General features: G+C 48.5%; 7 protein-coding genes, 1 long non-coding RNA gene and 3 pseudogenes across 33 annotated transcripts; 8 read left to right on the top strand and 3 right to left on the bottom strand.

The window, feature by feature from the left end:
• The window catches only part of LOC105478576 (ATP-dependent Clp protease ATP-binding subunit clpX-like, mitochondrial pseudogene), a 3,869-nt pseudogene extending 1,906 nt beyond the window's left edge, over positions 1-1,963 (bottom strand).
• Positions 1,964-2,951: 988 nt separating this feature from the next.
• Positions 2,952-7,672, top strand: LOC139360497 (proton-coupled zinc antiporter SLC30A5 pseudogene; annotated as a pseudogene).
• Positions 7,673-24,487: 16,815 nt separating this feature from the next.
• On the top strand, positions 24,488-25,019 carry LOC105478680 (probable ribosome biogenesis protein RLP24 pseudogene; annotated as a pseudogene).
• A 5,018-nt stretch (positions 25,020-30,037) lies between these two features.
• Positions 30,038-65,887, top strand: LOC105478565 (IGF like family member 4). Its single transcript, XM_071087190.1, is given in 6 exon segments — positions 30,038-30,862; positions 63,708-63,781; positions 63,784-63,858; positions 64,233-64,283; positions 64,385-64,644; positions 65,405-65,887. Coding segments are annotated over 6 exon segments (519 nt in total). The 5' UTR covers positions 30,038-30,809; the 3' UTR covers positions 65,411-65,887.
• Positions 65,888-68,351: 2,464 nt separating this feature from the next.
• Positions 68,352-145,771, bottom strand: LOC105478568 (coiled-coil domain containing 61). Of its 23 annotated transcripts, XR_011617680.1 has the most exons (22): positions 145,638-145,771; positions 144,950-145,104; positions 144,593-144,764; positions 134,152-134,278; positions 131,365-131,525; positions 130,831-131,060; positions 126,360-126,481; positions 126,156-126,271; positions 112,868-113,035; positions 102,002-102,160; positions 101,635-101,717; positions 98,926-99,083; positions 97,147-97,308; positions 88,994-89,204; positions 88,807-88,889; positions 88,015-88,184; positions 87,387-87,920; positions 86,907-87,064; positions 86,055-86,124; positions 80,667-80,708; positions 76,319-80,427; positions 73,520-76,220 (listed from the first exon to the last, which is right to left on the bottom strand). XR_011617680.1 is itself a non-coding variant. In XM_071087183.1 (14 exons), the coding sequence occupies exons 1-14, from the start codon at positions 105,136-105,138 to the stop codon at positions 80,321-80,323; spliced, it is 1,632 nt and encodes a 543-aa protein (XP_070943284.1). In that variant the 5' UTR covers positions 105,139-105,332; the 3' UTR covers positions 80,072-80,320. The 23 variants fall into 23 exon arrangements, 14 of the variants coding, with proteins under 14 accessions (XP_070943277.1, XP_070943276.1, XP_070943284.1 ...); XR_011617679.1 differs by lacking the exon at positions 144,593-144,764; XR_011617678.1 differs by lacking the exons at positions 112,868-113,035; positions 126,156-126,271; positions 126,360-126,481; ... (4 more) ...; positions 144,950-145,104; positions 145,638-145,771 and adding exons at positions 87,136-87,214; positions 105,126-105,335 and having other exon boundaries at positions 73,521-76,220; positions 86,907-86,964.
• Positions 81,119-85,056, top strand: LOC105478567 (peptidoglycan recognition protein 1). The gene is made up of 3 exons (XM_011736011.3): positions 81,119-81,446; positions 84,552-84,673; positions 84,779-85,056. The coding sequence occupies exons 1-3, from the start codon at positions 81,160-81,162 to the stop codon at positions 84,958-84,960; spliced, it is 591 nt and encodes a 196-aa protein (XP_011734313.1). The 5' UTR covers positions 81,119-81,159; the 3' UTR covers positions 84,961-85,056.
• LOC105478570 (NOVA alternative splicing regulator 2) lies at positions 131,869-168,535 on the top strand. Of its 4 annotated transcripts, XM_071087188.1 has the most exons (5): positions 132,550-132,615; positions 144,433-144,539; positions 145,665-145,808; positions 153,132-153,298; positions 167,104-168,535. In XM_071087188.1, exons 4-5 carry the CDS (start codon positions 153,230-153,232, stop codon positions 168,184-168,186), a joined length of 1,152 nt encoding a protein of 383 aa, XP_070943289.1. In that variant the 5' UTR covers positions 132,550-132,615; positions 144,433-144,539; positions 145,665-145,808; positions 153,132-153,229; the 3' UTR covers positions 168,187-168,535. The 4 variants fall into 4 exon arrangements, with proteins under 4 accessions (XP_011734326.2, XP_070943289.1, XP_070943288.1 ...); XM_011736024.3 differs by lacking the exon at positions 144,433-144,539 and having other exon boundaries at positions 131,869-132,615; XM_071087187.1 differs by lacking the exon at positions 132,550-132,615 and having other exon boundaries at positions 144,203-144,539.
• Positions 168,536-203,341: 34,806 nt separating this feature from the next.
• Positions 203,342-204,895, top strand: LOC105478564 (nanos C2HC-type zinc finger 2). Its single transcript, XM_011736002.2, has one exon. It carries the CDS (start codon positions 203,421-203,423, stop codon positions 203,835-203,837), a length of 417 nt encoding a protein of 138 aa, XP_011734304.2. The 5' UTR covers positions 203,342-203,420; the 3' UTR covers positions 203,838-204,895.
• Positions 204,896-215,756: 10,861 nt separating this feature from the next.
• Positions 215,757-229,497, top strand: MYPO (Myb related transcription factor, partner of profilin). Its single transcript, XM_071087174.1, has 3 exons — positions 215,757-216,332; positions 217,077-217,630; positions 228,198-229,497. Exons 2-3 carry the CDS (start codon positions 217,129-217,131, stop codon positions 228,896-228,898), a joined length of 1,203 nt encoding a protein of 400 aa, XP_070943275.1. The 5' UTR covers positions 215,757-216,332; positions 217,077-217,128; the 3' UTR covers positions 228,899-229,497.
• Positions 229,498-229,597: 100 nt separating this feature from the next.
• LOC139360353 (uncharacterized) lies at positions 229,598-232,848 on the bottom strand. Its single transcript, XR_011617675.1, has 2 exons — positions 232,246-232,848; positions 229,598-230,323 (listed from the first exon to the last, which is right to left on the bottom strand). It is a non-coding gene; the product is annotated as an uncharacterized lncRNA (long non-coding RNA).
• Positions 232,849-233,019: 171 nt separating this feature from the next.
• On the top strand, positions 233,020-235,553 carry LOC105478563 (interferon regulatory factor 2 binding protein 1). The gene has a single exon (XM_011736001.2). It carries the CDS (start codon positions 233,388-233,390, stop codon positions 235,140-235,142), a length of 1,755 nt encoding a protein of 584 aa, XP_011734303.1. The 5' UTR covers positions 233,020-233,387; the 3' UTR covers positions 235,143-235,553.
• The last annotated feature ends 7,048 nt before the right edge of the window (positions 235,554-242,601 follow it).

Below are 242,601 nucleotides of genomic sequence, written 5' to 3'. Positions count from 1 at the left end.
CTTTTTTCAAGTTTTCTGTCATCATGAGAAGAATCCAATACTTCACCTCCTCATTTTTCCTGAGGTATCTGTTGATTTACCTGTTGCTGCATTGATGCTCCTAAAGCATTGCCATGTGGGCTCATTCCAGCAATCTGAAGTAATTTTGTAAATCTGTACTCATCCTCCCGTCTTCTTACTTCTAACTCTCTTGGTGTTAATGATGTCTGCTTCTCAACCTCTGCTTGCTGTCTCAGATTAGCTGGGATATTATTATGTATTCTCTTATAATGATTGTACACAGCAACTGAAAGCACCTTCTTAGCAAATGACTGGCCAACAACATACTTGTCGAGGTAGTTACAAATCTTCTCAGGGGGAGGTGGTGGTTCTGTTGGAATGCCAATTTTACAGCTTCTGCTGCTGATGCAGTTTCTTTAATTATGCTTTTCTTTGAGTCTGCTTCAGATAGCACAACAAAAAAATGATGACATTTTTCATACTTGACAAAACGGGTGGATGACGCAAAGGTCTCTATATGTGTGCACCACTCGCCACATTTAGGATAGCGCAGCTGTTTCCGCCTTTCCCAGAATTCCCAGGGCCTGATTTCTTACTACTTCCCTCACTTGCTGATTTCTTATTTCCATTTCCAGAACCATCTTTACTTATCCCATCTTTTGAGGCAAAGTATGCTGGTGTTTCTGTAAAAGATCTAAGAGGAGCTCTTCGCAGAATCTGAGTTTCAAATGTCCCAAGTCTTCCTAAAACTGATATATGAATGCGACCACCAGAAATACCTCCCTGCGCGGAGGCGAGTGAGGAGGTGAAGTACAAGCACCGCAGCTGGGCATTTCCGCGGGGCCTAGGCCAGGGCTTCGCCCCGAGGACCCCCGGGTCTCAGCGGTGCGAATCCTGCTCGCAAGGCTCGCTGACTCGGTTCCGAACCCTTCCGCGGGCCCCAGACCCCGTGCAGAGTTCACCTGCCCTGCAGCCAGGCCTTCGCGCTTCTGTGCCCCACAGCCCTCTACTCACCAGAGTAGACACCCAACCCCGCCTCATGATGTATTTTTTTAATTACTAAAATCTAGGATTTCCCAGACTATTATGTAAATGTCCTCAAACTCATAGCACTTTTTACAGAAAACCACAGGTAGATATTGCCAGCAACGCATTATCAATATTATCTGGTGTTGTTGCCAGAAAGACAATGAGAGCTCTTTTCTATAAGCTCACACTCACAGAGAAAATCCTTTGGTATGTCTTAAAAGATTGGGAAATGAACAATCCAAAAATAGAATTACCAGTCCCACTTACAACATCAACAAAAGGAAAAATGGACCCATCCTCAGTCACCAAGACCTGAGAACAGAGAGTGGCAGCTCCTTCACACAGGTGGCAGAGAAAGGAAGCTGTCAGCCAGGGAGCCTCCTGGAGTATACCTGAGATGGGCAGAACTGGGGACATCAGTTCTCTACAGCAACACTGCAATGAGGAGCTGGAGTGACCTAGAAAAAATTCCAACACTTTTTGCTGGTGAGTGGCTCTACTCATTCATTCATCCCTGTTGCTGGTTCCCTTCTTGAAGCTTGAAAATAATCTGAACTTTGCATGTCAAGAGCTGCTGGCCTCCTCCCAGATATTAATTTTCTGTATTGGCTAGGTATTGGCTGCAAACACAAGATTAGATTACACAGAGAGTTGGGGAGTGAAACTGCTCCCACTCAGGCTGAGTCACCAGAGTCAGGCTGCATTACCAGACTCACCCCCTCAGAGGTTTCTGGGGTTGATTGACAGCTTGGGTCTGCATAGCTACCTCTCAGAGAACACACTGGCCACAGCTCCCAAGTTGTAGCTGTTTCTGCCTCCCCTGACCCAGAACTGCTACTTCCCTCAACGTTTCCAGTGATTTGTCGCATTTCATTTTGTCTTGTGTTCTCTACTGAAGCTGCCCGATTTTCGTTTTATGTGCCTTACCTGACATTTTGGGGGTTATTCACATTTTGAAAATGTATTTTCATTTTCCCTGTAAGAGAGAGCCTGTGTTTCTGGCTTGCAAACCAGGCTGGAGATGGCACCTTCCCCAGAGCTCAGGAATTCTGGGTGAGGATTGAATGTGGGGAATGTCACGAGATTTAGCCTGCTCCTGTAGGCAAAAGGACCTTTTGAAACACACAAGTGGAGATAGTTAGGTATTTCATACACATAACATAGTTGTGATACAAAAGCCAAAGAAAGACAATCACCAAATATTCTAGGACACTGGTCCTCACTATTAGTATGCATGAGAGCCACTAGGGCTATGGATGAAAATGCAAATTCCTGGGCCTCACTCCCAGGGATTTTGATTCTGTAAATCTGTGGGGAGTCCAGGAATCTGCATATTCAAAAAGCACTTGTATTAGTCAGTTTTCACAGTGCTATGAAGAGCTGCCTGAGGCTGGGTAATTTATAAAGAAAAGAGGTTTAATTGGCTCACAGTTCTGCTTGGCTGGGAAGGTCTCTGGAAATTTACAATCATGGCAGAAGATGAAGGGGAACCAAGGCATATCTTACATGGTGGCAGGCAAGAGAGAGGGAGAAAGTGCCACACTTTTTAACCATCAGATCTCGTGAGAACTCACTCACTATCACGAGAAAAGCATGAGGGAAACTGCCCCCATGATCCAATCACCTCCCATCAGATCCCTCCCTAACACGTGCGGTAATTCAAGGTAAGATTTGGGTGGGGAAACAGAGCCAAACCATATCAGCACCCATGACTTTAATAAATGGAGCTCACCAATAACTTCTGTGAAAATAAAGACTAACCAGATGAGAAAGCAAAGGCCATCTATTCTACAACAAATAAGTCAGCCACCATCACTTCCATTTTGGGAGAGACTCAAAGGCCAGCCGAGCAGTAGGAAAGCTTTACAGTGGAAAAGGTATCATCCTTTTTTTCACATGTTCCCTGATTCGAGGCTGTTGGCATGGGGAAGCTGAGGATAGCTAACTACATGTACGGCATCCTATGTGATTGGTTTAGGGTACATATTTGGCTTTCCTAGGTTGCTCCTAAGTTAGAAACAGGAACAAAAATTTGGGAAGCTGTCAGTTATTAATCAAGTCCTGGCCATTTGGAGCTGACTGTTACTGGAGTTATTGTTTAGTTTCCTGGATTGTTACTAGAGATAGTCTGACTTCCTACAAGTGTGACTTACAGCAAGTGGCTTCCTGGGCTATTTATTGTAGAAAAGTGGGTTGATTTCCTAGGCAGGTAGCTGTAGGGCATGAGTCAGAGTTCTGTTTTTATATGTGGTCCGGCCATTGTCTGTATATTTTGTCTGTGTATTTTGTCTCTCATCTCTGAGAAATACAGCCATAAACCAAGCTCTTTTTGTAACACAGAGCAGAACTTCAATACAGGGGACTGCTTTCTTCATTATTGCTGTCATCTATTTGTTGCTGCTTTTTGACAGTGATGATCTCAAGGCAAAAACGGCCGAACATCCTATTTAATTAGGATAGTCCAGGGCTCTAACTTACATGCTTTACACAACCATTGCCTTCTTAGGCATGGCAGATAACAAGCATGGAATATTATTGCTAGTCTTGGCTTTGTGGTGTAAAGTTGGTTTTCATACAGCTCCCAGAAAGCTCTCTATAGACATCAGTGGAGCCAAAAGTCTTCAAGCTTTATCCCATCTTATTTCCCGCTTCTCTTGTGCCCATGGGTCATTATCTTTCCTGTGACAACTGACATTAAAGATAAATCTTGGTTTTCTCTCTTTATGCCTTCCACAATGCTTATCTTCTTTGTCGTAATCCTGGATTACATGGAATCCATTTGTTCAGTCAAAATGGAAGTTTCCAAATGTCCCCACAATTGATCCTTTCCCATTTTTGTTAGTGCTTTGGAAATTGTTGAATACATCCAACAACAGTCTGAACAAAACGGCATACCAGGAAAGTGCAGAACACATTCTGTCTGGAGGAGTGGTAGTGAGTGCTAGGTCTTCATTTTGTCTACCAATGTCTTTTCATCTCCCTCTAAGAGAGGACGGAATGCTTTTTGCCTCTGTAGAATCATTCTATGATGTGTTGACCAGCAGTCTGGGTCTCATCTCAGATGTATTTCACACACTCTATGACTGCTGTGTTTTAGTCACGATATTTATTGCTGCCCTGATGAAAAGATGGAATGCAATGGGGATTTTTCTCCTATGGGTGCACCCAAAAAGAAATTCTCTCTCAATTTATTAATGGACTTTTTCTTTTTTCCAAGAAAATTCCATTTGTATTTCAATTAGTATTAAAACAAACTTACAAGTGTTTTGAAGGAATTGACCTCTTCCCTAAAATGTACCTTTCCATTCTGAGCAGCAGCTCTAATGTACTGTATTTCCTTGACACCATCACTAAGCATGAGCCACATCGTCAATTTGATAGCAGATTTGTAAAAACCAAACCAAAACATTACATTACATCCAGAATGTGATGATTCTTCCAAATCACTTTCAGCCACTGGCAGCAATCACAGTGACAGGCTGTCTACTCCCACTCCTGCTCCCCAGGCTTAAGCTATCAGAAAATCTGTTCTCTAATATATTTGGAAGTTCTAAGGTCAAACAACTTTCAGGGCTGCTTGATTCAGCTGCTCATCCATGTCCTCAAGGTCCCAGCTTGTGTTCATCTCGGCTTTGTGGTCGTGACTGTACTGGTTTCACCTCCAGGCTCCTGGCACACGGATGCAACAGTTTTGGTATCACATCCAAACACAGCAATGTCCAGAGATCCAAAGAGATTCTCAGTCTTTTTCTTAGGAAGGAGGGACCTTCCTAGAAGCCCCATAGCTTTTTTCCTTTCTCATTGGAAAAACAGGGTCACTAGTTCACTCTGAAACCAATTGCTGACATGGGGTGGGGGCCACTATAATTATTTAAGGCCAAACAGAATGTACCCTCAGGTGGTGGTGGTGGTGGTTTTTGTCATAATTGCAGATCTTGGACCTCCAAAATAAATGTGAAGCACAACAAAGAATACTTGCCTATTAGTTAGATTGCTTAATGTAAACTCTCAGTTTTGTTGAATTAGTATTATTGGAAATTAAACTGCCTTTTGAAAGTTAGATGGGAGCTTCTGACACATAGACGCTCAGCATCTCAGGGATAAATCTTCATAAAAGGAATAAACTGGTCACTCCAATTTCTCCTAGCTTTGAAAGTCGTAGAGTCTATTCTGGAGGACTATTTAATGAAGCAGTTTTGAATGCAACAGGAAAAGTTCCATGTAACAAAGTTTTATGTTTCACTGCTTCATCATATGTAATATTTTTTATTTTTATTTTTTATTTGTACAGACTTGGGGTGTACATTTACAGGTTTGTTACAAGGATATACTTCATAATGGTGAGGTTTGGGTTTCTATTAATAGATTTTTCTAATAGCAAAACTTGTTTTTGTGTTAGTCGGTGGCTCAATTGATCATCTAGGATTAGATACACATGTTAACACCAGTCTCAGCTAGAGGGCTGGCAGTAAACCTGATTGGTATCTATGCTCATAACAATACCTGTTGAGCTTCTCAATGAAGATGTCACTCATCTGATCATAGCCATTTGCATCTTATACACGGACACCATGACTGTGAAAGAGTCACAGCCATTAATGAGGCACGAATGCTAGAAGAAAGATGTATTTCCATATGTTTTGGCAGAGACACTTGGCAATGTGGGTGTGATCATATCCATTACGCTCACAGAGCAGTGTGGGTGGTTCATTGCTTAACTCTTCTATTCCTTTTTATTGCCACATGAATACTTCTCAGTGTTGTCCCATTAACTAAAGATGCCTGTGAGGTTATCAGGTCATCCTTTTGAGACTACCACCAGAATATCCAACAGATATACATACTACTTTTAAAAACTGAAGGCTTCGGCCGGGCACGGTGGCTCACGCCTGTAATCCCAACACTTTGGGAGGCCAAGACGGGCGGATCACAAGGTCAGGAGATCGAGACCATCCTGGCTAACACGGTGAAACCCCGTCTCTACTAAAAATACAAAAAATTAGCCGGGCATGGTGGTGGGTGCCTGCAGTCCCAGCTACTCGGGAGGCTGAGTCAGGGGAATGGCATGAACCTGGGAGGCGGAGCTTGCAGTGAGCCGAGATCGCACCACTGCACTCCAGCCTGGGCGACAGCGCAAGACTCCATCTCAAAAAAAAAAACCAAAAAAAAAAAAAAAAAAAAAAAAACTGAAGACTTCATATTACACTGAGACCTTCACTTTTTGATATCATTCTGCCACTATTGGGACAGGACCAACTGATATAGAGGTGACATCCAATGTGCTGGAACAAAGAATAGCACTGCAAGTTATAGGAGTAAAGACCCTAGAGTAAACAATTTAACAATTCAAGTGGAAAAAGGTTACTTTCAACATATGTCTGATCTAAGAACTGGATTTTATAATGTTCTGGCTATAACAAAACAAACGAAGAGTATGAAGTACTGCAAAAGACAGTATTTACATCATGTAAGATAACTCAACAACTACCCTGGGGTATGAGCAATAAAGAATAAATGACTCAGTATTTATGTTGCTGGAGGTAAAAAAAATTGCACACAATTATACAGAAACATGTCACCATATTTAAAAAAAATAATAAAGCTCCTCATTATTAAATCAAGGAGTCTTTCTTACAGGAAATTTAAATACAGAGTGAAACATTAATTGTAGAAGTAAAATAATTGTTATTTGAATTACATATATAAACAGAAGTTTAAAATGTAAGTGAACATGGTATATCATATCATCTTGGAAAAGAGACAAATAATAATGAGTTCTAATGAAGACCAAAATCACTTCTGGGTGTTTACTTCTTGTCAGAAGGTATCTCCACTATAAACTGTATTTGCATGCTTAAACACCTACAGTAAAGGTTGAACAACTTTTTGCATAGCCTAAGGATAAAATAGGAAAAAAGTTATATTTTATGGATTCTCTGTAAATAAAAGTAGTTCCTAATTATAACTTAAGTCCATTAAGTAAACTCTACATTGCCACTTTTACTGTATACTAAACTATTTGGGAAAATTTCAGCCACTGATATGAAATAAGCAATGAGAATATGAAAGTGTAACATTACAGTTTTTGATGTATCCTAAAACCAATCCTGGAGAGCCACAGGGGGCAAGGGGAGCTCCCATCCCCAGCCAAAAAAGGCAGTGAGTGATTGTGTTGTTGCAGAAACCAGGAGGATCAGAGAGACCTCAGGGTGAAATATTGGAGGATCTTTATTGAGTGCATTCAGACCCAGCAGACTTAATGTCCAAAAACTGGGCCCTGAACAAAGACAGGGTCTTGCTTATATACCTTCTTCTGAGTGGCATAAAAGTGAATGTAAAGAAGAAGAACAAAGGCAGTTTATCAAACAGTGACAGGCTCATAACTCAGGTTTATATATGTCTCTTGCTCTGTGGCCCCTACGGCTGTTATCTAGCTTTTGCTAAAGGAGTCTTGCCCAAACTTATGTCCTTTGCTGTGGTGCCTAGATGGCTACAATCTAGGATCACTCGAGCATGTCCTGTGACCTTTGTTATGCAGCTCAGATGAAAAACAGAAACTTACAGGTATTAGTGTCAGGCCTGTGAGCCCAAGCTAAGCCATCATATCTCCTGTGACCCGCAGGTATACATTCAGATGGCCTGAAGCAACTGAAGATCCACAAAAGAAGTGACAATAGCCAATTACTGCCTTAACTGATGATATTCCACCATTATGATTTGTTCTTGCCCCACCCTAACTGATCAACTGACTTTGTGACAATATACCCTCCCTGCCCTTGCGATAATGTACTTTGTGATATTCCCCACCCTTATGAATCATACTTTGTATGATACACTCTCCTCATCCTTGGGAAGGTAATTTGTAATATTCTCCCCTGCCATTAAGAAGGTATTTTGTAATATTCTCCCCACCCTTGAGAATGTACTTTGTAAGATCCACCCCCTGCCCACAAAAAATTGCTCCTAACTCCATTGCCTATTCCAAACCTATAAGAATTAATGATAATCCCACCACCCTTTGCTGACTCTCTTTTCAGGCTCAGCCTGCCCATAACCAGGTGATTAAAAAGCTTTATTGCTCACACAAAGCCTGTTTGGTGGTCTCTTCACATGGACGCATGTGACATTTGGTGCTGAAGACCCTTCAGGAGATCAGTCCCCTGTCCTCACCCTCACTCCATGAGGAGATCCACCTACCACCTTGGGTCCTCAGACCAACCAGCCCGAGGAACATCTCACCAATTTCAAATCAGGTAAGTCGTCTTTTCACTATCTTCTCCAATCTCTCTCGCTATCCCTCCACCCTTCAATCTCCCCTTTCCTTAATTTTAGTTCCTTTCCCTTTCTGGTAGAGACAAAGGACACATCTTTTATCCATAAACTCAAAACTCCGGCGCTGGTCACGCATTCAGGAAGACAGTCTTCCCATGGTGTTTAATCACTGTGGGGATGCTTGCCTGATTATTAACCCACATTTCAGAGGTGTCTGATCACTGTGGGAATGCCTGCCTTGATCCCTCACCTTGGTGGCAAGTACCACCCCACCTCCTCCATGTCTCTACCGTCTCTTTTCTCTGGGCTTGCCTCCTTCACTATGGGCAAACATTCACCCTCCATTCCTCCTTCTTCTCCTTTAGCCTGTGTTCTCAAGAACTTAAACCCTCTTCAATTCTCACCTGACCTAAAACCTAAGCATTTTATATTCTTCTACAACATTGCTTGGCCCCAATACAACCTTGATAATGGCTCTAAATGGCCAGAAAATGGCATTTTTGATTTCTCCATTCTACAAGACCTAAATAATTTTTGTTGAAAAATGGGCAAACGGTCTCAGGTGCCTGACATCCAGGCATTCTTTTACACATTGGTCCCTCCCTAGTCTCTGCTCCCAATGTGACTCATCCCAAATCTTTCTTCCTTCTCTCCTGTCTGTTCCTTCAGTTTCCACCTCAAGTTCTGAGTTCTTTGAATCCTCCTTTTCTACAGACTCATCTGACCTCTCCCCTCCTCCCCAGGCTGCTCCTTGCCAGGCCGAGGCAGGTCCCAATTCTTCCTCAGCCTCCGCTCCCCAGCCCTATAATCCTTCTTTCACCTGCCCTTTTCATACCTGGTCTGGCTTACAGTTTCATACCATAACTAGCCCTCCCCCACCTGCCCAACAATTTCCTCTTAAAGAGGTGGCTGGAGCTAAAGGAACAGTCAAGATTAATGCTCCTTTTTCTCTATCAGATCATTCCCAAATCAGTTAGCATTTAGGCCAGAAGGCCGTCTTATTCTCAATATGCATTTTATTACCCAATCCACTCCCGACATTAGAAAAAGCTCCACAAATTAGATTCCAGCCCTCAAACCCCACAACAGGACTTAATTAACCTCGCCTTCAAGGTGTACAATAATTAAAAAAAGAGGCAGCCAAGTGGCAATGTATTTCTGAGTTGCAATTACTTGCCTCCACTGTGAGAGAAAGCCCAGCTACATCTCCAGCACACAAGAACTTTGAAACACCTAAATTGCAGCGGTCAGGCATTCCTCCAGGACCTCCTCCCCCAGGATCTTGCTTCAAGTGCTGGAAATCTGGCCACTGGGCCAGGGAATGCCTGCAGCCTGGGATTCCTCCTAAGCTGTGTCCCATTTGTGTGGGACCCCACTGGAAATCGGACTGTCCAACTTGCCCAGCAGCCACTCCCAGAGCCCCTGAAACTCTGACCCAAGACTGACTGACTCCTTCCCAGATCTTCTCAGCTTAATGGTTGAAGACTGATGCTGCCTCATCACTGTGGAAACCTCCTGGACCATCAAGAGCTTTGGGTAACTCTTACAGTGAAGGGTAAGTCCATCCCTTTCTTAATCAATATGGAGGCTACCCACTCCACATTACCTTCTTTCCAAGGGCCTGTTTCCCTTACCTCCACAACTGTTGTGGGTATTGACAGCCAGGCTGCTAGACCCCTCAAAACTCCCCCACTCTGGTGCCAACTTGGACAACATTCTTTTATGCGTTCCTTTTTAGTTATCCGCACCCGCCCAGTTCCCTTATTAGGTCAAGACATTTTCACTAAATTATCTGCTACCCTGACTATTCCTGGGCTACAACCACACCTCACTGCCACCCTTTTCCCCAGTTCAAAGCCTCCATCACATCCTCCCCTTGTATCTCCCTACCTTAATCGACGGGATACCTCTACTCCCTCCTTGGCAACCAATCATGCACCCCTTATCATCCCATTAAAACCTAATCACCCTTACCCTGCTCAATGCCAATATCCCATCCCACAGCAGGCTTTAAAAAGGTTAAAGCCTGTTACCACCAGCCTGTTACAACATGGCCTCTTAAAAGTCTACAAACTCTCCTTACAACTCTCCTGTCCTACCTGTCCAAAAACCGGACAAGTCTTACAGGCTGGTCCAAGATCTTCATCTTATCAACCAAATTGTCTTGCCTATCCACCCCGTGGTGACAAACCCATATACTCTCCTATCCTCAATACCTCCCTCCACAACCCATTATTCTGTTCTGGATCTCAAACATGCTTTCTTTACTATTCCTTTACACCCTTCATCCCAGCCTCTCTTCACTTTCACTTGGACTGACCCTGACACCCATCAGTCCTAGCAACTTACCTGGGCTGTACTGCCACAAGGCTTCAGGGACAGCCCCCATTACTTCAGTCAAGCCCTTTCTCATGATTTACTTTCTTTCCATCCATCTGCTTCTTACCTTATTCAATATTTTGACAACCCTCTACTTTATAGCCCATCCTACAAATCTTCCCAACAGGACACCCTCCTGCTCCTCCAACATCTGTTCTCAAAAGGATATCGTGTATCACCCTCTAAAGCCCAAATTTCTTCCTCATCCGTTACCTATCTTGGCATCTTTCTTCATGAAAACACACGTGCTCTCCCTGCTGATCGTATCTGGCTAATCTCTCAAACCCCAACCCCTTCTACGAAACAACTCCTTTCCTTCCTAGGCATGGTTAGGTACCTTCTCCTTTGGATACCTGGTTTTGCCATCCTGACTAAACCATTATATAAACTCTACCTGATTTCAAACTATACTACAAGGCTACAACATGGTACTGGTACCAAAACAGACACACAGACCAATGGAACAGAATAGAGATCTCAGAAATAAGTCCACACATCTATAACCATCTGATCTTTGACAAACCTGACACAAACAAGAAATGGGGAAAGGATTCCCTATTTAATAAATGGTGCTGGGAAAACTGGCTAGCCATATGCATAAAATTGAAACTGGACCCCTTCCTTACATCTTACACAAAAATTAACTCAAGATAGATTAGAGACTTAAATGTAAAACCCCAAACCCAAAAACTTCTATTAAAACTCTAGAAGAAAATCTAGGCAACACCATTCAGGACATAGGCATGGAAAAAGATTTCATGACCAAAACACCAAAAGCAGTTGCAACAAAAGCAAAATTGACAAATGGGACCTAATTAAAGACCTTCTGCACAGCAAAAGAAACTATCATCAGAGTGAACAGACAAACTACAGAATGGGAGAATGTTTTTGCAATCTATTCATCTGACAAAGGTCTAATATCCAGAATCTACAAGGAACTTAAACAAATTTACAAGAAAAAAAAAACCATCAAAAAGTAGGCAAAGGATATGAACATACAATTCTCAAAAGAAGACATTTATGTGACACACAAACATATGAAAAAAAGCTCAACATCACTGATCATTAGAGAAATGCAAATCAAAATCACAAGATGCCATATCATGCCAGTCAAAATGGTGATTATTTAAAAAGTCAAGAAACAACGGTTGCTGGCAAGGCTGTGGAGAAACAGGAATGCTTTTATACTATTGGTGGGAATGTAAATTAGTTCAACAATTGTGGAAAACAGTGGCAATTCCTCAAGGATCTAGAACTAGAAGTACCATTTGACCCAGCATTCCCATTACTGGGTATAAACACAAAGCAATATAAATTATTCTATTAAAAAGATACATGCACACGTATGTTTACTGCAGCACTATTCACAATAGCAAAGACATGGAATCAGCCCAAATGTCCATCAATGATAGACTAGATAAAGAAAACACGGCACACATACACTATGGAATACTATGCAGCCATAAAAAGGAATGAGATCATGTCCTTTGCAGGGACATAGATGAAGCTGGAAGCCATTATCCTCAGCAAACTAACACAGGAACAGAAAACCAAACACTGCATGTTCTCACTCATAAGTGGGAGCTGAACAGTTAGAACATATGGACACAGAGAGGGGAATAGCACACACTGGGGCCTGTCAGTGGGGGCAGAGGAAGGGAAAGCATCAGGATAAATAGCTAATGCATGAAGGGCTTAATACTAGGTGATGGGTTGATAGGTGCAGCAAACCACCATGGCACATGTTTACCTATGTAACAAACCTGCACATCCTGCACATGTATCCAAGAACTTAAAATAAAATTTAAAAACAGAAAAAAAAGAAAAATAAAAAAACAAAATTACAACAAAACAAAAACTGATTGGGGTGAGGTAATGGAGACTTTCACTTTTAGCTCTATAGACTTCTATCATTTTGAATAGAACACATATATTCATACACTGCTTATCCAATAAAATCAATCTAAATATTTTTTTTAAACCAACCCCTCTGCAAAATAAATTTTCTTACTTTTGATTAAAAAGGAAAACTCAATTGGCCATTTTTGTGTGGGTCTACTTCTGGATATTCCATTACGTTCCATCGATCTGTATGTTCTTCCATTCACCAATAAGATACCATCTTGATTACTACACCTTTATAAAAGCCTCAGAATCAGGTCCCTAAACTTGGTTCTTCTTTTACAAAATTGTCTTGGCTGTTCTAGTTCTTTTGCCTTTCCTTACACATTTGAGAATCAGCTTTACAATATGACTCCCCCCCAAAAAAAATCCTCCCAGGCTGTTAGGTTTGCTTTGAATGTACATATCAAGGTGAAGAATACTGACATCTAACAATGAGTCTTCCAGTCCATGGCTACAGTATATCTCTCCATTGATTTAGATCTTTATGTCCCAGTTTTTGAACTTTTCTGCATACAGAACCACACACATTTTGTTTGATTCAGGCATAGATATTTAATTTTTGATACCCTTTTAAATTGCTTTTAATTTCAAATTTGAATTGTTCAAAGAGACAGACAGTGAACAATTCAAATGTGAATTGTTCCACAGACGATTGTTTATAGTCTATAGAAATATATTTTATTACTTTATATTAATTGACTTGGTAGTCTGTGAACTTGCTAACCTTATTTATTTGTCCTATGAATTCTTTATAGATTCCCTGGGATTTTCTACATCGGCAATAATGTCTGTGAATAGACTGTTCATCACTTATTTTCCAATCTGTATGCGTTTTTGCCTCATTACACTAGTTAGGACTTCCCGTACAAAAATGAATAGAAGTGGTGAAAATAGACTCCCTTGCCTTGTTCCCGACCTTAGGAGGAAAACATTCCATCTTTACCATTAAATATGATGTTAGCTGTAGGATTTTTGTAGATGCCTTTTACAAAGTTAAGCAAGTTCCCTGATATTTCTAGTTTTCTGAGAATGCATTTTATTCTGCTTATGAATGTTTTAATTGCTCAGAAACCCATATACACTTCCAGTGAGATATTAATGTCTTGTTAAGTTTTATATTTTGATCACCATTACAGAAATTATTAATAGATGCATTTTATAAACCTGAGGTTTTCATAATCATAAAAGCAATTTCCTCATCAATTGTCCAACTGCTTCAAATATCAAGGTCTTTAAGCAAAGCTCTTCAGAAAATTTTATAAGTAAAAATAAATTACCAATAAAGAGAGGCAGCTTCTAGTAAATATTTAGTTGTTATTAAACTAATATTTAATTTTAATTTCCTTACAGACTTAAGTTTATTAGCTTGAGGCGAACTTTATTAGTTAAAAATTATTTATCATTTTGAAGTTTTAAAAATATAATTTTGTCAATTTTAAATTGTCACTTTTCTGGTTGAGGCTACCTTAGACATAAAAAGTATCAAACTAGGCCGGGCGCGGTGGCTCAAGCCTGTAATCCCAGCACTTTGGGAGGCCGAGACGGGCGGATCACGAGGTCAGGAGATCGAGACCATCCTGGCTAACCTGGTGAAACTGCGTCTCTACTAAAAAATACAAAAAACTAGCCGGGCGAGGCGGCGGGCGCCTGTAGTCCCAGCTACTCGGGAGGCTGAGGCAGGAGAATGGCGTGAACCCGGGAGGCGGAGCTTGCAGTGAGCTGAGATCCGGCCACTGCACTCCAGCCTGGGCAACAGAGTGAGACTCCGTCTCAAAAAAAAAAAAAAGTATCAAACTTCCCAAAAACATTTTGGAGTCATTTCTACTTAGAGAGACAGTATGTCCTTTTAAAAGATCAACTGCATTATAACTTAGATTATCTGATAAAATACCAATTTCAAGAAATGGTCAAAAATTAGGTATTACAGACAGGCATGGTGGCTCACACCTGTAATCCTGGCACTTTGGGAGGCTGAGGCAGGAGGATAATTTGAGGCCAGGAGTTCAAGAAATGCCTAGGCAACACAGTGAGATCCCATCTCTACAAAAAAAAAATGTTTTTTTTGAGACAGGGTCTCACTCTGTCACCCAGGCTGGAGTACTAGAGCACAGTGGTGCAATCTCAGCTCACTGCAGCCTCAGCTGCCCAAGTTCAAGTGATTCTCCCACCTTAGCCTCCCGAGTAGCTGGGACTACCAGCACACATCACCAAGCCCAGCTAATTTTTGTATTTTTTGGTAAAGGCAGGGTTTCACCATGTTGACCAGGCTGGTCTCAAACTCCCAACCTCAAGTGATCCACCCGTCTCAGCCTCCCTACATGTTGGGATTACAGGTATGAGCCACCGTGCCTGGCCCAAAAAATATTTTTTTTTTTTGATTAGTCAGGAGTGGTGGTGCGTGCCTATAGTCCCAGTTACTCAGGAGACTGAGGCAGAAGAATCGCTTGAGCCCAGGAGTTTGAGGGTGCAGTGAGCCATCACCACACCACTGCAGGCCAGCCTAGGTGACAGAACAAGACCCCAATCTCTAAAAAACAACAACACAAAGTTAGTCTTGCGTTAAGAAAAGAAACAACCCCAAAATGTGAATCAAGAGCCTTGACAGTGATTGAAAGTAATTATTTAACTTATCTTAAAATCCAGGTTTGAATATAAAAAATGTTTACCAAATGTGCTTAATTTCTCCCCATTATAGAAGAAATGTGACACTTCAAACTTTTGATTATGGTATATGCACTTAATACATTGCATTTTTACAGATTTTAGTCTAACCAGTAATTCAGAAAGGCATTAAAACAAAACATAAATTGAAACTTTATTTTTATATAAAAATTTATCACACTGTTTGAGTTCATTTTTTAAAAATACTTTTGTATTTGTCATTGAAACTGTTGAGGCTCTCAAATTCCATAGCTAATGACTGTGTTTCTTTAGCTGAATAATTCTTTCAACTAAAGACATTAAGTGTACAGAGTCATCTTCCAGCTCTTGTAGCTGCTTCTTCTGTGTATTAGCAACAAGAGTATGAAAACAGAAACAATAGGACTCTAAGTTGAACAAAGGCTTTCATTTCATGGTAAGCCTGTTTTACACCTACAATGAGTGACATCAGTCTTTCTTTCTTACAAAACGTATTATAAGTAAAATAGGATATAATAATAGGTTATCTCAGCAACAGAAATATGACTCACAAGTAGAAACAGAAACATGGAAAACACAAGTGCTTCTTTTAACAGAACAATCTGTATACTGATTATTTAAAGTTTTATGACTGTGTACTAATTTCAAAGAAATATGTAGGCCAAGCACCTTACATGCCAAACACCTTACAGAACTGAAGACATTCTAAGTAACAGTTTGCCTATATTCTTTCACAAATATCCCCCCTTAATGGCCTCCTCACACTAAAATGTGATAATAAATACATTTTCATGGAGCCAGGTATGGGGAAACAGAAAAAGAAAGTAATAGTAATTTGAACCGAAGAGAAGATGGTGTGAAAACTGAACTCCTGAAAGCATGACTGGTCTGCTAACCAAGGACATGAATAGTACTAATAAGGAATTTCCTCATTAAAGAGTGAAAGAATGAAACAGCCAATGTAGAAGTGTATACTCTGCTAAAATAGACTTCGAGATGAAAGTGAGGATTCTCCCATTTCTAGCCATGATCATGTTAACTGAAACCAGACTAGCTCTCTTGACATTAACAACTATAAAACTGCACACTGAATAAAACATATGAAGTCACTGTGTTTAGGTACCAGACAACAGGTAGCACAAGACTGCAATTCCTGAGGGGATGGACATTTACAGGGTGAGCCCTTAGATAAACAAGTTATTTGCCAAAGAACAGTTTCCCAACTGCAGTGCAGATAGCTGGGATCTGAGCACAGGACAGCAGTTCTGCAGCAATGAGGACATTCAGGGCAGCTGGTGAGGGTGGAGTCTCTGAGGTATGGTATCAAAGAAGAACTGTGCAGAGGTAAGCACCAGATGTCCTTGTGGAGTCTTCCCCAAATTCCTGGCTGAGGGCGAGGCTGCATCAATGCACAGACAAGACTATCCAAGGCTTACCAGAGAGGTAAGCCTTAAGGAAGAACTATCCCAGAATGGAGGAGAGTAAGAAAACACAATAATGAATTGCAACACTGGATTCTGGATTGCACCATAAGGTGGACAGCAGTGGGACAACTGATGAAACTCAAATAAGGTCTGCAGATCAGTTAACAGCATCATGTCAATATTAGTTTTCTGGTTTCAATAATTTTATTAAGGCTATGCAACATTAGAGGAAGCTGAATGAAAAACACCAATTCACCATACTATTATTGCAACCTCTTTGTAAGTCTAAAATTATTTTAAAATAAGTTAGACAGTAGTTTAAATGTTGCATATAAAAACGCAATAACGATAATGAATACTTCCTAACGATGCAATCAGGATGCCTTCACATGCTCCCTCACACCTGAAATAAGTGTTATGTATCTAAGGCTCTCTCTTCAGCGTTTTGTATCTAAGGCTCCCCTGCCCTTTGGTGTGGCCTGGTTTAGCCAGTCCAAACCAGATGCAGATAGTTGTGTGGGAAGCTTGGCGACACAGACAGTTCCACTATCACCCACAAGATAACTGGTCAATTGTGGGCTGGGCTTAAAAGGTGGGCTGATGATCCCCAGTGCATGATGAGCATGGCAGTAAATGCACAGGGAGACTAGGTTCCCATCCACCAAGGGAAGCCTGCGCTAGAGTGTCCACCTGGACAGGAAGTGATGGACACAGTCCTGAAAGCACAGCAGGCACTGCTCCCACCCACCAATGGGCAGCCTGCCTGGAGAGTCAGCCGTGGACGTCAAGGCTGGAATTCCCTTTCTGGCTCAGCAAAATTACCAGAGACCAAACCATAGACACCATAGAACTCCTTTACCTAGTCAACACTGTCTGACTCTTTCGTGACGTAAGTCTCAAACCAAGAACACCAACAGGGACAGGGCCACACATCTCAACACTGACACCACACCCCCTTGACACTCAGAATGCTTAAGTCCTGAATCACAAGATCTCAACTTCTTTTTTGGAAAGGTGTTTCTTTATCTCATGATTTACAAAGATACAAAGACTTGATCAGAAGGACCAAAATACTTTCTGAAATTAGAAACAAAATTATTATAACATTCAAATAGAATCATTCCCACGAACAAACCATGACTCACAGAATTTAATTACTAAGTAGCTGTCGTTTTTACACCTCTTTCCTTTTAAATTTATTCTTTTTTATTTTAAAAATAAATAGAGATGGAGTCTCCCTATGTTGACTCGCTATGTTGATGAGAATGGTCTCAAACTCCTGGCCTCAAGTGATTCCCCCATCTCGGCCTCCTAAAGTGCTGGAATTACAGGCATGAGCCACCTCTCGCAGCTTAAATGTATTCTGTAGTGCTAGTTCTTCCCCCACCCCAGGATAAAAGGTCAAATCCCATTAATTTTTCTGGTGATTTTATTTAATAAATATCTGCCCGTGACTCATTTAAAATGGCCTTACGTATATAAAAGTGAAAACGACAGTCTTGATTTAAACTTACATTTTCACTGTCTCTTCCAGTTCTGATCTGCAGTGAAGTGGAAGCCTGAACTCGAGGAAGGGAAGGCCCTCTGACTCATGATTTCCGACCTAGCACGGTTAAGAATCTTCCCCCATTTGCTGACTTAGTTTCTGAATCTACTGTGTTTAGGGCTCAAGGAGAGAAGCCAGGGAGCAATAGAGTTCTTCCTTGATGGGCAGCATTGTGGTGATCTAACATTGACACTGTCCTGAGGTTGCAAATACTTGAAACTGACTCTTTCCTTTAGGGGAGACTTTTGGCTTCTAGGCAGAAATCTCTCATCTGAGCTTCCTTTGATGAGGGCAATTTCATCTGGATATTTACAACCCTTATCCACCATGCAAAGTTTCTGATTCAAATCCAGGCTGCAACCGAGCTGACAGGAGTGGTGCAGACAATGATGTAGCCAAAGCAGATAGGTACCTGCCATTCACCGACGACGTATAAATGTTTCCAAAGCGCCTGAGGCCTGGAAACTCCGGTGGCTGGTTGGGGGATCATGGCCAGGGGCGGCGGCGAACATCTGAGCCCCTGTGTGACCTGGGTCTCATTCGGGCTATGGGGGTGCAAACAGGTTCCAATCCGCGAGGAGGATGCACTAAAGTGACCCGCTTAGGCTGCAAAACCAGGTGCACTGTGGCAGGCACGACTCGCTGAGCTCCATTTTGGAGGCGGGGAACTCTGAGGCGGCGACTTGACACCCCTCCTGGGCAGCCAAAACAAACCATTGCGGAGGATTCTTGTCCCACGCAAGGAGCGACCTCAGCCATGAACTCTGCAGCATCACAAGTGTCCAGAACGCCCGGAAGTGGCAACGCCTACTGACACCAAGGCGGCCACTGAAACGGAAACTTGGTGGCCAAGGCCGCCTCACCCATGCGCCTGCGCGAGCTCTACTGACGACGCCTGCGCACTGCAAGGTGGGCGCCGCTCTCCAGTTTCTAAGCAGTCTCCTACTGCCGTCTAGTGTTGGCTACTGGAATATCGGCTAAAATTCCCCCAGAGAGAGCGCCTCGCAGGCCTTTTGACCAACTGTTGTGAATTGATACACTGCTATGTTTGCTGCATTTTACAGTGAGCCTTGACCCCACAATTGAATGCTATTATAACCCCTACAAAAACTAATTGACAAAAAAGACCAATGGGTTAGGGTGTGAAGGCTACTGGGTAATACAGGTCCAGGTGGTCTTATATTAAACTTGTTAATCCAAGTCCATGGAAGTCCTGGGAGGAAAAGTTCTCAACAGATCTCAAAAGTTCTCAACAGGGCCGCTTCGTAAGTTGGCCTCAGGTGATCTTCTCCCAACACTGATTCGTTGGAACCATCCTGGGTTAAATTAATATGGAATGTGTTATCAGGCAACATTGTTTACCATTAAAAAGTCCCTCAGTATGTACTTAAAAGGACTGTGACTGGACACTTAGACCCAGATGACTGTGTAACCTGGACTACAAAAGAAAAAAAAGTTTAAAAAATAAGCCTTGGTTTTCCACAGTGGAGTTTCTTGTTCCTGAGTATAACACTTGTATGCTTTGGAAGCTACACTTAAAGGCTGACAGAAGCTCATGGTTCCTGTCATGTATTGGCTATTATTTTTGCTTGGCTAAACTGCACCGTTGCTCGGTGGAGTCACCAGATATGGGAGTGACGAGCTTCAGATGATGCCAGTCTCAGTACCAATTCTCTTCAATCACATAAGAGACCTTAACTGAGAACCATCTGGCTGAGCTGGGTCAATCCTCAGAACTGTGAGAGGTAATAATAAAGTTATTGTTGTTGCTTTCAGCCATTAAGTTCTAGGATGGTTTGTCATGTAGCATTGGATAACCTGAACCTTTCCACTACATGATGACGGTTTTAATCAAATATGCACGAGGATATGCAGCTGAAAACCCAAAATGCCATCCAATATGGGTCTAGGCACAAAGTAGGATGAATTCTGAAAACGTCGTATTTTGATGCAGAAGAGAGTTGTACTTAATTCATATTGCAAACAGTGGATAGAAAAAAAATTGTGGAAGAGCTTACAATGGAATTGAGATGGAGAAAGTTGGGAGGACATAGAGGTGGATTTGATTTATTTGATGGATGCTACCCTAACACTTTGGTAAAATCAATTTGCAAAATCAATCATTTGGCATAGGTAGGAACTTCCTGCAGTTGAGCCCCTGGAATGATGGATATGCTTAATGTCAATAAATTTTGGAATTAATCTCATGATTATCAGACAATCCCATATTTGTCTTCGTCCCATAATTATCTGAAAATTTTGCTTGTCGTGCCTCTACTGTCCCTCAAGCCATGGACGCAGAGTTTATTCCCACGTACAGGTTTCTCTTTCCCATGAACAAATGTTATAATGCCCCTCGACACTCCCAACTTCACTTTCAATTGTATCAATCTCTTTGAATAATCAATTTGTGTCTTTGCTGATTTTCTCAATTGTATGTCTGTTTGCTACTTGCAACCACTATGTAAGATCAGCAGCATACTTCCTGAGTTCAGATTGACATTCACATGCAAAAGACAACATAGCTTTAGCTTGGCACCAGGATTTTAAAAACAGGAAGGACATCTAACATGTCAGCATGAAAGAGTTAGATTCATCTTTATTGGGAATACTTACAACTATCGAGGTGTTGCTTTCCAGCCGCCAAAATAGGCAGTTCAATTGAAAGGAGTAAGACCGTCTGGTTGGTGGTATGGACCATTCCTCAAACAGGACAGGCAAAAATAGCTTATATCAGTTTATGAGTGTAGCTCCCAACATACACAACTGTCATGCTCAGTAACAAAAGACTCCACCCATGGCAGCCAAGACTTAATTCCTACACCATGTTTTGTAGTTCAGGTTATGTAATCTTTCTGAGGCTATGTGTCTACTCACGTCCTTGTAGTCCAGATCAAGGGTCTTTTAAATGATAAACAATGTTGCCCGATAACACAGTCAGTACTCCACATTAATTTTAACCCAGTATGTTTCCAAATCAAAGAAATCGGAAATGTAGCTTCCCGTTCCAAAATGGTGTCATAGAAGCAAGCTGGCTTCACTCCCCCAACTCCCACAGAAAACCAAAACCAAATATACAGTGCAGAGATTAACACCAGAAATATCCAATAACTCAAATATGAAGACAGAACAGTTCCCAGGGCCACAGAGAAGTGAAAAGAACTCTGAGCAGAGGGTAAGAAAATCCGACTTCCACATTTGTGACTCCCCTCCCTCCATTCTGCAGGGCACCAAACTTGTGGAATATTTTCCCCCAATCCACTGTTTCTACACTAGGAAAAAAGATCAAGGTGAACAACCAGTTTCCCCACTATCTTGGGTTCCCTGGCAGGAGACCTGTCCTCCATTTTTTTTTTTTTTTTTTTTTTTTTTTTGAGACGAAGTCTTGCTCTGTCACCCAGGCTGGAGTGCAGTGGCCGGATCTCAGCTCACTGCAAGCTCCGCCTCCTGGGTTTACACCATTCTCCTGCCTCAGCCTCCCGAGTAGCTGGGACTACAGGCGCCCGCCACCTCGCCCAGCTAGTTTTTTGTATTTTTTAGTAGAGACGGGGTTTCACCATGTTAGCCAGGATGGTCTCGATCTCCTGACCTCGTGATCCGCCCGTCTCAGCCTCCCAAAGTGCTGGGATTACAGGTGTGAGCCACTGCGCCCGGCCCCTGCCCTCTATCTTAACCCACGGGAGGCACCAAGAGTGCTTAAAGGGAGAAATACCCCTAAGGACAGAGGTGGGAGGTGGGTCTACTGTCCCCAGCCTTGGAAACTCTGCTCTGTAACTCAGCCAAAGCAGACACCAAATCAGCGTCTGCTCAGCAGCACCACACTGTAGAAGCTTCCTTCTACAGCTACCCTGGGAATGAACCCCTAGCCAGGGTTTCCACACTGCTGAGATATTCCCTTTTGGGACCTCCCACATGCCAGAACGGCAGTGTTCCCACAGATTATTAGAGCTGAGGCAAATCTCTGCTTAAGGCTCCACCTAGACCTGAAAAGGAGGCAGTGATTTAGCATTAAAGAACCTCTAAGCTTGAGAACAAAATGGCTGACTGCGCCTGGTGGCTCATGCCTGTAATCCCAGCACTTTGGGAGGATGAGACAAGTGAATCACTTGAGTGCAGGAGTTCGAGACCAGCCAGGGAAATACAAAAAAATAGAAAATAATCAATAAAATGACAGTTCTCACCTATTAAAAATAACCTTGAATAGAAATGGACTAAATTCCTCACTGAAAATGTATAGACTAGATGAATGAATTTTATAAAACAAGACCCAGCTATGTACTGCCTACAAGAAATTCATCTCATCTATAGAGACACACATAGACTGAAAGTGAAAGACATTCCATGCAGATGTAAACCAAAAGTGAACATGAGTAGCTGTACTTATATCAGACAAAACAGACTTCAAGTCAAAAGCTGTAAACAGAGACAAAGATATTATATAATACTAAAGGAATCCATTCAACAAAAGAATATAATTCTAAGTATTAACATATATGCATCCAACACCACAGCACACACCTATCTAAAGCAAATATTATTAGATCTGAAGGGAGAAGTAGATCCCAAAACTATAATTGTTGGAAACTATACAAATACATGACAATTGAACAACATGCTCCTGAATGACCCATGGGTGAAGGAAAGAAATAAGAATGAAGTTTTAAAATTCCTTGAACAAAACAGAAATAGAAACACTACATACTAAATAAAACCTATGGGACACAACAAAAACCGTATTAAGAGCTAAGTTTACATTAATAAATGCCTACATCAAAAAACTAGAAAGATTTCAATTAAACAACTTAATAATGCACCTCAAGGAAAAGAAAAACAAGAACAAACCAAACCCAAAATTTATAGAAGGAAAATGATAAAGATCAGAGCAGAAGTAAACAAAATTGAGACTAAAAAAACAAAGATCAATGAAACAAAAAGTTGGTTTTTTGAATAGATAAACAAAATTGATAACCTATTACTTAGACTAAGGAAAAAGAAAGAAGACTCAAATAAATAAAAGCGGCTACAAAAAAGGTGGCATCACAATGGAAACCACAGAAATACAAAGGATCACTAGAGATTACTATGAACAATAGTAACTAGAGATTACTATACACCGATGGATTCAGAAACTTAGAAGAAATACATAAATGTCTGTATACATATAGCCTACCAAGACTGAACAAAAAAGAAAGAAGAAATACAAAACCTAATAGACAACAGCAAATAATGAGATTGAATCAATAATAAAAAGTCTTCCAACAAAAATCCAGGACTTGATGGCCTTGTTGCTAAAGTCTACCGAACTTTTAAAGATGATTTAATAGCAATTCTTCTCAAACTATTTTTAAAAATTGAATCAGAGGGAATTATTCCTTACTCATTTTATGAGGCCAGCATAACCCTGGTACCAAAACCAGACAAAGACACAAAAACCACAAAAAATCTACAGACTAATATCCCTCATGAACATAGATGCAAAAATCCTCAATAAAATACTACCAAACCAAATCCAACGATACATCTAAAAGATCATACACCATGATTAAACCAGGAATGTAAAGATGGTTCAATATATGCAAATCAATAAATTTGATACATCAATAGAATGAAGGATGAAAAACTACATAATCATCTCAATAGATGCAGAAAAAGCATTTGATAAAATTCAGCATCGCTTCATGATAAAAATTCTCAATAAAGTAAGTAGAGAAGGAAATTACCTCAACATAATGAAGGCTGTATATAACAAACCCACTCACAGCTAACATAATACTGAATGGGGAAAAACTGAAAGTTTTTCCTCTAAGAACTGAAATAAGACCAGGATGCCTACCCTCAGCACTCTTATTCGGCATGGTACTGGAAGTCTTAGCCAGAGCAATTGGAAAAGAAAAAGAATTAAAAGGCATTCAATAGGAGAGGAGGATGTCAAATTTTCCCTGTTTGCAGATGACATGATTTTATATATTAAAAAGCCTAAAGATTCTCCCAAAAACTCTTAGAACTAATAAATTCAGTAAAGTTACAGGATACAAAATCAATGCAAAAAAAAGTAGCATTTCTATACATAAACAATAAACTAGCCAAAAACAAAATCAAGAAGGTTATCATATTTACAATAGCTACAGAAAATGAAAATAAAAGACGTAGGAATAAATTTAACCAAGGAGATGAAAGACCTCTAAAGGAAAACTACAAAACACTGATGAATGAAACTGAAGAGGTTACAAACAAATGCAAAGACATCTCATACTTATGTATTAGATTTAATATTGTTAAAATGATTGCTCTCAAGCTTGGCGTTTGGTCGTTGGGGACCCACACGGGTTCAACATGTGTATCAAGAAGTGTTATTTCTGTTCGGGGCCCATCTACCCTGGCCAAGGCATGATGTTCATCCACAACGATTGCAAGGTGTTCAGATTTTGTAAATCTAAATGTCATAAAAACTTTAAAAAGAAGCGCAATCCTCATAAAGTTAGGTGGACCAAAGCATTCTGGAAAGCAGCCAGTAAAGAGCTTACAGTGGATAATTCATTTGAATTTGAAAAACGTAGAAATGAGCCTATCAAATACCAGCGAGAGCTATGGAATAAAACTACTGATGCAATGAAGAGAGTTGAAGAGATCAAACAGAAACGCCAAGCTAAATTTATAATGAGCAGATTGAAGAAAAATAAGAGCTACAGAAAGTTCAGAATATCAAAGAAGTCAAGCAAAACATTCATCTTATCCGAGACCCTCTTGCAGACAAAGGGAAACAGGTGGAAGAGAAAATGGTTCAGCAGTTACAAGAGGATGTGGACACAGAAGATCCTTCTTAAAAATCTCTGTAACCATTTCTTTTATGTACATTTGAACGTGCCCTTTGGAGACTTGGAACTGTTAAATTATTCATTTATTTTTTACATAAGGTCATTTTTTAAATGAAAATTGATTAAAATATATCTTTCCTACATTGCCATCTGCAAAACTTCAGATATTATGGATGTTAGATTGCATCTCAGTGTTAAATCATCACTGATAGATGTACTTATGTAAATCATGATAATTCCACTTATAACTATAGAAGTGAATTGTGGACGTAAAATGGTTATGTCATTTGGATAATGGCACGAGGCAGCATTTGTATAATAACTAATGGCAAAAATTCATGGCTAGTGATGTATAAAATAAAATACTTTTTGCAGTAAAATATTCTCTTTATTAATGTTATAGAAGGGGGATACAACAAGTAACTAACAATTTGTATGACAGTGTCAAATATTATTTTGATTTTAGTATTTCCTGTTTTGGTTTCTTTGCATCTTAGATGAGCATAGTGACATTGTTTGATGAAGCCTAATTATGCTAGACTGTTTTGACCTAGTTTAACCCTTCTGATAGGTAGTTGTGAATGTTGGCGATGAGAACTGAATAATCTCTGCTTGAAATTACACTACACTCTAGAAGTTCCACTTTGGAGAATACTCAGTTCTAACTTGAGATTCCTGGTAGAAGAAACTTTGTTTTTCTAGCCTATCAATGATCTAGAAGCAGAGGAATCCCAGTCCCTTTTAAAAGTTATTATGTGGTTTTCTTTCAAAGAGCTCCTGTTTTGGGGAAGTAGAATTTATGGGTACAACATCTGTTCATTATTTGCACATAAAATAAAACCATTTAAAAAGTAAAATGACCGGCCGGGCGCGGTGGCTCAAGCCTGTAATCCCAGCACTTTGGGAGGCCGAGGCGGGCGGATCACGAGGTCAGGAGATCGAGACCATCCTGGCTAACACGGTGAAACCCCGTCTCTACTAAAAATACAAAAAGAAATTAGCCGGGCGTGGTGGCGGGCGCCTGTAGTCCCAGCTACTCCGGAGGCTGAGGCAGGAGAATGGCGTGAACCCGGGAGGCGGAGCTTGCAGTGAGCCGAGATCGCGCCACTGCACTCCAGTCTGGGAGACAGAGCGAGACTCCGTCTCAAAAAAAAAAAAAAAAAAAAAGTAAAATGACCATACTATCCAAAACAACCTACAGATTCAGTGCAATCCCAAAATAACAATGACGTTCTTCACAGAAATAGAAAAAAAATTCCTAAACTTTGAATGAAGCCAAAAAAGGCCCCAAAATATCCAAAGCAATCCTGAACAACAAGAACAAAGCTGGAGGCATCACACTACCAGACCTCAAAATATACTACAAAGCTGTAGTAACCAAATCAGCATGATATTGGCATAAAAACAGACACATAGACCAATGGAGAAGAATAGAAAAATCCAGAAATTAATCCACATGTCTACAGCCAACTGATTTTTGACAAAGATGTCAAGAACACTCAAGAGGTAAAGGACAGTCTCTTCAATAAATGGTGCTGAGAATACTGGATATCCATATACAGAATAAAGAAACTACATCCCCACCTCTCACCACATCAAAAATTAACTCAGAATGGACCAAAAATCTAAATGTAGGACCCAAAATGATAAAACTACTAGATGAAAAAAATATATGAGGAAAACACTTCAGGACATTGGTCTGAGAAAAGATTTTATGAATAAGACCTCAAAAGCCCAACCAACAAAATTAAAAATAAACAAATCTGACTATATATACCTAAAAAAAACTTCTGTACAGCAAAGGAAGCCATCAGCAAATTGAAGAGACAACCTACAGAATGGGAAGAATGGGAGAAAATATTCACAAACTACTCATCCAATAGGGGATTAATATCCAGAATAGACAAGAACGCAAAAATCTCAATAGCAAAAACAAAATTGGATTTTAAAATGGGCAGATAATCTGAATAGACATTTTTCAAAAGAATACACACAAATAATCAACAAATATAAAAAATACTCAACACCACTAATCAGGGAAATGTAAATAAAAACCACAAAGAGGCATCATCTCACCTGAGTTAAGAGGGCTATTATCAAAAAGATAAAAAGAAAATAATAAAGGCTGGCAAAAATGCAGAAAAGGGAGAACTCTGGCCGGGTGCAGTGGCTCACGCCTGTAATCCCAACACTTTCGGAGGCCGAAGGAGGTGGATCACCTGAGGTCAGGAGTTTGAGACCAGACTGGGCCATATGGCAAAACCACATCTCTACTAAAAAAATAAAAAAAATAAAAAATAAAAAAAATTAACCAGGCATAGTGATGGGTGCCTGCTACTCGGGAGGCTGAGACAGGAGAATCGCTTGAACCTGGGAGGCAAAGGTTGCAGTGAGCGGAGATCACTCTACTGCACTCCAGCCTGGGCCACAGAGTGAGACTCTGTCTCCTCCCCACCCCACGAAAAAAAAAAGTGGAGGAGGAACTCTTATATGCTGTTGGCAGGAATGTCATATACTGTTGGTGGGAATGCCAGTACAGCCACTAGAAAGGATAGTATGGAGGTCCCTCAATAAAATACAAATGGAACTAGCATGTGATCCAGCAATCCCGCTACTGGGCGTTTATTTTTTTAAAAAGGAAATCATATTAGAAAGACATCTGCACCCCATGTTTATTATAGCACTATTCACAAGAGCTAAGATATGGAATCAATCTCGGTGTCCAACAACACATGAATGTAAAAGAAAATGTGTTATATATACAAGTGAAATAATATTCAGCATAAGAAAGAATGCAATCTTGTCATTTGCAGCAACATAGATGGAACTGAAGGACATTATGTTAAGTGAATAGAGCCAGGAACTGTTAAACACTGCGTCTTCTCACTCATATGTGGAAGCTGAAAAATGCTGATCTCATAAAAGTGAAAAGTGGACCAGTGGTTACTAGAGGCTGGGAAGAGTAGGGAGAAAGAAGGATAGAGAGAGATTTTTAAAGAATACAAACACAGCTAGGTAGGAGGAATAAATTCTAGTATTCTATAACACTGTAGAATGACTATAGTTAACAGTTATATTATGTAGTTTCAAATAGGTAGAAAGAGGATACTGAATGTTCCCAACACAAAGAAATGATAAATGTTTGAGATGATGGATATGCCAGTTACGATCACCAGGTACTTACGTGTATTGAAACATCACTATGTACCCCACGAATGTGTTCAATTATTATTTGTCAATTAAAAATAAAAATGTATTAAAACTAACATGGGATTCTGCTACACATCACTAGAATTACTGGTTGGAATGTAAATTGGGACAACCACATTGGGAAACAGTTTGCCAATTTATTATAAACAAGTGTACAATTTATTATTGTACACAAGTCTTTGTTCATAATATCCAAAGATGGGACACAACCCAAAAGTCCATCAGCAGGTGACTGAATAAGTGGATTGTGATATATCTATACAACTGACTACTACACATCAACTATAAAAAGAACTACGAATGCATGCAATGACATGAATGAATCTTAAAAACATTATAGTGAAACACTGAGTGAAAGACACCAGACACAAAAGACTACATACATATCACTCCATTTATATGCAATTCTAGAAAACAAAAAAATTTCATCTATGGTGACAGAAAATGGACTAATGGCTACCTGAGGTGGGAGGGATTGGGAGATTTAACTAGAATATGGACAAAGAACATTTTGGGGGTGATAGAAATGTTTTCCATGATTGTGGTGATTCATGGGTGAATGAGTCAAATTTGCCAAAATGTACACTTAAATGGGTAACAGTTTACTGTAAGTGAATTGAACCTCAATTTAAAACTTTAAAAGAAGGAGGAGGAGGGGAAGGAAGAGGAGGAGGAAAAAGAAAGAAAGAGGAGGAGGGAAATTAAGAAGGCCGGGTGCGGTGGCTCACACCTATAATCCCAACACTTTGGGAGGTCGAGATCAGTGGATCATGAGGTCAGGAGTTCAAGACCAGCCTGGCCAACATGCTGAAACCCCATTTCTACTAAAAATACAAAACTTAGTCGGGTGTGATGGCATATGCCTGTAGTCCCAGCAACTCAGGAGGCTGAGGCAGGAGAATTGCTTGAACCCAGGAGGTGGAGGTTGCAGTGAGCTGAGATCAAGCCACTGCACTCCAGCCTGGGCAGCAGAGCAAGACAACATCTCAAAAAAAAAAAAAAAATTGGGAGAAGACCATCCGATGTTAATTTCCAGCAGAGAAGGGGTTAGTAGTCAGCGCCATTGTATCAAAATACCACATTTTGTTTATTCATTCATCTGTCGATGGACACTTGGGTTATTTCCATCTTTCGGCTACTATAAATAATGCTGATATAAGCATTGATGTCAATACCTGTTTGAGTCCCTGTTTCAATGGTGTGGAGTATATACCTACGATTGGGATTGCCGGGTCATATATTAATTCTATATTTACCTTTTTGAGGAACTACCATTGTTTTCCACAGCAGCTGAACCATTTTACATTACCACCAGCAATGCACGAGGGTTTCAGTATCTCCATATGTTTACCAACACCTGTTAATTTCCCTTTTTGTTTTTTTTTTGTTTGTTTGTTTGTTTTTGGTTAATAGCCATTCTAGTTGGAGTGAAGTACTATCTCCATGTTATTTTGATTTGCATTTCCCTGGTAATCAGTGATGTTGAGCATCTTTTCATGTAATTATTGGCCATTTGTGTATTTTATTTAGAGACATGTCTATTCAAGTCCTTCTCCTGTCTCTTAAATGAGTTGTTTGTTCCCGTTGTTGAATTTAGGAGTCCTTTATATATTCTGGATATTAGTCTCTTATCAGAAATATGATTTGCAAACATTCTTTCCATTCTGGGGGTTGTCTTTTCCAATCACTTTTTATATGGGTTATATGATTTAATCACAGTGTCAAAGGCACGTTTAGCGTGCACCCAATATAGCACTGTATGACTTTTAGAGGCTCTCAAAACAACTATCCTGCGACACGGTACTCCAGCCGCTATCCCGGTATTCCTCCCTAGGTGGCAATAGGAGACTGCTCAGAGACTAGAGCAGCGGACTCCGCAGTGCAGAGCTCCCGCGGGAGCCTCCAGTGCGGAGCTAGCGCGGTCGCGTCCAGCAGAGCTCGCGCGGGGGCGCACCGGAGCGGCGGTGTAGGTAGCCGCCATGTTTCTGCCGCTATTGCTTTCTTGAGGGTGTCGCTGATGACTGGCTATTGCGGCTACCAGACGCACTGGACACTTGGAACACTCCTGAGTTTGCGGCTAGGTTCGCTTCCTGAATGGTACCGGGATCCTCCACTCTGGTTTCTCTTGGCTGTCCCGGAGCTACTTCCAGTCCCCATGGCCGTCTCTTTCAATGTCAGGCGGTCTAAGTTCCCCGCGGTGAAAATGGAGCGCGGTGAGTCGTGCCCACGGCAGCGCACCTGGTTTTGCAGCGTGGGCAGGTCACAGGTGCATCTTCCATGGGGATTTGAGCCAGCGTGCACTCCCATAGCGCGACTGAGATTCCAAGTCACACGCAGGAGTTCTGGTCTCGCAAGTCCGCCTCTGCTGTCAGCCGGCACCCGACTCTTCAGGTCACAGCCCGCGATTTAGAAACGCCAGCACCCCGGTGAATGCCCACGGCTCCTCAGCTTTAGCTGCACCGACGTCTGCACCACGCCCGTCAGCTCAGCTGCAGCCTGACTCTGGGTTGGAAACTTTTCATGGTGGATGAGGCCTGTAACTACCCAGATGGAATCAAGACGCAATAGCCCTCCTCGAGGGATGCTCAGATGAGAGATCCTCAGCATTTGTGTCTCTGGAGAAGCCAAAAGCGGCCTTTGAGGTAAGCCGCTTTACCTATTTGCAAAGTTCATGGCTAATCACAATAATGTTAGGAATCAAGGAGAAGCTTATCGCCCTCTCTCACCCCTGTCTGTGCTTCCAGCACCAAAAGAACAGAAACTAGGTCAGTAAACAAGGAAGATGCATAGGTGGAAGTGCCGGGCAGCCAGGAAAGGTAGAGTGAAACGTATCTTTAAATCAAGAGTTTTGTTTTCACTTTTACATATTTCTGGGCATTTAAAGTTGACAACACCAGGATATTTATTATTTCTATTTATTACAAATTATTTATATAAATAATATATATAACATATAATTTTTATATTATATACTTATATAATTATAATTTATATATAAGTATATATAATTTATATATTTTACATATAAATATATGTATTAATACATATATAAATACATAAATACATGTATTCATACATGTATACAAATCGTATACATTTTCCCGGTTAGTTTTATTTAATATTTATATTTATTAAATAAAACTAACCGGGAAAATGTATACAATTTGACCAAAACTTTTATGAGGATCAGGGAAGAACTAGAACCACAGAATAAAAGGAAAGAGGTGTAAAAAGGGACTGCACAGTCCTTGGAGAAATGGCATATTCTAGATCTGGGACAGAAAATATACATGATGAATCTGGAACATCTTGTGCCAGAAAATAAGGAAGTGCTGAAAATAACAATTACAATAATGATAAAACCCCACATGGGCACACAGGCCAACAGAAGAGCTCGCAGTGGCCAAAGCTGGAACAATATGAGCAAGAAATGAATTCGGTGGTATTGGGTTATGACCCAACTGTGGTCTGAATTTTTGTGTCCCTCAAAGATTCACATTGAAACTTAATCCTCAATGCAACAGTATTAAGAGGTAGGTTTATAGGAGGTGATTAGGTTATGAAGGCTCCTCCCTCATAAGTAGGATTAGTGCCCTTATAAAAGTGCTTGAGGAAGTCCATTCTTGTTTCCCCTTTCTGCCATGTGAAGACACAGGGAGAAGATGTCATCTTTGAAGCAGAGAGCAGCCCTCACCAAACACTGAATCTGCAGGTGTTTGAAAGTTTGGACTTTCAAACTTTCAGAAACTGTGAGAAATAAATTTTTGTTGTTTATAAATTACCCAGTCTAAGGTATTTTGTTATAGCAGCAGGAATGGACTAAGATAAACCCAAAGTTGGCCGGGCGCGGTGGCTCACTCTTGTAATCCCAGCATTTTGTAAGGCTGAGGCGGGCGGATCATGAGGTCAAGAGATTGAGACCATCCTAGCCAACATGGTGAAACCCCGTCTCTACTAAAAATACAAAAAAAAAAAAAATTAGCCGGGTGCGGTGGCTGGCGACTATAGTCCCAACTACTGGGGAGGCTGAGGCAGGAGAATGATGTGAACCCAGGAGGCAGAGCTTGCAGTGAGCTGAGGTTGCGCCACTGCACTCCAGCCTGGGCGACAGAGCAGACTCCGTCTCAAAAAAAAAAAAAAAAAAAAAAAGATAAACCCAAAGTTTAAAATAAATATTCATGAGTTCCTACTGGTATAAATAAATGATTGAATAAATAAGTGAGGAGAAGAGACAAATCTCCAATACAGAAGAATTCCAAGTAATGTATATAAATACAGCACCATCAAGGAAGGAAAGCCCAACTCCTCACTTTTTAAAATGCAGGCTGCAAATAATGACCTGGTTCCAAAGACTTCAATGTGGAAAGGGGAGAAAAAGAGTAACTTTACACTGGAGAAAAATACCACATTAGCCAGGTAATCAGTGTCATAATCATCAGTGATAAATCAGGTTGACAGTATCTCCTTGATAGGATGTGATAGAAATGGTACTTTATCTCTGTTATCTTGCTCCCCAAAACCAATAATGTCAGTCTAATCATTAGGGGGAAAAATCACACAAATTCCAATAGGGATATTCTACAACCTTACCAGCGCCCTTCAGACCCTGGTAAGGATCTGAAGCAACTTGTGCCGGAAAATAAGCAAGTTCCTTACCAGTACTGCTCATAACTGTGAAGGTCATCAAAAACAAGGAAAAATCTGAGAAACTGTCACAGTCAAGAGGAGGCTAAAGAGATGGGACAACTAAATGCAATGTGTCCTGAATAGGATTCTGGAACAGAAAGAGGACATCTGGTGAAAATGAAGAAAACCTAAATAAACTATGGACTTTAGTTACTAACGGGGTATCAATATCCTTTCATTAATTATAATAAATATACTAATGTAAGAAGTTAAAAATAGGGGAAGCTGGTTTCAAGGTATTTGGAAGCTTTTTATACTAGCTTCTTAATTTTTCTGTAAACCTAATGCTGTTCTAAAAAATCAATTATTCTTTAAACTATTGGAAACTCTAAGTGATAGGTTTAAGGTAGCCACAAATTCTTTCTGTTCTTCCCATTGAAAGTTGGAATTGAATCCCTTCCTCTTCAATCTGGGCTTACCTTAATGACTTCCTTGACCAGTAGAATGTGGTGAAAGTGCCTTGATTTCCATGTCAGGGACATGATTTTCATCATCTTCTTGGAATACTTGCATGTGGAGATTGACTTCTGTAATGGTTAATACTGATTGTCAGCTCGCTTGGATTGAAGGATGCAAAGTATTGATGCTAGTGTGCCTGTGAGGGTGTTGCCAAAGAAGATTAACATTTGGATCAATGGGTTGGGAAAGGCAGACCCAACATTAATCTGCGTGGGCACCATCTCATCAGCTGCCAGCTTGGCTAGAATATAAAGCAGACAGAAAAACGTGAAAAGGCTAGACTGTCTTAGCCTCCCAGCCTACATCTTTCTCCCATGCTGGATGCTTCCTGCCCTCAGACATCGGACTCCAAGTTCTCAAACATCAGACTCGAAGTTCTTCAGCTTTGGGACTCAGAGTGGCTTCCTTGCTCCTCAGCTTGCAGACGGCCTATTGTGGGACCTTGTGATCGTGTGAGTTAATACTACTTAATAAACTCCCACATATGTATATATACATACACATATATACATAGTAGATATACATACATTAATTATAATAATTATAATAAATAAGTATACATATACATATATGGGAGTTTATTAAGTAGCATTAACTCACACGATCACAAGGTCCCACAATAATAAGATATATACATTAAAAAGTCAGGAAACAACAGGTGCTGGAGAGGATGTGGAAAAATAGGAACACTTTTACACTGTTTGTGGGACTGTAAACCAGTTCAACCATTGTGGAAGACAGTGTGGCGATTCCTCAAGGATCTAGAACTAGAAATACCATTTGACCCAGCCATCCCATTACTGGGTATATACCCAAAGGATTATAAATCATGCTGCTATAAAGACCCATGCACATGTAAGTTTATTGCAGCACTATTCACAATAGCAAAGACTTGGAACCAACCCAAATGTCCATCAATGATAGACTGGATTAAGAATATGGGGCACATATATACCATGGAATACTATGCAGCCATAAAAAAGGATGAGTTCATGTCCTTTGTAGGGACATGGATGCAGCTGGAAGCCATCATTCTCAGCAAACTATCGCAAAGACAAAAAACCAAACACCGCATGTTCTCACTCACAGGTGGGAATTGAACAGTGAGATCACTTGGACACAGGAAGGGGAACATCACACACCGGGGCCTGTTGTGGGGTGGGGGGAGTGGGGAGGGGTAGCATTAGGAGATATACCTAATGTAAATGATGAGTTAATGGGTGCACCACACCAACATGGCACATGTATACATATGTAACAAACCTCACATGTACCCAAGAACTTAAAGTATAATTTTAAAAAAAAGCACTCCCTATAGCTTTCCATTTTCTGGTTCCAGTCCATTCCTGAGGCCTCCGTTCATTCCTTGAAACACTTCATTATCCTTATAATAAATTCCCATTTTGTGTCTCAAAAAATAAGATATATATGTGTGTGTGTTTGTGTGTGTGTGTGTGTGTATATATATCCTATTAGTTCTGTCCCTGTAGAGAACCCTGACTAAGGGTGGACGGATCACCTGAGGCCGAGGTGGACAGATCACCTGAGGTCAGGAGTTCAAGACCAGCCTGACCAAGATAGAGAAACCCTGTCTCTACTAAAAATACAAAATTAGCTGGGCATGGTGGCGCATGCCTATAATCCCAGCTACTAAGGAGGCTGAGGCAGGAGATTGGCTTGAACTCAGGAGGCGGAAGTTGCAATGGGCCGAGATCACTCCATTGCACTCCAGCCTGGGCAACAAGAGTAAAACTCCATCTCAAAAAAAAAAAAAAGGGCAACATCTGAAAGAAAAGTCACAAAGTGAACACTTGGATATTTAGACTCAGCCTTGGCAGTTTGGCCTGGCTAAAGTTGGGTAATAAGAGATTTTAAATGATTTTTTAAGAGCACTATGGTTAAACGTCAGCTTATTCAAGTTCTAACATCATGGAACTCCTTGGGGAAAACAGGAAGCGCTACAGACCACGTTTTGGGAAAAACCTCTGTTTTCCTCATGGAAACCCTAGGAATTAAAAGTGGATAGATTCCTCTCAAAATCGAAGACTGTGTTCTGTTTTGCATTGTGTTATGTGATGGTTTTGATTTGGGGGAGCATCAGAAATTACTTTGAATTATGAGAGAGCTTTGGTGTGCAATAACTAAATAGGAAATATACTTTGGTAAATAACTAACGGCACTTGTTTGGGAATATATGGTTCTTTGCTTTTTTGGATCAGAAAAGCATGCTCTTGACCACCTAAAAAGTTGGAAATGCCCTTCCCCCCCACCCAGACATAAGACTCCCATGTGGGATGGGTTATCACAGAATCGGTTGATTGGCTTCGGGTTTCCTAGCAATTAAATGTGTGGTAAAATTATTGCACTGTCTTGTTTCATAGCATTTCTTTTTTGGGGGATCCAGGAACCGGTATAAAAATGAGACCCTTAATTTTTGGAGATCTATTTTTGCCTTCCAGCTGTGCCTGCTTTTTAGGCTATAGAAACTGCATGCTTTCCTGGCCCTATTCCTCCAAGGGCTCCACCCTGCCAGTAATCCAATTAACAAACTGGCAAATGAGCAGTCTTATAGCTACTGGATCTTCTTCTGTCTGTCTGTGTATTTACATGTGTTGTGTGTAATGTTTATATAGTAAAAAATGGAAGACTGGAGAGAGAAAAATTATGTTTCAAGAACTATGGTACACCTGTTATTAGATTCTAATCTCATCAGTTGTTTTTGAGGGATTTTTTTTTTCTGCAATTTAGACTGACTGCTTATTCCTGTGAACCAACCAGTGATCTCTGGTTGCAGCTCAGAATAAACAAAAAAGACAGATACCACCTTTTGTCACAACTCGGAGTTATAAGTGACCCTCACCATGCCTATGCTTTCTGAATTCCTCTCTACCCTGAATACAAGAGACCCCAACAGTTAGGCAGGAATATCATTGCTCCTATTCAGTCTGAAGAAGTTACAGAATATGGATCTTCATCCTTCTACGACCCTTAGGATTAAGGGTTGCCTTGTAAAAGGGAGGGGGGAAATGTTAGAGACATTTGAATCAGGACAACTCCACCTTGAATAGGGGCTGGGTAAAATAAGGCTGAGAACTACTGGGTTGCATTCCCAGATGGTTAAGGCATTTTAACTCACAGAATGAGGTAGGAGTTCAGAACAAGATACAGTTTATAAAGACCTTGCCAATAAAACAGGTTGCAGTAAAAAAGCCAGCCAAAACCAAGATGGCAACAAAAGTGGTTTCTGGTTGTCCTCACTGCTCATTATACACTAATCATAGTGCATTATGATGCTAAAAGACACTCCCACCAGCACCATAACCGTTTACAAATGCCATAGCAACATCAGAAAACTACCCTATGTGGTCTAAAACAGGGAGGAACCCCCAGTTCTGGGAATTGCCCACTCTTCCTGGAAAATTCATGAATAATCCACCCCTTGTGATATGATTTGGCTGTGTGTAGCCTAGGGACTTGACACCCTGCATCCCAGCTGCTCTAGCCATGGCTAAAAGGGGCCAAGGTACAGCTAGGGCCTCGGCTTCAAAGGGTACAAGCTCCAAGCCTTGGCAGCATCCACATGGTGTTGAGTCTGCGGTTGCACAGAGGTCAAGAACTGAGGTTTGAGAACCTCTGCCTAGATTTCAGAGGATGTATAGAAACGCCTGGATGTCCAGTCAGAAGTTTGCTTCAGGAAAAAGGCCCTCATGGAGAACCTTTGCTAGGGCAATGAAGATGTGGGCTTGAAACCCCACACAGAGTCCCCAGTGAGGCACTCCCGAGTGGGGCTGTGAGGAGAGGGCCACCATCCTCCAGACCCCAGAATGGTAGATCCACCAACAGCTTGCACTGTGCACCTGGAAGAGCCAGAGACACTCAACACCAGGAGTGAAAGCAGCCACAAAACCACAGAGGCAGAGCTGCCCAAGACCATGGGAACCCACCTCTTGCAGCATGACTTGGATGTGAGAAATGGTGTCCAAGGAGATAATTTCAGAGCTTTAAGATTTGGCTGCCCTGCTGGATTTCTACCTTGCATGGGGCCTGTAGCCCCTTCATCTTGGCCAATCTCTCATATTTGGAATGGGTGTATTTACCCGATACCTGTACCCCCATTGTATCTAGAAAGTAACTAACTTGCTTTTGATTTTACAGGCTCCTAGGTGAAAGGAACTTGCTTTGTCTTTTTTTTTTTTTTTTTTTTTTTTTTTTGAGACAGAGTCTCGCTCTGTCGCCCAGGCTGGAGTGCAGTGGCCGGATCTCAGCTCACCGCAAACTCCGCCTCCCAGGTTTATGCCGTTCTCCTGCCTCAGCCTCCCAAGTAGCTGGGACTACAGGCGCCCGCCACTTCGCCCTGCTAGTTTTTTGTATTTTTTAGTAGAGACAGGGTTTCACCGTGTTAGCCAGGATGGTCTCGATCTCCTGACCTCGTGATCCACCCGTCTCGGCCTCCCAAAGTGCTGGGATTACAGGCTTGAGCCACCGCGCCCGGCCGGAACTTGCCTTGTCTTAAATGAGACTTTGGACTATGGACTTTTAAGTTAATGCTGAAATTAGTTAACAATTTGGGGGACTGTTGGGAAAGTATGATTGGTTTTAAAATGTGAGAACATGAAATTTGGGAGGGGTTGGGGGCAGAATAATATGGTTTGGGTGGGGCAGAATAATATGGTTTGGGTGGGTCCCCACCCAAATCTCATCTTGAATTGTAATTCCCATAGTTCCCACCTGTCATGGGAGGGATGCGGTGGGAGGTAGTTAAATTATGGGGACGGGTCTTTCCCGTGCTGTTCTCATGGTAGTGAATAAATATCATGAGATCTGATGGTTTTATAAATGAGAGTTCTCTTGCACAAGCTCTCTCTTTGCCTGCCACCATGTAAGATGTGGCTTTGCTCCTCCTTGCCTTCTGCCATGATTGTGAGGCTTCCTCAACCAGGTGAAACTGTGAGTCAATTAAACCTCTTTCCTTTTTCAATTACCCAGTCTTGAGTGTGTCTTTATTAGCAGCATGAGAACAGACTAGTACACCTTGTTTCTCTTATAATCAAGAAATAACCATAAAAATGGGCAACCAGGCCGAGCGCGGTGGCTCACGCCTGTAATCCCAGCACTTTGGGAGGCCGAGGCGGGTGGATCACGAGGTCAGGAGTTCAAGACCAGCCTGGCCAAGATGGTGAAACCCCGTCTCTACTAAAAATACAAAAAATTAGCCAGGCATGGTGGCGGGTGCCTGTAATCCCAGCTACTTGGGAGGCTGAGGCAAAGAATTGCTTGAACCCAAGAGGCAGAGGTTGCAGTAAGCCGAGACAGCACCACTGCACTCCAACCTGGGCGACAGAGTGAGACTCTGTATCAAAAAAAAAAAAAAAAAAAAAAGGGAACCAGCAGCCCTCGAGGCTACTCTGCCTATGGAGTAGACTTTCTTTTATTCCTTTACTTTCTTAATAAACTTGCTTTCACTTTAAAAAATAGTAATAATAATAATTATACATGAATTTTAGCATGGCTGATTTTTGGGGAACTAAAATCATATCCATTGATGTTTCTGGATACAAAAAGTTTCAACTTCCCCTTCACAGCCAACTCAAATTTGGATCCAGTTATAAACCACAGCTATATTTTGATGTATACTTTCCTCAGCCTTGAGGAAAATGTGGTTAATATTTTTACTCTAAAAATGAGCCTCTTTTGCCCTTTCTAGATTCCTAAGCTTAAGAGTCCACTAGCTCCCTGCCCTACAAGAAAAAAAAAAAACCATAAGAAAATAATAAAAGAAGTATTTCTTGTTTTCTATATTTAAGTCTCAAGGTTTCTAATATTTTGAGACTGATTCTTTAACATTTTTAATGGATACTTGTTACTACATAAGTTGAAAGTAAAGTCAAAGTTCTCATATTCAGATGTATTTTTAGTCATTTGGATCAAATCCTTTGAGATCTTGACATATTTTCAAATGTTTCTACCTTATTGTCCAGAAAGGACGAAAATAACAACCTTTGGGACTCTGAAGCCTAAGAGAAAGAGTGTGCACGTGACCAAAAGTGAGTGACTGGGGTGTATGGGGAGAGAAGAGGGTCAGGTCAAAGGTTTCAGGAATTTGTGTCCTCCTTCGGTGAGATCCTACAGGGAGTCTTATGCAAGGAACATGCTGGAGGAAGAGCAAGTTGAGAAATGACCTCCATTTCTCCTTCATGTGGGCTCCATTCCAGTCTTCTGTGGCTATGTAGATCTAAAAACAATTCCAGCCTCAAAGGGAGGACTTGCCTGTATGGGCTTGCAGCCCTGGGTGGAAATATTGCATTGCCTTTGATTCCTGACTCCTCATCTCTCTGTATCCATTGTATATTCATGGGCTGGCAAGCATCCAACAATTCTTGGCCACCAGACCTCACCCATGTCAGTATTTTTCTACTTCATCAGGAGGCATCTCCAAATATCACAGCAGACACTAAAACTCCAGGTGATCCCTGGATACATAGGGAGTGAGTGGAGGAGATCCTTGCCAGGGCACACTGATGCAGTACAAGATGGAATTGGAGAAGAATTGAAATGCCTCTTAATTCCAGTATGAGCCTCCTGAGGTGAACTTCGTATAAGGGACTCTCTAATCAGCTGTCCAATGGAACTTTCTGCAATGATCAGAATGTTCGGTATCTGAGATGTCTAATGTTGTAACCACTAGGCAATATGGCAGTTGAGCACATGAAATGTGAACAGTGCAGCTGAGGAACTGAATTTTTCGTGTTATTTAATTGCAATTAATCTAAAGTTAAACCACATGGTGTAGCACAGCCTTAGTTTACTTAATATTCCCTATTACTTCTGCAAGTCCTATTGATTGCATGCGGAAAGTTCAAGTTTGAAAGGTGGTGTTATCATTTATGCCACCTTTATATAAAAACTAAATTGGTCTGGGTATGGTGGCTCATGCCTGTAATCCCAGCACTTTGGAAGGCAGAGGCAGGCAGATCACTTGAGGTCAGGAGTTTGAGATCGGCCTGGCCAACATGGTGAAACCCCGTCTCTACTAAAAGTACAAAAATTAGCTGGGCGTGGTGGTGGGCACCTGTAATCCCAGCTACTCAGGAGGCTGAGGCAGGAGATTCACTTAAACCCAGCAGGCGGAGCCTGCAGTGAGCCGAGATGGTGCCACTGCACTCCAGCCTGGGCGACAGAATGAGTGAGACTTCGGGAAAAAAAAAATTAACTAAACTGAGTGCTCACAAAATTTTTTGCTGTCAAATTAAATTTTTACCATTCAGCTATAAAATATTGAGAACAGACCGGGCACGGTGGCTCACGCCTGTAATCCCAGCACTTTGGGAGGCCGAGGCAGGTGGATCACGAGGTCAGGAGATCGAGACCATCCTGGCAAAAACGGTGAAACCCCGTCTCTACTGAAAATACAAAAAAATTAACCGGGCGTGGTGGTGGGCACCTGTAGTCCCAGCTTCTAGGGAGGCTGAGGCAGGAGGATGGCGTTAACCCAGGAGGTGGTGGAGCTTGCAGTGAGTGGAGATCTTGCCACTGCACTCCAGTCTGGGCGATAGAGCGAGACTCTGTCTCAAAAAAAAAAAAAAAAAAAAAAAAAAATTTTGAGGACTAACTGTAAATATCTATGATTCTACATTCTGATCTTTGCAAGTATCTCTAAAGCTCTCTTTCCACTTATAAGGACCAGAACTGAAGGATGCAATTAATGATGTAGTTTTTTTTTAAATATAGGTAAACACTAATAAGCAAATTCAAATGAAGAGCTTTGACCTCATTTCAAAAGATTGGAAAATTTGTGGCCACAATGTTGAATGGAAATATTCTAGTTAAGTTGGGTATGATAAGATCATGGGAGGTATTCGAGATTCAATCCAGACATGGGAGGGTAGCAAAACATGCAATGAGAGATCAAAGAAAACACGTTAGTGAAGATCAGCATGGTGGCACACACCTGTTCTGGCTAACCGGGATGCTGAAGCAGGATAAACTGTTGAACTCCTGAAGTTAGAGGCCAGCCTGGGCAACACAGCGAGACCCTATCTGGAAAAGAACAAAAAAGAAATGAAATGAAAAGAAAACACATTACTGAGAACGAATCTGCTGTTATCAAATGCCATTCCCAGGAAGGCATGTTACTTTACATGAGGTGCCTTCACAGTCACAGGTAAGAGCATGGCAGAACTAATTTAATGACCTTTACCTAGTTTTACTTACTGCTCCCCTGGTTCATAGGGGACATATACAGCAGTTCTCTTCATTTCCCTTTTGAGAGAAACTGGGTTTCCCTCCTTAGTCACCAAGATACCAAAGATGTCCAAGTTGGCTATAGTCTCTCTTCAAGTGGCCCTGTACATACCCACACTGAAGGATGATAAGGGGATGTATTGATTTGGCAATGACATCAGCAATAACTCCAGGGCTCATTCCTTCCATTTCAGATTTTGTTCTTGAAGACAGAAGGCCATCTTCCTTTATCTTCCAACTTTGAAGACTATAGATCTTCTATTCCTTTATCTTTAGACTACTCACTGTTTTCCTCACATTCATCTTCCCTTGGAACACTCAGGTTCTTACTTTCTCTTTGAGATTACAGAGGCTCAATATTTTAGGCATTTGATCCTTGAGGTATTTATGTCTTTGTTTATTCTTTGGTGTGGACATCATATGAAAAAAAAAAGGCTTTTGAGGTATTATTGAGAAAGTAGAGATATGAAAGTATACCACAAAAGACCTCAAAAAGCCAAAGCAATCTTGAGTAAAAAGAACAAAGCTGGAAGCATCACACTACCAGACCTCAAAATACGCTACAAAGCTGTTGTAACCAAAACAGCATGGCACTGGCATAAAAATAGATACAGAGACCAATGGAACAGAACAGAAAACCTGAAAATTAATCCAAGTATCTGAAAATTAATCCAGCCAACTGATTTTGACAAAGGTGCCAAGAACACTCATTGGGGAAAGGACAGTCTCTTTAATAAATACTGCTGGGGAGACTGAATATCCATATGTAGAACAATGAAACTAGACTCCCATGGATCACCCTATACAAAAATAAACTCAAAATGATTCAAAGATTTACATGTAAAACCTGAAACTACAAAACTTATAGTAGAAAACAGAGAAAATGCTTCAGGATATTGCTCTGAGAAAATACCTTATGAATAAAATCTCAAAAGCACAGGCAATCAAAGCAAAAATAAATAAATGGAATGATATCAAAATAAAAAGCTCTGCACAGCAAAGACAACAATCAACAGAGTGAAAACATGACTTACAGAATGGAAGAAAATATTTGAAAACTATTCATCTGACTAGGGATTAATATCCAGAATATACAAGAAACTCAAACATCTCAATAGCAAAAACAAACAAACAAACTGATTTTAAAATGGGCAAATGATCTGAACAGACATTTCTCAAAAGAAGACATAAAAGTGGGCAACAGATATATGAAAAAACTACTCAACGTCACTAATTATCAGGGAAATGCAAATTAAAACCGTAATGAGGTATCATCTCACCTAAGTTAGGCTAGCTATTTTCAAAAAGATAAAAAATAATGCTGGCAAGGATGCAGAGAAAAGGGAACTCTTATACACTGCTGATTAGAATGTAAATTAACACCACCACCAGGTAGAACAGTATGGAGGTTCTTAAAAAACTACAAAACAACCACTGTGTCATACAGCAATCCTGCTACTGGGCATTTATCACACCACGGAAAAAAGGAAATCAGTATATCTAAGAGACATCTGCACCTCCATGTTTACTGCAGCACTATTCACAATAACCAAGATATGGAATCAACCTAGGTGTCCAACAGCAGATGAATGAATAAAGAAAATGTGGTATATAATCCCAGCACTTTGGGGGGCTGAGGCGGATGGATCACTCCAGGCCAAGAGTTCCAGACCATCTTGGCCAACATGGTAAAACCTCAGCTCTACTAGAAATACAGAAATTAGCTGGGCATGGTGGCAGGTGCCTGTAATCCCAGCTACTCAGGAGGCTGAGGCAGGAGAATTGCTTGAACCTGGGAGGTGGAGGTTGCAGTAAGCCGAGATGAGGTCACTGCACTTCAGCCTGGGCAATACAGTGAGACTCTGTCTCAAACAAAACAAAACAAAAAGCAAAACACATCATTTAAATTAGAACCAAGTGAAGTAACACAAACACCCTGGCTATATTGCAGTGTAAGTAACTAATATTCCCCACTTCAAATAATTGTTTTTATTAACCAACCCCAATTATACAACTTGCCTATCCCCAATTATACAGACATGTTGCATAAGGGGTACAGAAACAGATGGGCCTCCCTTGGCATGTTTACCGTCTGTGCATACTTTCCACTGAGGGTTCCTCCCCTTTTTGTTCTGTTTTTTTGTTTTTTTTTCCTGACTTCTCCCAAAGCTTTTCAACTCCCACTACTTTCAGCCCTGGGATGTTTGCTGATACAGAGTAGCAAGCATTTCCAAGAAAAACAAGAGATAACATATAAACACCTTTAGAATTCTAGGGAATAAAACATGTAATGTACATTTTAAGTATGTATTAATAGTTTTTGATGTTTGTTTTTTGGGTTTGTTTTTTTTTTTTTTTTTTTGAGACGGAGTCTCACTTTGTCACCCAGGCTGGAGTGCAGTGGCGTGATCTCGGCTCACTGCAAGCTCTGCTTCCCAGTTCACGCCATTCTCTTGCCTCAGCCTCCCAAGTAGCTGAGACTACAGGCGCCCACCACCACCCCCGGCTAATTTGTTGTACTTTTAGTAGAGACGGGGTTTCACCGTGTTAGCCAGGATGGTCTCGATCTCTGCCTGCCTCGGCGTCCCAAAGTGGTGGGATTACAGGCATGAGCCACCATGCCTGGCCGTATTAATAGTTTTGATGTCTGCAAAGCAATTGATATTTCTGCCTTTTTTTTTTTTTTTATAGAGTTTTGCTGTTGTCGCCCAGGCTGGAGTGCAATGGTGCGATCTCAACTCACTGCAAACTCTGCCTCCCAGGTTCAAGCGATTCTCCTGCCTCAACCTCCTGTATAGCTGGAATTACAGGCGCTCACCACCACACCCGGCTAATTTTTTGTATTATTAGTAGAGACAGGGTTTCACCATGTTAGCCAGGCTGGTCTTGAATGCCTGACCTGAGGTGATCCACCCGCCTTGGCCTCCCAAAGTGCTGGGATTACAAGTGTGAGCCACCATGCACAGCCAATACACATATTCTTTGCTATTTCCCGCAAAACCTTGTTAAGAAGCAGGAGGTTGGGCCGGGCGCGGTGGCTCACGCCTGTAATCCCAGCACTTTGGGAGGCCGAGGCGGGTGGATCACAAGGTCAGGAGATCGAGACCATCCTGGCTAACACTGTGAAACCCCGTCTCTACTAAAAATGCAAAAAATTAGCCGGGCGAGGCGGCGGGCGCCTGTAGTCCCAGCTACTCTGGAGGCTGAGGCAGGAGAATGGCGTGAACCTGGGAGGCGGAGCTTGCAGTGAGCTGAGATCGCGCCACTGCACTCCAGCCTGGGCGACTAAGCGAGACTCTGTCTCAAAAAAAAAAAAAAAAAAAAAAGAAGCAGGAGGTAGGTGGCACTTATGCAATTTAGTCCTCCGATCCCTGCAAATGGAAACCAGGGCAAGATGTCGACAGTAACCCACGGTTGCTCTCAGCCATTTAATCCAGCCCTTAGTCCTTCAACTGTCCTCAAACCCTCCTGCCTATTTTCAGCTTTTTCCCAGTGGAAGGAAGGGGTGGGGGAGCATGAAACAATGTAACCCTCTTTGTAAGAGCGTGAATGAATTTCAAGTATGCTAAACACCTCAGTCTTCTAGCTTAATTAGAACACATAGAAAAGGGGCATTTTCAGGACATTTAACACTTGCAGCATAATAACCCATCTGGAGAGTGCCACTGCGTGTCCTTGCGGCTGGTGTGCCCAGCAGGTCTTTCCCCAGCCCTGGCTGTCTGATGCACACCCTCCCTCCAGTCCCCTGCAGTGCTCTTGGCTCATGGGGTCAACTGCCCAGTACAGGGCACAGAGCCAGTGTTGCTTCGGGTGAATTCAGAACAGCCTGGGATTATACATCTCAGCTGATAAAGGAATAACAACAAAGGCAGAAATAAACTCACTTTCCGTCACAATAAAATTATGTTAGGAGATGCAAAAGTAAGGGTAGAAGCCTGGGAAATATCGATAGTATATTGCAGGAGGGAGGTTAAGATTGTAGATTTGTGGATACCATTGCACAACTACTTGGGTTCAAATCCCAGGTCTGTCATTTGAGTGTCTACTATGTCAGCCATTAGTGTTTTAAAAGATGGTTTTCTTTCTGCCACTTAAGGGTAGCCAGGAATGAAAAAAATGTAAATACATACATATATATACATACATATATATATCCTGACCTCAGGTGATCCACCGGCCTCGGCCTCCCAAAGTGCTGGAACTACAGACTTCGGCCACCATGCCTGGCCAATAAAATACATTATTTGAAACGAAAGGAAAAGAAAAGAAAAGAAAATACTAAAGGAAATACTTCATTCAGAAGACAAAGTAACCCATCCAGAAACATGGCCAAGCATGATAGAATGGAGAACAAACAAACGCAAATAAATAAATATATGGATAGATATAAAGAATATTGACTGCAGGCTGGATGCAGTGGCTCATGCCTATAATCTCAGCACTTTGGGAGACCAAGGTGGGAGGTTTGATTAAGGCCGGGAGTTTGAGACCAGCCTGGGAATCACAGGGAGATGATGTCTCTAAAAAAAAAAGATAGTCAGGTATGGTGGTGCACACATATAGTCCCAGCTACTCTGTAGGCTGAGGTGGGGAACTGCTTGAGCCCAGGAGGTCAAGGCTGCAGTGATCCCTGATCATGCCACTACACTCCAGCCTTCCAGACTGTCTCAAAATAAAGAATATTGACTATTGACATGATTTGGCTCCTTGTCCCTACCCAAATCTCTTCTCAAATTGTAATTCCCATGTGTCAGAGGAAAGACCTGGTGGGAGGTGATTGGATCATGGGGGCAGATTTTCTCCATGCTGCTCTTGTGATAGTGAGTGAGTTATCACGAGATCTAATGGTTTAAAAGTGTGGCACTTCCCCCTTCACTGTCTCTCCTGCTGCCATGTAAAACGTGCCTTGTTTCCCCTTTGCCTTCCGCCATAATTGTAAGTTTCCTGAGGCTTCCCCAGCCATGCAGAATTGTGAGTCAATTAAACCTCTTTTCTTTTTTTTTTTTTTTTTTTTTTTTGAGACGGAATCTCACTCTGTTTTCCAGGCTGGAGTGCAGTGGTGCACTCTAGGCTCACTGCAAGCTCCACCTCCCAGGTTCACGCCATTCTCCTGCCTCAGCCTCCCAAGTAGCTGGGACTACAGGCGCCTGCCACCACACCCAGCTAATTTTTGTGTTTTTAGTAGAGACAGGGTTTCACCTTGTTAGCCAGGATGGTCTCAATCTCCTGACTTTGTGATCCGCCCACCTCAGCCTCCCAAAGTGCTGGGATTACAGGCGTGAGCCACTATGCCCGGCTAAACCTCTTTTCTTTATAAATTACCACTTCACAGTAGTTCTTTATAGCAGTGTGAACATGGACTAATAAAACTGTGTTACAGCCTGATGGCTTTTCCTGCCCACTGCCCAGAAAAGCCAGTGCACTAAGAACAGCAGGTCTTACAGCAAAGAAGGAATTTTATAATCACAGGGCCTGCCAAATGGAAGGACAGGAGGTATTTCTCAAATTCACTGTCCCAAGAATTTGGAGACTAGAGTTTTTACAGACAGTTTGGCAGGCAGAAGGCTGGGAGATGGGAAATGCTGAATGACTGGGCTGGTGATGAAATCACAGGGGTGTGGAAACTGCCTTTGTGCACTGAGTCAGTTCCTGCTAAGGGCCAACCAGTCCAGGTGGTGTCAGTTGTTCCCCAAAATGCAAACCTGAAAAATATCTCAAAGACCAATCTTGGATTTTACAATAGCAGTGTTATCTATAGGGGCAATTGGGGAAGTTATCAACCTGGGCAAAACAGTGAAACTCTGTCTTAAAAAGTAAGAGAAAGAGAGAGAGGGAGAAAGAAAGAGGGAGGGAGGAAGGAAGGAAGGAAGGAAGGAAGGAAGGAAGGAAGGAAGGAAGGAAGGAAGGAAGGAAGGAAGGAAGGAAAGAACGGAGGGAGGGAGGGAGGGAAGAAGGAAGGAAGGAGAGAGAAAAGAGAGCAGCTCTCTTTCTAGTGAGAGAGAGGGGCTTCTGAAAGGAAAGACCAGCTGGTGGGTAGTGCGCCAGATTTTATAGGCCGACTTGAGAAGGCGGTGTGTCATGTACATAGGGCCCACAGATTGCTTCAATCAGGTATGATATTTACATTGTGCACAGGGAAGACTGACCACCCCACCCTAATCTTATTATGCAAATGGGCTTCCCTGTTGGCCAGCACCATCTTGTCTGCTCCTTACTACACACATGGCTGGCAAAGAGAAGGAAGATGGAGCCGCCATCTTGAACATGATTGGCACAACTGCCAGCATCTAGGACTGCAGCCTGACTTTTCAGGCTGACCTTTCTTAGGAAGGAAAATGATTTGGGGCTGATTTTCATTAAAAGGAAAACCTTACTGAGGACTTCCATACCCTCACTCTCTGCCTGAGTCATTTCTTTTTAACTCCTATGTCAGAGTTATAGGATATAGATACGGACACATATCATTCTACATTTGTCACATACCATAGGATGTACAACACCAGGCCAGGAGTAAATCCTAATCTAAACTATAGACTTTAAGTGATAATGATGTGTAAATGCAGATTCAATAATTGGAACAAATGTACCACTTTGGTGCAGAGATACTGATAATGAGATGCATGAGTGTGTGAGGGTAGGGGTATTTGGGAAATCTCTGTACCTTCTGCTCTATTTTGCTGTGGACCCAAAACTATTGTTTTCTTTCTTTTCTTTTCTTTTTTTTTTTTTTTTTTTTTTTTTTTTTGAGACAGGATCTCACTCTGTCGCACAGGCTGGAGTGCAATGGTGTGATCTTGGCTCACTGCAACCTCCTCCTCCCAGGTTCAAGCGATCCTTCTGCCTCAGCCTCCTAAGTAGCTGGGACTACAGGCCTGCACCACCATTCCTGGCTAATTTTGTATTTTTAGTAGAGACCAGGTTTCACCATGTTGACCAGGCTTGTCTCCAACTCCTAATCTCAAGTGATCCACCCGCCTCGGCCTCCCCAAGTGCTGAGATTACAGGCGTGAGCCACAGCACCCAGCCCCTAAAACTGCTGTAAAAAATAAAGAATATAAAATTATCTGGACAAAGTGGAATCATGCTAGAAACCTATTACAAAAAAAGATACCTAGGAAATTTCAAAGTTTTGGAAATGAAGTAATTTACTTATAAAATGACCCCTGTGCCAAAAAAGAAATGATGGAAATTAGAAAGCCAATTAAACTAAATCATGATGAATATACACCAGAATACAACCTGTGTGATACAACTAAAAGAGGAGCATAGAGGGAAATATACAGTCTTAAATGCACATATGGACTTACCTCGTAGTGGTTTCAGTTCATGACATTTTACCAGAATTTCCCTTTACAAGTTGTGCTATTTTTTGATGAAAGTTTTCTCCTTTTTTTTGGGGGGGGGTGGTTTACCCCAGTCCCATGAAAATATTTACTATTCGAGGGAGTATTATTTCAATGTCAGGGCATCAGAGTTTGAACATATATGCACATCACTTTTCTTGTCAGAAGAGTTTATTGTCAGAAAATATCATAAATAAAGCAAATTTGAATTTTGGACGGTGGATGGATAAACCAAGATCTTTTCTTTCAAAAACAAATGCAATGAGAGAGATAAAGAGGTAATGGTTTTAATGACGGTTCAGTCTTTTGAGCATATGTGCTATTTCCATGTGTTTAGAAATGCCTTGGCTGGGCACAGTAGCTCACGCAGTTTAGGAGGCTGAGGCCAGCGGATTGCTTAAGCCCAGGAGTTTGAGACCAGCCTGGGAAACATGCCAAAACCCCATCTCTACAAAACGTACCAAAATTAGCTGAATGTGGTGGTGCATGTCTGTAGTCCCCGTTACTGGGGAGGCTGAGGTGGCAGGATCGGTTGATCCTGGGAGGCGGAGGTTGCAGTGAGCTGAGATGGCACCACTGCACTCCAGCCTGGGTGATAGACATTGTCTCAACAACAACAACAAAGAAATGTCTTCATGTTTACCAATTACTTTCTTCTAAAGATATTTACATTGATCCAACTTTATTTTTAAGAGCAGTTTAAGTATAAGATGCATAAACCCAAAAAGTTGGAAAATATATTTGAAAATTCTACCAAATCTGATTTGGTATACTTGAGGGAGAGACATGAAGCCAAACTACAGGAAGGCAAGTGACTTTCTTCCTTATATGTTTAAAAACAATTTGCACATCTATGAATTTGTGAAAACCTCCCACGTCAGGAGGCTCTTGTCAAGTCAAAGTTCCCCTGCTTTTTATAATTTGTCTACACCAATGACAATGACAAAAACCACTCACCTATTCCCAAAGATGCATGGCAAGATCTAATGCTATTATTTCTTTCTAAGCCAGTATCTACGCATTCAGTATTTCTTTCAACCAACCAAGATGGACTGAACTACATCTGGCCTTTTCCACATATGGCTGAAATTAAATAAAATCCAATGTAGTAAAATACAATGGTGAGGATAAACATAACATTGTTACAAATAGTAAGTCCTACTTGCAAAATAATCCTATTTTCAAAAACAGCTCCTCAAATCTTTGGAGTGATGTGTTTCATAGATGTTGGAAATTTATCAACAGTGAGCTCTTCAAATGTTTTTCTACATAGATCACTACCAAGACCACCTCTCAAATTTGAGCCTCCTGTGAGGACAATTATCTTAAGATTTTGAGAAGCCCCATTGTTTGACAGGGAGGGCCTAGGAGACATGCCCTTAAGATAGTTGGATTTAATTTTGTTTTGGCTGAGAGACTATGACACATAAACTTGGATTTATCTCAGAGCTTTAAAAAAACACACGCACAAGGCAAAACAAACCAACAATCTCACCTTGGATTTGACCTTTCCCAAGAGGCTTTTTAAAATTTGAGATCTTGCCACTTGGAGAGACAGGAATTACAAACTCTTTCATTCTTGAACCCAGCATATCCTGGTACTTCTTTATATGTCCTCTAAAATTTGCTCAAAAGCTGGACATTGTCTCTATTTTTTATACCTTATATCTCTGTTCTGATTGTGGTGGCTGAAAGAAAGCAATTGTTACACATGTTATTCTGCCTAGCAGTATCCTTAGCCAAATCCATAGGTTCATTAGGAATATTTACTATTTTCAATGTTACCACAAGTGTCATTGTTACCAAAAATTCTGCTAGTATATAATAAGAAATGCATTTTTTCTCAGATTCTACTGACAATTTCTCCCATCCTCCCAGCTTTCACCAAGAGCCAATTGAGACCCTTCCAGCCTTCATGAACTTTCTTCTCCAGGATCTTCTGGTGTCTGACTACCACCCAGACCCAAGCTGAAACCACACGTCTGAGGTCTCTTTGTTATAGCAGCACCTCATGGCCACATACCAATTTCTATGCTAATGATATATTGCCTCATTAGAAACCACTGCAAATGCAGTGGCATAAACAACTATTTTGCTATTTTCATGGATTTCTTGGGTCAGGAGTTTCGACAGGGCACAGTAGAAATGATGTGTTTCTGCTCCGTTATTCCTGGGGCCTCCACTGGAAAGAAGTGAAGGCTGAAAGTGGCTGTGATTAGTGAAAATGAGGAACTAAGTCTTAAATTTTCTTTAATTTGAACTAATCTAAATAGTCATATGTGCCTAGTGGCTTTGATACTGGACAGCACAGTTCTAGAAAATAACAACGCTGCTGCTTTAGGACAGACCCTCGGGATTCCTGATCATGCCCCAAGGTTCTCCAATATCTCCTCATCTGGAAAACATTTCTGAAATATGACCTGAGGTCAGCAGGTTCTGGGAGAGCTCTGGGTTCCAGAAACGCCGTCTTGGTTCCAGTCTCTCTGGATCCTCCCAGGTTTGTTATTTCCAAGCTGCAACTGACCCTGTCACAGATGATCCGAGCAGTGAGGATCACCTGGTTCAGACCTCACACCCTCCAAGGGTTACTATTATCCTTCTCTGAATGAGATAAATACTGCCATTGCAGAAAGATCCCAGTGGGCTGGGGCAGAGTCCATTCTATGACCATATGCTTGTCTCATTGCCACTCAGCTCTCCCTGCAGGGCACCACTAATTCATAATTCTGCAAATCCTTTAAACAACTCCAAAACATTACGTGTATTTTTGTGCTAATTACGTCAATTGTTTAAGTGTGGGCATTTAAAATAAACCATGATTTTAGTAACCCTGGTTTGCCTTTCTTTATTTTTCAATACAGAGGAGCCTCAGAAAATGGAAGAGAGGCCCTGGGTGCAGCTTTTGGACAAATCTGGGTTCCCAACTCATGCCTGTGTGAAGTAGACCAAATTGCACTGTGTCTTCCAGCCTTTACCTCCTCCCCTTCAGAATATACGCCGTGACTGCTCGTCATACAGCTGAGGCTTCCTTCTGTGTGCCATTTCTGCCATGATGAATGGGTCTGGGTGTTGGTCTAAGTGATGAGTGGGTAGCTCTGCCAATTGGACTAACCCTTGGGCAAACTAAAGCAAGACTTATATTTCTACTACCTGGGATGGGTCCATCCCTTCAAACAGTTGTGCCTGGTGGTGGGATATGATAACTTATGGCAATTTTGCAAGAGCACAATGGTGTAATGAAACCAGTTTACCCTGATGAACATGCAGATGCCAGCTGCCGCCCACTCTGCTAAGCTGAGATTTCAGCCTCCTACATACCTTGATGGGACAACTACTCCCTGTGCATAGGATCTAATATAATAAACATGAGGGAGGCTCAGCTCTTCTCACCATTAAGGAAATCATACTTGCAATATCAGAACAATCAAAACCTTGAGTGGGATGAGAAATTCACCCTGTCAAACACATAGGCAAATATAAATGGAAGTTAAAGATGGCAGAAATGACCAGGCATGGTGGCTCACACCTGTAATCCCAGCACTTTGGGAAGCCAAGGCAGACGGGTCACCTGAGGTCAGGAGTTCGAGACCCAGCCTGGCCAGCAGGGTGAAACCTCATCTCTACTAAAAATACAAAAGTTAGCCAGGTGTGGGGGCGGGTGCCTGTAATCCCAGCTAGTCACGAAGCTGAGGCAAGAGAATCGCTTGAACCTGGGAGACAGAGGTTGCAGTGAGCCAAGATTGAGCCACTGCACTCCAGCCTGGGTGACAGAGCGAGACTCTGGCTCAAAAAGAAAGATAGACAAAAAGGAAGGAAGGAAGGAGGGAAGGAAGGAAGGAAGGAAGGAAGGAAGGAAGGAAGGAAGGAAGGAAGGAAGGAAGGAAGGAAGGAAGGAAGGAAGGAAGGAAGGAAGGAAAGAAAGAAAGAAAGAAAGAAACTGGCTAAAACCCAACAAAACCAAGATGGCAATGAGAGTGACCTCTGGTCATTGTCACTGCTACACTCCCACAAGCGCCATGACAGTTTACAAATGCCACAACAAAGTCAGGAGAGTTATAGGTGACTCTCCTATGTGGTCTAAATAGGAGAGGCATAAATTATCCTCCCCTTGTTCAGCATATAATCAAGAAATAACCATAAAAGGGGGCAATCAGAGGCCCCCAGGGCTGCTCTGTCTGGTAGCCATTCTTTATTCCTTTACTTTCCTAAAAAACTTGCTTTCACTTTACTCTATGGATTCACCTCCAATTCTTTATGCAGGAGATCCAAAAACCCTCTCTTGGGGTCTGCATCAGGACCTCTTTTCAGAACACCTCTTCCCTGAGCCCCAGTTCCCTCAGAGTAATGGGAGGAGGTGCAGGTAATGCTGACACAATAAGTTGCATTACAGGAAATGAGTCTCAAAGTTAGGAAATTCCAATATTTCATAATGTAAGATTATTATTTTATTTCCTTGTTTAAGTAAGCCTCCCTGCACTTTGTCCTGAAGGAAGAGAGTATCCTTTTTATACAGGACAGTAAACACCTATTCTTTGCTCTAAAGGGAAACCTAACCTCTATCTTCCAAGGTGGTTCACTACACAAACATCCTTGGAAAGAGAGTTGAACAAAAAGACAGTCAATGCCTCACTGCCAGGCTGGCAAAAATGCAAGAGATCCATGGAGAATTGTCTCTGACACCAACAAACCAATATTTTTTTAAATATAAATAAACACATGAGCAAGGTGATACTAGTGTGCAGGAAAACGCTACCTTGCTGCCGTGGTGACTGTGATAGTCCTGGGTGTCTGGGAAGACACGCCAGGATCACAGAGTGGGGCCTGGTTTCAGAAGAATGCAAATCTGGTCACGAGTTTCACTGCTCAAAATTGTTGAAAAACCCCACACCACCTCTAGGATGAAACCCAGGCTCCCCAGCTCATCCCACAAGGCTCTTCACTACCTGGGCCTGCCTTCCCCTCCAGCACCTTCTCCATCTACAACCACAGCCTCCCTTTTTCATCCAGCCCAACACAGTCACTCTTTGCAACACCCCAAACAGCCTTCACAACGTGACTCATCCACCAGCACCTCCTTGAAGCCCTCCTCCCAGCAACTCTTAGTTCCCTTCTGGGCTTCCCTTCTGGGAAGCATCTTCCCACCCTGCTTCCAACTTCCGTCACTGATAGAGAATTAAGGATGCACTCTCTGTGTCCCCATAGGACTCCTCATGCTCACCTCTGTCTTTGTCTTATCCTGCCATTGGTGAGTCTCCTGGGTATTTGCCCAAGCCCGAATTCTCCCTAAATTATCAAAGACAGGAGTGCAGAGAATAAAACTTCCAGTACATGGTTTTTAAAAATTGAAAATAAAGTCTCCTTCCCTTCCTTTTACCTCACCCCTCATTTTCACTCCTCAGAGATCAGTGATCTTACCAGTTCCTGGCTTCAGTACCTTTGGGGTTTCCGGTATACTCTCATAATTCTCTCTCGTGACTTTAGGAACCCAGGTACACCATTACCAGTTGTGGAATTTTAAAATTTACTTAATCTCTCTGGGCTACAGTTTCCTCTTTAAGCACAATGAAATGATGACTTATAAGCATCCAATAACGTAAATGTGTGTGTAAAGATCATGTAAACTGGGGACTCCACACACACCCCTTATCACGCCAAGTGAATCCACCTTGGGAAGTATGTTGGATAGAAAATTTTCAGAATGTAGAAATTTGCATTCTTTTTTTTTTTTTTTTTTTTTTTGAGGCGGAGTCTCGCTCTATCGCCCAGGCTGGAGCACAATGGCTCAATCTCGGCTCACTGAAAGCTTCACCTCCTGGGTTCAAATGATTCTCCTGCCTCAGCCTCCTGAGTAGCTGGTACTACAGGCGCCCGCCGCCACGCCCGACTAATTTTTGTATTTTTAGTAGAGACGGGGTTTCACTGCATTAGGCAGGATACTCTTGATCTCCTGACCTCGTGATCCGCCCACCTCAGCCTCCCAAAGTCTATTATTTTAATTGACAAAAATAATAATGTTCCTAGCCCAATTAATACTGCCAGCAGATATTATCACTGGCTACCATGCTGGGCAAAACTGTCTGGGAAGTGGTAAGGAAGATGAGAAATACTCTTCTAGCTTTTTATAGTTTTGGTTTTCTACATTTAAGTCTTTAATCCATCTTAAGTTAATTTTTCCTTATGATGTAAAGAAGGGGTCCGGTTTCAGTTTTCTGCATATGGCTAGCCAGTTCTCCCACCACCACTTATTAAATAAGTAATTCTTTCTCCTTGGCTTATTTTTGTCAGGTTTGTCCAAGACCAGATGGTTGTAGGTGTGCAGTCTTATTTCTGAGTTTTCTATTTGGTTCCATTGGTCTGTGTGTCTTGTCTTTATTATTATTATAATTTTTTAAATTTTTATTTCCATAGGTTTTGAGGGAACTAGTGGTGTTTGGTTACAAGAATAAGCTCTTTAGCGTAATTTCTGAGATTTTGCTGTACCTATCACCCAAACAGTGTACATTGTACCCAATATGCAGTCTTTTTATATACTTTTATCTATTTTTCACCCTCCCATCCTTTCCCCAAGTCCCCAAATCCATCGTGTCATTCTTATGCCTTGGTGTCCTCAGAGCTTAGCTCCCACTTATGAGTGAGAACATATAATGATATGATGTTTGGTTTTCCATTCCTCTGTTACTGCACTTAGAATAACGGTCTCCAGTTCCATCCAGGTTGCTGCAAATGCAAATGCCATTATTTCATTTCTTTTTATGACTGAGTAGCGTGTGTGTGTGTGTGTGTGTGTACCACTTTATCCACCATTTTCTTTATCCACTCATATATTGATCAGCATTTGAGCTGGTTTCATATTTTTGCAATTGCAAATTGCAAACTGTGCTGCTATAAACATGCACGTGCAAGTATCTTTTTCGTATAATAAATTCTTTCCCGCCAGGTAGATACCCAGAAGTGGGATTAGTGGAACAAATTTACTTTTAGTTCTTTAGGGACTCTCCACACTGTTTTCCATAGTGGTTGTACTAGTTTACATTCCCACCAACAGTGAAAAAGTGTTTCCTTTTCACCACATCCATGTCAACATCTATTTTTTTTTTAATTTTTTTCATTATGGCTATTCTTGCAAGAGTTAAGTGGTATTGCTTTGTGATTTGGATTTGCATTTCCCTGATAATTAGTGATGTTGAGCATTTTTCATGTTTGTTGGCCACTTGTATATCTTCTTTTGAGCATTGTCTATTCATTTCCTTAGCCTCTTTTTTGATGGAACTATTTATTTTGTCCTCACTGATTTGAGTTCCTTGTAGATTCTGGATATTAGTCCTTTGTCAGATGTATAGATTGTGAGGATTTTCTCCCACTCTGTGGGTTGTCTGCTTACTCTCCTGATTATTTCTTTTGCTGTGCAGAAACTTTTCAGTTTAATTAAGTCCCATCTATTTATCTTTGTTTTTGTTGCATTTGCTTTGGGTTCTTGGTCATGAAGTCTTTGCCTAAGCCAATGTCTAAAAGGTTTTTCCAGTGTTTTCTTCTAGAATTTTTATGGTTTCAGGTTTGATCCATCTTGAGTTGATTTTTGTATAGGGTGAGAGATGAGGATCCAGTTTCATTCTTCTACATGTGGCTTGCCAGTTATCCCAGCACCATTTGTTAAATAGGGTGTTCTTTCCCCCACTTTATGTTTTTGTTTTGTCAAAGATCAGTTGGCTGTAAGTATTTGACTTTATTTCTGAGTTCTCTTTTCTGTTCCATTGGTCCATATGTAAATCTTTATACAAGTACCATGCTGTTTTGGTGTTTATGGCCTTGCAGTATAGTTTGAAGTTGGGTAATGTAATGCCTCCAGATTCCTTCTTTTTGCTAGTCTTGCTTTGGCTATGCAGGCTCTTTTTTGGTTCTGTATGAATTTTAGGATTGTTATTTCTAGTTCTGTGAAGAATGATGGTGGTATTTTGAAGGGAATTGCATTGAATTTGTAGATTCCTTTTGGCAGTATGGTCATTTTAACAGTATTGATTCTACCCATCCATGAGCATGGGATGTGTTTCCATTTGTTTGTGTCATCTATGATTTCTTTCAGCAATGTTTTTGTAGTTGTCCTTGAAGAGGTCTTTCACCTCCTTGGTTAAGTGTATTCCTAAGTTTGTTTGTTTTGTTTTTGTTTTTGTTTTTGTTTTGCAGCTACTGTAAAAGGGGTTGAATTCTTTATTTGATTCTTGGCTTGGTTGCTGTTGGTGTATCGCAGAGCTACTGGTTTGTGTACATTAATTTTGTATCCTGAAATGTTGCTGAATTCATTTACTAGGAGCTTTTTGGATGAGTCTTTAGGGTTTTCTAGGTATACGATCATGTTATCAGCAAACAGCAACAGTTTGATTTCCTCATTACCAATTTGAATGCCCTTTATTTCTTTCTCTTGTTTGATTGCTCTGGCTAGGACTCCCAGTACTATGTTGAAAAGAAGTGGTGAAAGTGGACATCCTTTCCTTGTTCCAGTTCTCAGGAGGAATGCTTTCAACTTTTCTCCGTTCAGTATAATGTTGGCTGTGGGTTTGTCACAGATGGCTTTTATTACCTTAGGGTATATCCTTTCTATGCTGATTTTGCTGAGGGTTTTAATCATAAAGCAATGCTAGATTTTGCCAAACACTTTTTCTGTATCTATTGAGATGATCATGTGATTTTTGTTTTTAATTCTGTTTATATGGTGGATCACATTTATTGACTTGTATATGTCAACCCATCCCTGTATCCCTGGTATAAAACCCACTTGATCATGGTGGATTATCTTTTTGATATGCTGTTGGATTCTGTTAGTATTTTGTTGAGGATTTTTGCATCTATGTTCATCAGGGATATTGGTCTGTAGTTTTCTTTTTTGTTAGGTCCTTTCCTGGTCTTGGTATTAGGGTAATACTGGTTTCACAGAATGATTTAGGGAGGATTCCCTCTTTGTCTTTTGGAATAGTGTCAATAGGATTGGTACCAATTATTCTTTGAATGTCTGATAGAATTCAGCTGTGAACCCGTCTGGTCCTGGACTTTTGTTTGTTGGTAACTTTTCAATTACCATTTCAGTCTCACTGCTTGTTATTGGTCTGTTCAGAGTTTCTATTTCCTCCTGATTTAATCTAGAGGGGTTGTATATTTCCAGGGATTTATCCATCTCCCCTAGGCTTTCTAGTTTCTGTGTATAAAGATGTTCATAGTAGCCTTGAATGATCTTTTGTATTTCTGTGGTATTGGTTGTAATATCTCCCGTTTCGTTTCTAATTGAGTTTATTTGGATCTTCTCTCTTCTTTTCTTGGTTAATCTTGTTAATGGCTTATCAATTTTATTTATCTTTTCAAAGAACCTGCTTTTTATTTCATTTATCTTTTGCATTTTTTTGTTTCTATTTCATTTAGTTCTCCTCTGATCTTGGTTATTTATTTTTTTCTATTGGGTTTGGGTTTGGTTTGTTCTTGTTTCTCTAGTTCCCTGAAGTGTGACCTTAGATTGTCTATTTGTGCTCTTTCAGACTTTTTTTTCTTTTTTCTTGAGACAGAGTTTCGCTTTTGTTTCCCAGGCTGGAGTGCAATGGTGCGATCTTGGCTCTCGGCAACCTCCGCCTCCCGGGTTCAAGCGATTCTCCTGCCTCAGTCTCCCAAGCAGCTGGGATTACAGGCACACACCACCACACCTGGTTAATTTTTGTATTTTTAGTAGAGATGGGGTTTCACCATGTTGGCCAGGCTTACACTTTTTTGATGTAGGTATTTAATGCTATTAACTTTCCTCTTAGCACTGCTTTTGCTGTATCCCAGAGCTTTTGACAGGTTATGTCACCATTATCATTCAGGTCAAAGAATTTTTTAATTTCCATCTTTATTTCATTGTTGACCCAATGATCATTCAGGAGCAGGTTATTTAATTTCCATGTATTTGCATGGTTTTAAAGATTCCTTTTGGAGTTGATTTCCAATTTTATTCCCCTGTGGTCTGAGAGAGTATTTGATATAATTTTGATTTTTTTTAATTTGTTGAGATATATTATACCTGTTTTGTGGCCTATCATATGGTCTAAGCTATTTCTGAATGTTCCCTGTGCTGATGAATAGAATGTATACCCTGCAGTCGTTGCATAGAATGTTGTGTAAATATCTGTTAAGTCCATTTGTTCTAGGGTATAGCTTAAGTCCATTGTTTCTTTGTTGACTTTCTGCCTTGATGACCTGTATAGTGCTATCAATGGATTATTGAAGTCCCACACTATTATTGTGTTGCCGTCTATCTCATTATTTAGATCTAGTACTAATTGTTTTATAAATTTGGGAGCTCTAGTGTTAGGTGCATATATATTTAGAATTGTGATATTTCTTGTTAGACTAGTTCTTTTATCATTTTATAATATCCCTTTTTGTCTTTTTTAACTGCTGTTGCTTTGAAGTTTGTTTTGTCTAATATAAGAATAGCTACTCCTGCTCACTTTTGGTGTCCATTTGCATGGGATATCTTTTTCCACCCATTTACCTTAAGTTTATGTGAGTCCTTGTGTGTCAGATGAGTCACTTGAAGACAGCCACACACTTGGTTGGTGAGCTCTTATGCATTCTGCCGTTCTGTGTCTTTTAAATGGAGAATTTAGGCCACTTACATTAACATTAGTATTGAGATGTGAAGTACTATTCTGTTCATCATGTGTTCTTGTTTTTTGGTTGTTTTGTTTTGTTTCGTTTTGTTTTTTGAGACAAAGTATCACTCTGTCGCCCAGGCTGGAGTGCAGCCACACGGCTCACTGCAACTTCCACCTCCTGGGTGCAAGTGATTCTCCTGTCTCAGCCTCCTGAGTAGCTGGGATTACAGGTGCCTGCCACCACGCCCAGCTAATTTTTGTATTTTAGTAGAAACAGGGTTTCACCATGTTGGCCAGGCTGGTCTCAAACTCCTGACCTCAGGTGATCCACCCGCCTTGGGCTCCCAAAGTGCTGGGATTACAGGTGTGAGCTGCCATGCCCGGCCCATTGTGTTATTGTTTTATAGGTCCTGTAAGATTTATGCTTTAAGGAGATTCTATTTTAGTGTATTTTGAGGATTTGTTTCAAGATTTAGACCTCCTTTTGGCAGTTCTTGTAATGCTGGCTTGGTAGTGGTGAATTCTCTCAGCATTTGCCTGAAAAAGACTGTATCTTTCCTTCATTTGTGAGGCTTAGCTTCACTGGATACAAAATTCTTGGCTGATAATTGTTTTGATTAAGGAGACTAAAGATAGGACCTCGATCCCTTCTAATTTGTAGGGTTTCTGCTGAGAAATCTGCTATTAATCTGATAGGTTTTCCTTTATAGGTTACCTGATGCTTTTGCCTCACAGCTCTTAAGATTCTTTCCTTCATCTTTTCTTTAGGTAATCTGGTGACTATGCGCCTGGGTGATGATCTTTTTGTGATGAGTTTCCCAGGTGTCCTTTGAGCTTCTTGTATTTGAATGTCTAAATCTCTGGCAAGGTCAGGGAAGTTCTCCTCAATTATTCCCTCAAATATGTTTTCAAAACTTTTAGATTTCTCTTCTTCCTCCAGACCACCAATTATTCTTAGGTTTGGACGTTTAACATAATCCCAAACTTCTAGGAGGCTTTGTTCATTTTTTTAAATTCTTCTTTCTTTGTCTTTGTTGGATTGGGTTAATTTGAAATCCTTGTCTTCAAGCTCTGAGGTTCTTTCTTCTACTTGTTTGATTCTATCGCTGAGAATTTCCAGTGCATTTTGCATTTCTCTAAGTGTGTCCCGGATTTCAAGAAGCTGTGACTGTTTTTTATTTATGATATCTATTTCACTGGAGATTTTTCCATTCATATCCTGTATCTTTTTTTATTTCTTTAAGTTGGACTTCACCTTTCTCTGGTGCCTCCTTGACTGGCTTAATAACAGATCTTCTGAATTCTTTTTCTGGCAATTCAGAGATTTCATCTTGGTTTGGATCCATTGCTGGTGAGCTAGTGTGACCTTTTGGGGGTGTTAAAGAAGGTTGTTTTATCATATTTACCAGAACTGTTTTTCTATTCCCTTCTCATTTGGACAGACTATGTCAGAGGGAAGATCTGAGACTCAAGGGCTGCTCTGCAGATTCTTTTGTTGGAGAGGGATGCTCCTTTGATGTGATCCTCTCCCCTTTCCCCTAGGGATGGGGCTTCCTGAGAACCAAACTACAGTGATTGTTATTTTTCTTCTGGATCTAGCCACTCAGTGGAGCTACAGGGCTCCGGGCTGGTACTGGGGAGCGTCTGTGAAGAGTCGCATAATGTGATCTGTCTTTAGGTCTCTCAACCATGGATACCAGCACCTACCCTGGTGGAGGTCGCAGGAGAGTGAAGTGGACTCTGTGAGGGTCCTCGGTTGTTGTTGTTTTTTTTAAGTGCGCTGGTTTTGTGTTGGTTGGCCTCCAGCCAGGAGGTGGCACTTTTAAGAGCACATCAGCTGTGGTTGTATAGGGAGGATACAAACTTGCCCTAGGGTCACCTTTTAATAAGTATTCAGGTTTTTCAGGTGATGGGCAGAGCCATGGAGTGCCCAAGAGATTGTGTCCTTTATCTTCTGCTCCCAGGGCTGATAGAGAAACGCCATCAGGTGGGTGCAGCATTAGGCGTGTCTGAGCTCAGAATCTCCTTGCGGGGGACTTGCTGTGGCTGCTATAGCGGATGGGGGTGTGGTCCCCAGGACAATGGAGTTATGTTCCCAGGGGAATTATGGCTACCTCCCTATACCATGGAGCCACAGGCTGGCTTCTCTACTCAGCAACAGGCATCCTGTTATTCTTGTTCAGTCATCTGGCCCTTCTGTTTCAGTGTCACCCTGTGCAAGGGACATGGTGCTGGCACCTGTGGCTACTCTTCCTTTCCCTGTCTGTGTAGGTAATAAAGTGTCTGAATCTAAAAAGAGCTTGCTTTTGTCACTAGCAGAATCAGACTCACCTCTTGCTTGACAGTGGGCTCCATGGGATTTTCTACATAGATAGTTCAATTATACAGAGATCAATTCTAGTAACCCGTTTGGGATTTTCCTCTTTAGTCACTCATACTCTTCATTGGGGACTTTCCCTTTCAAGCAGTCATAAATTCCTTGGTTGCTGGCTCCGAGTTATAATGCAGTATTCACACTACTTAACTTGGCAAACAGGAGTGTGGTCCTTACAGGTCTATTTCCTCAGCAGCTGTTCTGTGTAGGTGAGAGAATGTGTCCTTACAGGTGGGATTTCTGTTTGGAGGTGTGGGAAAGAAGGCATATTGATAAGTAGACAAACAGGCATATCTATGCAAACACACAACTGCAGAAGTAGGCGAGGAGAGCGAGTTTATTGCGTCAATCAATACCGAAGAATTGGACATCCAATTAAGAGAGGAGAGAGAGGCCAGGCACGATGGTTCACACTTGTAATCCCGGCACTTTTGGAGGCTGGGGCAGGTGGATTGCTTGAGCTCAGGACTCCGAGACCAGAACGTTGTAGGACCCCAACTCTATGAAAAATACAAAAAGTTAGCCAGGCCAGGTGGTGCATACCTGTGGTCCCAGCTACTCAAGAGGCTGAGGTGGGAGGATGGCTTCAGCCTGGGGGGCAAAGGTTACAGTGAGCCAAGATAGCACCACTGTACTCCAGCCTGGGAGACAGAGAAATACCCTGTCTTTAAAAAAAAAAAAAAAGAGGCCGGGCGCGGTGGCTCAAGCCTGTAATCCCAGCACTTTGGGAGGCCGAGACGGGCGGATCACGAGGTCAGGAGATCGAGACCATCCTGGCTAACACGGTGAAACCCCGTCTCTACTAAAAAAAAATACAAAAAACTAGCCGGGCGAGGTGGCGGGCACCTGTAGTCCCAGCTACTCGGGAGGCTGAGGCAGGAGAATGGCGTAAACCCGGGAGGCGGAGCTTGCAGTGAGCCGAGATGGCGCCACTGCACTCCAGCCTGGGTGACAGAGCCAGACTCCGTCTCAAACAAAAAAAAAAAAAAAAAAGAGAGAGAGAGAGAGAAAGAGAGAGAGGAGGGAGGAGGAAGAGACTCTTACACTAACAATGCACTTTTACAAAGCTCTAATACCTCTGCTTATCCCTCTTTCACCCTCCCACCCTTCTCACTGTGACACAGGGAAGAAACCAGTGGAAAATGGAGGGGCATGCTCTACTAATACCCCACATGTAATCCCATCACACAAATCACAGTGCTGGTGACAACAAAACAATAGCGACACACACGGGAGTATTTTCTTGGACAAGGCACTCTACAAACCAAAAAAAAAAACAAAAAGGTGCTGCTTTCCTATCTGTTCTATGAATCCCAGAGGTCCATCCTACCACCACCTATTTTTGTTGTTGTGCTCCCTGGCACAGTTTTGCAGCCTCTGTTCTTTTTCTAGATTATGCTGCAACTTCACAATTTCCCCTACGTGACTCTGAAAAATTATAGACAGTGCAGGTCTGGAGGTGGACTGAGACAGGGAGTAGAGGGACCCCTTGAAACTTCAGGGTGGAGGAATATGGGGAGCCTAGAGACAGCCGGCGTTTGGTGAGTAGTTTGCTCTCAGATAAGCAAGAGTTAAGGAGTATCTTCCAAGCGGTTTTCCCTTGGGCAGTGTTCAAAAAGACACTCAGCAGAGTCAAAGCTTAAATAGGTTCCTGGGTAGCTTTTACCCTGATGATCTGAAGAGTTTGACTTCTTCAGATACGCAGCAGCCATTGGAAGAAGTCCAGGAGCCTCTTACTAACGCTTTTGATTATCTCCTTGCCCTACAGCTCTTCATGCCTTGCTCTTCCCAAGAAGCCACTCCTTCTGCACACGTCCCTAAATGTCGGTAATATAAGCCCCCACGCAAGTCACTGATCCATTTCCACTGCTGCTGCCTCATCCGCTGCTCTGAAGTCTCAACCATGGTGCCCTCCTTTGGTAAGGAGACCCCAACCCTAGGCTAAGCTCATCCCTAATGATATCGCATCCCTAATTATTTCTGAACTTCAAAGTTAATTCTCTCTTCCCTACTTAATTATTGGTGTCCCACCTCATAATCACCGCTATGTCATCAGTGACTGCATTGTAATCTGTCTCCTGAACTGCAAATCCCAGAAGCCTTTACTCTTCCCGGAGCCCTCCCTGCTTTTCCTCACCTGCCACCCCAGTCCCCAGGACCTGCACCCACAGCCAGTCCCAAATTGCACTGTGAGCTGTCACAGCGACCAAAGAAGCTCAGAGACATCATCCTGTGCCCCATGGTCAGGACCGAGTGACCTCAGAATCACTCTCCCTTCCCTTCTGCTTCTCAGCTGCCATCTTCATTTTTGGACTTCTGGGTTCAAACTCAGAAGGAGTCACAGGTGAGAACAGATGCAGTGAGGGAGGAGAGAACGGCACTAAGGTTGGTGGGGAGGTGGTCCTAGGCTGGTCCTTGCAGCCCATCCAGCCCTGACTCTTCCAGATCCTAGACTGTGGCTATGCCAGCCAGCACGCAGGTGTGGGGAGTTGATCTACAACCCCTTGGAGCAGTGCTGTGATGACGGTGTCATCCTAGACTTGAACCAGACCCGGCTCTGTGGCTCCAGCTGCACCTTCTGGCCCTGCTTCCAGCACTGCTGCCTGGAGTCTTTGGGCTCTCAGAACCAGACAGTTGTGAGGTTCAAGGTCCCAGGCATGCAGCCAGATTGCATGTCCTCTCCTATCACCAGTATCTGTGCCCAGGTAAGGATCTGATTCCAGTCCAGGCTGTGGGAGGGGGGAGTAGCGAACGGAGTTTGGGTGTCCGTGTCCCACCCAGATGTGCAGTCTGTGCTGGGTTTCATACCTTCCCATCTCTGAGTAACCATGCAACCCTGTGTCTCTCCATGTCTCTGTTCCTTTCCCTCTGCTGCTACCACCCTCCCCCTTACTCCCCTTTCCACCTCCCCACCACCCTTCTGCAAGATTACCACCCAAAGAGCCCTCTGTCAAGATCTGACCTCATCTAGACTGTCCTGGGGTAGCAGAGTCACAGATCACTCTAGAATCTAATATTTGGTAATTATACTGCATTGATTTTATTGTTGTTGTTGTTGTTGTTGTTGTTGTTGAGACAGAGTCTCACTCTGTCCCCCAGGCTGGAGTGCAGTGGAGTGATCTCAGCTCACTGCAACCTCTGCCTCCAGGTTCAAGCAATTCTCCTGCCTCAGTCTCCTGAGTAGCTGGGATTACAGGCATGTGTCACCATGCCTGGCTAATTTTTGTATTTTTAGTACAAATGGGGTTTCACTGTGTTTGATGTTTTTAACTATAAATATTACTTATTAAACTTCTCTTACTCTGAAAGCAGAAAACACATGTGCTATGGTTTGAATGTATCCCCCAAAGTTCATGTAGTAGAAACTTAATCTGCAATGCAACAGTGTTGGGAGGTAAGACCCTTCAAAACTGATTGTGTCACGAGGCCTCTGCTCTCATACATGGATTAATGCTGTTATTGCAGGAGTGAGTTCATTATCACCGGAGTGAAATCCTTATAAAGGATGAGTTCAGGCTCCTTTCCCCTCTCATGCACATGGGCTCTCTTGTCTTTGTGCATTCTGCCATGGGGTGACACAGCAAGAAGGCCCTTGCCAGATGTGGACTCCTGGACCTTGGACTTCCCAGCCTCCAGAACCATAAGAAATACATCTCTGTTCTTTTTAGATTATCCAATCCACTTCTGTTATAGCATCAGAAAATGTACTAAGACAACATGTTTGCTGAAATTGCACTGGCTTATTTGTAGTTTTTTTTAAGTTACAAAACTAAGAACAAATTTTAGTTTCTTAAAACTAAATGACTGGCAAGAGAGAAAGAATGAGCAGTTTCTATGCCATGAAGACCTTTGCCCTGGTCCTGCTGGTGGCCGTGCTGTGCATGGAGACAGCTCATGGTCTGCACTGCTACAGGTGCTTGGCAGTCTTGGAAGGGAACTCCTGCCATGTGGTCATGGGCCTCTTCCAGGAGGGGATCTGTGTCTCCCAGAAAGTGAGGACCTTTCAGGAGATGAGGTCTCGCTTTGTTGGCATTTATCTTGCTTGATGTTCTGAGCTTCCTGGATCTGTGGTTTGGTGTCCGACATTAATTTGGGGAAAATCTCAGTCATTATTGTTTCAAACATTTCTTCCATTCCTTTCTCTATTTTTTTTCCTTCTGTTATTGTTATGAGATCTTTGGGGTGTCATCTTTCTGGCTGGAAACCCCTGTGGCTGCTGGCACTTTTGCCTGAGTTCTTGTCCTGCATCCAGGAAGAAAGGTACACAGACAGACAGAGTGTGAGCAAGACAAAGAGGAGCTCTATCAAGTGACAGAACGGCTCAGAAGAGACCCACAGAGGGTAGCTCCTCTCTGTGGGGCAGGTCGTCCCATCAAGTGTTCAGCCCTCAGCAGAAAGGAGGCCCTGGAATGGGTGGTTCATCTCTGTAGGGAGGTCGTCCCATCATCTCTGCAGCTCTCAGCAGAGAGGAGGCTTCTCTCTGCAGGCAGGTCACCCTGACTGAGGCTCAGCTCTCAGCAAAGAGGGTAGCTCCTCTCTGCAGCTGGTTGTCCCAACATCTGCAGCTCTCAGCAGACAGGAGGCCCTGGAGAGGGTAGCTCCTCTCTGCAGCTGTTCATCCCGTCATCTTCCCAGTCTCCGCAGAGAGGGTAGCTCCTCTTTTCACCTGGTCATTCAGTCATCTCTCCATCCTCTGCCCTCCTCTGGCTGGGCCCATAGGTTTTATGGACCTCCAGAGGGAGGAAGTGCATACCGATTGGCCCATGGGTGACCATGGGCACCCAGAAAAGGCACCACAAGTCCCCATTCCTGGCCTGGGAATCTGGCAGCCCAACCCCCAGCCATCAGGCCTTCAAGTACATCACAAAGCAGCTGGGACTACAGGCATGCACTACCATGCCCCACTAATTTTTATATTTTTTTTGTAAAGAAAATGCATGGTTTTACCATGTTGCCCAGGCTGGTCTTGAGCTCCTGGGCTCAGGTGACCCACCCACCTCAGCTTCCCAAAGTGCTAGGATCACAGGTGTGAGCCACTGTGCCCGGCCATAAATTTCTATGTCCGATTAAAGCAAGATGTCTATCAGTCTATGTGTTTGTGCACATATGAGGAAGATCCATGTTTGGAAGGTGCTGTTTGATGGCATAAGGCAGAGCAGAGTGGTTCAGGACCAGCCATGTCAGAAAAACATATTTCGGCCGGGCACAGTGTCTCACACCTGTAATCCCAGCACTTTGGGAGGCCAAGGCAGGCGGATCACAAGGTCAGGAGTTCAAGACCAGCCTGACCAACATGGTGAAACCCCATCTCTACTAAAAATACAAAAATTAGCTGGGTGTGGTGGCTCACACCTGTAATCCCAGCTACTCAGTTGGCTGAGACAGGAGAATTGCTTAAATCTGGGAGGTGGAGGTTGCAGTGAGCTGAGATTGCACCATTGCACTCCAGTGTGGCTGACAGAGCGAGACTCCATCTCAAAAACAATAAATAAATAAATAAATACATAAATAAATAAGAAAGAAAAACATGAGTTTCTCTGTTTTCATAGCATGTAGGTTGGGGGTCGCAAAGCCAGCAGCAGCTGTTACTTGATTCGGGCTGCAGTGCTGAATCTGGGGGGCAAACAGAGCACTGTTTTCCCCTCCCCGTGCCTCAAGAGCATGTGGCGTTCTCTCCCCAGATGCTAGGGTTGCTCTCCTTGCATGGCCATAAAATCAGTGTGTTGCAATGATGGATCCGGATGGCCGTGACAGCAATGAAGGTTGTGCAGATTTGATCAGTAGCTTGATTCCAGTCAGTCACATCCGAGAATGGGTCCTTACTGTTATGGGATCTTTGGAGTGCTGCTTTTCTGACCAGAAACCCATGGCTGCTGGCACCTTTGCCCGAGTTTTGCTTGATCCCTCAGCTCGTTCTGCCCACTCGGCCTGGCAGGCTGCACTCAGCTCACACTACTGGCCTGGATCCCATGCCTCCAAGGGAGACTGTGAGGGGTGTGTGAGCAAGCATGGGGTCCAGCCACTGCGCAGTCAGACATGCTAGTTGCTGCCACAGGGCGGGCAGCTCCCAGTGCCAGCATGGTGCCAGCTCTCTGCGAGGCTGTGGCTGGACCCGGTGCCTTACAGGCAGCTTCCCTGGCTGGAGCTGGGGAATGTGGTAGCATCCAGATGCTTGGAGACACCAGGAGTTGCAGGGGCCACAAGAGGGAGTCATAGCCCTGGTATCCCTGGCTCAGGGAGCTCCCAGGTCTGGGCTCTCTGAAGGGCCACAGCTCTTCTCTCCTTCTCTTTGCCTGCAACGTGGTGAGCAAGGGGCATGTTTCAGTCCTGTTTTGTGTTACAGCTCTTTCAGCCTCCCATTTAGTGGGTCCTAAGTTCTTGTCCTGCGACCAGGAAGAATGAGGCACACAGATAAGTGAAGGGTGAGTAAGATAAAGAGAGCTTTATTGAGCAATAGAACAGCTCAGTCTCCTGCAGCAGGCAGCCCCTCTCTGCATGCAGGTCATCCCAACAAGTGTCCAGCTCCCAGTAGAAAGGGTAGCTCCTCTCTGCAGCTGGTCATCCCATCATCTGCTCCAGCTCTCAGCAGAGAGGGTAGCTCTTCTCTGCAGTTGGTTATCCCATGGTCTTCAGTTCTCAGCAGAAGGTATAGCTCCTCTCTGCCGCTGGTTGTCTCATCATCCGCCCTGCTCTGGTTGAGCCTGGGGCTTTTATGGGCCACAGAGGGGAAGAAGTGCATGCTGATTACTCCACAGGTGGCCGTGAATAGGCCCCGAAAAGGCACCACAGGTTCCTCCTCTGGTCCTGGGACTGGTAGCCCAGTCCCCAGCCTTCAGTCTTTCCCTGGCCTCTAGGTGGGGCCTCACCAGGACCTGCCCCCCTTCTGCCCAGGAGCCTGTCTGCCTCCTGCTGCCATCCGTGGTGCCCAGGCTGCTTATGCCAAGGGGCCTGCAGGCCAGTACCAACCTGCCCTCAGCACCCCCTCAGCTTTCCTCCTATGCTCATCAGTGCCCAAAGTCCGGAGGGGGCTGTGGCAGGTGGCTCGTGTGTCAGCACTGCCCCAGGCATGTACACACCTAGCCAGGCTGTGACAGTGCCTAGGTTTGGCCTCAACTTTGCTCTAAGATTGCAGTGGGTGCTGACAGCAGGGAGAAGCCAGGCAGCAGGAGGAGGCACTTCTAAGCCTGTGAGGCCAGGGAGTGCCTTCCCAGGCCCCTAAGAGTGCAGAGATGCCTGGGTCTGCAGCCACGGCTTGGGCGGCCGCAGCTATGCCTGGTGGGGTGGGGCCCTGGCCTCCTCCATGCAGTGGCACCCCCAGGTCTGCAGCCACGACTTGGGCAGCTGCAGCTGCACCTGGGAGGGTGGGGTTTCTGCCTGCCCCATAGAGCAGGAGACCTGGGTCCACAGCCATGACTTGGGTGGCTGCAGCACGACCCGGGGAGCTCCTGACCCACCAACTTGGAAGGGGCAGGGCTCCCACTTGTCCGAGCTCCGACCATCTAGTGGAGTGTGCAGCCCCAGCTGTGCCTCCCCGCTGCAGCCCACATGATAGCAGTGGCAGCTCCAGACGGGCCACCGCTGCCATCATTACTATCAGCATCGACATGAACAATGAATCACGGCTGCTAATGGATTTAGAAGTTTCCCTTACAGCTGTGATTGAATTTCCAGAATTCACATCCTTAGAAAGAGATGTCTTTAGTCTGCTGGTCTATAGTCTTCCAAGTGGCAGAACAGGTGGCTAAGACATTGGCAACAACTCCAGAGTCAGAAGACGTAACATGTCCGGCCTTTAGAAATACTGTATACAGCAGGGGTTGGTAAATATAACCCACACACCAAATCTGACCTGTGTGCGTGCGCACGCGCACACACACACACACACACACACACACACACACACACACACTCTACCTGGCCTGTTTCAAACAGCCAGTGGGTTAATAATGGTTTTTTACATGTATAAAACATTTTAAAGCACACATAGACACACAGACACATAGACACACAGAGGGAGAAATGAATATGCAACAGAGATTATACATCGCCCATAAAGCCTAAAATATTTACTACCTGGTGCTTATAGAAAAAGTTTGCCAATCCCTGGACTAAGGCAAGAGTAACAGCTTTCAATTCAGCCCATTTTAAACCAGTGCTTATCACCACGGTTGCCAATGGAGTGGGATGGCTGCTGTCACCTTGTGTTGCGACCAGCCTCAACACCACCCGTAGGGTACCCAAAGTCCGCTGGTGACGAAGGAATGAGAAGAGACAGGTTAACAGTGCCTAAAGGGTGGGGTGCCAGGGGGCCCACTGCACTTTTGGAGGCTGCAAAAGGCGCCAAGCTCTGGTCTCCACACTATTTATTGAGTACAATCACTTCCATCTAAGAAGCAGATCTTAGATCAGGGGTGAAACAGTGAAAGGGGGGCGGTGTGTCATAGACCTAATCTATAGCAGTGACGGTTTAGGCAAATGTTGTTTGTGCTAAAGCAGCATAAACTCAACTACTGATTTATTCTCTAACTTATCAGAGAGCAGCTGTGGGGAGTGGGCGTAACTAGGAGCCGGCAGATCTGGCCATATTCCAATGCTTCAAAGGAGTGTCTTTCTCCTTGAGCCCAGTGTCTGTAATAAGAGAGCAGGTCACGCTCTGGTCATGGGAACGTGATGGCAATTAGAAGGCTTTCCTCATCAGAGGCCTCCTGTGACTTTCCACAACTTACTGTCCCATATTTTTATGGCCAGTTTATGCAGGCACCCCACAAGCCCTTTTCCCAACAACCTTGTCATCACCAGCACCTTTTCTTTTCTACTTTTGTAATTACTTTTTGTGTTGAACTCTTACAGACTCACAGGAAATTAAACAGTACATATAGTCCCATGTAACATTCATCCAGTATTCCCACATGGGAACATCTTATATAATCACAGCATAATATCAAAACCAGGAAAGTGACATGGGTACATTACTGTTAACTAGATTACAGAGGACTTTATTCAGTATTCACCAGTTTTACATGCATTCCTGTGTATGTGTGTGCATACACATGCATGTGTGTTTCTATACAATTTGATCCATGTAAATATTTGTATATACACCACCACAATCAAGATATAGACCCACAAAGGAATTCCCCTGTGTTACCACTATAGTGGCATGCGCACACATACATACACAAACACACTATATCTGTCCCTTTGCAACTACCAATCTGTTCTCCATCTCTGTTGTTTTCTCATTGTAAGAATTTTATATAGGCCAGGCGCTGTGGCTCACGCCTGTAATCACAGCACTTTGGGAGGTCAAGGCGGGTGGATCACCTGAAGTCAGGAGTTCAAAACCAGACTGGCCAAAATGGTGAAACCTCACCTCTACTAAAAATACAAAAATTACCCGGGTGTGGTAGTGCACTCCTGTAATCCCAGCTACTTGGGAGGCTGAGGCAAGGAGATTGCTTGAATCTGGGAGGCAGAGGTTGCATGAAGAGTGAGCCAAGATTATGCCACAGCACTCCAGCCTGAGTGACAGAGTAAGACTCCATTTAAAAAAAAAAAAAAAAAAGTTATATAATTGGAATTACATAGTATGAAATCTTTTGAGATTGACTTTTATTCACTTAGCATAATGCCCTTGAGATTTATCCAGATTGTTGCATGTATCAATAGTTCTTTTTTTTGTTTCTTAACCCAGTAATATTCCTGTCTTAGTCCATTTTTTGTTGCTTATAACAGAATACCTGAAACTGGGTAACTTATAAAGAAACAAAATTTATTTCCTACAGTTCTGAGGCTGAAACTGTGGGGTGCTTCTTTTTTTCTTTCTTTCTTTTTTTTTTTTTTTTTTTTTTGAGACGGAATCTCGCTTTGTCGCCCAGGCTGGAGTGCAGTGGCCGGATCTCAGCTCACTGCAAGCTCCGCCTCCCGGGTTCACGCCATTATCCTGCCTCAGCCTCCCGAGTAGCTGGGACTACAGGCGCCTGCCACCTCGCCCGGCTAGTTTTTTGTATTTTTTTTTTTTGGTAGAGACAGGGTTTCACCGTGTTAGCCAGGATGGTCTCCATCTCCTGACCTCGTGATCCGCCCGTCTCGGCCTCCCAAAGTGCTGGGATTACAGGCTTGAGCCACCGTGTGGGGTGCTTCTGATGAGAGCCTTCTTGCTAGTGGGGACGCTACAGGGTGTCAAGGCAGCATGCGGCATCCCATGGCGAGGGGGCTGAGGATGCTAGCTACTCTCTCTTCTTCTTCTTATAAAGCCACCAGTCCTACCACCATGATAACCCATTAATCTATTAACCTATTAATTCACGAATGTATTAATTTATTTATGAGAACAGAGCTCTCACGACCCAATCGCCTTTTTTTTTTTTTTTTTTTTTTTTTAAAGACACAGTTTTGCTCTTATTGCCCAGGCTGGAGTGCAGTGGTGCGATCTCGGCTCATTGCAACCTCCACCTCCCGGGTTCAAGTGATTCTCCTGCCTCAGCCTCCTGAATAGCTGGGATTACAGGCGCCCACCACCATAGCCAGCTAATTTTTTATATTTTTAGTAGAGACGGGGGTTTCATCATGTTGGCCATGCTGGTCTCGAACTCCTGACCTCGGGTGATCCACCCGCCTCGGCCTCCCAAAGAGCTGGGATTATAGGTGTGAGCCACCATGCCCAGCCAATTTTTTTAAAGGAAAGGAAAAAAAAGAAAAATGAAATGCCCTGTGACTTTGGACATCAGCATAAAACTCACTAACTCTTTGCTCTTAGTCTCTACATTATGGTTGCTATTACTGTTCATAGGAGCCCGTTACTCCCTGGGAGAGGCAGGCCCCCAGGAACATCACAGAACAGGATCTCTGTTCCGCTAAGGGGCTGCCCTGTGACTGACAGCAGCGGGAGAAAAAGTGCGCTAAAGACGACACACGGGGAGGGCGCGCCCTCTGGTGGCTGAAGCGGGGAACCGTCTAGCATATTTCCCCAGCTCCAAGACCAAGCTGAGGATGCGAACCGGAAGTCTGTTTACCTGACCCGCAGCAGGTCAATCGGGTCATCCACGTGAAATATCGTATATCTGGCTTTTTAAAATAGTTATTAGATGTTTGTTAATTTGCTTCCTGTCTTCCCCACTAGAATGTGGGTACAGGAACTCCTGGGGGTTTTGTTGCTGTTTTGTTTTGCTTTTTTTAGACAGGATCTGGCTCTGTTGCCCAGACTGGAGTGCAGTGGCGCGATCTCAGTTCACTACAACCTCTGCCTCCCGGGCTCAAGCGATTCTCCTGCCTCAGCCTCCCAAGTAGCTGGGATTACAGGTGCCCGCCACCACGCCCAGCTAATTTTTTTTTTTTTTGTTTTTTTGTTTTTTTTTTTGAGACGGAGTCCGCTCTGTCGCCCAGGCTGGAGTGCAGTGGCCGGATCTCAGCTCACTGCAAGCTCCACCTCCCAGGTTTACGCCATTCTCCCGCCTCAGCCTCCCAAGTAGCTGGGACTACAGGCGCCCGCCACCTCGCCCGGCTAGTTTTTTGTATTTTTTCGTAGAGACGGGGTTTCACAGTGTTAGCCAGGATGGTCTCGATCTCCTGACCTCGTGATCCGCCCGTCTCGGCCTCCCAAAGTGCTGGGATTACAGGCTTGAGCCACCGCGCCCGGCCAATTTTTGTATTTTTAGGAGAGACAGGGTTTTATCATGTTGACCAGGCTGATCTTGAACTCCTGACCTCAAGTCATCCGCCTGCCTCGGCCTCCCAAAGTGCTGGGAGTACAAGCGCAAGCCACTGTGCCCGGCCTCCCAGCATAATTAATTATTAATTATAATAATTACTAGTAGCTCCCTCTTTCAGTCTCAAGTGTCATGATTTTTCCATTGATGGCAAAAACCGCAGATACTTTTGCACCAACCTAGTATTAGAAAAATACAGAAGTAAATTAGAAACTACAGTTGTGACGAATGCAAAGGAGAAGAAACAATGTGAGGAAAGCAAATGGGGGATCCATCCTCCTCCAAAATAACAGAAACGAGGTATCATCCTGATGAGGCGACAGAAGAAACAACAAGTGACAATTAGATGAGGCAGAAGAAGGGAGAGAGCATTACAGGCTTGGGAGCAGCAAGGAGTGAAAGGTAAGTGAAGATTCTGCATTGTATTTCAAATATGTCCTTGTAATCATCACCATTTGATTTTATTTTCATCATTTTTAATAAAACAAAGAACATGTTTTTTGCTAACAGCAAGAAAACTGGAGGAGTTTTTTTGTTTGTTTTTTAATCTATTTTTTGAGATGGAGTCTCCCTGTATCACCCAGACTGGAGTGCAGTGGTATGATCTCAGTTCACTGCAACCTCTGCCTCCCAGGTTCAAGCAATTCTCCTGCCTCAGCCTCCCGAGTAGCTGGGACTACAGGCATGCACCACCATGCCCGGCTAATTTTTGTATTTTTAGTAGAGTCAGAGTTTCACCATGTTGGCCAGGCTGGTCTCGAACTCCTCATCTCAAGTGATTCGCCCACCTCGGCCTCTCAAAGTGCTGGAATTACAGGTGTGAGCCACCACGCCCGGCCAAGGAGTAGTTTTTTAACTGACTTAATTATAACAGATTAAATCAGGGCAGCTAGTGACTCTGATATTTAAACACATAGGGAGTAAATCTAATTTTCCCCTATCAAAAAAAAAGTATACAAGTAATATAGTCTCTCAGGATTAAAGGCAACATAATAATCACTCATTGAAGTTGCAGTAAATGCTAACAAGGCATGTTTCAATTTTAGGCTGACAAGACACACAACAGGCCCAGTGCAGTGTCTCATGTCCATAATCTCACCATGTTGGGAGGCTGAGGCAGGAGGATCCTTGAGCCCAGGAGTTCAAGGCTGCAGTGAGCTATGATGGTGCCACTGCACTCCAGCCTGGGTAACAAAGCAAGACTGTCTCTAAAATGAAATTTAAAATAAAAATAAATTTAAAGAGTGAGGTGGGGGCCAGAATTTGAGGGCTGAGGAAGGAAGTAGAGGAGCCAGACAGGCCAGGTTTTACCTCAGCTTCTTTCCTCAAGGTCACCGAGGTACTGGGCAGGACCAGCTCACAGTGACAGGGTACACAGGTACGCACAAAACTTATGGACTACATGAGCCGCTCCATTATCCACAATGCAAAAGGCCCCATGCCACAAGGATAGCAAGCTCACCCTGTTGGAGTCAAGAGAGGCTCAAGGGCTACCCTGAACTTGACAGCTGGATCCTGGGTGTTGGGCTTGACCACTTGGTGCACGGAGATGATCTTCAACTCTATTTAAAGTGTTTATATTGTATGTAAAAATACGTAAGTAAATATGGCCGGGCATGGTGGCTCACACCTGTAATCCCAGCACTTTGGGAGGCCGAGGCAGGCAGGTCACCTGAGGTCAGGAGTTCAAGACCAGCCTGGCCAACATGGTGAAACTCCCATCTCTACTAAAAAAAAAAAAAAACAAACAAAACAAAACAAAACAAAACTACCTGAGCATGGTGGTGGGCACCTGTAATCCCAGCTACTCTGGAAGCTGAGGCAAGAGAATTGCTTGAACCCAAGAGGCAGAGGTTGCAGTGAGCCAAGATTGCACCACTGTACTCCAGCCTGGGCAACAGAGTGAAACTATCTCAAAAAATAAATAAGTAAATACATTTTTTAAAGATACAGACTAAATAAAACTCTCACAATGGAAGGCTTCGCTCCAGCTAGCTAATGTTTATATTCTTAGTGTCTTTAAGGAATCTGTGCCTCAAACGAAAAAACAGGCAAAAGAAAGGGAAAAAAAGAAAATAAAAATTTAAAAAAGGAATCTGATGTGTAAATAGTCCTGTCTTTTTACAAAAGGCTGGCTTGGTGTTTTGTTGTCTTAAAGCTTAGGTACAAAGTTTCTGAATTAGTTCCAGGTTCCTCTATTTAAAACTTATACCCGGTGTGTCTGAAGTCCCCAAGTGGACAGGGTAGTCAAAGCATGTTCAAGGACAGCAAGAAGGGGACAGTGGCTGCAGCAGTCAGAAAAAGGTTTTTGGGAGTGAGCAAGGTGAGGCTGGGATGGGGTCAGCCCACACTGTAGGCAGCCTGTGCTGTTGGCCATGGGGAGGAGCTTGGGCCTCATTCTAGGAATCATGAGATGCCACTGAAAAATGTGACTCATTTTTGAGGGTGACCTTCAGAAAAGACCTGGGCAGAGCTTTGGCCTCACAGAGGCCAGAGTGCATCCTGGGAGGTCACTGAAGAGGCAGGGCAAAATCCAGGTGAAAGGAGGCGGTGTCTGGACCAGGGTGCAGAGACTGGAAGTAAATGGAAGAGTTCTAATTCATCACAGTGTCATGACTTGGTGGTGGGTAGAATATCCATTCAATCAAGTAGCTATTTAGTGAGCATCTACCATGTGCTGGGCATTCTTTTGGGTGCTGGGTACAACAAAGGAAGGAACAGGAATTAGTCAAGGATGATGCTCAAATGTATGGCTTTTATAATGGGAAGATGGTGATGCCATTCCCTTAGACAGGAACTCCTGTGAGAGTGCTGATGTGGAGGAGAAGATCATGAGTCATTTTGCATTGGAGGTGCCTGTGGGACATCCAAGTGGAGGCGTCAAGTGGCCAGGCAGATACACAGATCCAGAACTCAACTGAGCGCTCCAGACTAGACATTGAAATACAGGAATCCTCTGCATTTTGACTGTGGCTGAAGCCATTATGTGGATAAGATCACTCAGCACAAAATATATGGTGTGAGAGTCCAGGAGGGAAGAATTACTCTGAAAAAAAGAGAGAAGAAAGACCAGCCAGAGAAGCAGAAGGAAAATCAAGGCAGTCTTACATCACAAAAGCTAAGGGAAATAAGTATTTTGAGAAAGAGGAAGTGGTCGACTGTGTCAATTGCTATCCAGTTGCCCAAGATCATGCAGCTAATAAGGGGCAGAATGGAAATTTAAAATCAGGTCTACCTATATAATAAACAGAACTTGGGCAAATGGCTTACCATCTGGAAACAAGGTCAGACCCCTACCTCACACCACATGCAAGTATACATTTTAGCTGAGGTAACAATCTAAAAGTAAAACACAAAATAATCTTTCTTAAATACAAAAAGTTCTACAATCTGAAAAGTCCCTCTTAAGGCAAGACAGGAAACAGAAACCATAATAGAAAAACCTAGATATTTTTTAACAGACTAGAGGAAAAGGTTTGCAGCACATTCAATAAGACATAGGGTTAATATCCCCCATATACAACTCAACAAGAAAATGATCAGAAGAGATTAACAGATGGTTTGAAGGTGGATGCTGATACCCATAAATATGTAAAAAGATAATCACCTCTCTAATGTTCAAGGAAATGCAAATAAAGCAATAATGAGATCATGTTCTTTGGATTAGTAAAACATTTAAAAACTGATCACACTGTGGGAAAAATAAATACTAAAATCTTTTTGGTATTGTATTTACCAACTCCTATTAAAATTTTAAGTGTAGCTCTACTTCTTAATCCAGGCACTGGATACACAGGTGTATTCACTTCATGAAAATTCATAAGCTCACTACTCTATTAAGTCTATCAACTCTATAAAAAATGTGTTTGTACACTTTTTATATTACATTATTCTTTAATGCTTCTAAAAGAAACTGAAATACACAAAATGTACACACCCAAGAACTCAATAATCCCAATTATGTGATACTTTTGTTCATTTTGCAAATAATAACAAAAAGGCAAACAACCCAATTTTTTTTAATGGGCAATGGATATGAATAGGTAATTGACAAAAAAGCAAGCCCAAATATAGACAACAAATATGGAAAAATACCCAGTCTCCTGAGTGGGCATTAAAATGCCAAAGGAGCTGTCACTTTACACCTATAAATTTAAGAAGTGATAACGCTGGCCAGGCAAGATGGCTCATACCTGTAATCCCAGCACTTTGGGAGGCCGAGGTGGGTGGATCACTGGGGTCAGGAGTTCGAGATCAGCCTGGCCAACATGGTGAAACCCCATCTCTACTACAAATACAAAAATTAGCCCAGTATGGTGGCACACGCCTGTAGTCCCAGCTACTTGGGAGGCTGAGGCAGGAGAATGGCTTGAACCCAGGAGGTGGAGGTTGCAGTGAGCCGAGATCTTGCCACTGCACTCCAGCCTGGGTGACAGAGCGAGACTCTGACTCAAAAAAAAAAAAAAAAAAAAAAAAGTGATAACACCCACTTCTGGGGTCGGGGTAAGGAGGCTCCAAAACATTACTGGTGAAAAATATGAATTATTAATAGCTTTTTGGGGAAAACAATCTGGTAATATTAATTAAATATGTATACTCATTGACCTAATAACTCTGTGTTTATAATTTACTTATAAATGCACCAGTGCATAGGGACATATGTCTGAAAATATTTTGCGTAGTGTGGGGAAAATACTGGAAAACTTCAAAAACTAAAAGATCCACAATGCTGAACTGATACTACAGCACATTGTGCAACTATTACAAAGAATAAATTAGAATTAGATATACTGCCCTGGTGAGATGCCCATGAAATATTAGGTGACAAAAGGTAAATTGATGCACATGGTTTTGATTTTGTTACTTTTTTTTATGTCCTTATATAAGTTTGTAGGGAAGAGAATATGGTTTATAACTCTGCAGGCAGAAAGCCTGTAGCCAAACCCCAGCTTCACCAACTCCTGTATGTGATCATACACCCGGGCCTCAGTTTCGTCAACTGTAAGAGGGGTTAATAATAACATGCATCTTGCAAGCTTGTCATGAGTATGTGATAATTTCTAAAAAGTGCCACAGATGCCTGGTGCACAATTCAGTAACAGCATGAGTACACTGTACGTGAGAATGCAGGATATGGAAGATGAAAACACACCACACTGGTCAGGTGCGGTGGCTCATGCCTGTAGTAATCCCAGCACTCTGGAAGACTGGTGGGTGGCTCACCTGAGGTCAGGAGTTCGAGACCAGCCAGGCCAACATGGTGAAACCCTGTCTTTACCAAAAATACAAAAATTAGCTGAGCATGGTGGCGCACGCCTCTAATTGTAGCTACTTGGGAGGTTGAGGCAGGAGAATCACTTGAACCCAGGACGTGGAGCTTGCAGTGCACTAGCCAAGATCATGCCACTACACTCCAGTCTGGGTGACAGAGGGGGACAAAGAAAAGAAAAGAAAGGAAAAAGAAAAGAGAGAGAGAAGGAAGGGAGGGAGGGAGGGAGGAAGGAAGGAAGGAAGGAAGAAAGGAAGAAAGGAAGGAAGGAAGGAGAGAGAGAGAGAGAAAAGGAAGGAAGGAAGGAAGGAAGGAAGGAAGGAAGGAAGGAAGGAAGGAAGGAAGGAAGGAAGGAAGGAAGGAAGGAAGGAGAAAAAAGAAAACACACCACACTGTTCCCAGGTGGCCTCAGGTGGGTGGCGCTGGAGGGGTGGGACACAGGTGATTAACATTTTGTATCAATTCAACTTGTTACAGCATGTGTTACTTTTGTAATTTATTTTGATTTCCTTGCCAGAGGGCAAATGAGAGATCCCTTTTGTAATTTTTTAGAGCCACTAAAATAGAAGGGGTAGAAGAACGAACCAGGTAGTCTGCCCTGAACTCACCACGTGCTCTAGGAAGGCATGGGAAGGGGACCTGGGCAGGACAGAGGGCCCAGGAAAGCCTTCTGCCCCAACAGGTGACCCCAACCCACTCCGGCCCTGGGCAAATGGCTGTTCCTCTCCAGACCCCAGATTCCCTCCTCTCCCGAACTGAGCTGCCAGAGGTCCCCGTGTATAAAGCATGTTTCTTCCTACCAAGGGTGGGCTGGAGTTCCGGTCCCACGGGTGTGACTGTGGGACTCTGTGCCAGACACCTTCTAAGGGCTCTACCCCTGCAACCCATCTAATCCCTCATCAACCCTCTGACTCAGGTACTATGTCATCCCATATTGCAGGTGGGGAAAACTGAGGCACAGGAAGGTTCAGTCACTTGCAGGGTGCCGGGACATGGTGGCTGACGCCTGTAATCTCAGCACCTTGGGAGGCTGAGGCAGGAGGATGGCTCAAGTTCAGGAGTTCGAGACCAACCATGGGCAGCCTGGTGAGATCGCGCTCTCTCTCTCTCTCTCTCTCTCTCTCTCTCTCTCTCTCTCTATATATATATATATATATATATACACACACACACACACATATATATATATATATATATATATTTTTTTTTTTTTTTTTAATTACAAACCTTAGGCCAGGCGCAGTGGCTCATGCCTGCAACCCCAGTACTTTGGGAAGCCGAGGTGGGCAGATTACCTGAGGTCAGGAGTTCGAGACCAGCCTGGTCAACATGGCAAAACCCCGTCTCTACTAAAAATACAAAAATTAGCTGGGCGTGGTGGTGCGTGCTTGTCATCCCAGCTACTCAGGAGGCTGAGGCAGGAGAATCTCTTGAACCTGGGAGGCGGTGGTTGCAGTGAGCCAAGATCGCACCATTGCACTCCAGCCTGGGTGACAAGAGCAAAACTCCATCTCAAAAAAAAAAAAAAAGTAAAATATTATTTATAAAATAAAATTTAAAATATATATATTTTTTAAATACACATTTTTAAAAACCACTTGCAGGCTCTCACACACTGGGTATCCAGGATTCACACACAGGCAGCCTGGCTCTAGACGCGGGGCTCCAGTGCCTCCGTCGTCTCAGCCTGTGACTTACCTGCTCCCAACCTCAGTTTCCTCCACTGTGAAATGGGCTTCCAGATACTCACCTCGTGAGTTTGCTGCAAGGGTAAATGGCATCAGGCTTGGACCTGGGAGAAGGAAGTGTTTTTAAAATGAACACCTTTGTTACCTCAGTCCTTGCGGAGAGAAGATGTGCCAACGCCCCGGGGATCTGCCATGTAAGTTCCTGTTGAGTTGTTCAATGTTCCACTGAGAGGGGGAGAGACAAGCAGGACCGGGATCCCGGCCCCGGGTCTTCCGGAAACGGCGGGGCGAAGCCTGTGCGGCCCTCCCTGCTGAGCGAGGCGGCCTGTCATTGCCATGGGCGCAACCCAGACTCCAACCACAGTGCATCCCGCCCTGGCCCTGCCAGGGAAGGAAGCTGAGTCTGGGGTCTGCTGGGCCAGCAGGGAAGTCCCAGCAGGGTGTGAAGCAAGACTTTCCGGGCCACTCCCGGAATCCCCCAGCAGATAAAGGCGGCCCCGCCACCTGGCTCTCCTAGCGGTCTCCCCGCCCCTGCCGCCCTGCCGCCCTGCCGCTATGTCCCGCCGCTGTGCGCTGCTTGCCTGGGCTCTCCTCGGCCTCCTTCGACTCGGAGAGGCTCAGAAGACAGAAGCCCCGGCCTGCTGCAGCCCTATAGTGCCCCGGAACGAGTGGAGGGCCCTGCAGTCAGAGTGCACCCAGCGCCTGAGCCTGCCCTTGCGCTATGTGGTGGTGTCGCACACGGCGGGCAGCAGCTGCAACACCCCAGCCTTGTGCCAGCAGCAGACCCAGAATGTGCAGTCCTACCACGTGAAGACACTGGGCTGGTGCGACGTGGGCTACAAGTGAGTGCGGCGGGGAGGCACGGGCTGGACCAGGGACCCCAGAGGCAAAGGTGTGCAAGTGCCCGCCAGCGGGACCGGTTCTAGGCCGGGTGCTGGGGCCACCTGGCTGACACCCCGAGCAGCTTACTGAACCTCACAGGGTCTTCATTTCTTCCTCGGGTCACCGCGTGGGCCAGTGCAGGTGCTCATAGAACCAAGATGCGTGAGGGCCGGGGATGGGCTGAAATCCAAGCCCCGCTTCCCCGGAGGAAGGGGCAGACTTTGCCTAACACGCACCAAGGTGTCCGCGGCGCCTTATGAAGGCGCCCCTTCCTGATGCCTGGTGCCTTTGTTAGGAGGCAGAAAAGCAGGCCGACTCAGTGCGGAGCTGGGTTCCAGAGTCAGCTCAGCTTATTGCTGGCTGAGGCCTGGGGCAGATCCCTCCCCAGCTGGGGCAGGTCCTCCCGGCTTCAGCTTCCTCCTCCGCAAAGTCAACGGGATCGCGGCCCATCTGCTCCTTAAATAAGCCAATACAGGCAAAGCACCTAGGAACTGCCTGGCACACAGGGGCCCGCAAAGCCACAGGCTATTGCCATTAGGCACCTACTATGTGCCAGGCAGTGTGCCAGATGTGGCATGGAGAACGGTGCCACTCTAGCCTCCTGGGGCTGAAAGACCCGCAAGGAGAAAGAAGCCCAGGCCACAGGTGAATTCAGACGGTGATAGAGGCGATGGATAAAAGGAGGTGAGGGAGGGTGACCTCAGGCTGGGACCAGACCCACACAGGCTCCTTGAAAGGGTGGGGCAAGGGAAATTCCCTGAGAGTGGCTGCCTTGGCTCTGGGATCGGGGAGCTGACAGAGGAGTGCTGGTGGCAGAGGGTGCTGGGGGCAAAGCCAACGGGGCTGAGTGGGTGGGTCCCATGGGAAGGACAGGGTGGCTGAACACAGCCGGGGGAGCAGAATGAAATGGGGAAAGGGCTGGACCAGGCAGGGCCTGGTGGACCACAGTGAGGACTGTAGCTTTTACTCCAAGATGGGAGCTACGGGAGGCTTCCCCCTGCAAAGCAGGGACGGGGACTAGTGTAGGTACAAGAGACTCCCTCTGGCTGCCATGGGGAGAAGAGATCATAAGGGGTGCCGGCTGAAGCAGGTCCGGGGCCATGCCTACCAGCTACCTCCTCCTTATAATGGGCTGCAGTCCAGCCTGAGGATTTCCAAGGGAAGGGAACGTTTGAATCCTGCAAGCTCTCAGACCCAGGTAGCATCAGAATCCCCTGCAGAGCTTACTGGAGGAACGCACAGGTCCCCAGATCCCCAGGTCCCCAGAGTCCACTTCAATAGACCCCACCCAGGGAGCACATGCTCTCAGGACCTGGTAAGGCTGTGTCATGAAAAAAAGAAAAAAACCCCACCCAGATAAGTCTAGAGGTTTCCAAAGGTATTCCCAGCCCTTCCAGTTCAAGATTTTATCAAACAATCCAACGTCAACGTTTTGTTTCCAAGACTCAGGCGCTCCAATTCTAAGCGTTCCCATGAGGTCACGAAGGCCCAAGCCTGGCTCTACAGCCTCAGGTCCACGTCACCACATACGGAAGCAGCCGGTGTCTGGCCCTTAGCTTTTAGGATTCAGAATCTGGTTCTAACATTCTGAATCCCCTTTACATGTCATGTCACGTTCTCTCTCTGAGCCTCGTTTCTTCACCTGTAAATGGGGCTTTGGACTGTACCCGCTTGGCGATGGTGGCTGAGGTTTAAATGAGATGTATTCATGCAACAAATGACCAGGGAGAACCAACCACCCCCGACCCCACCACCATCATGCCAGGCTCCAGGAACATGGCAGGGCCATAACCAGCCAGTCCTAGCAGCCAGCATCACCGGCAGGGCCATAACCAGCCAGTCCCAGCAGCCAGCGTCACCAGGGCCAGATTCTGGGAGCTGGCTTCCTAAGCAGCAGATTCAGGACTCGAGATTCGGAAGTTCCAACATTCTGTGCATCACTAATGACACTGTGAGTGCGAGGGCTGAGCTGGCACATACTGCAGCTGCAAGGCACTGATCTTCTAGTTCATCCCCATGTGCCATGTCAGACATGCTCAATCGGACCTACTGAATGAATCAGCCTTAAGGATTTGCTGCCAGGCTTGGAAACCTCAAAGAGGCAGGTGCTGGGGCTCCAGGGTCAGTATCTGATTGTGACCCCAACTTTGAGTCTCTGATCCTGTCCCCCAGAGGACCCCAGGGCAGGAAGCAGGCTGGGGCGAGGGCAGAGATCTGAGAGGCAGGGAGCTCTGAGGACCTTGTACAAACTATGTCGCTTTCTGAGTCTCTGCACTCTCAGCTTAAGATGAGGATGGTAAGAGTCCCTGCCTCAGCCAGGCACGGTGGCTCATGCCTGTAATCCCAGCACTTTGGGAGGCCAAGGCGGGCAGATCACTTGAGGTTGGGAGTTCGAGATCAGCCTGGCCAACAGAGTGAAACCCTGTCTCTACTAATAATACAAAAATTAGCCGGGTGTGGTGGCTCATGCCTGTAATCCCAGGTACTCAGGAGGCTGAGGCACGAGAATCGCTTGAATCTGGGAGGCAGAGGTTGCAGTGAGCCGAGAACACCCTACTGCACTCCAGCCTGGGCAACCAGAGTGAAACTCCATCTCAAAAAAAAAAAAAAAAAGAGTCCCTGCCTCAGAGGGCTGTCCTGCAAGGATTCAGTAAAACAGGACTTCCACAAATCCTCTAGGGAGGCAGGAGAGAGCAAGGCGCAAGATCACATGGGTGGGGACCACGGAGGCCTGGGTACAAACCCCAGCTATGCACCAGACGGGCTGTGTGTCCCCAGGGCAGGTGATTCTACCGCTCTGATTCTATCTATATAAAATGGGGTGATCAGGGTTACCATGAGGATAAAAAAAAGGTGTATGCAGAGCTGTGCTTGGCACATGGCAGGGGCCCAATAAATGACCACAGTCATTGTTACTATGGTGGGAAATTAAGGGGTGAGAAGGATGCTGGGGAAGTTGTGTGCACCAGGGCAGGAACGGAGGCAGGGTGAGTGGAGGAAGAAGGAGGAGTTCTCCTCGGGAAACCCTCCCTCACTCATCAAGCCCCCCCCACCTCCCCATGCAGCTTCCTGATTGGAGAAGATGGGCTCGTATACGAGGGCCGTGGCTGGAACTTCACGGGCGCGCACGCAGATCACTTGTGGAACATCATGTCCATTGGCATCAGCTTCATGGGCAACTACATGGGTGAGTGACTGTCCAGCCAGTCGGGATGGGGGCTGACACAGGGCCCTACACTACCACTGCCCTTCAGGGAAGCCCCTGCCTAACTCTTACCTCTGTCTCCTCCAGATCGGGTGCCCCCACCCCGGGCCCTCCGGGCAGCCCAGGGTCTACTGGCCTGCGGTGTGGCTCAGGGAGCCCTGAAGTCCAACTATGTGCTCAAAGGACACCGGGATGTGCAGCGTACACTCTCTCCAGGCGACCAGCTCTACAACCTCATCCAGAATTGGCCACACTATCCCTCCCACTGAGGCCCTGCTAATCTGCCCCCCATTCCTCTCCTCCCATGGCCAAAAACCCCACTGCCTCCTCCTCCAATAAAGATGCAGCTCAAAATGTGTTCCTCAGCAGGTCCCACCACAAACCTCCCCTCCGTCTCTCCCTCCCACAAGACCAAAGCCCTCCCACCCTTTCCCTCCCAGCACTCTCCTCACTGGTGCTTGGAACCCAGAGGCCCCGGCCCTGAACCAAGACCCCGGAGATCCCAGCTCGAGAGCAACATCACAGCTCAGAACCCAGAGGTCTCAGGTCAGAGCCCAGGAATCAGCACCAAAGCGGCCTGGATGTCACCAACAGGGGGTCCTGGGGGTCCTCCTGGGCAGTGAACCACGCTGCAAGACACCCCCTTCCCACCACACAGCCAAAGGCATCCTGCGCAGAACCTTTGCTTGAACTCCTTTGGGGACAGGCTGCTCACTACTCCTCCCAGCTCTGCCCTTGCACTGTTTAGAGAGTGTACAAGCTTTACCTAGGCCTGAGTCCCAATCTGCCTCCGAGGCACACACAGGTTCCAGTTATACCCCCTAATTTCTCTTCCTCCACATTTCTCCCCACTCCACCCTCACCCTTTAGTCATAAGCTGAGGGGCCCCCAGGGCAAATATGTTTATTTACAAAATGCACACATCCTCCTTCCCAGCATGCACTGCCTGGGGAGAGGGCAGGGTCAGAGCCTCACACACCTGAGACCACAGAGACAGCAGGAGGGGTGGGGCCAGGGTGGGGCCAGGGCAGGGCCTGGGCAGGGCTGGAGGCTACCCTGGCCCCACCCCCCACGCCATACCCAGCAAGTGGGTGGGGAATGGAGGGGCAGTACCCCTTCTCCACATCATGACCGCATATCCAGTCGGTTCATGTACTCCTGCAAGGCCTTCAGGCGTGCGTCTATTTCGGCCATGTCAGCCGCCTGGTGGTCCGAGCTGTACTCTGTGAGAGCAGGTGGGGGTATGGGGGGCTGTGAGGGTCCTGAAGCCCCAGGGAGTTCCTGGGCCCAATATACCACTGCCCCCACTACCATTCCAACGGGTCCTGGGGCTGGGAGAGGGGATGTGGAGTCCCAGGCTCACCTTTGATGGGGACCCAGCCCCCAGAGTTGGCCAGAGATTTCTGGTGGCTGCGTTCCACGGGGGTGGACTTCTGGTGATGGGGAAGGTGGGAAAGGGGGTCAGCCACTGTCCCTCTATTCCTGTCCCCCTAAATCCCACTGGAAATCCTGAGCCTAAGGACCTTGGGGAAAAATAAGGCCTGACATCTACTGGGTATTCATTATATGCAAAATAACCTCCTAATGTCCTCACAGAGCCCTCACCTCCCACGTGAGGTGATGCCATTACCATCCCCGGTTAACGGATAAACAAAAACTAAGGTACAGAGAGGCTAAAGAACTGCCTTGAATGATACAGCTGGTAAGAGGAGGAGTCTGGTTTCAAGACCTGACAGTGAGAAGCCAAAGCCCTAAAGAGCATCACATGCCTCCCATTATTCCTTCTCCAATCTAATGCTCTCAAAACATGCTGTTCCCAGGCCAGGTGCGCTGGCCCAGCCTGTAACTCCAGTGCTGTGGGAGGCTAAGGATGGCTTGAGGCCAAGAGTTCCAGACCAGCCTGGGCAACATAAAGAGACAATACTACCCCCTTATCCTGTCTCAACCTCACCCTCCCCCGCAAAAAAAGCCTAGTCCCAGCTACTCCGTAGGCCGAGGTGGGAGGATCTCTCAAGCCCAGGAGTTAAAGGCTGCTGTGAGCTACAATTGCCCCCACTGCACCCCAGCCTGAAGGACAGAGCGACAGCCACTCTTACACAAAAAAAGCCCTGTTGCACAGGCATTCAGAGTCGCCTCTGCCCCTGATCCCCAGGAAGGAATCACAGCAAATGAGGACAGCTGTGTTCCAGCGGTTTATGCTACCCCTTCTACTCACCGTATTGGACCCACTCCAGGGCGTTGGGCCGGGAGGCTTCCCACGGCGGCGGTGACCCCTGAGAAAAAGGAGTAACCAAGAACCAGTGGTGCGGAGGCTCCAGTATTCCCACCTCCCCGACCTTTGTGGCGGCCCCCAGGCTCCATCACCCAATTTCCCTGAAAAAGATTGTTTATAGTCTCTCCAGAAACCCTTTTGAGGTGATCCTTTTCCCATGTTCAAGTTTTACCCTCTGGAGAGCGACTCAGAGAAATCCTCCAAATCGCTGCAGGAGCTGGCAGACGAGCAGCGGCTGCGGAAACTATCCACTAGAGGGAGACGGAGGGCGTGAGCTCTGGCCCTCGCTGGCCCCGCCCAGTGCTTCCCAGGCCCTCCCAGCCCGCCCAGCCCCGCCCCGCCCGACCCGCCGGCCCCGCCCAGTGCCTCCCACCCCCGCGCAGTTCCGCCTAGCCCCGCGGCCCCGAGCTCCAGGCGGGTTACCTGAGGAGCTGCGGTTTCGGGAGCGGTTAGGGGCGTCCCCTCGGCCAGTCACGACAGCAGGGGCCCGTGTCTGGCGAGACCAGGAGACGGACGGACCGTCCCCGCTTCCCCCACTGCCTAATCGGTTCCGCTGCTGCTGCCTGGGAAAAAAGAAAGGAGACACTGGCCTGTACGCCCAACTCCTGCGGGCAAGGGTGTCGCTGCGCCCCAAAAGGTCACAGCCACGCCGGCGACCGCCCAAGGTGACGAGCCTAGGCGCGGAAAGCATGCAGAAACACAGACGAGGAGGTGGGACGGACGGAAGGCACAGCAGGCGGAGCCGGCAAAGCAGGCGGGGTATCCGGCGAGAAGCGAGCAGGTGGAAGGAGATGGGGACTGATGGTGGCGTGGAGAGATGAGCGCCCGGGAGCGGGCAAGGGCCAGGGACAGGGGCAGGTGAGGGAGGAAGGGGCACTGACTTCATCTTGATCTCTCTCTGCTTCCTTTCCTTGGCTTTCACAAAGGCCGTGGGGTCGAAGCGGAGCGCGCGACCACCTAGGACCACGTGGGAGAGGAGGCGGCTGGGTCCTGCGACGGGCCTTGGCAGCGCCAGTGCGTCCCCTCCCCACCGCAGGGCAGGGGCACAGACCTGTGGGCGAGGGCGAGGGGCGCGCAGGGCGGCCCCGACCCCGGCTTCCGCGGCCGCTCTCCCGGGATGAGGAGCGCGCGGCGCCGCGGCCTCGCGACGTGGAGCGCTCCCGGGACGATGAGGCCCGGTCCTCCCGCGCCGGGGACGGCTGCACCGGCGGAGTCCGCCTCCTGAGACCACAGGGGCAGCTGTCAGCTTCCCACCCGCCCCGACAAACTCAATCTCGAGACTCCTCCCCGACCGCACCTTCTCCGAACCCTCAGGCCTACCCCATCAGCTCCTAGACGTGCACTCCTGGGCCCACGACCCTCATGATATCCTCCCCCTAGACCACACCCAAACTCCTAAAACACCCCTCTGTCATTTCCCAACATCCTTTCAACACACCCCCTTCACCAAACCCTTCTTTCTGGAGTCTTCCACAACTCCCCGGAAACCCTTCCCAATTTTCCACCACCCACCCCATAAATGCCAGCAGACCTCACCCTGATCCCACCTGCTGCGCCGCACCCTTTCGCACCAGGAGACCCTAGGGCCCAATCCCTTTCCCAGTCCCTCCTGAACGCCGCCTCAAGCCTGCGCATCTCCGCACAGCCCGGGTCCACCTAACCACCGCACCCGAATCCTGTCTGGCCTCCAGACGGGGTCCGCTAAGCCCCTCCTCCCCTTCAGTCCCTCCCCCTCCACCCTACCTGGCCCCGCCCCGCCTCCCTCACGCTCCGCCTCCTCACGCTCCACCCCCTCTCAGGCCCCGCCCATCCGCCCTAGAGCACCGCAGGCCTAGCCTCTCACCCCCTCTTGTACAATGCCAGCTCGCTGGTCAGCGTCTTCAGCCGGGCGCGCAGGCTCCGTTCCGATGCCTTCGCCTCCTCGAGCTGCCAGGAGGGGAGAGGGGCGCGAAGGTCCAGGCTGAGGCCGAAGCCCAGGCTGAGGCCGAGGTCCACGTCTCGCTGGCCGCTCCCGGCCCCCCGCTGCTCACCTCCTTGGCCAGACGGCGACAATCCTGGCCGCGACGGCCGGCCACCCTGTGCCCGAGCCCACGCTCCTGCCGCAGCTCCAGCTCCAACCCGCGCACCAGCCCGCGCAGCGCCTCGGCCTCCTGGCGCGCCGCGCGCCCGGCCAGCGCCTCCTCGCGCGATCGGCCCAGCTGCACCTCCAGCTCCCGCTTCTCGGACGCCAGGCGCGACACCCTGGGGAAGACGGAGAGAGAGCGCTGGAGAGAGAGGCATGGTCCCATTCCCACGACTCCATGGGGGTGGGACGCCTCATCATTTCACCTCTCCGGAAGGGGGAACAGGGCTCCATCACTCTCAACTGCCCCCAAGGGGAGGGGCAGGCTCCTATCATCTCCCCTATCGACGTGTGAGGAGGGATGTGGTCACATCACCCTCATCCACCCCACGAAGAGGACATGACCCCACCACGCACAGGACGCACACACACTCCTCCCCTGGTGCGGGTGAAGGAGTGGGAACACAGCCATGTGAGTTCCAATTCTAAACGATTTCATCAATCTGTCCACACCCTGAAAGCCTAGCACTGCCTCCCTCCTCCTCCCACCTCGCCAGGCCAGTCTCCCAGTCACGAAATCCTCTGCAATACAAATTTGATCAGGTAACTACCACGCTCAAAACCCTTCCTTAAGAAAGTATATACACAAGGCTATTATTCATTGCAGCACAATCTGTAATAGCAAAAGAGTAGAAATAGCCAAAATGTACGTCAAAACAGAACTAACTGAATTTCTAATACATCTACTCAATTGAGTCGCACAAAACTATAAAGAGGAAAGTAGAGGATCTCTACGTCCTGTCACCGAGTGACTGCTGTGACACAGTATGGTGCAGACAGTATGTTCAGAATGTCCCTTTTCGTAAAAGAAACGAGAATTATAAATTACATGTTTATATTTTCAAAATTATATAATAGAATAAACCAAAATCTATGGGGGAAAAGGATTATTTATGGGGAAGGGGGAAATGAACAGAAATTGGACCTCTCTGGCTGGACAAAGTGGCTCATGCCTGTAATCTCAGCACTTTGGGAGGCCGAGGCAGGTGGATCACTTGAAGCCAGGAGTTTAAGACCAATCTGGCCAACCTGACGAAACCCCGTCTCTACTAAAAATACAAAAGTTAGCCTGATGTAGTGTCACATGCCTGTGATCCCAGCTACTCAGGAGGTTGAGGCACAAGAATCACTTGAACTCAGAAGGCAGAGTGCGCAGTGAGCTGAGATTGTGCCACTGCCGTCCAACCTGGGAGACAAAGCAAGACCATATCTCAAAAAAATAAAGTCAGAACTACAGATAATTTAAAAAAAAAATTTTTTTGCCGGGCGCGGTGGCTCAAGCCTGTAATCCCAGCACTTTGGGAGGCCGAGGCGCGCGGATCACAAGGTCAGAAGAGAGACCATCCTGGCTAACACCATGAAACCCCGTCTCTACTAAAAAAAAATACAAAAAACTAGCCGGGCGTGGTGGCGGGCGCCTGTAGTCCCGGCTACTTGGGAGGCTGAGGCAGGAGAATGGCGTGAACCCGGGGGGCGGAGCTTGCAGTGAGCCGAGATCGCGCCACTGCACTCCAGCCTGGGGCACAGAGCAAGACTCCGTCTCAAAAATAAAAAATAAAAAAAAATTTAAGAAATTGGACCTCAGCCTGTAATCCCAGCACTTTGGGAGGCCGAGACGGGCGGATCACGAGGTCAGGAGATCGAGACCATCTGGCTAAAACGGTGAAACCCCGTCTCTACTAAAAAATACAAAAAAACTAGCCGGGCGAGGTGGCGGGCGCCTGTAGTCCCAGCTACTCGGGAGGCTAAGGCAGGAGAATGGCTTGAACCCGGGAGGCGGAGCTTGCAGTGAGCTGAGATCCGGCCACTGCACTCCAGCCTGGGCAACAGAGCAAGACTCCGTCTCAAAAAAAAAAAAAAAAAAAAAAAAAAAAAAAAAAAAATTGGACCTCTCTGAATGTACCCTCTTTTTCAGTTTTGACTTTGGAACTATAAAAATATTTTATATAAATTAATTAAGTAAATTTTAACAAATGCCATCACAAAAATTTTAAAAGAAACTGGCCCAAACAGACCTGACTCTATATCAAAGTTGGTGGCACATTGGAGAATTATAGGAGGTAACTAAAACACACCATTTGAGCAAGTGGGATATAGCCTAAGGCCAAAAAGAACTATGAGGAAATCTTTTTTTTCTTTTTTGAGACAGAGTCTTGCTCTGTCACCCAGGCTGGAGTGCAGTGGCACGATCTCAGCTCACTGCAACTTCTGCCTACCAGGTTCAAGCGATTCTCCTGCCTCAGCCTCCCGAGTAGCTGGGATTACAGGTGCCCACCACCACCCCCGACTAATTTTTGTATTTTTAGTAGAGAAGGGGTTTCACCATGTTGGCCAGAATAGTCTCAAACTCCTGACCTCAGGTGATCCACCTACCTCAGCCTCCCAGTGTGCTGGGATTACAGGCATGAGCCACTGCACCCAGCCCTGGAAATCGTAAACTTCATTCAAAATTCAATTATTAGTAATTACACTGGTATTGTTTAAGATAAAGCAAATAAATATGTTATTATCCCTAGAAACCAAGATTTTCATCATAAGAAAAGACATATAAGTAGGTCAGGTGTAATGGTTCACACTTGTAATTCCAGCACTTTGGGAGGCCAAGGCAGACAGATAGCTTGAGCCTAAGAGTTTGACACCTGCCTGGGCAAATCCCCATCTCTACAAAACTTAGCTTGTGGCCAGGCACAGTGGCTCATGCCTGTTATCCCAGCACTGTGGGAGGCCAAGGCAGGCAGATCACCTGAGGTCAGAAGTTCAAGACCAGCCTGGACAATATGGTGGAACCCCCTTTCTACTAAAAATACAAAAAAAAAAATAGCCGGGTCTGGTGGCGAGCACCTGTAATCCCAGCTACTCAGGAGGCTGAGGCAGGAGATCGCTTGAACCCAGGAGGCAGAGGGCAGAGGTTGCAGTGAGCTGACATGGTGCCACTGCACTCCAGCTTGGGTGACAGAACAAGACTTCGTCTCCAAAAAAAAAAAAAAAAAAAAATTAGCTTGTCATGGTGCCATGTGCCTGTAGTCCCAGCTACTGGGAAGGCTGAGGCAGGAAGGTTGTTTGAACTCAGGAGTCTGAGGTGACAGTGAGCCGTGACTGCACTACTGTACTACTGCACTCCAGCCTGGGTGATAGGGTGAGACTCTCTCTCTTAAAAAAAAAAAAAAAAAAAAAAAAATTAAAATTAAATTAAGTGCAAAAAGAGGGATACAACTAAACTATATTGTTTAGGGATGCGTAGTTTAGCTGGCAAAACCATAAGCAAATCAAATGAGTGAGATTAGGTGCATTTGGGAGCATGGTTAGAGCAAGAGGGTCTCTCCTGGAAAAAGACATGCAGAGGCTAGGGGGAAATGACTACTTTCAATTTTTTTTTTTTTTTCTTTCAGACAGAGCCTGCCTGTGTCACACCAGGCTGATCCCAGCTCACTGCAATCTTGAACCTGGGTTCAAGTGATTCTCCCGTCTCAGCCTCCCGCGTAGCTAGGGCTACAGGCATGCGCACTCTGCCCAGCTAAATTTTTGTATTTTTAGTAGAGACAGTGTTTCACCATGTTGGCCAGGCTAGTCTCAAACTCCTGACCTCAGGTGATCCGCCCACCTCGGCCTCCCAAAATGCTGGGATTACAGGCATGGAACACCGCACCCGGCCTCGATTTCTTAACCTGGGTAGTTGTTACATGGGCGCTGGCTTTATGATAATTTGTGAAACTGTACATTTATATTTTATACTCTTTGGGGCGTATTATATTTCACAATAGGAAAGTTAAGTAGTGAAGTAGTGGGACTCTTGGGCAGGAGGGAGGGGTCCCATCCCAGAGATTCAGGTGTAAATGGTGTGTCTGGAGGAGTCAGGGCCTACCCTGGAACTCCTCACTGCTCACAGAATTTTTAAAAACAGAAAAATAGGCCGAGCGCGGAGGCTCATGCCTGTAATTCCAACACTTTAGGAGGCCGAGACAGGCGGATCACTTGAGGTCGGGAGTTCGAGATCAGCCTGGCCAACACGGTGAAACCCTCTCTCTACTAAAAATACAAAAATTAGCCGGGTGTGGCACATGCCTGTAATCCCAGCTACTCGGGAGGCTGAGGCAGGAGAATCGCCTGAACCCAGGAGACAGAGGTTGCAGTGAGCCGAGATCACCCCACTGCACTCCAGCCTGGGTGACAGAGCGAGACTCGGTCTCAAAAAAGTAAAAAGAGGCCGGGCGCGGTGGCTCAAGCCTGTAATCCCAGCACTTTGGGAGGCCGAGACGGACAGATCACGAGGTCAGGAGATCGAGACCATCCTGGCTAACACGGTGAAACCCCGTCTCTACTAAAAAAATACAAAAAACTAGCCAGGGGAGGTGGCCAGCGCCTGTAGTCCCAGCTACTAGGGAGGCTGAGGCAGGAGAATGGCGTAAACCCGGGAGGCGGAGCTTGCAATGAGCTGAGATCCGGCCACTGCACTCCAGCCTGGGCGACAGAGCGAGACTCCGTCTCAAAAAAAAAAAAAAAAAAAAAAAAAAAGAAAAACAAAAACAAAAAGAAATGGTGAATCTACAGGGCAGCCAGGGCACTGGCATTTTTCAAAGCTCCCGGGCAATTTGAGTGCATATCCAGAATGAACCACTGCACGGGCTGAAAGGCGGAAGAGAACTTTATAAAAGAGGGAGCCAGCTCTCAACAGCTGAAACCATCAGTCTCAACACAACCAAAGGAGGCATCTTGCCAAAACCTACCCGACATGTGATTAAACCTATATACGGTTAGCCACCACTTCACTGCAAGTACAGGGGACAGAGGAGGACATTAAACACACCATGGCGATATAATCAGCAAAATCTATTTTTCATTTTTCCATCTGAGTATGCTTGCTAGGGAAAATTTCAGCAAAATCTAGACTGCAAAACTCTACAGGACAAATAACCTGATTTCTTCCACAAATAAGTAGCATGAAAAGTGGTGAAGGGGATATAAATTAAAAGAGATTTAAGAAATACATCAGCCAAGCTCAGTGGCTCATTCCTGTAATCCCAGCACTTTGGGGGGCCGAGGCAGGTGGATGGCTTGAATTCAGGAGTTCAAGACCAGCCTGGACAACATGGGCAAACCCTGTCTCTATAAATATATATATATATATATATATATATATATATATATATATATATGTGTGTGTGTATATGAAAATTAGCTGGGCATGATGGCATGTGCCTGTAGTCCCAGCTACTCAGGAGGCTGAGGTGGGAGAATCACTTGAGCCCAGGAAGTCAAGGATACAGCGAGCCGAGATCATACCACCACACTCCAGCCTGGGCAACAGAGCAAGACTGAAAAAAAAAAGAAAAGAAAGACCTCAACAAACTGCAATGTGCAGCCATATTTAGATACAGGACGAATTCAAACCACTTGCAAAAAAGACACTTGAGAGGTGATCAGAGAAGTGTAAGTGTGAACGCATACGCAATGGGTTTCAGATGACATGATGGAATTTTTGTTAATGTTGTTGGACGTGATGACAGCACTTATATCCTTATATGTTAAAGATACACACTGAAGCTTTTACAGAGGAGATACGAAGACTGGGATTTGCTACAGGGCAGGGGGTGGCAGTACCTCAAACAAGATGGGCAAACGTGGGTAACTGTTGAAGCTGGGGGACAAGTACGTGCAAATTATACTACTGTTTACTTTTGTGGTGCTTGGAATTTTTCCTAATAAATCCTTCTTAAAATCTGTGGTTCCCCACACTCTCCAACAAGGAGCTTTCCTTTCTATTCAGCCCTTACCCACCTGACTTCTCCCTTCCTCACTTCCTGCCTCCCTCTCCCACAGGCTCCAGCCAGATGCAGTTCTCACCTCCCAGAACCTTCTCTCCTCCTTCTCCTGGCAAAAACCACTCCACTCATCCGGAAAGCCTACCTGCCCCTGACGTTCTCCGCTCTCCCAGCCCTCTGTACCTTTCCGTCCTAGCACCAACCCTGGCAGACCTGGCATGTAGAGGAGTGTCCGTTTCCCATGTGGATCCCACCTTTCTGGGGGCAGAGCCTCCACCTGTCTGGTTCACTGCACAGGACCCCAGGCTGCATGGCCGGGCGCACTGCATTCAACTCTATTCCACTTGTTAACAAGCTGGGTGGCCCTGGGCAGTTTCACTTCACATCTCTGAGCCTCAGACCATCTTTTCTCATCTGTGAAGAGGGACAATAATAAGAATGCCAGCCTGTTAGGCTGTAAGAATCTATTCACAGTGCTTAGACCATGTCTAGCATAATAAACATTAACCAGTGTCGGGCAGTGTGCCTGGCACAGCATGAACTCCATAAATGTTCGCTGAATGAAGGAATAAATCTCAGAACCTTTCCAAACTCCCTAATTCCTGGCTGGGAAGAGGAAGAGAAGCCACTGAGCACCGTTGGGATCTCAAGGCTTCTGTGGTTGGTTCCAAAGGGTGGAGGGCGCCACCTTGTGGCCATCCTGGGAAACACACATCCAGAAACACAAACCTAGAAACACACACACACCACCTGAGACAGAGCGTGCGCGCGTGCACACACACACACACACAGCCTGAGAGCAGATCCTGAGGATAAATTCTGGCCTCCCCACTGAGGCCTTCCTCGGCCCAGCAGTACACAGGCGAGCTCCTCCGAAGACCGTCGGGGTTCCCCAGCCCCGTGAGCTCCCATAAGGACTGGTCCTCCCGGTCAGCATTTAGAGCTCTGTCCTGGGCTTGAAGCCACAAACAGTGCAAACAGCTGGGAAAACAACAGAGGCTCGGCGCTGGCTGCCTGGATCTAAGGTCCAGCCTAGCCATATTACCCACTATGTGACCTGCACCAAGGTCCCTAACTTCTCTGGGCCTCCGTCAAACGGTGATAATAGCAGTGCCTACCTTATAGGGCGGCTGTGAGGATAAAATGAATTCAATCATAAAGCACAGAGCAGCCCTGGCATACAGTTAAATGTTCAATAATCATTAATTACTGGTGTTATTATTACTAAAAATATTATTAGTCCACAATGAGCCAGGCCTCTCCCCAGTAGCGATCAAGCCCCAGATTCACCTCCCCAACAGAACCGAGCACATGGCAGGCATGAATATATAGGCCAAAAGCCTTTGCTTCTTTCACTTCATTCATTCCCTTGTTCTCACCGCATTCCCATCTAGCACAAGGACTTTGCCCAGGCTGTTCCCTCTGCCTACACCACTTCCCCAGCCCGTGTGCCTGACCCACCCCACACCCCAGTGGAGTCCTGTGACAGCCTCGCATGGCACAGGCCCCCTGTCCTGCCCCAGGCATCTCCGTCTGTAATGATATACTCAGGTGGTTATATACTTAGCACCCATCTCCCCCAGGGCTGGGCACCACGTGAGTGGCAGGGATGGGGCTAGCACAGAAGGGGCACCCTGTGAAGGTGGATTCACCTACATAGAGCTCGACCTCCCGCACCCTTGCACATGCTGCTCCCTCTGCCAAGAACACCCTTCCCATTCCAGGCAGGGTCAGGTCCCCACCCACTCTGAGCCTTCACTGTCTGCAAACACATCTGCCTCCCTCCCTGGACTGGCAGTCCCAGGAGGGCAGTGCCAAGATAGTCTTGGTCACCGCTCTGTCCCCAGCACCACCCAGCCCAAAGGTACAGAAGAGGGGCTCAGAGGCCTCGCGCAGTGGCTCATGCCTGTAATCCTAGCACTTTGGGAGGCCAACGCGGGCAGATCACCTGAGGCCAAGAGTTTGAGGCCAGCCTGACCAACAGGGCAAAACCCCTTCTCTACTAAAAATACAAAAATTAGCCGGACATGGTGGCACGTGCCTGTAATCCCAGCTATTTGGGAGGCTGAGGAAGGAGAATGGCTTGAACCCAGGAGGAGGAAGCTGCAGCGAGCCAAGATCGCACCACGGCACTCCAGTCTGGGCAACAGAGTAAGACTCTGTCACAAAAAAAAATGAATAAATACATGGTGGGCAAAGGACAGTCATCCTCCCCACAGGGCCAAGCATGGGCCCTGCAGTGCATGATGGGAGGGCTCCAGGGCTCCCACCCGCCCCAGCTGCCCACCGCTCCGAGACTCACTGCTCCCGCAGGCGCCAGATCTCACTCTCCCGGGTGTCCCGAGTGTTCTGGCCGTCCAGCCCTTGCAGGCGGCCCAGTTCCTCCTTCAGTGACCGGATGATGCCCTGCAGAACCACGGGGTCTGGCTTGCCCTGGTACGGGAGGGGCAGCGGGTAGTGAATCCTAAGGAGGGGGGATTAGAACCGTGGCATCTCAGAGGCCAAGAATGCACCTGAGGGTAAACACCAGCCTCTAAGAGCCACAGAATGCGAAAACACACAGTTCCAAAAACTGCACCATCCTAGGGGCTTATGAGCACATCCTCAAGGCCCCTTCCTTGTTCCAGTCACCACCTCTGAAAGTCTCTTATATAACAATTTGGAAACCACTGGGATTGGCAGCCCTGGTGTAGTCTGGGGGAACTTCCTTGTCACACACTGCTGATGAAGGGAACGCTGGTATCATGTTACTTGCAGCCAAACACAATCCTAATTCAGATGCCACAGTGGGGGATTCTGGTTGGCCTGGCCTGGGTGACCCCAGCTTGGCTGGGGAAAGGTGGGCCAAGGTTACCAACACATGGGGCAGACACGGTCACCCAGCTACACAACTGCCATTCCCAACTCCCTTGCTGCCTCCCCCTATAAAGGCTAGAAAGCCAGATATTCATTTTCCCAGCATCCCTTGCATGTGACCACTTCTGGCCACATATTACAGGAAATCTGTTGGGAGTCTTCTGGGAACACGTTTCTTTTCCTGATGAAAACAGCAGATGCAATAAATAAACTCAGTCCTGTCCCTCTTCTTCCTGCCTTGATATAGATGCAATGTCTGGAAGATCCAGCAGCTATTTTGTGGCCATGAAGAGATAAAGATGAAGTCAAAAGGCCAAGCCGGGCGCGGTGGCTCATGCCTGTAATCCCAGTGCTTTTGAGAGGCTGAGGCGGGAGGATCACTTAAGGCCAGGAGTTCGAGACCAGCCTGGGCAACATGATGAAACCCCATCTCTACTAAAAATACAAAAATTGGCCAGGCACAGTGGCTCACGCCTGTAATCCCAGCACTTTGGGAGGCCGAGGCGGGCGGATCATGAGGTCAGAAGATCGAGACCATCCTGGATAACATGGTGAAACCCCGTCTCTACTAAAAATACAAAAATTTAGCCAGGCGTGGTGGCGGGTGCCTGTAGTCCCAGCTACTCGGGAGACTGAGGCAGGAGAATGGCGTGAACCCGGGAGGCGGAGCTTGCAGTGAGCCGAGATCGCACCACTGCACTCCAGCCTGGGCGACAGAGCGAGACTCCGTCTCAGGAAAAAAAAAAATTAGCCAGGCATGGTTGTGGGCTCCTATAGTCCCAGCTACTCTGGAGGCTGAGGCACAAGAATTGCTTGAACCTGGGAGGTAGAGGTTGCAGTGAGCCAAGATTGCACCACTGCACTCCAGCCTGGGTGAACCAGTGAGACACCATCTCAAAAAAAAAAAGCCAACACATTAACAATGGTAAAGGGGAGAAAAAAAAAGAAAGAGCTTGAGTCCCTAGTGAACTGTTGCACAGGTGGCAGCCACCTACCTAGACATCTTGTTATGTGATGCATTGTTTGTTTAGGATACTGGTGATGGTTATTCTGCTACTTGTAGCCAAACACAATACTAAATGATACAAATCCCAACAGGTGAGATTCCCAAGGCAAGGCTTAACCAATGTCACCTTGCCTGGGTGCCAGGACTTCCTAAGATCCACCCACACGCTCTCCCACCCCGCCTACCAGCCTGGCCCTGCTGCCAGTCCCTTCTCCCCACCTGTCAAACTCCACAGAGTAGATGAGGATCAGGTAGCGCTTGGAGTTGAGCTGGGCCGATCTGGGGGCCAAGGAGCCTGGGCGGCCCCCCATCTTGCGGTTCCGCAGGGACTCCAGGTCTGTGTAGGTCAGCAGGTCCAGAGTGACTGACTCACTACTCTGTCAGGAGAGGAGAGGAGGAGCTGCCACGGCACCCGCTACCACCACACTGAGGGCACCTAGCACACACCTGGGCCACAGCCCTTCCTGTTCTCTAGGCGGGCTAGCATTTCCTATGCGAAGGCTGGCGATCAACATGGCCCTGTCCCAGGGCAGACACAAGGACTTCATCAAAGGGAGAAACCAGAAAGAACCTAAATGCTCAACCACAGAGAACAGCTTAGACCTGTGACTCTCCGAGTGCTGTCTCCAGATCCCTGGGGGGGTCCCCGAGACCCTTTCGGGGATGTCCACTGAGGTCAAAGCTACTTTCATAATAATATAAAGATGTCATTTGTCTTGGGCACTGTGTTGACATGTGTGCAAATGGTACAAAAGCAATGGTGGGAAAAACTGCTGGTGCCGTAGCAGAAACCAAGCTCCTGGCACCGAATGACACTGGAGGTTACTGTATCTCCCCAGTCTCAGCGGGGGGCTGGGCAAGAGAAATACACAAACAAGTAAATAAGCAAATCAACCATAAAACACAGGAAATGAAACATCGGAATGTTCTCGATGAAGCAGTAAAAATTATTAATTTTATTGAATCCAGCTCCTAGAGGACACATCTCTTTATTATGTTGTGCAAGAAAATGGGAAGTACACATCAAGTACTTCTGTGCACGCCAAAGTATGACGATGGTCTCAGGAAAAAGCGATTCTGCATCTGAGTTTTGAGCTAAATTAGCCGTTTTTCATGGAACACTATTTTTACTTGAAAAAAAAAAAAAAACGACTGACAGACAAAACTATGGTTATTTAGACTTGGGCTATCTGGCAGACATTTTCTCAAAAATGAACAAAGTGAGCCTGTCACTTCAAGAGAAAAAGCTAACAGAATGTCTTGCCAATAACAAAATTCAAGCTTTCCACTTAAAATTAGAATTTTGGAAAACCTGTACCTTCCACTGGGTGTTTGATAGCTTCTTGGTGTTCACAGACTTTCCTGGGGAGATCGGTGAGGATATTAACAAATGTGACTTCTGGATACTATATAAGGCAATATGTCAACATTTGAAAAATCTGCGCAACTTAGTGAACCAAGATTTTCCAAATGACCAATGCATGATGTTACAGAGTCATCCACAGGTAAAAAAAGATCCATGCAAAATGCAAGATAAGTCAGTGGAATTTAAGGTAACAATACAAAAAGTTCACTGATGAGGATGCAGATTCCACACTGCAACTAACCTTCAAGAAACTATCGCTTGTCCAGGCGGGCACGGTGGCTCACACCTGTAATCCCAGCACTTTGGGAGGTCGAGGCAGGTGGATCACTCGAGGCCAGGAAGTCAAGACCAGCCTGGCCAAGATGGCAAAACCCCGTCTCTACTAAAAATACAAAATTAGCCGGGCATGATGGCACATGCCTGTAATTCCAGCTACTCGGGAGGCTGAAGGACAAGAATTGCTTGAACCCGGCAGGCAGAGGTTGCAATGAGCCACTATCGTGCCACTGCACTCAAGCCTGGGCGACAGAAACGGTGTCTCAAAAAAATAAATAAATAAATACAAAAATTAGCCGGGCATGGTGGGCACGCCTATAGTCCCAGCTACTTGGGAGGCTGAGGCATGAGAATCACTTGAACCCAAGAGGCGGAGGTTGTAGTGAGCTGAGACTGTGCCACTGAGTCTGGGCAACCGAGAAAAACTCTGCCTCAAAAAAAAAAAGAAAAAGAAAGAAAGAAAAAAGATATCTAAATACCACTCAACCCCGTCACTCTAAGTTCTAACCTTCTTTTTTTCCCCCGATTATTACTTTTTAGGTTGGGCACTGTGGTTCATGCCTGTAATTGCAACACTTTGGGAGGCCAAGGTGGGTGGATCACCTGATGTCAGGAGTTCCAGACCAGCCTAGTCAACATGGTGAAACCCCATCTCTACTAAAAACACAATAAATTAGCCAGGCATGGTGGCGGGCACCTGTAATTCCAGCTACTCAGGAGGCTGAGGCAGGAGAATCGCTTGAACCTGGGAGGCGGAGGTTGCAGTGAGCTGAGATCCCACCACTGCACTCCAGCCTGGGCAACAAGAGCGAGACTCCATCTCAAAAAAACAAATAAACAAACAAACAAAAACAAGCAGGTTGCAGAATACCTTGGAAAATAGATAAACTATATATAATTACAGGTCTGCAAATACATACACATACACACACACACACACACACACACACACATATACATACATGCAGGTATTTGGAAACAAATAGAGACATGGAGAAATGGCTGGAGTGATTTTCACCGAAATATTAACAGAAGCGAGTATTAGGGATGGAGTGATTTTTACTTTCTTCTTTGTATTTCTCTGTGACCTGAATTTTCTACATGAGAATAACTATCATTAAATTCAAAATGAACCATTTACATTTGGCAAAAGAAGAAAACGATTGCCCTCTTCCCACGATGAAAGAAGAGGTAGAGGGTCTGATACAATCGGTTGGGCATCAACCCCCCAGGAACCTGGAAGACAGAACCCCCCTCCCACCTGCACCCGCCACCCCGGGCCCTACCTGAGTGAGGGCTGACTCCAGCATATGACAGAAGATGTTGAATTGTTTGAAGTTCCCTGTCTTGTGAGTCAAATCTTCAATGACTGGGTGGGGAAAAAAGTCTCTCCTGAGGTCTGACGGCTTGCCCAGCCCCAGGGCAAGGCATCTAAGCTCTCCAACTCTACCCACCTCCAGTGTCTCTGGCTTGAGCACCAAGACCTACATCCCTCCCCACACTGGAGAGCTTCTGGAGCTCAATTCTGCTCTCTGGTGGGTTTTATAACCACATAGAAGAGGCGGGTGGGCAGGATTCAGGGTGGCCTCATCTTCTGGGAGAAGCTGATCCCAGGAGAGGAAAAGTGAGCCCACCCCAGGCAGGCACACTCACAGCCAGCATCGAACTCGCCCCGCCACTGGTCAGCCGTCATCCGGTCCTCCACCTCCAGCTCCAGCACCTGCCCAGAAACCATCACCCGCACGGCATGCTCCACACCCCGGAAGACGTAGTCCACCTGCAGGCCGGCCGGCTGGTCCATGGTCAAGGTTGCTGGAGAAGGGGATGAGAGAGAAACCCAGAGGAGCTGAGAGCCCAGGCTCATGAGTTGGAAGGCCAGGCCTCATATCCTGGCTCCATCATTTACCAGCTGTGGCATCCTGAGAAAGTGAATTCACCTCTCTGTGCCTCAGTTTCTTCATCTGGAAAATGGGTATAACCATGGCACCAACCTCGTGGACTTATTGTGAGGATTACACTGGGCAATATGTATAAAAGCTCTTGGTACTGTGACCTGCAGGCTGCTGTGTCCAATACATGCTGGATACTAGAAATACATGATTGCCAAGCCAGGCGCGGTGGCTGACACCTGGTTTCCCAGCACTTTGGGAGGCTGAGGCAGGAGGATCGCTTGAGCTCAAGAGTTCAAGACCAGCCTGGGCAATGTGGTGAAACCCCATCTCTACTAAAAATACAAAAAAATTGCCAGGTGTGGTGGTGTGTGCCTGTGGTCCCAGCTACTTGGGAGGCTGGAGGCAGAGGTTGCAGTGAGCTGTGATCTTGCCACTGCACTCCAGTCTGGGTGACAGAGACCCCAACTCAGTTAAGAAAAGAAAGAAAAGAAATAAAGAAATACATGATTGCCAACAAAAGAATCATGATTAATATTAGCATTACTTTATTAAGTCTTATTATATATTTATTATTGATTCATTCATTCATTCATTCATTCATTCAGCAAACATTTGTGGAGAAAAGTCAAGCTGGAAAGAGAGACGAGGGTATTGGAATAGGATGAGCCAAACTTTTAAAACGGGGTCAGAGCAGGCCAGGTGCAGTGGCTCAGGCCTGTAATCCCAGTACTTTGGGAGGCCGAGGCAGGTGGATCATGAGGTCAGGAGTTCCAGACCAGCCTGGTCAACAATGATGAAACCCCATCTCTACTAAAAATACAAAAAAAATTAGCCAGGTGTGGTGTCCCACGCCTGTAATCCCAGCTACTCCGGAGGCTGAGGCAGGAGAATCGCTTGAAGCCAGGAGGCGGAGGCTGCAGTGAGCCGAGATCGTGTCACTGCACTCCAGCTGGAATACAGAGAGACTCCATCTCAAACAGTAAAATAAAATAAAGTCTAATATCAGAAAATATACTATTGTGAGGCAAAAAAAGATGATCCCTGAAACTCCAGGTAAGGGATTTTTAACCTTTTTAGAGTCCTTGAGCCTTTGAGAATCTAATGAAATTTCTGAGCCTTCCACAGATAAATGAATAGTCCCACAACCTTTTGCAAGTTCATTTCAGGGGCTCCCAAATTACCACCCGCCAGGCCCATCCATAGATCTCTTTTCTCAGAGGCCCAAGGGCAACGGCCTGGGCCCTAGACATTCTGACAGACACCTCTCTCTAGATCACAGCTCTTAACTTCATTTGGGAGAAGAGTGCTTTGGAAGGGCTGATGAATTCGAGGACCCCCTTCCCCTGGAAAATTCACACTCTGGCAATTGTGCTTTCATTCTCTGGTGGTTCATAAGTCCAGGTTAATAATTTCTATCTCTCGGCCGGGTGCGGTGGCTCACACCTGTAATCCCAGCACTTGGGGAGGCCAAGGAGAGTGGATCATTTGAGGTCAGGAGCTTGAGACCGGCCTCGCCAACATGGTGAAACCTCGTCTCTACTAAAAATACAAAAATTAGCTGGGTGTGGTGGCAGGCACCTGTAATCCCAGCTACTTGGGAGAATCGCTTGAACCCATGAGGTGGAGGTTGCTGCACGCCGTCGTGCCCTTGCACTCCAGCCTGGGTGACAGAGCAAGATTCTGTCTCAGAAAAAAAACAAATAAATAAAAAATAATAATCTCGATCTCGCTGCAAACAAATTGTTGCACATTTCAACATATCCCACATCCCCTGATCCCAATGCAGTGAGTGGCAGAGCTGGCCCCGCCCCACTGGGTGTCCTAAACCCCGCCCATCAACCCGACCCCCTACGGCTCCCAGAACCAATCAGCGGCGACGCCGCCGGGTTACCAAGGCGTAGGAGGCACCCACGCAACTGAACACCTGAGGAGCCGCACAGCATCACCGCCCCCACTTGTGGTCCCCAACTCCCGGGAGGAGACCGCACAGAGGAAGGGGGCGCGCCACACCGCATCCCCGCCGCCAACTGCCCCTTCCCCACTGCCCGGCAGAAACCCCCCATATCCACCCCGCGAAGACCAGCCCCTTTCGGCATCCCACGGCCTTATCCTTAGCCCCCACCCCGCCCTCATCCCAGACATTGAGCCCCCGAATACTCTGCCTAAACTCAATTCCCCTTGCACACTTACACCTCTCTCACCTCCACAAACTTCACCGGCTGCCCGGCCCCATCCCCTCCTCTAGGCATATCCTAAGCGCTCAGTAACTGCTGATGGAATAAATCCCACACCCGTGCCCGCTCCACACGGCCTCCTTGACCCCAGCTGCCCGTTACTTGTCCCCCAGATGGCCACGGAATTCTGGGCTCCCTCTCCCCTCTTCTCTGCAGAACCTCCCACTCCACATATTCCAGCCCAACCCTCATGCTACATTCCCCAGAAACCAGCCCCCTCTCTCCCGTCCAAAGCCCCTTCATTCCATCCTGCTCTCCCAGATTTGGGGGCAGGGAGGCAGCCGCACTCTCCTCCCTACACCAGCCAACCACGGTCTCCTAGGGCTCCCGCATATTGAACTTCAATGCACCCCGTTATTCCACCTGCATTCTTCCCGCATATTTGCTCAAGGTTCTGCTCCACACACCCCACTTTCAGCCTGTATTCCATCACCTCCATATTTCACCTGGATTCTGTTCCCTCTCAAATTGCTTGTAACCCCACCCCCCACCCCCACTCCACCCACACACACATTTTCCACTTCTCTTCCCTTTGGAGAGCCCTCTCTGAACAACCCCTCCTCCCCACTGACCCCACCACCACCGCCACTTCTAGGATTCCCCGGACCCTGAGCCCTCTCTCCCCTCCCACCGCTGACCCTGTCCCTCTACCTGCATCCTCCATCCTTGCTTCGGAATGACCAGTGGCTCATCCTGGTGGCTGATTTCATTCCAGTCCTGAGCCTCTCCCAGCTAGCTCCTCTTCTCAGCCTCTGCCTCCTTCCTGACCTCACGCATCCCAGCGGTGCCTTCGAGGCCCCGCCCTCACCAACCCATGACGTCACCACCCCATCCCTGCGAGCACTGTGCGGCTGCCCCCCAGGCCCCATCCTGGCCCACACACCTGACCCAGTTCTCGGGCCTCATGACATCACGGCGCCGGCACACTTCAACTGAGTGTTTCAGCCCCCAGTTCTCTCCCTCTCATCATTCACTAGGATGACCCCTTTCCTCTCCAGTGTTACATCACCACCCCTGGCTCCACCTTCCAAATGGCTCTCCCCGGATAGCTCACAGATTTCACAGCTCTTACCCCGGGGCCGGAGCTGAAAACTCTCCACGCTGCGCTCACCAAAGACAAATTTACATCACTACCTCCCATACCAGACATGGGCAAATCACTGCCCTTGGCAGCCCCCACCTGATGGCTGTTTCCCCACACTCTGCAGCTCCCCACCACCACCAACACATATTCCAGCCCAGCCATACCCTAGCTGGGCTCTCCCCTGCAGCAGACCTCCGCCCCACATTCACACACGTGGCCTGGCCTTGATGACCCCCTTCCCGATCCCATTCTGACCTCACCTCCCCACCACATGGGTGAATTGAGGCTGGATAGAACTCCCCCTTCACTGCCCCAGAATACAGACCAAAGCCTTCCACATTGTCCCCATGGAATGTAGAGACAGAAAAGCCCTCTGGGGAACCAAGCAATGAAATCTCTACAGCGTGCACTGCGGCACCCCAGTTCCCCCTGGGGCATCCAGACTCCCTCTCCCTCTGTCTCTCAAAGGCGTTTTGCCTTAGATAAGAACCATGCACACTTACTAACCCAATGAATGACTCACCCTAAATTCTGCTCTCTGCTGGGTATTATGACCATCCCCATTATACAGAGGATAAAACTGAGGCTTGTCTAGGATCCCACAAAGAAGGACAGAAACATTCGTCCTCCTTCCCCTTACCCAGCTGCCCTTCCCTGACCACCTCCTGTTTCCTCCCAGAACTAACCCAAATGCGGCCTCACACCTTAAGCATAGCACATGCTGCACACTGGGCACTTCTGCGTTCAGATTCCAGCTGCCTTTATCCTTCGTGTGTCCTTGGGCAAAGCACTTGCCCTCTCTGGGTCTTCCCCCATCAGTAAAGTGGGATAATAAGAGCTCCTACCTTACAGGGTTGCTGTGGAAATAAACTATTTAATGTATATAAGGTGCTTCAAACAGTGTCTGGCACTCCCTGTTACCATCTGTGTGATCTGTTGATTATGTGACAGACCAGGAGCCCGTGAGGGGCAGAGCCATTTTAATCCATCTTGTATCTTCAGGGACTGCTTGTGAATGTAATGGGAGATGCCAGGAAATGGGGTTCTAGGCACTGGGGATACAGCCAAGGTTTTCTCCCCTCAGCTCATTCCCTGTCCTCCTCCAGGTCTCAGCTCCAGTCCCCTCTCCTGCACTGCAGGAAGCCCTCCCTGACTCCCAGGCTGGGCCAGGAGGTGTCTCAATCACCACAGTGGCCCCAGCAAACTCCGCACCAGCTAACAGTGTTTCCCACAGTGATGGCCAGGGAACATAATCCTTACCACAAGTGCTTCTGAAAATGCAGCTTCCTAGGTCGGGTCCCAACCATACATGAGCAGAAACCCTGGGGGTGGGCCCAGGAATCTGCATTTCCTCCAAATTCCTTCAGACACTAAAGCTTCCTTCTGCCCTTGGGTGCCACAATCTGTCCAGTTTATTCCCCCACCTCTGACCCCACCACCCCACACGGGACCCTCCTAGTTCAGCAACCCCGCCCCATATCACCCTCACCAAGGATGGTGAGGATGGTACAGGAGAAGCAACACTTTTTAAACACCATGTGCTCTTCCAGGTGCCAGTTCCATATTCACATGGAGTCAGACACTCTAGTGGGGAGGTCCAAAAAGCCCAGTGGATATAAACCAACAATAATTGATGTGAGGGCCAGGCGCGGTGGCTCATGCCTGTAATCCCAACACTTTGGGAGGCTGAGAAGGGCAGATCACTTGAGGTCAGGAGTTTGAAACCAGTCTGACCAAGATAGTGAAACGGCATCTTTACTAAAATTACAAAAAATAGCCAGGCGTGGTGGTGTACACCTGTAGTTCCAGCTATTTGGGAGGCTGAAACAGGAGAATCACTCGAACCTGGGAGGTGTAGGTTGAGTGAGCTGAGATGGTGCCACTGCACTCCAGCCTGGGTGACAGAGGGAGACTCCATCTCAAAAAATAATAATAGGCCGGGCGCGGTGGCTCAAGCCTGTAATCCCAGCACTTTGGGAGGCCGAGACGGGCGGATCACGAGGTCAGGAGATCGAGACCATCCTGGCTAACACAATGAAACCCCGTCTCTACTAAAAATACAAAAAAAATTAGCCGGGCGAGGTGGCGGGCGCCTGTAGTCCCAGCTACTCGGGAGGCTGAGGCAGGAGAATGGCGTAAACCCGGGAGGCAGAGCTTGCAGTGAGCCGAGATAGCGCCACTGCACTCCAGCCTGGGCGACAGAGCGAGACTCCGTCTCAAAAAAAAAAAAAAAAAAAAAAAAAAAAAAAAAAAGGCCAGGTGCGGTGGCTCAAGCCTGTAATCCCAGCACTTTGGGAGGCCGAGACGGGTGGATCGCGAGGTCAGGAGATCGAGACCATCCTGGCTAACACAGTGAAACCCCGTCTCTACTAAAAAATACAAAAAACTAGCCGGGCGAGGTGGCGGGCGCCTGTAGTCCCAGCTACTCGGGAGGCTGAGGCAGGAGAATGGCGTAAACCCGGGAGGCGGAGCTTGCAGTGAGCCGAGATCCGGCCACTGCGCTCCAGCCTGGGCGACAGAGCAAGACTGTCTCAAAAAAAAAAAAAAGAAAAGAAAAAAAATAATAATAATAATAATAATAAGCTGGGCGCGGTGGCTCACGCCTGCAATGCCAGCACTTTGGGAGGCCGAGACGGGTGGATCACGAGGTCAGGAGATCAAGACCATCCTGGCTAACACGGTGAAACCCCGTCTCTACTAAAAATACAAAACATTAGCCGGGCATGGTGGCAGGTGCCTGTCGTCCCAGCTACTCAGGAGGGTGAGGCAGGAGAATGGTGTGAACCTGGGAGGCAGAGCTTGCAGTGAGCTGAGATCACACCACTGCACTCCAGCCTGGGTGACAGAGCGAGACTCCATCTCAAAAAAAAAAAAGTAATAATAATAATAATAATAATAATAGGCCCGGTGCTGTGGCTCACGCCTGTAATCCCAACACTTTAGGAGGCTGAGCTGGGCGGATCAACTGAGGTCAGGAGTTCGAGACCACCCTGGCCAACGTGGCAAAACCCCATCTCTACTAAAAATGTAAAAATGAGCTGGGCATGGTGGCATACACCTGTAATCCCAGCCAGTTGGGAGGCTGAGGCAGGAGAATCACTTGAACCCAGGAAGTGGAGGCTACCGTGAGCTGAGACTGCGCCACTGCACTCGAGCCTGGGTGACCAAGCAAGAGTCTGTCTCAAAAATAATACTAATAATAATCTATGTCAGGTAGTTGTGTTATGAACAAAAATAAAACCAAGTGAGGGGCCACACGGTAACAGGAGTTATTTTAGCTTGAGTAGTCAGCAAATGCCTGGCTGTGAAGCTGACATCTGAACGGAGACCTGAAAGAGGTGTGGGAGAAGCCACGCAGACACCTGAGAAGACCTGATTCAGAAGGAGAGGACAGCGAGTACAAAGGCCCTGAGGTGGCAGTGCATTCGGGGACAGCAAGTACAAAGGCCCTGAGGTGGCAGTGCGTTCGGGGACAGCGAGTACAAAGGCCCTGAGATGGCAATGTGTTCGTTATGTTCAAAGGACAGCAAGGAGGCCAGGGTGGTTGCAGCAGAGTGAGCCAGGGGACTGAGAGAGGTGATGGGAGTTGAGGGGAGGGAGGAGGAGGAAACCAATAGGTCGGGGCCTCGTGGATATGGTGAAGACTTCTGCGGTGTAAGGTGGGAGCCAGGACAGGATTTGAAAAGAGGAGCAACCTGACCTGACTTCTGTTCTACTAGGATCCCCCTAACAGTGAGAGGCAGGGAGCCCACCTGGAAGGCCACTGCAACAGACCAGATAAGAGCAGGGGACAACTTAGGCCAGAGTGGTAGCAAAGGAGCTGGTGAGGCGTGGTTGGATTCTGGATGTGTTTTGAAAACAGAGCTAATGCGATCTGCTAGACCATATATAAGTGAGACAAAAGGGAGGAATGAAGAACACTCCAAGCTAGGCGGGCACCATGGCTCACACCTGTAATCCCAACACTGCGGGAGGCTGAGGCGAGTGGATCGCCTGAGGTCAGGAGTTCGAGACCAGCCTGGCCAACTTAGTGAAACCCCTTCTCTACTAAAAATACAAACAATTGGCAGGCGCCTGTAATTCCCTTGAACCCGGGAGGCGGAGGTTGCAGTGAGCCGAGATAGCGCCATTGCACTCCAGCCTGGGCAACAAGAGCAAAACTCTGTCTCAAAACAAAGAGAACACTCCAAGCTTCTTGATCTTAGTACCTGGCAGGATGAATGTGCCATCAACTGGGTTTGGAGGTTGAAAGGAAGAAACCTCAAGTTTGGTTTGGGACAAGTTTATGTCTGAATGTCAGATGAACTTCCAAATAGAGAAGAGTCGGCCACGATATGAGTCTGGAGTTCAGGGCAGAGATCCAGGCTGGAAATACACAGCTGGGAGTTCTCATTAGATAAAGAGGGTGAAGCTAGCCAATAGTATAGAAAGAGATGAGGTCATTCTACCGATGATGAAGCTGAGGCACAGAAGGGTTAAACAACTCGCCCAAAGCCACAGATCAGTGGCAGAGCCAGGATTCAAATTCGGGATTCAACCCGACGCCACAGCCCACACTTTTAACCATCAGTAGAGTAAGTTTAAGAGTTAATTCACCTAAAACACTTGGCAGGTGCACAGCACGTAGTAAACGCCACAGGCATAATAGGGCTTCATATCTCTTTAAAGTACATCCTTATCCCTGGAGGTCTCCTTCCCTCCCTTCCTCAATATTGCTTCTTCCCACGACTTTCACCCAAATCAAAGCTTGTAAATCACAGTGCGCTGTAATGACCCCCTGCCTTAAAACCTCCTACTAAATCGCCACGCTGCATTTCAAGGGCATCTGTATATTCTACCATCTGCTGTCTCCTGCTTTACAACTTTCCCCATTGAAGACCCTCCTGCGATATACAGATCACCCCCAACTCACACGCTGCGCTCAGTCTTACAACACCTCAATCAAGCACCTACCCTTGTTAAAGGGCACCCTCCCTCCTGATTCCGACAAGGCCGGGTCAGCTGCCCACCGCAGGCCACTCTCCCCAGAGAGAACCCCCTCCCCTCCCCCCAAGACCTCCACCACGGCCCGCGCACCCGCCACTCCGGCTGCCTCTCACCTTCTCCACTGGCAACCCTCCTCGCGAGCGGTTCAACTGACGAAGCTCCAGCCCCGCCCCAGGATCCTGCGTTCTCGCTTCTGATTGGTCATGGCTTACAAGCAGCCAAGTTTCCATTAGCCAAAAGAGACACCCGTCACTCTGTCCCGCCCCAGAGGAGAACCCGCCCTCCAAAGCTTCCAATTGGCTAACTTGGAAGAGGAGTTCCGAACCATTTTGAGGGAAGCACCTACCGTCGGGCTCTTCTCTAATCACTACTGGTTAACAATGTTGCCAGTCATACAAAAGGGTTGTTCCCCAGAGTGGAAGGGAAAGAATCCCGGAAGCAGCCCCTTGGCTCCGCTTATTACCCGCTAAGGGAGGGTAGGCCGCGCCCACGTGGTGGGGAGGGCCTGGAAGGGAGAGCCGGGTGTGCACGCGCCTGGGGAGATAGTGGCCGCGGCTCCGGAAACTGGGGAGTGGTCTCAGCATAAAGACAGGTTGAGATTTGTCATCGCTCGGTGCATTCCAAACCTGCACTAAGCATTTTGCAGGCCTTGGCTTGTTTAAACTTTATAATTAGCCCTGCAGAGTTGTTATGATTTCCATTTTACCACTAAGAAAACTGTCTCAGAGGGGTACAGCCACTAGCCCGGGATCACACGGCTTTTGAACGACCCATATTTTAAACCAATCAGTCATGAACTGGAAGGATCCAGCTAAAGGAACTGAGCGCGGGGATGGGGGAGGAGAGCCCTCTTTAAGAAAGGAAAACAAAGTTTAAAGAAAAAAAAAATACTGTATGATATGAAAGTTTACTTAGAATATGAAATAATAACAAATTACATATTTAAAAGAGCCAAATACCACAAACATTGCAAAATCCCAAAGGATAACGTAATGTTTTTATTAATTTTCTGCCTGACACAACTGTGTGACGTTTCCTACTTTTTCAGCTGCATGTTTCACAATATCCTTGTCTACAAAGAGAAAAGTAAGTTATCTTTCCTCTAGCGTGGTTGATGGAACTTTTTAACAATTCATTATCATTTAGAACAAGTTTCAGCTTCACAGATCAGTATTGGTGATGTTATCTAAATCTTTTGCAAATCTAAAAAAACTTTTGACCTGGCGCGGTGGCTCACGCCTGTAATCCCAGCACTTTGGGATTTGCCGCGGCAGGTGAATCACGAGGTCAGGAGTTCGAGACCAGCCTGACCAACATGGTGAAACCCTGTCTCTACTAAAAATACAAAAAAATTAGCTGGGTGCAGTGGCGAACGCCTGTAATCCCAGCTACTCAGGAGACTGAGGCAGGAGAATCGCTTGAACTCGGGAGGCGGAGGTTGCAGTAAGCCAAGATCGTGCCACTGCACGCCAGCCTGGGCAACAGAGTGAGATGCCATCTCAAAAAAAAAAAAGAAAAGAAAAGAAAAAGGAAAACTTTCATAAAGGTTCGTTCATATATTAACTATGTTTTGGAAAATGTCTCCACAGACTAACTTCTGCCTCAATCCTTTCAATTTTTTGTTTGTTGGTTTGTTGGTTTGTTTGTTTAGACAGGGTCTCACTTCATCGCCAGGCTGGAGAGCTGTGGGATGTTCATGGCTTACTGCAGCCTTGAACTCCTGAGCTGAAGTGATCCTCCTGCCTTACCCTCCCAGGTAGCTGGTACTACAGGCACACGCCATCAAGTCTGGCTAATTTTTTTTTAATTTGTTTTTAGTAGAAATGGGGTTTCACTATGTTGCCCAGGTTGGTCTCGAACTCTTGAGCTCAAGCAATCCTCCCACCTCAGCCTCCAAAATGCTGGGATTACAGGTGTGAGCCACCACGCATGCTTCCTTTCAATTCTTGACACTTCTGTTACACAGATGCTTCTGGAATGAGCAGCTAAAAGACACATTTATGCCATTAGTAGGCTGTGGCCTCGCATCTAGTGAGTTAGTACCTTACACAATGGAAGCATTCCGGGAAGCCATTTCTACACCGTGACAACTAATCAGGTGGTTTAAGTACCCAAGAAGTATCTATGACCCACATAAAAATATCCCTCTAAACCCAATCTTAATGTATTCTCACTTCACCTTCCCCTCAGCTAAATCCCATAAATGCCTGCACTCCAGCCTGAGTGACAGAGCAAGACTCTGTCTCTAAGAAAATAATTAATAAATAAATAACATTTTTTTAAAAAAAGGAACATGGATTAGAATCTCAAGGCTTTCCCTTACCAGCTGTGAGACCTCCCACAAGTCATGCCTCTTCTGGAAACTTCACTTTCTTCATCTGTAAGTGGAGTTCAATTCATTCCTTAACTTATTTCTTCACTCACTTGTCAGGCCATTTATTGGGCACCTGCTATGTTCCAGGCACTTTTCTGGGTGCTGGAGTAGAAACATCTGGTAACAAACAGGAAAAAATCATACCCTAGTGAAAGGAAGGCAAACAATAGCATATAGTAAAGAAATAGGCTGGGTGCGGTGGCTCACGCCTGTAATCCCAACACTTTGGGAGATCGAGGCAGGCGGATCACCTTATGTCAGGAGTTCAAGACCAGCCTGGCCAACATGGCAAAAACCCCGTCTCTACTAAAAATACAAAACTTAGCTGGGCATGGCAGTGCATGCCTGTAATCCCAGCTACTTGGGAGGCTGAGGCAGGAGAATCGCTTGAACCCGGGAGGCAGAGGTTGCAGTGAGCCGATATCGGGCCACTACACTCCAGACTGGGCCACAGAGCGAGACTCCATCTCAAAAGAAAAAAAAGAAAAAAGAAAAAAAGAAATGTCCAGGTCTGGGGTGATAAGTGCTACAGAGAAAATAAAGCAGAGTGAAGAGGCTGGAACCAGGGGTTGGAGGGGCAGGAAGGTATATCAGAAAAGCTGACTTAGAGCAGATACCTGACGCAAGTGAATGAGCCACGAATTTTTTTATTCATCTATTTATTTTGGAGACGGAGTCTCACCCTGTCGCCCAGGCTGGAGTGCAGTGGCGCCCTGGCTCCCTGCACCCTCTGCCTCCCAAGGTCAAGCAATTCTCCTGCCTCAGCCTCCCGAGTAGCTGGGATTACAGGTGCCCACCATACGGCCCAGGTAATTTTTTTGTATTTTTAGTAGAGACAGGGTTTCACCATGTTGGCCAGGCTGGTCTTGAACTCCTGACCTCAAGTGGTTTGCCTACCTCGGCCTCCCAAAGTGCTGTGATTACAGGTGTGAGCCACCACACACGGCCTTTTTTTTTTTTTTTTAATTTTTTTGAGATGGAGTCTTGCTCTGCGGCCCAGACTCAAGGTGCAGTGGCGCAATCTCAGCTTACTGCAACCTCCACCTCCTGGGTTCAAGCAATTCTCCTGCCTCGGCCTCCCAAGTAGCTGGGACTATAGGCGCACACCACCATGGCTGGCTAATTTTTGTATTTTCAGTAGAGACGGGGTTTCAACATGTTGGCCAGGCTACTCTCGAACTCCTGAGCTCATGTGATCCACCTGCCTTGGGCTCCCAAAGTGATGGGATTACAGATGTGAGGCACCGCTCCTGGTCAAGCCACCCTTGAGGGTACCAAGATGGCACGTTCCAAGAAGATGAGACAGTGAGTACAAAGGCCCTGCGGTGGGAGCATGCCTGGTGTTTCTAAGAAACAGCAAGGACGTCAATATTGAGTGCATGGAGTGTGATAGAAGATGATGTCTGGGAGGATGCCTGAGACCAGGTTATATAAGGCCTTGTAGGCCCTTGTGAGGCCTTTTGTTTTACTCTGAGTGAGGTGGGAGCCATTGAAGGTATTAGGCAAAGAGGACATAATTTTACTCCTGTCTTTTTTTTTTTTTTTTTTTTGAGACAGGGTCTCACTTTGTCACCCAGGCTGGAGTGCAGTGGCTCCATATCGGCTCACTGAAGCCTCAGCCTCCCTGGTTCAAGCGATCCTCCTGCCTCAACCCCCCAAGTAGAGCAGGATTACAGGCATGTACCACCACACCTGGCTTACTTTTGTATTGTTAGTAGAGACGAGGTTTTGCCATGTTACCCAGGCTGGTCTGGAATGCCTGAGTTCAAGCAATCCACCTGCCTCAGCCTCCCAAAGTACTAGGATTACAGGGGTGAGCCCCACCGCCTGGCCTACTCATGTCTTAAATGATCATGATGGTGGCTGCATTAAGAATAGGCTGTTAGCTACTCGGGAGATTGAGGCAGGTGGATTGTTTGAGAACAGGAGTTCAACACTGCACTCCAGCCTGGGAAAGTGAGTGAGAACCGATCTCTACAATTAAAAATTTAAATTAAAAAAACTTAGGCTGTTAAAATAATTTAGACATGGAAAACAGCCAGTTTCTCAGAAAGTTAAATAGAGTTAACACATGACCCAGCAATTACACTCCTAGGTATATACCTGAGAATTAAAAACTGGTGTTCAAATACTTGTATGTGGATGTTCATAACAGTGTTATTCACAATCGCTAAAAGGCGGAAACAACTCAAATGTCCATAAATCGATGAGCAGATAAGTCCAGGCATGGTGGCATGCCTGTAATCCCAGCACTTTGGGAGGCCGGGGCGGGCTGATCACCTGAGGTCAGAAGTTCGAGACCAGCGTGGCCAACATGGCAAAACCATGTTAGTCTCTACTAAAAATACAAAATTAGCCAGGCGTGGAGGTGCATGCCTGTAATCCCAGCTACTCAGGAGGCTGAGGCAGGAGAATTGCTTGAATCCGGGACGTGGAGGTTGCGGTGAGCCAAGATCGTGCTACTGCACTCCAGCCTGGGTGACAGAGCAAGACTCCATCTCAAAAACAAAAGAAAAAGAGAAAAGAAATAAAGTGCTGATAGATGCTACAACATGGATAAAACCTTGAAAACATGATACTAAGTGAAAGAAGCCAAACACAAAAGGTCACATAGCGTATGATTCCATTTATATGAAGTGTCCAGAAGAGGCAAGTCCACAGAGACAGAAAATAGTGTTGTGGTGCCAGGGGCTGGGGGAAGAAGCGAATGGGTAAACACTGCTTAATGGGTGTGAGGTCTCCTTTGGGGGTGATGAAATGTTTTGGAACTAGATGGAGGTGATGATTGCACAACATTATGAATGTACTAAATGCCACTGAATTGCTCACTTTAAAATGGTTAATTTTCCGTTAATGTGAATTTTGCCTCAATAAAAAAAAATTTAAGCAACACATTAAAAAAATCATTAGAATGAGAGGTGATGGTGGCTTCCACGAGGGTGGTGACAGCGGAGGTGGTGAGAAGTGGTTAGAATCTATTCTGAAGGTAGAGCTGACAGAATTTGCTGATGGATTGAGTGTTGGGAGGAAGAGAAAGAGAAGAGTCAAAAATGATTCTAAGTTTCCTGGAGTGCAATGGCGCGACCTCGGCTCACTGCAACCTCCGCCTCCCGGGTTCAAGCGATTCTCCTGCCTCAGCCTCCAGAGTAGCTGGGATTACAGGCGTCCGCCACCATGCCTGGCTAATTTTTTGCATTTTTAGTAGAGTCAGGGTTTCACCATGTTGGCCAGGCTTGTCTTGAACTCCTGACCTCAGGTGTTCCACCCACCTCAGCCTCCCAAAGTGCTGGAATTACAGGCGTGAGCCACCACGCCCAGCCAACTCTAAGGTTTTTGATCTGAAAAGATGCCAAGATGAGATTTCCATTTATTGAGATTAGATGAATTGCAGGTACGGGGAGACAGGAGGAGAATGTGAATCAGAAATTTGGTTTTGGACATGTTGAGGTACCCAGTAGACTTCCCAGTGGAAATGTTGAGAGTACGGGTGAATATGAGTCAGAGTTCAGGGATAAGATCCAACCTAGATTAATTGATTTGGGAGTCCATCACCAAAAGAGTGAGTGAAGAGAGAAAGGAGAAGAGAATCAAGAACTGAGCCCTATGGCCGTCCAATGTTTAAAGACTCCAAGGACGGGGAGGACTGCAGAGGAGGAGCCACTGGGCCAGAAGGGAAGTCTTGAGAGTGGAGTGTCCTGGAAGCTAAGGGAGAAAATAAACCAAGGAGGAAGGCATGACTGTCAATGAGGAGGGAGTTCAAGTAATATGAGGACAGGCCACTGGACGACGGGACTGATCCACATAGGGGTCATTGGTAACATCACCAAGAGCTGATTTGGAGCTGGGCATGGTGGTTTGCACCCACCATTCCAGCTATTTGAGAGGTTGAGGAGGGAGGATCACTTGAACCTAGGAGTTCAAGACCAGCCTGGGAAACATAAGGAGACTCTGTCTCTACAAAACATTTTAAAAACAGCCAGGCGTGGTGGCACATGCCTGTAGTCTCAGCTACTCATGAGGCTGAGACAGGAGGATCAGTTGGCCCCAGGAGTTCAGGACCAGCCTGGGGGAAAAAAAAAAAAAACAGCTGATTTGGCAAAGTCACAGATTTGCAAGGAAAAGGAATCAGAGACACAAGATGAGTACAAATACCTCTGATGACTGTGTTGTTTTATTTTATTTTATTATGTTATTTTTTGAGACAGAGTCTCACTTGGTTGCCCAGGCTGGAGTGCAGTGGCACGATCCCAGCTCACTGCAACCTCCACCTCCCGGGTTCAAGCCATCCTCCTGACTCAGCCTCCCGAGTAGCTGGGATTACAGGCGCCAGCCACCACACCCAGCTAATCTTTGTATTTTTAGTAGAGATGGGATTTCACCCATGTTGGCCGGGCTGGTCTTGAACTCCTGGCCTCAAGTGATCTACCAGCCCAGGCAACAATGCAAGATTCCATCTCAAAGAAAAAGAAAGGAGAGAGAAAAGAAAAAGCAAGTTTGTATTAGAAAGTGCTTTGATGCCAATGAGAATGCTCCAGGAGATACCGGGGAATTGATGGTACAGGAGAGAAAGCAGAGGTTTGCTTGACTGATGTCCCTGAGTAGGCGAGAGAGAAGGGGACCAAGTGTACACACATAGAAGTCGGCCTTGGCTGAGAGTGTTTCTGCAGTTAACATGAGAGAGGCAAACAATAGGTCACAGGTAGGTGGGTAGGTGGGTAGATGTGTTGAAAGCCTGCGTAAGGGCCGGGTGCGGTGCTCACGCCTGTAATCCCACCACTTTGGGAGGCCAAGGCAGGTGGATCACAAGGTCAGGAAATCAAGACCATCCTGACCAACATGGTTAAACCCCATTTCTAATAAAATAAATAAAATAAAATAAAATAATAAAATAAAAATAAAAAATTAGCCGGGCGTGGTGGCGTGCACTTGTAGTATCAGCTACTCAGGAGGCTGAGGCAGGAGAATCGCTTGAAGCCGGGAGGTGGAGGTTGCAGTAAGCCGAGATTGCACCACTGCACTCCAGCCTGGGCGACAGAGTGAGACTCCATCTCAAAACAAAAAACAACAACAACAAAACAAACAAACAACAACAACAACAACAAAAAAAAACAAAAAAAAAAAAAAAAAAAAAAAAACAAGAAAACCTGAGGAAGTTTCCTAATGACTTCTCTTCTCTCTAGGAACTAGGAACAGGGTCAAGGGTGAGTGTGAGGATGGAGAAGAGGTGGGCAAGGTTGGAGGAGGGAACCACAGGTAGGAAATAGATTCCCAGGAGGGTGGGAGAGTGAATGGACAGGATTGGGGTTGGCAGGCAGTCCCCAGTCCCCAGGCGAGTAATCGGGAAATTGTGGTGAGCTCAGTCTCACCACTGTATTATGTGTTTTTCTCCAGTCACACTCAGCAGGTGCAGGTGCAGAGTAGGAAAGACCTGGGTGACCACTGTGTGCCCTGCAGAAGTGCTGCTCTTGAGGATTCACATAAAAACCTAGCTGTTGGCCGGGTGCGGTGGCTCATGCCTGTAACCCCAACACTTCGGGAGGATCACTTGAGGTCAGGAGTTTGAGTTCAGCCTGGCCAATATGGCAAAACCCCATCTCTACTAAAAATACAAAAATTAGATGGACATAGTGGTGCATACCTGTAGTCCCAGCTACTTGGGAGGCTGAAGCAGGAGCATTGCTTGAACCCCGGAGGCGGAGGTTGCAGTGAGCCGAGATTGCACCAGTGCACTATAGCCTGGGGGCCAGAGCAAAACACTGTCTCAAAATAAATAAATAAATAAATAAATTTTAAAACCTGTGATGGTTTTAAAATTTGTGATGGTTATGGTTATAAATGCTTTGATGTGGTAAACACAGGGACTCTGGAAAGGAGAGGGACCATGGGTCTTACCCTAACCTTTTACAGATGCGGAAATAACCCCAATGAGGTCCCTTTCAGGTTTTATACACTCTAAAATGATGTTTTTCTCCCAAATGTAACATGCAATTATTATTATGCTTGGAAAATGTCCCAATAGCTCAACCCATTATGAAATTTATGGAGAAGATGCAGTGGTTCATGTCTGTAATTCCAGCACTTTGAGAGGCTGAGGCAGGCAGATCGTTTGAGCCCAGGAGTTCAAGACCAGCCTGGGCAACATAGTGAGACCCTATCTCTACTAAAAATTAAAAATTAAAAAAATTAGCTGGGTGCGGTGGTGTGTGCCTGTAGTCCCAGCTACTCAGGAGGCTGCGGCAAGAGGACGTCTTGAACGGGGGAAACTGAGGCTGCAGTGAGCTATGATTATGCGTGCTGCTGCACTCCAGCCTGGGCAACAGAGCGAGACCTCATCTCGATAAAAGAAATTTGCAGAGGCAATCAGCAAACATTCCCCAAGCCCTTCTGGATTGCCCTGCCTGAGTATCACAGGTGAGATGATACAGAACATTCGTGAAGCCCTGTGTATTTTTCCTGCATAGGTTCATGGAGAGGCAGTGAGATGGTTAATTAGCCTGTCTGCCTGGATTTCAATCCTAGCTCTGCTTCTTGCAGTCAACTTCTTCATGTGTCAGTTTTCTCATCTATAAAATGGGGGTGATGGCAGCAGCAGGGACCTCCCAGAGCTTTTAGAGGAAATAAGTGAGTAAATACATACACAGCTTAGCACAGCACACACCGTGTAGTAAACACATAATAAATGGTGGCTATTATCATTCATTGAATCTTCTTAATAGTTTAGAAGGGATGTACTATTATGATTCCTTTTCTACTGTGTCAGCAATTAAAATATGAAAGTGTTTGGCCCAGGCGTGGTGACTCAGGCCTGTAATCCCAGCTCTTTGGATGGCTAAGGCAGGTGCATTGCATGAGCTCAGGAGTTTGAGACCAGCCTGGGCAACATGACGAAACCCCGACTCTACAAAAAATACAAAAATTAGCCGGGTGTGGTGGTGCATGCCTGTGGTCCCACCTACTCAGGAGGCTGAGATGGGAGGATTGCTTGAGACAAGGAGGTTGAAGCTGCTGTGAGCTGATATTGCACCACTGCACTCCAGCCTGGGCAACAGAGCAAGACCCTGTCTCCAAAATACTAATATATATATATATATATATATACACACACACACACACATATACATATATAATATTGAAGGGTTCATGTTGATAGCCTTATACACACACACACACACACACACGTCAGTTTGTGATAACTCTGGGTAGAGATGAAGACTGAGGAAACCCAGAGAAGCTAAGCTGATCTACATAAGAAAGTATTAAGGCTGGGTATGGTGGCTCAGGCTCAGGCCAGCACATTGGGAGGCTGAGGCGTGTGGATCACTTGAGGTCAGGAGATCGAGATCAGCCTGGCTAACCTGGTGAAACCCCGTCTACTAAAAATACAAAAACATTAGCTGAGTATGGTTATCCCAGCTACTTGGGAGGCTGAGGTAGGGGAATCACTTGAACCCAGGAGGCAGAGGTTGCAGTGAGCTGAGATCGCACCACTGCACTCCAGCCAGAGCGACAGAGCGAGACTCCATCTCAAAAAAAAGGAAAAAAAAAAAGTATCAAAGCAATACATTCATTCTCTGACATCCAACAGATTGGCAAAAATTAGACAATCTAAGAACACCAAGTTCTGAAGGAACATATGCAAGAATGGATCATTCACCACGGATGGTAGGAGGCCAAATAGGTGCATCCCTTCTGGTGAACAATCCAGCAATACTTTAAGAAATTAAATGTGAGGATGCCTGATGACCCAATTATCACGCTGTCCAACAGGACTGTAAATGAGGTTTGTATGAGGATGTCCGTTGAAGTGCAATTTAGGCAGCAAGGAGTTGGAGGGAACTAGATGTCCATCATTAGGGCTGGAGAAGTAGAATATGGAATACACAGTGGAATACTACACAGCAATGTAAAAGAGGGAGAAGCTAACATCAATGTATTGCTCAGTAAATGCCAGATGCTGAATGCTTTAAGATACCAGTTGGGCCGGGCGCAGTGGCTCACGCCTGTAATCCCAGCACTTTGGGAGGCCAAGGTGGGCAGATCACAAGGTCAGGAGTTCGAGGCCAGCCTGGTCAATATGGTGAAACCCCATTTCTACTAAAAATTACAAAAATTAGCTGGGCATGGTGGCGCGTGCCTGTAATCCTAGCTACTTGGGATGCTGAGGCAGGAGAATTGCTTGAACCCGGGAAGCAGAGGTTGCAGTGAGCCAAGATCATGCCACTGCACTCCAGCCTGGGCAACAGAGCAAGACTCCATCTCAGAAAAAAAAAAAAAAAAGATATCAGCTTGCACTTTAGCAAGTCAAGTCAGGAGGATCGCTGGAGCCCAGGACCTTCCAGCATAAGGAGGTACCCTCTACTCAGTTCCTTGTTCCCGCCTTTGCAAAACTCACTGTTCTACTGTTTCCCAGTGGGTTTCAAGACCAAGTAAGTACCAGAGCTTGAAGCTGCAGTGAGCTATGATGGCACCACTGCATTCCAACCTGGGTGACAGAGCCAGATTCCATCTCTAAAAAACAACCCAAAAACCATCTTGCAACAATCCTATGAGAAAGTGACCATTATTTAACAACTTTCATCTTACAAATGGAGAAACTGAGACCCAGAGAGGTTAAGTAACTTGCCCAAGGTCGTTCATCCCATAAGCAGTGAGGATGGAACTTGAACCGGGGCAGCCTCTCCAGAGTCTGCAAGACTCACTCATCTCCAGCTAGAAATAAGCATATCCACCCAGAGGGCTCTCAAAAAGAACAAAGAAAGAAAGAGAATGAGGTTTGTAGCTTAACAACGACTCTACAAATTTAAAACACACATACACGAAACTAACTGTAAGGATACACAGGGATCTTGATAAAAGAATAGAAAGATGGGAAGGCCAAAAATTAAGTACACAAGAGTGGGCGCCTGTGGGGGACAGATGAAGGGGAGAAATTACTAAAATTAAATGTAACCGAAAATGATTGCATAGGATCAGCATAAGTCTACGCACTTGCGGTTCTAAACCAGGGAAGCATCAAGATCGCCAGGGAGGGAGAGGACCATGGGGTGGGGAGGCGTTACAGCTGAGGGTGGGGGACACGTGAGAAAGGGAGGCAGCTGGCGAAGCACTTAAAAAGATAGCCCCTGTAGCCAGGCTGCCAGGGTTCAAAGCCCAGCTCTGTTACAGTTCAACTTGGGTTTTTTGTTTGTTTGCTTGTTTGTTTTGTTTTGTTTTGTTTTTTTAAGACGGAGTCTCACTCTGTCACCTAGGCTGGAGTGCAGTGGCATGATCTTGGCTCACTGCAACCTCCACTTCCTGGCTTCAAGCGATTCTCCTGCCTCAGCCTCCCAGGTAGCTGGGAATACAGGCACGTGCCACCTCGTCCAGTTAATTTTTGTACTTTTTGGTAGAAATGGGGTTTCATCACTTTGGCCAGGCTGGTCTCAAACTCCTGACCTTGTGATCCACCCGCCATAGCCTCCCAAACTGCTGGGATTACAGGCGTGAGCCACCACGGCCGACCCGTTCATACTATTTGTAGTCATAAGAGACACACAGAAAGTGCCTTCTTCTTCTACAACCTAAGCCAAGAAATAGAGCAATGTAGATTGCTCCTCAAGGTTCTTATGGAAATCACCCCCACACACACACTTTTTTTTGAGACAGGCTCTTGTTTTGTCACCCAAGCTGGAGTGTGAGTGGTACCATTAAGGCTCACTGCAGCCTTGAGTTCCTGGGTTGAAATGATCCTCCCACCTCACCCTCCCAAGTAGCTGGGACTACAGGTGCAAGATACTGTGCCAGGCTGAATTTTTTTTTTTTTTTTAAGAGATGGGCTTTCACTGTGTTGCCCAGACTGGTCTTGAACTCCTGACCTCACAAAATCTTCCTGCCTCGGCCTCCCAAAGTACTTGGATTACAGGCATGAGCCACTGTGCCTGGCCAGAAACCCCCATTTTATTTCTTTTAGATACAGCACAGTGTGTGATCTGACTCACCTTTGAAAAGGATGACTCTGGACCGGGCACGGTGGCTCATGCATGTAATCCCAGCACTTTGGGAGGCCAAGGCGGGTAGATCATTTGAGGTCAGGAGTTTGAGACCAGCCTGGTCAATATAGTGAAATCCCATCTCTACTAAACATACGAAAATTAGCCAGGTGTGGTGGCACATGCCTGTAATCCCAGCTACTCGGTAGGCTGAGGCAAACGAATCGCTTGAACCCAGGAGGCTGAGGCTGCAGTGAGCTGAGATTGAGCCATTGCGCTCTGGCCTTGGTGAGACAGAGAGACTCAGTCTCAAAAAAAGGATAACTCTGGTTGCTCGTGAGAAAGGGTGGGCCGGTGTGGAAGTGGGTGGCTGAGAGAAGAGGCCCCTGGGAGAGTCCAGGTGGAAGCTAATGGACCCCCACTCGGTGGTGCTGCTGGAGGTAGGGAGATGGGGTGAGATTTGGAACTCGAGGTAGAGCAGAAAGGGTTTGCTGATGGAGTGGATGTGGGTGTGAGGAAGAAAGGGGTGTCAAGGGCAACCGCAAGGTTTTGGCCTGAGCAACCGGGAGAGTTTGGAATTTCTCCCAGAGGCAGCAGGGACTCATAGGAAGATGTTGAGGCTGGGGCGGGGGGGAGGGGACTCAGTCAGTTGCCAAAATCACCAAGGTGGCAGCCAGGACTGGGAACACAGGCCTGAGAAACAGGAGGCAGGGATAGATCTCTAGCCCTGGCTCAGCCCCCAACTCACTGTGGGCTTCTGGGCAACGTAACGCCCCTCACTGGACTTCAATACTGCCTACTACAGTGAGGCTGTTAGGAAGAGAAAGCCCTCACTCAGATATCCTCAGGATCAGATAAGCACACAATCAACACACAAGATTAAATCTCTTCTCTTTATCCTCCTCCCCGAAGCCCACCTGTGCACCACTGGGCAAGGTACAGAGGTGCCCTGATCCAGGAACCTTGAGGATAAAATTAGTGACAATGGCAGGCGGCACTTGTGCCAGGGGCTATTCACGCTCAGTGAAATGAAGACCACACAGGAACCCTGTGAGGTGGCAGCTTTATTATCATCCTCATCTGTAAATAGAGAAACAGGTTCTGAAATGACTTGCCCAAAGTCCCAGGGGAGAACTGGGACTCCAAGACGTCTCCCACCAGCACTGCTGCCTCACATCCTGGTCCAACCACCAGCACCTCTCACCTGGATCGTCCAAGTCACCTCCTATTGGGCTCCTTACTTCTGCCCCTATCCCTGATACCATGTTCTTCATACACAGCCAGGATTCCCCCAATCTTTTTTTTTTTTTTTTTTTGAGACAGAGTCTTACTCCGCCTTCCAGGTTCAAATGATTCTCCTGCCTCAGCTTCCCGAGTAGCTGGGATTACAGGCGCCCGCCCCCACACTTGGCTAATATTTGTATTTTTGGTAGAGACAGGATTTCGCCATGTTGGCCAGGCTGGTCTCAAACTCCTGACCTCAGATGATCTGCCCGCCTCAGCCTCCCAAAATGCTGGGATTACAAGCATGACCCACCGGTGCCCGGCCTCCCCCACTTTTTTTTTTTTTTTTTTTTTTGAGACAGGGTCTCACTCTGTCACCCAGACTGGAGTGCAGTGGTGTGATCTCAGCTCACTGCAGCCTCAACCTCCTGGCTTCAAGGCAACCCTCCCACCCTGACCTCCCGAAGTGTTGGGATTACAGGCATGAACCACTGTGTCCAACCCAGAAGGATCCTGTGTGGTCTTCAATTCACTGAGCGTGAATAGCCTGAGTTTAAGTCTGCTCAAGTTCTTCCTCTGTTCAAAACCCTCCCATGGCTCCCACTTAAATCAGAGTCAAATCTAAGTCTTAAAAAAAAAAAAAAAATTTTATTTAGAGTCATGGTCTTACTGTGTCACCGAGGCTGTCGCAATGGTGTGATCTTGGCTCACTACAGCCCTGGCATCCTGGGCTCAAGCGATCCTCAGCTTCCAGAGTAGCTGGAACTACAGGTATATGCCTCCACATCTGGCTAATTTATTTTAATTTCTTGTAGAGACACAGTCTCACTATGTTGTCCAGGCTGATCTCGAACTCCTGGTCTCAAAGGATCCTCCTGCCTTGGCTTCCCAAAGTGTTGGGATTACAGGTGTGCAAATTAAAGTCTTTACGGTGGTTCTCAAGGCCCCCTGCACAGTTGGCTCCCTGACTAACACTCTAGCCTTATTCCTCCCACTATTTCCCTCCCCTGCTCTCCTCCACCTTCTCTAGGCTCTTTGCTCTTCCTCCAACACACCAGGCATACTCCTGCCTCAGGGCCTTTGCACCTGCTGCTCCCCCTACAGACCCATGCAGCCCACTGCCTCCACCTCCTTCAGGTCTCTGCTCGAATGTCACTCCTCAGTGAGGCCTTCTCTCTCTATGTCAACCCTATTTAAAATTGCAGGCCAGGTGTGGTGGCTCATGCCTATGATTTCAGCACTTTGGGAGGCTGAGGTGGGCAGATTACTTAAGGTCAGGAGTTCGTGACCAACCTGGCCAACATGGTGAAACCCTATCTCTACTAAAAATACAAAAATTAACTGGGCATGATGACGCGGGCCTGTAATCCCAGCTACTTGGGAGGCTGAGGCAGGAGAATCGCTTGAACCCAGGAGGCAGATGTTGCAGTGAGCTGAGATCGCACCACCACACTCCAGCCTGGGCGACAGAGTGAGACTCCATCTAAAAATAAATAAATAAATAAATAGGCCAGGCGCGGTGGCTCATGCCTGTAATCCCAGCACTTTGGGAGGCCAAAGCGGGCGGATCACGAGGTCAGGAGATCGAGACCATCCTGGCTAACACGGTGAAACCCGTCTCTACCAAAAAATTACAAAAAAGGCCGGGCGCGGTGGCTCACGCCTGTAATCCCAGCACTCTGGGAGGCCGAGGCGGGCGGATCACGAGGTCAGGAGATCGAGACCATCCTGGCTAGAACAGTGAAACCTCGTCTCTACTAAAAAATACAAAAAATTAGCTGAGCATTGTGGCAGGCACCTGTAGTCCCAGCTACTCGGGAGGCTGAGGCAGCAGAATGACGTCAACCCGGGAGGCGGAGCTTGCAGTGAGCTGAGATTGCGCCACTGTACTCCAGCCTGGGCGACAGAGCAAGACATCATCTCAAAAATAAATAAATAAATAAATAAATAAATAAATAAATAAATAAATAAAATTGCAGCCATCTCCCCTGCCCCCATATCCTATGCCTCCTCCTCCCCTGCTGCATTTTCCCCACAGCACTTACCCTCATCTATCACACTCTGTGTATTCCTTTTTTACTTGATTATCTGTCTCCCCGGTACGTGAGCTCATGAGATCAGGAATCTGTATCTGCTTTGTTCACTGCTGTATCCCCAGCGCCTAGAACAGTGCCCAACACATAGTAGGTGCTCAGTAAATATTTGCCGAGCAGATGAGTGTCTGGGGTTCACGCTCCTCCCCACTATACCTTTTTGTGCAAAGCGCTGAGATAGCTGCTTTCTGCTGTTGGTATATGACCACACCTCTCCATCTCACAGCTCACTGCAGCCTTGAATTCCCAGGCTCAAACAATCTCCATGTCCCCTGCTTCTGCCAGGGGGTAAAGGCAAAGAAGCCCTCCTCCATAGAGTCCATTGTGGCTTCATCCCAGCCCCCATCTAGCCCCCTTTCCTTCATCGCCCCTATGATGGCCGTGTCACTTCCCTGCTTAAAATCCTCCAGGGACTCAAGGATTCCACATTCTAATCTCCACACCAGGGTTTTCTGTACTGTCGGTCACAACTGCTTAGCAGGCTGTGGAATCAACCAGTAGTTTTTTCAATAGCATATAATAAATCAGAGTCAGCCAGGCATAGTGGCTCACACCTGTAATCCCAGCACTTTGGGAGGCTAAGGCGGATGGATCACCTCAGGTCAGGAGTTCCAGACCAGCCTGAACAACACGGTGAAACCCCATCTCTACAAAAATTAGCCGGGTATGATGGCAGGTGCCTGTAATCCCAGCTACTTGGGAGGCTGATGCGGGAGGATTGCTTGAACCCACGAGGTGGAGGTTGCAGTGAGCCGAGATCGCACCATTGCACTCCAGCCTGGGTAACCGAGCAAGACTCTGTCTCAAAAAAAAAAAAAATTCAGAGTCTGTGCACATAGTGTCGACATAATGTAGACTAAGGTGGAGATGAAGCATGGTTTCATGAAACTTTCATTTCAGTTGTATTAGATTGGTGCAAACATAACTGCGGTTTTTGCCGTTGCTTTTGATGACAAAAATCGCAATGAATTTTGTACCAACCTAATATATGCATTGCATCATGAAGTGTGTTTCTCACTGTGAGTCAACAAAGTTTGCAAAAACCCTGCAAAAAGTTTGCAGTCCTGCCTCTCCTAAATCCTGTGCACTGAGTGGATGGAGGATATTAATAGCAGCTCAGATTTATCTCTTTGCTGAGATCCATGCCAAGTGGTTTTGCCTGCTTTGGCTCATGGACTCCTTGTCATACCCCGAGTATGGTCATGATTCCCATTTGACAGATGGTGAGACTGAGGCTTAGGCTGGAGACAGCCCGTGCCTGAGATCACCAGGCTGGGAAAGCTGAGGTTTGAGCGCCAGTGAGCTTCCCTCCTGAGCCTGCACAGGTAATGCTTGCCCATTTGCCCACTCGCCCAACCTCTCCCGATCTACTCTGCACCTACAAGAGCACTCAGGGGCACCAGCCTGTCCTCAGAGCCCAACAGGTGCATTGATCCTCCTGACACTCCAGCCAGCAGTATCATTTCAACTTCCATTCTGCAGGCTGGAAGACTGAGGCCTTTCATCTCATCCCAGAAAACAAAAGCTAGAAAGCCTTTCCAAGGATGTACCATTCTATCACCCTTCTCCAAACTGCCCTCTTTGAGAGGCAGGAGAGAGAAATGGCTAAAGATGTGTCTTTGACTGCCCAGGCTCAAATCCCATCCCATTCATTCTTCTCCTTCTTTTTTTTTTTTTTTTTTTTTTTTTTTTTTTTTTTTTTTTGAGGCAGAGTGTCTCTCTGTCACCTAGGCTGGAGTGCGGTGACACGATCTCAGCTCACTGCAACCTCCGCCTCCTGGGTTCAAGTGATTCCTGTGCCTCAACCTCCCAAGTAGCTGGAATTACAGGTGTGCACAGCCACTCCTGGCTAATTTTTGAATTTTTTAGTACATATGGGGTTTCACCATGTTGTCCAGGCTGGTCCTGAACTCCTGGACTCAAGTGATCTTCCCATCTCGCCCTCCCAAAGTGCTGGGATTACAGGTGTGAGCCACTGTGCCCGGCCCAAATCCCATCCTTCTAAACTGTGTAGCTATGTGACACCAGGCAAGCTCTCTGGGTCTCAGTTTCCTTTTCTGCAAGATGGGTATAAGAATAGTACTCTACCTATAAGACTGTGTTTAAGACTGAAATACGTTAGAATACATGCAAAGTTCTTAGGACAGTTGCCATACCGCTTGGCTGGGGAATCTTCCCAGCAGCCCTGTGTAGTTGGACTATTTACCCCCGAGACTTGTCATAGAGAGGAGAAGGCCCTTGCCTGAGTTCACATGGCTAAGAAGTGGGAAAGCCAGAATCTGGATGTAGATCTGCCTGGACTTTTAACCACCAAATCATAACAGTTATTTAAAGGGGATATTGACCAGACACGGTGGCTCACGCCTGTAATCCTGACACTTTGGGAGGCCGAGGCGGGCAGATCACCCGAGATCAAGAGTTCAAGACCCGGCCGGGCGCGGTGGCTCAAGCCTGTAATCCCAGCACTTTGGGAGGCCGAGGTGGGTGGATCACGAGGTCAGGAGATCGAGACTATCCTGGCTAACATGGTGAAACCCCGTCTCTACTAAAAATACAAAAAAAACTAGCCGGGCGTGGTGGCGGGCGCCTGTAGTCTCAGCTACTTGGGAGGCTGAGGCGGGAGAATGGCGTGAACCCGGGAGGCGGAGCTTGCAGTGAGCCGAGATCACGCCACTGCACTCCAGCCTGGGAGACACAGCGAGACTCCGTCTCAAAAAAAAAAAAAGAGTTCAAGACCCACCTGGCCAACGTGGTGAAAACTCGTCTCTACTAAAAGTACCAAAAAATAAAAATAAATAAAAAATAAAAATAAAGGGGATATTAACAGCAGCAGCAACATTTTCCAAATTAAAGAATGCGAGACTCAGAGAGGGTAAGGGCATGGCCAAGTCACACGGCATGTAAGTGGCAGAGCCAGAATGCACACCCAGGCTTGTGCAGGCCGACCTTCACTCCAGCGAGCCTCTCCATATAGCTCTGCCAGGATGGAAGGAACAGGCAGGTTTGGGGATGCCCCTGTCCCAGCTTGGTCTGGCTCTCTGGTATCCCTGACTCTGGCCCCTGCCCAGACTAGGGTGACTGCTCCCCTGAAAGCTCTGGGGTGGGGGCACAGGGGAGGCATGGATGATGGTAAAGGGTGCAGCAGCTCCCTCTGCCAGCCTCTGATTGGGGCCCTGCAGTCCCCCAGGATTTGGTGCTTGGAAAGCTGACGTTGGGTTGCTATGGTGATGGGTTTGGGGTGGTTGCCATGGAAGCAGAACTAGCCTGGGTTTAAAAATATCTAGCAGGAGGTTCGTGTTTGTGTGTGAGTGTGAGTGCGTGACCAACCGTGCTGTTGTGTGTGTCCAAATGGGAGGGCTCGATGGGGGGAGCGCAGGGTTGGGGCTGCAGGCATGACTCGGGGGTGGGGGCTGAGTGGCACACAGCTTTCCATGTGTGTTGTGCGTGTCACTGAGTGACCCGTGAAGTCCAGTTATTGTGTGTGTTAGCCTGTGTGGGCTGTGTATCTAAATGTGTGTGTTTACCCGATGTGTGTGCAAGGAATGACTGAGTCTGTTCGTCAGTCTATACATCACATGTCGCTCATATGTCTTATGTAACATAGGCCATGGATGTCCTGTGGCTTTGATCATGGATTTGTAACTTTTCCGAGTGTGCGGGGCCAAGTGTGGAACTGTCGTGGCTCTGAATATGTGCACCTGGGGCATACCTCCATATTAGATATGTGTGTGTCTATTTGTGTATGAGAGCCTGTGTTGTGGCTTTGCGTCTGCATGATTGAATGTGCATTACAGATGAGTGTGTATGTGTGTGTGCGTGTGCCTATCCCCTGTGAGTGTTTCTGTGTGAGACTGTGTTGAAACTGTGCACCTGTGCACCTGCAACAGGGCCAGTGTGACTCTGTGTGTGTCACACAGAGGGGAAAACTTCACAGCTAACTTCATGGATGTTGGGATACGTACCTGTGTGGTGTGAGGCTATTTGACTCAAAGGGTCTAAGGTGTGGAACTCAGCCTGACCCCCTTATCTCTCTGCATCCCTCTTGCCTCTTTCCTGTCTCCATGGCAACCAGCTCCTCAGCTCCCTCCAGGAAGATGGAGGGGGAGGATCCAGACTGCACTGGACCACAGCCCCCTCCCATCCCCCTTGGCTCTGGGGACAATGGGGGGGAGGGGACAGATGGGTAGCCACCCCATCCACCCCAGGCCATCTGCTACCCCCCAATCCTGGGGACCTGAGAGCATGGCAAGGGAGGAGCAGGGGGCATGTTGGAGCCGATCCCCCTGCCGCAGATTCCACAGTAGCCACAATTACCCACATCCAGACCCCCTCTAAGCCTAATCTTGCCTCTGACCAACGCAGGAAGGAAAGATTCCTTGGAGATTAAGAGTCCAGGGAGAAGGAAATTCTGGTATCAAGGAACACAGAATAACAGCAATAATTCCAAAGAAAGGCCCCCTAGTTCCAACGATTTTGGGCTCTGAAATTGGACTTGTCCTGCGTTCACATCCCAGTTTCTCTCTCTCAAGCTGTGTGCCCTTGGACAAGCCACCCTCGATGTTCCCAGGCCTCCACTTTGTCATCTGAAAACCAATTTTTCTTAATGACATGAGTAGTAATACTGTACAAGGGCCAAGGCTGTTTTGTTCCCTGTTGTATCTGCAGCATCAAAGACAGTGCCTGGCACTTAGTAGGTAGGCTCTAAGTACTGTTGTTTGAATGGAAAGCCAGTTGTGCCCCAGGGCGGGTGCTCAGGCTGCAACTCCTGCTCAGTGAATTCAATCCCTTGAGGCCTTTCAGCATCACGGTGCTGATTCTTCAAAGGATGGATGAAAGAGTTGAAGGAGAATTTCCCAGCTGAAAGGATTGAAAAAGAGTGAAGTGAAATTTCTTTCTCTTTCTTTTTTCTATTATTATTATTATTATCATCATCATCATTATTATTATTTTGAGACTTCTTGCTCTGTCTCCCAGGCTTGATCATGGCTGACTGCAGCCTCAAACTCCTGTGCTCAAGCGATCCTCCCACCTCAGACTCCAGGATACCTGGGACTACAAGCATGTGCTACCACGCCTGGCTAATAATTAAAAAAAAAAAAAAAAAAAAAAAAAAAAAAAAAAAAAAAAAAAAAATTTTTTTTTTGTAAAGATGGGGCCTCACTATATTGTTGCCCAGCTGGTCTCAAACTCCTGGGCTCAAGTGACTCTTCCGCCCCGGCCTCCCAAAGTACTGGGATGACAGGCATGAACCACCGCGCCCAGCCGAAATTTCTTGTCTTGACCAAGTGAAGTCAAAGTATGCTCCTAAGGCTGTTTCCTCATCTGTAAAATAGGGATAATAAGTGTAACTCACAGAGCTGGTCGCTCTGGGGATTAAATGCGATAACGTCTGTGACGTGCTTGCTTGGAACCGGACCTGGCACACAGTAAGTGCTCAATAAACGTTCATTCAAGGTGAGGAGTGGGGAGGCTTGGAGGAGCCCGGGGTCCTCCCGGCAGCCTGGGGGACTCGGGTCCAGCTCTCGGCCGCCGGGAGGGGCGTGGCCAACCCAGAGGGACGTGGTCCAGGCTTCAAGGCTGGACCAATGGGGGCGCCGAAGGGCGTGGCCCTACCCGGCATGGGCGTGACCTCGTGGGGTGGGAGGGGCCAGGCGCTGTGGGAGCCTCCGGGAAGAAGATGCTCGGGCCAGCAGCCACCGCCAGCCCCGTCGTCGCCGCCGCCCGCGCCCGCCGCCCCCCGGGTCCCCACTAGCGGCTGCCTCCGCCTCCCACCTCCGGCCACGCTCCTCCGGCCCCCCGCCCCGAGCAGGGTCTGGGGGGCTCGGCCCTCTTGCCCCAGGGAGCCAAGAGGGGGGGTCTTGTCCCCCCAGTGGCGCGTCCAGTCCCCAGCCTCTGTGGTCCCAGGAGAGACCCCACTCCTCAGTTCTTTCCCGGCTCTATCGGAGACCCCCCTCGGCCCTGCCATTCTACTCACAGCCGCTCTCCAGGCTCTGTCAGCCCCCCGAGAACCGGCTCCCCCCTACCCCCGCCTTCCCTCTCCGGGGCTCCCCCTCCCCCACCCCTCCACCGCCCCCTCCCCCTCCCACGTCCCCTCCCCTCCCCCTCCCCCGCCCCCCGCCCCCTGCCCCCCCCACCATGAGGATGATGGCCGCCGGCGCGGTGCACGGCCTCTTCACGGCCTCCGCGGCCCCGCAGCCGCCGCCGCCCCCGCCGCCGCCGCCGCCGCAACCCCAGCCTCCCCAGCAGCCGTCGCCGCCGCCACAGCAGCCGCCGCCGCCGCCGCCGCAGCCGCCGCAGCAGCAGCAGCCGCCGCCCCAGGCCCCCCCCATGGAGCCCGAGGCCCCGGATTCCCGCAAGAGGCCCCTCGAAACGCCCCCCGAGGTGGTCTGCACCAAGCGCAGCAACACGGGAGGTGAGAAAGGGCTGCGGCTCCGGGCGGGGGAGCGGGCAGGGGGCCTCGCCTTTCTCCATCCTTTCCCCCCCCTCCCGTGGCAGGTGCAAGGGCTCTGGGGAGGGGAGAGACACCCCTCCCCGAGGTGGGGGACAGAGCGGAGAGTTGAGGAGGGGGCTGGACCCCCTCCTCCTCTCGCCGAGGCCCGGGGCTGGGAGCTTTGTCTGCGAGGAGAGGGATTGGGGGGAGGGCGTGATAAGTGTCCTTGGGGGGCGCAGAGGATGGGGGGCGTGAGAGCCTCAGGGCAGATGTCTTGTGTGTCCTTGAGGGGTGTGTGATGTGACCCTTTCGGGGCAGGGGTGTTCCCCCGGCTCGCGTGTCCTGGCTGGGGGAGGGGAAGGAGTAGAGGCCTGTGGACCGGGAGCTTCCCAGCCTCCCTCCCTGGGGATGTCCTGAACAAGGGTTGTCCCAGAGGAAGGCTTGTGTGGCCCTGGCGGGATCGTGCGTGGGAACAGGCTGGGTGGGTGTGTGGGGTGAAATGGAGGAAAGGGTGGGTGTGTAAAGCTAGGTGGGAGAATGTGAGACTAGGACAGGTATGTATGTGTGTGCGTGTGTGTATGTGTGCCCTCTACGGCCTGGATGTGTGACATTAGGGATCAGGAATATGACAGCATAGAGGGGGTGTATGAGAAAGGGGACAGGGGTCGGGCTCCATATTTGAGACCCTCCAGCGGGTACGTGTGACAAGGAAAGGTGTGTGCTTGTCACCCCCGAGAGGGCTGTGGCAGAGTGTGACACATGAGAGGGTGTGTGTGACAAGCAAGGGGGTGTGTGGGGGACGCCGAATGGGCTGGTCCTGGGCGTGAGCCAGAAGAGGCCGTGTAGATCAGAGGAAAGGGGTCCAGTGTGTGTGACACAGGCGTGGCTGGGGTGGGGTGGGACTCAGAGAAGCTGGTGAGGGGATGTGACAAGGAAAGGGTGTGGGTGTGACTCCAGAGAGGCTGTGGCTGGGTGTGACACATGGAGGTGTGCAACAGTGACATCAGAGGGGGTGTGTGCAACAGGGAAGGTGGGTGTATGACGAGGGAAAGACTGGGGCTTGTGGGTGAAACGCACGAGGGTGTGTAAAAAGGAGAAGGAAGGATGGGTCCCCATGTGACAGGGCACGTGTGCGTATGACACCCAGCTGTGTGTATGGGTGTAACAAGGAGAGGTGTGTGTGTGAAATGGCTGACTGTGTGACACCAGAGATATGGGGATGATTCTGCGTGTGTTTGACAAGGGAGAGTGTGTGTGTGTGTCCTTGTGTATTGGAGATTGCTGAATGTTTGACACCATGGAAGGCGGTGTGAGGGAAGAGAGGGGCTCTCCCTGGGTGTGTGACCCAAGGAGGTGTGCGTATCTGAGAAGAAAAGCCCAGCTGGGAGCTCTAGGTGCATGCCCTGCTGTGGAGGGCTCAGGGAAGAGGTGGGATTTCTTGGGGTCCTCAGAGCCCAGTCCCCTAGCTCCCTGGTAGGAGGGAGACCCCAGAGAGGACAAGCCCCTCCCCGCGGTCACCTTGCCAAAATCTCCACTTCCTCTGGTCTTTTCCTCCGGATGGGAGAGGGATGGCTTCAGGCAGAGTGCACCCTTTCCTCTCCGTCAGGCCTGGCAGTGGGTGGGGTGGGGGCCTCCCACCTCCTCCCTGCAGATGAATACAAGCCAACTTTCTTCCTCCCATCCTAGCCCTCCCCGACCTCCACCCAGGTGGGACAGGAATCAGGGACCCCCTGGATGCCCATGAGGGTGTCCAGCAGAAATTGGAGGAAAGGGAAGTTGGGGGAGGGGATGGGAGGGAGTTTCCTGTCCTTCCTGCTCCCCCACCCCCAGCACACACATGAATATGTCCCTGACTTCCTTCCCTCCTTCCTGCCCCACTGCTGTTCCCAGTCCTGGAGAGATCAGGGACCCAGGAGGTCCCTGAGCCCAGTCAGACTGTCTAGCCCTCCACCCACTAACCTCTAGAGGTTAGGGGGTTCCCACCTTTCTCTTAAAGGGACTGAGATGCTTAGAATCTGATCACTTCACAGCACCATTTAACACTGATGCCACTGCTGCTAATAACAGTCACATCTGCCTACGTGGCACCTACTACTCTGAGATATGGGTTAATATCTCAATACAACCCCTGGGAGAGATGATTTGAGCATCTTTTTACAGATGAGGAAAACTGAGGCTCGGCAAAGTGAAACCGCTTGCCCAAGGTCACATGGTGTCTAAGTGATGGAGCTAGAATTTACCCAACCCTGGGCTGCCTAGTTCCGGAGCTCCTGGACAAAACCACTGTGCTATCCTGCCTCCCTCCACAGCGGGGAAATTAGGATGAGCCTTTAGGGACCATCTCCTCCAGACCGTCTCCCACCCCACTTCTGTTTACCCATGGGGAAACTGAGGCCGGGAGATGCAGAGGAACAGGCCTCCATTGACAGAAACACTCAGGGGCAGGGCTGGGCAAGGGTCCAGGACTTTGACCCCAAAATTGAGGGCTTCTTTCAATAATATACATTCATAGCTGGGGGATGCTGTCTCAACCCATCCCCTTTTCTGAGCCTCAGTGTCCTCATCTGCCATATAGGCACATAAAAATGATCATAAGGAGCCGGGCACAGTAGGTCACGCCTGTAATCTCAGCACTTTGATAGGCTAAGGCAGGTGGATCATTTGAGGTCAGGAGTTCGAGAACAGCTTGGCCAACATGGTGAGACCCTGTCTCTGCTAAAAATACAAAAATTATCGGGGCATGGTGGTGGGCACCTGTAGTCCCAGCTACTAAGGAGGCTGAGGCAGGAGAATTGCTGGGACCTGGGAGGTAGAGGTTTCAGTGAGCCGAGATCACGCCACCACACTCCAGTGTGGGCAACAGAGCGAAACTCCATCTCAAAAAAAAAAAAAAGTGACCGCAAGGATAATACTAACAATAGCTACCTATATTATTGTTTAATGCCTTACGTGCAATTTCTTGTCATTCTCCCAACATGCTATGATGGAATAATAATAATCAGTTATAATAATGGCTAGACTTATGATACTACAGTATGCCAGGAACTGTCATGGGAAGTGCTTGACATGGATCACTTCCTTAATCCTTACAACAATTCTATGATGTTAACCCATGTTACGGATGAACAACTGAGGCACAGAGAGGTTAAGTCACTTGCCCAACGTCACTCAGCTGATAAGCAGCAGAACCATGATGTGAACTCAGGCGGCTGGCTCCATTGTGTGGGGAGACACTAGAATGGACCTTATTTTTGGATGGGGAAACTGAGGCTCAGAGGAGTGAGGGCTTTTCCTGGATGTCCCAGAAAGCAGTACCCTACTGGACAGATGAGATTCTTGCCCCTCCTGCCCGCCTCTGGGAGCAGATGGGAGAAATGGAGGAGATGGTGGCGGTTCACACTCGCTTCTGGGCACTGCGAGTGGCTGGCAGGTGCTGCTGGGAGGAAAACAAGACACTAAGGGCAGGAAGACTTGGGTGAAGAGGTTGGACGGAAACTCTAGTCAGGGACTCTTTGCAGAAATAAATGACCCCAGTCTGGCAACGGTGGCCCCCCTTGATACAGATCGTAATTCTTAAGCTGCAATAATAATGGACCCCCGTACTCCTGACTATATTCCCACCTCTGTCAACCCCCCAAAAATAAAAACCCATATACAGACACATATACATATCTCACACCCTCAACATAGCTTACACCAGCCAGATCTTGCTCCTAACGTCCCTCTTTTTTTCTTTTCTTTTCTTTTTCTTTTTTTTTTTCTGAGACGGTCTCACTCTGCCACCCAGGCTTGGAGTGTAGTGGTGCAATCATGGCTCAATGCAACCTTGACCTCTCAGGATCAGGTGATGATCCCATCTCAGCTTCCCCAGTAGCTGGAACTACAGGTGTGCACCACCACACCTGACTAATTCTTTGAATTTTTTTGTAGAGACAGGTCTTGCTATGTTGCCCAGGCTGGTCTCAAATTCTTGATCTCAGGCGATCCACCCGCTTCATCCTCTCAAGGTGCTGGGATTACAGGTGTGAGCCACTATTCCCAGCCATATCCCTCATTCTTTGTTTTTGTTGTTGTTGTTTATTTTGTTTTGTTTTGTTCTGTTTTTTGAGACAGAGTCTCACTGTATTGCCCAGGCTGCAGTGCAGTGGCACCATCTCGGCTTACTGCAACCTTCACCTCCCGAGTTCAAGCAATTCTCGTACCTCAGCCTCCCGAGTGGTTGGGATTACAGGCATGCGCCACCATGCCTGGCTAATTTTTGTATTTTTAGTAGAGATGGGGTTTCATCATGTTGACCAGGCTGATCTCGAACCCCTGACCTCAGGTGATCCACCCACCTCGGCCTCCCAAAGTGCTGGGATTACAAGCATGAGCCAGCATGCCTGGCCACATTCTTTATCATGAAGTCAACATCACCAGGGTTAAGAGCCCCTCCTAGAATGAGATCTTTCAGGATTCATGTCTTGCCACCGTCATGTGCTTGGTGTGGAATCCTCGGGCGAGTTATTTCACTGCTCTGGGCCTCAGCCTGCTTGTCTGAAACATGGAGGCAGGAAGATCTACCTCTCCGGGTTGTGTGCGTTAGATGAGATTACGTATGTGAAATACGTAGCGTAAGTGCTCAGTAAACAGTCGCTATCATCATCATCATTATTATTATTATATAAGTGCCACTGAGAATGTCATTTTCCCTTTTCACCATCCAATGGTGATTCACTCCAAGAAAACTGTGGCCCATCTGCCTTTCTCTCACTCAGAGACAGTCACAACTCAAGGCAGCATCACACCTTTCAGCATCTCATCCCTACATAAGCACACTCTAGTTGTATTGCATTTCACACCAAATAGGCAACACCGCCATTCACAAAAACACATCACATGTCTGAAGTCCCGCGCCTCCTTGGCGTACTGCTCCCACCCCACACCCTCACCATCCTCTGCCAGCAGCATCCCCACAGGCTCCTGATGATGATACCGATGTCAAACCCCAGCCTCCCTCATAGAACATGCCAGCTCTCCCATCCCCAGCCCCCAAACAAAACCATGAAGTGCTATGAGGACAACACCTAACATTGATGTTGCATCCAGACTAACACCAAAAACAACACCTCGACAACCCACAGCCCTTCAGCTTTACTTTTGTCATTCATGACCCCCAAGATCAAAGCCACTTTAGAGGGTGAACTCTCTGACACTAAAATAGGCCACTCTTACTACAACACCCTAAATCTCTTGGGTGGGCAATGGTTATTTATGGAAGGGGAAGGGAGTATTGGCTGATTTTTTTTTTTTCTTTTTTGAGATGGAGTCTTGCTGTGTGACCCAGGCTGGAGGGCAGTGGCACAATCTCGGCTCGTTGCAACCTCCGCCTCCCAGGTTCAAGCGATTCTCCTGCCTCAGCCTCCCAAGTAGCTGGGATTACAGATATGCCACCACCATGCCTGGCTAACTTTTGTATTTTTAGTAGACAGGGTTTCACCTTGTCGGCCAGGCTGGTCTCAGACTCCTGACCTCAAGTGATCTGCCCACCTCAGCCTGCCAAAGCACTGGGATTTTTCAAAGCCGTCAGAAGCATCCCTGAGGGGGTGGGTACAGAAGGGGCAAGAGCAGAGACTCAGTGACTAGAAGGGGAAAGATGGCACCTTTCCAAGGTGGAAATGTTTGAAATTGCAGCAGGAAATTAATCAGGAGACCTGAACTTGCTATCTTCGGTTCTTCAGACTCTGCCATTGGGTAGAGGGAGCTGCCTGGACCCAAGCGAAGAGTGAAGAGTGGGATGGGAATGGGTGGGTGCGGAGTTCTGGTATGTAGATTCTGCCTCATTAGAAGGGAGAACTTTCTCACAAGCAGTGCCTTGGTTGTTCAAACAGGGTGGGCGTGCGTGATGGCTGAGGGCTCTGAGTTCAGCTGAGGTCACGTGTCTGCCCTTGCTGCAAGGAAGGCTGATCAATAGAGACCTGGTTTCTTTCTGGGGAGGTAGGACTCACATGGTAGGAAACTCCCCCAAACAGAAAAGATGTGCAGAAAATTCTGGGAAGGACTGGCACGAACTGATGCTCACAATGGGGGACTCCTGGGAATTCAAGTTCTGAGTCTCTGCAGGGGAGGTCTTAGCCAATCACTGTCCATAGGAGACTCACTTGAAGAGGGGTCTCCAGGAGTCAGATTTGCACTAGTTTAATACAACAAGATTATTTAAGGTGGTCCATGGACAAACTTTTTTTTTTAATTTTTGAACATCGTATGTTTATATATATATATATATATATATATATATATTTTTTTTTTTTTTTTTTTTTTGAGACGGAGTCTCACTGTGTCACCCAGGCTGAAGTGCAGTGGCGCGATCTCGGCTCACTGCAAGCTCCGCCTCCCGGGTTTACGCCATTCTCCTGCCTCAGCCTCCGAGTAGCTGGGACTACAGGCGCCCGCCACCACGCCCGGCTAGTTTTTTGTATTTTTAGTAGAGACGGGGTTTCACCATGTTAGCCAGGATGGTCTCGATCTCCTGACTTCGTGATCCACCCGCCTCGGCCTCCCAAAGTACTGGGATTACAGGCTTGAGCCACCGCGCCCGGCCTTGAACATCGTATGTTTATATTAATGTACGTTAGGGAGAACAAAACATAACCAGCCCTTCAAGCTCCAATTATTAGCAATGATTTTTAAATTTCTTCTTTATTTATTTTTTTTATTTGAGACAGAGTTTCGCACTTGTTGCCCAGGCTGGAGTGCAGTGGCACCATCTCAGCTCACTGCAACCTCTGCCTCCCGGGTTCAAGCAATTCTCTTGCTTCAGCCTCCCAAGTAGCTGGGATTACAGTCATGTGCCACCATATCCAGCTAATTTTTTGTATTTAGTACAGATGGGGTTTCACCGTGTTGGTCAGGCTGGTCTCGAACTTCTGACCTCAGGCGATCCATCTGCTTCGGCCTCCCAAAGTGCTAGAATTACAGGTGTGAGCCACCGCACCTGGCCTAATTTCTTCTTTAAATAGATACATTTAGGCCAGGCACGGTGGCTCACGCCTGTAATCCCAAAACTTTGGAAGGCCAAGGTGGGCAGATTCCTTGAGCCCAGGAGTTCAAGACCAGCCTGGGCAACAGGGTGAAACCCCGTCTCTACTAAAAATACAATAAATAAATAAATAAGTAAATAAATGCATTTTAAAATGAATTTAAAGGAAAGGGACCTTGTCTGTTCCCTGCTGCATCCCCAGCACCTGAACCAAGGACTGGAAGGTCATGGGTGCTCAGGAAGGATTTGTTGGAGGAAGGAAAGGAAGGAGAGAAGAAGAGAAGAAAGAAGAATTCCAGTACAGAAGGACATAAAAGGGGCAAAATTCTATAAGTTGGCATGAGAAAGACAGGAATTAGAGAGAGGCTGAGTGCAGAGAATGGAGACAAGGTCTCGCTTGTATCAGTGAGAGGACATTCCTCCTCCAAGACGGAGGGAAAAGTTTGGGACAGCCCCCTAGGGAAATGGTTGATTAACAAAGTGGGATTGCCCCTCCTTCTCCTACCTCTCAACCCAACCCACAAATCCCACGTGTAGGGTGCTTGCTCTGTGTCTGATGCTGTGATAAGCACTGAAGTTGTGTTCATGGTGTAGGCAATACTGATAATGATGATATCTAACATTTCTCAAATCCTCCATGTGCCTGGGACCATCCCAAGTACCTTTCCTTACATTTTCTCTTTCATTAATTACAGTAACCCCATGAGGTAGCACTATCACGATTCCCATTTTATAGATGAGGAAAACTAAGGCCCAAAGAGGTGAGGCAACTTGCCCAAGGGCATAGAGCCCATTAGTGGCAAAATTCACTGTTTTTTTTTTTTTTTTTTTTTTGAGACAGAGTCTCACTCTGTCACCCAGGCTGGAGCGCAGTGGCCCGATCTCGGCTCACTGCAACCTCTGCCTCTCAGATTCAAATGACTCTCTTGCCCCAGCCTCCCGAGTAGCTGGGAGTACAGGCGTGTGCCACCAGGCCCGACTAATTTTTGTAGTTTTAGTAGAGACAGGAGTTTCACCATGTTGGCCAGGCTGGTCTCAAACTCCTGACCTCAAGTGATCTGCCCGCCTTGGCCTCCCAAAGCGCTGGGATTACAGGCATGAGCCACCGTGCCCGACCACAAACGTCACTCTTAGTCTAGAGTTGCTTCTGCTGTTTCATACAAAAATTCTCAGGCACGGTTTGAAGAAGTACAAGAGAGAGGGGGCAGAAAATGGGGAAGAGGGTGACCCCAGTTTTCTTCAGAGAAGATGAATACCTTCCACCCTCAGAGGGAAGCGGAGAAGATGCTCTGGCTGGAGAGAAGATGGGGAGTGAAATTGAAGACGCAGAGAGGATGGAGTCATAGGGATTAGTGAGAATTCCCTCCCCATCTTTCTGAGCCTTCCAGAGATAAAGTACCCTGGATCTGTGACAAGTTTAGGGTGAGGCTGGGGAAGAGGACATCTCCGTGAGTCCATGGAAGAGAATGAATTCAGTAGGGTTCAGGATGATTGGTAGGAAGGCACCAGAGAGGGGTTAATTACCTAATAGGCTTAATGGTCTGATTAAGCAAGTTTAAGAGGATTGCCTTGGTTTCAGGGAAACTCCTTAATTCTGGACCCTTCCCCATGCCTACAAAGCCACATCTAGCCCCTCTTCCTACACCTCCATCTTAAACACATAAGGAAACACAGAACTTTCATCTTAAGAGACCAGGCAGAGGCTGGGTGTGGTGGTTCACGACTGTAATCCCAACACTTGGGGAGGCTGAGGCAGGCGGATCCCTTGAGCTCAGGAGTTCGAGACCAGCCTGAGCAATGTGGCAAAACCCTGTCTCTACAAAAAAATTTAAAATTACCTAGGAGTGGTGGCATGCGCCTGTAGTCCCAGCTACTTGGGAGGCTGAGGCAGGAGGATCGTGTGAGCCCAGGAGGTCGAGGCAGCAGTGAGCTGTGATGACACCACTGCACTCCAGCCTGGGCGACAGAGAGAAATCAGGGAGAGTTAGAGCAGTTTCTCTTTTATCTGTTCTATCTGTTGAGGTTTTACGTGAGACATTGAAAATAGGCTTCCTGGCTGGGATCTGTGGCTCACCCCTGTAATCTCAGCACTTAGAGAGGCCAAGGTTTGAGACTAGCCTGGCTAACGTGGTGAAACCCCGTCTCTACTAAAAAAAAAAAAAAAATAGCCGGGCGTGGTTGTGAGCACCTCTAATCCCAGCTACTCGGGAGGCTGAGGCAGGAGAATCTCTTGAACCCAGGAGGCAGAGGTTGCAGTGAGCCGAGATAGCGCCATTGCACTGCAGCCTGAGTGACAAGAGCGAGACTGTCTCAAAAAAAAAGAAAGAATGAATGAAAGAAGGAAGGAAGGAAGGAAGGAAGGAAGGAAGGAAGGAAGGAAGGAAGGAAGGAAGGAAGGAAAGAAGGAAGGAAGGAAAAGGAAGGAAGGAAAGAAGGAAGGAAGGAAGGAAGGAAGGAAGGAAAATAGGCTTCCTTCGCTTAAAAGATAAAGTTGAAAAACCATTGGGGAATGGTTTAAGACCTTAAAATGTGGAAGCAGGATGGCCTGACTCCTCCCTTTCTTTTCCCAGTGCTTATTGCAAACCTACTATGTGCTGTTCAAGTTTTGGGGACACTGTTCGAGTCCCTGGGACACGGGTGACCTCTATGGATGTGGTCCACAGTGGACCTCTGTGATCAGTTACTCTGAAGGCATGAAACAGGGGGATTCATCCCATCTTTGGGGTTCAAGGAAAGCTTCCAAGAAGAAGCAACATTTGAGTGAGGACCTAAAGGACAAAAGATATTGACTGAGGAGGGCCGGGCGCGGTGGCTCACGCCTGTAATCCCAGCACTTTGGAAGGCCGAGGTGGGCAGATCACGAGGCCAGGAGACCAAGACCATCCTGGCCAACATAGTGAAACCCTGTCTCTACTAAACATACAAAAATTAGCTGGGCATGGTGGCAGGCACCTGTAGTCCCAGCTATCCGTGAGACTGAAGCAGGAGAATGGCGTGAACCGGAGAGGCGGAGCTTGCAGTGAGCCGAGATTGCGCCACTGCACTCCAACCTGGGCGACAGAGCGAGACTCCGTCTCAAAAGAAAAAAAAAAAATTGAGGGGAAGAGAAGCTGCCAGGCACAGAGCATGCGCAAAGGCCCAAAGGTAGGAAGGAGCAGGGCACATTTAAGGAACAAAAAGTCCACTGAACCTGAGGCCCACGGAGGAAGATGAAGTGAAGCTGGAAAGGTGGGTGGGGCCAAATCACAAAGGGTCGCCAGGCCGGAGTGGAGTGCAGTGGCGCGATCTCGGCTCACTGCAACTTCCGCTTCCTGGGTTCGAGCGATTCTCCTGCCTCAGCCTCCCGAGTAGCTGGGACTACAGGCACACGCCACCACACCTGGCTAATTTTTGTATTTTTAGTAGAGACAGGATTTCACTATGTTGGTCAGGATGGTGTCGGTCCCTTGACCTCGTGATCTGCCCGCCTCCACCTCCCAAAATGCTGGGATTACAGGCGTGAGCTACCGCGCCCGGCCACAAAGGATCTTCTTACACTGAGAAGGGTCCAGAATTTCCACCCTGAAAGCACTTAGGGGCAACAGGGGCAGGAGAGGCTAGATACTTGCCTTGAGACTGCATTAACAAAATGCTTTTCACATGGTCAAGAAAACTGGTTTATAATAATCAAGGTGCAGTGGCTCACACCTGCAATCTCAGCACTTTGGGAGGCTGAGGGAGGAGCATCACTTGAACCCAGGAGTTCAAGGCCAGCCTGGGCAACATAGGGAGACCTCGTCTCTACTAAAAACATTTTTTAAAATTATCTGGACATGGCAGCCGGGCACGGTGGCTCATGCCTGTAATCCCAGCACTTTGAGAGACTGAGGTGGGCGGATCACTTGAAATCAGGAGTTCGAGACCAGCCTGACCAACATGGCGAAACCCCATCTCTACTAAAAATACAAAAATTAGCTGCGTGTGGTGGCAGGCGCCTGTAGCCCCAGCTACTCGGAAGTCTGAGGCAGGGGAACCCCTTACACCCGGGAGGCTGAGGTTGCAGTGATCCGAGACTACACCACTGCACTCCAGCCTGGGCAATAGAGCAAGACCGTGTCTCAGGAAAAAAAAAAAAAGAGAAAGAGAGAAGGAGAGAAGGAGAGGAGAGAAGGAGAGAAGGAGAGAAGGAGAGAAGGAGAGAAAGAGAGAAAGAGAGAAAGAGAGAAAGAGAGAAGGAGAGAAAGAGAGAAAGAAAAGGAAAATTGGCCTATAACAAAGAATGGGGCCGGGCGCGGTGGCTCAAGCCTGTAATCCCAGCACTTTGGGAGGCCGAGACGGGTGGATCACGAGGTCAGGAGATCGAGACCATCCTGGCGAACACCGTGAAACCCCGTCTCTACTAAAAAATACAAAAAACTAGCCGGGCGAGGTGGCGGGCGCCTGTAGTCCCAGCTACTCGGGAGGCTGAGGCAGGAGAATGGCGTAAACCTGGGAGGCGGAGCTTGCAGTGAGCTGAGATCCGGCCACTGCACTCCAGCCCGGGCTACAGAGCGAGACTCTGTCTCAAAAAAAAAAAAAAAGAATGGCCAAAACTCCACAAGCTGCCACTGGCACTGCATCTAGGTCTTCGAGGCTGTCCTTCATTGTGTTGGTCCCCAGGAGTGGAGGGTGTTAAGCAATGATGGGAGGAGACTGAATCAGAATTGGATTTGAATCTGAGCCCAGTAGCTGTGTTCATGTCCTTGGGCTGGTAGTGACCGTGGGCTGGTGCCTTCACTTCTCTGTGCCCCTCTGTGCCTCAGTTTCCTCTTGTGTAAAAATGGAGCTCATTCCACCCACCTCACCGTGAGGTTGTGAGGAACGGACGAGATCAAGCTCACAAAGCACTCAACACAGCGCCTGGTCAAAAGTGAGTGTTTGGAGTATCCCCAGCATCCAGCCTTCCTCCGCCTCCCCGCTCACCGCTTCCACCTGTCAGACCGCCGTCACCTCCTGCCTGGACCATTGCAGTCGCCACCTCACTGGGCCCCCAGCTCTCCCACCGTTGCTTCTCATGGTCTGCTCCCCTCATGGGCATCAGAGGAATCCTCCTAAAACCTAAGTCAGGCCACGTCCCTCCCGTGGCGCCATCTCACTTGGAGTAAAAGTTAAGGACCTCGCTGTGGCCTGCGAGCCCCATCACCCCTCACCACCAGCACCCCTCTCTGTCCTCATCTCCTCCCACTCTTCCCCTCTCTCATTCAGCCCCAGGCACAGGGGCCTCCTTAGTCCCTCTGGAAGAGCACAGGCACAGTCGCACCCCAGGGCCTTTGCACTCACTCGTCCTTCACATAGCCACGTGGTTCTGTTCCTTCCTCCATAGTCTGCTGATCATAATAGTTCAGAGCACGGACTCTTCAAGTCTCAGCTCTGCCATCTACAAGTGTCCTTGGGTGATTTATTCACCTTTGTTTCCTCATCTGTATGATGGGTTCCTTCATAGGATAAGTGTGAAAATTCAAAGGACTGGTATTTGGAAAGTACCTAGAACAGTGTAGCACCTATCAGGTGCTGCAGAAGTGTGTGATGATGAATAAAGCATGCCACATTCTTAGGAAGAGCTTCCCTGGCCTCCCTTTCTGACACTGCAGCCTCCCACCCTCCCTGACCCCCTTTTCCTGCCTTTTCTTGTGTCATTAGGAGTCCCACCATCTGACATGAAATATACTATCTGTCTTCCCCACCTAGAAGAATGTAGCTAGCTGTGCGAGCTCTTGGCTGAATCACTAAAACTCTTTCGGCCTTATTTGCCTCATTTGCCCACAAATCGGGGAGCTTTGTCTATTTTCTTCTTGGCCATTTCCCTAGACCAGTGCCAGGCACATAGCAGGTGCCCAGTAACTATTTGTTGAATGAATGAATGAGTGAATGAAGATCATTATTTGTATTATTCTCCATACTGCTACTGTGACCCCTGGGGTTTCCTCTGCTCACCCCGTCCAAAGGTGAAGACCCCTCCCCCGCTCACCTCCCTCCACCCTGTGTGCCCCCGCAGAGGAAGGCGAATACTTCCTGAAGGTGCTGATCCCCAGCTACGCGGCGGGCTCCATCATTGGCAAGGGCGGGCAGACCATCGTGCAGCTGCAGAAGGAGACAGGAGCCACCATCAAGCTCTCCAAGTCCAAAGACTTCTACCCTGGTGAGCCCCGGCCCAGGTCTCTGCCCTAGGCCTCTCTGCCCTAGGCCTCCCTGCCCTTCCTCCCTTTCTCCTTTTCTCCCTCCCACCTGGGCCCTAGATAGGGGGAAAGTCTGCCCTAGGGACAGTGACAGTGGTGAGGAGGGGGCCTCCCTTCCCCCTAAGGGGACAGAGCTGCCCCCAGCCCGAGGGGCCTGGCCGAGCAGATGGGGGTGGGGGCAGGGCAAGACAATGGGCCTACTGCATATTCATGAGCTCATTTGCATGATGCGCTGGCAGATGTGTCTTTTCCCACACACCTGCCCCCTCTGGTCAGTTGGAGGAGCGAGGGTGGGGAGAGAGGCAGGTGTCAGGGCGTCCCTCCGGGCCTGGGGGCCAGCCAGCCGTGTTCCACAAATGTGCCCCCCCGCTTTGGATTTCTGTCACCCCCTCTTGCCCAGTCTCACTGGTTTTCTCTGTCTCAGTGTCATTCTTTATGTCTCCTTCTCATTCTGTTTCCGATTTCCCATCTCTTGCTCCCCTCCGCCTCCCTCTGTCTCTTGCCCCTCTATCTGCCTCTGTCTGTCCATCTCTCTGGTTCTGTTTGGATATCCCCCATCTCTTGTCCTGTTCATCTGTCCTCTGCTTTCTCTGTCCCTCCCCTCCTCTTCTCCTTTTGTCTTCCTGTCTCTCTCCCCATCCTTTCCTTCCCTCCACCTCTCATATCCTCATGTTTTTCCTTTCCTCTTGTCTCTCTGAACTCTGTTCAATCATCCATTCAACCAATATCTACTAGCCCCCTCTCACTGGGGTCCTCCTCTGCTGGTGTCACCCATTTCTTTCTGCCTCTGGTTGTCTGTCTCTCCCTTCCTGTGTCTCTTTTTTTTTTTTTTTTTTTTTTCCTAAGTCTCATCTCCCTCCTGGTTTTTTCTTCCCTTCCTCCAAACCCAGTCCCTTTTCTGCCTCTCCTCCTGCTCCATCTTTCTCCCCAACCATAAATTTTCCAAGCCCCCTCCACTCTCTATTCCCTCCAAAATCTCTCACCCCTCCCTATCTCCCTCCCAAGACTAATGCCCGACAAGCATCGACATCTAGGATTCCAGGGAAGTCTTCCTGAACTGCATCTTTGGTCCAGTGCTGGTTCTAGTTCATCCTTAATCCCCTTGGATTTTTTAGGTCAAACACCAGAGCTGGAGCCCAGGGTCAGTACACGCTCATTTTCTCTCTCTCTCTCTCTCTCTCTCTCTCTCTCTCTCTGTCTCTCTTTCTCTCTCTCTCTCTTCCCCCTCCATCCTCTCCTCTCTCCTCTCTCCTATCTTTCCCTCTCTCCTCCCTCTCTCTCCTCCTCTCTCTTTCTCTCTCTGCTCTCTCTCTCTTCTCTCCTCTTCTCTCTCTCTCCACCATCCACCCTGCCCCCAGCCTCCCATCTCACTAAGCAGCTTTGGCAAGAGGTTTAGAGAAAAATCGAGTGAACCAGGCACACCTCCTCCTTTTCTCTTCCACCCTGGCCCAGTTTTCACCACTCCCCTGTAGCCCACAAGGTATGGATAAGACCTCTGTTTGGAATGTTCCTCCGAGGACACTTGGTTCCTTGCTCCTGGGTCACATTCTGTGCCACGAGACATGTCGTCCCCTCCCAACCCAATGACACACCCCACAGGCCAGGCAGCTGGGAAACCCAGAAGGCAGAACAGACCTTGGTCCTACCAGGTCAAACAGTATTCAGACAAGCAACAGGAGCCAGCGTCTCTCCTCAGCCCCTGGACATGTGGTCAGCCCCCATCCCCACTCCTGGCATGCAACTTCCAGATCATACAGCATGAGCCGGCTGCTGACTCAGAGAAGCAGGACACAGCCCCCTGTGTCCTAGTCCTGTCCCCAGGACTTCCCAGAACCCCACAGGAATGCAGGAAATGGAAAAGCTACTGCAGGAGACAAAAAACATTTCCCTCCACTCCTGGCTGGACACCCTATCATTCATTCATTCACTCATTCATTCAACACACATTCTCTGAGCACTTCCTCTATGCCAGCCCTGTGCTGGACAGAAATGGGGACAATAGCAGTGGTTGAAATGTCCCAACCTTGCTTCCTTGGTTCTCATATCCCAGCCAGGGAGGCAGACATCACATCAGTGATGACCCAGAGTGGTCAGGGCTGGGACAGGGAAGTCCAGAGGTTGGTGGTTGGAGCCCAGGTGGCACAAAGGACCCAGCCCAGGGAGGTCAGGAAGAGCTTCCTGGAAGAGACGACCAGAGCAGTAGAGAAGAATGAGCGAGGTAAAGTGCAGGCAAGTGTGCCCAGGAAGACAAAATGGCATACTCAGAGGCTCCTGAGCAGTTTGGTCAGTGTAGCCAAAGCAGAGAGAACATGTGAGAAATGACAGTGGAGAAACTGAAAGAGCACTCTGGGCCTAGTACGTTCGCATGCACAAGCACACACACACTCACACACACTCACACTCTCACAGGCACACTCACACACAGTCTCACACGCTCACACCCTCACACACATGCTTACAGTCACACTGACATGCTCACACCCTCACACACATGCTTACACTCACACTGACATGCTCACACCCTCACACTCACACACCCCCACACACACTTACACAGTCACAATGCTCACACTCACACTCTTTCACACACACACGCTTACGCACTCTCCCACTGTCACACATGCTTACACACACTCACATTCTCACACACTCGCACACACCCCACTCTCACACACACGCTTACACACTCATTCACACACACCTCACACACATCCTTACACTCACACTGTCATGCTCACACACTCACAACCCCACACACACGCTTACACACACACACACCATTCACATTCACACACTCACATACACTCACACACACGCTCTCACACACTCACACACACTCACACACTCACACACACTGCACTTGCGTTTCTACTACACGAAGTAAAAACCTACCCAGCACTTAACCCCAAGGGAAGGGCAGAACACACAAAGAACCTCCCCTCCTTTGTGATGGATCTCAAAGCCCTAGATTCAATCCATCCAGGTCATACATACATGGAGCAACTGAAATGCAAAAAAAGGCAGGTACCTGCCCAAGGGCCACACACACTCCCTTGCGTCAGCCCAGATCCACCCTGGGGATTCTTTTTTTTTTTTTTTTTTTTCTTTGAGACAGAGTCTTGCTCTGTCACCAGGCTGGAGTGCAGTGGCACAATCTCGGCTTACTGCAACCCCCACCTCCTGGGTCCAAGCGAGTCCCCTGCCTCAGCCTCCCGAGTAGCTGGGACTACAGGCACGCGCCACTACGCCCAACTCATTTTTTAAATTTTATTTTAATAGAGACAGGGTTTCACCATGTTGGCCAGGATGATCTTGATCTCCTAACCTCGTGATCCACCCACCTCGGCCTCCCAAAGTGCTGGGATTACAGGCTTGAGCCACCACCACCGGCCACCCTAAGGATTCTAAAATGCTGTCTGATGTTGAAAATCTGCTTGAAACTTTAGACCCTAACTGCTGAAGAAAAGCACAGACACACACACTTTTTATTATTTCTTTATTTATATTGAGACAGGGTCTTGCTCTGTTGCCCAGGCTGGAGTGCAGTGGCATGATCGTGGCTCGCTGCAACCTCAGCCTCCTGGGCTCAGGTGATTCTCCCACCTCAGCCTCCTGAGTAACTGGAACTACAGGTATGCACCACCAGGCCCAGCTACTTTTTTTTTCTTTTTTTGAGACAGAGATTCACTCTTGTTGCCCAGGCTGGAGTGCAATGGTGCGATCTCGGCTCACTGCAACCTCCCCCTCCCCGGTTCAAGTGATTCTCCTGCCTCAGCCTCCCAAATAGCTGGGATCACAGGCGTCCGTTACTATGCCCAGCTAATTTTTTGTATTTTTAGTAGATATGGGGTTTCACCATGTTAGCAGGCTGGTCTCGGACTCCAGACCTCAGGTGATCCACCCGCCTCAGCCTCCCAAAATGCTGGGATTACAGGCATGAGCTGCCACACCCGGCCTGTATATTTTTTTTGTAGAGACAGGGTCTTGCTATATTGCCCAGGCTGAACTCCTGAGCTCAAGCCCTCCATCCGCCTTGGCCTCCTAAAGTGATGGGATTGCAGGCATGAGCCACTGTGCCTCACCACACACACTTTAAAAAACATGTTTATGGTTTTATAACACACTTCCATCAAAGTGCAAAGTCTTAAACGACTACTTAATATATTCATCTTCTTTTAATATCAAAAATACAAAAACAAAACTGTCATCATTTTATGCCTCCCTCCAAGACACACACATAGAGCTGATCACTCCATACACACCAAATTTAGCAGAATGCAGAGACTCTGAAGCCAGACACCTGGGTTCAAAACTCCGAACATCCACTACCACCGTCTAAGATAACTTGAACAAATCTTGAGCCTTCTCTATGCCTCAGTGTCCTTAGCAGGGAATCAGGGACAATCAATAATGATATTGCCTACTTCATATATTAAGTGAACACGTATGTATAAAGTACTTTGGTCAAGCATGATGGCTCACATCTGTAATCCCAACACTTTGGGAGACCGAGGCGGGTGGATCACTTGAGGCCGGCCTGGCCAACATGACGAAATCCCATCTCTACAAAAAATGCAAAACTTAGACAGGCGTGGTGGCACATGCCTGTAATCCCAGCTACTCAGGAGGCTCAGTCATGAGAATCACTTGAACTGGGAGGCAGAGGTTGCGGTGATCCGAGATCGCACCACTGCACTCCAGCCTGGGTGACAGAGCAAGACTCTTGTCTCAGAAAAAACAAAACAAAACAAAACAGTGCTTAGAATGGTGCCTGACACTTGGGTTGTATCAGGGTCAGCTGTTATTATTAGACACTCTTTGGGGGCTTAACCAACCCCCCAAAAAGCCCCTGTGGGCCACCTTGTAAGAACTACAAGGGGATGGGAGGTCAAGGACTTCCTGAGTTTGAAGGAAGCTTCACAGAGATGCAAACCCTCGGCCTGCTCTTCCTGGGGCATCCACCTCCCCCTACCCCACCCCCTAGTTCCCACCCCAACCCACACCCTTTCCTATTTACACCAGACGGAGGCAGACTGCAGGCTGACTCACCCTTGGCTCAGACCAAGCCATTGTTCTGGGGCTGGGGGGGGGGTAGTAAGAGTGAGGAACATGGCCCAAAGCGGGTGGGGGATGTCAGCTACACAAGTGACCCACAGACAGTGGCGCCCAGACACATGGCGAGGCTAGCCTGCCAGACTGGGAAGTAGCAATCGAGGAGTCAGGGTCATGGCACCGGCATGCTGCACTGAAGTGCTTGCTGGACACTGACGCACACCCCAGGTATCCCAGACACACAGGTACACAGCCACACGGCGCCTGGCACACCCTCAAGACCTCTTTTTTTTTTTTTTTTCTTTTGAGACAGAGTCTCGCCCTTTCACCAGGCTGGAGTGCAGCAGTGTGATCTCTGCTCACTGCAACCTCCGCCTCCCAGCTTCAAGCGATTCTCCTGCGTCAGCCTCCCATGTAGCTGGGACTACAGGCGTGTGCCACCACGCCCATCTAATTTTTGTATTTTTAGTAGAGATGGGGTTTCACCATGTTGCCCAGGATGGTCTCCATCTCTTGACCTCATGATCCGCCCACCTCAGCCTCCCAAAGTGCTGGGATTACAAGCGTGAGCCACCGTGCCCAGCCACACTCAAGACCTTTTACATTCTCAGAGGCAGAACCCCCTTCAAGGAGAGAGAGAGACACACTCACACTCCACACATCACACACATCCCGTCTCACCCAGGCACGCAGATTCTCACACTGACCAGTCAAGTTTTCTTTGTCTCACTGTAATTCACATGCTGAGACACACACACATACACAAACACACCAGTCATCCAAAAAGTCCCACAAACTGACACCTGAGTCTGTCTGTCTTGCTGTCTCCCTCTCAGGTTCACACATGCCAGTCATAGGGTCTTTCCTGTCTCTAATACATATACATATATACACACTGGTCATCCAAATAGTCTTAGAAACATCCAGAAGTGTGTGTCTCTTTCACTTTCACAAACACACATACACACACAGATGCAGACACACACTGCCATCCAGTCTCAAAGTGGTATATATTCATTGTACAGCCTCGATCCCACTTTGTGAGATTCTTTTGTTTCTTTCTCTCGAACTCTCACACACACTCAGCTCTGTCTCACAAAGAGTCTATGTAACCTTGATCATCAAAGTGACACCAAAGTCTGGCCCACACACGAGGGCACACACGAACATCTTCACCAGAATCACTGTGTCACATAGTCTGTTCATAAGGCAGTCTCTGCACTTTGTCTTCTACAAACACAGATTAGGATCATCTAGTCAGTCCTGCTCAAGTACACACACACACACACACACACACACACACACACACCCCACTCACCAAACAGCCTCGTAGACACACACGCTGGTCACAGTGTCACCCAGAGTCTCTTTCACACATATATCCCAACACCCCCCAAGTTTCTCTCTTCCCCGTGCCCCCACTCCCCAACACTCTCATGCAGAAATGAGAAGGATGCCCAGGACAGAGCCACAGCCAGTATCTGGAGAATCTCCAGGAAAGACAGCCATCCACCTCCCTCCCCAATTCCTTGGTCCCCACTCCTCCACGAGTAGCCTTTGACCCACCCTGCTCTCCCCTGTCCACACCCCTGCCCTCCCCCACCCCTCAGCCCTCCATCTGGTGGGTTCAGACAGGCCCTCAGGCCTCTCCTCTGCCTCCCCCATCCCCCAGCTCTTCCCCCATCCTCTCCAAAAAGCCCAGAGGCCGACGCTGCAGGCTTTCAGGGGTTGCCATGACAACAGGGCCTCGTCCCTCGTCCCCCTGGGGGTGGGCTGAGGACCCGGCCAGCCAGACCGATAAGGGGGTTCCAGTTACTGTGGCAACCGTTGCAGGCCTGAGCTCTCTGCTTCCAGAAGGGGAGGAGGGTGGAGTGAGTGAATGGTTGCCAAAGCAACCAGGGAACCGCAAGAACTGAGAAGAGGCAGCTGAGCCCTGTCTCCCCTGCCCAGGGCTGCTGTGGGCATCGCAAAACACTTAAGCATCATTCTTCCATCCCTAGAGGTTGTTTTAGGGGAGGGAGATGAAGTGCAGATTATAAAGCAGGATTCCACTCATTCTCCCAGCTACCTGTCATGGCCTAGGGGCCCATGCCTGCTCCCCCAGGCTCACTGTGTGATCAGTCAAATCCACTCTCTGGACCTCAGCTTTCCTCTTCCATTAAATGGGGCCTGTCTCTCAGGAATGTCCCTATTCCTGTCTCATGAGTGTGCCCTCTCTCTCCCTTGCTCAACAGGAACCACAGAGCGGGTATGCCTAGTACAGGGCACAGCAGAGGCCTTGAATGCTGTGCACAGCTTTATTGCCGAGAAGGTCCGAGAAATCCCACAAGCAATGACCAAGCCTGAGGTGGTCAACATCCTTCAACCCCAAACCACGATGAACCCCGACAGAGCCAAGCAGGTCAGCTGGGGCAGAGACTGGGTTGCTGTAAAGCTGGTGACATTCACGAAGAAACATTCCTCCCACATCACTACATTACTGTGAGGTTCAATGGGACAAAGCTGATAAAAATCTCATCAGTCAAAGACCACATGGTAGTGGTTAGTATTATTCTTAGGGAGTCAGCTCTAATAGTATAGAAAGGACTCCAGACCATTTGGAGCGGGCTTGATTCCAGAGAGGGAGTGAACGTCTGGGAGAATGTGGCACGATTCCCTAATGTTCAATCCTTCCTAGGATTCTCTAGTTCCTCTTCTCCCTTCCACCTCATCCCATTGTCTCTCCGAACGACCTGCCTCCTACTTCCTGTTATCGCCGGAAGTGACCTCAGTGACGGTTCAGTCACATCCAGAAGAGTTTACAAATAGTCTGTCATCCTCCTTCCCTCCATAATTAACGTATGGAGGTAGGGGTGGTGTTTCATTAGCGAGAGCAGATGTGGGTCCCTCTCCTACACAGCCCTCTCCAGGAAGGAATGGAAAGGGGCGGGCAGCGCTCCTCTGTTGCCTCAGTTAGGGGAAGCGGTGGCATAGGGGCGTGGCAGGGAGTGGCCAATCGCTTCCCGGGCCTCTCTGGTTGCCATGACGACGGTGCGCACCGGGCAGGTGAGCTCCCCTCGAAGCTGCGGGCCGCGCAGCCCGGACCCGGAAGTGGGTAAGGGAACGGGAACGCAGAGCTGGCTCCCGTTTTCTCTCCCGTCCCCACTCCCCTATGCATGCGTACTCCGTGCAATGGGGCGAGAACCCCTGGGCTGGGAGGGCCCTTTGCGAGGGATAGTCAATGTCTACCTAAAAGCAAAGACAGGAGAGAGGGCGTCGGTAAAAGAAATCTGGAATTCTTGGGTCCTGTCGTTGCCCTCAGGTGGGGCAGAGCACAGGCCTGAGTTCCCCTAAGCTCCTGTGGAAACGGTGGGCGGAGAAGCCTGGAGGAGCGCTGCAGGGTGGAGCGCTCCCAAAAAAGACAGCGGGGCTTGGGGTGTGGAGCGCGGCCGCTGTCCTTGGTGCTGAAGCGACTCCACTCCTCGCTCCCCGCCAGGTTTCTCCCGAATCCCTTCCCACCAGCAGGGCACAGGTTATTCACAGTTTACAGGGAGGCGAGCGCATTGCCTCTTCCCTCCGCCTTGGTCGTGGCCACAAGGGACTCAGGGTTCATCAAGAGTTTGTGAATGTTGCAAGGAAAATGGGGTCAGCACCATCTGTGCCTGAGCCTTCTACCGCCTCCCCCTAATCCACAGGAGCTCTGAGACAGTGGAGTCGAAAGGTTATAGAACCAGGATTTATTCTCTGCCGTATTACTCGTGTGTTCCAAAGACTGAGAGAGATCATAGCTGAAGACTCAGGCTCTGGGCTCTGTTGTTGAGTTGAATCCTTCTCCGTACAGTACTTACATCCTATGTGACCTTGAGCAAGTGACTTTGATTTATCCAAGCCTCATTTTTCTCACCTGTAAGATGACATTCATTATGATGCTTCCTTAAGGGTGATGGTTAGTGTTCGTTGATGTTCGAAAAGCACGTAGCTTGTGTGTATAACGCATAGAAAATTAGCCCCCAAAATGTTCTCTGTTGTTATTGTGGGATTTTTGAGTCAGGAAACAGGTCTACTTCTTTTCTGCCTTGAACTTGCCGTGTTACTCAGAGCCCCTTTCCTTGTGTAGGCCTCAGTTTCTCTTTTATTACAGTACAGCAGCTGGGCCAAACCAGGGATTATAAATTAAATAACTAAAGTATTGAAAAGGGGAACAAAAGACTTGAGGGTTGCTGCTCTCTGGAGAGGGTATGCCATCTTTGGAGGGAGAAGCTGCCACTCAACTCCACCAAATTCTTGCACTTTGGGAACATGGACCTAGTGCTACCACATCTTCCAAATTTTTCAAAAGAAGCCATAAATTTTTTAGATCAACTGACTTAAAAATGTTGACTCTGGTTTTTTTATTATTATTATTTAATATATATTTGTCTGAGACAGAGTCGCACTCTGTCACCCAGGCTGGAGTGCAGTGGTATGATCTAGGCTCACGGAGCCTCGACCTCCCAGGCTCAAGCGATCCTCCTACCTCAGCCCACTGAATAGCTGGGACTACTGGTGAACATGAGCACGCCTGGCTAATTTTTTTTTTAATTTTTTTAATTTTTTTGAGACAGAGTTTTGCTCTTGTTGCCCAGGATGGAGTGCAATGGCATGGTCTCAGCTCACTGCAACCTCCACCTCCTGAGTTCTAGTGATTCTCCTGCCTTGGCCTCCCAAGTAGCTGGGATTACAGGCGCCCGTTACCACGCCTGGCTAATTTTTTGTATTTTTAGTAGAGGTGGGGTTTCACCATATTGGCCAGGCCGGTCTCGAATTCCTGACCTCAGGTGATCTGCCTTCCTTGGCCTCCCAAAGTGCTGGGATTACAGGCATGAGCCACCGTGCCCGGCCCCTGGCTTATTTTTGTATTTTTTGTAGAGACAGGGTTTCACCATGTTGCCTAGGCTGGTCTCAAACTCCTGAACTCAAGCAATCCACCTGCCTCAGCCTCCCAAAGTGCTGGGATTATAGGCCTGAGCCATTGCGCCAGGCCAACTCTGTTTTTAAAACACTATGAAGGTCAAAAAAATATATATGGCTGTAGACTGACTGGGGCCTGAGGATCACCAGATTGCCACCTCTGGGTTATACCAGTGGCTCTCACCCCTAGCTGATATCTGAATCATCTGGGTAGCTTAAAATGCAGATTCATGGGTCCTAGGAACTGCTGAATCAATATTTCTGGTAAGGCTTAGGAATCTGAGCATAAACTCTGGCCTTGGATCAGATCCTGACTCTACTGCTCATTACCCGTGAAAGAACTTGTGCAAGTTCTTTCTTTGTGCCTCCATTTCCCAATCTAGAAAATGGGGTAATAATAACACCTATCTTAGGGTTGTGGTGGAACCTAGATAAGTTACGATATTAAACTGTTAGCTGTTGATGCTGCTTTTGTTGTTCTTGTTTTTGGTGGTAGTAGTAGTAATAGTAGTAACAGTAGCAGTAGTAGTATTTGCAAATTTCCATGGGCTTGCAAATCACTGGGGCAGATGGTCTCTGGTCCTTCTGGCTCTAAAACTTCAACAGTTCTATGGCTCTGTGATTCCAAGATTCTAAGCATGTATTATCTGAGATTCTACTGTTCTAATGTCCTGGGATTCCAAGATTCTATGAGTCTGCATCTGCAGATCTTTCTAAGATGCTGTGGTTCTACAATTCAGGGTCTATGATGAAGGCAGCTGCCATTGTCTTAGCGCTTCCCATGTGCCAGGCACTGGGCATCACTTTAGTCATTGAATGTTTCCAATAACAGGCCGGGAGCAGTGGCTCACGCCTGTAATTCCAACACTTTGAAAGGCCGAGACGGTGGATCACCTGAGGTCAGGAGCTCGAGACCAGCATGGCCAACATGGCAAAACCCCATCTCTACTAAAAATACAAAAAATTAGCCAGGCATGGTGGTGTACGCCTGTAGTCTCAGCTATTCTGGAGGCTGAGGCAGGAGAATCGCTTGAACTCAGGAGGTGGAGGTTGCAGTGAGCCAAGATCATGCCACTGCACTCCAACCTGGGTGACAGAGCAAGACTCTGTCAAAATTAAAAAAAAAAAAGGGCCGGGCACGGTGACTCAAGCCTGTAATTCCAGCACTTTGGGAGGCCGAGACAGGCGGATCACGCGGTCAGGAGATCGAGACCATCCTGGCTAACACGGTGAAACCCCATCTCTACTAAAAAAAAATACAAAAAAACTAGCCTGGCGTGGTGGCGGGCACCTGTAGTCCCAGCTACTCGGGAGGCTGAGGCAGGAGAATGGCATAAACTCGGGAGACGGAGCTTGCAGTGAGCTGAGATCCGGCCACTGCACTCCAGCCTGGGCGACAGAGCGAGACTCTGTCTCAAAAAAAAATAAAAAAAAGAAGAAGAAGATTTCCAATAATAATATAAGGTAGGTGTGGTTATGCTAATACTGAAGATGAGGAAGGTAAGGCACAGAGAGGTGAAGGCATGTGCCTAAGCTCAGACAGTTACTAAATAATAAACTAGGAGGCTGGACGTAGTAGCTTATGCCTGTAATCCCAGCACCTTGGGAGGCTGACGTGGGCGGATTACTTGAGGCCAGGAGTTCAAGATCAGCCTGGCCAAAATAGTGAAACCCCATCTCTACTAAAAATACAAAAATTAGCCAGGCACAGTGGCAGGCGCCTGTAATCCTAGCCACTGCAGAGGCTGAGGCAGGAGAATCGCTTGAACCTGAGAGGCAGAGATTGCAGTGAGCCAAGATCACACCACTGCACTCCAGCCTGGCTGACAGAGCAAGACTTTGTCTCAAAAAAAACAAAAACAACCTAGGATTTGGATCTTGCCATGTTGTAAAAACAGCAACCTTGTTGACTGGGTGACTACCAGAGAGCACGCTGCCAGTGTCTCACTGAATATTTGCACAGATCATATGGATCAGGAATAGTATGCCCATTTTACAGATGTGGAAAAGGAGGCTCTGAGAAGTAAAGGGACTTTCATAGGCCACCAGCTAGGAGGTGGAAGAAGTAGGAATTTTCTTAAAACCTAACTTTATTTTTCTCACATGATTAACCCCTGGTCCTCAAACCTTTTCTCGGCCAATCTATCCTTCCTTCACTGCTCTAAAATACTGCATCACAGACTAAATACCACTCCTGGTTCTGGTTGTGAACATGCTGTTCCATCTTCTTGATTTGTCAGGTTGTTTGTTTTTCCTGGTGATTTTTTTTGTTTTTGAAATAACAGCTCTTTGAGCTATAATTCACATACTATAAACTTTACTGTTTAGAAGTGTACAGTTTAGTAGTTTTGTTGTATGTTCACAGAGTTGTACATCAACTGCCATCTAATTCCAGAACATTTTCATCATGCCAAAAAGAAACCCTGTGCCCATGAGCAGTCACTCACCATTCCCCCAGACCCCAGTCTCAACCTCTTCCAGCCACTAATCTACTTTTGGTCTGTGGACCTGCCTATTCTGGATCTTTTATATAAACAGAATCGTATAACATATGGTCTTTTGTGTCTGACTTTTTTCACTTAACGTAATACTTTCGAGGTTTATCTATATTGTAGCATGTGTCAAAACTTTACTCCTTTTTATAGCCAAATAATGTTTCATTGTATGGATAGACCACATTTTGCTTGTCTGTTCATCAGTTGATAGACATTTGGGTTGTTTCTCGTTTTTAGCTATGATGAATAATGCTTCTGAACATTCATGTACAAGTCTTTTTGTAGATATGTATTTCTAGCTCTCTTGGGTAGATGCCTAGGGTGGAATTGTTGGGACATATGATGAATCTATGTTCAACTTTTTGAAGAATTGCCAGACTATTTTCCATAATAGCTGTACCACAGATGTGGGATTTAAATCCAGCTCCATCCATAGGGATAACAATGACAATAATCATTTCTTTCTTTCTTTTTTTTTTTTTTTTTTTGAGATGAAGTCTCGCTCTGTCACCCAGACTGGAGTGCAGTGGCGCGATCTCGGCTCGCGATCTCAGCTCACTGCAAGCTCCATCTCCCAGGTTCACGCCATTCTGCTGCCTCAGCCTCCCGAGTAGCTGGGACTACAGGCACCCGCCACCACGCCCAGCTCATGTTTTTGTAATTTTAGTAGAGATGGTGTTTCACCGTGTTAGCCAGGATGGTCTTGATCTCCTAACCTCGTGATCCACCCACCTCGGCCTCCAAAGTGCTGGGATTACAGGCGTGAGCCACTGTGCCCGGCCAACAATAATCATTTCTCGAGTGCTTCTATGGACTTATATTAATTGCACATTACTTACATGATGCCCTGTGCTTGGCACATAGTAGGTGCTCAGCACATGTTACTTATTTGAATGAATAGATGATGACTTCGCCCACAGGGCCAAGCAGAAACATGAGGACTGAGGTGTAATCTGCCCATATTAGCAGTTGTGAGTCACCTGAAGGGCACTCACACTCAGTTCCAGCTACCTGTGGTCATGCTTGGATTTCAAGCTCACCATTGCATGCATAAGCTCAATTAAGCCTCATAATAGTCCTATGGAGGAGGTCTGAATATCCCTGTTTTACAGATGAGAAAACTGAGTCTCAAAGAGGTTAGGCCCCTTGCCCAGCATCAGACAGGGAGCCAAGATTTAAACCCGAGCAGGTGACTCTAGAGTCCAAGGCAGCTTTTCAGGGATTTATATGCACAGACTACAGATGGGTACCCTGGCTAGTACATTGCATTGTTTCTTCTACACAGTGGTTCTTAGACATTTTGAAGAGGTTGCCAACATTTAAAAACTAGGATGCTGGCCGGGGGGCGGTGGCTCAGGCCTGTAATCCTAGTACTTTGGGAGGCTGAGACAGTCAGATCACGAGGTCAGGGGTTCGAGACCAGCCTGGCCAGCATGGTAAAACCCCATCTCTGCTAAAAGTACAAAAATTAGCCAGGCATGGTGATGGGTGCCTGTAATCCCAGCTACCCAGGAGGTTGAGGCAGAAGAATCGCTTGAAACTGGAAAGCGGAGGTTGCAGTGAGCTGAGATCGCGCCACTGCACTCTAGCCTGGGCGAAAGAGCGAAACTTCATCTCAAAAAAAAAAAAAGCTAGGATGCTTCACGTTTTACAAATCAGCATTTCCAACTCATCTAGAAATGCCCATCAGGCTGAGTTTGACTGCCCAATTGCACAGTACTCTACCACTCCCCACCCCAACCAGGTGACATACACCTGCGGTCTCCACCCATTCCCCTTCCTGCTTAGGCCTGTGGGCATGTCGTCCTTCAGTCTTCATCTATCTATTTATTCGCTCACCCTTTGCTGAGTATGTACTGTGTCCCAGGCACTTTTCTAGGCACTGAGAACCCAGTAGTAATAATACAGGCAAAAATCTCTAATCTCGTGGATTTGAAATTATTTTACAGAAAAACACAAAATAAACAAGGAGATAAGTAAAATATAGAGTATGTTAGAGAGTGAAAAATACTATGAAGAAAAATAAGGCAGAGAAGAAGAAAAGGGACTGTTAGAGCATAGATTTTTTTCCTTTTTATTTTGAAAATGTTTAAGGAATAGTCCCTATACATTGCACTTAGATTCACCAGTTGTTAACATTTGTGCATGCATGAACACATGTGCATGCATGTGTGTACCCGCGCGCACACACACACAATTTTTGTCTTGATTTTTTTTTCTTTTTTTTGAGACAAAGAGTCTTGCTCAGTTGCCAGGCTGGAGTGCAGTGGTGCGATGATCTCGGCTCACTGTAACCTCCGCCTCCCAAGTTTAAGCAATTCACTTGCCTCAGCCTCCAGAGTAGCTGGGACTACAGGTGCGCACCAGCACGCTCAGCTAGGCGTGTGCCTCCACGCCTGGCTAATTTTTGTATTTTTCATAGAAATCAGGTTTCACCATGTTAGCCAGGATGGTCTCGATCTCCTGACCTTGTGATCCGCCCGCCATGGCCTCCCAAAGTGCTGGGATTACAGAAGTGAGCCACCGTGCCCCGCCGACCTCATGACTCTTTACTCCTAAGTACTTTAACGTGTATCTTCCAAGGACAGTCTCCTACATTATTGTATTACTATCATCACACCTAAAAACAAAAACAAACAAACAAAAATGCTAATTCTATACTATTGTCTCATTGGAAAGTCCATATTCAAATCGCCCTAAAATATCTTTTATAGCATAGAGGATTTTTCAATCTGAGATTCAGTCAGCATTCATGCTTTGCATTTGATTGTTACACCTCATTAGTCTCTTTTACTCTAAAATAAAGGAAGATTCTTTTTTCTTGTTCACAAGGTCTGGCTCTATCACCCAGGCTGGAGTGCAGTGATGCCATTTTGGCTCACTGCAACCTCCACCTCTTGGGCTCAAGCCATCCTCCCACCTTAGCCTCCCAAATAGCTGGGACTACAGGCATACACCACCACGCTCAGTTAATTTTTGTACTTTTTGTAGAGACGAGGTTTTGCCATGTTGTCCAGGCTGTAGAACTTGTGAGCTCAAGCGATCTGCCCACCTCAGCATCCCAAAGTGCTGGGATTACAGGCATGAGCCACTGCGCCCGGCTTCTTTTTTTTTTTTTTTTTTTTTTTTGAGATGGAGTCTCGCTTTGTCACCCAGACTACAGTGCAGTGTCATGATCTCGGCTCACTTGAGAATTGCTTGAACCCGGGAGGCGGAGGTTGCAGGGAGCTGAGATGGTGCCACTGCACTCCAGCCTGGGCGACAGAGTGAGACTGTGTCTCAAAAATAAAAATAAAAAATAAAAATAAAATCAGGGAGACTAACAGGAAACAGAGCATGGGGAGCTCTGTCACGGCAACACTGCCTTTCTCCTACAAATATTTTGTGATGTCCACTTGACTCTCTGAAATACTATTCATATTCATATATGCATATATAGACATACCTACACTTGTAAGACTTTTTGACGGCTTTATTGAGATATAATTCACATACATACAACCCACCCATTTAAGGTATACAGCTCTAGGCCCAGTATGGAGGCTCATGCCTGTAATCCCAGCACTTTAGGAGGCCGAGGCAGGAGGATCACTTGAGCCCAGGAGTACTAGGCTGCAGTGAGCTCTGATCACACCACTGCGCTCCAGCCTGGGTATCAGAGCAAGACCCTGTCTATTTAAAAAAAAGAAACATAAAATACATGATAAATAAAGTGTACAGTTCATTGGCTTTTATTATAGTCACATAGTTGTACATCTATTACCACAATCCATTTTGGAACATTTGTATTGCCTTCAAAATAAATCCTAATTTTTTTCTTTCATTTTTTAGAGGCAGGGTCTTGCACTGTCACCCAGGCTGGAGTGTAGTGGCACCTGTCAAAGCTCACTGCAGCCTCAAACTCCTGGGCTCAAGTGATCCCTTAGCCTCCTGAGTAGCTGAGACTACAGGTGCACACAACTGCATCCAGCTAATGTATTTTTATTTCTTGTAGAGATGGGGTTTCACCATCTTGCCCAGGCTGATCTCTAACTCCTGGGCTCAAGCCATCCTCTGGCCTCTGCCTCCCAAAGTGCTGGGATTACAGGCATGAGCCACCGAGCCTGGCCTCCAAAAGAAATCTTGATCATCTTAGCTATGTCCCCTCGATCCCCCACCTCAGCTCACCCTCTCCCTATCCCCAAGCCACCACAAATCTATTTTCTGTGTCTACAGATTTGCCTATTCTGGACATTTCTGTAAAAGGAATCATACAGTATGTGGTCAACCATCAACACTATCTAATTCCAGAATGTATCTATTACTGCAAAAGAAACCCTATACCTGTAGGCAGTTACCCCCAATCCCCTTCCTCCCATTCCCTGGCAACCACTAATCTACCTTTTTGGCTCTGTGGATCTGCATATTCTGGACATTTATGTAAATGAACTCAGCTGTGGTCTTTTGTAACTGGCTTCTTTCACTTAGCATATTTTTTTCTAGATTCATCCACACTGTAGCATGTATCAGTACTTTGTTCATTCAATTTATTGCCAAATAATATTCCATTGTATGGATATACCATGTTTTATTTTATCCCATGAGACTTTTTAAAATAAAGAAGGCATAAAAGGAACGTGATTTGTTATAAAATAAGGTGAATTTTATTTTATTTTTTGTTTCTTTGTTGTTGTTGTTGTTTGCTGTGTTTTGTTTTGTTTTTGAGACAGGGTCTGCTCTGTTGCCCAGGCTGGAGTACAGTGGCACAGTCACAGCTCACTGCAGCCTCAACCTCCTGGGCTCAAGTGATTCTCCCACCTCAGCCTCCCAAGTAGCTGAGACCACAGGCAGATGCCACCACACGTGGCTAATTTTTGTATTTTTACTAGAGACAGGGTTTCATCATGATGTCCAGGCTGGTCTTGAACTCCTGGGCTCAAGTGATTCACCCTGCCTCAGCCTCCCAAAGTGCTGGGATTACAGGTGTGAGTCACTGCACCCAGCCAAGGTGAATTTTAATATGTAAATAAATACTCAATCAGGACCACAATGGAAAGAATAATGAATTGGGCAGCTGCTCACACCTAAGCATAGCTAAGTGAGACAACTACAAATGTAAAGTGATCCAGAGTGTAATACTGGAGACTTAAATAATACAAATGCCGGTGCTACTGTTGCCAGGTTTTCAAAAAATGATGAAAACTCTCGTGCAGAGTAAAACAAAGCACAATCCACTCTTGATTTACTGGTAGTTGCATTCCTGGAAATTTCGGTAGCTCTTAAAACCATGCAAACAATACTTGTACTTACGTGTATCATGGGGTTGGGCTCTGAGGTCAGAGATTTTTTTTCTGTTTTGTTTTGTTATTTATTTTCATTATTTATTTATTTTCGAGATAGGGTCTCACTGTGTCAGTTGGGTTCTGGGCTCAGAGACTTTTTTTATTTATGTATTCATTTATTTTTGGCATCAGGGTCTCACTATATTGCCCATGTTGAAGTACAGTGGCACAATTACGGCTCACTGCAGCCTATACCTCCCAGGCTCAAGTGATCCTCCCACCTCAGCCTCCTGGGTAGCTGGGACTATAGGCATGTGCCACCAGGCCAGCTAATGTTTTTAATTTTTTTTTGTAGAGATGGGGTTATGCCATGCTGCCCAGGCAGGTCTACAACTCCTGGGCTCAAGTGATCCTCCCACCTTGGCCTCCCGAGGTGCTGGGATTACAGGCATGAGCCACCATGCCCAGACGTGGGCTCAGAGATTTAAAAACAGGCTCTTCATCCGCATGAATGTCCAACAGAACCTTCAAAAGTAGTCATATAGTGGCTGGGTGTGGTGGCTCATGCCTGTAATCCCAGCACTTTGGGAGGCTGAGGCGGCTGGATCACTTGAGGCCAGGAGTTCGAGACTGGCCTGGCCAGCATGGTGAAACCCTGTCTCTACTAAAAATACAAAAAATTTAGCTGGGCATGGTGGTGGGTGCCTGTAATCCCAGCTACTAGGTAGGCTGAGGCAGCAGAATCGCTTGAACCCAGGAGTTGGAGATTGCAGTGTGCCGAGATCGCGCCACGGCATATACCAGCCTGGATGACACAATGAGACTCAGACTCAAAAAAAAAAAAAAAGTAGACATATAGGGCCTGGGACAGCTCTTCCTTGTGAGGGACTGACTCTCCATTGTGGGGTACAGACACCTATGGTCCTCCCCACTGACAGTCCACATCTCCCCCCAGTCCTTGCAACAACCAAAACTGCCACCTCCACAAATTTCTCAGACACCCCCAGGGCTTAAGGGGACATGGGAAGGATTTTTGAGAGGGAGGAATTTCTATGTAGAAATGCTCTCGGAGGTGCAAAAGGAGATGACTGGTTTTGAAATATCTCCGCAGGAATTAAGATTGATCAGACTTGCAGATGCTTGGACAGATGGGTGGTTGAAGGATGGGCTGCTCTGCAACTGAGAGAGGGGAGGTCACCATATTCAAATGACCAACTTCTTCATTCTGGAGTGTTCCCCTCCCAGGAGTTAGAAGGAGATTGAAATCTAGGTTCTTGGGTTCCCGATCCATTGTGTGACATCCAAGACATCCACTTACGTCTGCCTCCTCAGACAAAAGCCTTCATGTTATCTTCATTTTACAGATACGACAACTAGATTAGTCTGCTCGGGCTGCCATAACAAAGTGACAGAGACTGGGTGGTCTAAACAACAGGTATTTATATCTCATGACTCTGGAGGCCAGAAGCCCAAGATCAAGCTGTCAGCAGGACTGGTTTCTTCTGAGGCCTCTCTCCTTGACCTTCTTCTCCCTGTGCCTTCACACACTGTTCCCTCTGTGTGCATCTGTGTCCTAATCTCTGCTTATAAGGACACCGGTCAGTAAATTAGGGCCTGCCCTAATAACCCCCTTTTACCTTAATTACCTCTTTAAAGACCCTTTCTCCAAATATAGTCAAATTCTAAAGTACTGGGAGTTACGCCTTCAACATATGAATTTGAAGGGGACACAATTTCAGCCCATAACAGCAGAGAGTTAAACGAGAAGACCATGTCTAGGGGAGCACAATAGATCAGGAACCCAAGAGCCTAGATTTCAGCTCCGTCACTAACTGGGGGGCCTTAGGACAAGTCCTTTCACCTCTTGGGCCTCAAGAGGCTCATCTGTAAAGTAAGGGCTTAATGAAGGCTTTTCGAGGGCTGGAAGTCAGAGTACTTAACACTAAAAGGCATGGGTGGGCCACAGTGCAAGCTTGGAGTGAGCTCCTGGAAAGCCCCATTGGATCAGCCATTAAGCTTTTAGATGCTGGACACAGAGGAGGCACCAAGAGTCCCAGGTACATGGGACAGGGTGGTTGAGGGGCTATTCATTAACCAACTGTTGTGGATATATTTCAGTTTTTTTAAAAAAATTAATGTTAGAGGCAAGGTCTTGCTATGTTGCCCAGGCTGGTCTCAAACTCCTGGGCTCAAGTGATCCTCCACCTCAGCCTGTCAAAGTGCTGGGATTACAGGCCTGAGCTGTTGCACCTGACCTGAAATATTTCAATATGTTTAACAACCAGTTGGACCATACTGGTGCATGTCAAAAGGCCATGCTGGGCCTGATTTTGGACGCTGGAGAGGAGAGGTGGGGAATGACCTGAGACTTCGCAGTCTCCAGCCACTGTAAAGACCCTCCCTTCGCCAGCTTGGTGGCTCAGATCTGTAATCCCAACACTTTAGGAGGCTAAGGCAGGAGGATCACTTGCGGTCAGGAGTTCAAGACCAGCCTGGGCAACATAGCAAGGCCCCGTCTCTACATATGTATTTTATATATATATAATTTTATTTTATTTTGTTTTGAGAAAGGGTCTCCCTCTGTCACCCAGGCTGGAGTGCAATGGCCCGAGCTCAGCTCACTGCATCCTCCACCTCCTGGGTTCAAGCAATTCTCCTACCTCAGCCTCCTGAGTAGCTGGGATTACAGGCATGTGCTAACTAACATACAGCTGACTAACTTTTGGATTTTTATAGAGACGGAGTTTCACCGTGTTAGCCAGGCTAGTTTGCAACTCCTGACCTCAAGTGATCTGCCTGCCTCAGCCCGGCAAAGTGCTGGGAATACAGGCGAGAGACACCGTGCCCAGCCTAATTTAATTCAATTTAATTTTTTTTTTTTTTTTTTTTTTTTTTTGAGACGGAGTCTCGCTGTGTCTCCCAGGCTGGAGTGCAGTGGCCTGATCTCGGCTCACTGCAAGCTCCGCCTCCCGGGTTCACGCCATTCTCCCGCCTCAGCCTCCCAAGTAGCTGAGACTACAGGCGCCCGCCACCACGCCCGGCTAGTTTTTTGTATTTTTAGTAGAGACGGGGTTTCACCATGTTAGCCAAGATAGTCTCGATCTCCTGACCTCGTGATCCACCCGCCTCGGCCTCCCAAAGTGCTGGGATTACAGGCTTGAGCCACCGCGCCCGGCCTAATTTTTTTTTTTTTAAGACGAAGTCTTGCTCTGTCACCCAGGCTGGAGTGCAGTGGCCTGATCTCAGCTCACTGCAACCTCTGCTTCCCGGGTTCACGCCATTCTCCGGCCTTAGCCTCCCGAGTAGCTGGGACTACAGGCGCCCTCCATCACGCCCAGTTAATTTTTTGTATTTTTAGTAGAGACAGGGTTTCACCGTGGTCTCAATCTCCTGACCTCGTGATCTGCCCGCCTCGGCCTCCCAAAGTGCTGGGATTACAGGCGTGAGCCACCGCGCCCGGCCTAATTTAATTTAATTTTAAAAAATAAAATTAAAGACCCTCTCTTTTGCTCCCCACGCAGGCCAAGCTGATCGTCCCCAACAGCACGGCGGGCCTGATCATCGGCAAGGGGGGCGCCACGGTGAAAGCCGTGATGGAACAGTCAGGAGCGTGGGTGCAGCTGTCCCAGAAGCCAGAGGGCATCAACCTGCAGGAGCGCGTGGTGACGGTCAGCGGCGAGCCCGAGCAGGTGCACAAGGCTGTGAGCGCCATCGTGCAGAAGGTACAAGAAGACCCCCAGAGCAGCAGCTGCCTCAACATCAGCTACGCCAATGTGGCAGGCCCCGTGGCCAACTCCAATCCCACCGGCTCTCCGTACGCCAGCCCCGCGGATGTGCTGCCAGCCGCGGCCGCAGCGTCGGCCGCCGCTGCCTCCGGCCTGTTGGGCCCCGCCGGGCTGGCTGGCGTGGGAGCCTTTCCCGCCGCGCTGCCCGCCTTCTCAGGCACCGACCTGCTGGCCATCAGCACGGCGCTTAACACGCTGGCCAGTTACGGCTACAACACCAACTCCCTGGGCCTGGGCCTCAACTCGGCCGCAGCCTCCGGCGTCCTGGCTGCCGTGGCCGCCGGGGCCAACCCCGCAGCCGCTGCCGCCGCCAACCTCCTGGCATCCTACGCGGGCGAGGCCGGGGCCGGGCCAGCTGGAGGGGCCGCCCCGCCGCCGCCCCCGCCTCCCGGAGCCCTGGGGTCCTTTGCGTTGGCCGCAGCCGCCAACGGCTACCTCGGGGCCGGGGCGGGCGGCGGGGCGGGCGGAGGGGGCGGTCCGCTGGTGGCCGCTGCAGCCGCGGCCGGTGCGGCCGGGGGCTTCCTGACAGCGGAGAAGCTGGCGGCTGAGAGTGCCAAGGAGCTGGTGGAGATTGCGGTGCCTGAGAACCTGGTGGGAGCCATCCTGGGGAAGGGGGGCAAGACGTTGGTGGAGTACCAGGAGCTGACGGGCGCTCGCATCCAGATCTCCAAGAAGGGCGAGTTCCTGCCAGGCACGCGGAACCGGCGGGTCACCATCACGGGCAGCCCCGCGGCCACGCAAGCCGCTCAATACCTCATCAGTCAGCGGGTCACCTACGAGCAGGGAGTGAGGGCCTCAAACCCCCAGAAAGTGGGATGAGGCCTGTGGTGTGTGCTCCCACCCTTCTCTCTCCTCCCATCTCCTCCTCCTCCCTCTCCTCCTCCCCCCAACTCCTGACCTCAGCTTGGTGTAGTCCTGCTCCTCTTGGGATGGGGCTGGGGTAGGCCCGACTGCACCCTCCCCTTCTGGTAGTCATAGGCAGGATTGAGTGACAGTTGGGAAGGGGGCTCAGAAGCCCCCTCCCCAGCCCGGAACTGACCCCTCCTTCCTCCCTCCCTGTGCTTGGCTGGGCCTGACCCTTCCTGTCCCAGGGCCCAGGTCTGTGTGATATCTGTATATATTGCATTTTGTTGATTTTAATAGAAAACAAAGCGTTATTTTCTCTTTCTTTCCCTCCTTTTTTTTTTCTTTTTTTTTTTGGTAAGGATTTTTCCCCCTTTATAAGTTTTTGTTTCCATATGGGAGGAGGGGAGGGAGCCTCTGGGTCATCCAGAATAAGGGGCTTCCCCAAAACACAATACCCCACCTCTCTGCTTTCAGTTCTAGATCTGAGGGAAGCCATGGGAGTAGAGGTAGCAGAGGCGTCTGAGCTGAAATGGGGCATTTGGAGCAGGGACCCCAGAGTTCCCAGATCTTCTCAGCTACTCTCCTCCCACTGGAGCTGTCCCTCTAGGTGGGAATGTTCACTCTTTTGTTGTCAGGTTGTATGGGGGGCAGGGACGGTGCTGCTGGGAAGGATGCCAGCTCTGGGATTGGGCCAGTCCTGTGGGCAAGACTCGCAAGAGGCTGGATCAACTTGGTGTGGTATCTCTGAAGGTTTAGAGTAATGGCAATGAGGGCCTCTGTTGTGATGTCACTGAGTACTTTCTGGGGTGCTTCTGGGCGCTTCTTATGATGTCACAGGAAGCAGTTCCCCAGAGGTTACTTCCTGTGAACGTAAGAGAGCAGGTACTTCCTGTGATGTCTCAATGAGTTCTTCCTTGAAGGTCACTTTGGTGATATCATGGGAAGATGTACTTCTGGTGGTGCCTAGAGGTCACTTCCTGTGATGTCATTAGACTGAAGCATGTACTTCCTGTATTGGACAGTGACCAGTCTCTGACCTGCCTTCTCCCTCCACACCCTTCTTTGGTGGGTGTTGGCCTGGGGGTCTTCCTAGGAAGAGAATAAGGCATGGGACTTGGATCCAATCTGGAGAACTCTAAGGGAAAAAAACCCAATATTGTCAGGGTCATCTCCATTCAAACACGTCAAGTCTGCGAACTCGCCCTGGAGGGAGGGGTGGGAGATGGACCTAGTGCAAACTACTGTTAAAGACCTCCCTTCCCACCCCTGCCTTTTGTGTGCATGCCTGTGTCTGCGTGGCTTTGTTTCGTTGAATTGGGTGAGCCAAATGTGTGGTGGCTCTGTCAGGCCAGTGTGGCCCGGTGTAGAGTTCAGTGAGCCATGGAAGGGTCCCTTGGACCAGAATGCTTTGTGTGGTCTGATAGGTTAGATTGGTTTGGTGGCTTCCAGCAAGCTGGCATGCTTTAGTGATGTCTGATGGATCAGAATGTTTTGGTGTGCTCACCAGGGGCTCTGGAGAACTAGAAGGTTCTGATGGAGTCTGACAAGCCAGGCGGCCTTGAGAGTTGGTTTGGGAGTGGCTCCCTGAGTACTGTGGCTGTGGTCAGCTCTAAGGACCTGTTGGCAGACTGAGATTTCAGGGCCTGACAACCCTATAGACTAGGATAGCTAAGACCTCCCTTTAACCCCACCCATCTCCCCCTCCTCCTTGGAGACCACCTCCACTTTCTCCAACCCAAAGCAGGGCGCCCAGTGCCCTGGTTCCATCATCAGCATCTCTGGGGGAGGGGCGCCCCATGCCCACCCTCTCCCCCATTTGTCCCCCTCCTAGGTCTTCCAGACCCTTCTCCTCTCTATGGCTTTGGGGGAAATCCAGCCTCCTTGTCTCTCTCCTAAAAAAGGAGGGAAGAAAAGCCACAGAGACAATTCTTGCCCCTAAAGCCTAGGAGATCCCTCTCCCTTGCTAGAGAGCCACCCCCAAATCAAAATGTGAAAATCCCTAGAAAGCAATAGCCTTCGAGGTACCTTGCACTGAATTTCCCACCCCGGCCCTTCCACCCAATGGGAGGCTGTAACTTGGGCACTGGGGTGACTTTTTCCATGCCCTTGTCATCTCCAGGGTGAGGGGCAGGCCCCACTTCCCCCTCCCCATCCCCCACTTCCCCTTGTTGTTGCCCCACCCCTAATCTCCAGACTGAACCCAGATGGAGATCTGAGTGCCAAAACAATTCTTGATGTAACTTTGTACATATCTTCTACTACCGTTGGGGGCTCTTGGGGTTAGAGGTGGGGGCGGCATTGCTCCCCTCCACCTCTCAAAAGACCTTACAGTATTTCACAGTATCTCTACCCGCACGCGAGTATTACAGTATCTAGCTGGAATATCCCTCTACAGCCCCCCAGGCCCCTATGAGGAGGGGAAGGAGCCAGGGAGAGGTGAAGTAAGGTCTGGGAGTGGGGAGGTGGGATCTGAATGGGCTCATTTGCATATCATTTGCATCCTCTGCTTGGCAGCCACTTTCTACAAACCTATTCGCTGGAGTCTGGGTCCCAATCAGCCGGGTCCAGGACTCCTCTCACACAGACACATCTCTGGAGGCTGGGCCTCCTGCAAAGTGTTTGCTTGGAATGTCTGTGTAACAACCCCTCCCTATTCATATTTCTTGGGGACCCCCTACCCAGCCAGCCAGGGCGATCTGAAAGGTATAGTTTGCTAGCTCAGTGAGCTAGTTCGCTCACCATGTTGGTGAGTGGAGAGCCACACACCTTTCCCCATCTTACCCTGGGAAACTCACTCTACCATCTTTGACATCTCTTGAAAGTCTCTTCTGCAATCTGACCTCAATCTTTCGTGCTGCGGTTTGTCCAGAGGGGACACAGATGTGGGGCCAGGGATGGGGGTTATTGAAAAACCCATCACCTCTTTTTTTTTCTTTGTCTCCCTATTAGCCAATCCGATCTCAGAGTCTCTGAGTGACCTCCTTGCACCCTTCTCTTCAGCACCAAGTAGGTGCTTAATAAGTGTTTGCTGCATTGAATTGTCTCCCGATTCCTTCTCATTTGCCCTCTAGCTTCCCATACCTTCTCCAAGCGTCTTCCCCCCTTTCTTTGTCTGGCTCCCTATGACTTTCTTTTTTTTTCTTCTGTGTGGTTCCCATTGTTTTCTGTCCTGTCTCTATCTTAGTCTCTGTCTGTCTTCCTCCTCTCCTCAAATGTCTCAACTCTCTCTCCCCAATTTCCCCATTTAAAAAAAAAAAAAGTGCCAAACTTCCTTGGAACTGAGCCGCTTTGTGGGGAGAGGACCTTGGATAGAGGGGAGGAAATTGGACCATTTCTCTTTGAGGAGGTCCCTAAGAGGCATTGAAAAAGTGTGGACATGGGGCTAAATTGGGTCCCCCTTCCAAAGCCCTCCCACCCTGAGTTTTTCTTAGAATCTTTGTAAGAAAAAAAAAAAAGACAGAAAAAAGCTCTCCTTTTCAGCTTACCCCTATCCTTTTGGATCCCCCCAAATTCCACCAGCCAAGGAGAATCCCACTTGCCAACTTCCTGGCAAATCTATGGAAACCGGGGAGAAGGAGACAAGCTCAGCTCCCCCTCTTCTAGCCCAAGGGGCGGTACCAACTGGATTCCAGAGAAGGACCTCAAAGCACCTATGAGAAGAGGGGGTTCAGTGTGCCAAATTAACCTCCGTCATCCCCCATCTCAGGGGGCTCTGAGCCAACCTGCCCAGCCAACTTCTTCTGCCCTGTCCCAGCCATCTCTACATGGGCAAGGAGGCTTCACTGCAATAATTATTAGGGGTGGTGATCAGAAGGCAATGGCTTTGCCATTTCTATCAGCCCTAACACCTACCCTGGACTTGTAGGTGGGAATTATGGGTATCCCAAGTGGATCTTGATAAAAGCCGACCTATAGAGGGTTGGGGACCTCTACTTGGAAAAGTAGGGTGCAGCTTATCTCCAAGGTGTATTTCCTCTCTCCTCTGGACCACCAAATCCTTCAGTATTCCCTCGTTCTGTTTCTCCTCCCTGTTCCTCCATCCCACATCCTCCTCCTTACTTGGTTTTGATTGGTGGCCAATTGTTTGGAAAATGAGAGGAGTCCCCCTGAATGGATGATTGCTGTTTCAGGACCGGGATTCGAGGCTGTGATAGACTGTGCAGTGGCAAAAGTATTAACAAGAGTGGCTATGAGGATGGCAGTTGGGGCGTCCAGGCTGCTGACTGAGTGCACGCCTGTCGGGACAGCCAGCCAGGCCTTCGAAGGCACCTGCCCCCGCCGTCTGGAACTCGGGCTGGCTGTCTTGAAAGCCTGGACTGGATGTCACGATGGGGAGAACAGGATCGCGATACCGAAGTTGGGGCACAGGTGGGCCAGGGACGCTGGTTTGCTGGGGTGACAACACCCAGCCCTGCTATCGTGATCCCTTTGCACTGTGGTCAGCTGTCTCCACGCTGTGGTTGGAGAGGGTTTCTCTCTGGGCGCTGCTGCTCGTGTGTATGGTCCGTCTTAGTGTCCCCTTCAAGTTGCATTGGAGATTGCTGGGTGGCAGGGAGGGAAATGGGAAAAGAATCTGCGGGCTTATGGTGGTGAAGACTGCTGGTTTTTAATCCCTTCTCAACCAGTCCAGGACACTTGTCTCCCAGAGATAACTGGGGGGGACTGCCTAACCCCCCCTCCCCCACCCCTTTCCCTACCCCACCTTTCCCCCCAAAACCACCAACCTCTCATCTTCTAAGTGACTCCATCACCACCGGCCACCGGGACCTGCGGCCTCATTGCTCCAGCCCGCCCCACTCGACCGTCAGACTCGCTCATCGAACTCTTTTTGATTAACCCTTTCTGTGTTCATCCCACGGAAAACTGTGTGTCCGGCAGCGGGGAGGGGGGAGGCTAGGGGCAGTTGCTACCTTTCCTCCATTTCCTCCCACCACCCATGCCTCCCCACCCGCACCCCATCCCATGCCCCACCCCCATCCCTCACCCCTAGGGTCTGCCCCACCCTGGGGATTGAGATCCTCTATAATATCTATGCTGTTTGGCTTTGTCCCTTTAAAAGGCGGGTCCAGGGGCGTGGCCTCCCTCAAATGGAGTGCTCACTCTGACCCCCTCCTTCCTGTGCCCCCCACACACTCCCCACGCCTTCATTGTAAATAGTCACTTTTGTACTGGGTTTGAGCCAGGGGACGTGGGGAGTCATTTTTTTTTTTCTTTATGTTGGCATCTCAGGCCACTGGAGGCATGGCCCACATCCCGGGTCGATTTGGGAGAATCTTAAGGTGTGTCCTCTCACCTGCCCCCATCGCTAAGGATTTCAAGCTATCAGTATTACTCTAGAGGGATGGGGTGCATAAATTTCCCGGCAGGGAGGTGGGAGAGGTGTGGAAAGGTGTAGTCTGGCAGGATGTCTCCGTTTTCCCCTTCTGTGAAATGGATTCATCCTCCAATTTTCCTGAGGAGCCTCCGTGAGATAACGGTGGAGTCAGAGGAGCTAGAACCTCTCTTCCCACTTCTCTGTTGGAGACAGGGTAGGAGAAGAATGCGGGGCAGGGGAGGCTGTAGGGCCATCTTTGGAGAACCGATTGCTAAATCCTTCTTAGGACCTTAAGGTAGCCTCCTCTCCAGGCTTGTTCTCCCTCTTGGAAGATGGGGAGGACTGGAGGACCTCTAAGGTCCCCTTGGTTCTCCCCAGTCCTTAGATTAAAAGGCCCAGGCCCCAGGCTGCCCCCTGCCTGCTGTCCCACTCCTTCATTCCGTTTCTTGGAATGTGGCCATGCCTCCAGTGCCTCCATTCAACCCCCTCTAACTGATTCCTTCCATCCTCTGCGACCAGAGACGCCGCCCGCCTCCTCCCCACCACCTCCAGAAGCTCCTGGCTGGGGCGCACTGCCGTCTCCTCCCACTCCCCACATTGCCATGCCTGGGCCACGCCCTCCCCACCCACTCACCCACCCCCAGTGTCCGTTGTGTGACCTAGTGCACCATGTATTAGCTTCCATGGCCCCCACCCCAGACCCCACCACACCCCCTTTCCCCACCCCTTCCCCCTCGGCGACTTCACCTTTTTTTGCCGCGATAAACGCCATCTCAGCATCTGTGTCTAATGTTGTCTTTTTTGCTTGACATCACACACTCCTTCTTAACCCATCCCCTTCCCTCTCCCTCCTCCCTGCACCTCCACCCTCATCCTAAATTCTTTCCCCCTTTCCCCCAGGGCTCTGGACATTTAGGGGAAGAGGGTGGGGGGACCCCTGAGGATGGTCCCAGATGGGGGAGCTGGGGAGGGAGGACTATTGTCTCTGGACAGTGTGAGCATTCGGAGCAGCTGTGCTTGAGAGAAGCAGGTGCTCAAGTTTAGCTTCCAGGGGCCAGGCGCGGTGGCTCACGCCTGTAATCCCAGCACTTTGGGAGGCCGAGGTGGGCAGATCACCAGAGCTCAGGAGTTCGAGACCAGCCTGGCCAACATGGTGAAACCCAGTCTCTACTAAAATACAAAAAAATTAGCTAGGCATGGTGGCACATGCCTGTAGTCCCAGCTACTTGGGAGCCCGAGGCAGGAGAATTGCTTGAACCTGGGAGGCAGAAGTTGCAGTGAGCCAAGATCACACCATCGCACTCCAGCCTGGGCAACAAAGCAAGACTGTCTCAAAAAAAAAAAAAAAAAAAAAAAATTAGCTTCCAGGGCCTCAGTGTCCAGTCAGGAGAACCGACACCACCACCACACACATACACAGAGCCACAGTCCCACAGACAGGCTCTTGGACACACATCTCCACACACAGCCCTGCAAATACACAACACCAGGTAGAATCAGGCCAAGGTCGAGGTTTTCAAGTCGGGTGAGCTACGGGTTTAGATCCCAGTGCTGCTGTGTTACCCCCAGTCCTTTGTTCCTCTGAGCCTTCATGTCCCCATCTGTAAAATGGGGATTTTTTAAATTGTTATTTCTACATCATATGGCTTATGCTTGGATCAATACACTATTCACTTTTTTAAAATGATTACTGAAGACCTATGATACATAAGGCACTGTTCTAGGTGCTGAAGATAAAGCAATGAACAAAACAGACGCAGGTATCTCTGGCTTTTTGGAGCATATAGTCTACTGGAATTGGGAAGTTCTTCTTAACACAAAACCTGACACATGGGACTAAAGTGAATTCAGAGGTTGCAGACCATCGGCCAACAGGCAGGTGCGGTACCCATAATTTCATTTGACCCGAACAGTGTTTGGTGGGATTGTTGCCAGCATTTAAACATTGGGAGACTTCTGAAAACATGGGTTTCAAGACCCTCTTGAGAAATGCCATGTGATAGCTTCGATTGCAGTTGCCACCTGCCCACAATGGGCTGGCCTGGGGCAGCCACTGCCACTCACCCAGGGCAGAGAGGCTTAGCCCCTTCCTGACCTGCACTGCTCATTTATGTCACATGCCTAGGTTCTGGACGTTTGCAGCCCCTGAGCAAATATTTAAAAATTACTAGCCTGGCCGGGTGCGGTGGCTCACATCTGTAATCCCAGCACTATGGGAGGCTGAGGCGGGCGGATCATGAGGTCAGGAGTTCGAGACTAGCCTAGCCAACGTGGTGAAACCATGTCTCTACTAAAAATACAAAAACTAGGCCAGGCGCGGTGGCTCAAGCCTGTAATCCCAGCACTTTGGGAGTCCGAGACGGGCGGGTCACGAGGTCAGGAGATCGAGACCATCCTGGTTAACACGGTGAAACCCCGTCTCTACTAAAAAATACAAAAAACTAGCCGGCCGAGGTGGCGGACGCCTGTAGTCCCAGCTACTCGGGAGGCGGAGGCAGGAGAATGGCGTGAACCCGGGAGGCGGAGCTTGCAGTGAGCTGAGATCCGGCCACTGCACTCCAGCCTGAGCGACAGAGCGAGACTCCGTCTCAAAAAAAAAAAAAAAAAAATTAGCCTGGCCAGACATGGTGGCTCATACCTGTAATCCCAGCACTTTGGGAAGCCATGGCAGGAGAATTGCTTGAGCCAGGAGAATCACTTGAGCCCAGGAGTTTGAGACTCTGTCTCAAAAAACTTAAAAATTAACCAGGTGTGGTGGTACATGCCTATAGTCCCAGCTACTTGGGAGGCTGAGGCAGGAGGATCACTTGAGCCTGAGAGGTCGAGGCTGCAGTGAGCTGTGATTGCACCACTGCACTCCAGGCTGGGCAATAGAGCAAGACCCTGCCTCAAAAAAAAAAAAAAAAAAAAAAGATAAGTAATTGCCTTACATTTTGGAGGTATCAGAGATGCAGCTTGGCAGATGACAGAGAAACAAAAGAGACCAAGACCAAGGAGGCGGGGTGGGGTGAGGCCAGATGCTTGGATTCTGATGTGACCCAAGGCACTTCGCTTCCTCTCCCTGGCTCCCAATCTCCACATCTGGAAAACGCCCTAGAAAACTGTACTTGCCTTCTGGAATATTCCAGAAGGATTCTACATGTGACTCACCCCTTCAGTATCTCACATAGGGAAAATGCTCAGCACATTGTAGTCACCAGAGACCCCCTCCAGCTGATAAAAATAACAATAACAGGACTCCAGAGAAGGACAAGCCCAACAGAGGGGGATGGAAGGAGAAGGGGGACTCAGGCTAGGATAAAGTAAGCAAGAGCCATAGGGATGAAGAGAACAAGGGCAGACGTGCAGATGAGGCTCCAGCTGCTGTAGGTGTGTCCATCCACTCATTCATTCATTCATTCATTCATTCAACAGGTATTTATTGAACACCTACTGTGTTCTGGGCCTAGGGATATGGTGATGCCCAGGACACATCACTGTTCTTGTATTTACAGCCCATGGGCCATATCCCTCACTCTCAGCACGTCGTAGGTGCCCAAAAGTCTACCATCCCATGAGCCACAGGCGCCTCTGGTACTGGCCTGTGACCCTCAAACATTGCCAAGCCAGACTGTTTTCAGGAAGAGTAAAGGAATTTGCCACCAAGAAGCTAGGAAGTTGGAAAGGATTTGGAAGGAGAGGGCGGGTGTTTCTGTTCTGCTGTGTGGTTTTGGAAAACCCTCATGACCTCTCTGGCCCAGGAAACGGAAAGGAAAGGAGATGAAGTCAGGATGAAGGTGAGTAATGGGAGATTCCTAGCTCCCTCAAAGCCCCCAAACCTTCTTCTCTGGGCAGGGGTGAATGGGGCGTAGAGAGATTTGCAAAGGTGGGGGATCTGAGTGAGAAGAGAGATGAAGAAAGAAGACAGAGAAGTTGCCTGGAGCAGAGAGACAGTCCTAGAAAGAGGGCTAGGAAGGGGGAAGGAGGGAGGAAGAGGCCTAGGCAGGGACCTGGTGGGGGTGTCTCAAGAGAGGTCTCTACACATCAGAGGGGCCAGGTCATTAAGAGAGGAAGGGGAGGCCAGGCGCGGTGGCTCATGCCTGTAATCCCAGCACTTTGGGAGGCAGAGGTGGGAGAATCTCGTGAGCCCAGGAGTTTGAGGCCAGCCTGGGCAACATGACGAAACCCTGTTTCTACAAAAAACACAAAAGTTAGCCAGGTGTGATGGCACATGCCTGTAGTCCCAGCTCCTTTGGAGGCTGAGGTGGCACGATCACTTGATCCCTGGAGGCAGAGATTGCAGTGAGATCACACCACTGCACTCCAGCCTGGGTAACAGAGGAAGACCCTGTCTCACACAAAAATAAAAAACAGACGAAGGAGAATAGAGAAGGTGGAGATGGACTAGAAGAGAGGAAGAGGCAGACACACACAAACAGAAAATGAGAAAGAAACAGAAACTGGAAAGTGATGGAGATAAGGTTGCCAAGGTTTAGCAAATAAAAATACTGTGTGTCCAGTGGCATTTGAATTTCAGATTAAAAGAAGAAGTTTTTAGGCCAGGCGTGGTGGCTCACACCTATAATCCCAGCAATTTGGGAGGCCAAGGTGGGCAGACCACCTGAGGTCAGGAGTTTGAGACCAGCCTGGCCAACATGATGAAACCTCCATCTCTACTAAAAATACAAAAATTAGCCAGGCGTAGTGTCTCATGCCTGTAGTTCCAGCTACTCGGGAGGCTGAGGCAGGAGAATCGTTTGAACCCAGGAAGCAGAGGTTGCAGTGAGCCGAGATCACACCACGTCACTCCAGCCTGGGTGACAGAGTGAAACTCCATCTCAAAAAAAAAAAAAAGTGTAAAAATGTCCCATGCAATATTTGGGCAATAAGTATGCTACAATATGAATTGTTGCTTATCTAAAATTCAAATGAAAGTGGGCATCCTGTATTTTACCTGGCAAACTTAGGTGGAAGAAAGCAAAAAGAAATCTCGGGGGCAACACAAAAAAAGCCAGAATTGGTTAAAGGAGCCAGAGCGTCCACCATCTGGAATCCCAACTGGGGCATGCCCAACTTACTGCCCGTAACTCCTGTATCCCTTTCCTCTCTGCCCTTCTGTCACCCCTCTCTGTCCCTCTGTGCCCCCATCCCTCTGTCCCCTCTCTCTGTTCCTCCATCCTCCCTCCTTCTGTCCCTCTGCCCCCACTCTGTCCCTCTGTCTCCCCATCCCTGTTTCCCTCTCTATATTCATCCTCCCTCTCTCTGTCCTCCTGTCCTCCTCCTCTGTCCCTCTGTCCCTCCTCTCTGTCCCTCTGTCCCCCACCTGTCTCCCCTCTGTCCCCTCTCTCAGCCCCTGGATCCCTCCCTCTCTATGCCCCTAGTTTCTCTACTATGTCCCTCAGTCTCCCCTTTCTCTGCCTCACACTCTCCCTGCTTTCTGTCCCTACGTTTCCCTCTCTTTTTCCCTTGGTGTCCCTGTTTTGCAGTCCTTCTGTCCCTCCTGCCACCCCCAACTCCTCTTAGTTCCTCAGTCAGTCACTACTACTCCTGGAATCTGCCTCACGCATTAAAACCGGTTGAGTCACTGTTCTCACTCCTACCAAGCTGTCAAGTGGGGGCTGGTTTTGGGGGGACAAGGCCTGAGGGGCAAGTGATGGAGAATGGGAAACACTTTCAGGGGCACTACCCCCTCCGCAGTCAGAGCTGACGAAGCTTTGGGCTGGGAATAGGCGCTGGGACAAAGAGACGTCCTGCCAGACAAATGCTCGCTCCCATCTGCCACTGAACTCAAGAGTCTGGCAAGTCAGAGATCTCTCCAAAGTCCCCTGTATTCTCCTGCTTTCAACTGCCATGCCTTCAGAGAAGTCTGTTCTCTAAAGAGGCCTCTTGGGCCGGGAGCGGTGGCTCACACCTGTAATCCCGGCACTTTGGGAGGCCAAGGCGGGTGGATGACTTGAGGTCAGGAGTTCGAGACCAGCCTGGCCAACATGGCGAAATCCCGTCTCTACTAATAATACAAAAATTAGCCAGGCGTGGTGGCAGACGCTTGTAATCCCAGCTACTCGGGAGGCTGAGGCAGGAAAATCGCAGGTGGAAGTTGCAGTGAGGGAAGATTGCACCACTGCACTCCAGCCTGGGAGACAGAGCTAGAGTCCATCTCAAAATAAATAAATAAATAAATAAATAAATAAATAAATAAACAACAATGTAAAATGAGGCCTCTCAACCAACACCTTCACGCCAGCATTCTGGTGAGGTCTCTGTGTCCCTGTTTCTGGCCCACCTGCCCTTGCCTCTCACTCCTCTCTGCCTGTTACCTTCTGTATTTCTCTGAGTGTCTGTCTAACCAGGTCTTCCTCCTCCCATTGATTTTTTTTTTTTCCCCTGCATCTCCATCCCACCTCTGCAGAATTGTCTTTCTCCTTGTCTCTTCGGAGGGATGGGGTCTCTGTGTGTCTCCCTGAATCACTTTCCCTGTGTCTGGCCGTGTCTGCATCTATTTCTCCGTCACCCATTGTTGCCCAGAGGCAGCGAACAGAATTCACTTGGGACAGTGTAAGCAAAAAGGACTTATTAAGGGACACACAGCCTCTCAGAAGAAACAGAATCCAGCTGAGCCTCCAGGGTACTTTCAAATCCAGCGCCCAGAAAGGGGCGCCCAGGAATTGCTGCTCCTCCTGCGCGATCAGGAAGCCGGCAGCCGGCTCCGCCACCGCAGCGTCTCGCAGGAATCTGCACTGGCCTGCGGGCTGCCTCTCGCTCAGCTTACTTCGGTAAGAAATTCAAGCTTCCCGCGGAGGCACCTGATTGGTGGAACCTAACCTTCGTTCACAGGCGCAGCCACAAGGCATTCTGGGAAATGTAGTTTTGAGCCCTCCAGCCGCTGCAGTTGCAGGAAGGTGCACTAGGAGAATGGAATAGATGTTGAGAGAGGCCACACTTTCTCCCCGTGGTTGCACGCCCTCTCTCTCTGTCCATCTCTGTTTTTATGTGCATGTATATCTCACTTGCTGACTTTATGTGTGTTCTGTCTCCTTGGTTTGTTTTTTTTCACTCTCCAGGTTTGTTTTTGTTTTTGTTTAGTTTGAGACAGAATCTCGCTCTGTCACCCAGGCTGGGGTGCAATGGCGCGATCTTGGCTCAGTGCAACCTCCGCCTCCCGAGTTCAAGTGATTCTTCTGCCTCAGCCTCCCAAGTAGCTGGGACTACAGGCACCCACCACCATGCCCAGTTAATTTTTGTATTTTTAGTAGAGATGGGGTTTTTGCCACTTTTGCCAGGCTGGTCTCGAACTCCTGACCTGAGGTGATCCATCTGCCTCGGTCTCCCAAAGTCCTGGAATTACAGGCGAGCCACGGTGCCTGGCCCCCAAACTCCAGTTTTATTTCAGTTATTCCATCTCTATGGCCTTCTCTGTCCTTTTTCTTGGTCACCACCTGTATGACCAGTGCCGATTCTCATAGCCCCCTGCCTCACCATTATCCTCATCCTCAGTTCCAACCTTACTATCGAGGATTTCCCTCTTGACCTTCACCTCATTTTCAGCTGAACCAGAGACTCAGAGCCCCAAGGAAGAAGAGGAGGGAGAGGGAAGATATGGGTGTCCCCTAGTTCCACAGACAAGCCAGGAACAGGACCCATGCTTTGGCATTTATCAGCTGCTCTCCCTGCAGGTGGAAAGATCTAGCACCTCCAGGTAGGCAACGTGAACCAAAAGAGACGGGTGAGTTACTGGCTAGAGTTGGAGCGGTCACAGGGGTGAATTACGGTTTCGGTTAGGAGCAGAGTAGGACCCTCAGTTGGCTAGTAGTAATTGACCACTCAGCTTTACTCTCCAGAAACCTGTGGCCCTCTTGACCCCATTCCCTCTTCACTGTTCTTTCTCTTAACCAGTGAGCTTCCAACTGTATGGAAATGGGAGCTGCATCCTTCTCAGGAAGTACCTAGTCATTTAAAATGCATATATTTATTGGCCGGGCTCGGTGGCCCATGCCTGTAATCCCAACACTTTGGGAGGCCAAGGCTGGTGGATCACAAGGTCAGGAGTTCAAGACCAGCCTGGCCAAGATGGCGAAACCCTGTCTCTACTGAAAATACAGAAATTAGCTGGACGCGGTGGCAGGCACCGGTAATCCCAGCTACTCGGGAAGCTGAGGCAGGAGAATCACTTGAACCCAGGAGGTGGAGGTTGCAGTGAGCTGAGATTCCTCCACTGCACTCCAACCTGGGTGACAGAATGAGACTCCGTCTCAAAAAAAAAAAAAAAAAGTTACTAAGCACCTACCATGGGCCAAGGACTATTCTAAACACTGAGGGTTCACCAGAAAACAAAAGAAAACAAATTTCCCTATCCCAGGGAGTTGATACGGTACTGGGGAAAAGAAACAATAGCCAAAATAAATGAATAAATTATACAGTACACTAGATGACTAATATATGTTATGAAGAAAAATAAGGTAGAGAAGGAAAATTGAAAGTACTAGAAGAGGGCCGGGCGCGGTGGCTCAAGCCTGTAATCCCAGCACTTTGGGAGGCCGAGACGGGCAGATCACGAGGTCAGGAGATCGAGACCATCCTGGCTAACCCGGTGAAACCCCGTCTCTACTAAAAAATACAAAAAACTAGCCGGGCGAGGCGGCGGGCGCCTGTAGTCCCAGCTACTCGGGAGGCTGAGGCAGGAGAATGGCGTGAACCCGGGAGGCAGAGCTTGCAGTGAGCTGAGATCCGGCCACTGCACTCCAGCCTGGGCGACAGAGTGAGACTCCGTCTCAAAAAAAAAAAAAAAAAAAAAAAAAAAGAAAGTACTGGAAGAGGGGACACTGCAGCTTCCAATAAAGTACACAGGAAAGGCTGCACTGAAAATGTGATATGTGAGTAAAGACCTAGAGGAAGAGCAGAGCTGGGCGCGGTGGCTCACGCCTGTAATCCCAGCACTTTGGGAGGCCCAGGCGGGTGGATCACCTGAGATCAGGAGTTTGAGACCAGCCTGGCCAACATGGCGAAAACCCTGTCTCTACTGAAAATACGAAAAGAGGCCGGGCGCGGTGGCTCACGCCTGTAATCCCAGCGCTTTGGGAGGCCGAGACAGGCAGATCACGAGGTCAGGAGATTGAGACCATCCTGGCTAACACGGTGAAACCCCACCTCTACTAAAATACAAAAAAAATTAGCCGGGCCAGGTGGCGGGTGCCTGTAGTCCCAGCTACTCAGGAGGCTGAGGCAGGAGAATGGCGTAAACCTGGGAGGCGGAGCTTGCAGTGAGCCGAGATCGCGCCACTGCACTCCAGCCTGGGTGACAGAGCGAGACTCCGTCTCAGAAAAAAAAAAAAAAGAAAATACAAAAAAAATTAGCCGGACATGGTGGCAGGCGCCTGTAATCTCAGCTACCCAAAAGACTGAGGCAGAAGAATCTCTTGAACCCAGGAGGCGGAGGCTGCAGTGAGCCGAGACAACGCCATTGCACTCCAGCCTGGGCGACAAGAGTGAGACTTCGTCTCAATAAATAAATAAATAAATAAATAAATAAATAAATAAATAAAAATGTTTAAAAATTAGCCAGGTTTGGTGGCAGGTGCCTGTAGTCCCAGGTACTCAGGAGGCTGAGGCACAAGAATTGCTTGAGCCTGGGAGGCGGAGGTTGCAGGGAACCAAGATTGTGCCACTGTACTCCAGCCTAGGTGACAGAGTAAGACTCTGTCTCAAAAAAAAAAAAAAAGATTCATTAGATTCAGGTAGAGACGACAACTAGCCTTGGTGTTTGGATTATGCCCATGGTCAAGGTTAGGGTCAAGTATGAGATCAGGGTAAAAACTGGGTGTAGAGTTACGACTCTGGCTATAGCTAGAATCGAAGTCAAGGCTAGGATTATAGCCAAAAATTAGGGCTATGTTTACATCTAAGACTGGACTGGGATTATAGCTGAGATCACGGTCAGGGTGAGCCTCCAGTCAGGTCCAGGGTTAAGGTGTAGGCTTGGGGTATAACAGGGCCATGATCATCAGACTTAGCATCAGGGTAACAGTCATTAGAGATAGAATTAGGCCACGATTGGAATCATGGGTAAGAACAAGCCATAGGTTTAATGTTGGGGACAGCGTTGGGGTTAAGGACAGTCAGAATTTATAACAGAGTTAGGGTTAGAGATATAGCTGAGGTCAGAGTCAGGTTAGGCCAAAGGTAGAATTAAGACCGGGACTGGGGGCCGGGCACGGTGGCTCACGCCTGTAATCCCTGCACTTTGGGAGGCCGAGGCGGGCGGATCACGAAGTCAGGAGATCGAGACCATCCTGGCTAACACCGTGAAACCCCGTCTCTACTAAAATACAAAAAATTAGCCGGGCGCGGTGGCGGGCGCCTGTAGTCCCAGCTACTCGGGAGGCTGAGGCAGAATGGCGCGAACCTGGGAGGCGGAGCTTGCAGTGAGCCGAGATGGTGCCACTGCACTCCAGCCTGGGCGACAGAGTGAAGACTCGGCCTCAAAAAAAAAAAAAAAAAAGACTGGGACTGGGGTAGGATGACTTTAAGCATTGATCCAGCTTTTGGCAGGGTGTGGGCTGAAGTAAGGTTGTGACTTAGTTAGGACTAATGTAGGCTGGAGATGGATGTGAGTTGAAGGTTCAGAAATGTGATTCTTGAAGGCCGGGCACGGTGGCTCACGCTTGTAATCTCAACACTTTGGGAGGCCGATGGGGGCAGCTCAATTGAGGTCAGTAGTTCAAGACTAGCCTGGCCAACATGGTGAAACCCCAGCTCTACTAAAATTAGCTGGGAGTGGTGGCACTCACCTATAGTCCCAGCTACTCAGGAGGCTGAGGCAGGAGAATTGCTTGAACCCAGGAGGTGGAGGTTGCAGTGAGCTGAGAACACGCCACTGCACCCCAGCCTGGGCAACAGAGTGGTGGCTCATGCCTGTAATCCCAGCACTTTGGGAGGCTGAGGTGGGCGGATCACCTCAGGTCGGGAGTTCAAGACTATCCTGACCAACATGGAGAAACTCTGTCTCTACTAAAAATACAAAATTAACTGGGCATGGTGGCACATGCCTGTAATCCCAGCTACTCGGGAGGCTGAGGCAGGAGAATCGCTTCAACCCAGGAGAAAGAGGTTGCGGTGAGCTGAGATCGTGCCATTGCACTCCAGCCTGGGCAACAAGAGTGAAACTCCATCTCAAAAAAAAAAAGCAGAGAGGGAGGGAGAAACAGACCCAGAGGCAGAGACAGACACCAAGAAGGGGTGGAATAGATACCCCAAGGGTTTCGGGGCAGAGTCCCCGAGAGAGAAGAAAATGAACCAAAAATTGAGAAATCTGTGAGGGGTGACTGAAGCCCCCTCCTCGTCCTCACCCTGAGCCATCCTTCCCCTCTCTCTTCATTTAATGAAGCCTGACCACCCTATTATTAGTAATACCTGTTCATTTGCTGTTTTTAATAGATGAAGTGTCATTGTCTCATTGTCTCATTTTCTGTTTCTTTTCCTCATTTTTTTTTCTTTTTATGTTTCTATCCTAAAGACAAGGGGAGGAAGCCTATCCAACTCTGACCTACCCCTCATTTACAAACACGGGCAGGCCGGGCGCGGTGGCTCACGCCCGTAATCCGAGCACTTTGGGAGGCGGAGTGGGGTGGATCACCTGAAGTCAGAAGTTCGAGACCAGCCTGGCCACCATGGCGAAATCCTGTGTCTACTAAAAATACGAAAATTAAGCCGGTGGGGTGGCGGGCGCCTGTAATCCCAGCTACTCCGGGAGGCTGAGGCGTAAGAATCGCTTGAACCCGGGAGGCGGAGGCTGCAATGAGCCAGGTTTCGTTGCTGCACTCCAGCCTGGGCGACAGAGCGAAACTCTGCCTCAAAAAAAAACAACAACAACAAAACAAACAAACAAAAAAAACACCTAACCCTTTCCTCCCTTACCATAGATCTCAGGGCGTGGGTAGAAATTTGAGGATGAAGGTAGCAGACAAGTGGCCTTTGGTGAGGAGTGTCCCCACAGTGCCCCCAGGTGGGGGCACTTGGCTCTTTTCTCCCCACCAGAGGGTCGATCTCTGGAGATGCTTTTGAGAGGGGATAGGGCTGGGCAGAGGTCTCTGGGTCACGTGACCCTCGAGTCTTCAGCCTCCCCCCACCACTCCCACCCATCACCGCCCCTGGGATTCATGTGTCCCAGGTTTGGGAGGTACTTCGCCAATCCCCCCCATGCCAAGACCTTTCTAGGAGCGAACAAAGTCTCCGAGACTGACATCCCTCCACAGTCTGGTGACCGGTCAACACCTAGGACATTGAGGTGACAGAGCCGGGAGTGAAATCCGGGTGGGCGGGGAAGGGGTTAGACCTCCATACGGGACGGGGCGTGGCTAGCCCTGGGCGAGGAGGGGGCGTGGTTAGTGCGGATGGATTTGGGCGGACCCAGACCTGAAATCGACAGGGAGGTGTGGCTTAACATTCTCATGCCTGCGATTGGAGGGCTGGGGAGGGGCAGGTTAGGAACCTGGGTTCCGACAGGACTCAGAACAGAGGATGCTAACCTTGTAACTAGTCCTGGAAGTGGAAGATCCTTAAAGTGTCCATGTGGCTCCTCTAAGCCCTCAGAGTACCAAACGTAACACCTGATGGGCCTGGCGCGGTGTCACACACCTGTAATCCCAGCACTTGGGCGACCAAAGCGGAAGGATCGCTTGAGCCCAGGAGTTCGAGGCTGCAGTGGGCTATGATCGCGCAGCTGCACACTCTAGCATGAGCGACAGAGCGAGACCCTCTCTTTCTTTCTTTCTTTTCTTTTTTCTTTCTTTCTTTCTTTTTCTTTCTTTCTTCCTTTCTTTCTTTCTTTTTCTTTCTTTTTCTTTCTCTCTCTTTCTTTCTTTCCTTTATTTCGTTCGTTCGTTGTTTTTTTGTTTTTTTTTTTTTTGACTGAGCCTCACACTATTGACCGGGCTGGAGGCTGGAGTGCAGTGGCGCAATCTCAGCTGACGCAACCTCCGCCTCCCAGGTTCAAGCGATTCTCCTGCCTCAGCCTCCCAAGTAGCTGTGATTACAGGCGCCCGCCACCACGTCTGGCAATTTTTTTGTATTTTCAGTAGAGATGGGGTTTCACCTGTGTTGGCCAGGCTGGTCTCGAACGCCTGACCTCGTGATCCACCTACCTCGGCCTCCTAAAGTTCTGAGATTACAGGCATGAGCCACCACACTTGGCCACCGAGACCCTGTTTCTTAAAGCAAACAGAAACAACAACAACAAACACTCAATGGACATACAGTGAAGCTGACGGAATCTCTCACAGCAAACACACTGCAGTGCTGACACCAAACCCTATAGGCTGCCCTTAGTGAGCCCCCCACCACATATACTGGACCTCACCACCCTACTGGTGGTTATTAGTAATACCTGCCTGCCACTTAATGTTCACCATTTCCTTGAATTCTCATAGTGCCCTATGAAATTGAAACTGTGATTATTTCCATTTTACAGGCATGGCATAGAGACACTAAGTAACTTCCCCAAAGTCACATAGCTACTGAGACCTGGGCCACTTCCCTCCTGAATCTATGCTCTGATTTAAGACTGATACTCCCACAGACCCCAGGAGCAGGCACAAGGAAATGAGTAACAAAGTATGGCTCAGTGACACAGAATACTAAAAACATAGTAATTTTTGGCCAAGCGGGGTGGCTCATGCCTGTAATCCCAACACTTTGGGAGGCCAAGGCAGGAAGATCACCTGAGGTCAGGATCCTGTTCAAGACCAGCTTGGCTAACACGGTGAAATCCCATCTCTATTAAAATTACAAAAATTAGCTGGGCACAGTGATGCACGCCTGTAGTCCCAGCTATTCAAGAGGCTGAGGCAGGAGAATCGCTTGAACCCAGGAAGTGGAGGTTGCAGTGAGCTGAGATCAAGCCACTGCACTCTAGCCTGGGCAATAGAGTGAGACTCCATCTCAAAAGAATAATAATAGTAATTTTTTAAAAGCGACGAAGGCACATTGTGCACAGGAAGACACACACCCCAACCGAATGATCCTCTCCCTATACCTGCTTCCCAGTTGTGGGACCCCAATCCACTCCCTCCCCCGCCAAGCCTGGGGTACTCACCTTATCCAACAGTGACAGGCTCAGCTTTGCCCACCTTTCTTGGCAGAGCTGAGGTCAAGTAACTCACCAGAGTTGTTTTTTTGTTCTATTTTGGTTTGTTTTTGTTTACGTTTTTTATTTTTGAGATAGAGTCTCGCTCTGTCGCAGGCTGGAGTGCAGTGGTGTGATCTTGGCTCACTGCAAACTCCGCCTCCCCGGTTCATGCCATTCTTCTGCCTCAGCCTCTCGAGTAGCTGGAACTACAGGTGCCCGCCGCCACACCCGGCTAGTTTTTTTTGTTTTGTTTTGTTTTTTGTTTGTTTTTTTTTTGTATTTTTTAGTAGAGACGGGGTTTCACCGTGTTAGCCAGGATGGTCTCGATCTCCTGACCTCGTGATCCGCCCATCTCGGCCTCCCAAAGTATTTTTTATTTTTTGTAGAGATAGGATCTCACTATGTTGCCCAGGCTTGTCTCCAACTCTTGGGCTCAAGCGGTCATCCCAGAACACACCCAGCCCACCTGGCTTGTTTGTTTGTTTTTTAGTGAAGGGGAACCAGCAGAACACCTGGCTTGTTCTTAAAAAAAAAAAAAAAAAAAAAGCCAGGTGCGACGATCGTGCTTGTAACCCCAACACTTTGGGAGGCCAAGGAAGGAGAATGTTTCAATCAAGGAGCTTGAGACCAGCCTGGGCAATGTAGCAAGATCCTGTCTCTATTAAAAATTCAGTTAGGCCGAGTGTGGTGGTTCACCCCTTCCCAGCACCTTGGGAGGCTGAAGTGGGTGGATCATTTGAGGTCAGGAGTTCGAGACCAGCCTGGCCAACATGGTGAAACCCTGTCTCTACTACAAATATGAAAATTGGCTGGGTGTGGTGGCAGGTGCCTGTAATCCCAGCTACTCTAGATGCTGAGGCAAGAGAATCGCTTGAATCCGGGAGGCGAAAGTTGCAGTGAGCCGAGGTCATGCCACTGCACTCCAGCCTGGGCGACAGAGTGAGACTCCATCAAGAAAAGAAAAGAGAAAAGAAAAGAAAAGAGGAGGGGAGAGGCGAGGAGAGGAGAGGAGAAGGCTGGGCACGGTGGCTTACACCTGTAATCCTAGCACTTTGGGAGGCCAAGGCAGGCGGATCACTTAAGGCCAGGAGTTTGAGACCAGCCGGGTGGTGGTCTCTACTGGTGAAACCCCGTCTCTACTACAAATACGAAAATCAGCTGGGTGTGGTGGCAGGCGCCTGTAATCCCAGCTACTCGGGAGGCTGAAGCAGGAGAATCACTTGAAAACCCGGGAGGCAGAGGTTGCAGTGAGCCAAGATTGTGCCACTGCACTCCAGCATGGGTGACAGAGCAAGATTCTGCCTGAGGGGGAAAAAAAAAAGTGATTGCTCAAGTTGATTAGATTCCTATAGTTCCTGGAGGCCCTCCCTGTCTGCTTCTATTTCTCTCCCCTCTCCCTCCCATTTCATGGGGTGGTGAGCATTGGCTGAAACCCTAGAAAGCCCAGATCCTGCTGATGCGATCTGTACAGGTCAGCACTCAGGACAGAGAGCACTGGGAAGAGAAGGGCAAAAATAGGTCTGCAGGGGCGAATGGAAGTTACCCAGCAGTAAGCTCAGGGGCAGGATGCTATCAGGGTGTCAAATTTATGTGTGTAATTGTAAAGAAAGATGAGTGGCTATCATGGTGGGTGGTTTACACCTGTCATCGAACACTTTGGGAGCCCCAGGACACAAGAGAATCACTGAAGCCTAGCCGTTCGAGAACAGCCTGGGCAGCATAGCAAGACGCTGTAGAGACCCCGTCGCTACAAAAAATACAAAAATTAGCTGAGCATAGGGGCACACACCTGTAGTCCCAACAACTCAGGAGGCTGAGGTGGGAAGATTGCTGGAGCCCGGGAGGTTGAAGCTGCAGTGAGCCATTATCACACCACTGCACTCCAGCCTGGGTGACAGGAGACTCTACCTCAAACAAACAAAGAGCCTGTGGTACATTCACGCTATGCAATACTACTTAGCAATAATAAAGGAAAGAAGGGTTGGTACCTCCAACAGCTTGGATGAATTTCCAGAGAACTATGGTGTTGAAAAAAGCCAATCCCAAAAGGTTGCATACTGTATTATTCTATTTCTGTAGTTCATTAGTCTGTGCTCACACTGCCAAAAAGAAAACTACCCGAGACTGGGTAATTACAAAGGAAAGAGGTTTAGTCAACTCACAGTTCCTCAGGCTTAACAGGAAACATAGCTAAGGGGCCTCAGGAAACTTACAATCATAGCAGAAGGTGAAGGGGAAGCAACTACCTTCTTCACAAGGCCTCAGGAGGGAGGAGCAGGGGAAATGCCAGATGCTTAGAAAACCATCAGATCTTGTGGGAAGTCACTCACTATTACGAGAACAGCACAGGGGAAACTGCCCCTGTGATTCAATTACCTCCCATCCTCCACGCGTGGGGATTATGGAGATTACAATTCAAGATGAGATCTGGGGCTCATGCCTGTAATCCCAGTACTTTGAGAGGCCAAAGATGGGCTGATCACTTGAGGTCAAGAGTTCAACTTGGTGGCCAACTTGGTGAAATCCCAACTCTACCAAAAAATACAAAAAAATTAGTGAAGCATGGGTCAGGTGCGGTGGCTCACACCTGTAATCCCAGCACTTTGGGAGGCTGAGGTGGGTGGATCACCTGAGGCCGGGAGTGCGAGACCAGCCTGACCAACATAGAGAAACCCTATCTCTACTAAAAATACAAAATTACCTGGGAGTGGTGGCACATGCCTGTAATCCCAGCTACTCAGGAGGCTGAGGCAGGAGAATCGCTTGAACTCAGGAGGCAGAGGTTGTGGTAAGCCAAGATCTCACCACTGCACTCTAACCTGGGCAATAAGGGTGAAACTCCACCTCAAAAAAAAAAAGAAAAAAAATTAGCCAAGCATGGTGGCACATGCACCTGTAATTCCAGCTTCTTGGGAGGCTGAGGTGAGAGAATCACTTGAACCTGGGAGGCAGAGTTTGCAATGAGCTGAGATCGCACCACTGCACTCCAGTCTGGGCATCACAGGGTGAGATTCTGTCTCGCAAAAAAAAAAAAAAAAAAAAAAAAAAAAAAAAAAAAAAGATGAGATTTGGGTGGGGACACAGCCAAACCATATGATGAGATTTGGGTAGGGACACAGTCAAACCAACATTCTTGAAAATGACACAATTATCGAAATGGTTAATAGAGTAGTGCTGGGGATGAAGTAGGGGCCAGGAGGGAAGTGGCTGTGGTAATAGAAGGATCACATGAGTGATCCATGGTGATATCGTTTGAATCTATGTCCCTGCCAAATCTCACATTGAAACGTAATCGTCAGTGGAGGTGGGGCCTGGTGGGAGGGGCCTGAGTCATGAGGGTGGATCTCTCATGGCTTGGTGCTGTCCTCGTGACAGTGAGTTCTCCTGAGATGAGGTTGAGTTGCACCTCCCCCCAGTCCTGCAGAACTGTGAGTTCTTTTGTTATACATTACCAGCCTCAGGTATTTCTTTTCTTTTTTCTTTTTTTTTTTTGAGACAGTGTCTCACCCTGTCACCCAGGCTGGAGTGCAGTGGCACAATCACGGCTCACTGCAACCTTCACCTCCCGGGTTCAAACGATCCTCCTGCCTCAGCTTCCTGAGTAGATGGGATCACAGGAGTGTGCCACCACATCTAGCTAATTTTTTTGTATCTTTTGTAGAGACAAGGTCTCTCCCTATTACCCAGGCTGGTCTTGAACTCCTGGGTTTAAGCAATCAGTTCGCCTTGGCCTCCCAAATTTCTAGGATTACAGTCACACTTGGCTCAGGTATTTTCTTTTTGTTTTTTTTAGATGGAGTCTCTCTCTGTCACCCAGACTGGAGTGCAATGGCATGATCTCAGCTCACTGCAACCTCCGCCTCCCAAGTTCAAGCAATTCTCCTGCCTCAGCCTCCCGAGTAGCTGGGTTTACAGGCACCTGCCATCACACCTGGCTAATTTTTGTATTTTTAGTAGAGATGGGGTTTCACCATGTTGGTCAGGCTGGTCTCGAACTCCTGACCTCGTGATCCACCCGCCTTGGCCTCCCAAAGTGCTGGGATTACAGGCTTGAGCCACCGTGCCCGGCCTGGCCTCAAGTATTTCTTTATAGCAATAAATATAATAAATAATAAAGTGGTCTAATACATTTGGGGTAATGAAAATGTTCAGTATCAGCGGGGCACAATGGTTCCACCCCTGTAATCCCAGCACTTTGGGAGGCCGAGATAGGTGGATCACCTGAGGTCAGGAGTTTGAGACCAGCCTGGTCAACATGGTGAAACCCCATCTCTACTAAAAATACAAAAATTAGATGGGCGTGGTGGCATGTGCCTGTAATCCCAGCTACTCAGGAGGCTGAGACATAAGAATCACTTGAACCCGGGAGGTGGAGATTGCGGTGAGCTGGGATCGCACCGCTGCACTCCAGCCTGGCGACACAGCAAGACTCCATTTCAAAAAAAAAAAAAGTTCCAGTATCTTTTCTTGGGAAATAAATTATATTGCGTAGAACTAAGGCCGGGCACGGTGGCTCATAGCACAAAAATTTGCAATCCTACAAGGAGAGAGAGAAAGAGACGGAGATCAGATCTGAAGAGAGAGTAGTTGAAATTTTTCCGGAACTGATGAAAGACACTAGATCACAACTTGAGGAGGCCAGCAGATTTCAAACACGCCTGTAATCCCAGGACACTGGGAGGCCAAGGCAGGCAGATCACCTGAGGTCAGGAATTCGAGACCAGCCTGGCCAACATGTGGGATTACAGGAGCCCAACAGGTGGTGGTCTCCTGTAATCCCAGCTACTCGGGAGACTGAGGCAGGAGAATTGCTTGGACCCAGGAGGTGGAGGTTGCAGTGAGCCGAAATCAGGCCACTGTACTCCAGCCTCGGTGACAGAGCGAGACTCTGTCTCAAAAAAAAAAAAAAAAAAAAATTTTAAAGCGACCACAGGAGGAAATAGAGGGTTGTTAGGCTAAGTGGTGACTTCCCAACAGCACCAGTAGAAATCAGGAATGTAAAATGAAATATTCGATGTGCTGAATAAACAGAACTTCTAATGTAGAACTTTATATATTTTTAAATATGTTATGTACACAGGGAAAGAAGGAATAATACAGAATTTTATACCTTGCAAAAAAAAGAACGTACATTGTATTAGTTTGCTAAGGCTGCCATAAGATACCACAAACTGGGTGACTTAAACGAGAGATTTATTTTCTCACAATTTTGGAGGCTAGAAGTTCAAGATCAAGGTGTCAACAGGTTTGGTTTCTTCGGAAGCCTCTCTCCTTGGCAAATCGCTGCCTTCTCTCTGGGTCCTCACATGGCTTTTCCTCTGTGCACACAGTGTCTAGTGTCTCTTCGTATACCTCAATCCCCTCTTCTTTTTTTGCTTGTTTGTTTGTTTTGAGACGGAGTCTCGCTCTGTCACCCAGGCTGGAGTGCAGTGGCGCGATATCTGCTCACTGCAAGCTCTGCCTCCCAGGTTCACGCCATTCTCCTGCCTCAGCCTCCAGAGTAGCTGGGACTACAGGCACCCGCCACCATGCTCGGCTAATTTTTGTATTTTTAGTAGAGACGGGGTTTCACCATGTTAGCCAGGATGGTCTGGATCTCCTGATTATCTGCCTCGGCCTCCCAAAGTGCTGGGATTACAGGCATGAGCCATCATCAATCCCCTCTTCTTATAAGGACACTAGTCAGGCTGGATTAGAGTCCACCCTAACAACCTCCTTTTATTTATTTTTTATTTTTATTTTTTTGAGAAGGAGTCTCGCTCTGTCACTCAGGCTGGCTCAGTGTCACGATCTTAGCTCACTGCAATCTCCGCCTCCCGGGTTCAAGTGATTCTTCTACCTCAGCCTCCCAAGTAGCTGAGACTACAGGTGTGGGCCACCATGCCCGGCCAATGTTGTATTTTTAGTAGAGACGAGTTTCACCATATTGGCTAAGCTGGTGTCGAACTCCTGACCTCATGATCTGCCCGTCTCGGCCTCCCAAAGTGCTGGGATTACAGGCGTGAGCCACCAAGCCTGGCCCAGCCTCCTTTTAAATTACCTCCTTAAAGGCCCTGTCTCCAGATGCGGTGGCTGACACCTGTAATCCCAGAACTCTAAGGAGGCCAAGGCCAGTAGATCACTTGAGTCCAGGAGTTCAAGACCAGCCTGGGCAATATAGTGAGACCTTGTCTCTACAAAAAAAAAATAATAATAATAATAATAAATAAATACAAAATAATGGTCCTATATCCAAATATAGTCACATTATAAGGTCCTAGGTGTCAGGGCTTCAACATATGAATTTGGGGAGACACAATTCAGTCCATGATATAGCAAATATTTTTTAAAATATTTTTAGGCAAATATTTTAAAAAACATGGCGGCTCACGTCTTTGGTCCCAGCACTCTGGGAGGTGAGGCGGGTGGATCATGTGAGGTCACGAGTTCAAGACCAGCCTGGCCAACATGGTGAAACCCCATCTCTACTAAAAATACAAAAATTAGCTGGGCGTGGTGGCAGGCATCTGTAATCCCAGCTACTCCGGAGGCTGAGGCAGGAGAATCACTTGAACCCGGGAGGCGGAGGTTGCAGTGAGCAGAGATCATGCCACTGCACTCCAGCCTGGGAGACAGAAAGAGACTCTGTCTCAAAAAAAAAAAGAGAGAGAGAGAGAGAAATGACACCTGGGTGGCTACAGAGGAGTGAGCAACTGGAGCCAAATGCAATGGAAAATGAGATCATAGAGATCCCAGGGAAGGTGGGAAGAGGGGACGCATATCACCTAGGGGCCTGTAGGTCACAGTAATGTTTTGGGACTTTAGTCTGAGAATAATAAAGAATCAGAGTAAGTTTTAAGCAAGAGGAGTGACACGATCTGATTTATATTTTAGAAGTCTCATTCTGCTGCTATGCAGTAATCAACACCCAGCCACTCCTCGACACTTTCTCTCTGCCTTCCCTCTAGTCCAGCCACCATCACCTCTCGCCTTGACCTCACAGGGCCCTCAGCTTCTGCCCTCAACTCCCACTGTCTGTCCCCCAACAGGGCAGTTAGAGAAAACTTGCAGGATCTTCAGTCAAAGCATTCCCTGCTGCTGCTCAGACCCGCTCATCACTCCCACCTCACTCAAAGCACAACCCAGCGTCCTTACCGTGGCCCACCGGGTCCTGCATTCTCGACCACCCCCTCCCATTCTCCCTCTCAATCCACCCGAGCCACAGTGGCCTCCCCGAACACCCAGTCATGGTCCAACCTCAGGGCCTTTGCGCTGGCTACTCCCTCTGTCTGGGTCGCACTTCTCCACATATTGAAAAGGCTCCCTCCTCCACATCCTTGAAGACCCTTCTCAAATAGTACCTCTTTCAAAAGGCCACTCCTGACCACTACTCCCTTTTTTTTCCTCTATAGCACATAGCCCGACCTGAAAAATATACATAACACATATTATATATGTATATAACTATTAATTTTTATATAATTACATATAAAATGTTTTTAATTCTCTTTTTTTTTTGAGAGGGAGTCTCACTCTGTTGCCCAGGCTGGAGTACAGTGGTGAGATCTTGGCTCACTGTAACCTCCACCTCCCAGGTTCAAGAGATTCTCATGCCTCAGCCTCTTGAGTAGCTGGGACTACGGGTGCACACCACCACGCCCGGCTAATTTTTGTATTTTTAGTAGAGACAGGCTTTCAACATATTAGCCAGGTTGGTCTCAAACTCCTGACTTCAGGTGATCTGCCCGCCTCAGCCTCCCAAAGTGCTGGGATTACACACATGAGCCACGGTGCCCAATTATATATATAATTTTTATATACATTATCATACTCATATTTGATAAAATATAAACATATAAATGTATTATATTGTTATATTATGTATACAACTATTATATTTTATATATAAATGTATATTATATATTATTTATATATTATATATAATGTGTATTTATATATAAAATATATATATAAAATATATAAATATACATTTGTACATTATATATGAAATATAAATATATAAAATATATAAATATAACATAAATATATAAGATACACATTTATGTAGAAATATATGAATAAATATAAACATTTATATATAATATAAATATTAATAAGTGCATTTATTTATTTATTTATTTTTTTTTTTTTTTGAGGCGGAGTCTCGCTCTGTAGCCTGGGCTGGAGTGCAGTGGCCGGATCTCAGCTCACTGCAAGCTCCGCCTCCCAGGTTTACGCCATTCTCCTGCCTCAGCCTCCCGAGTAGCTGGGACTACAGGCGCCCGCCACCTCGCCCGGCTAGTTTTTTGTATTTTTTAGTAGAGATGGGGTTTCACGGTGTTCGCCAGGATGGTCTCGATCTCCTGACCTCGTGATCCACCCGTCTCGGCCTCCCAAAGTGCTGGGATTACAGGCTTGAGCCACCGCGCCCGGCCGTGCATTTATATTTTAATACTAAAGGTACATGTCTTAATATTGATAAATATATTTATATACAAATATATAAATGTATAAAGCATATATTTTTAAATTTATAGATATATATAAAATATATATGATATATAATATATATAAATATATGACATATAAATATACATATAAGAGATATATGCTATAAAAATATATCACATTTGGCCGGGCGCGGTGGCTCAAGCCTGTAATCCCAGCACTTTGGGAGGCCGAGACGGGCGGATCACGAGGTCAGGAGATCGAGACCATCCTGGCTAACACAATGAAACCCCGTCTCTACTAAAAATACAAAAAAATTAGCCGGGCGAGGTGGCGGGCGCCTGTAGTCCCAGCTACTCGGGAGGCTGAGGCAGGAGAATGGCATAAACCCGGGAGGCGGAGCTTGCAGTGAGCCGAGATAGCGCCACTGCACTCCAGCCTGGCCGACAGAGCGAGACTCTGTCTCAAAAAAATATATATATATATATATATATATATATATATATATATATATATATATATATATATATCACATTTTACCTAAGTACATATATACCTTTTATATTATATATAACATATTTATATATTATAAATATATTATTAATATATTATTAATCATCTGTGTTGATATACAGTATGTTGTAAATGCAAACATATTTATGTACTATTGGCCAGGCGCGGTGGCTCACATCTGTAATCTCAGCACTTTGCGAGGCCGAGGCAGGCGGATCACGAGGTCAGAAGATTAAGACCATCCTGGCTAACACGGTGAAACCCCGTCTCTACTAAAAATACAAAAAATTAGCCAGGCGTGGTGGCGGGCATCTGTAGTCCTAGCTACTTGGGAGGCTGAGGCAGGAAAATCGCTTGAACCCGGGAGGTGGAGCTTGCAGTGAGCCGAGATCGCGTCACTGCCCTCCAGCTGGGGCAACACAGCGAGACTCCGTCTCAAAAATATATATATATATATAATTACTATATTAATAGTGTTATATATTATGTATAATATATAAAAATAGAATATATATAAATCATGATTCTAATTCTATAAGTATAGCATATATATTAACATATATAACTATATAAATATATACAATATATAATTTTAACAAATATATATACTTTTTTTTTTTAAGAGACAGGATCTTGCTCTGCCTGCCCAGATGGAGTGTAGTGGCACAGTCACTACCTGACATACTGGGCTCAAGCAATCCTCCCACTTTAGCCTTCTGGGTAGCTCAAACTATAGGCATGCCTCCACATCCAGCTAATTTTTTTTTTTTTTTTTTTAGATATGGGGGTCTCACTATATTGCCCAGGCTGGCCTTAAACTCCTGGGCTCAGGCGACCCTCCTGTTTCGTTCTCCCAAAGTGCTGAGATTACAGGGGTGAGCCACCACACCCAGCCCCAGATCTTGATTTGAGTCCAGCCTAACTGAATCACATCCATGAGAGATGTCACCTCCAAGCCTGTTTCCTGTTCTGTGAAATGAGAATATTACAAGATACTTGACAAGGCTGTCTGGGGACTTAATGAGATGGCATAGGCAAGCACGCAGTAGAGACCATGAGGACAATGATGATGATGGTGACCTCGCTAGCCCTCGGGGTCTCTCTCCCCCTGGTCTTCATCTCCCGTCTTGGTCCCCGCATGAGCGGGTCCCTCGGTCTCTCTGGGAGTCACTGCGGCCCATTTATGTGTTTCTCCCCACACTTTATCGGGGTTTTTAACTCTTGCCCCTCCCCACACATCTCTGGACCTCCAGCAAGAGCTATTTTCTGCCAGGCATCAGGCGGAGACGGAAACTCACAAATAAACAGGGCACCTTGGCGTCAGGTTAGCAGACAGTGGTCGTGGCCTTGGGGTGGGGGCGGAGGTTAGGGCGTAGTAAACACCGGGGCTGATTAATTTCTAGTCAGTATCATCTCCCGTTCCCTTAACTCATAGCAGCAACCACACCAGGGTAAGAGGGCTTAGTCTGAAGAAGGATAAGCGGTATTTTCAATCAACTCATCCAATAAAATTGGAGTGGGGGGGTGGAAAGCATCCGTGGCCCAAATAACAGAATCCTAGAAGAAAACAATCAGGGAGAAAATAATAAGGGGGAAAAAAATAAAAAATAAAAAACACTCCCAAGCCAGCAGTATCTGGGATTCTCCAAACAATAGGTGCAATTGTTAAGGCGAGTCATGGAGCCTCGGATCGGCCTCTCCTGACATCATTCTCAGACACCCCGCAGATGTCACAGCTGTAACCACTGTCACTGGGTTACTGGGTCCAGGCCCTGCACAAACAGGGAACTCACACCTCCTGCGAGGAAGGTCAAGGCTGTGATTTGCAGAAAGCACTCAGCACAGGGACCCCCGTGCCCATCATGGTGCCTCCCGGGGAGCCTTGTTCTTCCATTCTGCAGACCACGGTCTCTTCTGCTCTCGAGTACGTCTGTCCATGGCTGACAGGTCTCATCTGCTCTGTGTCTGAATAGCTAGCTACCTGGCTCAAATACGCCCATCCTTCCTGGCTTCCCACCTCCATCTGTCTCTATACCTGCAAGACCCCCAGGGTCTGCTGCTTTCCCTTGGGGTCTTAGGCAGGCTCTTGGCTCACAGCGGGCTTGCCTGCTCCTTCACAGAGGGTGGGAGGATGTCTGAGCTCGAGGTCAAGCAGTCTTGGGTTTCAGATCCAGAGTAACAATTTTTTAAACATTATTTTTATTTTTAATTTATTTTTTTGAGACAGAGTCTTGCTCTGTCACCCAGGTTGGAGTCCAGTGGTGCGATCTGGGCTCACTGCAACCTCCACCTCCTGGGTTCAAGCGATTCTCTTGCCTCACTCTCCCAAGTACCTTGGATTACAGGCACATGCCACTGTGCCTGGATAATTTTTGTGTTTTTAGTAGAGACCGGATTTCACCATGTTGGCCAGGCTGGTCTCTTAACTCTTGGCCACAAGTGATCTGCCTGTCTGGGCCTCCCAAAATGCTGGGATTACAGGTGTGAGCCACCAAGCCAGCCCAGATTAACACTTACTGTCCATATGACTTTGGACAAGTTCCTGAGCCCCTCTGAGTCTCCTTTTGCTCGTCTGTAAAACAGGACTATTAACGGACTCTGACAGGATCTGGGAGGATTTAGAGATGACACAGGTCGGGCCCTGAGCATGGTGCCAGCCTAAAGATGCTCAGTAATGAGTCTGCCTATGATTATTGCCTCAATTGTGTCTTCATTATCATAGATGATCTTTTTTTTTTTTTTTTTTTTTTGAGATGAGGTCTCACTCCCTCACCCAGGCTGGAGTTCAGTGTCACCAACACAGTTCACTGAAGTCTCTCAGCCTCCTGGTTTCAAGCAATCCTCCTGCCTCAGCCTCCTTAGTAGCTGGGACTGCAGGCATGCATCACCAGTTAACGTTTTTGTACTTTTTGTAGAGAGTAGGTCTTACTATGCTGCCCACACTGGTTTCAACCTTCTGGGCTCAAGTGACCCTCCTGCCTCACCCTCCCAAAGTGCTGGGGTCACAGGCATGGGAATTTGGGACAATGGATGGGGCCAAGAAATGACCCCCAACAATATAGATAACATTTTGAAATGCCCCTTTAGGACTTTGAACATTAAACTCATAGGTAATATAGCCCACCAACATACAAATTGTATTTTATTTTATTATTTTCTTTTCCTGACACGGAGTCTTGCTCTGTCGCCCAGGCTGGAGTGCAGTGGTGCTATCTCAGCTCACTGCAACCTCCATCTCCTGAGTTCAAACAATTCTCCTGCCTTAGTCTCCCAAGTAGCTGGGATTACAGATGCATGCCACCACGCCCGGCTCATTTTTGTATTTTTAGTAGAAACAGGGTTTTGCCATGTTGGCCAGGCTGGTCTGGAACTCCTGACCTCAAGTGATCCACCTGCCTCGGCCTCCCAGAGTGCTGGGATTACAAGCGTGAGCCACTGCGCCCAGCCACAAATTTTATTTTCAAAAATGCATATCGTGTCCTAGCTAAAATATAAAAGGAAAATAAAAAGACAGTAATTTATAATAAAATAATGTTTATTTAAGTATATGAATGCTCAGGTATGGACACTCCAAAAATCATCTGAGCGGGGCAGACACTAGCCTTTCTGTGTAAATTCACCATGAATGAGATACAAACAAATGGTATGTTGTTTGGGGACAGATACCACAAGCAGCATTGCCTTGAGTGTTGTGGCTTCTAGAATTGGTGAATAACTGAATAAAGTTCTCAGAAAAACCAAGAGCTTGAAGACCAGAATGAACACAGTGGTTGCATTCCAGGAAAAATGAGTGTTATCTTAAAATATCGCAAAAAGCACCTAGTGCTTATATATAAAACATAGCTAGGCCCTGAATTCGGATAATTATAAATGGGTTTTCCTACCTAGATGGGTGTTCAGTGGGACACTGGAAAGGTAAGTGGGGCCCAGAACAGGTCTTGGTGGTGCGAACTGCTGAGATATCTGCCATCCCTGGTCCCCACCCACTAAATCCAGCCACACCCCCAATCACTGTGACAAACTCAAAAACGCCCTCACCAATTCCAAAACATACCCTAAGGGAGATTGCAGAGTCTGAGGGTGTCCAGCCCCTGCAAACCATGCTGGCTTCATCTTGGAACCTTCACTCCATTCTAGCCACTCCAGCCCCCTTGCTGTTCCCAGATTTCAGGATGTCTTTTTTTTTTTTTTTTTTCTTTTTTTTTTGAGATGGAGTCTTACTCTGCCACGCTGGCTGGAGTGCAGTGGCCCTAACTCGACTCACTGCAACCTCTGCCTTCTGGGTTCAGGCAATTCTCCTGCCTCAGCCTCCCAAGTAGCTGGGACTACAGGCACCCACCACTGTGCCCAGCCAATTTTATTTTATTTTATTTTATTTTTATTTTTATTTTTTTTTTTGAGATGGAGTCTTGCTCTTGTCACGCAGGCTGGAGTGCAATGGCACGATCTCAGCTCACTGCAACCTCCGCCTCCCAGGTTCAAGCGATTCTCTTGCCTCAGCCTCCTGAGTAGCTGGGATTACAGCTACTAAGCCGCCACCACGCCAGCTAATTTCTGTATTTTTAGTAAAGATGGGGTTTCGCCATGTTGCCCAGGCTGGTCTCAACCTCCTGACCTTGTGATCCACCCGCCTCAGCCTCCCAAAGTGCTGGGATTACAGACTTGAGCCACTGTGCCCAGCCTGCTAATTTTTGTATTTTTAGTAGAGATGGGGATTTCACCATCTTGGCCAGGTTGGTCTCGAACTCCTGACCTCAGGTGACCCACCCACCTCGGCCTCTCAAAGTGCTGGGATTACAGGCATGAGCCACCGTGCCCAGCCACAGTTTCCGTATCTTGTGTTCCCCTTCCTGGAAGATTCTTCTTAGTAGTCTCAGCTTCCAAGTCCCATCCCTGAGCCAGCCACTCTCAGAACACCCGGTTCACAAGTCAGCAGGTCTTTACAGTCTAGTGGTTTCTCATTTACTGGTTGCTCTCCTGACCTTGTTCATGCAGCAAGCATAAGGTAGCCTTGGTCACTGCTGAATTTCCAGCACCCAACATGGAGCCTCAATAACTATGTGTTGAATATCAAGGTGGTCCATGAAGACCGTGGGTGGAAGAAGAACCCCTGTAGGTGCGGTGGGTGGGAGACAAGGCTTTTGCTGCTTCCAAAGGCCGGGAAGGATTTAAGACAAGAATAGGGCCAAGAGAGGGTTTTGTTTGTTTGTTTGTTTGTTTGTTTAAGAGACAGGGTTGGCCAGGTGCAGTGGCTCACGCCTGTAATCCCAACACTTTGGGAGGCCGAGGCAGGTGGATCACCTGAGGTCAGGAGTTCCACACCAGCCTGGCCAACATGTCAAAATCCCGTCTCTACTAATACAAAAAATTAAACAGGTGTGGTGGTGTGCACCTGTAATCCCAGCTACTTGTGAGCCTGGGGCAGGAGAATCACTTGAACCCAGGAGGCGGAGATTGCAGTGAGCCGAGATTGTGCCACTGCACTCCAGCCTGGGTGACAGAGCAAGACTCCATCTCCAAAACAAAAAAAGAGACAGGGTCCACTCTGTAGCCCAGGCTGGAGTGCAATGGCACAATCATGGCTCACTGAAGCCTCAACCTCCTGGGCTCAAGTGATCCTCCTGCCTCAGCCTCCTCACTAGCTGGGATTACAGGCACATGCCACCATGCCCAGCTGATTTTTTATTATGTGTAGAGACAGGGTCTCACTATGTTACCCAGGCTGGTCTCAAACTCCTGGCTTCAAGTGATTCTCTAGCCTCAGCCTCCCAAAGTATTAGGATTACAGGCGTGAGCCAGCATGCCCAGCCCAAGAGGCGGCATTCTAAGTGAAATCGTCTTTTGCCAAGGTCCTCTGCCACTTCTAACCTCAATTCCCAGTTCCCAGAGTGAGTATGAAACCCGACTCTGCCATTTCCCTGCTGTGTGACCTTGGATACATTCCTTAACCTCTCCAAGCTTCATATCTTTCTCTGTAAAATGAAAATAATAGTCCTGGCGCAGTGGCTCACGCCTGTAATCCCATCGCTTTGGGAGGCAGAGACAAGTGGATCACCTGAGGTCAGGAGTTCCAGACCAGCCTGGCCAATATGGTGAAACCCTGTCTCTACTAAAAATACAAAAAAATTAGCCGGGCTTGGTGGTGGGCGCCTGTAATCCCAGTTACTCAGGAGGCTGAGGCAGAAGAATCGCTTGAAGTTGCAGTGAGCAGAGATCACGCCATTGCACTCCAGCCTGGGCGACATAGCGAGACGCTGTCTCAAGTAAATAAATAAAATAAATCAGGTCATGTTGTTATTATTATTTTTGTCTGTTTATTTTTGTAGAGACAAGGTCTCGCTATTTTGCCCACGCTGGTCTAGAGGTCTTGGGCTCAAGCGATCCTCCTGCCTCGGCCTCCCAAAGTGCCCAGAGTGCAGGTGTGAGGCACCGCGCCCAGCCTGGTTGCTATGATGATCAGCAGTAACTCTGAAGTCTAGGAAGGGTGTAGCCCCTCCAGCCTAGGGGTGGGGGATATTTGCAGACATGGGCTTTCTTTGAACAGATAGGGAAACTGAGGCACAGAGAGTGGAACTGTCTTCCCAGAGGACACAGAGCACCTTGGCAGCAGAGCAGGGACCAGAGACCAGGGGAATGATCTCCTTCCAGATCTCTGTGAAGAATTAAAGTCAGATGGGGGTTATGGGCAGGGAGTGGGCCCTTTAAATCCTAAGCTCCACCTTTGCTTAGAAGAGTCTCTGGGCATTATAAAAGGGGGTGCAGCTCCCTTCTGCTCTGGGAAACGCCTGCTGCTCTTGCCTACGGGCCCCCAGCCCCAGCCCCTCTCCAGTGGCCCACCACCCCTGTTTTGGTGCCATGCAGCTGCCACCCTTTGACATGTGGAAGGACTATTTCAACCTGAGCGAAGTGGTGTGGGCGCTGATCGCGAATCGGGGGCAAAGGCTGGAGACCCAAGAGACTGAGGAGCCAAGTCCTGGGCCCCCGTTGGGGCAGGATCAGGGGCTGGGAGGGTCAGGGGCCAACGGGGGCCTGGGCACCCTGTGCAACTTCTGCAAGCACAACGGGGAGTCCCGCCACGTCTACTCCTCACACCAGCTGAAGACACCAGACGGCGTGGTGGTGTGTCCCATCCTGAGGCACTACGTGTGTCCTGTGTGCGGTGCCACCGGTGACCAGGCCCACACGCTCAAGTACTGCCCGCTCAACGGTGGCCAGCAGTCCCTCTACCGCCGCAGCGGGCGCAACTCGGCCGGACGCAGGGTCAAGCGCTGAGGACCGTGAGATGTCCACCACCCGCACCCCTGACCCTCCTGGTCTGTCCCACCCAAGTCCCTAAACTCTCTCCTCCAGTCACCCAGCCCTTTGGAATTTCTGGCCCCCAGAACTCCACCTTGGCTGGATCCTGAAACAGTGGAGACTCCTGGGAGCCAGGCCAGCCCCGCCCCCTTGGACCTGTCAGCTCTGGGAGCTCTGGCCTGTGGGCGTCCCAGGGTCCTTGGTGCGCGGGAACCCTTCCTGCATGGCCTTGTAGCGCCCTCTGGGCCCCGGTTCATGGATCTTTTGTTCTCGTGGGGCCTGCTGGTGACAGGAGCCCTGCCCCTTCAACTTCTCCGTTCCTTGTGGAGTTCTTGGATTTTTGAACCTCCAGGATTCCACGGTGCTGTCCCAAGCCAGCCCTTAGGAGACACTGAAGAAGGCTGGCTGAGAAGTGCCAACCCGAGAACTTCAAGATGGGATGTCCACTTAACACCAGCCTTCTCCACCTTCACCCTTCTGTAGAACCACGGTGTCATCGTGGACCACACCGGTTCATTCCTTCCCTGACCTCAGCACCCATCCGTCAGGAGCTGAGTGGGACGCTGGAGAGCACCGTGTCACTGGAGGGCACGGTGTCTTCATAGGCTCACCTGCGGATGGAGAGTCATGGGGTGAGCTGACACCTTTCAATGCCCCCTGGTTGTTCTTCCCCTTGTTCAGCCCATTGCACTCGGCACGTGCCCCCATCCCCAAATCATCGATGGGTCCTTTTTCCCAGCAAGAAGCACATCTTTCCACTACCTCCCATCCGACCCCCCAAATCGTGATAGTTGACTAAAGAATATTTTTTTTTCCTCCTGTATTTTTCATCCTCCAACTTTTAAGTCGAGGAACCGCCGATAAGACAGGGGTTTGAGTACCCGGATGGGAAAGGCAACGGCCTAGCTTTTATTTTAGGGGCAAAGAAAAGAAGGACCCCAGTCAGATTTTAAGTTGTTCAGTTTTTGGCACAGGGCTGGGACCCTGAGTATTGAGCTCTGGTGAATAAAAAGGTTTTTCAGTCGTCTTTGAAATGGCTATATCTGTTTCCGTCTTTGGTTTGTCTGTGAGACAAGGTCTTGCTCTGTCGCCCAGGCTGGAGTGCAGTGGTGCGATCTCGGCTCCCTGCCCGGGTTCAAGTGATTATCCTCCCTCAGCCTCTCCAGTAGCTGGGACTACAGGTGCGCCCCACGAGGCCTGGCTAACTTTTTTTTTTTTTTTTTTTTTTTTTTTTTTGATACGGAGTTTTGCTCTTTTCACCCAGGCTGGAGTGCAATGACGCAATCTCGGCTCACTGCAACTTCCGCCTCTCGGGTTCAAGCGATTCTCCTGCTTCAGCCTCCCGAGTAGCTGGGAATAAAGACATGCATCACCACACCCGGCCATTTTTGTATTTTTAGTAGGGACGGGGCGACCGAGTAGCCGGGACTACAGGTGCGCACCACCACACCCAGGTAATTTTTATTTTTGGTTTTTGTTTTTTCTTTATTGAGATGGAGTTTCGTTCTTGTTGCCCAGGCTGGAGCGCCAATGGTGCAGTCTTGGCTCACTGCATCCTCCAGTTCCCGGGTTCAAGCGATTCTCCTGCCTCAGCTTCCCAAGTAGCTGGGATCACAGGTGCCCACCACCGCGCCCAGGTTTTGTTTTTTTTTTGTTTTTTTTTTTTTGTATTGTTAGTAGAGATGGAGTTTCACCATTTTGGCCAGGCTGGACTCGAACTCCTGACCTCAGGTGATCCGCCCACCTCGATCTCTTAAAAGTGCTGGGATTGCAAGCGTGAGCCACTGCACCGGGCCTTTTTTGTTTGTTTGTGATGGAGTCTTTCTCTGTCGCCCAAGCTGGAGTGCCGTGGCCCAGTATCGGCTCATTGTAACCTCTGCCTCCTGGGTTCAAGCGATTCTCCTGCCTCAAGCTCCAGAGTGCCTCACCACACTGGCTAATTATATAGATATATATGTGTGTGTGTGTGTGTGTGTGTGTGTGTGTTTTAGTAGAGATTGGGCTTCACCATGTTGGCCAGGCTGGTCTCGAACTCCTGACCTCAGGTGATCCGCCCTTCTCGGCCTCCCAAAGTGCTAGGATTACAACGTGAGCAACTGCGTCCAGCCTCTGTCTCCATCCGCTCATCTGGCTTTGTCCTCAGCGGCTGCGGGAAGGAGCAGGTAGCTGCATTGGCCAGACCCAACACGCAGGGAAGCTGGAGGCGGGACAGGAAGGGGCTTTGGGTTCCCCTCCCAGCCTGCACCCGATACATCCGCCAACCTGTGAACTGGCTCTCAAATTCCTCCCGTGCCTCCGCCTTGATCCTCATTCCCTTTTCATGTCATGTCTATGGGTTTCTCTGGCCCTGTGAACTCCCGGGATCTTCCAGGACCGGCTTTTTGATAGTCCTTAAACTTTTTGAGTTCCCAGAACCCATTGGAGAGGTGTTGAAAACTGTGGTCCCTGCCCTGCATGGTGGCTCACGCTTGTAATCTCAACACTTGGAGAGGCGGAGGTGGGAGAATCACTTGAGACCAAGAATTTGAGACTAGCCTGGCCAATATAGTGAGACCCCGTTTCTACAAAAAATGCAAAGCAATAGTCAGGCATGCTGGCATGGGCCTGTAGTCCCAGCTACTAGGGAGGCTGAGGCGGGAGGATCACTTGAGCCCAGGAGTTAGAAACTGCAATGAGATATGACCTTGATGCTGCACTCCAGTCATGGTGACAAAGTGAGACCCTGTTTCAAAAAATAAAATTAAATTAAAAATAAATAAATATGCTGGGTGTGGTGGCTTATGCTTGTAATCTCAGCAGTTTGGGAGGCCAAGGTGGGCAGATCGCCTGAGGTCAGGAATTTGAGGTCAGCCTGGCCAACATGGTGAAACCCTATCTCTACTAAAACAAAAATCAGCCAGATGTGGCGGTGCATGCCTGTAGTACCAGCTACTTAGTCACCCTGTCTCCATTAAAAATGCAAAAATTAGCCGGGTGTGGTGGCGTGCACTTGTAGTCCCAGCTACTTGGTCACCTCATCTCTATTAAAAATACAAAAATTAGGCCTGACACGGTGGCTCAAGCCTGTAATCCCAGCACTTTGGGAGGACAAGGTGGGCGGATCACCTGAGGTAAGGAGTTCGAGTCCAGCCTGGCCAACATGGTGAAACCCCATCTCTACTAAAAATGCAAAAATTAGCCGGGCATAGTAGTGCGTGCCTGTAATCCCAGCTACTCAGGAAGCTAAGGCAGGAGAATTGCTTGAACTCGGGAGCAGAAGTTACAGTGAACCAAGATTGCAGCACTGCACTCCAGCCTGGGTGACAGAGCAAGACTCTGTCTCAAAAAAAAAAAAAAAAAAGAAAAAGAAAAAATATTAGCTGGGCGTGGCGGCAGGTGCCTGTAATTCCAGCTACTCAGAGGCTGAGGCAGGAGAATTGCTTGAAACAGTTGCAGTGAGCTGAGATCGCACCACTGCCCTCCAGCCTGGGAGACAGAGCAAGATTCTGTCTCAAAAAATTAATTAATTAATTAATTAATTAATATAATAGAAAAAAGAAAAGTACAGTCCCCACCCCGGGAAATGCACACATGCAGGAAACGTTGCATGTAACATCAGGGTTCTTCTACCTCATTCTTCCACAAATGTTTATTGAGCACCTACTTCAGGCAAGACACTTTTTCTTTTGTTTTTTGAGACGGAGTTTCATTCTTGTTGCCCAGGGTGGAGTGCAATGGCATGATCTCAGCTCACTGCAACCTCCACCCCCTGGGTTCAAACGATTACAACCTCCACCCCCTGGGTTCAAGCGATTCCTACCTCAGCCTCCCAAGTCTCTAGCATTACACGTGCACATCACCACATCCAGCTAATTTGTGTTATTTTTAGCAGAGATGGGATTTTGCCATGTTGGCCGGGCTGGTCTCGAACTCCTGACCTCAGGTGACCCACCCGTTTCAGCCTCCCAAAGTGCTGGGATTACAGGCATGAGCCACCGCGGGGCAAGGCACTATTCTAGGCATTAAGGGTACAGGGGTGAGCAAAACAGACAAGGTCCCTGCTCCCATGGAGCTGTCATGCTAGTGGGAGGGGGGAGCACTGCCAACCCATAAATCTATAATGTCAAGTGCTTCCCTTTATAGAGAAGCAAGGCAGAGTACAGGAATGGAGACTGAGAGGAGAGGCTGGGTGTTTTGTGTGTTTTGTTTTTGAGACAGACCCAGGCTGGAGTGTAGTGGTGCCATTCAGCTCACTGCAACCTCCCACCTCGGGTTCAAGCAATTCTTGTGCCTCAGCCTCCTGAGTAGCTGGGACTAAAGGTGCACACTACCATGCCTGGCTAATTTTTGTATTTTTAGTAGAGACAGGGTTTCACCATATTAGCGAGGCTGGTCTCGAACACCTGACCTCAGGTGATCTGCCCACTTCGGCCTCCCAAAGTGCTGGGAGAACAGAGGTGAGCCACCACGGCCAGCTGAGAGGCTGCTGTATACAGGCTGGTCAGGTGGAGGTGACATTTAAGCAGAGTGCAAATGAAATGAGGAAACCTGGAGAATATCTGGGGGAAGGGCTGTCCAGGCAGATGGGAGAGCAGGTTCAAAGGCCCTGATGTGGGGTTGAGAATAAGCAGAAATCTGGCTGAGTTAAGATCAGAGAGGCAGATGGTGCAGGCAGAGAGTCCAGAATGCTGCATACCCCACTGAGAACTTGACCTTCATTGTGTGTTTTTAGACTCTGAAACCCAGCCATGGGCTCTTTCGTGGTTACACAGGGAACGAAAGACCCCAGTTAAAGACCTCTTCCCACAAGGTTCTTTTCCAAAAATGGAGCTCCCACCTGTAATCTCAGCACTTTGGGAGGCTGAGGCAAGAGGACTGCTTGGGGTCAGGAGTTCGAGACCAGCCTGGCCAACGTGGTGAAACCTCGTCTCTACTAAAAATACAAAAATTAGTCAGGCATGATGGCACATGCCTGTAATCCCAGCTACAAAAATCGCTTGAACCAGGGAGGATGAGGTTACAGTGGGCTGAGATGTCACCACTGCACTCCAGCCTGGACTACAAAGTGAAATTACTAAAAAAAAAAAAAAAAAAAAAAAAAAAGACAGCTTTGCCCAGCAAAGACTCCCAAGTTAAATCAGACAGTGGGGAAAATGAAAAAGAAGTCCCAAGCCCAGAGCTGTGGTGTTGCTGCAGGGCAAGAGCCCAGCACAAGGGTACCCAGCCCAGCACAAGGGTAGGTGAGGACTGGTATCTTTCTACCTGCTACTCTATCCACCTGAAGGAAGGGGCACCCCTTTCAAATTCACACCAACAGGCTGAACCAGGAGGAGAGTTTAATAAAGAGACTGGCAGGGTGCACTGACTTCACACCTGTAATCCCAGCACTTTGGGAGGTTGAAGCGGGTGGATCACGTGAGGTCAGGAGTTCGAGACCAGCCTGGCCAATATGGTGAAACCCCATTTCTACTAAAATACAAACATTAGCTGGGTGTGGTGGTGCATGCCTGTAATCCCAGCTACTCAGGAGGCTGAGACAAGAGAATTGCTTTAACCCGGGTGGCAGAGGTTGCAGTGAGCCGAGATCACGTGACTGCCCTCCAACCTGGGCGACACAGCGAGACTTCATCTCTAAAAATAAATTAATTAAATAGTAAATAAATAAATAAATAAATAAATAAAGAGATTGATGTCTGCCAAAGTGCACAGCAGTTCAGAGAGCAACAGGGACAGTGTCCCCGGTACTCAGAGGGATTATGATGGGGCTGGTGGTGGAGGCTGCTTTACACCTGGAAAAGTGAGACAGGAGAGAGCTAGAGAGAGAGAAATAGTGGTTGTCAAGTTTTGTGTTTCTCTTTTTTTTTTTTTTCAGATAGGGTTCTGCTCTGTCCTCAAAGCTAGAGTGCAGTGGTGTGATCATGGTTCACTGCAGCCTCAAACTCCTGGGCTCAAGCCATCCTCCCACCTCAGCCTCCTATGTAGCTACAACTACAGGCACACCTCACCCTACCTAGCTAATTTTTTTTCTTTTTCCTTTTTTTTTTTTTTTTTTTTTTTTTGTAGACACAAGAGTCTTGCTTTGTTGCCCAAGCTGGTCTCGAACACTTGGCTTCAAGTGATCCTCCCACCTCAGCCCCAAAGTGTTGGGATTACAGGCGTGAGCCACCACGCCTGGCCTGTTTCCCTTGTTTTAAACCACTCAGTTTGCAGTACCTTGTCATGACAGCCACAGGAAAACTGGGGCTCCGGGGAGGCATCCAGGGAGTCTGGACTGAAGTAGGTGTTGTGTCAAAGTCCGGCCTGGAGCCTGTGAGAAGCCTGCATGCAGAGAATTATGGGAAGAGGTACAGAGAGCTCTGCAGGTGTGGACAGGTCGAGGCCAGACGCAGGACAGTTGGTGATTCTCCTGCACCTGCCCTATCTCCTGCAGTTACCTCCCATGAACCAGAGACCAGGGAGGCAGGCAGATGGAGAGCACACAGGGCAGCCTCCTGGGCTCAGAGGAGATACACAGGGGCAGAGTGGGCATGCAGGGGCCACTGGAGACTTCTACATGGCGCCCGTGTGCATCAGACACCACCTCGCCCACCCCTGAGGAAATCAGAGAAGACAGCAGCTTCTCCGTGCAGAGAAGCAAATGCTTCAGAACGGCCTCTTCCCTTCAGCACCACTTTGGGCTTAGGAGAGAGAGTAGGGAAATAGTTCTACACCCACACAGAACCAGGGAAGGAAAATTAGATCCACTAAGGATAGACCTAGAGCTTCACAGAGTCCCCATTGTGCCCTGAAGTATATAAGGCCAAGGCTTTGTCTCTGCACCTCACACTCCCACAGTGGCCAAGAGTGCCTACCACCGTGTTGGTCTCTGAAACTGGATTTGTGCACGTGTGGGGTTCTAGGGCTTCTGGTGAGTGGTGACCATAGATTAGACCCGATTTCCAATGCTAACCAGTATCTGGCCCATTCTGGAGAATTTTATACAAACGAAGGGAAAAGATTGCACGGTTTTTTTTTGTTTGTTTGTTTGTTTTGAGACAGAGTCTCTCTCTGTCGCCCAGGCTGGAGTGCAGTGGCATGATCTTGGCTCACTGCAACATCCACCTCCTGAGTTTAAGCAATTCTCCTGTCCAGCTTACCAAGTAACTGGGACTACAGGCATGCGCCACCACGCCAGGCAAATTTTTGTATTTTTAGTACAGATGGGGTTTCACCATGTTGCCCAGGCTGGTCTCGAACTCCTGGCCTCAAATGATCCACCTGCGTAGGCCCCCCAAAATGCTGGGATTACAGGAGTGAGCCACTGCACCCGGCCAAGATCACATTATTAACAAAAGTCTTTATTTGTAATTTGTACTGAGAATGTTGAGAGATCACTTTTAGGTTTATCATTCAGTTTCTCCATTTCTCTACCCTCCCACAAAAAGTCTTGCTCTGTCACCCAGGCTGGAATGCAGTGGAGTGGTCATAGTTTACAGCAGCCTTGAACTCCTGGCCTCAAGCAATCCTCCCTGCTAGGCCTCACAAAGTGCTGGGATTATAGGCATGAGCCACTGTGCCTGATCCAGATTGTCTCTTAATGTGTCTCTCCATCTGTCGTTTTTGCCTTCTTCCTCTGCCCTCCTTCCTTTCTCCTTTCTCCCTCCCCACGTTCCTTCCTTCCTTCCCTCCCTCTTATCCAGTCCAAAACAGAAATCTCACACTCATTAGTAAATCCTCTTGGCTCTAGCCTCAACATCCATCCCAAATCTGGCCATGTCTTCTCCAGTGCACTACCCTCCAGTGCCCCACCACCTCTCACCCAGAGTACTGCAGTCACCTCCTCAATGATCTTCCTCCTCCTACTCTCAACCCCTTAGGTTCTATTTTCAGGCTGGGCACAGTGGCTCATTTCTGTAATCCCAGCGCTTTGGGAGGCCGAGGCAGGTGGATCACTTGAGGCCAGGAGTTCGAGACCAGCCTGGCCAACATGGCAAAACCCCATCTCTACTAAAAATACAAAAATTAGCAGGGCATGGTGGTGCACATCTGTGATCCCAGCTACCCGGGAAGCTGAGGCACAAAAATCACTTGAGCCTGGGAGGCAGAGTTTGCAGTGAGCCAAGAAGGCACCACTGCACTCCATCCTGAGCAACAGAGGGAGACTGTCTCAAAAAAAAAAAAAAAAGGGTATATTTTCTTTTCTTTTCTTTTTGTTTTTGAGATGGAGTCTCGCTCAGTCGCCCAGGCTAGAGTGCAGTAGCATGATCTTGGCTCACTGCAACCTCCACCTCCCAAGTTTAAGCGAGTCTCCTGCCTCAGGCTCCCCAGGTGCCTGCTATCACACCTGGCTAATTTTCATATTTGTAGTAGAAACGGGGTTTGCCGTGTTGACCAGGCTGGTCTCAAACTTCTGACCTCAAGTGATCCATCTGCCTCGGCCTCCCAAAGTGTTGGGATTACAGGCGTGAGCCACTGTGCCCGGCCAAGAGTATATTTTTAAAACCCAACAAAAGTGATCCCATTAAAACACAAGCCAGCTCACCTCCCTCCTCTGCTCCAAGCCCTCCTGTGGTCACTGTCTTACTCTGACTAAAAGCCAAAATCCTCATCTCGGCCCACAAGGCCCCACACAATCTGCCTCTCACCCAAGTCTGGCCCTTTTCCCACCCTCTCCCGTTTGCTCAATCTTCTCAAGTCACTTTGTCCTCTAAGCTGTTCCCCGAACACTTCTGGAACATTCTGGCCTCGGGGCCTTTGCATTCACCCTTCTGGCTCCTTGGACAGCTCTTGGCCCAGATACCTACCTACATAGCCTACTCTGCCACTTCCTGCAAGCCTTTGCTCAAAGGTCACCTTCTCCCCGAGGCCTTCCCACCCACATATTCCTGATCCCTCCAACCCATCTCTACTTTTCTTTCCTCCTTAGCACTTATCATCATCTAACGTGCCGCGCAGCTGAGTAGTTTATGTCTCTGGTTGCAATGGTCAGTTTCACGTGTCAGCTTGTCTAGACCGCTGTCCCGTCATTCAGTCAAATATGAATCTGGCTGCTGCTGTGAAGATATCTCGTAGATGTGATTAAAGCCTATAATTAGTTTACCTTAAGGAAGGAAATCTATCCTCCATAATCTGAGGGGGTCGGGTGCGGTGGCTCACGCCTGTAATCCCAGCACTTTGGGAGGCCAAGGCAGGTGGATCCCCTGAAGTCAGGAGTTCAAGACAGACTGGCCAACATAGTGAAACCCTGTCTCCACTAAAAATACAAAAATTAGCCAGGCATGGTAGCACGCACCTGTAGTCCCAGCTACTTGGAAGGCTGAGGCAGGAGAGTTGCTTGAACCTGGGAGACGGAGGTTGCAGTGAGCCGAGATCGCACCACCGCACTCCAGCCTGGGAGACAGAATGAGACTCTGTCTCACGTAATAATAATAGGCCAGCACGGTGGCTCACACCTGTAATCCCAACACTTTGGGAGGCCGAGGCAGGCTAATCACCTGAGGTCAGGAGTTCAAGACCAGCCTGGCCAACATAGTGAAACCCCATCTCTACTAAAAATACAAAAAAATTAGCTGGGTGTGGTGGTGGGCACCTGTAATCACAGCTACTCGGGAGGCTGAGGCAGGATAATTGCTTGAACCAGGGCAGCGGAGGTTGGCAGTGAGCCAAAATCATGCCACTGCACTCTAGCCTGGGTGACAGACAGAGCAAGACTCCGTCTCTATAAATAATAATAATAATCATCATCATCATCATCTGAGTGGACCTGCTACAATAAGTCAAAAGGTTTTCAGAGCAGAGCCGAAGCTTCCCTGAGGAAATTCCACCTGCAGAGAGCGGCTTTAGTTCACACCCAAAGCTCCAGCCTGCACTTCCCGATGGGTGCCATTTGTATGGATTTTGAAGGTGCTTAGCCAGCCCTACAATCCTGTAAACCAATTCCTTGCAACAAATTGCTTCATACATACCCCCTACTGGCTGCGTTCCTCTGTGTTATACCTGATTGATGAAGTGATCTACTTCCTGTCCATCCCCCATTCCCCGCTAGAAAGGAAGTTCTGAGAGTGGAAATCAGTATTTTGTTCACTGCTGTACCCCAGGTGCCTAGGGCGGCACTTTTTTTCTTTTTCTTTTTCTTTTTTTGAGATGGAGTTTCGCTCTTGTTGCCCGGCTAGAGTGCAGTGGCACGATCTCAGCTCACTGCAACCTCTGCTCTGGTTCAAGCGATTCTCCTGCCTCCACCTCCCAAGTAGCTGGGATTACAGGTGCCCACCACCACGCCCGGCTAATTTTTTGTATTTTTAGTAGAGACGGGGTTTCACCGTGTTAGCCAGGATGGTCTCAATCTCCTGACCTCGTGATCCACCCACCTCGGCCTCCCAAAGTGCTGGGATTACAGGAGTGAGACACCGCTCCCTGCCTTGTTTTTATTTTTTTGAGATGGAGTCTCTCTCACTCTGTCGCCCAGGCTGGAGTGCAGTGGTGCGATCTTGGTTCACTGCAATTTGTGCCTCCTGGGCTCAAGAGATTCTCCTGCCTCAGCCTCCCGAGTAACTAGGATTACAGGCACACGCCACCACACCCAGCTAATTTTTTTTTTTTTTTTTTTAAATTTTTAGTAGAGACAGGGTTTCACCATGTTGACCAGGCTGGTCTCGAACTCCTGACTTCAGATGATCCACCCATCTCGGCCTCCCAAAGTGCTGGGATTACAGGTGTGAGCCACTGCGCCCAGCCTTACATTCACCATATCTTACCTGATCCCACACCCCCAAGTGGGACCTGGGCCAGAGACTTGGGTTTCACCTAGATATCTTCCTTTCCCTCCCTAGCCCGACACTCATCATGCTTTCCATATATTCTCTCAAACGTCTCTCCATGTCCCCCCTTGACACTGTCCCTGTCTTAATCTAGTCCCCCCCGCCCCATTCCTAATCCTTTTCTTACCCCTGCTCATGACTTTTTTTGACTCTGCCCAGTAGTCTTGCTCCCTTCCACCCACCCTCCACACAATAGGCAGAGGGGCCTTTTATTTTTCTCTCTCCCTTCTTTTGAGAAAGGGTCTCACCCTGTTACCCAAGCTGGAGAGCAGTGGCCTGAGCATAGCTCACTGTGGCCTCCAGCTCCTGGGCTCAAGCAATCCTCCCGCCTCAGCCTCCCAAGTAACTGGGACCACAGGCATGTATTTTTTTGTTTTTTTGAGACGGAGTCTCACTCTGTCACCCAGGTGGAGTGCAGTGGTGCAATCTCAGCTCACTGCAACCTCCACCTCCGGGGTTTAAGCGATTCCCGTGCCTCAGCCTCCCGAGTAGCTGGGATTACAGGCATGCACCACCATACCCGGCTAATTTTTGCATTTTCAGTAGAGACAGAGTTTCACTATGTTGGCCAGGCTTGTCTCGAATCTCTGACCTCAGGTGATCCGCCCGCCTCGGCCTCCCAAAGTGCTGGGATTACAGGCGTGAGATCCACCGCGCCCGGCCCAGGCTACGGATTTTAGCTTTTATGTTCATTGTACCAGCAACTGTATAAGTGCTCATTTATATTTATTGAGTCGATGAATGAAGCACCGCTTGTCGCATGACCTTGAGGACTCCTGCAGGATGCTTACGAACACATTTCTCAGCCGGACGGAGCTCCATCATCCTGCCATTCGGCTCACCTCACCTGCGTTCTGGCTTCTTTCCTGTCTGCGTGCACTTGCTTAAAGTCATGCCGGCGTCAGGATTTCCCTCCCTACCAGCCAAGAAGCTATTCCCTCTTATCTTCCCCGCTCCACGAGGTAAAAGTGCGGACAGAAGGGCCCCCAAGGCGTGATTGGAAGGCTTGCGGGTTGCTATGGTTACCGCATCCGCCCGGGGCGGGACATCCTCAGGACGCCCCGCCTCTAGGGGCTGCGAGGTGGGAAGCTCTGGAGCTGCCCAGCACCGGGGCGGGCAAGCCCGGAGGCAAAGCGGTTTCCTCACGCCTCCACTCCACCCACGCAGTTGTCAAGGAGACAAAATGCTTCCCTTCAGCGCTGCCTCCCTCCCCTTTCTCCTAGAGAAAGGGACAGTTGCGTAGTTAGAGAGCAGGGTGGGCTGGAAGACTGTCCGAAAGGCTGAGTACTGGCGCGCTCCCAGTATCTCTGCCACCAAGGCTCGCTACGCCTGCGCCGAGACCCAGTGCCGGGTACGACCCGGGACACGCGCATGCGCGCGACGGAGTTTTTTGCGCGTGCGCCGTTGTGGCCCCAGGGGGCTAGGGTACCCGCGCGGCGCTAATCTTACGGCTGCGCAGTTGCGGCCTGCTGGTGGGGCTCGGCGGAGCGCGGTTCTGCGCCTGCGCTGTGCTGGGGGAGGTGGGAATGAAACCCAGGCGGTAAGGGCGTTGTGGCCCACTAGCCCTGGGCGCGCTTGCGCCTTGGCATGCGGGGCGGCCGGAGGCGGGGCCCAAAGAGGGGAGGGAGGGAGGCTGGGGGTGGGAACAGGCCGCAGAAGCCCGAGCCCTGACCCACCGGCGGCTGCGGCGGCGCCGGTGAGTGACCCGTGACCCGACTCGGTCCCCACCCTCCGCGACCCTCGCTCTCCCTGCCGTCCCCCGTAGCCTCCGCTGTCTCCTTGTGATACGGGACCTCCGTTATCTCTAGAGCTCCCCTTAATTTCTAGCAATCCCCAGAGCCTCCACAACCCCCGCAGACCCTGATCCCTAATATTTGATCGTTCCAGCTCTTCCAGTGATACAGGAGCTCCCACCTCACCATTATTCCTGGACATTCTCTAAGGGCCCTTCTCATATCAGTGTTACAGACGGCCCGGTTGCCCCCTGGAGCTCCTAGAGCGCCTCCTCTGCTCCAGATTACAACCCTTCTTGCTGCATCGCCCCTTCCGCATCTCCTTATCTTCATGCATCTAAGACCCCCCCAAGGCACCCCCATCCTCCCTCCATTTCCTATCCTCCCATGCCCCCATTATCTAACTCCTGCAGACACCTCCTCTCCTCGCACTTTTCCTCCTTTCCCTCCATCCCTCCAGACCCTCCCCCAATTTCTATCAACTCTTCAGCGTGGCACTTCGCCCCGCGCGAAGTCCGAGCCGAGCACTCGGCCGGTGTCAGCTATTCTTAGGCGCTTCCGACTGCCCCGGGTGCCCGTCGCCCCCGCCCGCCCCCCGCCCTCACTCCTGCCCCGGGGACTAAGAAGTTCGCGGCCTGGCGGTCCGGGCGGGGCGGCGGCGGGGGGACGCCGAGCCCCCGCCAGCCCCGTGCGTCCTTTGCCCGCAGCGCCGGCGCCCCCCATGCGCCAGACGGCAGGACGGCGGCGTCGGGGGGCGCCATGGCCTCGGCGGCGGCGGGCGAAGCGGAGGAAACCACCCGGTTGCGCAAGCCGCGCTTCTCGTTTGAAGAGAACCAGATTCTGATCCGTGAGGTGCGCGCCCACTACCCGCAGCTCTACGGCGCGCAGAGCCGTCGGGTGAGCGTGGCCGAGCGGCGGCGCGTGTGGGACGGCATCGCCGCCAAGATCAACGGTATCACCAGCTGGAAGCGCACGGGCCAGGAGGTGCAGAAGCGCTGGAACGACTTCAAGCGCCGCACCAAGGAGAAGCTCGCTCGCGTGCCGCACTCCACGCAGGGCGCCGGGCCCGCCGCGGAGGACGCCTTCTCCGCGGAAGAGGAGACAATTTTTGCCATCCTGGGGCCAGGTGTGGCGGGGCCAGGGGCAGGTGCTGGGGCGGAGGAGCCCCCTGCAGCCCCCTCTTCACAGCCGCCGCCCCCGCCAAGCGCCTGCCCCCAGCGCTACGTGTTGTCGGAAGACCGCCGGGAGGACCGACGTGCAGGTGAGTGTCTTCGGCATCGCTTAGCGAGAGCGAGCGCACACACAGTCGGCTGTGTGTCTGCGCTGTTCCAGCCTTGCTGCAGCCCTGTGAGGTGGATGCTGTCCTTTTCCCCATTTTATAGCTAGGGAAACTGAAGCTCAGAAAAATGAAATGACTTGCCCCAGGTCCCTTAGCTAGTAACTGTCAAGAGTCAGGAATGGAACCAGACCCAGGAGGCCTGACTCAGGTCCACACCTGGGCTCATCAGCGCAGGCAGGATTTCATTAAATGCAGTGTAGAGTAGTGACTCTGGAGGCAGGCTGCCTGGGCTCCTATCACAACTTCGCCACTCAACTGTGTCATCTGATTAAGTTACTGTACTTCAGTTGCTGCATCTGTAAAATGGAGATAAAAATAGTCTGCACTTCAAAGCGTTTCTGTGAAGATTAAATGAGCTAATATGGGTAAGTTGCTTAGTTCAGCACCTCCTGAACTCTGTTAGTTCTTGATAGAATCGTCAATGCGGTGAGATGCATACTATTTCACTATTTCGTAAATATAAGACTCAGACATGTTTGGTAATTTTCCCAAGGTCATGCCTGGGATAGAGGTGTGGAGAGCTGACTACAGAGACTTCCTGCTTAGCCTTGATTCTGGATTATTTCTTCTACAGCCGTTCCCTGAGCACCTGCCCCGTGCTCGATGAGGTTGGGGACACATGGATGACTGAGCCAGTCTAGTAGAGGGGTGGGCAAGACAGTGATGACTTGAAGGGTCAGGGCTGGGGTAGGGGATCCTAGGGACTGTGGGAGCCCAGAGAGGGTTTCTGATTTTGGTGGGTGAGGTGGGGGGTTGTCCAGGAGGGCTTCCTGGAGGAGGGGACATCAGAGCTGAGATGCAGAGTAAGAATGAAGAACTGGGAAAGTATTTTTGGTAGAGGGAACAGCATGTGCAGTGGCTTGGAAGCAAGAAAGCTTGGCCAGTTTGGGAAACTAAAAGAACTTGGGCAGAGGGTTTACAGTGGAAAGGTTGAAGAAAAGTAACATTTTGAGATGAGTTCAGAGAGGTCAGCAAAGGCCAGACCATACTGGGCCTGTAGGCCAAGGTGAGGAGTTTGGATTTTATCCTGACTGCTATGGGGAGCCACTGAAGAGTTTGGAGAAGGGGAGGAACATGGGCATGATCAAACAGGACAGTTCAAGATTATGTGATTCAGAGAGGTTCATTCACCAACCCAAAGTCACACAGCAAGTAAGCGACAGAGTCAGGACTCAATCATAAGTGTGTATCCAACTCCCAGTCCATGGCACTTAACCACTGAGCAAGATTGCCCAGCAATAACAAGAGTTAATATTGACCACAAGTTAGTGAGTGTGCCAGAATTAGATTATACATGGCTTGGAAGTTAAGGTTAGGAATTTGGACTTACTATTTTTGTTTGTTTGTTTTGTTTTTTGTTTTGAGACGGAGTCTTGCTCTGTTGCCCAGGCTGGAGTGCAGTGGCAAAATCTTGGCTTGCTGCAACCTCCGCCTCCCCAGGTTTAAGTGATTCTCCTGCCTCAGCCTCCTGAGTAACTGGGATTGCAGGCACCCGCCACCATGCCCAAGTAAATTTTTGTATTTTTAGTAGAGATGGGATTTCACTATGTTGACCAGACTGGTCTTGAACTCCTGACCTCAGGTGATCCACCCACCTCGGCCTCCCAAAGTGCTGAGATTACAGGCCTGAGTCACCATGCCCGGCCTGGACTTGCTCTTGAGGGCATTCAGGAGGCATGAAAGTCTTTTAAGTAAGAAGGTGACACAATCACATGGGACCCTTGTTCTCAAACCTTGAATCAAACCTCAGTGTTTCCATCTGTGAGATGGCCCCATAGGACCAGAGCAGAGATGGTCAACTTATTTTTTCAGAAGCTTGTTACCGCTTCATTCACTCATTTAACAAATATATATTGAGAACCTCATCCAAGGCAGACACTGTGGTAGGTGCAGGGAATACTGTAGAGAACAAGACAAAATTCCCTTCCCTTATGGAGCTGACATTATTATTATTTATTTATTTATTTATTTGAGACTGAGTTTTGCTCTTGTTGCCCAGGCTGGAGTGAAATGGTGCAATCTCGGGTCACCGCAACCTCTACCTCCCAGGTTCAAGCAATTCTCCCTGCCTCAGCCTCCCGAGTAGCTGGGATTACAGGCATGTGCCACCATGCCTGCCTAATTTTGTATTTTTATTAGAAACGGGGTTTCTGCATGTTGCTCAGGCTGGTCTTGAACTCCCGACCTCAGGTGATCTGCCTGCCTCAGCCACCCAAAGTGCTGGGATTACAGGCGTGAGCCACCACACCCGGCCTGGAGCTGACATTCTATGTAGTTGGAGGAAACAGACCACAAAGACGTAACCCCCAAAACAGACTGTATACCAGGAGGTGGTGAGAACTAAGAGGATAAATAAGGCATACTCAGAGGATAGTGAGTCATGGAAGGGGGCTATACAGACAGGGTAGTCAAGGAGGGCTTCTCTGAGGAGGTGAAATTCAAGTAGAGATGGGAATACAGTAAGCCTGACAGACAGCTGGGAGAAGGGCACTCCTGCTAGAGGAAACGGCACATGGAAAGGCTCTGAGGCAGGAACACGCGTACAGCATCCTCAATTAGAACCTTACACAGGCCTGGCCAGGTGTGGTGGCTCACGCCTGTAATCCCAGCTCTTTGGGAGGCCGAGGCAGGCAGATCACCTGAAGCAACATATCAGTTCAAGACCAGTTTGACTGACATGGAGAAACCCCGTCTCTACTAAAAATAGAAAATTAGCCAGGCGTGGTGGCGCATGCCTGTAATCCCAGCTACTCAGGAAAAGCTGAGACAGGAGAATCGCTTGAACTGGGAGGCGGAGGTTGCAGTGAGCCGCGATCGCACCATTGCACTCCAGCCTGGGCAACAAGAGCGAAACTCCATCTCAAAAAAGAAAAAAGAACCTTACACAGGCCTGGCATGGTGGTTCACGCCTATAATCCCAGCGCTCTGTGTAGTCCCAGCTCACACACTCATTTAAAAGTAGGGAAAATGAGGGCCAGATGCAGTGGCTCACACCTGTAATCCCAGCACTTTGGGAGGCCAAGGCGGGTAGATCACCTGAGGTTAGGAGTTCGAGATCAGCCTGGCCAACATGGTGAAACCCCGTCTCTACTAAAAAATACAAAAATTAGCCAGACGTGGTGGCGTGTGCCTGTAATCCCAGCTACTCAGGAGGCTGAGGCTGGAGAACCACTTGAACCTGGGAGGTGGAGGTTGCAGTGAGTTGAGATTGTGCCACTGCACTCCAGCCTGGGAGACAGAACAAGACTCCATCTCAAAAAAAAAAAAAAAAGTAGGGAAACTGAGAGCCAAAGTTTGCAAATAAATATGATTTTAACTCTTAAACAGTGAAGCTAGGCACAGAGGCACGCCTGTAATCTCAGCACTTTGGGAGGCTGAGGCGGGAGGATTGCTTGATCCCAGGAGGGCAAGACCAGCCTGGGCAACAAAGTGAGACCCCATCTCTACAAAATAATCCAAAAATTAGCCAGGCATGGTGGCACGGCGCCTTGGTCCCAGCTACACATGAGGTTGAGGCATGAGGATCCCTTGAACCTGGGAGGCGGAGGTTGCAGTGAGCCATGATCACACCACTGCACTCCAACCTGGGCAACACATCAAGACCCTTCCTCAAAACAACCAAAAACAAACTCTTGCAGGGGCACTTCTGTGACTCCTGTGAGCCTTGTGGGCATGAAGGCTACTTTCTGTTCCTTTATACTTCGTAGACTGGAAAAGCCACATTTCTGTGTGGCTGCAATTCCCACGTTCCTCATAAGGAAGACTTACCATCCACACCCATACTCCAGGCCCACAGCCCTTGCCCAAGGAGTGGTTAAGAGCATGAACTCTGGCCTGGTGTGGTGGCTTACACCTGTAATCCCAGCACTCTGGGAGGCCGAGGTAGGCAGATCCCTTGAGGCCAGGAGTTTGAGACCAGCCTGGCCAATGCAGTGAAACCTCATCTCTACTAAAAATAAAAAAAACTAGCTAGGCATGATGGCACATGCCTATAATTCCAGCTCCTCGGGAGGCTGAGGCAGGACAATTGCTGGCACCTGGGAGGTAGAAGTTGCAGTAAGCTGAGATTACGCCACTGCACTCGAGCCTGGGTGATGGAGTCAGACTCCATCTCAAAAAAAAAAAAAAAAAGGCCGGGCGCGGTGGCTCAAGCCTGTAATCCCAGCACTTTGGGAGGCCGAGGCGGGCGGATCACAAGGTCAGGAGATCGAGACCACAGTGAAACCCCGTCTCTACTAAAAATACAAAAAATTAGCCGGGCGCGGTGGTGGGCGCCTGTAGTCCCAGCTACTCAGGAGGCTGAGGCAGGAGAATGGCGAGAACCCGGGAGGCGGAGCTTGCAGTGAGCCGAGATCGCGCCACTGCACTCCAGCCTGGGCAACAGCGTGAGACTCCGTCTCAAAAAAAAAAAAAAAAAAAAAAAGAGCATGGATTCTGGCCAAGAGCAGTGGCTCACACCTGTAATCTCGGACTTTAGGAGGCCAAGGAGGGAGGATCATTTGAGGCCAGGAGTTTGAGACCAGCCTGGGCAATACAGCGAGGTTCCCATCTCTATAAAACAAACAAAAGAACAGACTATGGAATCAACCTGGGTTCAAATCCCTTTTCTTTTTTTTTTTTTTTTTTTTTTTTTTTTGAGACAGAGTCTTGCTCTGTCGCCCAGGCTGGGGTGCAGTGGCCGGATCTCAGCTCACTGCAAGCTCCGCCTCCCGGGTTTAGACCATTCTCCTGCCTCAGCCTCCCGAGTAGCTGGGACTACAGGCGCCCGCCACCTCGCCCGGCTAGTTTTTTGTATTTTTTTAGTAGAGACGGGGTTTCACCGTGTTAGCCAGGATGGTCTCGATCTCCTGACCTCGTGATCCGCCCGTCTCGGCCTCCCAAAGTGCTGGGATTACAGGCTTGAGCCACCGCGCCCGGCCTCAAATCCCTTTTCTGCATATCACTCTATGACACCTCTCTCTCAGCCTCAAGTCACCTCATCTATAAAATGGGGCGATGATCATGGTAGTACCTACCCCAGAGAATGGCTGGGAGGACTCAGTGAAATAATATAAGTGGGGAGCTTAGCCCAGAGCTTAGCCTAGGTCCTGGCTGGAGCAGGTGTCCTGTCACTGTCAGCTCTGCTCATCTCTCTCCCAGCCTCCCTACCTCCTGCTCGTGGCTGGCCCAGGGGGCCTGGACCCCCAGCAGTCAGGGCAGGAAGTGGCTGGTTTGTTTGTTTTTGAGACAGGGTCTTGCTCTGTTGCCCAGGGCTGGAGTGCAATGATGCGATCTTGGTTCACTGCAACCTCAGCCTCCAGGGTTCAAGCGATTCTCGTGCCTCAGCCTCCCGAGCTGGGCCTCCAGGCCCAGCTAATTTTTGTATTTGAGTAGAGACGGGATTTCACCATGTTGGCCAAACTGGTCTCGAACTCCTGACCTCAGGTGATCCGCCTGCCTGGGCCTCCCAACGTCCTGGGATTACAGGCTGAGCCACCGCGCCTGGCCTGGATGGCTGGTTTTTTGGTTTTGTTATTCTTTTTTTTCTCTCTCTCTTTCTTTGGCTGGCTGTTTTTGAGAGAAGAGCAGGGTGATCTGATTTGGCCAAGGAGCGGGAGGCCAGCTTCCCCGAGGAAGGAACATCCGAAAAAACATCCGAGCTGATGCAAGAGGCAGTGTAAGCCTGGCCCAGGGAGCGGCACGTGGGAAGACAGACAGAAAGGAGGAGGTGGGGGCAAGTACTGAGGCCCCATAGCCGTGGGAAGAGGCTGGACTTTCTCCTGTGGGTGCTGGGAGCTCTGGGGCCTGGGACACAATCAGCAGAGTCTCTGGAAGCCCCAGTTCTTTTCTCATTAAAGAAAAAATATTGTGCTGGACATTGTTCTAGGCGCCGGGTAAACAGAAGGGAGCAATACAAAGCCCTGCCTGATGGAGCTGACATCAGGAGGAGGAGACAGACAGCAGACACAGAGCCATACCGTGCCAGGTGGAGATAAGTGCTGGGAGAGAAATCAGGTAGGGTTAGGGGAGAAAAAAGGAAGGGGACGGGGCCAGCCTGAACAACATGGCAAAAACCTGTCTCTACAAAAACAAAACAAAACAAAAATTAGCCAAGCATGGTGGTACACACCTGTAGTCCCAGCTATAGCTACTCTGGAGGCTGAGGTGAGAGAATCGCTTGAGCCTAGGAGGCAGAGGTTGCAGTGAACCAAGATTGCACCACTGCACTCCAGCCTGGGTGACAGAATGAGACTCCATCTCAAAAAAAAAAAAAAAAAAAGTAGGCGTGATGTATGTGAGGATCAGCAAGGAGGCCAACGTGGCTAAAGCCAGGTAACCCAAGAGGGCAGGATGGGAGCCGAGGTCAGGGAGGCAATGGGGGCAGATCGTGCGGGGCCCTAGAGGCCTCAAGGACTTTGCCTTTACCCTGAGTGAGGTGGGAGCCACAGGACGGTTTGAGCATAGTAACAATATCCGACTTGTATTTTTTTAAACAATTATATTGCGATATACAGCCGTGCGCGGTGGCTCATGCCTGTAATCCCAGCACTTTGGGAGGCCGAGGCGGGCAGATCACGAGGTCAAGAGATTGAGACCACCTGGCCAACATGGTGAAACCCCGTCTCCACTAAAAATACAAAAATTAGCTGGGCATGGTGGTGCACGCCTGTAGTTCCAGCTACTCAGGAGGCTGAGGGTGGAGAATGACTCCGACCCGGGAGGCAGAGGTTGCAGTGAGCCGAGATCTCGCCACTGTACTCCAGCCTGGGCAGCTGAGTGAGACTCCATCTCAAAAAAAAAAAAAAAGAAAAGAAAAGAAACAAAAAAAGATATACATATATATGGCGATATAATTTCCATACTATACAATCAACGCAGTGTACAATTTGCTTGAGCCCAAGAGTTTGAGACCAGCCTGAGGAACACAGTGAGACCTCATCTCTACAAAAAAATAAAATTAACCTGGTGTGGAGTCGCACATCTGTGGTCCCAGCAGCTCAGGAGGCTGAGATGGGAGATTAAGCTGAGGAGACTAAGGCTGCAGTGAGCTGAGATCTCACCCCTACATTCCAGCCTGAATGACAGAGCGAGACTCCGTCTCAAAAAAATAAAAATCAAGGCCGAGCATGGGAGCTCACGCCTATAATCCCAGCATTTGGGAGGCCGAGGTGGGTGGATCACGAGGTCGGGAGACTGAGACCATCCTGGCTAACACGGTGAAACCCTGTCTCTACTAAAAATACAAAAAAAATAGCCAGGTGTGGTGGCAGGCGCCTGTAGTCCCAGCTACTCGGGAGGCTGAGGCAGGAGAATGGTGTGAACCCGGGAGACGGAGCTTGCAGTGAGCCAAGATCGCACCACTGCACTCCAGCCTGGGCGACAGAGGGAGACTCCGTCTCAAAGAATAAAAAAATAAAATTAAAATTAAAGTGTACAGGGCCAGGCGCAGTGGCTCACACCTGTAATCCCAGCACTTTGGGAGGCCGAGGCGGGCGGATCACGAGGTCAGGAGACTGAGACCATCCTGGCTAACATGGTGAAACACCGTCTCTACTAAAAATACAAAAAATTAGCCGGGCGTGGTGGCGGGCACCTGCAGTCCCAGCTATTCGGGAGGCTGAGGCAGGAGAATGGCATGAACCCAGGAGACGGAGCTTGCAGTGAGCTGAGATCGTGCCACTGCACTCCAGCCTGGGCGACAGAGCAAGACTCCATTTCAAAAAAAAAAATAAAGTGTACAATTCAATGGCTTGTAGTATATTCAGAGTTGTGCAACCATCGCCACGATCAATTTTAGAACATTTTCATCACTCCATAAAGAAACCCTGCACTTCTTAGCCATCCCCAATCTCCCATCTTCCCCATCTTCCCCCAGCTCCTGGCAGCCACTCATCTACTTTGTTTCTATAGATTTGCATTTTGGTTTTGTTGTTGTTGTTGTTGTTGTTGTTGTTGTTGTTGTTTTTGAGACGGAGTTTCGCTCTTGTTGCCCAGGCTGGAGTGCAATGAAGCAATCTCAGCTCACCGCAACTTCTGCCTCTCGGGTTCAAGCACTACTCCTGCCTCAGCCTCCTGAGTAGCTGGGATTACAGGCATGCGCCACCATGCCCAGCTAACTTTGTATTTTTAGTAGAGACAGGATTTCTCCATGTTGGTCAGGCTGGTCTCAAACTCCCAACCTCAGGTGATCTGCCCACCTCGGCTTCCCAAAGTGCTGGGATTACAGGCATGAGCCACCGCACCTGGCCTATTTTTTATTTTTGAGACAGTCTCGCTCTGTTGCCCAGGCTGGAGTGCAGTAGCGTGATCTTGGCTCACTACAACCTCCACCTTCCAGGTTCAAGCAATTCTGCCTCAGCCTCCCCAGTAACTGGGATTATAGGTATATGCCACCATGCCCAGCTACTTTTTGTATTTTTAGTAGAGATGGGGTTTCACCATGTTGGCCAGGCTTGTCTTGAAGTCCTGACCTCAGGTGATCCACCCACTTTGGCCTCCCAAAGGGCTGGGATTACAGGCATGAGCCACCGCGTCCGGCCAAATTTGCCTATTTTGGACATTTCATATAAATGGCCCCTATGATCTGTGATTCTTTGTGAGTAGCTTGTTTCCTGTAGCCTAACTGACTTGTATTTTAGTTGGACCCCTCAGGGTGCTAGTGGAAAAAGATACTGTCAGGGACAGGGGTGGAAGCAGAGAGCCCTCAGGGAGGAGATGACCGCAGTGGTCCTGGTGGGAGATGCTGGTGGTTGGACCCGGGTGGGGACCACTGAGAAAGAAGTTGGATGTATTTAATTTGAAGGCAGAAGCTTCTGTATGCGGATGGTGTCTTAGTAAACAAAACAGTGAAGGTGTTTAACCTGAGCAGCTGGGAGGATGGAGCTGCATCAGCTGAGATGGGGGTGGCTGAGGGAGGAGCAGGTTGGGGGAGGATCAGAAGCCCAGCTCTGAGCAAGTGAGTTTGGGGCGTTTTTAGACAATGAAGAGTGCACAGCTGGAGACAGGAGTCTGGAGCCCAGGCAGAGGTTCAGGCTGAGCCCAGGAAGCTGGGAGCCCCTGTATGCAAACTGTTCAAGCCCATGAGCTTGAATGAGACCCCAGGTGAGTACAGACTGAGGAAGCCTACCAGGCTGGAGGCTGAACTGGAAAATCCTGCTGTCCTGGTTGGAGAGAGTCTCAGGGAAATGTCCATCAGTGCCCAGCCACCCCAGCTCTCTCTCAGGCCCCTCTCTCACCTCCTTAGGATCCAGCAGTGTGATGCAGTATCCAGATAGTTCAAAGCCTCATCAAATGTTGGCCCTTAACTGGGCGCAGTGGCTCACGCCTGTAATCCCAGAACTTTGGGAGGCCGAGGCAGGTGGATTGCTTGAGGTCAGAAGTTTGAGACCAACCTGGCCAACATGGCAAAACCCTATCTCTACTAAAAATACAACAATTTAGCCAGGCGGGGTGGCGCCTGCCTGTAGTCCCAGCTCCTTGGGAGGCTGAGGCAGGATAATCATTTGAAGCAGTAAGACGAAGGTTGCAGTAAGCCGAGATCGCGCCACTGCACTCCAGTGTAGGCTACAAAGTGAGACTCTGTCTCAAAAAAAAATTAAAAAACTAGAAAAACTGTTGGCTCTTACTGTCAGTGAGATGGGAGCTGCCTGGCCCAGCAAGGGACTTTCAGGACCTGCTTCCACTAAAGCGGGCACGAATGTCTCTCCTCTGGGTACAAAGACTGGCCTGCCATGGAGCTTCTCTGCCAAGGCGTGATCTGACGTAGGTTTTAAAAGGATCATTCTGGGGCCAGGCGCGGTAGCTCACACCTGTAATCCCAGCACTTTGGGAGGCCGAGGCGGGCAGATCACCTGAGGTCAGGAGTTTGAGACCAGACTGGCCAACGTGGTGAAAACTCGTCTCTACTAAAAATACAAAAAGTAGGCCGGGAGCGGTGGCTCAAGCCTGTAATCCCAGCACTTTGGGAGGCCGAGACGGGCGGATCACGAGGTCAGGAGATCGAGACCATCCTGGCTAACACGGTGAAACCCCGTCTCTACTAAAAAATACAAAAAACTAGCCGGGCGAAGTGGCGGGCGCCTGTAGTCCCAGCTACTTGGGAGGCTGAGGCAGGAGAATGGCGTGAACCCGGGAGGCGGAGCTTGCAGTGAGCTGAGATCCAGCCACTGCACTCCAGCCTGGGCAACAGAGCATGACTCCGTCTCAAAAAAAAAAAAAAATACAAAAAGTAGCCGGGTGTGGTGGCAGGCACCTGAAATCTCAGCTACTCAGGAGGCTGAGGCAGGATAATCGCTTGAACCCAGGAGTTGGAAGTTGTGGTGAGCCAAGATCATACCACTGCACTCCAGCCAGGGTGACAGAGCAAGACTGTCTTGGGGCTGGGGGGCGGGAGGTAGGAAGGATAGTTCTGGGTTTGGGTAGCGGGGAGGTTAGGGAAGGAGGGGGGAAAGGGGAAATCAAGGCAGCATTGAGGGTCACTCACCCCTTGCCTGCATTTCTCTCTCTACAGATACATCAGCCCACAGCAAGGGGGGCTCCAGCAGCCCGGAGCCATGGGCCCGGCCCTCCTGCACTCCCCAGGAAGGGGGCTGCCCACGGCCCAAGGAGCGTGAGTCCCCACCCCCTTCCGCCCTGCAGCCGGTCCAGCTGCCTCGCCTGGCCTTGTCTCCACCACCCCCAGCCCCTCCACTGCCACCCCCACCACCACTGGCCCAAGTGGCACCCTCGCCCCCTAGCCCCCCACCCCCTCCTCGGCCTCCGCCCACGCTCTCGGCCTCAGACCCCTCCCTGGACTTCCTGCGGGCCCAGCAGGAGACTGCCAACGCCATCCGGGAGCTGGCCGGCACCCTTCGACAGGGACTGGCCAAACTGAGCGAGGCCCTGAGCGCTCTGCTGCCCCTTCTGCCAGGAACCTCAGTCGACTCCCTGCCCCCACCTCTGCCCCCACCCCCACCCCCACCCCCACCCCCCAGGCCCGTCCTGCCCCCACCAGCCCCCAAGGTGGAGATCACCCCAGAGCCCGTGTCTGTGGTGGCTGCTGTGGTGGACGGGGCAGTGGTGGCAGCCCGGGGAGTGATCATTGCCCCAAGGAGCGAGGAGGGGGCGCCCCGGCCACCCCCAGCCCCACTCCCTCCACACGACTCCCCGCCACACAAGCGGAGAAAAGGTTTCCCTACACGCAAAAGGCGCGGCCGATGGAAATCTCCGTGAAATCTCCTATCTATGCTCCTGCCTGCACCCCCTCTCCCCAGCTTGGCGCAGTCGAGGGGGGCGATGCTCTCTGCCCATCCCAGCTGCACCCTAGCTCCCTGCTCCAGGGATGTGAGCACCCACTCCCTGTGCTAGTTAGTGCCTGATTCTCTGGGGGGGCCTCAGTAATGGGCCCCCCCAACCCCTTTCTCTGGTACAGTGCTGTCTGCCTGGCTGCCTCCCTTAACCCTGACTTCTAAGCCATCAATTTCATGTTATTTATTATTGCCCTGTGTGAGGTGGGGAGGGAACCTCTCGGGTCTGCACATCTCCCCTTCCCTAACAGTTCCTGTTCTTGACTTGAAGAGAATTGACCCGTGGGGGACTCCCCACCTGCCCAACCCAGACTTTGGAGCGGGTGGGAGTTGTGAGACAAATCAAAATATGGATGACAAAGAGGATATAGCCGTGTATACCCCAGGGAGAGGAGGCATTGAGTTCTGATGGGAGAGGTATAGGTTGGGTTCTCTGCCTACCATTGCTGTCTCTGACTTCCGGAGCTCAACCCCCTCCTTTCTCCCAGTGGTGACAAGATATCAATAAACTTATTTTTAATACAATTACTTGAGGCTCTGTCTGAGACAGGCCTGGGGGACCAGCACCTACACCTGCCCCGCCCCCTCCACAGGTAGGCAATTGGGAGGCTAGTGGTTTTCCAGCTTTTTTTTTTTTTTTTTTTTTTAATTCTTAAAGCCATCAAGTCTTGTGTTTACATGAAATCTTCCTACTCATCCTTTAGATACCAGTCTAAATGTCACCTCCAGGAGAAAGTCCTAGATTCCTTCCCAAGGCTAACATGGGTTTGCCTCTTAGAGTCTCTCTCAGTGTCCTGTGGTTCTTTTTTTCTCTTTGCTTTTCTTATTTCTGGTTTTTCGTTTTGTTTTGTTTTGAGACAGGATCTCGCTCTGTTGCCCCGGCTGGAGTGCAGTGACACGATCACAGCTCACTGCAGCCTCGACCTCCCAGGCTCAAGCAATCCTCCTACCTCAGCCTCCCAAGTAGCTGGGACCACAGGCATGTGCCACCATACTCAGATACTTGTTTTATTTTTCTAGAGATGGGGTTTTCCTATGTTGTCCAGGCAGATCTCAAACTCATGGGCTCTGGCAGTCCTCCCACCTCAGCCTCCCAAAGTGCTGGGATTACAAGCATGAGCCACCACACACAGCTGGGTTCTTTTTCATAGTGTCTTTAAATGAACACAGGCCTTTATCTATTTAAGGCACATTTGCCCCATAATGTCATGAAGGCAGGAACTGGTTCTTTTACTCTGCTACAGGGCCAGGTAACAAAATAGGTAATCACCACCACTCTGGACTCAGACGTGGCTCAAGTGCTGGTGCTGCCCTGGCCAACCGTGTAACCATTGACTTCCAGTGTCCTTACCTGTAGAATGCGCATAAAGATCTCAGAGTCTTTCTTCCTATAATTAGATTATACTTTTTTTTTTTTTTTGAGATGGAGTCTCCCTCTGTTGCCCAGGCTGGAGTGCAATGGCACAGTCTTGGCTCACTGCAACTTCTGCCTCCTGGGTTCAAGTGATTCTCCTGCCTCAGCTTCCCAAGTAGCTGGGACTACAGGCGCATGCCACCACACCTGGCTAATTTTTTTATTTTAACTTAGTTAGTTTTTTTTTTTTTTTTTGAGATGGAGTCTTGCATCTGTCCCCCAGGCTGGAGTACAGTGGTGTGAACCCATCTCCTGGGTTCATGGAATTCTCCTGCCTCAGCCTCCTGAGTAGCTGGGATTACAGGTGTGCGCCACCACACCTGGCTAATTTTTGTATTTTTTAGTAGAGATGGGGTTTTACCATGTTGGCCAGGCTGGTCTCAAACCCCTGACCTCAAGTGATAGGCCTCCCAAAGTGCCGGGATTATAGGAGTGAGCCATTGCCACCGCCCGGCCTAATTTTTTAATTTTTAGTAGAGACAAGGTTTCACCACATTGGCCAGTCTGGTCTCGAACTTTTGACCTCAAGTGATCCGCCCTCCTCGGCCTCCCAAAGTGCTGGGATTATAGGCATGAGCCACCATGCCTGGCCAGGAAAGCTTTTCCAGACACACACTCCCCACAGCAGTCATCACAAATTTTAGTTCATCATTTGAGTAAATTTAGTATCTGCCTCCATCACCAGGCTGGGGCTTCTCAGGGGCAAGGCTTAAGCCTGTCTCAGCTGCTATGTCCCCAGCATTGCCCACCACGGAAGAGGGGTTGAATATTTGAATAACTGTCCAGCTTAAAAACAACTTCCATTTATGGCACTTTTCTGTGCCAAGCACCAAGCTAAGCATTTATATGCATGTTTGCATTCAATCTGAAGGTACCCAAATAAAAACAGACTCGAGGGGGTCTCCATTTTTTCCAAGAAGTTTAGAGACTTGCCCAAGGCCACAGCTGGTCAGAGGCCAGTCCAGTCCACCTGAAGGCTGAATCTGGCCAGAAGTCTTAACTCCCTTTAGAGTTTCGTAAATAATAGCCCAAAGGCAATTTTAAGTGACATATGAATGTCTTCTTGAATTAGTCGATAGTTTTCACTGATTTTTTTTAAGCTAACCAGTAGATGAAACCCATGATTGTGAACGTATTACCTAGGATGAGGTAAAAATAGATAGATCTTTTTATTTCTATTTATTTTTTTGAGACAGGGTCTTGCTGTGTTGCCCAGGCTGGAGTGCAGTGACGCAATCATGGTTCACTGCAGCCTGTTACCTCCAGACTCAAGCAATCCTCTCACCTCAGCCTAATAAATCTTTTTTTAAGGGAGAAAAGTGTTCAAATACAGGTAGTAGACAAAATTGTGAAACCATTTTGAAATTGTGAAGTCTGGGTAACAGAATCAGAGTTGCTGCGGTTCCAGTGGGACGGGAGAAGGGACAAGCAGCCCCTCACTAGACTGAAAACCAGGGCCAACTGGCACATCATTCAAGTATTTTTGAGCACCTAACATGGACCCAGGCCTAGAGAAAGGGGCTGTTGTGGGTTAGAACCTGGAGACCCGCCTCCGCCGTTCCCCAAAGACAGCCCCGTCGTGTTCCCAATGCCTGGGAAAGAAGACAGGAGGGTCCTCAAAGCCTGATTGGGCCTTGCAGGTAGTGAGCGCTCAGGGTTGGGGAAAGGTAGTCTGGTGTTCGCCCTTCCCCAGCAACTCCCTCCTCTTGCCCGTCACTTCTTAACCCCTTACTCTTCCCTCAAATTGGGGAGCAACAGAGGATAAGGGTCCCCCAAACGCCATGCTCCGAATGCACGTAAAGAACCCCCAGAAAGGTTGGGGGGGGGCGGGTAAAGCAGCGTGAATCTGAAAGGCCTACCCCAACCTCCCAGGCGGCGGAAGCACATCACTTTGTCCGCGTCCGCAGTGCATTTTGGGAATTGTAGTGAAGCGGTGGAGGACGCCGAGCAGCCGACGGTGTAACCCTTTAGAGACCAGAGCGCGCGGGCAGAGCTGGGACAGGGTTAGAGGGCGGTCAGTCGCCCCCCTTCTTTAGCAGAGAAAACTGAGGCAAGGCTCTGGCTCCGGAGCCCTTAGTCCTCTCCCTTCGCTGGCTGTGGCGGGCCCCAGAGGCATACATCTAGGATTCCGGGGGAGGACGAAGTGCCAAGTGGCCACCCCCACCCCCACCTAGTTGCCAGTTTCCCTTCCCTGCTCTGAAGCCAATCAGGGCTTCTCCGCCCCGCCCCAGAAGCTGCTACCTTCCTTATCCGTCATTGGCCCACCTTTGCTGGGCGGGGAAACTGAGGTTCAGAGAGGGCAAGACATTTTGCCTAAAGCTGCACAACAAATCGGAGCAGAAGTTGGAATCCTGGAAGCCTGTCCACCCACCCCCAAAATTTCTGAATCCGGAGTAGCTCTGATCATTCGTATTGCAAACTCGCCTCCCACCTTTGTGTCCCACCCAGCATCTTGCGGCGCGCCGAACTCCGGCCCCGCGGAGACGGTTATAAGTGCTGCGCGCGGAGAGGCGACGACCCCCCCAGCCCGCCTCTGCCCGCCGTTCCCTTTAAGAGCCGGCCCCGGCGGGACTACGTTTCCCAGAAGGCTTTGCTGGCGCGTTATGTAACTTTCCCTGCGAAGCGGCCTCTGGGGCAGAAGAAGGAGGTGGAGGCGGCGGCGGCCGTTGCAGCGGCGGCGGCGAGAGCGGCGGGAGCCCGAGGCGGCTGCGCTCGCGGCCCATCGTGGGGCCCGAGCTGTGCGCCTCGGCTCGGAGCCCGGACCGGGCGGGGGCGCCGACGTGCCTCAGCCTGCCTTTGCGAGGGAGGCGGGAGTGAGCAGAAAGGCTTAGGGCCCAGGGGGCGGGGAAGGGGGGCCGGGCCTGGATCCGGCGGGGAGGCCGAGCCGGAGGCCGGACCGTGGCTCGCGCTGTCCCGGGGACGCGGATCGAACGTCGGCGGCGCGGATCGCACGTCGGCGGCCGGTGGAACGCGGGAGCCGGGCGGCGCGCGGACTGGGGCCATGGCGTCTGTGCAGGCGTCCCGCCGCCAGTGGTGCTACCTGTGCGACCTGCCCAAGATGCCGTGGGCCATGGTGTGGGACTTCAGCGAGGCTGTGTGCCGCGGCTGCGTGAACTTCGAGGGCGCGGACCGCATCGAACTGCTCATCGATGCCGCCCGCCAGCTCAAGCGCAGCCACGTGCTCCCCGAGGGCCGCTCCCCCGGGCCCCCGGCCCTTAAGCACCCGGCCACCAAGGACCTGGCTGCGGCCGCCGCACAGGGGCCCCAGCTGCCGCCCCCGCAGGCCCAGCCCCAGCCGTCAGGGACCGGCGGCGGCGTCTCGGGCCAGGACCGCTATGACAGGGCCACATCATCGGGCCGCCTCCCCCTGCCCTCGCCCGCCCTGGAGTACACTCTGGGGTCCCGCCTGGCCAATGGGCTGGGCCGTGAGGAGGCCGTGGCTGAGGGGGCGCGAAGGGCCTTGCTTGGCTCCATGCCTGGCTTGATGCCCCCTGGGCTGCTGGCAGCTGCAGTGTCTGGCCTGGGAAGCCGAGGCCTGACGCTGGCACCCGGCTTGAGTCCTGCCCGTCCCCTCTTCGGCTCCGATTTCGAGAAAGAGAAGCAGCAGAGGAATGCGGACTGTCTGGCAGAACTGAACGAGGCCATGCGGGGCCGGGCAGAGGAATGGCACGGGCGACCCAAAGCAGTGCGGGAACAGCTACTGGCGCTGTCCGCCTGCGCCCCGTTCAATGTGCGCTTCAAGAAGGATCACGGGCTGGTGGGGCGAGTGTTCGCCTTCGATGCTGCTGCCCGTCCTCCAGGATACGAATTCGAGCTGAAGCTCTTCACCGAATACCCCTGTGGTTCCGGCAATGTGTATGCCGGCGTCCTGGCGGTGGCTCGCCAGATGTTCCACGATGCTCTGCGGGAGCCGGGCAAGGCACTGGCTTCTTCGGGCTTCAAGTACCTCGAATATGAACGCCGGCATGGCTCAGGAGAATGGCGGCAGCTGGGCGAGCTGCTTACCGACGGCGTCCGCAGCTTTCGCGAGCCAGCTCCCGCGGAGGCCCTGCCCCAGCAGTACCCAGAGCCTGCCCCTGCGGCTCTCTGTGGCCCACCACCGCGAGCCCCATCCCGGAACCTGGCGCCCACGCCGCGCCGTCGCAAGGCATCCCCCGAGCCGGAGGGCGAGGCGACTGGGAAGATGACCACCGAGGAGCAGCAACAACGGCACTGGGTGGCACCTGGAGGTCCGTACTCCGCTGAGACCCCTGGTGTGCCCTCGCCCATTGCCGCCCTGAAGAATGTGGCCGAAGCCCTGGGCCACTCACCCAAGGACCCTGGCGGAGGTGGAGGGCCTGTGCGTCCAGGGGGCGCCAGCCCTGCAGCCTCCTCCACTGCCCAGCCGCCAACCCAGCATCGCCTTGTGGCCCGCAACGGTGAAGCAGAAGTCAGTCCCACAGCGGGGGCCGAAGCTGTCAGCGGGGGTGGCGGCGGCACTGGGGCGACCCCTGGGGCTCCCCTGTGCTGTACCCTGTGCAGGGAGCGGCTAGAAGACACCCACTTCGTCCAGTGCCCCTCGGTGCCCGGACACAAGTTCTGCTTTCCCTGCTCCCGGGAGTTCATCAAGGCGCAGGGCCCGGCCGGGGAGGTATACTGCCCGAGCGGAGACAAGTGCCCGCTGGTCGGCTCCTCCGTGCCCTGGGCCTTCATGCAGGGCGAAATCGCCACCATCCTTGCTGGAGACATCAAGGTTAAGAAAGAACGGGACCCCTAGGCTACCACTGCCTCCAGGCTACTGCCCTCTGCCCTTTTGCCATCCACCGCTGACGCGGATAAATTATTCCCTCCCCGACCCAGCCCAGTGCCACCCCTATCTGTGTACATACTCCCTTCCTCCACCCAGATGGGTCCCCTGGGGTAGATGCATTGTGGGTGGGGGGAGAAAGCTTGTGGCTCCTGTCCGAGGGGATATTTGGGGTCCCTTGGCCCCTCCAGTTTCCCTCTGTCCTTGGCTTGGCTTTGCTGCTGCTTGTAGTTGGGGGAGAGGTGCCCCCCTCCTCCTTGAGAAGGGACCTCCTGAAAATTCGCTCTTTATAAACGAGGCAAAAGCATTTTATTGCCCCCCCTCTCCCGCCCCCTTCTGCTCCTTCAATAAACCGAAAGATGGGTTGTTTTTTTTTTTTCTCTTCTTGGTCCCTTGGTTGTGTGAGATGCTGCGCCCCCTTTGGGACTGAACTAGTCCTGCGAGGGCGAAGACGTTGCGCGGTAGCCTCCAGGTGGCGCCCTGCACCCAGGCCGTCCCGCCGGCCGACCTTCTGCAAGTGCGACCCACTGCTCACGTTTTAGCCATCGGCCCGTTCTCCAGATGAAAGAACTGAGGCTCAGAGAGGGGATGGCTCCTGTAGGGGAACCACAGACAGTCTCGGGAGTAGATTACCCTTCTGTAGCTGGCCCATTCCCTATCTCTACCTGGAAGGTGGAGGACTCAGCGCCTACGTGGGGAGGGGAAAGAGGCAGAGGGAGGTTTCCTAGAAGAAACGGGCAGGGGGTTCTTGCTGAGTAGAAGGGAGAATTTAGGGTAGACTGCTAGAGGGACTACCTGAGGAAAGAGGAAATTTACCTCCACGGGGTAAACTAACAGGATGCCTAGAAACAACTTGGCTACTTTTCGCCTCTGGTGGTGCCCCAGAGGCGGACGTTTGGGAAGCCCCAACTGGACTCCTCGCCCTCGTGTCGGGAGACAAGCCCCTTCGGCGGCCACCCTAGAGAGCAGAGCGAAAGGCACTCGCCCCGCGGCTGCCTCTGATGTGCGCGGCCTTGTCCCGCACCTGTCCGGGTGGCTGATCATTAACCAGGACTTCCTGCTCGCTGGCGTCACGGGGCGGGGCCTGAGCGGGCTGCGGCAAAGCAGGGGTTAAGGGGAGGGGGCGGCCCCAAGAGCCCAGCCCCCACCCCTGCGGCCTCCCCCGCCAAGCCGAGGTGGAGAGATTCCGGGAAGGGGGAATGCGGGGCTCAAAGGCCCGCGGATGGACCGAAATAGGGAATGATTGTCCTACCACCACCCAGCACTGTCAGACAGCTCTGGGACCCGAGGTTGTCCCTAGATCCCCTCGGGAACCCAGGGTTCCCATCACCTAAATCTGGAGGCCTCTAAAGTCCTGCCCCATCAGCCCGGTTAGGCAGGGATCCCACCCATACTTGCATACCTACATGTCCTAACTCCCAGATATTAGGGATCCCTAGGGCGTCAACTTTCGCATCTGGAGGACCCTCTGTTCTTGGGCTAAGGGGTCCCATCCTTCCTCACCCCCCAGCCGTCAGCTCTCAGGTGTTCTGCCACCCCTGGCACTGCCAGCCTGGGCTCAGGGCAGGGCTGGGAAAACCACCCCTGATTAAATACACCAGGTGATAAGCCCAGGGCAAGAGAGACCTGGATGGAGCTCTGTGCCGGGGCTCCCCTCCCAGGCAAGCCTCTGGCTTCCCCTGACCAGCTCTGCAGACCCAAGTGCTGGGTATCTCACCCATCCCCAAATCTTTAGTGCTGGAGGCCTCTAGACACCTGGCTCCTATGCTGCAGTTGGAGCTAAATTGCTGTGGAGGACACCTGGTCCTTTAAGAACAGCTGGTAAGTGGGTGGGGGGCAGGGGAGTCACCCCCAGCCTGGCTGGTGTGTATTCTAGATAGAGGTTGAGTTAACCATTAACAGAGCAGAAGGCCTGACCTGTGTGGGTGTGGGGGCTGGATCAGCCCCCCTTCCCCCAGTGCCAGGGTGGGGCCAGGGTGGAGGGGTTCTGGATTTATTTGGGAATCAGGGAGCAGGTGCAGAGACTTCGCAACAAACGGGAAACACAGAGAGACACTCAGGGAATGATGGGAGACAACAGAGGTGGGGAGGGAGAGATGCGGAGACCAGCTCACTGAAAGAGACAAGGAGACACAGGAGCCGGAGACCCAGCGAGACAGGGAGAGACTCGAGAGAACCTCAGAGATGAGGCAGACACAGAGAAGGAGAGACAGAAAAGAAAAGGAAATGGACAATATTCTGATAGGTTGAGCCAGACTGAGATGACAGATGAGATGCCAACAACAGAGACGCAAAAGAGGGGAGACTGAGATGCAGAGAGAAGGCAATAAAGAAGAGATGAGAAAAAAAAAGGAGAGATGAGAAAGACTGAAATCAGGAAAAGGCACAGGTGTGAACTAGAGTGATGACATCCTCAAACTCAAAAGTTCTGTGAGACAGGCAGGGAACGGGAGGAAGTGCAAGATTCTATCTGTTTGGGTCATTTGATCCCCAGTCAAGGCACCTCCTCCAGGAAGCCCTTCCTGACCCCCAGGCTGCATCGGGTGCCATTTCTGCACCCCACATATCCCTCTGTGCTCCCCCAGGCCCAGCCCTGTCCATTCTGGAGTGTTGCTGTCTGGCAAGCAGACGGTGAGCCCCAGAAGGGTAAGGCCAGGGCTGTCTTGATCACCACTGCATCCCCAGCATCACCCAGCACAGGGTCAGCTTAAGGGATGGATAGATTAATGGGCTGCTTCTCTTCCTCAACAAGTGTTTATTCAGCATCCACCATGTGACAAGCACTGGGGGAGATAATGTGGATGGAACAGGAAACAGAATCCAGCCCCTGCTCTCATGGAGCTGGCATTCAGGTGAGAGATGCAAACAGGACAATAAAATACGACAGCCGGCCGGGCACGGTGGCTCACGCCTGTAATCCCAGCACTTTGGGAGGCCGAGGCGGGCAAATCACGAGGTCGGGAGATCGAGACCATCCTGGCCAACATGGTGAAATCCCGTCTCTACTAAAATACAAAAAATTAGCCGAGCGTGGTGGCGCACGCCTGTAGTCCCAGCTACTCGGGACGCTGAGGCAGGGGAATCGCTTGAACCCAGGAGGCAGAGGTTGCAGTGAGCCGAGATCATGCCACTGCACTCCAGCCTGGTGAAAGAGCAAGACTCCGTCTCAAAAAAAAAAAAAAAAAAAAAAAAAAAAAAAAAAAAAGACAGCCATAGAGTGGTCAGTCCTAAGAAGAAAAAATAAACCAGGGAAAGGAGATAGTGATGGGAGTTGCTATTTTACTTTCTTTTTTTATCTTAATGGAGATGGGGTTTCACCATGTTGGCCAGGCTGGTCTCAAACTCCTGAGCTCAAACGATCTGCCTGCCTCAGCCTCCCAAAGTGCTGGGATTACAGGTGTGAGCCACCGTGCCCAGCCGGGGTTGCTATTTTATTTTATTATTTATTTATTTATTTTGAGACAGAGTCTCACTCTGTCGCCCAGGCTGGAGTGCAGTGGTGTCATTCCAGCTCACTGCCACCTCCACCTCCCGGGTTCAAGCGATTCTCCTGCCTCAGCCTCCCAGGTAGCTGGGACTAGAGGCACGCAACACCATGCCTGGCTAATTTTTGCATTTTTATTAGAGATGGGGTTTGACCATATTGGCCAGGTTGATCTCAAACTCCTGACCTCATGTGATCTGCCTGCTTCAGCCTCCCAAAGTGCTGGGATTACAAGCATGAGATAACATGCCCAGCCGGGGTTGCTATTTTAGAAAGGGATGTAGGGAAGAGCTCACTGAGCACGTGACACTAAGAACTGAAGGAGGGGAGGGAGTAAGCCAGCAGAAATCTGTGTAAATAGCACCTGCAAAGGTCCTGAGGTGGGAGCCTGCTTGGTTTGTCCCAGAAGCAAGCAGGTGACCAGTGCTGGGGGAGAGTAGTAGGAAATTGAATCAGAGGGGTGGTGGGGGAGCAGTAAGAGGACCTGTACACTGTGATAAGTACTTTGAATTTTGTTTTTTGTATTTTTTGGGACAGAGTCTTGCTCTCTGTCACCCAGGCTGGAGCGCAGTGACACGATCTCAGCTCACTGCAACCTCCGCCTCCAGGGTTCAAGCCATTCTCCTGATTCAGCCTTCTGAGTAGCTGGGATTACAGGTGCCCACCACCACACCTGGCTAATGTTTGTATTTTTAGTAGAGATGGGATTTCACCATGTAAGGCAGGCTGGTCTCGAACTCCTGACCTCAAGTGATCTGCCTGCCTTAGCCTCCCAAAGTGCTAGGATTGCAGGCATGAGCCACTGCACCTGGCCTGAATTTTGTTTTAATAGGAACAGGTGGGAGCTTTCAAGCAGGGGTAAAGGGATGGAGCAAATGAGACAGAAATGGCATAGAACCCACTGGGACCGACATTTATCTCTGTGTTCTCAACACGGAGCCCAGCACAAATGCCCGATGACTGTGCCTGCATGCGTGAGTGAGACCCCAAACCAACAGAGAAAACGTCAGAATGGCATCTAGATGGACAGACGGGCTCAGAGACCCCCAGGGAGAGGCCAGCTCAGGGCCCGAGGACACTCAGGGACAGCAGGTCCACACAGACCCACAGCAGCCCTGCTGAGAACTCCCGTTCCTTCCAGAACCCTCCCCACCCGGAAAGCTTCCTAGAGCTGGAAAAAACCCCCAGGCCCTCCTGCCCGCCTCACCCGTGGCGTGCCCACTCACACCTCAGGCAGAGGAAGCTGGCAGGCCCCACAGGAACCTTTCTTTGCAGGGGGAGTGGAGGCAGGCGGGCGGCAGGGACGAAGGGAGAAGAGTGGCGGGCGGGCAGGCTGCGGCTACACAAAGGCCCCAGTGTCTTCCCCTCCTGCCTGGGTACAGATATAAATAATACGCACATATACGTTTATATATATACCAGCATGCTGGTGGGGGGAGGCTGGGGGGCACACACTCCCCTAAGGGTCCAGGCATGGCAGTCGGCCCCTGTAGGGGCTGGGGGCTCAGAGACTCACAGAGATAGTGCCCAAGACTAAGAGGCTCAGGCAGAGAGACGGTGGACAGAGAGAAGGAGAGGGAGAAACTTACAAAGTAGGACAGAAAGAGACTTGCAGAGACTGTGCCAGCACTAGATAGAAAGCAAGTGTCAGGAAGCAGGCGGACTTAAATGGAGACACAACAGCCGAACATCCAGAGAAATGGAACTTATCTGCAGAGAGACAGAAAAAGTCACAGGGAGAGGGACAGTGACAGAATGAAGACAACGGTCATTCCAGAGAGAGGCAGAGCCATAGAGAAGCCCAGGTGAGAGGAAGCAGGGACAGAAAGAAACAGAGAAATCGACATGCAGTGAGAGAGACAGAAGCAGACAGACAGACAGAGTCGAGGCTGAAGGCTCGGGGAGGCTGGTGCCCGGGGGGAGGGGGAGAGTCAGGGCACATTTCCAGTCTGTGGCACACTGTCTGCAGGGCTCTGGTCCAGCCCAGAACAGGCTGAGGGGCAGGAGCGGAGGTGAGGGAGGTGGCCCTTGGGTTCCGGATCTTGGTGTTTACCTGGGGCAGGATTGCAAATAGGCGCCCAGCCTGGCCCACGGTCAGCAAGGGTGGGCTGGGTTGGGCCACAGCCTTGGCACCAGTGGGCCCGACACACCCACCTGTGGCCTGGGCGATGAGTAACACATGCACAGTGACACCTGGGTAGATGGTGACACACAGAGGGATAGACACGGTGACACACAGTGACAGATATAGACAGAGCCACAGTGACAGGTCCAGAGTGACGGAGACATAAACAGTCCCTGAGACACCCTGTCACAGACACAGTGACAGACACACTGATGCGTGCTGCATGCTCACAGAAAACACAATGACAGGCAAACAGGCTGTCAGGCACAGAGGCACAGTAACAAAGCACACAGCAATGAACAGACACAGAGAACGTGGTGACGGCCACAAAGAAGACAATGACAGAACAGTCACCTACATGTGTACACGGTGAGACAGTCAGTGACACCAACACAAACCCAGCAATGGACACCAACACAGAGGCATCCAAGCACACACATCATGCGCTGAACAGAGACCCATCATGGAGTAACACACGAACCCACAGACACAGTGACATCGAGACGCTGACAGCAAGACACGCGAATAAAGCCCAGTGACGGCCGGGCGCGGTGGCTCAAGCCTGTAATCCCAGCACTTTGGGAGGCCGAGATGGGTGGATCACGAGGTCAGGAGATCGAGACCATCCTGGCTAACACGGTGAAACCCCATCTCTACTAAAAAATACAAAAAACTAGCCGGGCGAGGTGGCGGGCGCCTGTAGTCCCAGCTACTCAGGAGGCTGAGGCAGGAGAATGGCGTGAACGCAGGAGGCGGAGCTTGCAGTGAGCTGAGATCCGGCCACTGCACTCCAGCCTGGGCGACAGAGCGAGACTCCGTCTCAAAAAAAAAAAAAAAAAAAAAAAGCCCAGTGACAAGCCACTTAGACACACATGTCCTACCTAGCTGTGACCGCCTGGTCACCAGTGAGCGTGTGGCTTCTGGGAATCCACCTCCTCCCATATGGCAGGCTATGGCGGAGAATGGGGGTGCCTGCCAGGGAGGGCTTGGGACCCCAGGACTACACTGGGCTGCCGTTGTCCCTCCCATCCTGCAGACCAGCGGGGTGCTTAGGGGCAATGACTCTGGGCCCAGACTGCCTGGGTTCATGCCCTAGCACCCCACTCATTATCTGTGCAAGTTACTTCACCTCTCTGTGCCTCGGTTTCATTCAACAGTAAAGTTGTGGGGAGCGGGAGGGATGCAGCCCATCAGTTCTGTAAGGTGCTAACACAATTCCTGACTCGTGGGAAGCCCTAGGAGCTTTTAATTATCATAATCACCATCATTACCATCATCATCATCATCATCATCGTCTCATGCCTCCTAATGCTGACAGCCCTCTGCCCACAGCTGGGACCCTGCCCCAGCCTCTGCCCCAACCCACAGGCCCTTCCCCTGGACCATGTCACCTTAGGCCCACAGCCCAGGGCCGCCTGTGTCCCCATGGCCACCCCATATCCCTGATTCGTGGTGTCCCGTGTCTGTCCATGCGTCCCATGTCTGACCGTGGTACTTTTCCACGTTGGACATCAGCCGGCTGTCCCTGGGGTGGGGGTCACACCTGCCCACGCCAGCAGAGCTGGTGGCCACCAGACACCCCGATGGATGGCCCCACCCTCCCCCAAGGACCCTACAACAACACCCCGCCCCTCCGGCCACCTGAGGTCCCCACTGGGGCGGCCTGAGGCCCGAGCCTGGGGACAGGAAGCCCCAGGCCTGGCCGCCCTGAAAGCCTCTTTCAGCCAGGGCCTCCTCCCGCCACCACCGACTCCTCCCGCGGAATAATATTTGGGCTGTTGGCCGGGGGGCGGGGGCCAGATCCGGAGGCCGCCTGGGAG

The sequence above is a fragment of the Macaca nemestrina genome, chromosome 20, assembly GCF_043159975.1.
Source record: "Macaca nemestrina isolate mMacNem1 chromosome 20, mMacNem.hap1, whole genome shotgun sequence".
Lineage (NCBI taxonomy): Eukaryota > Metazoa > Chordata > Mammalia > Primates > Cercopithecidae > Macaca > Macaca nemestrina.
Note: the sequence above shows the minus strand (reverse complement) of the source record. Positions and strands in the feature narration are given on the sequence as shown.

Bases quoted from the DNA above. Each gene is read 5' to 3' on its own strand.
- LOC105478567 (XM_011736011.3), top strand. From the start codon at position 81,160: ATGTCCCGCCGCTGTGCGCTGCTTGCCTGGGCTCTCCTCGGCCTCCTT. The intron at 81,447-84,551 runs GTGAGTGCGGCG...CTCCCCATGCAG, and splicing joins TGGTGCGACGTGGGCTACAA to CTTCCTGATTGGAGAAGATG. The intron at 84,674-84,778 runs GTGAGTGACTGT...TGTCTCCTCCAG, and splicing joins CTTCATGGGCAACTACATGG to ATCGGGTGCCCCCACCCCGG.
- LOC105478568 (XM_071087175.1), bottom strand. The intron at 89,205-97,146 runs GTGAGTCTCGGA...CGTCTTCCCCAG, and splicing joins ATCTGGCGCCTGCGGGAGCA to GGTGTCGCGCCTGGCGTCCG. The intron at 80,428-80,666 runs GTGAGTATCTGG...TTTTTTTTTGAG, and splicing joins CCTTGCAGCAAACTCACGAG to ATGGAGTTTTGCTCTTGTCA.
- LOC105478570 (XM_011736024.3), top strand. From the start codon at position 132,339: ATGAGGATGATGGCCGCCGGCGCGGTGCACGGCCTCTTCACGGCCTCC. The intron at 132,616-145,664 runs GTGAGAAAGGGC...GTGCCCCCGCAG, and splicing joins CAAGCGCAGCAACACGGGAG to AGGAAGGCGAATACTTCCTG. The intron at 153,299-167,103 runs GTCAGCTGGGGC...CTCCCCACGCAG, and splicing joins ACCCCGACAGAGCCAAGCAG to GCCAAGCTGATCGTCCCCAA.
- LOC105478564 (XM_011736002.2), top strand. From the start codon at position 203,421: ATGCAGCTGCCACCCTTTGACATGTGGAAGGACTATTTCAACCTGAGC.
- MYPO (XM_071087174.1), top strand. From the start codon at position 217,129: ATGGCCTCGGCGGCGGCGGGCGAAGCGGAGGAAACCACCCGGTTGCGC. The intron at 217,631-228,197 runs GTGAGTGTCTTC...CTCTCTCTACAG, and splicing joins CCGGGAGGACCGACGTGCAG to ATACATCAGCCCACAGCAAG.
- LOC105478563 (XM_011736001.2), top strand. From the start codon at position 233,388: ATGGCGTCTGTGCAGGCGTCCCGCCGCCAGTGGTGCTACCTGTGCGAC.